At 40.1% G+C, this 288,358-nt stretch overlaps 1 protein-coding gene, 1 long non-coding RNA gene and 1 pseudogene across 14 annotated transcripts; 2 read left to right on the forward strand and 1 right to left on the reverse strand.

The window, feature by feature from the left end:
- Window positions 1-23,769: 23,769 nt before the first annotated feature.
- LOC111752061 (uncharacterized) lies at window positions 23,770-237,594 on the forward strand. 13 transcript variants are annotated; one of them, XR_010322997.1, is made up of 12 exons: window positions 23,773-23,821; window positions 93,097-93,154; window positions 129,766-129,914; window positions 130,867-135,976; window positions 137,726-137,871; window positions 138,799-138,948; window positions 139,106-139,163; window positions 147,156-147,259; window positions 193,403-193,545; window positions 197,305-197,393; window positions 201,737-201,812; window positions 233,476-237,594. It is a non-coding gene; the product is annotated as an uncharacterized LOC111752061 (long non-coding RNA). The 13 variants fall into 13 exon arrangements; XR_010322994.1 differs by lacking the exon at window positions 233,476-237,594 and adding an exon at window positions 202,253-205,006; XR_010323003.1 differs by lacking the exons at window positions 193,403-193,545; window positions 197,305-197,393; window positions 233,476-237,594 and adding exons at window positions 110,279-110,381; window positions 202,253-205,006 and having other exon boundaries at window positions 23,770-23,821.
- Window positions 56,624-57,822, forward strand: LOC111752057 (protein CutA-like; annotated as a pseudogene).
- Window positions 237,595-286,340: 48,746 nt separating the features above from the next.
- OLIG3 (oligodendrocyte transcription factor 3) lies at window positions 286,341-287,194 on the reverse strand. Its single transcript, XM_010589885.3, has one exon. The coding sequence runs from the start codon at window positions 287,157-287,159 to the stop codon at window positions 286,341-286,343; it is 819 nt and encodes a 272-aa protein (XP_010588187.1). The 5' UTR covers window positions 287,160-287,194.
- Window positions 287,195-288,358: the final 1,164 nt, after the last annotated feature.

Genomic DNA, 288,358 nt, shown 5'->3' on the forward strand with positions numbered 1-288,358 from the left:
TACCCCGTAGGATTTCCAAGGCTGTAAATCTTCATGGAAGCAGACTGGCACATCTTTCACCTGCAGAGTTGCTGGTGGATTCTAACCACCGATCTTTCAGTTAGCAACACTAGTGCTCCTTAAGGTTGGGCTACTACCTAGGAAGTAGACTTTGAGACTAAGATTAAAGTGCTCTTGGGATCAACACCTGTGAATGGTGGATGTGGGGAAAGCAGGATTTAGCAGAAGTAAAAGTTGATCTGTGATACCATCCTAACAAAGGCCTCAGCAGACCCATGGGGAGCTCTGGAGGTGGGATGGCCTGAGTTGGAATCTACTCGGGGACAATTTTTTTTTTTAAGTTCGGATGGGAGTTCCTGGGTAGTGCAAATGGTTAAAGTTCTCAGCTGCCTTGGAAGAAAGGCCTGGGAATCTATTTCCAAAAACCAGCCCTTGAAAACCCTATGGACCACAGCTTTACTCTGAAAAACATGTGGTCCTCATGAGTCAGAACTGACTTGATGGCAACTGTTTTTGAATTGGGATGAGGGGCTGGGCCTTATAGTCCTAGTGTTGATTAGTCATTGAATGCAAACTTCCTCTGAAAGGAGGCATGATTATGGGCCTCTGTGTGTGTGTGTCTGTGTGTTTTAAGTGAAAGTTTACAATTCAAGTCTGTCTCTCATACTAAGACTTATACACACTTTGCTAGGTAACCCTAGTTGCTTTCTCCCTAATGTGACAGCGGACTCCTCCTCCCTCCCTGTATTCCCTGTGTCCATTCAGCCAGCTCCTGTACCCCTTTGCCTTCTCATCTACCCTCCAGACAGCTGCTGCCTACATAATCTCATGTGTCTACTTGAGCCAAGAAGCTCACATCTCATCAGTATCATTTTCTGCATTATAGTCCAGTCCAATCCCTGTGTGAAGGGTTGGCTTTGGGAATGGTTCCAGTCTTGGGCTAGCAGAGGGTCCAGGGACCATGACCTCTGGGGTCCTTCTAGTCTCAGTCAGACCATTAAGTCTGGTCTTTTTATGAGAATTTGAGGACTGCACTTTACTGTTCTCCTGCTCCATCAGGGATTCTCTGTTGTGTTCCCTGTCATGGCAGTCAGTGGTGATAGCCAGATACCATCTAGTTCTTCTGGTCTCGGGCTGAGGGAGTCTCTGGTTTATGTGGCCCTTTCTGTCTCTTGGGCTCATATTTACCTTGTGTCTTTGGTGTTCTTCATTCTCCTTTGCTTTATGTGGATTTAGACCAATTGATTCATCTTAGATGGCTGCTTGCTAGCGTTTAAGACCCCAGACACCACTCTTCAAAGTGGGATACAGAACATTTTCTTAATACATTTTGTTATGCCAATTGACCTACATGTTGCCAGAAACCATGGTCCACAGACACTCGTCACTGCTACTCTGGCCTTCGAAGCATTTGTTTGTATTCAGGAAACTTCTTAGCTTTTCGTTTAGTCCAGTTGTGCTGACCTCTCTTGTATTATGTGTTGTCTTTCCCTTCACCTAAAATATTTCTTGTCTACTATCTAATTACTGAATACCTCTCTCCTTCCCTCCCCACTCTCATAACCATCAAAGTATGTTTCCGTCTCTGTTTAAACTTTTTCTTGAGTTCTTATAATAGTGGTCTCATACAATATTTGTCCTTTTGCAACTGAGTAATTTCACTCAGCATAATGCCTTCCAGATTCCTCCATGTTAGGAGATGTTTCACAGATTCATCGTTGTTCTTAATCGTTGCATAGTATTCCATTATGTGAATATACCATAATTTATCCATTCATCCATTGATGGGCACCTTGGTTGTTTGCATCTTTTTGCTACTGTAAACAGTGCTACAATCAACATGGGTGTGCATGTATCTGTTCATGTGAGGGCTCTTATTTCTCTCGGATATATTCCAAGGAGTGGGATTGCTGAATCCTATGGTAGTTCTATTTCTAGCTTTTTAAGGAAGCGCCAAATTCATTTCTAAAGCGGTTGTACCATTTTACATTCCCACCAGCAGTATATAAGTGTTCCAGACTCTCCACAACCTCTCCAACATTTATTACTTTGTGTTTTTTGTGTTAATGCCAGCCTTGTTGGAGTGAGATGAAATCTCATTGTAGTTTTGATTTGCATTTCTCTAATGGCTAATGATCATGAGCATTTCCTCATGTATCTCTTAGCTGCCTGAATATCTTCTTTGCTGAAGTGACTGTTCATATCCTTTGCGCATTTGTTAATTGGGTTATTTGTCTTTTTGTTGCTGAGTTTTGACAGTATCATGTAGATTTTAGATGCTGATTGGATTTGTTGTAGCCAAAAACTTTTGTCCAGGCTGTAGGTAATCTTTTTACTCTTTTGGTGAAGTCTTTGAATGAGCCTAAGTGTTTGATTTTTAGGAGCTCCCACTTACCTGGTTTCTCTTCTGGCATTTATGCATTGTTAGTAATGTTTTGTTTACTGTTTATGCCATGTATTAGGGCTCCTAGCATTGTCCCTATTTTTTCTTCCACGATCTTTATCATTTTACATTTTGTATTTAGGTCTTTGATCCATTTTCAGTTGGTTTTTATGCATGATGTGAGGTTTGGGTCTTGTTTCTTTTTTTGCAGATGAATATCCAGTTATGCCAGCACCAGTTGTTAAAGAGACTGTCTTTTCCCCATTTAACTGACTTTGGGCCTTTGTCAAATGTCAGCTGCTCATATGTGGGTGGATTTATGTCTGGATTCTCAATTCTGTTCCATTGGTCTATGTATCTGTTGTTGTACCAGTACCAGGCTGTTTTGACTGCTATGGTGGTATAATAGGTTCTAAAATCAGGTAATGTGAGTCCTTCCACTTTGTTCTACTTTTGCAGTAATGCTTTATTTATCTGGGGTCTCTACCTTTCCATATGAAGTTGGTGATTTGCTTCTCCATCTCGTTAAAAAATGTCTTTGGAATTTGGATCGGGATTGTATTGTATTTATAGATAGCTTTTTTTTTTTTTGGGGTAGAATAGACATTTTCACAATGTTGAGTCTTTCTATCCATGGGAGGGTATGCTTTTCCACTTATGTAGGTCTCTTTTGGTTTCTTGCAGTAGTATCTTGTAGTTTTCTTTGTATAGGTCTTTTACATCTCTGGTTAAATTTCTTCCTAAGTATTTTATCTTCTTGGGGGCTATTGTAAATGGTATTGATTTGGTGATTTCCTCTTCGACATTCTCTTTGTTGGTGTAGAGGAATCCAACCAATCTTTGTATGTTTACATTGTATCCTGATATTTTGCTGAACTATTCTATTAGTTCTAGTAGTTTTCTTGTGGATTCTTTTGGGTTTTCTGTGTATAAGCTCATTTTATCTGCAAATATAGATACTTTTACTTCTTACTTACCAATTTGGATGCCCTTTATTTCTTTTCCTAGCCTAATTGCTCTGGCTAGGACCTCCAGCACAGTGTTGAATAAGAGCGGTGATAAAGGGCATTCTTGCCTGGTTCCTGTTCTCAAGGGGAATGCTTTCACACTCTCTCCACTTAGGATGATGTTGGCTGTTGGCTTTGTATAAATGCCCTTTATTATGTTGAGGAATTTCCCTTCTATTCCTATTTTGCTCAGAGCTTTTATAATGAATGGGTGTTGGACTTTGTCAAATGCCTTTTGTACATCAATTGATAAGATCATGTGGTTCTTGTCTTTTTTTAATTTATATGACAGATTACATTAATTGTTTTTCTAATGTTGAACCATCCCTTCATATCTGGTATGAATCCCACTCGGCCATGGTGAATTTACTTTTATATATTGTTGATTTCTATTGGCTAGAATTTTGTTGAAGATTTTTATATCTAAGTTCATGAGGGATATAGGTCTGTAATTTTCTTTTGTAGGGGGGTATCTTTACCTGGTTTTGGTTTCAGGTATATTCTGGCTTCATGGAATGAGTTTGGGAGTATTGCATCCTTATATATTGTCTGAAATACCTTTAGTAGTAATGGTGTTAACTCTTCTCTGAAAGTTTGGTAGAATTCTCTGTGAAGTCATCAGGGCCAGGGCATTTTTTTTTTTTTCTTGGAAGTTTTTTAATTATCTTTTCAATCTCTTTTTTTTTTAATAGGTTTATTTAGTTGTTCTACCTCTGTGTGTGTTAGTTTAGGTAGGTAATGTGTTTATAGAACTTTGTCCATTTCCTCTAGGTTTTCAAGTTCGTTAATGTGTAATTTTTCATAGTAATCTGATACGATTCTTTTAATTTCAGTTCTTTCTGACGTGATATCGCCAATATCATTTTCTATTTGGGTTATTTGCTTCCTCTCCTGTTTTCTTTTGTCAGTTCGCCCAGTGGTTTGTTGATTTTGTTGATCTCTTCCAAGAACACAGCTTTTGGTCTTGTTAACTTTTTCAATTGTTTTCTGTTCTCTATTTCGTTTAATTCTGCTCTAATTTTTATTATTTGCTTTCTTCTGGTGCTGAGGGTTTCTTTTGTTGCTCTCTTTCTATTTGTTCAAGTTGTAGGAATAATCCTTTTATTTTGGCCCTTTCTTCTTTTTGGATGTGTGCCTTTATTGCTATAAATTGACCTCTGAGCAATGCTTTAGCTATGTCCCAAAGGTTCTGGTAGGAAGTGTTTTCATTCTCATTGGATTCCAGGAATTTCTTTATTCCACCCTTAATTTCTTCTATAACACAGATGTTTTTGAGCAAGTAGCTTTTGTTCAGTTTCCAAGTGTTTGATTTCTTTTCCCTGCTTTTTCTGTTATTGATTTCTACTTTTATGGGTTTATGGTCAGAGAAGATGATTTGTAATATTTCAATGTTTTGGATTCTGTTAAAGCTTGGCTTATGGCCTAATATGTAGTCTATTCTGGAGAATGTTCCATGTGCATTGGAAAAGAAAGTACACCTGGCTGCTGTTGGGTAGAGTGTTCTGTACATGTCTATGAGGTCAAGTTGGTTGATTGTGGCATTTAGATCTTCTGTGTCTTTATTGAGCTTCTTTCTGGATGTTCTGTCCTTCATCACAAGTGGTGTGTTGAAGTCTCCTACTATTATTGTGGAGATGTCTATCTCGCCTTTCAATGCTGTTAGAGTTTGTTTTATGTATCTTGAAGCCCTGTCATTGGGTGCGTAAATATTTATTATGGTTATATCTTCCTGGCACATTGAGTGTTTAATCGTTACGTACTGTCATTCCTTATCTTTTGTGGTGGATTTAACTTTAAAGTCTATTTTGTCGGAAATTAATATTGCCACTCCTGATTTTTTTTTGGTTGTTGTTTGCTTGATGTATTTTTTTTTCCATCCTTTGAGTTTTAGTTTGTCTGTGTCTTTAAGTCTAAAATGTGTCTCTTTAGACAGCATATAGAAGGAGCGTGTTTTTTTTATCCAGTCTGCCACTCTATGTCTCTATATTGGTGCATTTAGTCCATTTACATTCAGGGTAGTTACGGATAGGTATGAGTTCAGTGCTGTCATTTTGATGTCTTTTTTTTGTGTGTTGTTGACAGTTTCTTTTTTCCACTTAGTTTTTAGTGCTGAGTAGTTTTTCTTTATATATTGTCTTTTCCTCTTTTTCATTGTTGTTGATTTTCTGTTTGCTGAGTCTTTAAGTTTTCCTTGTATTTTATTTTGATGTGTAGAATTGTTAGCCTCCTTTGTGGTTACCTTAATATTTACCCCTATTTTTTTAAGTTTAAACCAAACTTTTGTATCTTCATATTGCCTTGACTTCCTCTCCATACGAAAGATCTACGACTACATTTTTGGTCCCTCTCTATTGTTTTAATGTTGTCATCTTTTACACAATGACATTGCTGTTTCCCTGTTTTGAACATTTTTTTAAATCTTGATTTATATTTGTGATTTCCCTACCTGGGTTGATATCTGGTTGCTCTGTCCTATGTTCTAGTCTTGGGTTGTTATCTGATGTTATTGATTTTCTAACCAGAGAACTCCCTTTAGTATTTCTTGTAGTTTTGGTTTGGTTTCTAAAATTCCCTAAAATTCTGTTTATCTGGAATTGTCCTAATTTTACCTTCATATTTCAGAGACAGTTTTGCTGGATATATGGTTCTTGGCTGGCATTTTTTTCCTTCAAGGCTTTATATATGTCATCCCATTGCCTTCTTGCCTGCATGGTTTACACTGAGTGTTCCGAGCTTATTCTTATTGACTGTCCTTTGTAGGTGACTTTTTCTTTATCCCTAGCTGCTCTTAAAATTCTCTCTTTATCTTTGATTTTGGAGAGTTTGATTATAATTTGTCTTGGGGACTTTCTTTTGGGATCTACCTTGTGTGCAGTTTGATGAGCATATTGGATAGATATCTTCTCATGTTTCACGATATCAGGGAAGTTTTCTGCCAACAAATCTTCAACAATTTTCTCTGTATTTTCTGTTTTCCCACCTCATTCTGGTACTCCAATCACTCATAGGTTATTTCTCTTGATAGAGTCCCACATGATTCTTAGGGTTTCTTCATTTTTTTTAATTCTTTTATCTGATTTTTCTTCAAATATATTACTGCCAAGTGTTTTATCTTTAGTTTCACTAATTCTGACTTCCGTATCCTCAATTCTGCTCCTTTGACTTTCTATTGCATCATCTAATTCTGAAATTTTATTGTTAATCCTCTGAATTTCTGTTTCCTGTCTCTCTATGGATTCTTGCCACCTATTAAATTTTTCACTATGCTCTTGAATAACCTTCTTAATTTCCTCAACTGCTTTATCTGTGTGTTCCTTATCTTGTTCAGCATTTTGCCTGATCTCCTTCCTGATGTCTTGAAGAGTTCTGTATACTAATCTTTTGTATTCTACCTCTGGTAATTCTCTTCATCCATAAGATTCCTTGATTCTTTGATTTGGGATCTTGTTGAAGCAATCATAGTCTGCTTCTTTATGTGATTTGATATTCACTGTTGTCTCTGAGGCATTTATGTTATTGTATTAATTCATTTTATGTTTGCTTACTGTGTCCTAGCTTCTTGCTTTGTTTTGTTTCGATATGCCCAAATAGGCTGTTCAAGTGAACTAGTTTGATTATTTGTGCCTTTGAAGCTCTAATGTCCTGTCACCAGATGGGAAGAGCTGTTACCAGGTATGAGCTGAGGAGTCCATTCACTTTTCTTGTGGGGGTTCAGCTCAGGTCTCCAGGTGGTCTGTCACCAAGCGTGTGGTGCAGGCTCTCACCTACAGTATTAAATGAGTAGGAGTGGTTGGTGTAGGCTCAGGTATCTAGCTGCAGCAGGGGCTTATGCTCAGAGCAAGGCAGGGGCCTGACAACCATCCCCCGAGTGTCCGTGAGGAAATCTCGTCCCTGTTCCCTAGAGTGCACGGGTGTGTGGGCTCTGCAGCTGGACCATGGGCACCCAATTTGTTTGGCTGTAAGGACTGGGAGCCACCACTTATGCTTGGACCCCTGTAATGGAGGACCCTGCTTCATAGGTAGAGCAGTGTCAAACATCAAAAACCTGCCTCTCCACCATGCAGCTGAAAGAGTTGAAGTCAGACCTCAGGCACATGCACCACTGCACTGTGCCAAAGAGGGTCTAAGCTGCTGAAATGGGCCCACACAGGTTCATGCATGGGTGAAAGGCATTAAAAGTCTCCGGAATGTTTGTGCCTGTGCCCAGGCAAAGGAGCTCCTTCTGCGCTGAGCTCCCATCTTAGGGGAGCCAGCAAATTATTTTTTCCCCATTTGTTAATTTGTTCCTTTTCCAAGGCCAGGAGAATGGCTCAGGGCACACAGCAGGACCTATCTCAGGCTCAGGGAAAGCAACTGCCACTGAAGCCAGCTCTGGAACTGGAGCAGAAGGAGGAGGGATCATAGATGGGGAAGAGTCCTTTTGAAAGGGGTGCTTTTTGGGCCACATAGTAAATTAGACGCAAATACTTATTTTTTGCCGATAGTGCTGTTCTTCGCTGATTCCAGAGGTGGGAGTAGACTCTTGTTGCTCACTCTCACCCACTGTGGAAAATGCATCCTGAATACTACTGCCAGCCCCACCATGGTTGCAGCAGGGGATAGGGCCTGCCAGGTGCTGGTTCCCACCGAATTGGGTCTGAAAACTCCTCAGTGCTTCTGAACCATCTCTCCCTCCTGCTTCTGCTCAGTCCAATTTTTTAACTTTGCCTTTGATGTTCAGGGCTCTTAGCTTGTCATATATATAATTGATTCACTTGTTTTTTGGGTCTTTGTCGTAAGAGGGACCACTGGAATCATCTGACTACTCCTCCATTTTGGCCCTTCCTCTCCTGTGTGATTCTATAACCGAGGCATTCCCCCAAAGAAAACTGACAACAAAAGGTGTCTACTATCAGCATTCCCAGCAGCAGGGATGGGGCTAAAGATTCTATGTTTGAAGGGGAATCTGGGTAAAGATTCAAAATCACAGAGTCTACCACAGTACCTGTTTTTCAGAGGCACCATGCTAGTCACTTGGAGAATAAAGATATTTATTAGTTCACCACATATTGTTGAGTGCTACTATGTGTGCCAGATACTTTTAGGCATGGAAATACAGATCTGAACAAGACAGAGATGGTCCCTGCCCTCACAGAGTTTGTAGTCTACTGGAGAGAGAGGCATTAAGTGATTATATGAATAATTACTGAAATTGTATTAGGAAATCAACAGTTTCTATAGGAGCATAAACAGAGGATCTAATTTAGTCTAAAATCTAAGGACATTCTTAAGTTGCAATTATGTTGTGACCTGAGGATAAGTAGGAATTAGCCTGGTGAAGTTGGGAGGACGGAGGCTAGTGAGAGAGATAGAAGGAAGATCAATAAAATAAATTTTAGACTCCAATACATAAATCTTATATAACTACACCAGCTGTGCCAGTTTCCTTGATAAAATCAAACACCTGATGGGGACATGAGAGACATGGGGACCTGGTGGTACAATGGCAAAAGTTGATGGTTCAAGGCCACGCAGCAGCTCCATTGGAGGAAGACGTGACCATCTGCTCCCACAAAGGTTGTAGCCAAGAAAACCCTATGGAGGCAGTTCTACTCTGTCACATGGAGTCACCATGAGTTGGAATCAACTTAATGGCACCCAACAACAATGGCTGGGGAGTGTCCCATTATATATTGGTCTCTACTATATCCTCTATTTAGTTTTTAAAACTTAAGAAAATGATTCTGGGGGGCAGGGGTTGGATAATTCCAAAGCCAAGGGTAAACCGAAGGGCTGCACAGGAGCAAGGCTACATTTTGAAGGACACACACTACATAGCTGTCTTAGTCATCTAGTGCTGCTATAACAGAAATACCATAAGTGGGTAGCTTCAACCAAGAGAAATTTATCCTTTCACAATCTAGGAGATTAGAAGTCCAAATTCAGGGTGCCAGATTCAGAGGAAGGCTTGCTTTCTCTGTCAGCTCTGGGGAAAGGTCCTTGTCATCAATCTTCCCTGATTGAGGAGCTTCTCAGAGACCCTGGGTCCCTAGGACATGCTATCTCCTGGCCCTCCATTCTTGGTGGTATGAGGTCCCCATGTCTCTCTGCTCACTTCTCTCTTTTATATCGCAGAAGAGACTGGTTTAAGACAAAACCTAATCTCGTAGATTGAGTCCTGCCTCATTAGCATAACTGCCGATAATCCCACCTCATCGACATCATAGAGATAGAATTTACAACATACAGGAAAATCACATCAGATGACAAAAGTGGACAACTGGGAATCATGGCCCAGCCAAGGTGACACATATTTTTATTGGACACAATTTAATCCATGACAATAGCCTAGAGGAATTTAGTTACTCTCAGCAGATCCGAAGGACACCCTCATTAGGCCAAGTAAGTAAGTTAATAAGAACAGACTGGATATGCAGCACAAGCTTTGCACTTTGTGATTCCTGGCATTGTGCATTTCCTTCCTCTTCAGAGAAGAAATGTCTGCCAATTTCCCTTTAAAGGGAATTTCTGGCTAAAGTATATCAGTTCTGAATTCTTCTACATATTCTATAAATCATAGCCAATACCCTCTTCCTCTCCCACCCTACCCATGCCTCCATACTACCTCTTACTTAACTTTGTTTTTACCATAGCACTTATTACCATCTGGAATATAGATACAGATGTTGTTAGCTGTCATCAGTTTGGCCCCCGACTCATGATGACTCCATGAGCAACTGGAAGAAACACTCCTGATCCTGCAGTATTCCCATGATTGGTTGCAGATTGAATTGTCGTGATCCATAGGGTTTTCATTTGCTGATTTTCAGAAGCAAATTGCCAGGCTTTTCTTCCTATGTGTATAGAGAGATAAAGATATAATTTTTTCAATTGCCTCTCTCTTGTAGTACACAGTAAGCTCCTTGTTTTCTTCACTCTCATATTCCCTGCACCTAGATAGTGACTATCATTCCACTAATATTTATAGACTAATTTATGAGTAAATGCAACAAGACTGTAAAGAGGTAAGGGACTGAAACAAGTATAGCTAAATTCGTGATTAATTAAGCTATAATTGGGTCACTGATGAGACTTTAGAGATGTTTGGGTGACATACGGTCCTAGACAAAGCACCATCCTTTCCTGACCCACACACAGCCTTCTTTGGAAGCAAGCTGTAGTGCTGATATCTAATCATGTCAGCTCAACCCCCGTCTCAAAGGCAACTACTCAGAGACTGCAAAAACTTCTAGTATATGGTTTGTCTTGGAGTGCTGCTTAATATAGATGCCACAGGTTGTATGGTGACCCTGGCCAACACTGCGCATTGACTGACGGCTAATAGCTTTTCCCAGCCTCCTTCTCCTTTGTTGCCTTTTCACTATAGAGGATGAAGAAGCTAAATAGTTTCCCAATCTACTTGGCAGCTAAATGTAGCAATGTGACACAGTTTTGGCAAAAAGACATAAGTAGAAGTCTGCGTGTGTGTGCGTATGTGTGTGAGTGTATGTGTGTTTTTGTGTGAAATGGGGGCAGGAACGAGTTGGAGGACATCCGGGAGAATTTCTCCTTTATTATAAAAGGGACAGATCCAAGGGGAGAGCTAGCTGGCCTTGGCCCTTTCCCAGTATTCGTGCCTTGAATGCCACAATGAACAAGATTGGACACAAAAAGTCAATAGCTGAAAATGGCAGCATTGCGGAGCTGAACCAATGTCTGCAATCATTTACCTCTGGACTTCTTGTTATGGTGAAAAAAAAACCTATTTTTTAAAAATTATGACTGTACTTTAGATGAAGGCTGACAGAACAAACTAGCTTATCCTTAAACAATCAGTATGCATATTGTTTTGTGACATTGGTTACCAACCCCACGACATGTCAACACTCTCTCTTCTTGACCTTGGGTTCCCTATAACCAGCTTTCCTGTCCTCTCCTGCCTTCTAATTCTTGCCCCTGGGCTGGTGTGCCCCTTTAATCTCCTTTTGTTTTATGGGCCTGTCTAAACTTTGGCTGAAGGATGAACCTCAGGAGTGACTTCATTACTAAGCCAAAAGTTTGTCTGGGGGTCATGCTCTCAGGGTTTCTCCAGTTTCTGTCAGGTCAATAAGTCAGGTCTTCTTTTTTTGAGTTAAAATTTTGTTCTACATTTTCTTCAGCTCGATTTCCAAGTCCAGGGTTCTACACTGTGCCCTTGAGTTTATTGTTTCTTCTTTTCTCTTTTGCCCTTTCTCCCAGCCATTCTCCCCTCCATCGTGGTTGAAATTCCAACTCTCTGAAAGAAAATTTATCTGATTGTCTGACATTAAATGAGTGAGAAATATTTTCAGCTTAATTTTTCATTGGAAAAAGAAAAAAAACTCTATTGATTTAAGCCACTGTTTAATTTTCTGTTAATTAAACTGAAAATCTTTCTTACTCATTTAATATCAGACCAATCAGATAAAATTCTCTTTCAGAGAGTTGGAATGTCAACAGTGATAAAAGGGAGAATGGCTGGGAGAAAAGACAACAAAGGGGAGAATGGCTGGGAGAAAGGGAAAACGAGAAAAGAAGCAGCAGTAAACTCAAGGGCATAGCGTAGAACCCTGGACTTGGGAGTAAGAAAGATCCTTTGCTGAGGGTCGAACAAGAGGTACAGACTTTGGAGCTGCCGCAGCAGCCAGAGGCTTGTCTCCTCATTGTGTGTCCCTGAGGACTGGTTTGCTAGTGACTGTTTCCTCTTTTGACTTCCTCACGCATGTTTACTAAAATCCCCTGTCACTGGAGAAGTCTCTGTGTCTTTGTGCCTTGTGACTAAAAGAGCCCAGCTAACACAATTTCTAGCCACGTGTGGTCAGTCTCATAAAGGGCAGCATTATGAATTGAATTGTGTCCCCGCAAAAGATATGCTGAAGTCCTAACCCTTGATACCTGTGATTGTGACCTTATTCAAAAATAGGGCCTTTGAAGGTGCTATCGGTTTAGTTATTATGAGGTCATACAGGAATAGGATGGGCCCCCCTCCAATCTAAGTGGTGTCCTTATAAAAGCGAAGAAGAGGCACAGAGAGACAAGGAAGGACAACTATGTGAAGATGCAACTATAAGCCAAGGAACTCCTGGGGCTACCAGAAGCTGGGAGAAACAAAAAAGGATCTTCCCCTAAAGATTTTGGAAGGAGTGTGACCCTGCTGACACGTTGATTTGGATTTCTAGCCCTTAGAAATGTGAGAAGATAAATTATCCTTATAAGCTTCCAAATTTGTGGGTTTTTTTTTTTTTTTTTTTATGACAACCCTAGGAAACTAATACAGTCAGCTACTGCACTCTCTCAGAGAATGTTTCTCATTGTCACATGAAACACTGGGCTGAATAAACTATTGCTAAAAAGAACAGACAACCTTAAGAGCCATGCAGTTTGTCACCACTGCTTCATCACTTCCCCTTTCAGGGCTTCTTCTTCTCCAGTCTAAGTGTCACCGCACCGATGCCCAATGCCCTCATGCTGCTTGTCAGATGACCAGAGTCCTTCTACTTTGAGAATACCTAGAAATTTCCTGATTCACTGACTTCAATTTAAGACTTCTCTTCACCCTGACCTTTTATCAACACCTAGGTAAAGGGTACTGTACCCCGGAGACTCTTAGCCAGTTCTGGGTAATGATTGATTTACCAAGCATGATGTCCTTCTCCAGGGACTGGTTCTCTAGTAGCATGTCCACAGTATGTGAGATGAAGTCTCGCCATTCTCACTTCTTAGGAGCATTCTGGCTGTACTTCTTCCAAGACAGATTTATTCATTCTTTTGGCGGCCCATGGTATGCTCGATATTCTTCGCCAACACTGTAATTTAAATGCATCAATTCTTCGGTCTTCCTTTTTCATTGTCCAGCTTTCATATGCATATGAGGTGATTGAAAATACCATGGCTTGGATCAGGTCCGCCTTAGTCCTCAAAGTGACCTCTTTCCTTTTTAGCAATTTAAAGAAGTCTTTTGAAGAAGATTTGCCCAATGCAATATGTCATTTGATTTCTTGACTGCTGCTTCCATGGGCGTTGATTGTGGATCCAAGGAAAACGAAGTCTTTAACAACTTTAATATTTTTTCTGCTTATCATGATATTGCTTATTGGTCCAGTTGTGAGAATTTTTTTTTTTTTATTCTGAAGGCCAGGAGTTCCGAAATCAAGGTGTTAGCAGGGCCATGCCCTCTTTGAAGGCTCTAGGGGAAGATCTTTCCTTGTCTCACAGCTTCTGGTAGCCCCAGATATTCTTTGGTTTGTAGCAGCATAACTCCAGTTTCTGCCTTTGGCTTTACACGGACGTCTTCCTTCTGTATCTTTGTCTCTGTGTTTTTTTATCCCTTTTACATAAGGACACCGGTCACATTAGATTAAGATCCACCCTACTTCAATATGACCTTTTGTTAACTTTGCTAATAACGTCTTCAAAGGCCCTATTTCCAAACAAGGTCACATCACAGGTACTGGGGTTAGGACTTCAAGATATCTTTTGGGGGAACACAATTCAACCCACAACTGCATTGTAACAGTTCTTAAGAAGCAAAACATTGGATTTCCAGTACAGACATTGGGGGTCTTGACGAGAAGGTAGAGAGGAAGATATTTTACCTTGGGCAAAGGGTTCTTTTGGGTGCCTTTCAAAGCATGATATGACGCCTCATTTTCCAAAAGGCAGGAAATACCTTATACTACTTACTTACAAACTAGCAGCCCGTGGACATGTTTTGTTTGGCCATGTCAAAAACATAACTGATTAGAGAAACACCAAAAACTAGTGTTAAAAAAGAAAAAAACCCACTGCAGTCGAGTCAATCCCAACGCATAGTGACCCCATAGGGCTTCCAAGGCTGTATATCTCTATAGAAGCAGACTGCCACATCTTTACCCCACAGAGCCACTGGGTGTTTGGAATTGCCGATCTTGCGATTAGCAGCCAAACGCTTTAATCTCTGCACTACTGGTAACGTAATATATTTATTGTGAGTAGATATAATTTGAATCAGGCAGCATCGCCCAAACATGTGGGGAAGGCTCTCCGAAGAGGGCACAGAGAAAGTGGGTTATATAGGTCATTGTTATGTTAATTTCTTATTAGGTAACATCAAAGCACAGGGCAGGTTTTGTAAACAGTTACCAAGGACATGCCATACATCCTAAAAGGGCCTCTGGTCATACCCTGGAGCTCCTGCTTCTAGAAGCTGGCTACACATAGATAATTTTTCAGAGGAACCCAATACAAAACCTAAACCTAGTGCCGTCGAGTCGATTCCGACTCATAGCGACCCTATAGGACAGAGTAGAACTGCCCCCATAGAGTTTCCAAGGAGCGCCTGGCAGATTGAAACTGCCAGCCCTTTGGTTAGCAGCCATAGCACTTAACCACTACTCCATCTAAGGCAAAATGATCTCCACCAAGCTGCTTATTAGGCTTAGGCTATTGTTCAACTTTAAGGTGACCTCGGGGAATTAGTTCCTACAAGGTTCAAAATGACGCCTTAGGGCAGATGGCCTGTGTGGGTGACCCTAATTCTATGAGAGAGACAGTATAGCACAATGATTAAGCATGCAGCCAATGAAGCTGATTACTATCACCATTGATTAGTCATGTGATCTTGGCTAAGTTACTTAACGTCTCTCTCAGTTTCTCAGCCTGTAAAATGGAGATAGAATAATGCATACCACGTAGGATCATTGTGAAAGTTAAATGAGATACTCATTTAAATGCTTACTTAGCCCCATGCTTGACAGATAAGCAGTTAAACGTTGTTTTGTTGTTGTTAACCAAAAAAAGACCCTTTGCTGTCGAGTCGATTCCGACTCACAGTGACCCTATGGGACAGAGTATAACTGCCCCGTAGAGTTTCCAAGGAGCGGCTGGTGGATTTGAACTGCAGACCTCTTGGTTAGCAACTGTAGCACTTAACCACTACACCACCAGGGTTTCTTTGTTGTTGTTAGGTGCGATCAATTTTTGACTCATAGCAACACCATGTGAGAAAGTAGAATTGTTCCCGTAGGATTTTCTAGGCTGTGTAATGTTTATAGGAGATAACCAGATCTTTCTTCCACCTAATTCCCAATGATTTAAAGGATAAGCTATTTTTCCCTAGAAGAGAAAGAGGTAGAGAGATAAGGAAAGAGAGAGAGAGAGACCAAAGTTCAGCCTTACAGCTAGTTTTTCTTGTAATAGATGGTTTGTGCTGGCTCTTGTGAGAACACAGCAGGGAGTAGTCCGTTCTTCTTAAGCAGGAGGGAGTGGTCAGGAAATTCTTTACCAGAGGAGGGGATCTTTGGACTAAATCTTGAAACCAGTTTCTACTCTCACCTTGGGCTTCTAGCAACCACTAGATAGTGGTGGAGAAAATAAAACAGAAATTTTTAACATTACCTGTATTCTTCTAGAATGATAAGAAATGATGGTATCTTTGAAAAATACTACTTTAGATTTCAATTATTACAGGTAATAACTCTGTAAGCATTGTCAGCTTGTGTTTCCCCTGTTTTTGCCTTTTATAGCTCCTACGCTGGCATACCGACAGACGTTGTACTTTTACCCCACTCCACTCCTTAGTCATTCGTGTCAAGTTTAAGTATATCAGCAGTCTAGTAGACAGACAGGAGCCCTGGTAGCACAATGATGAATTGTTTGGCCATTTGAACCCACCAGCAGTTCTATGAGAGAAAAAACCTGGCTATCTGCTCCCATAGATTTCCCCCTAGGAAACTCTATGGGGCAGTTCTGTCATATAAGGTTGCTATGAGTTGGAAATGATTCAGTGACACACAATAAAAACAAGTAGACTACAAGAAGAGTTTGTTCATTAAAATCAAGATATAATGCAGCTGACACTATCCCTTAGGTCAAAAGAGGAAAAATTTAACTACGAACTAACTGAAGACATCAGTATATCCTTATTTCTTTACATTTAAAAAAACTTGTTGTGGCAAAATATAGGTAACAAAAATTAGCCATACTAATGACTTTTAAGGCCAAATTCAGTGACATTAATTACATTTACCTTGTTGTGTAACTATCACCACTATCTATTTCTAAAAGTTTTTCATCACCCCAGAAACTGAGTACCCCTTTAACAATAATTCCCCATCTCCCTTTTCCCCAGCCCCGGGAACCACTAACATACTTTTGTCTCAATAGATTTATCTATTCCTGATATTTTTGTATAACTGGGATCAATCAATATTTGTCGTTTTGTATCTGACTTAAACTTCACTTAGCATAATGTTTTCAAGATTCATCCATGTTATAGTATGTATCAGAACTTTATTTCTCTTTATGACCAAATAATATTCTATTGTACGTAAATATAACTTTTTGTTTACTCACTCACCTGTTTATGGATACTTGGGTTGTTTTCACCTATTGTCTATTGTGAATAATGCTGCAATGAAGGCTGGTGTACAAGTATCTGAGTCCCTGCTTTCAAGTCTGTCTTGGTTGTCTAGTGCTGCCGTAATGGAAATACCACAAGTAGATGGCTTTAATAAAGAAAAACTTATTTTCTCACAGTCTAGTAGGTTACAAGTCCAAATTCAGGGCATCGGCTGCAGGGGAAGGCTTCCTCTCTCTGTTGGCTCTGGAGGAAGGTCCTTGTCCTCAATCGTCCCCTGGTTGAGGAGCTTCTCAGGCACAGGGACCCCATGTCCAAAGGACATGCTCTGCTTCTGGTGCTGCTTTCTTGGTGGCATGAGGTTCCCAACTCTCTGCTTGCTTTCCTTTCCTTTTATCTCTTGAGAGATAAAAAGTGGTACAGGCCACACTCCAGGAAAACTTCCTTTACCTTGGATCAGGGAGGTGACCTGAGTAAGGGTGGTGTTACAATACCACCCTAATCCTCTCAACATAAAATTACAATCACGAAATGGAGGACAACCACACAATGCTGGGAATCATGGCCTAACCAAGTTGACACATATTTTTTGGGAGACACAATTCAATCCATGACAAAGTCTTCTGGGTATATACCTAGAACTAGAATTGCTGTGTCATATGGTAATTCTGTTTAATTTTTGAGGAATTGTCAATCTGTTTCTCATAGTGGCTGCACCATTTTACATTCCCACCAGCAATGTACAAGGGTTCCTATTTCTCCACATTCTCTCCAATACTTGTTCTGTTCTGTTTTTCTGATAATAACCATCTTAGGGGATGTGAAATGGTATCTCATTGTGGGTTTGATTTGCATTTCCCTAATGACTGATAAGAGTCCGTGGGTAGTGTGAACTGTTGATGTGCCAGATTGTTAATCGAAAAGCACCTTGCAAGAAAGACCTGGTGATCTACTTCTGAAAAATCAATTGACTCTACAACAATGGGTTTGGTTCTTTTTTTTTAAAACCTTAATGGGCATACTTTTACACTGACACACATGGGGTTGCCATGAGTCAGAACCAACTCAATGGCTACTGATTTCAATGGCTATTGACGCTGAGCATATTTTCTCATGATTATTGGCCATTTGTGGATAGTCTTTGCAGAAATGTCTATTCAACTCCTTTACCAATTTTTAAAATGGGTTGTCTTTTTGTTGTTGAGTTACAGGGGTTCTTTATATATGCTGGATATTAAACCCTTGTTAGATATATGGTTCCCAAGTAATTTTTCCCATTCTGTACATTCTGTAGCCTGTCTCTTCACTTGCTTGATAAAGTCCTTTGATGCACAAAAGTTTTTAATTTTTATGAAGTGCAGCTTATCTATTTTTTTTTTCATTCCTTATACTTTTGGTGTCACATCTAAATCCATTGTCAGAAACAAAGCCTTGAAGGTTTACCCCTATGTATTCTTCTCAGATTTCATTTATGAAATAGAATACATAAAGATTAATATCTGAGGCATTAGTGAGCTGAAATGGACTGGTATTGGTCATTTTGAATAGGGCAATCGTATGGTCTACTATGCCAGGAATGACAGATTGAAGAGGGATGGTGTCATATTCATCATCAAAATGGACATTTCAAGATCTCTCCTGAAGATCAACACTGTCAGTGATAGAATAATATCTATACACCTACAAGAAAGACCAGTTAATAATAGAACTGCTATTCAAATTTATGCACCAACCACTAATGCCAAAGATGAAGAAATGGAAGATTTTTACCAACTGCTGCAGTCTGAAATTGATCAAACATGCAATCAAGATGCATTGGTAATTACAAGTGATTGGAATGCAAAAGTTAGAAACAAAGAAGAAGGAACAGTAGTTGGAAAATGTGGCCTCAGTGATAGAAATGATGCCGGAAGGCACTTGATAGAATTTTGCAAGACCAATACTTATTCACTGGAAATACCTTTTGTCAGCAACATAAACGACAACTCTACACATGGACCTCGCCAGATGGAATACACAGAATGAAATCAACTACATCTGTGGAAACAGGCAATGGAGAAACTATCATTAGTCAGAACAAGGCTAGGGGTTGATTGCATAACAGACCATTAATTACTCATATGCAAATTCTAGTTGAAGCTGAAGAAAATTAGAACAAGTTTTCAAAAGCCAATGCATGACCTTGAGCATATCCCACCTGAATTTGGAGACCATCTCAAGAATAGATTTGATGCATTGAACATTAATGACTGAAGACCAACCGAGTTGCAGGATGACATCAAGGACATCACACATGCAGAAAGCAAAAGGTTATTAAAAAGATGGGAAAGAAAAAAAAAAGGCCAAGATAGTTGTCAAAAGGGACTCTGAAACTTGCTCTTGAACACAGAGCCGCTAAAGTGAACGAAAGAAATGATGAAGTTAAAGAGCCTAAGAGATTTCAAAGGGCACCTTGAGAAGACAAAGTAAAGTATTTTAATGAAATGTGCAAAGACTCGAAGTTAGAAAACCAAAAGGAAAGAACTTACTTGGCATTCCTCAAGCTGAAAGAACTGAAGAAGGGTTGCTATGAGTGGAAATCGACTCAATAGCAATGAGTTTTTGGTTTTATGGGCAAAAATTGAACAACACAGGTAGCATCAAAAGAAGAGAGAAAGATACACGGAGTCATTGTACCAAAAAGAATTGGTTGATGTTCAACCATTTTAGGAGGTAGTGTATAATCGAGAATCAATAGTACTGAAGAAGTCCAAACTGCGCTGAAGGCATTGGCAAAAATAAGCATTCAGGATTTGACAGAATACCAATTGAGATGTTTTAACAAATGAATAAAATGCTAGAAGTGCTCACTTGTCTATGCCAGGAAATATGGAAGAGATCTACCTCGCCAACCGACAGAGAGATATGCATATTTGTGCTCATTCCAAAGAACGGTGATCTAACAGATTGATCAGTATCCTTAATATCACATGCAAATAAAATTTTCCTGAAGATAATTCAAAAAGGGTTGCAGCAAGACAGCAACTGGGAACTGCCAAAAATTCAAGCCAGATTCAGAAGAGGACATGGAATGAAGGACATCATTGCTGATGTCAGATGTATCTTGGCTAAAAGCAGAAAATACCAGAAAGATATTTGCTTTGTTTTATTGACTATGCAAAGACATTTGACTGTGGATCATAATGAATTATGGATAACATTGAGAAAAGTGGGGATTCCAGGACACTTAATTGTGCTCACATGGAACCTGTACATAGACCAAGAGATGGTCATTCAAACAGGTCAAGGGAATACTGCATGTGGCATATCCATGCAGGGAATGCACACCAGAACAAGGCGATCAGGAAAGGCGTGTGTCAGGGTTGTATCCTTCTACCATGCTTATTCAATCTGTATGCTCAGCAAATAATCTGAGAAGCGAGACTATATGAAGAAGAACTCAGCATCAGGATTGGAGGAAGACTCATTAACAACCTTTGGTATGCAGATGACACAGTCTTGCTTGCTGAAAGCAAAGAGGAATTTAAGCAATTAGTGATGAAGATCAAAGACTATAGTCTTTAGTATGGATTACACCTCATCATAAAGAAAAAAATCCTCACAACTGGATCAATAAGCAGTATTATGGTAAATAGTGAAAAGATTGAAGTTTTCAAGAATTTCATTTTACTTGGATCCACAATCAATGCCCATGGAAACAGTTGTCAAGAAAGCAAACAACATATTGTCCTGAGCAAATCTGCTGCAAAAGACCTCTTTAAACGGTTAAGAAGCGAAGACGTGACTTTGAGGACTAAGATGAGCTGACCCAAGCCAAGGTATTTTTAATAACCTCACGTAAATGTGAAAGCTGGGCAACGAATAAGAAAGACGAAAGAAGAATTGATTCCTTCGAATTATGGTGTTGGTGAAGAATATTGAATATAACATAGACTGCCAGAAGAACTAACAAGTCTATCTTAGAAGAAGCACAGCTAGAATGCTCTTTAGAAGCAAGGATGGTAAGACTTTGTCTTATGTATTTTGGACATATTATCAGGAGAGACCAGTCCCTGGAGAAGGACATCACGCTTGGTAACGTAGAGGGTCAGTGAAAAAGGAAGACCCTCAACAAGATGAATTGACCCAAAGGCTGCAACAACCAACTTGAAATGATCTAACAACAGTCATTTCATTGTACAGAGTTTATTATAATGGCGATTGCATTAAATTTAGGCTGTTTGCATATTTCCTTTAGGAAAATAAAGTGAAATTATGGAAGTAATTTTTTCATGGTAATAATCTTTCTCATTTTCTCTGTCAAAAATGTTGTGAGGCTTTGAATTAGAGCCTAGAAATATAAATAACTATAGCAATAATTTCCTTTTTAGAAGGTGTTAAATTCTAATCAGTACTTCATTATCGCTGCAAAAGATCTGTTTTTCATCTCTATGGTTTGAAATGTGTGTCTTAACATGTCAGCAGTGAAGAGGAACTGGGAACTTTGTTGAGCTATAACTAGTTTTTAGTTACAACACTCACTGTAAACATGGCATTAGTTCAAATTTATATGAAGTGACTCTTTTTAATGGAACTTTTTGGAATAGGAAATACACTGGGCATAAGACCTAGTTTTAAAAGGAGGAAGTTTTAGTTTTAAAAATCAGTAAACTCAGTCTGGTTAGGAGGTTAGGGAAAAGGAAAGAGTAAAACATCTAAAGGTGCTTTGAGTCTAGACTCGCACCATCCAGTATAATAACCACTCGCCACATGCAGCCACTGAACGCTCTTAATGTGGCTAGTCCAAACTGAGACGTGCTCTACCTGTGAAATACACACCAGATATGAAAAACTTAACATAGAAGAAAATTAAAACATTGCATTAATATTTTAAAATATTGATTACACATTGAATGATTATATTTTGAATATACTGGGATAAATAAAATACATTGTTAAAATTAAATTCGCCTATTTCTTTGTACCATTTTATACATATTTGATGTGATTACTAGAAAATTCAAAATTGCTTATGTGACTCTCATTAAGGTCTTTTGGACTAGGAAAAGATATTTTCATTTCTGCCATTTTCTCTGCATGTCATGTTAGTTTCAGGCTCTTCTGCTTGGCTATCGCAATAGCCTGCCACCTGCCACCAGGTTTATTCCCATCTTGGCTCCATCATCCCTATTTCTGGCTGGTCAAATCTTTCTGAAGCAGGAAATCACCTCTGTGCTTAAGACTGACAATGATCCCACATTGCTAAGTTTAAAATTCCAGGCCTTCTGCCTGGCCTGACTTTGTATCACTATGAGACTTTGAAATTATATATTGTTTTAGTCTAAATAATGGATATTGGGGCATCTCGGGGGTGCAAAGACTGGACCTTGGAAATGGAAGCAGGGACCAGAACACCACGGGGTACTCGGGAAAGTTGCTGTTTTTCTGTTTCCACGCACAAGGTTAATGAAGGCCACTGCAAGGCTTCTGGTTTTACCTATACGTCAGTTACAGCAACAGGCAGAGAGACTGGCTACCTGCCACTGTTCTAATTCTAAACTGGCTATATCTCACTTAGAACAAACAAATTAGTCGTAGAAGAAATACAACCAGAATGTTCCATAGAAGTAAGGATGGCAAGGCTTAGACTCACTTATTTTGGACACATCTTCAGAAAAAACCAGTGGCTGGAGAAGGGCATCATGTTTGGTAAAGTGGAGGACCAGTGAAGGCAAGGGAAACCCTCGATGAAATAAATTGACATAATGGTTGCAGCAATGGACTCAAACATACCAGTGGTCACAGAGATGGTGCAGAACCTCAACTCTAAAAACTCAGTGCCTAGCAATGTTTGAGTCTGTTAGACATAAGGTCACCGTGAATCAGAGCTGACTCCACAACAATTAACAACAACAACAGTTGGGGGCCCTGGTCTAGTTAACGGTATCTAATATCGTTTTTGTTAGCTGCTGTCAAGTTGGCCCCGACTCTTCTTTCAGTTTTTCACCTGTGGCTGGCCTGACTATATGTACTTTTTCTCAATACTGATTAATTGATAGAAAAATAGTAACAGCAAATTATAATTGTTTGTTTTACAGTTATGAAGTACTTTTAAACATCCGTTATATTAGTGGATTCCCACAACTTTAAGCTCTAGGTTATTGTTGTTTTTGTACCCATTGCCATCGAGTCAATCCCTACTTATAGCAACCCTATAGGACAGAGTAGTATTGCCCCATAGAGTTTCCGAGGAGGACCTGGTAGATTCGAACTGCTGATCTTTTGGTTAGCAGCTGTAGCACTTTACCACTACGCCACCAGCCATCGAGTCAGTTCCAACTCGTAGCGGCTCTATGTACGACAGGACACTGCCTTGTCCTGGGCCATCCTCACAATCATTGCTATATTTGTGGCCATTGTTGCAGTCTCTGTGTCAATTCATCTCATTGAGCATCTTCCCCTTTTTCGCTGAGCCTCTACCAAGCATGATGTTCTTCTCCAGGGATTAGTCCCCCCGATAGATAACATGTCCAAAGTATGTGAGATGAAGTCTTGTCATCCTTGCTTCTCAGGAGTATTCTGACTATACTTCTTCCAAGACATATTTGTTCATCCATAAAATATTCTTTGCCAATACCATAATTCAAAGCATCAATTCTTCTTTGGGCTTCCTTATTCAATCTGTAGGCAGTACCAATATTATTACCGTTTTGTAGATGTGGTAACAGAGGTGCAGACCCTGACGTTTCCAAAATCCCAGGACAGGTGATATGGTTGGTTTGCCTGGAGACCAGGCTCTCAACCAGGTGTTCAGTACTCTACCCTACATTCTTCCTGCCAAAGTATTCTCTCAGAAAATCCCCTCGGCTCTGAGCCCTGAAAAAAACTTATTTTTTAAAGTTGACAAACAACCTGGGCTGCTTTCTTTCAAAGGCACTTTGGATTGTGGCAAGAGGAAAGTGGTGAGCTGTGCTGAAGAAATGAGTCATTGTTGCAAGAGTGAGGAAGGAATAATTTGCATCTTGGGGATTTTTTTTTTTTTTTTTTTTTTTTTGAGGATTGTGAGAGTTTCTTGATGGGTTATAAGCAAATAAATGGAGGAAGAGGAGAAAACAGATGGTAAGTTTTTATTTTTTCTCCTTTTTGTGCACACTCTTTGCATTACATTTTCATTTGCCATGTTTCTCACTATTTTTACATTTTTTTTACAACTTATTTTAACAACTTTTGTTAAAAAGTTTCATCATTTAAAAAATATTTCTATTCCCAAACATCATAATTTTTTTTTTTTCTACACCATCTCCTTAATTGACGACCTTTGTACAGGTGCTGGCACATAGGCTTCATTTGTATTTTTTCAGGCATCCTTTCTTACTCAGATGTAGGTGTGGCCATAACTGGACAAACCTCACTGACGTTTTCATCACTCTTCTCCTTTTCTGCTTGACTGTTCTCATTCTTCTTCGGCTCACAACCCATTTGCGAGAAAGGTTATGAAAGACATCTTTACCTTCTTAACAGTAAGGAAATGGCAATGCATTTTGTCACTAGTAGAAACACGTAGATGAGTCACATCACAGTATGATTCTTTTCTGGGTATGCACATTCATTAAACATTTTCGTGTCAGCCTTTAAATACTTTTTTCAGTATTCAGTACCATCTGTGAGAGTCCAGAGGACTAGTTAGTATTGTTTAAGTACTGAACTGTTATTTTTTACTTGGTTGCTTGCTTTGGTGGGATGAATCAAGTTCTCTAGGAAGAAAATAAGATTAATTGGGGGTTATTCGTTTACAAGGGCTGCTTCAACAAAATGCCGTACGCTGGATGACATACAAGAACAGAGATTTACTGTCTCACAGTTCTGGAGGGTAATAGTCTAAATTTAGGTTGTTGGCAAGGCTATGTTCTCTCTGAAGGCTGTAGAGTAAATCATGTCTTTTTCCTTTTTTCTTTTTTTTTATTATTGTAGTTTAGACGAAAGCTCACAGAACAAACTAGCTTCTCATTAAACCATTAGTACACATATCATTTTGCGACATTGGTTACCAACCCCACGACATGTCAACACTCTTCCTTCTCAACCTGGGGTTCCCTATTACCAGTTTTCCTGTCCCTCCTGCTCTGTAGTACTTGCTCCTGGGCTGCTGTGGCCCTTTAGGCTAATTTTGTTTTATGGGCCTGCCTAATTTTTGGCTGAAAGGTGAACCTCAGGAATGATTTCATTACTAGCTAAAAGGGTTTCCGGGGGCCATACTCTCGGGATTCCTCCAGTCTTTGTCAGGCCAGTAAGTCTGGTCCTTTTTTTGTGTGAGTTAGAATTTTGTTCTACATTTTTCTCCAGCTCTGTCCCGAACCCTGTATTGTGATTCCTGTCGGAGCAGTCAGTGATGGTAGCCGGGCACCATCTAGTTGTGCTAGAATTAGTCTGGTGGAGGCTGTGGCAGTTGTGGTCCATTAGCCCTTTGGACTAATCTTTCCCTTGTGTCTTTGGTTTTCTTCATTCCCCCTTGTTCCTGACAGGGTGAGACCAGTGGAATATCTTAGGTGGCCGCTAACAAGCTTTTAAGACCTCAGATGCTACTCGCCAAAGTAGAATGTAGAACATTTTCTTTATAAACTATGTTATGCCAGTTGAGCTAGATGTTCTAGGGGAAATCATTTCTTGTCTTTCTTAGATTCTTGTAGCCCCAGGTGTTCTTTGGCTTGTGGTAGCATAACTCCAACCTCTGCCTCTGGCTTCACATGGCCACCTTTCCTCTCTGTGTCTCTTCTCTTTTATAAGGACATCATCCAGACTCATGTTAACTAATAACATCTTCAAAGACCGTATATCCAAACAAGTTCACTTTCAAAGGTAACAGGGGTTAAGTCTTCAACATATATTTGTGGGAACACAATTCAATCTGTCACAGTCATTTCTGGGCATAGTTTTATGAAGACATATAGGAATTTTAAAATATCCAAGTTTGCCTCCTTCTGAGAAGAAAACTACAATCCTTTTTCTTTAAAAAAATTTTTTTAGTGAAGTATAATGTTCACACAAAAGAAAGCACGAATCATACAAAAAAAAAAAAAAAAGCAAACCCAGTGCCGTCAAGTCAATTCCGACTCATAGTGACCCTATAGGACAGAGTAGAACTGCCCCATAGAGTTTCCAAAGAGTGCCTGCAGGATTCGAACTGCCAACCCTTTGGTTAGCAGCCGTAGCACTTAACCATATGCCACCAGGGTAATTCAAAGGAATTTTGAATTTATTTTCAAAAGTTAAATGTACCTAAGTAACTGGAAGAGATCCATATTTGTGCCCATTCTGAAGAAAAGTGATCCAACAGAATGTGGAAATTACTGAACAATATCATTAATATCACACACAAATAAAATTTTGCTGAAGTTCATTCAAAAATGTTTGCGGCAGTACATCAACAGGGAACTGCCAGAAATTCCAGTCGGATTCAAAGAGAACATAGAACCAGGGATATCATTGCTGATGTAAGATGGATCCTAGCTGAAAGCAGAGAATACCACAAAGATGTTTACCTGTGTTGTATGGACTACGCAAAGGCACTTGACTGTGTGGATCATAACAAATTATGGACAACATTGCGAAGAATGGGAATTCTAGAATACTTCAGTGTGCTCATGAGGATCCTGTACATAGATCAAGAGGCAGTTGTTGAAACAGAACAAGGAGATACTGCGTGATTTAAAGTCGGGAAAGGTGTGCACCAGGGTTGTATCCTTTCACCATACTTATTGAACTCCTAGGAACGCTACGAAAACAGAATGAAAAACTACCCAATTCTATCGTTGTTATGCTTGAGCCCGTTGTTGCAGCCACTGTGTCAATCCATCTCGTTGAGGATCTTCCCCTTTTTTGCTGGGCCTCTACTTTACCAAGCACGATGTCCATCTCCAGGGACTGGTCCGTCCTGATTACATGTCCAAAGTATGTGAGACAAAGTCTTGCCATCCTTGCATGTAATCAGCATTTCAGCTATGCTTCTTCCAAGACAGATTTCTTTGTTCATTTGGCAGCCCATGGTATATTTAATATTCTTTGCTAACACCACAATTCTTCTGTCTTCCTTATTCATTGTTCAGTTTTCACACGCGTATGAGGCGATTGAAAACACCATGGCTTGGGTCAAGTGCACCTTAGTCCTTAAAGTGACACCTTTGCTAATACTTTAAAGACGTCTTTTGCAGCAGATTTGCCCAATGTGTGGTTTGATTTCTTTACTGCTGCTCCCATGGACACTGGTTGTGGATCCAAATAAAATGAAATCCTTAACAACTTTAATCTTTTCTCTTTTTATCATGATGTTGCTTATTTGTCCAATGGTGAGAATTTTTGTTTTCTTTATGTTGAGATGTAATCCATACTGAAGGCTGTGGTCTTTGATCTTCATCAGTAAGTACTTCAAGTTGTCTTCAGTTTCAGCAAGCAAGGTTGTATCATCTGCATATTGTAAGTTGTTTATGAGTCTTCCTCCAACCCTGATGCTGCGTTCTTCTTCATGTAGTGTAGCTCCTCGGTTTATTTTCCCAGCATACAGATTGAATAAGTATGGTGAAAGGATATAATCCTGACACACACCTTTCTTGATTTTAAACCATGCAGTATCCCCTTGTTCTCTTCAAACGACTGCCTCTTCATCTGAATACATGTTCCTCATGAGTACAATTAAGTGTTCTGGAATTCCCCCTTTTCACAATGTTATTCATAATCTGTTATGATCCACATAATAGAATGTCTTTGTGTAGTCAATAAAATACAGGTAAACATCTTTCTGGTGTTCTCTGCTTTCAGCCATGATCCATCTGACATCAGCAATGATATCCTTTGTTCCATGTGCTCTTCTGAATCTGTCTTCAATTTCTGGCAGTTTCCTTTTGATGTACTGCTGCAACTACTTTTGAATGATCTTCAGCAAAATTTTACTTTTGTGTGATATTAATGATATTGTTAGATTATTTCTGCATTCTGTTGGATCACCTTTATTTGGAATTGGCACAAACATGGATCTCTTTCAGTTGGTTGATCAAGTAGCTGCCTTCCAAATTTGTTGGCATAGGTAAGTGAGTGCTTCCAGGGCTGCATCCATCTGTTGAAACGTCCTAATTGGTGTTCCACCAATTCTTGGAGCCTTGTTTTTCTCCAGTGTCTTAAGTGCATCTTGGACCTCTTCCTTCAGTACAATGAGCTCATCATATGGTACCTTCTGAAATGATTGAACATTGACCAATGCTTTTTGGTACAGTGACTCTGTGTATTCCTTCCATCTTCTTTTGATGCATCCTTTGTTGTTCAATATTTTCCCCCATAGAATCCTTCAATATTGAAACTTGAGGCTTGAATTTTTTCTTCAGTTCTTTCAGCTTGAGAAATGCCAAGAGTGTTCTTCCCTTTTAGTTTTCTATCTCTAGGGCTTTGCACATTTCATTATGACACTTTACTTTGTCTTTTCATGCCACCCCTCTGTTCAGTTCTTCTATTTCATTATTTCTTCTTTTTGCTTAAGTACTCTACATTCAAGAGCAAGTTTCAGAGTCTCTTCTGACATCTATTTTCTCTCTTCTTCCTTTCCTATATTTTCAATGACCTCTTGCTTTCTTCATGTATGATGTCTTTGATATCATTCCACAACTTGTCTGGTCTTTGGTTGTTAGTATTTAATGACTCAAATCTATTCTTGAGATGATCTCTAAATTCACGTGGAATATATTCAAGGTCATATCTTGGCTCCAAGTTTCTTCAGCTTCAACTCAAACTTACATATGAGCAGTTGATGGTCTGTTCCACCATTGGCCCCTAGTGATATATTGACCTTTTCTATTGTCTCTTTCCACAGATATAGTCAGTTTGATTCCTGTGTATTCCGTCTGGTGAGGCCCAATTGTATAGTCACCGTTTTTGTTAGTGAAAAAAGGTATTTGCACCAAACAAGTTGTCAGTCTTGCAAAATTCTGTCATGCAATCTCCAGCGTCATTTTTATCTCCAAGGCCATATTTTCCAACTACTGTTCCTTCTTCGTTTCCAACTTTTGCATTCCAATTGCCAGTAATTATCAATGTATCTAGGTTGCATGTTTGATCAATTTCAGACTGCAGAAGTTGATAAAAAATCTTTAATTGCTTCATCTTTGGCATTATGTATATATATATATATATTCTCTAGAGAACCTAACCTAAGATACTATGTGTGTATTAGGATATACCTGTAAGTTTATATGTAATATTTCCAACTCCCAGAGATAGAATTTATAAAGATACTGATAATAAAAGGCAATAATAATGAAAACTTAAAAAAAAATAATAAAATGAGGTATTCTACTTATGTCAGAACCAACTTACGATGGTGTTGTTGGAAGGGAACCCTGTCATAAGTCGGGACCCTCTTTTCATAGCTGAGATGTCCTGTCTGCTCAACTTTGAATTCTGCCTTATTTTGGCTTAATAGTATATTTTAGCATTTTCTTTTTCATTAAAGACTCTTTAAACATCATTTTAAAGACAGTATATTGTCATTCTATAAATGAAGCACCATGTACTTATCTGTTCCTTAGGGTAAACATCTAGATTGTTTCTAATCCCTTGCCAAACAAGTAATGCAGTGGTTGATGTTTAAATACATAAATCTTTGCCTGTACTTGATTAGTTACTAGGTAGTTATCAATGTGTAAAATTACTTGTCAAATGTATGAGTGTTTTAGATATGCTTGATAAATATTATAAAAAATATTTTCAGGAATATTGTACCAATTTATAGTTCCAAAAGCAATGTATAAAATTACTCCTTATTATATCATTAAAATAGGTTGCTAGGTTAATGGGAAAAATTGAATCCATTCAACCTTCAAGTGAACTTGAATATTGGTCACTTGTTTACTTGCCACTTGTATTTTTTCTGTTGTGAAAAAGAATTCATTTTCTTAGTCCCATTATATGGTTTGTAAACCATAGTTTATCTGTTTACAGCATTTCTCACTACTCGACCCAGGCTCTGAGGGGAAGGGCTCTGGAATAGAACACAGTCAAGTGACTGCCAAGGAATGGAGGCGTCTAGACTTCATGGTAATAATGTAGAGTTGACATTGAAAGACTGTGGCTGGTATAACAAGAGATTACGAGATTGGATGTTCCAAAATTTCAAGAGGCGCACATTAAACAAAGTACTTGTCACCATGGAGTTTACTTTCTTTTTAAAACCAAGTTTATTGAGCTATTATTTACTTATAATGAAATTCACCACTTTTAGGTGTACAGTTCTATGATTTTTGATAAACCTGTACAGTCATGTAACTAACACCAAAATCACATTATAGTACATTTTCAGCAGTGCAAAACATTCCTCAAAGCCCCTTTGTAGTCATACACTTCTCCCACCCCCAGTCCCCAGTAAGCAGTGCTCTGTTTTCAATTTCTGTAATTTAGCCTTGTCCTGAATGTCATATAAATAGAATCATTTGAGATGTAGCCTTTTGTGTCTGGCTTCTTTCACTTAGCACAAGGGCTTTGAGATTTATTTATGCTGTTGCATGGATCTCCAGTTCATTCTGTTTATTTCTGTCATGGATTGAACTGTGCCTCCCCCCACCCCCCAGCTCCCAATCCCCAAGTCCCAGCATCTGTGATTATAACCTTGTTTGGAAATGAGGTCTTTGAAGATGTTATCAGTTAACATGAAGTCATACTGGAGTAGGGTAGGTCCTGCCCAGCCTGTGTGGTGTACTCATAAAAGAGGGGAAGAAACATGAAAGAAAGATGGCCATGTGAGAACTGAGGCAGAGATTGCTGTAGCTGCAAGCCAAGGAACACCTGGAGCACCAGAAGCTGGGAGAGGCGTGAAAGGATCTTCCCCTAGGGCCTTCAGAGGGAGCATGGCCCTGCCAATACCCTGAATTCAGACTTCTAGCCTCCAGAACTGTGAAACAATAAATTTCTGTCATATTAAGCCAACTAGTTTGTGGTACTTTGCTACAGAAGCCCTAGGGAACTAATATAATCCCTTTGTTTCATGGATGAGCTATAGTTGTTTATCTCTTCACAATTTGATTGTCATTTGGGTTGCATCCAGAGCCCAGGTGGCACAGTGGTTAAGAGCTTGGCTGCTAACCAAAAGGTCTGCAGTATGACTCCACCAGCCATTCCTTGGAAACCCTATGTGATAGTTCTCCTCTGTCCTATAAGGTCACTATGAGTCAGAATAGATTTTTGGTAATTATGAATAAAGTTGCTGTAAACATTCTTGTATAGGTTTTTTGTGTGGACGTATGTTTTTCTTTTGGGTATATATCCCCCTAAGAGTGGGACAAGGAGCCCTGGTGGCTCAATGGTTGAAAGCTTGGCTGCTAACTGAAAGATTGATTGGTGGTTCGAATCTACCTAGTGGTATGCAGTAGGAAGATCTGGCAATTTGCTTTTATCTGTAAAGATTAAACCAAAACCCATTGGTCGAGTCAAATTCCAACTCAGAGTGACCCTATAGGACAGAATAAAACTGCCCCATAGGGTTTCCAAGGCTGTGATCTTTATGGAAGCAGACTGCCACACCTTTCTCCAATGGAGCAGCTGGTGAGTTTGAACCACCCACCTTTCGGTTAGCAGCCAAGCACTTAACCACTGTACCACCAATAAACCCTACGGGGCAGTTTTACTCTGTCACATGGAGTCTCTATAAGTCAAAATTGACTCAACAGCACCCAACAACAATACAACAAAGGAGTGGGATGGCTGGATCATACATTAAGTGTTTGTTTAACTAGTAAGAAACTGCCAAATTATTTTCCAAAGTGGCTGAACCATTTTGCATTCCCACCAACGGTGTACAAGAGTTCTGGTTGCTCTGTATCTTTGCCAGTATTTGGTCAGGTTTAAAAAAAAAAAAAGTATATGCCATCATATTAAGTGTGGAGCTCATATTTTATTGGGAAACATCAGATTAATCAGTAGTATTATTTTCCAGTCTCTCACACTTCCTTTTAGATCAAGAGAAACTGAATCAGTCCATCCAATTATGATGAATAGGGGGCCTTCTTGGAGTCACTTTGGTGCTTCTAATTGTGGGCTATTTTCTGTGGAGTTCAGACAAACGTTTGCTACTCACAAGTAGCTAGGAGTATGTTGTGTATTAGGAGGGCATGTACAGGATCACTATGAATCAGAATCAACTCTAAGGCAATGTTTTTTTTTTTTTTTGGTTTGTGCACTGAGGTGGGGAAGTGGGAGGGATAAACTTTTTATTAGTATGTGGTCTGATAAGAGCTGAAAACCTTGGGGAGTTCCTGAGAAAAATCTTTGCTCCAGGATGACTCATCAGGATGTGTTGTTGTTATGGATACTGGAAACAAGGAGATAGTTTAGGAGGTTAATCAGTAATCAAGGAGCCTGAACTGGTTTGTAGTGTCATATTCGTAAAGGCTAGGAAGGGTGGGTATGATTAAAAAACAAAACAAATCAAAACCAAACCAAGCTTCTTGTTGAGTTGATTTCGACTCACAGAGACCTCGTAGGACAGAGTAGAACTGCCCCATAGCATTTCCAAGGAGCGGCTGGTGGATTCAAACTGCCTCCCTTTTGGTTAGCATCCGAGCTCTTAATCACTGTGCCACCAAGGCTCTGGATATGATAAAGGGATTATCTAAATTAATAGGTGAATGTTCATGTGAGGGTAAATAAGGAGTTGATATGTTTGAAGTTTTACATTTAAATGATAAGGAAAAGAATCTCAAAAACTGTTGTGAAATGGCATTTTACAAAGTCCCCATATTGCTGAATCCAATAGTTAGGCAATTCTCCAGCTGCATTTTACCTGATTTATCGATACTATTGTCACAGGTAGTTTCCCCCTTCTTTCTTCTCTTAACTTTAGGATACTACACCATTTTCATTCCCCTTCTATAACACTGGATGCTTCTTCTTATTCTCCTTTGTTGATTCCTCCTCATGCCCTAAACCTGTAAATATTTATATCTCTGTCTTAAACCTTTTTCTTGAACCCCGTGTTTGCACATCTAATTACTTACTCGACATTTCCACTTGGGTTTCTAATAGACGTTTCATATATAACATATCTGTCTTAGTCATCTAGTGCTGCTGTAACAGAAATACCACAAGGGAATGGCTTCAACAAACAGAAGTTTATTCTCTCATAGTCTAGTAGGCTAGAGGTGTGAATTCAGGGCTTCAGCTCCAGAGGGAAGCTTTCTCTCTCTGTCAGATCTGGGGGAAGCAGATCTGGGGGAAGGTCCTTGTCATCAGTCTTCCCCTGATCTAGGAGCTTCTCAGCACAGGAACCCCAGGTCTAAAGGACATGCTCTGTTCCCAGCGCTGCTTTCTTGGTGTTATGAGGTCCCCATGTCTCTGCTTGCTTCTCTCTTCTATATCTCAAAAGAGATTGGCTTAAAACACAGCCTAATCTTGTTGATTGATTCCTGTCTCATTAACATAACTGCCACTAATCTCACCTCATTAACATCATAGAGAGATAACATTTACAACACACAGGAAAATCACATCAGGTAATAAAATGGTGGACAATCACACAATAGTGGGAATCATGGCCTAGCCAACTTGACCCATATTTTTTGGGGACACAACTCAACCCATGACAATATCCACAAGCAACCTGTTGATTTCCACCACCTCCTGCACAATCCCAAGCCTGTGTCTCTTGCAGTCTTCCTCCATTCTTCTAAAAGCTCAGACCCCAAAACTTGAGGTCACTCTTAACTTCTCTCTTTCTCACACACTGCATCCTATCCAGCAGCACATGCTTTTGGCTTTACCTTCAAAGTATGCTAGAATAAGGCCATTTCTCTCTGTCTCTATTGCTACTAGCCTGGTCACCACTACCTCCTGATTGGATTGCTGCTTTCTCCCTGTTTTCATCTTGCCCTCTTTGATCTATCCTAAAAGTAGTAGCCAGAGTGATTTACAAGAAAAACAATCAGTTCTTTTCAGTCTTCTGTTCAAAACCTTTCAATGGCGTCCCATCTTATTCAGAGTAAAAATTAAAAGCACCTACTTACTTACAATGATCAATGGCTAAAAGACACTACAGCAATTGACCCCTTGCTATTGCTCTGACTCAGGACTGGCTACATAATTTGCAAGGCCCAGTGTAAAATGAAAAATGCAAAACCCTTGTTCAAAAATTATTAAGAACATGGATATTCAAAGCAGCTCTACTTATAGTTGCTAAAAATTGGAAGTAACCAAGATGTCCTTTGATTGGTGAATGGATATTATGATATATCCATACAATGGACTATTATTGAGCAATAAAAAGAAATGAGTCATCAAGTCATGAAAAGACATGGAGGAACTTTAATTGCGTATTGCAAGTGAAAGAAGTCAGTCTGAGAAAGCTACACACTGCATAATTTCAACTATATGACATTGTGGAAAAGGGAAAATTGTAGAGACAGATTGCCATGGTTCAGGTTGGGAGGGTTGGGAGAGGGGATGAATAGGTGAAGCAAGGACATTTTTAGGGCAATAGTTTAGGAACTATTTTGTGTGATACTATAATGGTGGATACATAACATTATGCATTCATCAAAACCCGTAGAATTATACAACACAGAGGCTGGACTTTAATGTAACTGTGGACTTCATTTAATGATTATGTATCAACGTTTGTTCTTCAATTTGTTCTTCAATCGTGACGAATATACCACACTAATGCAAGATATAAATAATGGGGGAAGCTGTGTGTTGGGGGCACAAAGGAGGCATATGGAAACTCTGTATTTTCTGTTCAATTTTTCTGAACACCTAAAACTGTTTTAAAAAATAGTCTATTAATTAAAACACACACACACGTGCACACACAATCCAGAACTCTTTGAGGGCTCTGCACGAATCCTAGATCTTGTCTAACCCTTTTACAGGGTTGACAAACCTTCATGGCTTGCCCCTTTGGCCTATCTAGCATGTCTCCTACAGATTGTTGCAATGGTCACAGTTTCCAGAATGCCCGACATTTTCTCCTGTCTCATCTTTCCGAAACTTGTCTCTGCATTTACATGTATATGTGTCCATAGACCCTATGGGGCAGTTCTACTCTGTCCTGGAGGGTCGTTATGAGTTGAAATCGATTCGATGGCAACAGTTTTTTTTTTTTTTTTTTCTTTTTGGTGCCCATAGAAAACACATAATGTTTTGTTGTCTTACCTTTTTTATAAAATGCATCTTCAACTTGTTTTTGGCATTCAAGGAGATGCCTTGGAAACCTTTCTGTGTCAGGATATAGAACCATAAATGAAGCTGGTTTGTTCTTTGTAACCACCACACACATAATATTCCACAGGAAAAGTTTTGCCCCAGTTTCTTTAGCTGTTGCTCAAGCCATTGGTATCTAGATGGCTTCCAATTTTTTCACTGTAAAAATTATCCTGCAATAAACATATGAAGGTATTTCTCTAGGACAGATGGCAAGAAGTGGAATTGCTGTGTCATAGCATGTGACCCTTAAAAAATATTATAGGAAAATATGTATGACATAAAGTTTGTCATTTTAACTATTTTTAAGTGTACAGTTCAGTGTCAGTCTGGACATTCACAATGTTGTGTAACCGTCACCAGAATTTATTTCCAAAAGTTTTTCATCATCCCAAACAGAAACTCTACTCATCAAGCAATAACTCACCATTCCTCCCTGCCCTCAACCCCTGGTAATTTCTAATCTACTTTCTATGTATTTGCTTATTCTAGATATTTCAGGTCAGCCAAGGCAAGGGAAACTCTCAATGAGATGAATTGACACAATCACCACGACAATGGACTCAAATATACCAATGATCATGAAGATGGCACAGGACTGGGCAGTGTTTCAGTTCTGTTACACTTCAAGTTGCCACGACTCGGAGCCAACTTGATGGCAACTAATAACGACAGAGATTTCATATAAGTGGAGTCATAAAATATTTGTCATTTTGCATCTGGCTTATTTCGCTTAGCATAATGTTTTCAAGGTTCATCCATGGAGTAACGTGTATTAGAACTTCATCCCTTTTTATAGCTGAATAGTTCTCATTGTATGGATATTCCACATTTTGTTTCTCCATTCCTCTGTTGATGGACACTTGGCTGGTTTCTACTTTTTGTGTGCCCATTTTTTACTTTAATGAACTCAGCCCCCATCTGTTTCCATTCACCTACAGTTTCCTTAGCTCAGGGACTGACCCCACCTTGGCTGTCTGGAAAGCCCAGCCCCCATCTTCAGCTTAAAAAACAAAACTATTAAGAATTTCAAAGTAGCAGAAGCAAAGCATTAAACCAAACCAAGGGCCCTCCTCGGACTTACTGTTCTATTGTTCTTTCTCTTGCTTCCTCTGCTTCAGCTCTAACGGCTTCCTTACATTTCTTGAATGTGGTAGTCAGGCTCCAACCTTACATTCTGTTTCCTCTGCTTGACTCAATCTTCCCCCCTATACCCACAGGGCTCATTTCTTTGTTTCCTTTAGATCTCTGCTCAAATGTCTATTGACAGTCACAGGGAAATTGGGAAGGGGTTGTTTGGGGAATAATATGATACAGCTTAGTCCTATTTGTAGGAGTCCCTGGGCGGCATGAATAGTTAAGTGCTCGACTACTTGCCAATAGGTTGGAGGTTCCAACCCACCCAGAGGCACCTCAGAAGACAGGCCTGGCTATATACTTCCAAAAGATCACAGCCTTGAAAACCCTATGGAGTACAGTTCTACTCTACACACATGAGATTGCCATGAGTTGGAGCATACTCGAGGTCAACTAAAAAACCAACAGTCCTATTTGCAGAATCATAGAGCTATACCATTTAGACTTTAGAGATCATTTAAATCTATTTATTTCCAGGATTAAAAAAGCAAAAACTGAGGACAAAGGAAATTAAACGCCCATCGAAATTTATACAACTACTTGTTATGAGATGTGAGTGTGACATTCAAAAGAGAAGCACCCAGGTAGAAGCTAGGATACACAGAGAAGTAGCGCAGGGACAGGTCGGTCGCAGCCAGTCTGTAAAGTCTTATAGGCATGGCCGGATTAAGGCATGTGAGGGCCCTAACCACCATAATCTGTGGTGCCCCCTTCTCTGCTTACTCATGCCTTCCAATGGGATATGTGAGTTTTTTATATGTATGTGTGTGTATATATATGTATATATGTTTGTGTGTGTGTGTGTGTATGAAGGAGCCCTGGTGCTGCAGTGGTTAAAGTGCTAGGCTGCTGATCAAAATGTCGGCCTTTTGAACCCACCAGCTGCCTCTGCAGGAGGAAGATGTGGCAGCCTGCTTCCGTAAAGATTTACAGCCTTAGTAACCCTATGGGGCAGTTCCACTCTGTCCTATAGGATCACTGTGAGTTGGAATCGACTCAACGGCAGCGGGTTTGGTTTGTTTTTTGGTATAAATGTGTGTATGTGTGTTTTAGCTATCATGATGTAACTTCTTCTTAAATGTGACTAATATTAGCAATTGAATGCAAAAGTGGTATATGCCATTTTAGAGGAACGAGATGAACTGGATTATAAAATTTTTTAATGGATATGGGATACTAAGATTTTTACTGTTTACCACATTTTCTACAAAAAGAATATCCCACGTATTCTTCAACAATGAAAATGAGTCAGTGAACTTAATTGTTCCAATAATCCATGTAAAATTCTGTTGAACTCCCACAATGAAAAATTGATTTTTACCAATTTTGCTTTAAATGATGCTTATTTCATAATAAGTGCTATAATAATAAATGAACAAATGAAAATATGTCATAAAAGAAAATTTAATGATCAGAAAAAAATTACAGAAAATTAGTGTAATTTATTTTTAGACAGATCTTTTTCATCTCTAACATGTTGTACTTAAAAACATTTCTATCCTTTGCTCTTACAAATTCTTCATTGATTTTGTCACAATTAAGCTGCTGAACCATATCTACTTCCATACATAATAAGGATAATGAATCGGGTCTTTCTAGACTCATTGTTGTGCACTCAGGGTTTTTGAGTATCTCTAGGAATGAAAATGAGGATTCTGTTGTGCAGTTTGTGATTATTGAAGTTAGGAATATGCATAATGCAATTTCAACATTAGGAAATATGCATAGTATTTTATCTTCTATTATGGAATTTGGAGCCGTGGTGGCACAGTCGTTAAAGCATTCGGCTGCTAACCAAAAGGTTGGCAGTTTGAACCTGCAGCTGCCCTATGGGAGAAAGATGTGGTACTCTGCTTCCGTACAGATTTACAGCCTTGGAAACTCTATTGGGCAGTTCTACTCTGGCCTGTAGGGTCATTATGAGTCTGAATCAACTCAATGGCCATGAGTTTGGTTTTAGTATTACAGAATTACACATGCCTGTTGCTGTTGTTGGTAGGTGCCCACGAGTCAGGTCCAACTCGTAGAGACCCTGTGTACAGCAGAATGAAACACTGCCTGGTCCTGCACCGTCCTCACAATCGTTGCTATGCTTGAGCTCATCGTTGCAGACACTGTGTCAATCCATCTTGCTGAGGGTCTTCCTCTTTTCTCTGACCCTCTAATTTACCAAGCATGACGTCCTTCTCCAAGGACTGGTCTCTCCTGATAATATGTCCGTTGTACTTGAGATAAAGTCTCGCCATTTTTGCTACCAAGGAGCACTCTGTCTATACTTCTTCCAAGATAGACTTGTTCATTTTTCTGACCATCCATGGTTTACTCTATATTCTTTGTCAACGCTGTAATTCAAATGCATCAATTCTTCTTCTATCTTCCTTATTCATTGTCCAGCTTTTGCACGCATATGAAATAATTGAAAATTCCATGGCTTGAGTCAGACACACCTTAGCCCTCAAAGTAATATCTTTGCTTTTCAACATCCTTAAAGGGTCTTTTGGAGCACATTTTCCAGTACATCATTCGATTACTTGACTGCTGCTTCATGGGTGTTGATTGTGAATCTAAGTAAAACAAAATCCTTGACAACTTCAATATTTTCTTCGTTTATCATGATGTTGCTTATTGGTCCAGTTGTGAGGATTTTTGTTTTCTTTATGTTGAGGTGTAATCTATACTGAAGGCTGTAGTCTTTGATCTTCATCAGAAAGTGCTTCAAGTTCTCTTTACTTTCAGGAAGCAAGGTTGTGTCATCTATATAACGCAGGTTGTTAATGAGCCTTCCTCCAATTCTTCTTCAAATAGTCCACCTTCTTGTATTATTTGCTCAGCATACAGATTGAGTTAGTATGGTGAAAGGATACAACCCTGATGCACACCTTTCCTGATTTTAAGTCATGCAGTATCCCCTTGTTATGTTTGAACGACTGCCTCTAGGTCTAATTACAGGTTCTTTGTGAGCATGATTAAGTATTCTGGAATTTCAATGTTATCCATAACTTGTTATGACCTACACAGTTGAATGCTTTTGCATAGTCAATAAAACACAAGTAAACATCTTTCTGAGATTCTCTCCTTTCACCAAAATCCATCTGACATCAGCAATGATATCACTCATTTCATGTCCTCTTAAATTTCTGGCAGTTCCCTGTTGATGTACTGCTGCAACCGTTTTTCAATTATCTTCAGCAAATTTTTACTTTTGTGTAATATTAATGATACTGTTTGCTAATTTCCATATTCTATTGGAGCACCTTTCTTTGGAATGGGCACAAATATGGATCTCTTCCAGTCAATTGACCAGGTAGCTATCTTCCAAATTTCTTGGCATAGCTGAGTGAGTGCTTCCAGCATTGCATCCATTTGTCGAAACATCTGAACTGTTATTCTGTGAATTCCTGGAGCCAATGCCTTCAGTGAATCTTGGACTTCTTCCTTCGATACTGTCAGTTCTTGATCATATGCTACCTCCTAAAATGATTGAACATTGGCCAATTATTTTTTGTATAGTGACTCTGTGTATTCCTTCCATCTTCTTTTTCTTTTTTAAAAATTTTATTGTGGTTTAGGTGAAAGTTTAAACCTCAAGTTAATTTCTCACTCAAAAATTTATACACATATTGTTCTGTGACCTTGGTTGCAATCCCCACAATGTGACAGCACGCTCCCTTTTCCACTCTGGATGCCCTGTGTCCATTTGTCTAGTTCCTGTCCATTCCTGCCTTCTCGTCTTGCTTTCGGTCAGGAGTTGCCTAGTTGGTCTCATACATTTGATTGAACTAAGAAGCACATTCCTTACATGTATTATTGTTTGTTTTATGCAACTGTCTAATCTTTGTCTGAAAAGCGAGGTTCAGGGGTGCTTTCAGTTCTGAGTTAGCAGATCGTCTGGAGACCATAGTCCCAGTGATTCCTCCACTTGCCGTCAGACTGGTAAGTCTGGTCTTTTTTCATTAGTTTGAACATTTTTCTACATTTTTCTCCTGCTCTGTCCGGGAGTCTCTGTTGTATCCCTGTAGGAGCAGTCCGTGGTGGTAGCTGGGTATCATTTAGTTTTTTCCATCTTCTTTTGATGCTTCCTGTGTCATTCAATATTTTGCCCACAGAATCCTTCGATATTGCAAATTGAGGTTTGAATTTTTTCTTCAGTTCTTTCAGCTTGAGAAATGCAAAGCGTGTTCTTCCCTTTTGGTTTTCTAACTCCAGGTATTTGCACATTTCATTATAATGTAACCACCACTCGTCTGTCAGTTTGTTGTACCGTGGTGGCTTGCATATTGCTGTGATGCTGGAAGGTATGCCACCGGTATTCAAACAGCAGCAGGGTGACCCATGGTTGACAGGTTTCAGTTGAGCTTCTAGACTAAGAAGGGAACCCTGGTAACACAGTAGCTAAAGGCTCAGCTGCTAACCAAAGTGTTGCTGTTCGAAACCAACGGTTCCCCAAGGGGAAAATGTGGTAGTCTGCTTCTGTAAAGATTGACAGCCTTGGAAGCCCTATGGAGAGGTTCTGCTGTGTCCTATATGGTTGCTTTGAGTTGAAATCGACTCAATGGCAGTGGGTTTTCTTTTCTTTTTTTTTTTTTTTTTTTTTACCAGACTAAGACAGACTAGGAAGAAGGACTTGGTGATTTATTTCTTTAAAAAATTGGCCAGTGAAAACCATATGAATAACAGGGAAACACTGCATGATATAGTGCCAGAAAATGAGCCCCTCAGGTTGGAAGGCACTCAAAATACGACTGGGGAAGAGCTGCCTCTTCAAAGAAGAGTCGACCTTAATGACGTGGATGGAGTCAAGCTTTTGGAACCTTCATTTGCTGATGTGGCATGATTCAAAATGAGAAGAAACAGCTGCAAACATTCATTAATATTTGGAACATGGAATGTACAAAATGTGAATCTAGGAAAATTGGAAGTCGTCAGAAATGAAATGGAAAACATAAAGAATGATATCTTAGGCATTAATGAGTTGAAATGGGTGGGTACTGGTCATTTTGAATAGAACAGTCAAATGGTCTACTATGCCAGGAATAAGAAATTGAAGAGGAACAGTGTCTCATTAATCTTCAAAGAGAACAAACATTTCAAGATCTATCCTGAAGTACAACATTGTCAGTGATAGGATAAGATCTATATGCCTACAATGAAGACCAGTTAACACGATTATTATTCAAATTTATGCACCAATCACTAAGGCCAAAGATGAAGAAATTGAAAAATTTTGCCAAATTCTACAGTCTGAAATTGATCAAACATGCAATCAAGGTGCATTGATAACTACTGGAGATTGGAATGAGAAAGTTGGAAACAAAGAGGAAGGATTGGTAGTTGGAAAATATGGCCTTGGTGATAGAAGTGAAGCCAAAGATCACATGATAGAATTTTGCAAGACCAATAACTTATTCCTCGCAAATACCTTTTTTCAACAACATCAACAGTGACTATACACGTGTACTTCACTGGATGGCATACACAGGAATCAAATCGTCTACATCTCTGGAAAGAGACAATGGAGAAGCTCAATATCATCAGTCAGAACAAGGGTAGGGGCCAACTGCAGAACAGACCATTAATTGCGCATATGCACGTTCAAGTTGAAGCTGAAGAAAATTGAAACAAGTCCACAAGAGCCAAAGTATGTCCTTGAGTATATCGCCAAAGTATGCCCTTGAGTGTATCCCACCTGAATTTAGAGACAGTCTCAGAACAGATCTGATGCACTGGACACTAATATCTGAAGATTAGGCTCTTTGTGGGATGACATCAAGGATATCATACATGAAGAAAGCAAAAGGTCATTTAAAAAAAAAAACAAGAAAGAAGGAAAAGACCAAAATGGATGTCAGAAGAGACTCTGGAACGTAGAATAGCTAAAGCGAATGGACGTAATGACGAAGTAAAAGAGCTGAACAGAAGATTTCAAAGGGAAGCTCGAGAATACTAAGTATTATAATGAAATGTGCAAAGACCATATATGCTTACACGAGTAAAATGTGTCTTTCCTGAGTTCTCACGTAGGAATAAAATTGTTTCACTTCTCTGTAGAGCTTTATATTTCAATCATTGGGGTAAACCTGCACCATTTTCTTGGATGCCTTTATGTATTCTTCGTCAGGTATATCCACATTGTTTAAGAAGGAAAATCTGTTTGAAAGAATTTCATACACTTTTGTCCTTCTTTTCATGCAAGATTCAAGTACGTCAATGATGGTGCAGTATGTGGTGACAGGAAATTGATCTCTGGGATGCAATATTTCTAGAGATCTCCATCGTTTACTTGTTTCTTTCTAATGTTTCTTCAATGGTGAATTGCTTCATAATCAGTATTTGGCAATATTTGTTTTGCTGTGTTTCAAACTTTTCAAAATCTACTCTTAAATTATGTAAATACCCTGTTAATGCCTGTTAGAGATCTGTGCATATCTTATAATTTATTTTTGAATCTTGCAGAGCTTGACTGCTCTGATGAAGATGCTGCAATACATTATTCCACATTACCAACATAAATACATAGTCCAGCCTTCGCATGCATTAAAAACAATCGAAAATACTATGGCTTGAGTCAGGCCCCTAGTCCTTAAGGTGTCATCTTTGCTTTTTAACTCTTCAAAGGAGGCTTTTGCAGCAGATTTGCCCACTACAATACGTCTTTTAATTACTTGACTGCTGCTTCCGTGGTCGTTGATTGTAGATCCAAGTAAAGTGAAATCCTTGACAACGTCAACTTTTTCTCCGTTTATCATGATGTTGCTTATTGGTCCAACAGTGAGGATTTTTGTTTTCTTTGTATTGAATTGCAATCCATACTGAAGGCTGTAGTCTTTGATCTTCATCAGGAAGTGCTTCAAGTGCTCTTCACTTTCAGCAAGCAGGTTTGTGTCATCTGCATATTGCACGTAGTTAATGAGTCTTCCGACAATCCTGATGCCACAATCTTCTTCACATAGTCCAGCTTCTGGGATTATTTGCTCATCATATGGATTGAATAATGTGGTGAAAAGATACAACCCTGATGCACACCTTTGCTGGTTTTAAACCATGCAGTATCCTCTCATTCTGTCAAATCACTGCCTCTTGTTCTGTGTACAGATTTGCATGAGCGCAATTAAGTGTTCTGGAATCCCCATTCTTCACAATGCTGTCCATAATTTGTTATGACCAACACGGTCAAATGCCTTTGTATAAATAAAACACGGGTAAATATCTTTCTGGTATTCTCTGCTTTCTGCCAAGATCCATCTGGCATCAGTGAAGATATCCCTCATTCTATGTCCTCTTCTGAATCTGGCTTAAATTTCTGATAGTTCCAGGTTAATGTACTGCTGCAACAACTTTTGAATAATCTTTAGCAAAATTTTACTTATCTGTGATTTTGATATTGTTTGATAGTTTCCTCATTTTGTTGGATCACCTTTGTTTGGAACGGGCACGGTTGTTTGGCCAGGTAGCTGTCTTCCAAATTTCTTGTCATAGATGAGTGAGCACCACCAGGGCTGCATCTGTTCTTGAAACATCTCAAGTGTTATTCTGTCAATTCCTGGAGTCTTATTTTTTCCAATGCCTTCACTGCACCTTGGACTCCTTCCTTCAGTACTATCAGTTCTTGATTATGTGCTACCTTCTAAAATGGTCAAACATTGGCCAATTCTTTTTGGTACAGTGACTGTATGTATTCCTCCCACCTTCTTTTGGTGCTTCCTGTATTGTTCAATATTCTCCCTGTAGAATCCTTCAACATTGCAACTTGGGGCTTGAATTTTTTCTTCAATTCTTTCAGCTTGAGAAATGCCAAGCATGTTCTTCCCTTTTAGTTTTCTAACTCCAGGTCTTTGCACATATCATTATCATACTTTACTTTGTCTTCTTGAGCCACCCTTTGAAATTTTCTGTTCAGCTCTTTTACTTCATCATTCCTTCCTTTAGTTTTAGTTATTCTATGTTCAGTAGCAAGTTTCAGAGTCTCTTCTGACATTCATTATGGTCTTTTCTTTCTTCCTTGTCTTTTTGGCTTTCTTCATGTATGATGTCCTTGCACAATACATCTGGTCTTTTGTCATTAGTGTTCAATGCATCAAATTTGTTCTTGAGATGGTCTCTAAATTCAGGTGAGCTATACTCAAGGTCATATTTTAGCTCTTGTGGACTTGCTTTAATTTTCTTCAGCTTCCACTTGAACTTGCATATGAGCAATTGATGGTCTGTTCTGCAGTCAGCCCCTAGCCCTGTTCTGACTGATGATATTAAGCTCCTCCACCGTCTCTTTCCACAGGTGTAGCCCATTTGATTCTTGTGTATCCCATCTGAAGAGGTCCACTTGTTTAAAAAAAAAAAAATAGTCACTGTTTATGTCATTGAAAAAGATATTTGCAGTGAATAAGCTGTTGGCCTTGCAAAATTCTATCATATGATCTGCAGCATCATTTCTATCACCAAGGCCATATTTTCCGACTACCGATCCTTCTCTGTTTACACCTTTCACATTCCAAGCAACAGTAATTATCAATGTGTCTTCATTGCACATTTGATCAATTTCAGACTGCAGAATTTGGTGAAGAAAAAAAAAAAAACTTCACTTTCTTCATCTTTGGCGTTAGTGGTTAGTGAATAAATTTGAGTAATATCGTATTAACTGGTCTTCCTTGTAGGTATGTTATCCTATCGCTGACAGCGTTGTACGTCAGAATAGATCTTGAAATGTTCTTTTTAACAATGAATGCGAAGCCATTTCTCTTCCATCTGTCATTCCTGGCATAGTGGACCATATGATTGTCTGATTTAAAATGGCCAATACCAGTCCGTTTCAACTCACCAATGCCTAGGATATCAATCTTTTTGCATTCCATTTCATTTTTGACGACATTCAATTTTCCTAGATTCATACTTTGTACATTCCATGTTCCAGTTATCAATGGATGGTTTCAGCTGTTTCTTCTCATTTTGAGTCATGCCACATCAGCAAATGAAGATCCCGAAAGCTTGACTCCATCCACATCATTAAGGTCGACTTTTATTTGAGGAGGCAGCTCTTCCCCAGTTGTATTTTGAGTGCCTTATAGGGTCGCTATGAGTTGGAATCAACTTGATGGCACTGCATTTGGTTTTGGTTTTGGCTCCAACCTGAGGGGCTCATCTTCTGGCACTATATCAGACAATGTTCCCCTGCTATTCATAAGATTTTCACTGGCCAAAATTTTCAGAAATAGACTGCTAAGTCCTTCTTCCTAGCCTGTCTCAGTGTATGTTATGGATTGAATTGTTTCCCCCTAAAATGTATGTGTACTTGGCTTGGTCATGATTCCCAATATTGTGTGGTTGTCCTCCATTTTGTGATCTTATAATCCTGTGTATTGTAAATTCTAACCTCCATGATGTCAGTGTGGCAGGATTAGAGGCAGTTATGTTAATGAGGTAGGACTCAATGTACAGGATTAGGTTGTATCTTGAATCAATCTCTTTGGAGATGTGAAAGATCAAAGCGAGCAGAGAGGAGAGGGACCTCATTACTGCCAAGCAAGAACGGCCAGCAGTGGACTCCATCCTTTGGACTCAGGGTCCCTGCACTGAGAAGCTCCTAGACCCAGGGCAAGACTGATGACAAGGAACTTCCCAAGACCTGATAGAGAGAGAATGCCCTGAATTCGATCTGTAGCCTCCTAAACTGTGAGGGAATAAACTTCTGTTTGTTAAAGCCATTGACTCTTGGTTTTCTGTTATAGCAGCACTTGCCAGCTAAGAGAGCCTGGAAGTTTTGCTAAAACCTGCCCACCCTTGTTGACCCTGCTGGTATTTGAAATAGCAGTGGTGGCATAGCTTCTAGTATCACAGCAACATGCAAGCCATCATAGTATGACAAACTGACAGATGAGTGGTGGTACCACTTATTAAGTTTATTAAATCTTCACACTTTGTTTTAGACACATGCAATGGGCTGTTACCATATTTTGAGACGTAACCTGCTAAAAATCAATCAAACTGTGCAACAAGTTTGAGTAAACCCCCCAAGTTTTTGTGCAAACAAAATAATACACAAAGCCAACTGATGGAGAATACAGTAGCCACTCCATCTTATAATTGTCACCATTACCTTTGAACTCTAAAAATATATTCGGGCTACAGAACCTTATTTGTGTACCATCCAGAAATTTTTAACAGGAATTTTCAAATGTTCTACTGTGATGTTGACAATCACTTGACCCTCTTTCAATCTAATAATTTACATCATTAGAAGGAAACTTATTCTACAAAGCAGGATTTGTATTTCTGTTACTTATGGGGTCTGCAGATGTGACAATTTCACATTCTAAAATAGTTTCACTTTCTATAGCATATTAATTTTTTTTTTTTTTTTTTTTTACTACAGCAAGGAATGGATGCAGAATTTGGAACAAATTCTGTTATATTTGTATTGCTATTAGTAATCCCAGCGCTAGCATGACTAGTATAACAATTTGCACCCATTACACTTGAGTGTGTAGTAGAAGTCTCTTCCAATTTATTACATTTTTAAAAGGAAGTTAATTTTGGAATTGTCTATAGTGATTCACAAATCCTTTGCTTTTTATCTTCTGCAAGCTTTCATTTTTGTGCTCCACTTAGTTGTTGCTCTTTCATAAAAAAGTGATATAAAATCATGTCATTTTCTAAATTTGGTTCTACCATAACAAATAAACTTGAATGATTGAAAATCAATAAAATTTATAAAACATGAAAATCTTATTAAATAAAATTTACATTTGAATTTGGACGTTAACACGAAAATTCATATTTGAAAATTAGTAACTAAAAAAATTGATTTGGAATGTGTAATTTTGTTCTTCAGGTCTGAGATAGTTAAAAGAAATAGTACTTACAAGGCAGTCAGAAATAATTTCATTTGTTTGTTGTACAACATTTTCTGGTGGGCCTTTTGCAGATCTTCAAGAATGTTTCGTATCTTGAAATAATACTTAAAAACTTGCCCACTCACTTTCCATCCTTTGATGCTCCATCTTCACAGTTCATTGGACTACTGCTGATACCCAGTGGGGGCAAGAGCTATCACAAGGAGCATGATACAAATACAAGGGTATGCTCAATCTGAAGACATGTTTTGGTTCACTTTGCGCAGGACAGGACCAGATACTTCAGGAGTCACATGATTGTAGTGTTGCTGGCGAGTTCTTATGTGGTCAAAGAGAGAATACTGAATATGAGCTTATACTTGACAGATCCAAAATGAAAAGGAAAATATAATTGTTATCATTTACAAAATTTATAAAATATACATTTTATTTCTTTGCGAAATTGTTCAACTTCTGTATTCAGAGATAAGAGCATAGCTGATGTAACAATAGCACCACTTCTTAACGAGCAAGTTTGTTTTGTGAGGCATAACAATATCAATCAATTTCTGAAAAGAAAATCAGTCTGGGGGAAAATGGAAAATACATTTATATAATTTCTATTATCAAAATACTCATTTATTTCCTCGAGGAATTGTTCAATTTCCTTACATGGAGATATGTAAATATTCTGATAAAATATAAGTGCAATGTCCTGATAAATACCCTTTGTTGCGTTCTTAGAAGGCAAATTTAGAAACACACTCATTGTTGCAAAACAGAAACATAAATGTTGAATTTTGTTTCTTCTTAATGTGCCTAATACCTCATTTATTAGCATATGTAGTGTAATATCAAACACTGCATCCCACACTGCAGACAATAAAAAATGAAACTTACTTTATACCTAAATTAAAACTTTGTGTTAGATGAATATTAATATTCCCAGTATTTTTTGGACGTTTGCCATGTTAGTACTATATTAAATTATTACCCATGTTAGTGTTATATTAAACGTTGCATGCACATGTATGCCAAACATATTTTAAAGTTAAAGTCATAAATATCGTTGTTTACAAAACTTAGAACATAATTCTGTACGTAAATGCTATACAGTTAAAAAGTAACTCGACTGAATTCATGACAATGGATGACTTATTTGAGTTCCCTCACTTTTGTACATCATCTAGGAATAGAATTCTCATTGGCAGTTTAGTAGGATGTACGCGAGAGCATAGCCTTGTGTTAGTATCATGGCAAAGAATATTGCTGGTCCTCCTGGCTGGAGTTGCTTGATCAGCAGATGCGGGCGTGTGAGATGGTTCTCTCAAAATGGATCAGAGTCCTGTTATCTATTAACATAATCCTTCTTTCCCCAGTAACCGCTTATTTTGGACCCACTTGCATATCGGGTGAATGGAGCAAGAGTTAGATTCCTTAGCCCTTTATTAGAAAGAAATAATGTACAGTCATCCCGAGGTATCTGAGGAGGACTGGTTAGAGGAACCCCTTGGATTTTGTTCCCTCATGTAAAATGGTGTGGTATTTGCACATAACCTACACACATATGCTTTAAATATATAAATGTATACTTTAAATCATCTCTAGATTACTTATGATACTTAATACCATGTAAATGCTAGTTAGATAGTTGTTATACCATATTGCTTAGGGGATAATGACAAGATGTGAGGCAAACAATGCTCGAACAATGAGTACTGGAGAGAGACTGAGGACCTATGAAATTGTGGGAGGCTGTAGCAGGGCATGCCTACACATCATTTTATTTGTGTGGTTTCAGTGTAGTGTTTGGCAGGCAACAAATTCAGGTTTTGCCTTTGGAACTTTTTTTTTTTTTTTGGTGAATATTTTCTATCTGTAGTTGGTTGAATCCATGGGGGGCTGAGTGTACACCCAAGAGACCTGGCAAGATAATCAGTTTCAATTACACTGAAGGGGACCATAGGAGATAGATGACAATGAAGGTGTTGAAGTGGTAGGGGCCTCAGAGCTTAAACAACCTTACGCATGGGCACCCTCATGACCCTGTGTGAGCTTTATTTCTGGCCATCACATTTTTACACACTGGTGTGAGTATCAATTTCATTTAGTGCCCTGCCAGTTCCTTTCCACTGTGGTGCTTGCTTTTCCCGTGTTCTGTCTGCTTGGCATCTATTAGTCTTTACTTTGGACAACTGGTGCCCCTGTTTTGTTGATGCTCTAAGCACGTGCTTACCTTGCTTATTGGGTAATCCATCCCTGCTTATAGGTAGAAAATGCCCTGATTCCAAGATACTCATTTGGAAGAAATATTTTTAAAGGCAATAATTAAAAGAAATGAAAGAATATACAGAGAAAAGAGCAAAGGCCTTTGGATCTGTTCTTTTGAAAACGCCGATAGTTTCGAGGAAAGGTGATTTACTAAAATACAGAATAAAAGGAACTCTGATTCTGGAATCAGATAGTTCTGGTTTTGGATCTTAGTTCATTCATTTATTTGCCACATAATAACTCTCTAAGCCTTATTTTCCTCACCTGTATAAAGGGGATGATAATAATAATATATTTTTCATAGGATTTTGTGAGGAAAAAATGACATAACCCAGGCAAAGCAGTGTCTTGCATATTAAGCACTACATAAATGTTATTATTTCTGTAACTCACAGAAACATTCCATATCAGACAATGCATAAAACCATATTTTTTAAAAATGTCCTTTTTTCCATAATCCCAGCTTTAAATCTAATATTTCCAGTTGCTCCCCTATAAGGATGTAAGTAGCTGTTTATGCTGTAATTGCTTGTGGTTTGGTAGAAGGGAAGTTGCACAATGTGCTTTATTTATGCTGACTATTTAAGAAATGTCCCTGTTGTTACAAAGAGCCAAACATTTCTGAATGACCTAAAGCGCAGTTTAAAACTGTAATTTCTGGGTATTGAAAGAAGTTTGGTCTTTGTTTCTGAATTGTTGTTCAGCTGGTTTTCCTGTTTGGAATAGAACAAGAAGTGCTTTGATTGGCAGCCCGCTCTGATTGCAGAAACTAGAATACACAGTGCTTCTTGCTTCCTTTACTTTGCACAAAAGTGAGCCCAGTAACTCTCATACTTGATGTTCCTTTATTAAGAACTGGAAGATGGTTTCATTCTGCATTATTTGATAAAAACTATTCCAAACCCATTGCTGTCAAGTTGATTCTGACTCATAGTGACCCTATGGGTAAGAGTAGAACTGCCCCATAGGGCTTCCAAGGACTAGCTAGTGGATGCAAACTGCTGATCTTTTGGTTAGTCCCCTGTTTAGGGAGAAACTTTTTTTTTTAAATCAACCGTAGTTATTGAGAAACAGGAATCAAATGCTCTTATTTAAACTCCCTCCCTTAACTCTGTTAAGGTATCTGGGTGGCGCAAGCAGTTTGCAACTGACTTCTAACCTAAAGGTGGGCAGTTTGAAGCCACCCAATGGCACCCCAGAAAAAAGGCCTGACAATCTAATTCTGTAAAGATTACAGCCAAGGAAACCCTATGGAGCAGCTCTACTCTGTAAGACATGGTATCGCCAGGAGTAGGAGTCAACTTTATGGCAACAAGTTGGGTTTTTAACTGCTAATTCCAGAAGATACGAAAAACGTCCCACAAATATTCTGGCTGAACTTAGTAAGTCTCTACTATTGACTCATTAGAAACCCTGGTGGCGTGGTAGTTAAGAGTTATGTTTGCTAACCAAAAGGTCGCAGTTTGAATCCACCGGTGGTCATTGGAAACTCTATGGGGCAGCCCTACTCTGTCTTATAGGGTTGCTATGAGTTGGAATTGACTCGACGGCAATCAGTTTTTTGGTTTGGTTTGTTGACTGATTAGCTTTAGGATGTAAGTTGTTTTTCTGCTCCTGATGAAGGAAAAAAAAAAGAATGTTCACCAACCAGACCTTCCTCTCAGGACCCCTTGTGATGACTGACTACCTGCTTGAAGTGGTTGGTCATGATGTGGGACACAAACTAGTGGGACTCTTTTTATTCCTACAATGTCTAGTGTGCATTGGTCAAATATTTGAGGATATAAACCATAGCACTATGTTGGCTTCCTGGAAGTGTTTTTTCCTTGTGGATTGTCTTGATTGCCTGTGACAATTGCTATCACTATGTGTTAGCACAAGAGGCAGTTGTTTGAACAGAACAAGGGGAGACTGTGTGCTTTAAAATCAGAAAACGTGTACGTCGGGGCTGTATCATTTCACCATACTAATTCAATCCGTATGCCAAGCAAATGGTTAGAGAAGCTGGGTTACAAGAAGAAGAGCACATCAGGATTGGAGGAATACTCATTAACAACCTGCAATATACAGATAACACAACCTTGCTTTCTGAAAGTGAAGACGAATTAAAGCACTTACTGATGAAGATCAAAGACCATAGCCTTCAGTATGGATTACACCTCAACATAAAGAAAACAAAAATCCTCACAACTGGACCAATAAGTAACATCGTGATAAACAGAGAAAAGATTAAAATAGTCAAAGATTTACACAGCAGCTGCAGCAATGGGCTCAATCATAGCAATGATTGTGGGGATGGCCCAGGGCCGGGCAGTATTTCATTTTATTGTGCATAGGATCACTATGGGTCAGAACTGACGACAGCATCTAACAACAATGATTAACAACATTGAGAATCTCTTCATGTTCTTATTGACTATTTGCATATCTCCTTTGGAGAAGTGTCTATTCAAATCCTTTGACTATTTTTAAATTGGATTGTTCCTTTGCATTGTTGGGTTGTAGATGTTCTTTATTATTCTGGATAGATATTACCCTTATCAGATATATGGTTCCCAAATATTTTCTCCCATTCTGTAGGTAGTCTTCCTTCTATCTCTCTCCCTATATCTTTTACCTCCTCCCTCTGTTTTTCCCTCCCTCCTTTCCTTATTCCTTCCTTTTGCTATTCCTCTACTCTTTTCTCCCTTCCTTTCTGTTTTCTTCCTGCTTCAAGTCTGCATTGGTGAGTAGTTCCAGTGTCTACCTCTTCAGGATGCTGCTTTATTTAACCAGTTCTCCCACTTTTATGCTTTATGCATCAAGCTTCAATCTGACTGATTTGAACTCCAGACTATATGCCCCGGGCCATCAGGGTTAGAAAAATACTCGTAGCAAAAAATATCATCTTACCTCTTATTGTTTCTGGCCTCTGAGGACTTGCCTTAATTTTCCACAAGTTCAGCCATACATTTAAAAAAAAAAAAGTTGTTTTTTTATATATCCTTAATGTAAGCGTTCTGTGTTGGGCGGTTTCCTCTACATAGGCAATGTGCCACTTGTCCAGAAATGGGAATGGGATAAGTAATGTGATGTTTTAAAAACTTTAGTAAAAACAGTGCACATTTTTAGTAAATTAAAAACATTCTAACCCTTTTCTTTTGTAATAGAAGGAAGAATATGTCTTCAAAAATCTAATTTTATCTACCATAGTTACCAGAGCATAACTCTTTATGTCACAGTTATCCAGAGGAGAATGAAGGGTTTATGCACGTATGGAATTTCTGGGCCGGGACTATGTGAGCAAACAAGGGGGAAAATTCTTTCTCCACAGTTTGCTAAAACAGTACCAAGTTAATAGCAAGCCTTTCTGAGATGAGCGTTCTCACATCCATTATGCTGGTGGGTTCGCTTCCTACATTTTGTTCCCCAAATCTTATTGACTATGCCTCCTATGGTGGAAGCTGAAACAAACAAAAATTGTAAGATTGTAAATGTTAATTCCCTATTAATTAGTAATCCTGTTCTCTCCTTTTACCCCTTACTTAATAAGAAAAAGGCTCCCCAAGTTCTTAAGATTGATCATGGTCTTTTCAGCAGAAGGCAAATGCACAGTCAATATGATTTTCTATCTGTGTGAGTCCGAGTTAGTGACACCAACCAATAATAACACCCCATAACTCTAGAGGATAAATTATTACCTTCTTTGGAAAAACTCTGACAAAGACTAATTTTTTGAGACTGCTATGTATTGTTTTATAATTTTCTTTAGAAAGAGCTCATAGAGCCATCAGTCTCTTAAAATAGTGTACGTCAGTTATAATAATAGCTGCTTCTCTTAGTCAGGTGATTGGAAACTCTATGGGGCAGTTCTACTCTGTCCTATAGGGTCGCTGTGAGTCGAAATTGACTCAATGGCACTGGGTTTGGTTTTTTGGTATATATATATATATATATATATATATACTCTGTATCTCTGATATCTTTTCTTCATAACTGCAGGATAGATATTGTTATATTTAGAAACTTTGGGTCAGAGAGGTTAAGTGATTTGCCCAAGGTTATGCTGTTAATAAGTAGCAGAACTGAGATATGAACACATGTCATAGTTTGTGCTATTTTTATTACATACCAATTCCCCTTCAAGCCTTAAATACCTAAAATCACATAAATGTGGAACTCTTAGAGCTGGGAGAAATTTCTACAGAGGTCCTATAGTCTAACCCTCTAATTTTACAAATGAAGAAACCGAGAATGAGAGAAGTAAAGCAAGTAACCAAAGTCACACAGTAGTTAGAACCTAGATGTTTTGATTTTTAGTCCACTGATGGTTTCTCCATACAATCCTACAACTTAAAATTCATTAACTGTGACTGAAACGTTTCTTAATTACAGTTAAAAAAAAAAAAAAACCCTAACTATGGGTACCATTTTAATGTAGGAATAATTGCCTAATAATATTGACAACAACATTGTTAAGGGAGTGCGGTGGGCTGGGAATGAGGAATGAAGAAGAGTAAAACATTGAACTTCTTCCCTGGAGGCTGACCACCTCCAGGAGAGAAAGTCAATCATCCCTTCTTTCCTTTTCCAACCTGGCCCGGGACCTTTGCACATACTGTTCCTCCTGCCTGGTATGCTTCCTTACCCTCCCTGCTTAGTTAACCTCCATTTTTGCTTCAGATCTCAGCTAAAAATTTCATATTCTAAGGGTCATCTTTCTGGGTCTCCCTGGCAGGATAAATGCCCTTAACAGGCACTCATAGCACCACATCTTGCCTTTGGATTGTGGACCACAATTGTAACTTCGTTTTCACCGGTGGTGTTTTGATTCATGTCTATGCTGCTGGTAGCCTGGAAGTTCCACGAGTACAGTTAATGCAGGTTTGGTTTCCTGTTGTTTTCCTGCTACCTCACACTGTGCCCTGCATGGAAGAGGCACTTAACATGTATTTGCTGAATGCATCAATGAATGAATTTTCCAAATACTTATTAAGCATCTACTAGATGCTTTGCAAGAGTCCTGGTGGCATAGTGGTTGAGTGCTTGGCTGCTAACCAAAAGGTAGGCAGATCAAACCCACCAGCAGCTCCATAGGAGAAAGGTGTGGCAGTCTGCTTCCATAAAGATTTTACAGCCTTAGAAACTCTATGGGGCAGTTCTACCCTGTCTTATATGGTCTCTATGAGGCGGAATTGAATCAATAGCAGTGGTTTTAGTGAGTTTAGTGCTTCGTGGTAGTCGTGTAGCAAGCTACAACATCACATGAAAAAGATTCTCTGCCTCAACAAAATGCTGCTGTTAGTTGTCTTCAAGTTGACTCCAACTCATGGCAACTTTATATATAACGGAACAAAACATTTCCCGGTCTTGTACCATCTTCGTGATAGTTGGTGTGTTTCAATCCATTGTTGTGCTGTTGTGTCAACCCGTCTCATTAAGAGTCTCTCTCATTTTCACTGACCTTCTCCACTTGAGTAAACATGATGTCCTTCTCTAGCCATTGGTCTTTTCTGATAAGGTGTCCAAAGTAAGCACATTGCAGTCATGTAGTGGGGGAGAAAAAGAAATACAACACACACCTGGAAGTTACCTGCACAATTCTGTGGGAGTTCGGACTTGGTGGAATCAGAGGCAGTTCTATAGAGGAGCTGCGTATTGAAGGATGTATTTAAAAATCTCCTTTTGAAAACTTGACTGCCAGCTGCCTAAGATGGCATTTGCATTAGGTGCAGGGTCAATTTTGTTTAGTTTTATCTTTTCATTTTTTAACTGTGTTTAAGTCCTTTCATTGTGATATAATTGCACAATGTCTTCATGATTTCTCAGAAAGTACAGTTTCAAGTAAAAAGGCAGAATCCCTACTTGCTTTTAGATAACCTCTTTAACATGATTCTAACTTCGGATTTTTAGATTTAGTAAATGCAGGGGACGTCTTTGGATGAATTTAAAAAACAAAGAATATATACCTTTAATAATACGAATGCTGTAATAAGAATGAGAAAGAATGTACTGTAGTAGTCAAGTGAATAAATTTTAGAGTCAGACCTTCTCCAATTCCAACCCTACCGTTTGGTAGCTTTGTGATTTGAGTAAATTGTTACATAATTTTCTAAGCCTTAGATTTTTCAGCTGTAAAATGTGATAGTAATACCTGCCTCACAGGGTTGTTGTAAAACATAAATTCAATAATTTATATAAAGGGTTCCTCATAGTTGCTAGAGCTTCGAAAATAGCCGGTAACCAGTAGCCGTAATTATGCTGAGCATGGCTGCAATGGTGGTGTGGTGGTGAAGAGTGTGACTGTTAACCAGAAAGTGGGCAGTTTGAATCTACCTGCTGCTCCTTGGAAACCCCGTGAGGCAGTTCCATTCTGTCCTATAGGGTTGCTATGAGTCAGGTTCGACTCGACAGCGAAGGGTTTGGTTTGGATTAGTTTATAGCCGCAATGGCGCCTATTTATTGGTAACGCCCCAGTCTGCAGCTGTAATCCAGGCCTCTCTGCTGAGCTTCCGACACAGATATCAGACTTTCTCAGGATGCACCTGGCACCTCTAGTGGCTCAACTTGTCTACAATCAGGGCTGTCCTGTGACCAACATCACCCCTCTACTGTCATGCAGGCAGAAAATCTTTCCCTTGGTCTCCCGAAGCAACTAATCAAGCTCTGCAGCTTTTATCCTCTGAGTTACCTCTCTTTGAAGGAGCCCTGGTGGCACAATGGTTAAGCGGTCGGCGGTTGGTTGCTAACTGAAAGGTCAGTGATTCGAATCTACCAGCGGCTCCATGGGAGAAAAGACCTCGTGATCTGCTTCCATAAAGATGGCAGCCTACGAAACCCTGTGGAGGGGTTGTCTGTCACATAGGGTCGCTATAAGTTGGGATTAACTTGAGGGCACACAATGGCAATAAGCATGTGGCTCCTGTTCTCCCTCCATTGTGAATTCTGGAACCATTGACCAAGTCACCTCAGCTACAATCCAGTCTTCTTTTGGTGCATGACTGTCAGCTTGTCCTTTCTAAGTTGCACCTTTGATCATGTTGTTTCACTGCTTAAAACCTTTCAGTGGGTCCTGACTGTGGTCTGGCATGGATGGGCCCACTAAGACTTGCCCCTTGCTTTACTTCTGGAGCCTGATCGTTGGCTGCGCTCTCCTCCCTCCTCCCTCCACAACAATTTGACCCTGCAGTGTGGAATAACTGCAGCTTCCTGAGACAGCCACGCCCCAGGATAACTGCTCAGGCTGATACCTGCCAGCAATGCCACCTCCCTATGTATCCCTGCCCCACACCCCACCCCACCTTCTTCACCTGGCAGAAACCTACTTATCCTTCAAAAAACCAGTAAAAAAGCCAGTTGCCTTCAAGTCATTTCTGACTCCTGGAGACCCCATGTATGTCAGAGTAGAATTATACTCCACAGGGTTTTCAGTGGCTGCTTTTTAGAAGTATATCATCTGGCCATTCTTCTGAGATGCCTCTATATGGACTCGAACCTCTAACCTTTTGATAATCATCCAAGTGCAATAACCGTTTGCACTTCCCTGGATTTTACTCATGCTTCAAGACTTGGTTGAGTGCACTGTTTTCGTATCACGTGGCTGCGCCCAGGCCGCTCTGCTCCTGTCGTTTCTTTGGATGCCAGCACTGCTGCCTGTGGCCTCCCGCCTTCTGTTGCTACCCCGAGCCCTGCTCTCCATGGCCTCTGGAAGCCCCCCGTCCCAGCCCTAGCCGGCGCTGGGCTCCGGTTACGTCCCTGGCTCGGTCTCAGCGGCCTTTGTCGCCTGTCCCAAAGAGAAGGTCGCCAAGGAGATCGCCAGTTATGAGTGGAAAGGAAAGATTGAGGAGGACAGTGAAGTGCTAATGATGATTAAAACCCAAAGTTCCTTGGTTCCAGCTTTGACAGATTTTGTTCGTTCTGTGCACCCTTATGAAGTTGCAGAGGTGATTCCATTGCCTGTGGAGCAGGGGACCTCCCCATATCCGCATTGGGTGCGCCAGGTCACAGAGTCCCTTTCTGACTCCAGCACAGTCCTACCGTGAGCAGCCCTGTCCCCACCATGATCCCCTCATATACATCAGTGACACCTGACTGCCAGATGATGACTGGGTCCCCAATTAACCCTATCTTTGGTTCAAAAAAAAAAAAAAAAAAGACTTGGTTGAATTATCACCTCCCCTTGTGTGGTTTTTCTTGTGAGTTTTTCCTCCAAGGTGACAATGGTGGCCCTTGTGCCCTTGACACTGCCTAGAAACTGCTCACCCATTATTGGATTTACTGCTTTACAGCTCCATCCTCTCTACTAGACTGTGACCAGGTTTTCCACCTCTGTATCCAAAGGGTTTTGAATGATTTCTGGAACAAAAGGGATTTGTTAGATAAATTCTTTTTTTCTCTTTAAAATCAAACCATTGAAAACTATTCGAGTCATATTGAAACCCAGACTGGGAAATAGTTAGTGAATATTTATAGTTTCTTTAAATACCAGTTCTCCTTTGCATGTGTAGATATAGTTATAATGCAACTTACTACTGTTTACACTGTATAAAATAAAATTTCCACTGTGCTCATAAAGCCATACAGTGCATTTTATATATCGCACTGTAAATATTTAATTCATACAATGGCTAGACACTAGTGGACTTAAAAAAAAAAAAAGTAATCATTCTCTCTGCTTTCAAAGAGGTTAAAGTCTAGACTAGGAGTTAGCACTGCTGGGTCTTGTCTTAGTTATCTTGTCCTGCAATAAAAGAAAGGGCTTAGATGAACAGAAATTCATTTCCTCATAGATGAGAGGCTAGATGTCCGAAATCAGGGTGCTGGTTCTAGTGGAGGGCTTCTTTCTCTCTCTGTCAGCTCTGGGGAAACGTACTTGTCTCTTCAGCTTCTATCTCTTGTCTCCTCAGTGATCTTCATGTGCCATGGCATCTATCTCTCCCAGTCTCTGCTCTCTTGCTTGTTTGTTTGATTTCTTTTATATCTCAAAAGAGATTGATTTAGGACACACCCTGCACTAAGAAGGTCTCATTAACATAACAAAGGAAATGCATTCCAAATGGGATTATAGCCACTACCAAAAAAAAACCCTTTGCCATCGAGTCAATTCCAACTCATAGCAACCCTACAGGACAGGGTAGAACTGCTCCATAGGGTTTCCAAGGAATGTCTGATGGATTCAAACTGCCGACCTTTTGGTTAGCAGCTGAACTCTTAATCACTAGGCCACCAGGGTTTCCATAGCCACTACAGGGGATAGTATTTACATATTTTGGGGGGGGGGGTGGGTCACAAGTCAATCCATAACTGGCCTCTTCAGAGAACCTAACTTCTTGTCTGTGCTAAAACCAACAGCTTTAGGGTCCTGGGAAACCCCTCTTTACCCCTGATGGTGCTCCTCAGTTTAAAGCCAGAGCATAATATACATCCTTTCTAGCTTGGGGTCAGTGATGATAACTCTGCTGTGCTGCCATGGGATCTTCTCACTCTGTTGGACCCCTGGGCCCCACACTGGAGATTCCCCAGGTAAACATTTTCTTTCTGTGCTAATGCCTTTCCTTTCCTAACTCCAGTATATTAGTCGCCTTTGGGTGTTCTAACAAATTACCACAAAATAGTGGCTTAAAACAGCACAAATTTATTATCCGACGGCTCTGGAGGTCGGAGGTCCAAAATGGGTCTCACTGGGTTAAAATCAAGGTGCTGGCAGGGCTGCATTCTTTTCTGGCTGCATTCCTGTTTTGGGGGACAGAAGTCAATTCCTAACACCAGGAATGCTCAAGTGGTGGACATTCCTGTGTTCACTGGAGAAGTAGCAGCAGGGCCTGCTCTGAGCCCAGGGGAACAAAGCAACAGATCCAAGCCCCAGTACAATGTGGAGTAGGGACAGCAACCATAGAACCTACTCGTTTGCAACTGAGCACTTGTAAGAAACCCCTAGAGGCACTTGGGGAAGGTGAACTTTCCAGAGAAGCAGAAATCCGGCACAAGCTGAAGGGGACAATTACCAAGGCAGTATGCATCATTACTGCTAATGCCGCCTCACCTGCAATCCCAGCTGGGGAGACCTGGAAGAAGTCAGGATGTACAGGGGAAGCTGAAGGTCAGAGGCTTAGGTCTGCTGTTGTGTATTGTCCAAGGTGACACAGCTGTTTAGTGGATTTCTAACCGAAGTCTACTGTGATGTGATGAAGAGATTCAAAGCTCTTCTAATAAAAGTAATTAAAGAGTGGGATATTCTCCAATTATGACCTCATTGTTTTGTTTGTTCTTAGCAAAGCTTCCACTGACATAACTCGGTAAGCTTCTATCAAAAAACAAAATAATACCAAATCTGTTGCTGTCAAGTCCATTCCAACTCATGGAAACAGTATAGGACAGAGTAGAACTGCTCCCTAGAGTTTCCAAGGAGTAGCTGTGGTGAATTCAAACTGCCAATCTTTTGATTAGCAGCCGAGCTCTTAACCACTGTGCCACCAGGGCCCCATAAGATTCTACAGCTGTCTTCAAAACAGTTGTTTTCATATTGGGTAGGAGCCTTATTCTTTATGTGATGGAGCTGAGTATGGATATATTTTGCTGACATTTTTACTAATTTTTTCTCACTACCTTTTTGGAAGTGGTTTATTAATGCAATTCTTACGCAAAAGGAAGAAATAGACAAAAAGAATACTAAGCCAGGAAGTCAAATTGAGGGTTTGCTAATACAATTCTTACCTGAAAGAAAGAGATAAGCAAAAGAATACAGAGCCAGGGAGTCAAACTGTGTGTGTGTGAGTGTTTTCAAACACTTTATAAAATGTAAATGCTCCAGTATAGAGCTGTATGAGTTTTCAGTACAGCCTGGATAATCTTAAAAGAAAGAAAAGCTTGTGTTTTAAATGATGAGAAGCAGGACCTTTTCAATTCTGTGTAAATAATAGACCACTTCCCTGAAAAAGTTTTAAAATTTCTCTAGAGACAAGGTTCATCATAACAAGTAGCCTGAACATACTTCAGTTTTGAATAAGTAGATAGCTCAAGGCAAACTGTTACTTTTACTAAGGTGAAAAAGAGGAAGTTGTCAAGAATGAGACTTGTTTAAAAATTGTCAAGAACTAATGGGTTCAGGTTTCTTTTGGGGATGAAATAAAATTTCTGTAATTAGGTATTGGTGACGGTTGTAAAACTTGTGAATCTACTAAAAATCACTGAAGTGAACAGAACTTCAAATTCTCATGGACTGCAGAGTTCCAGGAGCCATGAAGGTTTGATGACCCCCTGAAACCATTGCCCTGGATAATCTTTAAACCTTAAACCAAAAATACCCCCAGAAGTCTTCTTAAAACCAAACAAAAGTTTAGCTTCCCCGTTGCTGTGGGTCGATTCTGGCTTATAGTACCCCTATAGGACAGAGAACTGCTCCACAGTGTTTCCAGGGAGCAGCTGGTGGATTCAGACTGCTGAGCTTTGGGTTAGCAGCTGAGCTCTTAACCACTAAACCACCAGGATTTCTAGTTTAGCTTAACCAGTAAAAAAAAATCTGCCTTGATGCTCTTTTAAGAACCGTGGGATCAAATCGACAACAGCAACTTGACAGATTAGACAGGAACCTTAAAAAAAAAAAAAAAATTTTTTTTTTTTTTAAGGTTCGGGGGCAGTAAATTTACATCAATGCGGAAGGAACAACTCAGAAAAGGAAGGTGAGAATGGTTATACAACTCAAAGAATGCAATGACACTAAATGATGCGTGTAGAAACTGTTGAATTGGTATATGTTTTGCTGTGTATATTGTCAACAACAGCAATAAAAAATAGATAAATAAAATTATATTTAAAAGGTCAGTGAAGTACATTTTAAAAGGGTGTATTTTATGGTATGTGAATAATATCTCAATAAAGCTATCATTTAATAAAATAACAAGAGGATATAAGATGCAAACACCACACATACACAAACCACACAAAACTTTTTGAAACATCTCTTTTAATTAAAAAAATAAAAGATAATATGGCTACTGTTGAGACCAAATTAATTGGGTGGAAGACCAAAATCAATCTTATAAGACAGAGAAAATATATTAAGAAACGGAAATAATGAGAGAGAAAAAAATTTAAGAAACTTGGAAGATATAACTAGAAATACTACAAAAATAACAAGAGTTCCACAAGAATAAAATATGTGGGTTTTAAAATACATATAGAAATGCAAGGGAACCAGAAAAGCCAAAACAATATTGAAAAACAACAAAGTTGGAAGATCCACACTTCCTTATATCAAACTTACTACAAAGCTACAGTAGTCAAGACAGTGTAGTACTAGCATAAGGATAAACATGTTGCTGTTGTTAGGTGTTGTCGAGTCAGTTCTAACTCAAGGTGACCCTATATACAACAAAACACTGCCCAGTCCTGCGTCATCCTCACAATCATTGTTATATTTGAGACCATTGGTGCAGCCACTTTGTCAATCCATCTTGTAAGGGCCTTCTTCTTTTTCACTGACTGTCTACTGTACCAAGCATGATGTCCTTCTCCAGGGGCTGGTCCCTCCTGATAACAGGTCCAAAGTATGTGAGACAATGTCTCCCCATCCTTGCTTCTAATGAGCATTCTGGCTGTACTTCTTAGAAGACAGATTTGTTCCTCCTTCTGGCAGTCCATAGTATCCAATATTCTTCACTGACACCATAATTCAAAGGTATCAATTCTTCTTTTGTCTTCCTTATTCATTGTCCAGCTTTCACATGCATATGAAATGATTGAAAATGTCATGGCTTGGATCAGGTGCACCTTAGTCCTCAAGGTGACACCTTTGCTTTTTAACATTTTAAAGAGGTCTTTTGGAGCAGATTTGCCCAATGCAAATGAAAAGGCTCTACTTCTTATTCTATAAAACACAAGGCTTTTCTTTCTTTTGAGATTATCCAGGCTACATTTGATTTCTTGACTGTGGCTTCTATGGGCATTGATTTGAGTCCAAGTAAAATGAAATCCTTGACTACTGCAATCTTTTCTTTGTTTATTATGATGTTGCCTATTGGTCCAGTTGTGGACTTTTTTTTGGTCCAGTTGTAGATTTTTGTTTTCTTCATTTTGAAGTGTAATCCATACTGAAGGCTGTAGTCTTTGATCTTCATCAGTAAGTGCTTCAAGTTCTCTTCACTTTCAGCAAACAAGGTTGTGTCATCTGCATATTGCAGACTGTTAATGAGTCTTCCTCCAATCCTGATGCTGCATTCTTCATATAGTCCAGTTTTTTGGATTGTTTGCTCAGCATACAGACTGAATAATTATGGTGAAATGATTCAGCCCTGATGCACATTGTTACAGATTGAATTGTGTCCCCCCAAAATGTGCGTCAACTTGGCTAGGCCATGATTGCCAGTATCGTGTGGTTGTCCACCATTTTGTGAGCTGATTTGACTATCCTATGTGTTGTAAATCCTAACCTTTAAGATGTTAATGAGGCAAGATTAGAAGCAGTTATGTTGTTGAGGCAGGACTCAATCTACAGGATTAGGTTGTATTTGAGTCAATCTCTTTTGAGATATAAAAGAGAGTTGAGCAGAGAGGAGAAGGGCCTCATACCACCAAGAAAGAAGTATGTCCTTTGGACCTGGGGTCCCTGTGCTGAGAAGCTCCTACACCCAAGGGGAGATTGATGACAAGCACCTTCTCCAAAGCTGACAGAGAGAAAGCCTTCCCCTGGAACTGGCTTCCTGAATTTGGACTTCTTCTCTCTAGACTGTGAGAGAACAAATTTCTATTTGTTAAAGCCATCAATATGTGGTATTTTTGTTATAGCAGCATTAGATAGCTAATGCACATGCCTTTCCTGATTTTAAAATCATTCAATATCCCCTTGTTCTATTAAAATGGCTGCTTCTTGCTCTATGCACAGGTTTTCCATGAGCACAATGAAGTGTTCTGGAATTCCCTTTCTTCTCAATGCTATCCAAAATTTGTTATGATCTGCATAGCCTTATGCCTTTGCATAGTCAATAAAACAAAGGAAAACATCTTTCTGATATTACCCACTTCAGCCAACATCCATCTGACATCAGCAATGACATCCTTTGTTCCATGTTCTCTTCTGAATCCAGTTTGGATTTCCAGCAGTTTCTTGTCTACGTATTGCTGCAACCATTTTTGAATTATCTTCAGCAAAATTTTACTTGCTTATGATATTAATGACACTGTTAGATAATGTCCACATTCTGTTGGATCACCTTTCTTTGGAATCAGCACCAATAGAGATCTCTTCCAGTTGGTTGGATAGGTAGCTGTCTTCAAAGTTTCTTGGCAAAGATGAGTGAGAGCTTTCACCTTACAGCTGTTTGTTGAAACTTTTCAATTGATAACCTGTCAATTTTTGAAGCCTTGTTTTTTGCCAATGCCTTCAGTGCAGCTTGGACTTCTTCCTTCAATACCATCAGTTCTTGATCATATATTATCTCCTGAAATGGTTGAATATTAACTAATTCTTTTTGGTACAGTGATTCTGTGTATTCCTTCCATCGTCTTTTGATGATTCCTGCATCATTCGATATGTTGCCCATAGAATACAACCTTGCCACATAACTTTTCTGGTTTTGAACTACTCAGTATCTCCTTGTTCTGTTGGAACAATGGCTTCTTGGTCCATGTACAGGTTCCTGCATGAGCACAACTAAGTGTTCTGAATTATCTAGGCCTCAAAATCAACAAAGTACTGTTATATGCTACAACATGGGTTTACCTTGAAAATATTAAGCTAAGTGAAAGAAATTAGCCTCAAAAAACACATATTGTATCTTCCATTTATATGAAATGTCCAGAATATGCAAATCTATAGAGACAGAAAGTAGATTAGTGAGTGCCTAGGGCCAAGGAGAAAGGGAAAGGGAAATGGTGAGCTATCCCATAAATTAAAAATCTCCTGACATGTTAATTCTCTAGATTCCTAGGAAATATGATAATAAACCTGTTCTTGAGTAGGAATTTCCTTGGCATACTCCAGTTGAAAACCTTTAGCTGGGTAAGAAGCCTTATAAACTCTAATAGGCAAGTATTATCTTTTTGATCAACAAAACTGATAAATGCAATTATTACTTCAGTAATACAAGCTTTATGCTAGACAGAATTTTTCAAAACTTAATAGGTGAAGTTAACAGGGATTTCTTAGTAATGGAAGCATTGTGGAGTTTAGCTAGACTTGCAGGAAATAGTATGAGAGCTTGCATGTATTCAACAGACACTAATTGAGGTCCTACTATTTGCTGGAAGTTGTTAGGCACTGGGGTGAAATGGTTAAAAGGTTGAGTTCCTAGCCTAAAGGAGCTTACAGCCTAGGAAGGGAAACAAACACATTTAAGATTATATGGCAAGCAGCATAGGAAGATTCCATTACCTGTCTTTCAGTTTGTGGTATTGTGGTAGCTTGTGTGTTGCTGTGATGCTGAAAGTTATCCCACCTGTCTTTCAAATATCAGCAGGGTCACCTATGGTAGACAGGTTTCAGTGGAGCTTTAAGAGTAAGACATACTAGGAAGAAAGGCCTGGTTATCTGATTCTGAAAATTAGCCAATAAAAATCTTATGGGTCACAACAGAACATTATCCGACTTGCTTGCTTTGAACACATCATCAGAAGGGATCACTCACTGGAGGAGGACATTGTATTTGGTGAAGCAGAGGGCCAGTGAGGGCAATGAAGACCCTCAGTGAGATGGATTGGCACAATAGGTGCAACGACGGACTCAAACATGCTGGCGATTGTGAAGATGATGCAGGACCTGGCAATGTTTTGTTCTGTTGTACATAACAGTGCCATGAGTTGGAGTCAACTTGATGGCTGCTATCCATCTATAAGAAGAGTACGCCAAGGAAACTAAGGGGCAAGAGAGAAGAGTTGGCCTAGATAATTCAGAACACTTAGTTGTGCTCTTGCAGGAACCTGTACTCTAGGAGTACATCAGGGTAGGATGGGAGTGTGGCTGTGAGGCATCTGGAGTACACATTCCGGAAGAAAGCACAGGGGACAGGAAGAGCCACTTATAAACCATTAAACTTTGTTCTCTATTGTGAAGCTGTATGTTCCTTTGAGGAAGAAGCTATTTTAAGAGGCAAAATATTCAACTTGGAGGAGGAAATGCCTTTAACTCAGTGAGATTTAATCCTTATGAGCTTTTGTCTCAAAGGGCTACTAAGAAATCCTTAGGTGAAGAAGTTTTGTTCTTTGTTTTCTCTTCTTTTCTCATCTCTTTTTAGATTTGGGTAAATTAAAAAAACCAAGATTCTCCATCATAAGAGGAAAAAATATTTTTTAACTTTACACAAACTTTTACATTTCCTGTAAAAAAAACTTTTTTAGTATCAAAAATTTCAAACACACACAAAATACAGAAAACCATATCTTAAAGCCCCATATTCCTATCATCCAGATTAAAAAATTATCAACATTTTACCCACTTGCATCACCTCTCTCCCGCCCCTTGTTTTTTGTGAGCTATTAGAAGTTTCCCCACTGTCAGTTTGTCGAACCGTAGGGGCATTTGTGTTGCTGTGATGCTGGAAGCTATGCCACTGGTATGCATACGCTAGCAGGGTCTCCCATGGTGGACAGATTCCAGCTGAGTTCCAGACTAAGACAGACTAGGAAGAAGGACCTGGTGGTTTACTCCTGAAAAAAAGTTAACCAATGAAAACCTCACGAATAGTAGCAGAACATTGTTTGATATAGTGCCGGAAGATGAGCCCTTTAGGTTGGAAGCCATTCAAAAGACGACTGGGAAAGAGCTGCCTCCTCAAAGTAGAGTCAACCTTAATGATGTGGATGGAGTCAAGCTTTTGGGACCTTCATTTTGTTGCTGAACCCAGGAAGGTGGGTCCCTGTCTGGCACACTCAGATTTGACAGTTATGTGGACACCAGTCTTTGAGAAAGAAAAAGTAACTGTATTGCAATGCTCAGAGCAAGGAGCCAGGAAAGGCTTCTCAGATGGGCCTATATGTGATTTGGGCAGCAAGGTGGCAGCTGCGAAGGCATACTGGGAAGGGAAAATTCTAGAAAGTAAACATTGCAGGAATTATGGCGGCCAGGAAACAGGAGGTGACGTGGTTCTTGTCAGACTTTTTCTTTGGAATGGGGTCTGGGTGATGATTTTCTTTCTGATTCATTCCACCCGTTGCTGCATCCTCTGTTGAGGTCAATTAACTATCACAGCTGACCCTTCTGTGCATGCAGGACAGGTCAATTCTGGCTTGGGCTAGTTTAAGGCAGTCTTTTCTAACTAAGGAAACCCTGGTGATGTAGTGGTTAAGTGCTATGGCTATTAACCAAAAGGCTGGCAGTTTTAATCCACCAGGCACTCCTTGGAAACCCTATGGGGCTGTTCTACTCTGCCCTATAGGGTTGCTATGAATCGGAATCGACTTAATGGCAGCCGGTTTTTTGTTTGTTTGTTTGTTTGTTTCTGACTAATGGAAATTTACTGGCATTCATAGGGTCAGGCTACAATGTGGCACGACTCAAAATGAGAAGAAACAGCTGCAGACATTGATTAGTAACTGGAACATGGAATGTATGAAGTATGAATCTAGGAAAATTGGAAATCATCAGAAATGAAATGGAATGCATGAACATCAATATCCTAGATATCAGTGAGCTGAAATGGACTGGTATTGGCCATTTTGAATTGGACAATCATATGTTCTACTCTGCGAGGAATGGCGTTACATTCATCGTTAATAAGAACTTTTCAAAAAGAACATTTTGTTTTTCCTAGACCTAGAAGCAGACATTTCTCCAAGGAACCCTAGTTCTTTTTAATGGGAAATGCTTTTTTAGATATGAATGACCGTTGTTGTTGGGCTGTCTGTATTTCTAAACATTTCACTTGACAGAGCTAAGAAATACATATCTTTAAAAGAAAAAAATTTTAATAATTCATAGTGATGTTTTAAATTCAAATTAGCATTAGGGAGTTTTTACTTAGAAATTTTTTGTTTTTTGCCTTTTCTCTTGCATGGAAAAAGTCTTGGTTCCTAACAACACAGACTGGACAGTGTTTCATTCTGTTGTACATAGGGTTGCTATAAGTCAGAACCAACTTGACGGCACCTAACAACGACAACAAAACAATAACATAATTATTTATTTACTTTATCTTACAATATACGTAAGCTAGTTTAAAAACTATCTTAGTTTCCTAGTGCTGCCGTAACAAAAACACCACAAGTGAGTGACTTTAAGGATTTTCTCACAGTTCTGAAGGCTAAAAGTCTTAATTAGGGACTTGGCTATGTTGATTCCTTCCTTGTCCATGGCCCCAGCTGTTCCTTGGCTTGTAGTGTCTGTCTTCCCTCATGTGTACGTGTATCTGTGTCTATTCTGTCCTTTTTATAACTCAGAAGTGATTAGGTTTAGGATCTACCCTACACTGGTATGACCTCTACTGATTTATTGATTACATTATATTGCACTGTGGAAGGTGATTACATTACATTATGGAAGATAGTTTGCTCTACTCAAGGCTTATTTAATCACATGGAACTACTTCATGACAATGATTAGACTAGTGTTTGGCTAAACTGAGAACCACAGCCTTGTCAAGTTGACACATAAAATTAACCATCACAAATACCAAATCAAATTACTCAAGTAAGTAAAAAAAACATTGCAGTTCCTTTTATTCTTGGAATGTATCTCATTAAGATTCTACGGTTAATGTATAGGCAGTCTCCAATTACGAACAAGTTCATTCCTAAGCCTGTCTTTAAGTCGAATTTGTACATAAGTCAGAATAGGTAGGTGTGGTTAACATAATGATATAATAATAATAATGTTTTGGTGCACATGGCAAAGTAGTCCCCATTTGTTATTATAAACCATTATATGTACCTCGAATTTTTAATAAACAGGCTTTAGTGGGGTTGGTTCATAACTGAAGGTTGTACATAAATTGGATGTTTGTAACCTGAGGACTGCCTGTACTTTGAAAGCAACCCAATATAATTTTTTTTTTTTTTTTACCATGGTCATGTCACTAGCTTGCTATTCCATTAACTTAATTAATTTCAGTTTATTTTTATTTTGGGAATTTTTTTCTTTTTTAGATTAATTCTACTTTTTGATAATATAAACATGTACATGACTCCAAAACCAAAACTATATAACAAAATATTCAGAAAAGCCTTGCATCCATTACTATCCCTTATCCCTATTCATTCTTCCCCCCTGTACATTTTGTTTAAGTTTCCAGTGTTTCTTTTTGCACATATAAGCATGTGTGTAACCCATGAATGTTCTTAATGGAAAAAAGCAAAATAAAAAGAGGTTGTATAGTATGCTATTTTTTATGTACTAAAACAGGAAAATACTAGGTATTATATAACTACATATATTCTATAATACTTATTTGTATTTGTTTTCTGCTACTTAAATTTCTGTTTACCATAACCAAAAATACATGAAAATACTTCATGTATTTTCACAGTTCTTGAAATATTTTTGACAAATTTATTTTCTTTTTGCCTCTATTTCCATAGCTGGGTTGGATTAGTGATGATCTTTAAATTGTCTTTCAGTTTTAACAGTGTTTTATCCAAATATTAAGAGCTATCTTCAACCTTGTAATAACTGCTGTAATCCACTAGATGTCAGTGCAACATAGCCACCTATTTGGGGATATATAAGCCGCAAGACCCAGAAAAATAACAGTAATTTCTATTTATTTGTTACTTACTTTTATTAAATATAAAATACTCTCTTTCAAAAAAATAAATAAATAAACCTAGTCTACATCAAAGGGTATAAGCATTACTCTATCCGAGTTAAGATCATTCAATTTCGCATTGTTTAGTTTAAAACTTTACTTCCTCTTGCAAAGCCAATGCTTACAGACTGTTTCCTGTCAGATAAGAAAGAGTGGCATAAAGTTTTCAAAGCAAAATATTTGGTCACTAAATAACATACTGAAACTTATTCTGTTGAGGAGAGAGAAACGAAACAGTCTTGCTAAAATAGTGTGATGTTTAGAGTTAAATTTTATGTTAAATGTGAAATTATTTATTCAATTATTAATGTAACAATCTGTTTCTTGTCAGATTTTTAAATCTCTTATGACAAACTAACAATTATTTTACAATAAATATAAACATATTATTTTCCCTCCGTGATAAAAGGGTGATAATAAAAATAATTCTTTTAATGTAGAGTGATGTCACATTTAAATCAGAGCCTTGGAAAAGGGTGGTTTATTTTTTCATTAAGACTTCAAGAATAACAGGGTGAGGAAATAACTAGTGTTGCAAAGTTGTCTAGTTTTTAAAAATTCTAGCTATCATTGTGTACCATTACAAATGAAATACAACATGTTTGAATTTCAAGCAAATACATACACGCACGTATTTATGCAGCCAAGAAGCACAGTTTTACCTAATCAAGAATTGTGAAAACTAGGAAAAACACAACGTTAGGAGGATTAATACTAGTTATTTCTTAGACCCCTAAACCAGCAAAGATCAGCAATCAGGTGTGCAATAGAAGGTGAGGTAAACAAATTGAGGTAACTGTTAATAATTGAAATAAAAGATTAATTTAGCTATAATTACTTAAACTATGAGTTTTTGTTGTACATTCAACTCTGAACTACTGATAATTTAAAATTATTTATTCCCGTTAAGGGCAGAGCAGCAATCTAGCCTGAGTCAGTTCACTTTCTCTCTGCTTCAACAAATATAAATCTATACACCCACTCTTCATTTATCAACAGGAATAGGTTCCAAAGACAAGATAATTATGCAAAAATTGGTGTTAGGAAAAAATGGAGGATAACTACATTGTCACATAGCTACCAAATTACACCATGGCATAACTGTCAAATTACTTCATTACATAACTGCCAAACCACTGAGAATCATGGCCCAGTCAAGTTGACACAAAATCTTAACCATCGCAGCCATTACTCTCACTTCTCACCTCATGTTTGTTACTGCCAGATGTATATCATTAATGTGCAAAATAGTTGGATAGTAGATTTTTTTCTATTGTTGCAAATGAGAAATGTCAGATAACAAGGTAGCCAAGAAGTGAGGGGTAGGTGTATTTTATATTCTTTTCCTTACGAATTTATTATTAAACTTACCTAATTAACAAATGACATGCTCTACTGCAGAATTACACCACTGCTTGAACTTTGAACTTTAACATATAGGCTAAGTGCTTATGTAGCAACTAAGTGCAATAAGCTTCCTCCTTCCTGATAAATGACGTAATACATAACACTCTCCTAGAAATTTTGCATAATTTTCTTGCTGTTATCTTCTGTGGGTTTTCTAGGAGCTCACTGGAAGTTTTGGGGGCCTACGCTTTTCCTTAAAGCCATATGATATCTCTCTCTTTATAGTTCTATTTGATTTCATCTTGGATATTTAGAGTCCTTTATTTATAAGAACAGTTACCCGTTGTCCAAATTATCTCTACCCAATTAATTATTTACTTTTAAATTTTGTTTATGTCTTTTTGTTTGCTTTTCAAGGTACTGAAGTTTTCATCTTATTACATTATAAATATGCTTTCAACAGACTGATGGGTATATGATATTGACAGTCTGCAGCCCTGTTACAGGAAGAAATCAAATTGTGCCTTAGTGATTTCTTTCCACAGAGAATTCTTTCTCTTGCAAATTGTTTACAAGGGGTTTTGAGCATTTTGAGCCTTGATGTTTCCTAGCCTGGACAGAGTAGCTAAGCAGGGCAGTGTCGCTTTCCAAGGCCAGATGCCTGGATCTCTGGGGAGCAGCCACCCATGAGGGCTTGTTGCCCAGCCAAGTGGTGGCTTTTAGTTCTATGTACTATGACAGTAGTATTTATATTGATACCCCCTTTGTATGCAAAGATTATGTACTATCAAAAAATAGAGAAAAATAAATGAACAGTGGGGAGGAAGACAGTAGACAATGGAACATTATATCAGTGTTAAGCTTCGTGAACAGTAACAGCTATCCATTAGACACTTCTCAGCTACCCAATTACTTTATAACAGAAAACTTATGTAAACTCATGGGTGAATGCTATTTAAATCTGATTGGTTGTAACTGTTTATTGCTATATATATGTATTTTTTTAAATCTAACTCTATCAACTTAGTTGTTAATCTAAGATTTTCAATGTGTAAAGTTGTCCTTTGTTGTTGTTGTTAGGTCCTGTAGAGTCAGTTCCAATTCATAGCTACCCTATGCATAATAGAACAAAACGCTGCCTGGTCCTGTGCCATCCTTACAAGTAAGAATTAATTTAGAAGACAATATAGTCATGCATTGTTCTATCCAGGAATATAAAATTTTTCTCAGTTTTTCAACTTACCTTTAATTATTTCTCCATAAAAGTTTATAGTTTTCTGTAAATTGGCCCCACTCGTATAGTGTAGGGATAACAACCAAAACAAAACCCATTGCCATCTAGTCAATTCTGACTCATAGCGACCCTATAGGACAGAGAAGAATTGCCCCATAGGGTTTCCAAGGAGCAGCTGATGGGTTCGAACTGCTGAACTTTTGGTTAGCAGCCAAAAGCTTAACCACGGCACCACCAGGGCCCCATTGTAGGGATAGAATGACAGTGTTATATGTTGTCCCATGGGCTACTGATCTTTGAATGTTTATTTTGGATGCATTCACTTCACTGAACACTAAGCATTTTCATTTTATATTCTTAGATGGTCTGAGTATGTAATCATATTGTATGCAAATAATGATAATTGCTTACATAGATTATTAAGGCTTACGAAAGTAGGCTTTAAGAAATTAATAAAAACATGATTTAAATCTCTTTATTAAAAAAAGTAATACTTGTTTTTCATTTGTGGATTCCCATTTTAAAGTCAAACCTAAGAGTCCATAAAATGATTTTATTGTTATACAATATTTTTCATTTGATTATCATTAAAGTAGATTCAGAAATCTGGAATTTTCTAGGAGTAAAATGTGGCTACAATTTTTTTTTTAAATGTCATAATACCCAAAGCATTAGAAGTTCAATGTTTTATCTAGCAAGATAACATTAAAATGACAAACAAATGGTCACATTCTGCATTATGGTCTGCTATAAATAAAATGTAAATCAATTCTACATTTATTTAAAAATATCTTTGTTAGCTAGCTGATTTTTTTAAGAAACAATTTTTTTCTCATATAAAATCTCTAATACCATTGCCCACATATTTTACTTGTCCAGCAAAGTTCTTAATGAACTTAACCCTGTCCCTAGTGGAGATGTTACTAATTAATTTTGAGCTAAAATTATTCAAGGAAAAAACAAACAAACAATTTAAAATAAAACAAATTACCTGTTTTTCAGTGTAGTTATGTTTACTGTGGAAGAATGTTGGGGGAAATCAATGTTGATAAATTTATAATTGAAATAAAACATGTCCTAAGTTTATTTTTGTAGTTAATTTGCTTTTAATAAAATAGTAGTTTCCAAATAATTAATCATAGAATGTTTACTAGCTCACTTTTCCCTTTCATATTATTAATACTTTAAAGAAATTTATATTGTTATGCAAAATTGATATTTTCTATCTCCTTGGAAACCCTTGTGGTCGCCAAGAGTCGGAAACGACTCGATGGCACTAGTTTTTTTTTTTTTTTTACACTTAATTAATATTATCCTGAGAACAGATTATTGGGGTCCATATACTGAGAATAAATTTGCTAAGCACCTGAGAAAGTTCTAGATGAACAATATTCAGACAGATTCTTAAATAACTCCCTACAAAAAGGGCATACATTAGGAAATCATTTTACATTATTTCTTGACAAACTTATGTGAAATAGAGAACTCTAATGAAATGGCAAAATACAAATAATTTTTATCACCTGGATATATTTATACTGTAAAAAATTTGAATTGATTTATGCATGTCATTTCAGAATTAAGATGTCCACATACTTCAACAATATAGAAATTGTAGAATTTGATTGTCATTTTTCCGATCATTGTACTTCTCCTAATCCTTAAACTTTTTATAGAAAAAGTGTTTCTATGCATGTTGTCATCTTATTTTTCATCTTACATAGTATCAATAAAATGTATTGTTATTTACTTAAAATGGGGATACTTTGCTTGTGTAGTCTCTGTGTATAGAATGTATTTGCATGTTTCTGATAAAGTATCTGAAAAGATTTCCAATCTTTTGGTCACTGCCATTTTGGTCACTGAGGTCCGTGTTAGTTTATTAGGGTTAAGATAAAAGTAACTGCGTTTCTATCCTGTAAATAAAACAAAGCTATGTTCTTATGTTACATAGGGTCGCTATGCGTCGGAATCGACTGGACGGCACTGGGTTTGGTTTTTTGGCCTCTATGAAACCACATAAAAAAAAAAAAAAATTTTTTTTTTTTTTTATGAAACCACAGTTCCCTCCGTGAAAACTCTAACTTTGAACTCCAGCAGAACTTTTGTACCATTTTCTTTCATTTTTCTGAAGAGGCATCGACTGTTGGAAATTATTATTCTGGACGATTCCTCTTTCCCTTAAAAACAATTTTATTATATTAATTTAAAGAATGCCTGATTGGATCTTTGCTGTTTTCCCTGCTATGATTTCTCTCTCAAGGGCAAATCGTGTCTCATGTAGTGTTTGTTTTACAAGGACCATGGACTCCAGCCTTCTGGAACGTGTTTTAGAAAGTCGCTAAATGGAGTTCTCCTTGTATGGACTTAAAATGAGTGTTCAGGACATGCAAATGAATTGTGGTCCAATTAAGCAGTGAAAAAACAGCTCTAAATATCCTGTTAATGAACTGCATTCAGGCGCTAAAAAGCCATTCCCATCATGCTGGGATTATAAAGATCCTGCCCTGAATTATGAGTTGTAAAAGCCACTTTCAGGTAGAAATAAAGAGGGTAACAGTTGTTCAATTAGAGGTGAACATTCATCTATGAGGGGAAAAAAGCCTTTCTGTGATAAGACCCAGAAATCTTGTTTTTCTGCTAATGCGATTTCATACATTTTTGTTGCACAGTGGGCTGAGCAGCATTCCTGATCTGTTGCCTCGGATGGGAATTGTTCAGCACCATGTCACACATAGCTGTGCCCTGAGTCCTCACGCTGAGCGGTGAACTGATCCCATGGTCTAGTGACAGTTTCTGGAGAAAGCAGGCGCACGCTGTTGCATTCTCAGCCTCCTCGTCCTTCCCATCTCTGTCTCCAGCCTCTCATCCTTTTTAGGTTTATTCATGAGCTCATCACTCAGGGAAGAAAAAAAAAATTATTTGCATTATAACATTGCATTTAAAAGCCATAAATTACACAGAGCTATAAATACTGCCCCTTAGTAAATGCCACCTCTCATAAAATTTGTGTGCGTGTGTGTGTGTGTGTGTGTGTGTGTGTATGCACATGTGTGAATATGTCCTATGGATTTTTTTTCTCTACTCACTGCATCTTATAACTATGTTCACTGTTTAGTGTTATGAAACCTGATAGTCGAAACACTGAGACTTTTGCTCTGCTTGCAATAAAAGGAGAGAAAAGACTTTTGACTTGTTTAAAAGAAGATGTGATTCTGCATGAAGCATGTTACTAGGCTCGCTCTGTTTGCAGACTGTCTTATTCTACAATAAATGTGCTCTACGTACCCGGACCATTTGTGTTCTGTGGTGTCCGGCATAGGCATAGGCAACTGATCTGCTAAATAATTTCTCCCCAGCCTGGAATGTCTGTAAGTCATCTAATACCCAGGTCAGACCTTAGATCATTATAATAATGTTGTTATGAGTCGATTCTGACTCGTAGAGACCCCATGTGACAGAGCAGAACCGCCCCAGAGGGTTTCCCAGGCTGTAATCCTTACTGGAGCAGATTGCTAGGTCTTTCTCCCACAGAGCTGCTGGGTAGATTCTAGCATCCAACCTTTCTGTTAGCAGCTGACCCCTTAACTGTTGCATCACCAGGGCTCCTTAAAATAATATTATTATTAGTCAAATATTTTCAGAAGCTGAAGAATTGGTAATGTGAGACAAGCTTAAAATATTTGCTTAGTTTGATTATACAAAAATAATCATAATTCCGTATCTTCCCTCTTGCTTTGTAAAAGAAAATCCTGTCCAACAAGTCTATTAGTCAGACCTGCACACAAACTTGAATTTACCAAGGATTCTTGCCTCCTGGACATCTTGCGCCTGGAGGCTCAGCTGTTCAGGTGACAGATATTGGCTGTTACACTATTGTATCTTTGGAGCCACTTGAGTGACAGGTGACCTCAGATAGGGCTGGTTTAAACTTCTTTCTCCCCAGGTTAAGTGCCCTATGTACTGGCTTGATTTATTAATTCTAATCCAGCATGAATCAAAATATGGACTACAACTTCTGGAAGATTATAGACTAATCTTTTCTTTTAAAATTCACATAATCAGAGTCTTCTTTTGGTGTTGCCCTTATAATCTAGAAAATCTCCCTCAAGTCCAACCTGAATACTTTCTGTCTCATTTTAAGCCCACTTCTTCTTGACTCTTCCCAAGTGCAAATCAATAGCTAATATGGATTACTTATGTTACAACCCTCCAAAAATTAAAAAAAAAAAAAAAAGATGTAATAAAGGGCTTCTGAGTCTAGTTTTTTGGAGGAGGAAGTTGTAGGTAGTAATCTCAGTCAACCACAAGTATTCAGGTAATTTACCTGTAACCAAAACTGATTTAATGGAAAACGCCCCATTCCCCTCAGTGGTAGAAATTACGTCCAGGCAATTTAGGGTGGCCCCAATTTTCTTTAATGTTGCACCATATCTTGCTTCTCTTGGGCTCACAGAAAACATTCCACACTCCCATACCATTCTGGGCAGCAGGAAATCCTTTCACGCCTGTCTGTAACCTAATCCTATCATGCCCTGACTAGGGGAAATGTGGCTGCTCCAGGGCTGTCTCTAAATACACCACACAGAACTTTCTTCTGCTCCTGCACCTATCTGGTCACGGAAATTAAAAAAAAAAATCTGTTGCTGTCGAATCGATTCTGACTCAGCGACCCTATAGGACAGAGTAGAACTGCCCCCACAGGATTTCCAGGAAGTGGCTGGTGGATTTGAACTGCCTGATGCTAGAGTCTAATGTTTAGCCCACTGGGGTTCACTGAAGAAAAGCACAGGTCCTCTGATCTTGGATTTTCCAAAACTAACCAAGGATGTAGAGCTCTGATGTCGCTCCCCTTTCCTGGACCCAGGAATCTTCCCAGAGTTTCCTCAGGAGCTGGGTATTTGGGATTCAAGAGCCAAACATAAGGCTATTCTATCCCTTCTATAAAGCAGTAAGAAAGGCAGGCACCTGTTTGTTGCTGGCTAAATGGAGAATTGGAATTCCCCATCCTCATCCCCACCCTGGCACTCCTCATCTTCCTTTCCTTACTTATATTTCTCCCTAGCACAGAACAAGTGTGATCAATTGAGTAGACATAAAAAAGCGTACATCGTATTTGGTAACAGATCAAGAGAGATCCTAACGAAAGGTGTTTCAGAAGACTTGGTGTTGGCAGAGGACCATTTTCAAAGTATTGACAAGGAAATAGAGAGTAAGAAAAGGAAACACCCAGTGTAGCCTACCATTGCCATGGTTTGACTATGATAGGAAGGAGGGAGCCATGTTGATGACTCCAGAAGTGTTTCTTAAAATACGATGACAATCGCTCATGTTGAGGAACAAGAGCTCATGTTGGGCAGAGTTGGGGGAGGGGGTTGAAGACGACATAAGGAGAAAAGTAAGAAGAGAGGGACAGAGGGAAATTCCAGAGGACTGGTGTTCAGAGTGTTGCAAAAGGATTGGCCTCCATCCAACATGGGGCACTACTTCTCCTGAGGCAGGGAAGAAGGGAAGGTAGAGGCAGACATGTGTAGAAAATCTTCAAGAGGGAGAAGCTGAGACACTCTGTCTGGATGTGCTCTTATTTTTTCTGTGAAGTAGTTGCAAGGAATAGGACAAGAGGCAAAAAAGATCCTTGGGAAGCACCAAAAGCCACAAGTGGATCTCCTAGTGGCCCAGTGATGAGATCTTCCCCAGCTGGGTGTGGGCGCTGAGAAGCCAAATTCCAAATTTGATTCAGGTTAAAGCTTTGTATGGCAGGTCTAGAGGAAAGATCAGCAATGGAGAAGGGAAACTAAGGCTTTGGCAAGCTCATGATTTTCTGGCTCAGCTGAAAAAATTGCCTTCGAATTCTAATGTTTCCCAAAGATAAACAGAACTTGTGGCTGATTTATCACACAGTCCCAACCCCGGAAGAAACCAGCAGTGATCATGAAATCCTTTCCCCGTATTTTCATGTGGAATATTCTTACTCTTTTTAAAATGAAAATGAAAAACTAAAATAATATGTAAACATACTTATTTCTCAGTTAGAGGAATTGTTGTTGTTAGGTGCCATCAAGTCGGTTCCGACTCATAGCGACCCTATGTACAACAGAAAGAAACACTACCTAGTCCTGTGCCATCCTCACAATCATTGTTGTGCTTGAGCCCATTTGTTGCAGCTACTCTGTCAGTTTATCTCATTAAGGGTCTTCCTCTTTTTCAATGACCCTCTACTTGACCAAGCATCATGTCCTTTTCCAGGGACTGATCCCTCCTGATAACATGTCCAAAGTATATGAGATGTAGTCACGCCATTCTTGCTTCTAAGGAGTATTCTGGTTGTACTTCTTCTAAGACAGATCTGTTCATTCTTTTGGCAGTTCATGGTATATTCAATATTCTTCTCTAACACCACAATTCAAAGATGTCAATTCTTCTGTTTTCCTTATTCACTGACCAGTTTTCACATTGCGTATGAAGCGATAGAAAACACCATGGCTTGGGTGAGGTGCACCTTAGTCTTCAAGGTGACATTTCAACACTCGAAAGGGGTCCTTTGCAGCAGATTTACCCAACGCAATGCATCCTTTGATTTCTCGACTGCTGCTTCCATTGGTGTTGGTTGTGGATCGAAGTAAAATGAAATCCTTGACGACTTCAATCTTTTCTCTGTTTATCATTATGTTGATTATTGGTCCAGTTGTGAGGATTTTTGTTTTCTTTATGTTGAAGTGTAATCCGTACTGAAGGCTGTGGTCTTTGATCTTCATCAGTAAGTGCTTAAATTCCTTTTTGTTTTCAGCAGGCAAGATTGTGTCATCTGCATATTGAAGGTTGTTAATGAGTCTTCCTCCAATCCTGATGCCCCGTTCTTCTTTATATAGTCCAGCTTCTCGGATTATTTGATCAGCATCCAGATTGAATAAGTATGTTGAAAGGATACAACCCTGATGCACACATTCCTGACTTTAAACACATAGTATTCACTTGTTCTGTTTCAACAACTGCCTCTTGATCTGTGTACAGGTTCCTCAGGAGCACAATTAAGTGTTCTGGAATTCCCATTCTTAGCAACGTTATCCATAATTTGCTATGATCCACAGAGTCAAATGCCTTTGCATAGTCAATAAAACACAGATAACCATCTTTCTGGTATTCTCTGCTTTCAGCCAGGATCCATCTGATATCAGCAATGATATCCCTGTTTCCGCACCCTCTTCTGAATCTGGCTTGAATTTCTGGCACTTCCCTGTTGATATACTACTGCAGCTGCTTTTGAATGATTTTCAGAAAAATTTTAGTTGCATGTGATGTTAATGATATTGTTTGATGATTTCTGAGTTCAGTTGGATTGCCTTTCTTGGGAATAAGCATAAATATGGATCTCTTACATTTGGTTGGCCAGGTAGCTGTCTTCCAAATTTCTTGGCATAGATGAGTGAGCACTTCCAGCACTGCATTCATTTGTTGAAACTTCTCAGTTGATATTCTATCAATTCCTTGAGCCTTGTTTTTCACCAATGCCTTCAGTGCAGCTTGGACTTCAGTACCATTGGTTCCTGATAAAATGCTACCTCCTGAAATGGTTGAACTTTGACAATTCTTTTTTGGTATAATGACTCTGTGTATTTCTTCCATCTTCTTTTATTTATTTTTATTGTGCTATTAGGTGAAAGTTTACAGCTCAAGTTAATTTCACATACAAAGATTTATATACATATTGTTATGTAACTCTAGTTTCAATTCCTAAAATGTGACAGCACACTCTCCTTTTCCACCCCGTGTTTGCCATGTCCATTAAACCAGCTCCTATCCCTTTCTGCCTTCTCATCCCTCCTCCAGACAGGAGCTGCCCATTTTTTTTTTTTTTTTTTATCTACTTGACTCATCATCATAGGGTTGCTATGAGTCGGAATCAACTCGACAGCAACAGGGTTATCTACTTGCACTAAGACATGCGCTCTTCACGGGTATTATTTTATGTTTTATAGTACAGTCTAATCTTTGTCTGAAGAGTCAGCTTCAGGAGCCCTCCATCTTCTTTTGATGCTTCTGGCATCGTTTAATATTTTCTCCATAGAATCTCTCACTATTGCAACTCAAGGCTTTATTTTTTTCTTCAGTTCTTTCAGCTTGAGAAATGCTGAGCTTGTTCTTCTCTTTTGGTTTTCTATCTCCAGCTCTTTGCACATACCATTATAATACTTTACTTATAATACTCTTCTCGAGCAGCCCTCTGAAATCTTCTGTTCAGTTCTTTTACTTCATCATTTCTTCCTTTTGGTTTAGCTACTTGACTTTCAAGACCAAGTTTCAGACTCTTTTCTGACATCCATTTTGGTCTTCTCTTTCTTTTCTGTCTTTTTAATGACCTCTTGCCTTCTTCGTGTATGATGTCCTTGATGTCATTCCACAACTTGTCTGGTCTTCAGTCGTTAGCGTTTGATGTATCAAATCATTCAACACATTCCTGAGAATGGTAGAGTAAAATGATTTCTGTATTTTACTTTCCAAAGAGTTCATTTTGGGAATAAGAATAGGATATAAGAACCAAGAGTCATGGAGAACCTAGAATATTATTATAAGTAGTAGCTAACATTCACATAGCCCTTATGTGTTAGTCATACTTTTAAGTGTTTTTACATATATTAATTCTTGTAGTAATCATGTTGACCCTAAACATAAGTGCGATTAATATCATCTTTATTTTCAGATGAGTAAAGCAAGATACAAAGACATCAGAAAACTGTCACAAGATATAGCTTCTATAGGACAATGCCTCCTATACTCTTAACTTGAGATAAACAAATGTATCAATGATCAATAATACAGTACAGAGGTGTCTGTCTGATGTGGTTACGGGTAATACTTTAAAAGGATCTAATGCAAGCTATGAAGCTATAAAGTACTGTGAATGACTTTCATGTGTTAGAAAATGTATACTTTCTCCATTTTATTATAGCTTAAACCCCATCTCATATTAACTTTTACTTCCTGAGATTACAGGAATCCTATCCCCTCCCTTCCATTACTGTGTATAACCCATTGCCATTAAGCCTATTGCAACTCATGGTGATCCTATAGGACAGAGTAGAATTGCCCTATAGGGTTTCCAAGGAGCAGCTGTCGGATTCAAACTACTGACTTTCTGGTTAGCAGCCAAACACTTAACCACTGCACCACCAGGGGCTACATATATTCCTACGTATAAAGGAGGCTTATTAGGCAAGTGATTTTTATACTGGATGACTGGATTGTGAAAGTGAAAGTCTGGGTTCTAAGAATCAGCCTGAAACCCACCTGTAAGTCTTTATGCAAATATTACTTGTTAATTAATAGTCAGCCAAGTTAGAATTGAGTCTTTAGCAGAAGAATAAATACTCAAAGGAAATACAGTGAATCTTGTCAACTATGGTATTTCTAGCTGAGATTTTGAGATTAAGTAGTTTTATTTTTGTGTACAAAGGTCTTTAAATCTGCAATGTTTTCAGATAACCCCTGTGGTGAGCCAGAGATTAATGAAAATACAGTTTCTTCCATGGAGAAATATAAGGGTTAAAAAAAGGAACTGGAGAACTAAGTCTCCTCTACATACAAAAGAATAAAGTTAGACACCTACCTCACGCCATATAAAAAAACAAAAACTAACTCAAAATGAATCAAAGAGCTAAAATTATAAAACCCTTACAAGAAAACAAAGGTATAATCTTTGTGACCTTGTATCAGGCAACTGTTACTTAGATACGACACCTAAAGCCCAAGCAACCAAAGAAAAAAAATTGATAAATTGGACCTCATCCAAAAAAAAAAAAACTTTTGTGAGTCAAAGGATATTATCAAGAAAGTGAACATACAACCCACAGAATGGGAGAAAATATTTGCAAATCACATATCTGATAAGTGTTTAGTATCTATAATGTGTTAAAAAAAAAAAACTGTTACAATTCAACACTAAAAAGACAAATAACTGAAATACAAAAATGGACAAAGAATCTGAATAGACATTTTTCTAAAGAAGATATACAAATGGCCAATAGGCACATGAAAAGATCCTCAGCATCGTTAGTCATTATAGAAATGCAAAACAAAATCATGAGATACCAGTTCACATCCACTAAGATAGCTATAATTAACAAAAGGGATGATAAATATTGGTGAGGATATAGAGAAATTGGAATCCTCATACGTTACTGGTGGGAATGTAAAATGGTACAGCTATTTTGGAAGAGAGTTTTGTACTTCCTCAAAAAGTGAAACATAGAGTTACCAAATGATCCGGCAATTTCACTCCTAAGTACGTACCCAGGAGAACTGAAAATATATGTCCACACAAACACTTGTACAACCATGTTCATAGCATACCTATAAATTGATGAATGCATAAACAAAATGAGGTATAGCTATATAATGGAATATTACTTTGCAGTAAAAAGCAACGAAGTATTGATACATGCCATAATAAGAATGAACCTTGAAAACATTAAGGCTAAGTGAAAGCAGCCAGTTACAAAAAGCCAGATATTATATGATTCCATTTATATAAAATGTCCAGAAAAGGCAAATTCATGGGGAAAGAAAGTAGATTAGTCGTTACTGGAGGGCAGAGGGAGAGGGGAGTGGAGAGTGATTGCTAATGGGCACTAGGTTTCTTTCTGGAGTGATGGAAATGTTCTGGAATTAGATAGAAGTGATTGTTGTACAATCTTGTGAATATGCAAAAGTCACCTAATTGTCCACTTTAAAAGAGAAAGAAAGGAGAGGAGAAAAGAGGAGAAAGAAAAAGGAGAGCTACGTGGTGGAAATGGCTACTGTACTATTTTGATAGATAAGAGATATCTGATACTCAATTAAAATTGTATTTCTGTGATGTTAGAATTTCTTTGTTTCTATAAACCTTTAATAAAGTCTAACACACACAAACATAGACAGAGAGAGAGAGAGAAGGAAAACTCTCAACTTTTAACAGGCACGTGGGTTCCACCTACTCTATCCCAGCTCCCAGAACAGGGGCTGGCGCATAGTAGGTATTTGATTAAAATGTGCTGAATGAACAGATAAATAGTTGTACGAACAGATGTGGTTCAGTTGCAAAGTGATGATCACAGTGGCTTTCACGCCTACACATTTTTGAAGGTGCAGAGATATTTGACCTGTTTATACTCCACCTTCTTAACACATGACTAACAACCCTGCCCTGAAGATAAAGCTTCTAAATACTGTGATAATTTGTGAGGAAAATCTAAGTGCCCACAAAATTAATTTGTTCAGACTCTTGGGAATGAAACGTAGGAAGATAAAGGTCAAATAGGCATTCCCTTTTTATCTAATAAGGGCTGATTAGAATAAAGAAAAACAACCTTACAAGAAGTGTAGTATGACTTGAAATAAAAGGTGGAGGAGAATCTCTGTGAGAAAACTAAAATGATCTAACACTCTTTTTTTTATTGAATGGCTGAAGAATTTGATTGAAGAGGATTTCCTATCAGTATAGGTTAGTTTTAGAAGCAAATGTTCTCTAGAAGTTTAATGAGATATACTTTTTAAAAGTTTTAAAAATAGTTATATAAAATTTAAATTTCGAAATATACTGTGATCGTTAAGGTTGTATGTCAGCTTGGCTGGGCCATGATTCTCAGTGGTTTGGCAGTTGTATGATGATGTCATCCCTTCCATGATGAGATTCAATATAATGTGATCACCTCCATAACGGGATCTGCTGTGATGGGATCAGTTGAATGGGAGTTTCCTTGGGGATGTGGTCTGCTGACAATATAGGTAGTCTTTCTACAAGGCTCGGGGGCTTTTGCTCACTCTGGATCCTGCAGCTGGCTCTGTTCATCTGACCTCTGATTCTTGGGACTTGAGCTGGCAGCTTCCCTGCTATCTTGCCTGCCAATCTTGGGATTTGTTGGTCTTTGCAGCCTGTGAGCAAGAGCTCTGCTGTCTGACTTGCTGATCTTGGGTTCACCAGCCCTTGTGGCTGTGTGAATCAGGAGAAGGCTCCAGGCTGACCCATAGACTTGGGACTTTCCAGACTCTACAACTGAGTGAGCCATTTCCTTGATATAAATCTCTTTATATGCATATTTATATGCTTCACTGGTTTTGCTTCTCTAGAAAACCCAGCCTAAGACATTTATATGGAAATACTTTAAAAGGTATATTTAGTGCTGTACATATTTTTAACCCCCTCAAGTAACTTGTCTTTCATGAGCTCTTGATCTTGCCAACTGTGTTTTGCTATCCACTGTCCATTTTTTAAATGTAACCTTAAGATAAAAAAAAAAAGATGGTAAGGTATTATTAGTGTTATTGTCCTATCTCTGGAGAGTTTCAAAAAATAAGAAAAAAAGAATATTATGACAATGATTAGAACAAAAGGAGTGCTATATGCATACATGGAGTTACGAGAAAGGTACTGAAAGTAGCTGTGTGGACATCCATCTTCCCCATAAGGACGGTTAATCCAGGTGAGGATGAGGATAGGGTCTGTCTGGTTCACTATTGTATGCCCAGGGACTGAATCAAGTGACCAAAAAGAAAGAGTGTGCATCTGTAGCCACACAGATAAGTGAAAATATATAACTGAATGGTGGAAAGAAAAAGTTATTTCTGCTTAGTCATTCTGAAAATACGGAAGTCCTGCTGTGTACCAAGCATTGCTCAACAGTGAACTAAATAGGGAAAAATCTCTCCCTTCATAATGGTTTCATGTTGGTGGGATCCCTTCTCTTACCCAATTAACGCTAGAAACTCTGAAGAAAATAACAGAAGAACTAGAGGGAGAGTTCAGCCTGTCTGAACAAGCCCATGCTGACCAAGGGCAGACAGGCTGTGGGACTAGGGAGAAGGAGAAGGAGAAAAGGCTGTGCAGGCTATTAGGAAAGTCTGGAGGGTGAGCTCCAGCTGGCTGGCTCTCTGGGAAAATTGAACTTCCTTCCCAGTGGAAAGAGGCTAGCCATGAGGCCGGAGATGAGATTAACTTCCTACCAGCACCTCTCCCTTCCTACTCCCAACAAAGAAGTAAAAAAGGAAACAAAAAGAGAGCAGACCACTTTTCCCAAGAACTTTCACAGGGGCTGAGTTTTCGTGGAATGTTTTGAGAGTAAATATCAAGACTCGGGTTCTAATATAAGTTCTACTGCTAACTAAACAGTTTGTTGTTCTGTTGTTAGTTATCATCTAGTTGGTTCTGACTCATGGTGACCCCATGTGTTGCAGAGTAGAACTGCTAGTTTAAAATGAGAAGCCTAGCCTAAATAAATCTCTAAAGTCTTCCTTAGTGTAAACCACCTATGACTGTGTAACTCATTAGAAGCAGGAATAAAGGTGGTTCCTAGTGTGTACAAACACATTTCCTTGAGGAAAATTCAAATATTTGACGTAACGCTTACTAATAGAATAAACAAATAAGGCATGGAAAATCCTACTTAAATAAGATGTCTGATAATCCTATATGTAGCTGATTGCCACAATCAAAATTTTACTCTTAATACTGAAACTTCGTACTATAAAGAAAGAGAACACTCTCCTCTGTCTTCGTTTTTATTTTTTTGTTGTAAGTGGGAGGGGTGAGGTAATGGTTGGAAATTAATCTCGTCGCCTGGCCTCATGTGTTTTTTCCTCCCCTTAACAGAGAAAGGAGATATCCAAGTAGAGACTACAAGGAGTCCTTGGGTGGTGCAAGTGGCTAAGCACTAGGCTATTAAATGAAAGGCTGTACTACTAACCAAAAGGTTGGTGATTCAAGCCCTCCCAGAGGCACCTCAGGAGTAACACCTGGCTATCTGCTTCCAAAAGGTCACAGCCTTGAAAACCCTATGGCACGCAGCTCTACTCTGTACACATGGGTTCGCCATGAGTCTGAATCCAGTCCACAGCAACTAACTACAAAGAGAATTCCAGTCTCATTATTCTGTAGGCTGACTCACACAAGTAGAGGCTCCAGGCAGTCAAATCAGAATATGCTTTTGGTGTGGGATCCATCTTTTATCTTTCCAGCATCCCAGATTCATCTCTTAGTAAAGTAGGTTCTTTGGTACATATGCTAAGGCAGATAAGTGTTATTGAAAACCACCTTGGTAGACTTCTAGGGAGCATAGGGAGATAGTCTCTGATTTTTCTTAGTAAAGCTAATAAGCAAGATATCAGTGAATAATGATCAAAGTACTTGCATAGTTAGCCATTGTGAAACTCATAGCAACCCTATAGAAGCAAGGACGGTGAGAGTACGTCTCACATACTTTGGACATGTTATCAGGATGGATCAGTCCCTGGAGAAGGACATCATGCTTGGTCAAGTAGAGGGTCATCGAAAAAGAGGAAGATCCTCAACGAGATGGATTGACAGAGTGGCTGCAGCAATGGTCTCAAGCATAACAACAATTGTGAGGATGGCGCAGGACCAGGCATTGTTTTGTTCTGTTGTACATAGGGTCGCTATGAGTTGTAACCAACTCAACCGCAGCTAACAACAACAACCACAGGGAGATAGTGGCTGGTGCAAAGTGAGGGAGAGAAGACTAAGATGAGTAAACAACACTTCTTGTCTTCAAAGGTGGTTATCATTCCAGAGAAAGATTGACATGCCCACACTAGTATGAGAAGTGGTTTGTGTGGGCTGAGTGCGGAATTCAGCCGATTTCCAACATCTACATTTAGGTAGTTCTTTTAATTTCTGTTTCCTTCAGTTATTTGCTCAAGTAGTCACTAATGGCCTCCCTAGCAGTAGGTAGGACAAGGTTTTTGCCTTTAAGGAGCTTATAAGCTCTAGTGGAGAAAAATTAACCACATGAATCAGACAACAATATAAAATAGTATTAAGTGTTATATTGTAGGATAGTAACATGAAGTACAATGTTGCTGTTGTTAGGTGTCATTGAGTCAATTCTGACTCATGGCGACCCCATGTGACACAGCAGAACTGCCCCATAGGGTTTCCTAAGCTGTCATGTTTACGGGTAGAGACCACCAAGTCTTTCTCCCACAGAGCTGCGGGGTGGGTTCGAACCACCAACCTTTTGGTTAGCAGCTGAGCACTTAACTGTTGTATCATCAGGGCTCCTTGAGTATAATAGCATTTCATACATAAAGGAAAAATTGGTGTAGGCTTGAGTAATTACAGACTTGAGGTGGACTTTGAAGAAAGGAAGAACTTGCAGAGGGGAGGGTATCCTAGGAGACAGTTGTTCCATCAGCATCATAATTATATCATGAAAAATCTGTTTTGCTATAATGTGATCACTGGGCCCTTAAGAAGCTTTGTGTATTTCCTAAAGCTTTATAAAAATATTCACCTTAAATGTGGGGGAGGAGGGAAAACCAAAACCAAACCTGTTGCCTTTGAGTCAATTCGGACTCAAAGCCACCCTACAAGACAGAGTAGAACTGCCCCACAGGGTTTCCAAGGAGTGGCTGATGGATTCCAACTGCCGACCTTTTGGTTAGCGCTGGGCAGATAGAAGAGGGTTAAATAATAAGAGAGTTTTGGAAACTTCTTAAATAATTATTTCTCCTGCAGAAAAATACAATTATAAAAGTTTCATGCATATGTATTTTGCAATTAAGGAGCCCTGGTTGCAGAGTGGTTAAGCACTTGACCACTAACCGGAAGGTCAGAGATTCGAACCCGCCAGCTGCTCCAAGGCAGAGAAGACCTGGCAAGCTGCACCAGTAAAGATTACAGCCTAGAAAACCCTATGAGACAGTTCTACTCTATTACATGGGGCCGCTATGGGTCAGAGTTGACTTGACAGCACACAAATTATGGTAACAAAATTTGGCTATAAAAAGCTAAGCTAGTAAGTGGTTAGCCCAAAAGAAGAAAAATAAAACCAAATATTGCAGAGAAGAGTAGGAATAACACTTTAAGATGAGAGCAAAATCAATGAGTTCCTAGACCATTGATATTTACAATCCATTCTGTTGTAAAACCCCAAATTGAAATCACCTGATTTAAAAAAAAGACAAAATTAAGGCAAATTATAGCATAGTTCCAATACATCAACTAGCTACTCAGACAAAGCAGCTGTGTGCTCCTGGGCAGCTATTCTTTCAGGCACACTGTGCCAATAGCAGATCAAGATCACATTCTAACCAACAACATATGAAACCCCATCCAAACCCATTGCCGTCAAGTAGATTCCGACTCACAGTGACCCTGTATAATAGAGTAGAACTGCCCCATAGAGTTCCAAGGAACACCTGGTGAATCTGAACTGCAGACCTTTTGGTTAGTAGCAATAGCACTTAACCTTTATGCCACCCAGGTTTCCAACCAACAGCATAGAATGAGATTAATACAATCAATTAATGGTGTATCCAATTCTCATTATGGAAATTTAAGCTGTAGGGGAAACACTGTGTTTGAATGATAACCCTAACCTTATTGACTCCAAGTTCAATGGTTTCTCCACTGCATGGTATATACTGATAATACATCTGACAAGTTTCTATCACCCAAATTACTCAGAAAATCGTTATTATAGAAATGGTTTCAAATACATCACCTTCTTGGATTCCCACTCCCATTGCCTCCCTGTGGTAGGCAGATTTCTAAGGTGGCCCCAGTGATTCCAGGCTCCTGGGATTCACATCCTTGTGTAGTCCCTTTCCCTAGAGTGTGGACTGGACCTATTGCCTTGCTTCTAACCAAGAGAATATTGCAAAGATGCTGGGATGTCACTTATGTGTTTAGATTACAGAAAGTTGTCACTTCCATCTTGCTATCAGATGGTCTCTTTTGTTGACTTTGATGAAACAAGCTGCCATGTTGGACAGGTCCATATGGCAAGGAATTGAGGGTGGCCTCTGAGTAGCAAAGAACAGAGACCCTCAGTCCAACAACCTGTGAGGAGATAAATCCTTCCATCAACAGTGTTTAAGTGATCTTGGAAGTGAATCTTTCTTCAGTTGAGCCTTCGGATTGCCTTGACTGCAGCCTGTGAAAGACCCGGAAGCAGAAGACTAGCTAAACTGCTTGGATTCCTAACTGTCAGAAACTGTGGTATAATAAATGTGTGATGTGTTAAATTGGTAAAGTTTGGGGTAATTTGTTACACAGAAAAAGACACGTAATATACTCTGTGATATGGGTGTGTCATGGTAGTTAGCTGCCGTTGAGTCGGCTCCAGACTCACGTTGACCCTATGTGATCCATACAGTTTTCATTTGGCTAATTTTTGGAAGTAAATTGCCAGGCCTTTCTTCCTAGTCTGTCTTAGTCTGGAAGCTCTGCTGAAACCTTTCAGTATCATTGACAGACAGGTGATGGCTGTGCTTGAGGTACATTGGCTGAGAATAGAACCCGGGTTTTCCACACGAAAGGCAAGAATTCTACCATTGAACCACCATCAGGTGTCAGGGACTATTAAACAGTAAGCAAGGTATGCACAGGCTTACTTGTGTTTCCTCACTAATCTATAGTGTACAATTTCACATGGGTTTCGCCACAAAACAAGTGAAATAGTACAGATTAGCGAAAAAGCACATGTAAGCCTGTGCCTATCTCTCTTATTGGGTAATCCATCCTTGACCACCACTGCCCCTCTGTGATGTGGTAGGGACTGGTACTGTCTGCACTTTACAGCCAGACAAACATGGCTCCAGACGTTAAGTAGCTAGTTTCAGTGAGGTGGGTGTGTCAAGCAGAGGATAGAATGATTACGATTCCCAGTCTAGTGCTCTTCCCAATGAGTGTGGTCATATGTACTGTCTGACAATGATAGTCTGTCTAGTCACTTCTCCCTCTCCTCTTTATCCATTAATGCTCAGCCCAAGCCAATATCCACTATCTTTCTCTATTCCACATTAAAACAAAAAAAACAAAAATTCGGTTGCCTTCGAGTTGATTCTGAGTCATGACAACCTTATGTGTGTCAAAGTAGAACAGTGTTCCATGAGTGGTTTTTTGGAGGTAGATCAGCAGGCTTTTCTCCTGGGGAGACTCTAGCTGGATTCAAACCTCCAACATTATGTTGATGTGTCAACCATTTGCATCACCCAGGACTCCTGTCCCACGTTAGTAGCCACTAATTATTACAATTCTGGGAAGCTGTGTTTGGATCAAGCCCACTTCACCTTGCTCCAGGGTAGTGAAGCATCCTGCATTTGTGCTGTCAGGACACTGTGGGGAGTGTCGAGGCCATAGTTCAAATCCTAGCTGTTCCATTTAATGGCCATTTGAAAAGTTACCCAATGCCTCTCAACATGTTTTCACACCTGAAAAACAGAGGTAATAAAAATTTCTATCCCAAAGGGTTGTAAAGATTAAGTCAGACTGCACATAAAACAGGAACGCTGCATTATTAGTCTTCCCTCACTCCTGTCTTGTCCTTAATGAAGTCAAGATGCCCACATATCCAGTTCTTCTGACAAATGCATACATATTGGATAAGCTTGATCTTTTAAAAGTTAGAATTATTTTTATTTTAACTTACATTCCTCCTAAGTTCATCTTTTTGTCCCTAAATAGTAATTGGTCAAAGTAGGTGAATCTGGATAAATATCTAATGGGCCAAATACCTCTAATATTCAAAGAGTGTGCAAAGGCCTGCTGGTAAGTCACTACGAAAGTAGAGATCTTGTTTTAAACAGGAGGATAGAATGTACTGGTTAAGGCTGTGGGCTCTGAATTATGGAAGCTTCTTGAATTCTCTCTGCCAATATCTAGCTTCGTGACCTTGGTTTTTATCATTTGAAAAATGAATATAAGAGTGGCACTCATTCATGGGGATAGTGTGTGAGAACTGAGTGGCTTAAACTTTGTAAAGTGCTCAGCACAGCTTCTGCAGCATAGTAAGCGCTATATAAATATTAGGTCTTTGTTAGAGTCCCTGAGGATTTTAGGGGAGGGAAGCAGTGGTGTTACTAGGGGAGCCCTAGGGGTGCAGACCGCATTGGGTGACACTGTCAGAGGGAGTGACACCGAAATGACTGTCTATGAAATCTTCGTGCAGAAATAACATTTTTTTCAGCAGAAATTTTATTTTTTTAAATATCTTTGTGGTTAGTTATAACAACAACAAAATTTTTCATAAACCCAGCTTACATGTATCAATACTTAACAAGGCTAAAACTCTATGCTAATTTGCTTTTTGAACCTTCTAAAGTCCTCCAGTCAGAGCTGTCATTATTACCTATTACAATGACATTTGGAGTTACATGGTTTCCTCTGCATGTCCTAGAAGCACACGATGTTGCTTTGGTTGCTGACAGTGTTTCGTCAATTTTTTTGGTGTTTTAGCTATAACATTGTGGAAGTTAGTATTTGAGAACCTATACCAATAACTTTTTTGAGAATGAAGTAGTAATTAAAGGAAAAAGAAGGAGTGAAATACGGGAATTAAGATTTACGAGTAACGTTAGTACAAAAAACATCACTAAGGATTCTGTATGGTCTGGTACAGGAAGAGGTCCGTGGTGGAAGGTAACACCATGAGTTACCACGCTGGGTGACACCAACACCAGTGATGCCACAGGAGGGGAGTAAACAAGTAACTTCTGACATTATCTGGTGGTGTTGTGCCTTCAAGTTAGTTTGGACTCAGAGCCCTTGCACCACCGGGGTCCCTGACTGTACTGTATAAAACTCAGCCTTAGATAAAGTTGAAGGAGCCCTGGTGGCACAACAGTTAAACACTCAGCTGTTAACCTAAAGGTTGGTGATTTGAACACACCCACCTGAGGCAGGCAGCCTCAGAATCCAACCCTTCTAAGAAACATCTGCTCTGGCTTATCCTCCTACACCAAGTAGAATAAGTTGCTCATTCTTCTGAAATTATCCTTGACAAGGTAACCATAGAATGGACCACAGATGACCTCAACCTGCCTCTGGGTGGAGCCTTAACATGTTAATGAAGAAAAATTGACCTCTTCCTTCATCCCGGAGAATTGGACCCTTGTCTAGAGAAAATGCATAGTCATCCCCAAGCTCTGAGTGCCTGCCTGAAGGTTGATCCTGAATATTCATGATTAATTTGCATTTCCTTTTCTGCTCTCTGTAAAAGCCCACCTCCCCAAGTTGCTTGCCAGCAGTCTTGGAAGCAACAACCCAATTACTCCTTTCCTTGTGCAATGAAATAAATGTGTCTTTCTGATCTCCTACCTCCAGCTCTTGTTTTTTGGCTGTAGCAAGTCACACCAAAAAAAAAACACCTTGGATTTTTCACTCAGCAACACAGTGGCTCTTCTGGAGAAAGACCTGACCATCTGCTCCCGTAAACATTACGGGCTAGAAAACCCTCCAGGGCAGTTCTACTCCGTCTTAAAGGATCCCTATGAGTGGAAATTGACTTGACAGCACCTAAGAACAGTGTGCAGTCAAGTAGATTCTGACTCATAGTGGCCCTATAGAACAGAGTGGAACTTCCCCGTAGGGTTTCAAGGAGTGACTCGTGGATTCAAACTGCCTACCTTTTGGTTAGCAGCCTGAGCTCTTAAGTACTTAGCCATCGTATTTTATCATTTCGCATGGAGGTAAATCCATTTGTCTAGGCAACTTAAATGAGTTTTGCTAGACGCTTCAGAAGGGCAGATGTGATGGGACTGTTTAGACACTAAGTTCTTGATGAAATCATACCTTATTGTGAATAGATTTAAGAACTGAATGTATTCAAAACCTTGTCCAGGAACCTCTACCCCCTATGCAACCAATCAAAAACAAGGAAATTTTTAAAGTCAGATTTGTGAAACAAAGCTCTTTTTCAGCTTTCCTTGCTTTCTGCAAGATGTGGCTGAGAAACTTGATAAAGGTATTTCTTTGATGAAAGTATTTCTTTTATCATGGTAAGGAAATGTTAAGTCATTCCTGCCATCCCCCCTATCAACTGGAGAGGTGAAGAATCCTGTAGTTTTTCAAGGAGGCTGGGCCTGCCTGGCAGGGTGAGTGAAAGAGAGTGAAATAGGCGAAGTCGACAGTTCAGCCTCCTTTGTCAATGTCCAGTCCCTGGCCTTGGGAACTGACTGGCGGCAGTTTGCAAATGTATGTGCTTGGTGGGGCGCCTGCCATTCCCTTTATCCTTGAGCCACAGGAAGCCTGATAGGGAAGATGGAGCATGTCATCTGACTACCCGAGCTTCCAAGCAGGAACAGGACAGGCAACTTCTCAGATAATATGCAACATGAACGTTCAGGGTTTAACCTATTCTTCTTCTAGATACAAATAATGACTAGTTCCACATGCATTCCTACAATTCTACTGCTCGAACAGCCAAGTGGAAACACAGGAGTTTGACCAGGTTTTGTTGTTGTTGCTCGGCTGCTGACTAAAAGGTCAGTGGTTTGAACCCACCCAGCATCTCAGATAGATAGACAGGTAGTCAGACAGACAGAGAGATAATAAGTAGGTAGGTAGGTGATAGATAGATAGATAGATAGATAGATAGATAGATAGATAGATAGATAGATAGATAGATAGATAGATGATAGACAGACAGACAGACAGACAGATAGATAGATAGATAGATAGATAGATGATAGTTAGAAATAAACTCTTTTTAAACCACAGATATATCTCTTTTGCTATAAGAAAAATCAACTAGTTAAAATTATTTTGGTCATGATTAAAACGTGCAAAAAAGAGTTGAGTGATGCAATTTCCTATGGCTTTTTTTCTGTTAGTATAAATTGTAAATATTTAATTCTTGCTTCATGTGTCAACAGAATTAAACTCTGCAGTTTGGCCTGAATGACTATGCTTCACCTTGGGGAAAACACTAGGGTAAGCAATATCTACATTATGACTTTAAACCTGTCCCAGCATGAAACATAGCATGCAAGCTCAATTCTTGGGGTTGACAATTCAACTGCTTTTAGAGCTATGGGAATCCTAAAGAACTTAGTGCTTTAAATACAATTTAACATTATTAGATGAGATTTTTGCTTAAAAATTGTCTGGCACATAGTGCGTGTTAAAAAAAAGTGATAACTAGTATTAACTGTGTGACCCATTACACTTTCATGCCTGGCTTGTTGTGGAGACTCTATAAATTCAGGTAGTTTTAAGTTTGAACTTATCACATGATAATTAAAATCACATGATAATTAACACTGATTGGGTAGAGAGTTCTGCTAAGTCAGACACTATGTAATGCAAAGGGATAGAAATCGATGTTAGAAAATAGACTAAGCCATACAAGACCCAAAGAGGAAGTTAAGATTGCAAAATGCGAAAAAGCAAGAAGGTTTCTCATCAGAAGGTTCCTCAAATCCTAAAAATAAATCAAACATGCTGACTTTCAATGTACCAACTTAAGACAGTAGGTGGGGTACGAGGAGGGGGGAGTAACCCCTGCAACCAGAAGCTATTAAATAATCAGTTAAACTATGACTCAAGGTACTTTGTACATTCACGGCTAAGGAAGAGTTTTACAGGGAGAGGGCTTCTCCAGATTCAGTCTTTTTGAGCTGAAAGACGCCCAGTATGTAGCTTTGCACACAGCAGGTATGCAACAAAGATGTGTTGAATGATAGATTATCAGGACTAGAGAGAGCTAATAGCTCTCAACTCTATAAAGTAAAATCAACTATTGCTCTATTTGGCCCAACATGTACTATATGGAATAGAGTAATGACTATAAGTGAAAGATTCCACCGTGGTAATCACATGCAAGCAAATTAACATTTTTTTAGTGGAAGGAACAAAATCGAATAATGGTTATTTTGGAGGTCTGAAGAGCAGGAGTGTGCTCTTAGTCTTGTGATATGACATACTGGTCTTAGCTAAGTATCAAGAACATATATAATAATACCAAACACTTACGGTGTGTATCATGTGCAGGCACTGTTCTAAGCACAACGTGTATGTGTGTGTGTGTGGTGTGTGTACACTCATTTAATCCTCACAATAACCCTTGAGATACGTACTATCATTATTATTAACTCCATCTAACGAATAGGAAACTGAGGGGGAAAAAAAAAGGTAAAGTACTTCCAAAGCATCTATGCAGGTTTTAGAATCAAAGCTTTTCAAGAGAGATAAACACACCTGTTAATTTGGCACAACCAGTCAATTATTCCTAGTCATTCATGCTAAGAGTAAAAGTAATGGTATTGATTTGGTCACTTTCCATAGCGGTTGGAGAAAGCCAGTAAGGAGGAACATAAAAGTTGGATGGTGAGAGTAAGGGAGGTGGGAGGTGGCACAAAAGAGGATTAGAAACTTGTTCATATCCTGCGAAAGCTCAGGCTTAAAACAACAACCTAATTAGGCAGCTAGTTGCCAGGACTTAGTCTGGATTTACTCCATCTTCAAGGGTCAGCAAGGAGCCCTGGTGGCAATTGCTCCGTTCTATAGGGTCTCTTGGAAGCCCTGGTGGCGTGGTGGTTAAGAGCTATGGCTGCTAACCAAAAGGTCAGCAGTTTGAACCCATCAGGCGCTCCTTGGAAACCCTATGGGGCAGCTCTACCCTGTCCTGTATGGTTGCTATGAGTCGGAATCAATTCAATGGCAATGGGGTTGGTTGGTTGGGTGGTATGGGGTTGCTATGAGTTGGAATTGACTCAATGGCACACAAAACGGCAACAACAAAACCCAGTCAAACACTTGTGTTTGCTCTTGGCTGTTTGAGCAGTAGAATCGTAGGAATGCATGTAGAACCGGTTATTATTTGTATCTAGAAAAATAGGTGAAGGATAGCTTAAACTCTGAACATTCATGTTGGATGTTGTCTGAAAAGTTGCCTGTCATGTTACTGCTTGGAAGTTCAGGTAGTCAGAGATGACAGTATATTCACGTCATAATTCTACTCACCAAGTTTTGCCACTTTGAGAAAATATGTAAAAACTTTGGATCTCATATTACTCCCTTGCAGTATAGGAACAAAGCATCTTGGAATAGTTTTGAAAACAAAATAATATTTCATAGGCTAGGCTTACTAAAGCCAAACATATAATACAGTATCTAAAAATAGTTGGTTTATTTTTCATTCTTCTGATCGTTATAAATTGACTGTAAGTTTTTTTTTTCTTCTACCATGCCTGTGTTCAGGGGTCTCCAAGACCACCCTCAAGTTCAATTATTCTCTAGAAGGGCTCACAGAACTCAGAAAACCCGTTACACTCATTTTTATGGTTTATTACAACAAAAGGATACAGATTAAAATCAGCAATGGGAAAAGGTGCATAGGGCAAAGCCCAGGAGCCACCAGGAGCAAATTCCTAGTTGTTGTCTCCCAGTGGAGTCATGCAGATAGCACTTAATTCTCTAGCAATGATGTGTGACAACATGCATGGAGTATTGCCAACCAGGAAAGCTCACTCAAGCCTTGGTGTCCAGAGATTTTACTGGGGGGGATGGCCACATAGACATGGCTGACCACCTGCATGGCTGACTTTTAACCTCCAGCTCTTCCACAAGTCAAGATGATAATGCATTGTCCAAGGCCCTGCCATAAATCACATTGCTGCTGTTATTGTGTGACATTGAGTCAATTTCAACTCATAGCAACCCTATGGGTCAGAGTAGAGTTGTCCCATAGGATTTTCTAGGGTGTAAATCTTTATGGGAGCAGATCACCAGGTCTTTTCTCCCAGGGAGCCACTGGTGGGCTTGAACCACCAAACATTCAGTTAGTAGCCAAGAGCTTAACCGTGGCATGGCTCTTAATCACATTTCTAGCATAGACAAACTGGCATAGCCCAAGGCCCCCACATAAACAAAGACTCTTATCAGGTGGGATATTCCAAGGGCTTAGAGGTTACCTACCAGGAGCCAAGCAAAGGCCAAATCTTTCTTTGGAATGTGCAGGATGTGGATAACCCAGACCAGCTGAGTTAATCCTCTACTGCACAGTGCCCTGAGGCCAAGAAATTAATTAATACACTTTATATTTAACTGAAACAGGGAGAGGAAAAATTAGACGTCGGGAGTATATTTGTTTAAAGTCGCCAGATAGCTGATGGATAAGTTAGTATAAGAACCAAGATCCTATTTTTCCCTCACTCTTCTTTTTGCCTTCATGAAGTACATTCAGTTCTCTCTCAAGATACTTTCTAAAGAAATTTAGTATTTATAAAACAAGAGCACATTGTTAATATTTTTGTTTAACATAAAGAGTTTCTTTGTGAGGAAGAATTTTTTCTTATATTTTAGCATGGAAAAATAGGTATGATTTGAACTGCCAAGTAAATTGTCATTCACTCTTAATTAATTAGTTAATGAATTTGACATTCATTATGAGCTGGGGTGGCGGGTGGATTAGTTATCTCTTCAGAGAAATGGGTCTTGAAAGATAAATAACATTTCCAAAAAGTGGAGAGGAAGGGAAATGCATCCTCAGTACTAAGAGTTCCAGAGAATTATCCCGAATATCCTTCTGAAAGACTAGATTTTTGTTTCTCTGCTATCACAGAACTATGCAGATAACTAGAATTTCTCAGTTATAGTGCAATGATTTGTTTTATTGTCCGTCTCTACCCTGTCCCTCTACAGACTGTAAACTTCTCGATGGCAGAGTAGTCTTTCTTAAATCTTTGATTACCTAGCACCTGAAACAGTGCCTTGAACACAGTAGGCCCTCAAAGTGCTTGAGGGACACATGCCTGCATTTTAAAAAATGGAGCCTGATTTAAGTGATTGGATCCTCTTGACCATTTTACTGATATGAGACTGATGGACATTAACTGCCCGACAGACTGTCATTATCTCAAGCCCATTCTGCGCATGTCGTAGAGATATCACTTCTGCTAACTGTTCTTTACTTTTTCTTACTTCCTGTCCTTGTCTCTTCTTATTTCTTTTTAATTGTCACTTTTCCAATTCATTAAGGCATTTGGAAATGATAGCCTTCCTTCCCAACCTGGTGCTATCTGTGAATTTAAAAGAAATCTCATTACTCAGTCCTTTATACAAATACTTAAAAAAAAAAAAAACCAAACCCATTGCTGTCAAGTCGATTCCAGCTCTTAGAGGCCCTACAGGACAGAGTAGAACGGCCCCATAACATTTCCAAGGAGCAGCTGGTAGATTCGAACTGCTGACCTCTTGGTTAGCAGCTGAGCTCTCAACCACTGTGCCACCAGGGCTCCAAATACTCAATAAGATGTCCAAAATTGACCTTTTTCTTGTGCAATAGATATGCACTTTAGGCCAGCTTTAGAATTTCATCCACCATTTCTCCATCTCCTATGATATTAAGGTCAAATCCCTTACTAGGGCTTTTCGCTCCAGTCTTCACATCTTCTCACTTCATATCTTTGCAGGTCCTTCTCCCCACTCTCCCTCCACAGACCACAAGCCTCAGCCAAGTATTGCTTTTTCCCGTACTCCAAACACATCCTGCTCTTCCTGAACTTTGCTTTTGTTGATCCCTTGCTAAGTGTTGTGGATTAAACTGTGTCCCCTAAAAATTCGTATTGGAGTCCTGACCCTGTACCTGTGGATATAATCCCTTTTGGAATTAGAGTTTTGTTGGTTATGTTAATGAGACCATATCAGTGTAGCGTGTGTCCTAAATCTAATCACTTCTGAATGAAACAAAGAGCGGCATAGGCCGAGAAGCAAGCAAACACAGAAGGGGAGATATATGCCATGTGGCTATCTCCAGGGAACGTGGTGGAGAAGGACACTAGAAAAGCTGAGACAAGGATTTTCCCCCAGAGTGGACAGAGGGAGTCTTCCCTTAGAGCTTGGACCCTGAATTCAACTTCTGGCCTCCTAAATTGTGAGAAAATAAATCTGTTCATTAAATCCACCCACTTGTGGCATTTCTGTTATAGCAGCACTAAGAAAATAAGACAGTAGGGAAACTCTTCCTCTCTTTGCTTCTAGAAAAATTCTACTCATCTTTCAAGGCTCTACTCTATGAAGAGGTTATGGTCCTGCCTCCAACTCACCATAATTGCCAAATGAGTGAATAAATGAGTAAAGAGTTGATTACTTGACGGCACAGTTTTGTTTCACAGTAATTTACTACTTCTCTCTCTTCTATAAAGGTTATAACAACTTTTTAAAACCAGTTTTGATTTGATATTTCTGATTCATTAATTCTATTTGTCTTTTTTATATGCTACATTGAGGTCTCCCTCAGTAATTCTTTAGTCATTTTATTTAATGTCATGATGAGTGTTTAACAACATGTTCGTATTTATATATTCTTCACTTCCTCCCATATGTGGGAGGTTGGTTTAGCCAATTTACAAGCTCAGTGCTGGCTAAGGCTCTAAAGAAAAAAAAAGTCTTTATTTATTTTTGTGCACATTTAGATTTTTGCCTTCTGAAAATGCTTAACCTAAAATGGACATCACTCTAATAGACAAGTCTTGATATGAGAGATATGCCTGTAGTAGTGTGAATTTCAAGGAAATACAGAATGCATTTATTAAAAGCTGAAAATAAATTATTATTATTATGGAAAATATGATTAAAAGCGGGCTTGTATCTTCAAAAAAGGTAGGGTGAGAGAAGGAAATTACTATTGGACTTTAATTTATCAGACAGGCTTAGTGATCCAATGCAAAAGAGGGTTGATTGGAATGTCTCAGGTCTCTGTCTGAGGGAAACCTTAAACCTGAACTCTAGAGCAACTGCTTTGGTTTGAATCCCAGCCTCACCACTTGGTAGCAGCAAGACTTTAGCAAGTTACTGAAGCTCCCTGGGGCCTCAGTTACCTCATCTGTAAGACTGAGGTACTGTGTTCACATCACAGTGTTGTTAAAAGGGCTAAATGAGTAAAGCACTTAGGACATTGCTGGCATGTGGTTAAATACTATAACATGCTGTTATCATTCCTACTCTAGAATTTCTTGGACTTTCTTTAAGTTGGAGAAAAAGAATCTTTACTCTCCCACTTCTGGGTTTGAATCAGGAAAACTAAAAAACAGTATGAGGCTTTGGATAGGAGTCCCTGAGTGGTGCAAACAGTTAAGCACTCAGCTACTAGCTGGACGGTTGATAGTTGGAGCCCGTCCAGAGGTGCCTCAGAAGACAGGCCTGGAGATCTGTTTTCAAAAGGTCACAGCCTTGAAAACTCTATGGAGCAGTTCTACTCTACTCACATGGGGCTGCTGTGAGTTAGAACCAACTCCACAGCAACTAACAACAGCCACGACAACAACAAAAACAAAGTTGTAAATAGGTGAAGCTAACTTCCACAGATTCCATCCGATTCTCCTCCTCGCTCTCCCTCACGCAGCCATTTGAGGGTGCTGCCCTCTGGTGGTCACTCAAAACAGCTTCTATAGCTCATTCTGAACTATACCAGAATTTTCTTTGTCTCCATCTTCCTTTAACTTGAAGCTTATTTATAAGAAGTCAAACCGTTTCCCTCTGGGCATTACTTGAAACACAACTGCTAAATCACAGAAATGTATATAGACTTTAAAAAAATTGGAATGGCAATCACACAGTATAGTTTTGATTTGAAACTATTAGAAAATTATATATGCAATTATATAAATGTATTGTCTAAGTCTTTTTATTGAAAAGTTTGAAAGCCAAATAAATAGCCAGTTACCTAAGGATCGAATAGAAATTTCTTTGATATTAATTTAGACACTTTTTTGGGAAAAAAATTATAAACTCTAGTATTGGCATTATATTGCATATGAAACATTTAAATTCTTATATTAAAGTTTTACTACTTGGGCAAAATGCTTTCCAGAATTAAGGAGAAAAAAAACTATAGTCATTAAAATTAGTACTCATGCATGTGTATGAAGTCTGTCAACATTACAGTTTTCCTGTTTTTCATCATCAAAGGATGTTTGGTCAATGCCTCAACTGCCTAAATTCAGTTTCTTCAGGGATCTGACATACAGACCTTTATTTTCAAGTGAAATTATGAAAATCATGCTTTGCCAATTCTCTTGAAAACTTACATAACTCTGAAATCTAGTTCGATGGACACGGCTCATCTCTGCTGGGCGAACTGTTACGTAATTCCCAGCCCCCAAAAAGTAACATTAAAAGATCAAAACAAAAAGAAGATCAGTGACTATTTATTTACACATTTGTTATCGCTCGTACTTGGGAATAAAGAATGAGTTTGAACTCTCAAAGCTAAGCCTGCAGGAAGCCCCATCAGTCTCTCCACACTTCTGCTGTCATTCCTATTGTAGGGCAAACATTATTCAAACCACAGGCTCCAAACTCCCAGGTAACTGAAGCCAGCAGGAAGCTCTGTTTGATATCAAGTATGTTCTTTATCAACCTTTTTGTTGTGATGGGAAGAAATGAACTAACTTTACTTTTATCTTGCCCCGTTTTAACATAGCCCAGTAGGTGAATGCTTTATTGGTGTGCCTTGGCCAAACTCTTTGATATATACTCACTTAGTTGTGGTCATAAATTTCCCATATTAAAAAAAAAAAAAAAGGTTTCATGGTTTTTTATTTATCCATCCCAACCATGAGGTACTAGATGTTCATATTTGCTGTTAGAATCGTGTTTTAAAATTTGCTTACAGGAGTTACCACGTGAAAAGCACAACTTTGATTTTCCGTAGACAGAAACCTCTCTGCCAGCAGACAGAGAATTAACCGTAACAATGCAGTCCTGAACTTTGGGGTCAACACGATAGGCAACAAAACCCTCTCAAGGCTTTTTTGTAATAGAAAGACTCCTGGAAAATAAAAAAATGAAGTATCTTAATTTTTTTGTTCCCTCCCACAAGTAGTTAGCTTTCAATGAACAAGCTAGTGGCACTTGTATTGTGGGGCTCACTAACAAATGTACTTCTCGTGCTTCTCCTGGTTTTGTTTGGTTTTTTGACGCGTAATTAAACTGTATATTAAATCCACTTTTGTTCCTTGTAGAATACTATTTTTGTCGTCTCTTTTGGATTTGGTGTCTGTGTTTTATAGGAAAGGAACCAATTTCGACAAAATACAGACACTTTAATCAACTCAGGTTTAGAATTATCTTTATTTTTCCTAAGATGCATGGTCTATTTCGGATCCTGAGGTAGTTCCAAGTCTCCAGGATACAAATAATCTGCCAAAAGGAATTCAGACTCTCCCAACCAAAAGAAGGAAAACCTGATGAGAAAATTTTACTATGTTAGCTAATCATTTAAGATTTTAGAAGTACTTATGAATAATTTGAATAGCAATGTTTTCCTGGGCTGTCTTCATTTCAGTATAAGAGGTGTTACATATATTTTAACAATTTCCTCACCTCAGCACCCCTTCTCACAGTTCAGAACTAGTGTACTGAGCAAACCTCCACCTGACATTACTGCCAAAATTATTTAAAGACTATTATAGAAAAGAAACCAATACAATGAAAGAACCAATACAATGAGAGGGTGTTTCAATCTTACCACTATTGACATTCTGGACTGGGTAACTCTTTGCTGTGACAGTCTGTTTTGTGCATTGTAGGATGTTCAGCATTGAACCTGGCCTCTCCCTAGTAGATTCCAGTAACATCCCCCCAACTCTGTTGTGACAACAACAAAAAAATATCTCCATGTCACCCAATACTACCTGGGGGGCAAAATTGCCTCCCATTTAGTGCGTAGCTATTTTAACCCAATAAGCTATGCACCCATTGCTTTTTTTCCTCCCTCTTCCAACATCTACAGCCAGGTATTTGCCACTTTGCAAGGATTCCAAGACCAGATGTAAGATATATGGTCACAAGCTATGTGTCTTCATTATTTTTTTACCTCTCCATTCCTCCCTCTGCATATAACATACTTCCCCATAAACACAAACATATTATAGCTAAATTTTCATCTTACTATGGTGGTCATCGGGAGCCTTGGTGGCGTAGTGGTTAAGAGCTATGGCTGTAAACCAAAAGGTTGGCAGTTCAAATCCACCAGGAGCTCCTTGGAAACCATATGGGGCAGTTCTACTCTGTCCTACAGGGTCACTATGAGTTGGAATGGACTCGGCGGCAATGGGTTTTATGGTGGTCATCAGGAGAAACAAGAATTGGAAGAAACAATGTAACAAGCATGACTGGAGAGTTCAACAGACCTAGTTTGCATTTTGATTCCTCTCCTTTTAAGCCTCTTACTTAGTCTTTGAAAGGATGATCACATCTGCTTCATAGGCGTTGTGAGGATTGTAAAAGGAACTGAATGGAAAGGAAGCTAATTTGTTTATCTCACTCCTTTGTGGGTGCCATGAAGTAGATACTGTACTTAGATTATCTCACTATATTCTTCCAACATCGAAGTCCCCATTTCACACATAAAGAAACAGGGTTCTGAAGGATAAAGTGACTTTTTCAAGTGCACACAGGTATTAAGTGGAGAAGTCAGGCTGCACTCTCAAACTGCCTAAACAGTTCCTAAAACAGGGGTCTCAAATATTCCTTATCCATTTGTCTTCAACAGGGCCAAGGGAGCGTTTGTTGACATTTTACTCCATCAAAAGACAATGCTGCCCATGATAATCCAAAATTGTCTGGTAAATCTAGAACTGTCTTCAGTGTCCCATTCCTTCTAACCTCCTTGGTAAAGTCCCACTATCCTTCAACTAGTTGGGAGGTTCACAACAACAGGAATGAGCTAAGAATATTTGCTAAAATGTGTGCTTGTTTCTGTGGCTTCTGACTGCTCTTTCTCAAATGGCTTACTTCCATATTTGGGTTCTGTTTTTTGGTGAGGGCAGCATTAGCAGACAAATGCCAAAGTGGAACAGTGAGGGAGTTTCTAAGGCTATTGGAAATGAATTTTTGACACAGATTTGTTTTTGAAGAGAACAGATATAAGTAGCAATAAAAGTTTAAAACAAATTATTTTTTCAGTTTAGAGAAAACTGTTCAGGTAGAAAGGAACTTTGAGCAGAAGAATGAGCTGAAAAACAAATATTTTTTAAAGAATGTGGCATTAGTTTCAGATTTTAATTTTGGCCATTTCTATCGGAATAGAACTGAAAATTTCTCGATATTGGAAGCCAAGTCCAGAGCAGAGAGAAAACCCTGTTGGACTTATTTTTAGAGCAGGATTCCGTGTTGGGATGATCTCCTGATATATGCATCTTCACCTTCCCACTTGCACTCTTACTAGGCAGGAACCCTTAGGAGATTTCAGCCTCATGTGTTTGTTGCCAGACGAACTGATGGAATTGTTTCTCTTGCAACAAATTATAGAACCCACTGGAAGGATGATAGAGTGACCCAAAGGACAAGATGGAGGTCAAGTTTTTCACTTGAGGTTTTTGCCTATTCTATTCGGTCTCTTTGTGTGCTTTCAGCTCTGTTGTTGTTGTTAGTTGCCTTCAAGATCATTCCTACTCATGGCAACTCCATGTGGTCAGAGTAGAATTGTGCTCCATAGGGTTTTTAAGGCTGTGACCTTTAGGAAGCAGATCACCAAGGGCTGTTTTCCCAGGCACCTCTGGGTGGGTTCGAACAGCCAACATTTTGGCTAGTAGTCTAGCACTTAATCATTTGCGCCATTCATTTCTAAGAACTATGATTTTATTGCTAGGGTTATGTAATGCCAACATGGAAGGCTCCTAAGTTCAGAATTTTGTTTTGTTTTTAAACTCTTTAAAGACCACGGAACTCTTTGTCCTGAAAAATCTTATGGAGAAAAGAACTGAAAAAAGTGGACCTGCTCTGGTTAAACCTGGGTGTGGTGGGCCACAGCTTGCCAGTGTTTCTGCCCCAAGAGGCACCCACTCAGTTCCATTCCCCTTGAGCACCACAGGGAGCTCCTAGAAACACTGACATCCAACCCTCAGATGATAGGAAGCCCTCCTGCTAATGAGGAAGCTGTTACTAGCAAGTTTGAGTGGGGCGTCCAGGGCCACACAGCTGGCCTCCTGACCCTCAGTCCCTCCGCACCAAATCCAGTAGAAGGCCATTGGCTGCTGGAAAATCTCTTCTGGGATTTCAGACCTCCTTAGCCAGTTGCTGTCGAACCAGTTCTGACTCATGTTGACCCCACGAGTGACAGAGTAGAACTGTGCTCCATAGGGTTTTTAATGGCTGATTTTTCTGGAAGTAGATCACCAGGCCTTTCTTCCAAAGAACCTCTGGGTGGAACCGAACCTCTAACCTTAGCAGCCAAACACATTAACTGTTTGCTTCAGCCAGGGACTTCACAGGCCTCTTTAGGAGGCAATGGGAGGTTAGGGTTGTTGACTATACGAGACTATATTCTGGTGATTTTCATACTGGTTACGGGGGTTGGGGGGTTCCAAAATGCTTCCCAGGGTTTAGGTTGCAGCTATAGTAGTAAAAAGTCCCACAAAGTAGCTTTTAGAAATATTTGGTATTTTTTTTTTATTTTGAAAACGCTGCCTGTAATTTATCCAATTTTTATGGTATTGTTTTCATATGGCAACATTTATAATCATATACCCATTACAGAGAAAGAAAGGCCAAAACACAAATGATCGAAAATCACCGACAAAGGGAGTCCATGTCAGGTCCTGAATTACTGAGTGATTTTCTAATATTAGGTTTAATCTGCATTTATGAACACCTTTAATGTATAAAAAATAATTACACTGTCACTTTACATTGGTAATTGTGGAGCCCAAAATTAGTAAGATGAAGAACACACCAAACATGAGGGGAAAATGTGTGAAACATTTAAATGACAAACAGGGGTTGGCAGGTCTTGTAAACACTGTTTATGTATTCTATGAGATAGCCCAATGACATACGGGCTCAACTTGCCAAAAAAAGAATTTCAAATTTTTACAGAAAACCACTCATAAATATAAAATTACACTTTTGTTTTTATATGTGCTGTGTTTCTATAAATGTTAATATTTGTTGTCTGTGTTTTCAATGATCATTTATTTATAGTTGAATTTAGAGTCATATAATGCCATGTAGAATAGCCATCAGATTTCAGAAGTTCCAAAAGAAATCTTCTTCATTTCAGGTGAAACTTGTCACTATATTTGGTATTTCTGGCAAGGCACAAAAACAGATACCGGTTTGTTTTTCCCTAAAATTATAATTCATCTGAATTGTTAGCAGGGGCTTAGAGATCAACCACAATATGAAACAGTTCAATGTTTATCATTATTAATTCTCATTTCGTGTCTGTGATTCTGAAACCCCTCCTGATCATACATAAAGTGAGAAAATATGTATTCTAATCACAATCATAACCATGTACTAATAAGAAATCGCTGAAATTAAAGTGCTCTGTGTGTGTGTGTGTGCGCGCGCACTTTTTGCTTAATTTTTGCAACATCCTAAACACATCAGGGAATCTGGAGTGAGGATAGTGTGACCTGTGTGAATACCCTGTGGTGATGGTCAGTAGGCTCTTAAGATCCTGATTAGCCCCTTGACCAGATAGCCTTTGGCACCCAGAGTGAGCGGCTCCGGCCGCAGCTCTCAGGAAGGAGAAGTGGGTTCCTCCAAAAGCAAACAACCTTCGACCCATGGTCTTCATTTGGGCCCATCAGGTCAACAGTTGTTTTCACAGAACATTGGCAATTGTCTTTTTCCTTGTGTCAGAAGCCTCTTGAAACATTATACGAGGATAATTAAGTGGTGAATAAGGGTCAATGTGGGCAAATAAATCAAACTGATAGTTTGAACACAGACTGATTGAGCAAAAACAAGGAATTTTGCCATGCTTGTTACTGCAGTGCTTGATGTTAACTGACTTTGTTAACATTAAATCCAAGGGCAGCAAGTGGGAAAGCTTTGTGTGGAATGAAAAGCTGAGCAAAGAGACATGCGATTTAATTGTTCAGCTTTATTTTTGAAATAAAGACACGCAGCGCATCCATTTAGTTGACTTTAGTGGAGCACAAAACCAAACCCATTCTTTAGAATACTAATTGAGTTAGAAGATGCTTTCCTTATGTGTAACAGAGATGCACCAAATACTGGTGGAATCATCAGGTTTCTAGAGCAGAAGGAAAGAGTTAAAGAAAAAAAAAAAAATAAGAAGGGAAGTTAAGTCCCTGTATCTGATGAGACAGATTTAATATGTGAGTAAATATAATATAATCTTATAAATGTTTTAAATCATGTATCATAAATCTAGTAGATTGTAAATACTTATACAATAAGAAATGATTGAAATCAAGTTTGCGAACTTATGGAGGAGATTTTGTTCGGCACCAGGCAACCTGGAAAACCTAAAAAAGGAAAGAGAGAGACGGAGAGAGAGAACATTTAAGAAGGCTGCAGTGTGTCCTTCAAGCTGTTCAAGGAGGAAAAATACCAGAAAATAAATGCAAAAAGGAAATCTATCTTGTAGTAAGAATAGAGAGGCACTACTTATTTATTTATTTTTTTTTACAAATACGGATCTTAACTATTTTATTTTCCTGGCAGCAAAAACTTCACTTCACTATCCACTTCCAATTTTGCAGAAATAAATATGTCATTTAAATGATTATTTCAAGTTATGTTAATTCTCTCAGTTGTTCTTTCACAGTCTTGCTCCAATTTCCATGAAGTTCTTGTATCAGAGAGTGGAGGACACTGCGTTTAAAAACATATCTTCACATGAGAACACCATCAACCTTTTAAATGGTGACCATTAATACTTTCATATAAAAAGCGAAAGAAATTGTGTTTGAAGCATAAACTTATTAAAATATATACTGTACTTAATTATTATAGTTACCGCATACCCTTATTACACCATCTGAGTTTTAGCATAAACAAGAGAACTATTTTACAAGCTTATTCAAAAGAAAAATCTATACAGAGAAGGGAGAAATGAACTGCTCCCACCCCTCTCTCTGCTCATTTTGTATTTAGATGGCTTGAAGAAGTTGGCTATGTGGTGAATAGTAGTTGCGAACAGAAATTTGTGAATTTAGAGACATTTAAGTGATATTTGTTTGGAGCACTGATTACACATCCAATCCCATATTTGGGCATCTCTCTTCATTTTTTACTTTGAATACAGGCATAAATACCAATATGCTTAGATTAATGAAAGTAACACTATTGGTTATTGATGCTGTCTTTGAACTGGATTAATATAACTGGCAAGAGTATGTTATATGGGAAGTGGGTGGTTACCTTTTGCAGTGCTCCTATTTTTTGTTTGTTTGTTTCCCCATAAATAATTTCACATAAAGAATCTGAGAGACGCTCATCTATGAGCCGCCTGCTCTGAGAAAGTGGGCTGAGAAAGGTGTAATGGATTATGGAGGGAGATGAAGGCAAGCTCACACCATATCCAATCAGCCTTTTTCTTAAAGGTCAGGACATTCTGTCTGGGTCCATTCGTGTTTTTGATTCTGCCCGTTTTACTATTCAGCAACACAATGTAACTGTCAGTCTCAACAACAGTTCCTGGATCCACTGGCTCCGCTGCTCTCGGGGTAACATACAATATTTCACAGCCACAAAACAATTCAGCCTCTGCATGGGCAAACCATATGATGACCACGGGGAGCAATATGGTCACACCCTACTGAGCACTCTTAAGGGGACTCTGTAAAGAACTACATCTAAAAAAGAATAAGGCTTTGCTCTTCTGTGTTTTGGCATACTTACCAAATAGCATTTTAATGTTTCATTTTTATCAGCTGAAGTCAAATGCAAATACTCCCCCCTCTGCTCCATTTCAGTAGATGAAGACAGCTTTACTGCTATGCAAAACATTTGCAGTCATGGAGTTAGGAGGGTGATAGATATTAGAAATAATTTAGCACATTAATGATGGCCTTGCTGGATTTCCCCTGTGTGTGTTTTGTTATATTATTTATTTCTCTTTCCAAACAAAACCAGACACCAGCTCAAATTTATACAGGCCAACGATGGATTCTGACAGTCTGGGGAGATCAGAGAACCAATACTCTGCCTAACATAATTTTAAACCACTGGGATCTGAACTGAGCCCTAGAGAATTAATGCATATGGCACACTGTCAAAGGATTTGGCCTGGAATACTACTTTTTGACCAGCTGATTGACTTCAGCTACATACAGTTCAGTCTGCCACTTCCCTCACAGGGAAATTAAATAAAGAAACTATTTATGTAAAACAACAGCAGAGAAAAAGAAACAAAAAAGAAAAGGAAGAACTACCTCCTTAGGCACACAGATCAATCTGTTTCTCTCCTACCCGAGGTTTATTCTTATTGCTAGATTTTTCCATTTCTAATCTGTCTTCAACCAAGTGTCACCATGAATTAATTTTTTTCAGTAAACACATTTTTAAAACTTTATAAGATTTCTCTTGAATTTTTTTAAATTCAAAAATATTTCTGTGTATTTACAAGAAATTTGTGTCTTCCTTCCATCCTTCCCCAAGGATGCATCTAAAGACCTCTTCAGGTTGATAGAACTAAACTGATGAGCTACATGAGCTATCATTTAATGATTCCTCTAATTGTGCTAAGATCAATCATGACTGAAAACCATTTTTCCAGTTCTACATTAGTAAACATGCACAGCAGTTGTCTACGCATGTGCGCCTATTCATATGAGAATGTGAAGATTAGGGGTTTTCTTTCTGATTGACTCCGGTCTATTATAACGGAGGGGCCGGTGAGACTTATGAACAACAAATGATTCACCTTTGGCTTTAGCTTGCATTTTCGTACTTTTGCTTAAGTAGTGTTCTGTCTGATGTTATGAGAATTTATAAAGCAAAGTTTAATTTTAATGAAAAATAAAACCAAAAGGTTAAAAACTGACTTTGGAAAAGCTGGAAAATGGCTTACCTTCCCTAATTTGTCTCTTGTTCTGAAATTTTACTTGATGTTGTGCTATAACGGATACAGCTATTGCATTTAATATTGATGGAGAATACCAATCTCAGTGAATCTAGGTTTTTATCTAAATTGACCACTCAATACCTGTCAAGATTATACCAGTACAACATAACAAAGTAATAATAATAATAATAAATTGGTCATAAAAATTAAATGAATGAAAAATCCACAGTTAAATATTAAGGCGTGACTAATGGTGCATCCTGCCAAGAACAACTACCTTGTTTCCTGCAACATTTCTTGCCTTCACAATGGACGCTGACACTAGGTTTGAGTGAGATGGTTTTGTCCATGTATAATCCAGGGCTTAAAAACTGAAATGTCTTTAGGGGCCAGGCCACAGTAGTCTGGATATAAGATCAGAGGTTGTGCTATAGACTGTGGTGACCCTAGCACCTGTCCCAGCCAAATGCCAGCCCATTACCATGTAAGAATGTCATGCTGATATTTTTGTCAGAATTCCCTTTCTTTTTTTCCAAGAGAAGTTACATGTTTTGTCACTTGGATTTTCTTCAGTTGCTGTCAAGTCAATTCTGACTCATGGTGACCCTGTGTGTGTCAGAGTAGAACTGTACTCTAAAGAGTTTTCAATGGTTCAATTTTCAGAAATGGATCACCAGGCTTTTTTTCAAAGCATCTCTGGGTGGATTCAAACCTCCAGCCTTTCAGGAAGCAACTGAGCTTGTTAACCATTTACATCACCCAGGGACTCTATATGTTTTCCCATACAAATGAAACACGTCTCTGAGCCCCTTTCAACTTACTGGGAACCAGTGTGTGATCTGGGATGTAATCAGATATGACTGTTCTTAGTTCTTAATGATATCATGTATGCTACTAGGCCTTGAGTTGGATTGCAGGTTATATGGCAAAATGGTAAAATATTTTAACATGTGACTCGATCACTTCCTCTAAGCTTAGAGGAATTTAACTGCTTCTCCAGGAGGCAAGATAAGGAAGAAGGCCTGTTTTCTAGCTTCTCTAAAATCTTTACCTTGCAGCTTCTTAAGTTGTTTAAAGTATACACATTGGATTATGATTTCTCATAACATCGGTACAATATAGACTACTAGCTATCTCCCTAACTTAGGCTGGGTTCTTTAGAGAAGCAAAACCAGCAAAGTGTATATATACAGAGAGAGATTTACATCAAGGGAATGGCTCACGCAGTTGTAGAGGTGTAACGTCCCAAGTCCATGAGTCACGAAGAAGGATTCTCCTGATTCACACAGCTCCGGGGGCTGACAAACCCAAGATCAGCAGGCCGGAGAGCAGAGCTGTTGCTCCCAGGCTGTGAAGATTGACAAATCCCAAGATCGGCAGGCAAGGCCACAGGTAAGCTGCTAGCTCAAGTCCTAAGAAGCAGAGGCCAGATGCAGGAGCCAGCTGCAGGATTCAGAACGAGCCAAAGCCCCAGAGCCCTGCCTGAATATCCACCCACACTTGATGCAGGCCACATGCCCAGGGAAACTCCCTTTCAACTGATTGGCTACTCACAGTAGATCCCATCATGGGGGTGATTACATATCAAATCTCAATAGGGAAGTGATCACATTATATGACTGCCAAAACACTGAGAATCATGTCCCAGCCAAGTTAACACACAATCTTAACCATCGCAGTCCACCCCATAGAACAGGGACTCAGTGTTGGTCTTTGCTGCAGTGGCTGTAGCCAAGTTGGCCTTGGTGAGTGGAAGTCCATGTTGCTGGGCCCATGCATAACTTCCACACCATGGATTAGCAGTGCCCTCTTTACTACAGGAAGCAGAGTCATCAACATCTTTAAGACTAAACAGACTTGAAAACCAATTTGGAAAATTTATCCTTATAATTTTGTTTCTCTAGAACCACTCAGTACCAGATGCCTTAGGCTGGGTTCTCTAGAGATACAAAACCAATAAAATGTATAAATATATAGAGAGAGAGAGAGAGGAGAGAGATTTATGTAAAGGAAATGGCTCACATGGTTGTAGAGGCTGTAACGTCAGAAGCCCGTGGGTCAGGAAAGAGACTTCTCATGATTCACATAGCTGCCGGGGCTGGCAAATCCAAGATTGGTAGGCGGGAGAGCAGGGCTGTTGCTCACAGGCTGTGAAGAACGAATGCAAAGATTGGCAGGCAAGACAGCAGGTAAGCTGCTAGCTCAAGTCCTAAGAAGCAGAGGTCGGATGAACAGGAGCCAGCTGCAGGAGCCGGAATGAGCAAAAACCCCAGAACCCTACCTGAACATCCACCCCTAATGGATGCAGGCCACACACCTAAGGAAACTTCCTTTCAAATGATTGGCTACTCACAGCAGATCCCATCATGGGGGTGATTACATATCAAATCTCAACAGGGAAGTGATCACAACATTATATGACTGCCAAAACACGAGCATCATAGCCCAGGCAAGCTGACACACAGTCTTAACCATCATACTCCCTAAGCTCTTTTTGCCTTTTCCCTTGGGTACATGACTGTGTAGCAAAAGACTGGTTTTCCCATTCTTCTTTGCAGTTAGATGTGACCAAGTTCTCAGTGATGGAATGTGAAAGGAGGTGGGGGTGCCATCTCAGGGACTATAACTTTAGGCATTGGGCTGTTTCATCTGCATCCTTTTTCTTTCCCACTGGCTGAACCTAGACATGGTGGTAACCCAGGTTCAGCCATATGGATGATAAGAATGCCCTAGGGGTGAGGAAGAAACATGGAAGCTGTCTTAGGTTATCTAGTGCTGCTATAACAGAAATACCACAAGTAGATGTCTTTAACAAAGAGAAAATTATTCTCTCTCAGTCTGGTAGGCATGAAGTCCAAATTCAGGGTGTCAGTTCCAGGGGAGGGCTTTCTCTCTCCGTTGGCTCTAAGGAAGGGCCCTTGTTATCAATCTTCCCCAGTCGAGGAGCTTCTCAGTACAGGGACTCTGGGTCCAAACGAAGCTTTATTCTCCTGGCTCTTGTTTCTTGGTGGTATGAGATTTCATTTCTCTCTGCTTGGTTCTCTCTCTCATATCTCAAAAGAAATTGACTTTAGACACAACTCAATCTTATAGATTGGGTCTTGCTTCATTAACATCATAGAGGCAGGATTTACAACACATAGGAAAATCATATCCGATGACAAAATAGTGGACAATCACACAATACTGGAAATCATGGCCTAGCCAAGCTGACACACATTTTTGGGGAACATAATTCAATGCATAACATAAGCATCCTGAGTATCTGTAATCCGTGTAAAGCAGGACTATTCCACAGACCTGAAACGCTCAGTGCAGAAGAGAGAGCAATAAACTATGTTTGTAAAGTCACTATATTTTGGGATTGCTTTGTTTCAGCAGTTTAACATTACTCCAGTGAATACATTCAGATACATCTGTGTTAAACAGAATTACAAAAATACGTTTTAAAGCCAAAATAGAAATAATTTACAGCTAATTTCTATCACTGTTCCCCTCCATTATCATCGATGATTGAAAGCCAATTGGAGCCCAACAGGGAAGATGAAGTCCTGCAAGTGGGCAACTATGTGTTGCAAAATGCATGGCATCTAAACTAATACTTGTCAAATATGAGTTACAACATATTTTCTTGTAACTTTATAGTGTAATATCTGTCTGTGCTTTTATTTCTAGTGAAAATAAATAATTTACTTAAGCTATCTCTCCCAAAAAAAGGATTCTGTTAAATAGAAAACTTAGCTTGATTTACTCAGCTATTTTCAGTGATGGGATTTTTTTCTCTGGCAAGTTGAGATGATGCCCCACAATGTTCTTCTGTCCTGAACAGGGACTGTTCTCGTTTGCCATCCTAGTAACTCAGGAATCAAGAGGAGCAGAACCAGTCATTTTTTCCACAATTTTATTTCATCTCACTCTTCATATGTCTTTGGTCCCCACCAGTTCACCTGGCCTTTTCTAAGACTGATTTCAGATGGCAAAGGGCAAGCATGGAGGGGTCAACATGGATATTCATCAATTAATTTGACAGGGCCTTCTAGATGTAATACACACAAATAGAGACCAAGCAGTGTAATGATGACTATAAGCATCTCTCCAGACTGAAGACCTTTGAGGTGATATCTCATCCATCTCCTGCCACAGGCTCTCTGCTTCCTATGACACCCAGTGTCTGTCTGACTATAAACATGTTCGTTATATTGAATAGGCTCAACCAATGATGTGCGGTAGATAATTGATTTATGCAAGCAATGGTAGTATTTTAACAACTGATTGTATGTGTATCAATCTGGGTAGAAAAAGCATTGCCCAGATTCCATGCCACTGGCACTGATGGTCAGGCATAGGATACATCCTCTGTTAAGTTGAAGTGTGCCCCCCAAAGATATATTGAAATCCTAACCTCTCCCCCCAATACTTGTGACTATTATCTAGTTTGGAAATGGGGTCTTTGAAATTGTTATTAGTGAGTTAACATGAGGTCATACTTGAGTAGGGTGAGCCTTAATGCATTATGACTGGTGTCCTTATAAGAAGAGGAGACACAGAGAGGTACAGAGGGAAGACCCTCATGCAAAGACAGAGGCAGAGTTTGGAGTGACTCATCTACAAGCTAAGGAATGCCAAAGATTGCCAGGAACTGCTAGAAATTAGAAAGAGCAAGGAAAGATCTTCCCCTAGAGTCTTCAGAGAGAGCATTGCCTTGTTGATACTTTGACTTTGGGCTTCTAGCCTCAAGAACTGTGGGACAATAAATTTCTGTTCTTTTAAGCCACTTTGTTACAGCAACACTGTTGCTATTGTTGTGTGCCCCCATGTCCATTCTGACTCGTAACAACCCTATAGGACAGACTAGAACTGCCTCATAGGGTTTCCTAGGCTGTAATATCACTAATATCACATGCCAAGTAAAATTTTGCTGAAGATCATTCAAAAGTGGCTGCAGTAGTACATCAACAGGGAACTTCCAGAAATTCTAGCTGGATTTAGAAGAGGATGTGGAACAAGGGATATCATTGCTGATGTCAAATGGATCCTGGCTGAAAGCAGAGAGTACCAGAAATATGTTTACCTGTGTTTCATTGACTACACGAAGGCATTCGACTGTGTAGATCATAGCTAATTACGGATAACATCATGAAGAACAGGAATTTCAGAACACTTAATTGTGCTCATGAGGACCGGCTACATAGATTGAGAGGCAGTCGTTGAAACAGAACAAGAGGATACTGACTGGTTTAGTCAGAAAAGGTGTGAATCGGGGTCGTATCCTTTCACCATACTTATTCAATCTGTATGCTGAGCAAATAATCCGAGAAGCTGGACTATATGAAGAAGAATGGGGCATCAGGATTGGAGGAAGACTCATGAAAAACCTGCCTTATGCGGATGACACAACCTTGCTTGCTGGAAGTGAAGAGGACTTAAAGCACTTACTGATGAAGATCAAAGACCACAGCCTTCAGTATGGGTTATACCTCAACATAGAGAAAACAAAACTCCTCACAACTAGACCAATAAACAACATCATGATAAATGGAGAAAAGATTGAAGTTGTCCAGAATTTCATTCTAATTGGATCCACAATCAACACCTGTGAAAGCAGCAATCAAGAAATCAAATCCATCGTATTGGGTAAATCTGCTGCAAAAGAACTCTTTAAAGTGTTAAAATCGAAGATGTCACCTTGAAGACTAGGGTGCATTTGACCCAAGCCATGGTGTTTTCAATCGCCTCAAAAGCACGCAAAACCTGGAAAATGAATAAGGAAAAGCAATAATTGATGCTTTTGAATTAAGGTGTTGGCTAAGAATATTGACTATACCATGGACTGCCAAAAAAATGAACAAATGTATACAACCAGAATGCTCCTCAGAAGCAAGGATGGCAAGACTACATCTCACATACTTTGGACTTGTTATCAGGAGGGACCAGTTCCTGGAGAAGAACATAATGCTTGGTGAAGTAGAGGGTCAGTGAAAAAGAGGATGACCGTAATGAGATGGATTGACATGGTGGCTGGAACAATGGACTCAAGCATAATAGTGATTGTGAGGATGTTGCAGGACCAGGCAGTGTATCGTTCTGTTGTATTTTGGGTTGCTATGAGTTGGAACTGACTCGACTGCACCTAACAACAGCAATGTTACAGGAGAAGATAGCCAAGTCTTTTCTCCTGAGGAGCAGCTGATTGGTTTGAGCCATTTACCTTTTGGTTAGCAGCTAAGCACTTAATCATTGCCCTCACCAGGTCTCCTAGGAAACTAATGTACCCTCTTTTCTAATCCCCACCCTCAAATCTATTTTCCATTTTTCATCTCAATGCTTAGTCATTAGTAGTGTGAACTGATCGTTTATTTCCACCGATCTTCAGCAAAGGTATTGATTAGGGTATTTACCCTCCAGGTCTGGAATGCTTTGATGACCATGGGATATAACGAGTTGTTTTGTTTTCAGTATCGGAACCAGGAGGTTAGGGAATTCATTTCTTCTGAATTTTCCTAAAACTTTTCAACCTGTTTTCGTCAAGTACATTCTAAGTCTCTGCAATCCCTCCATGCTCTATCAAAGACAGATCTTTTGCTAGATCCTCAACCCGTTTCAGTTCTACATTGAAAATTATGAAAAAATACTGTTAGTCACTAATTTGATAAAGTCCAAAGAAAGAGATATTTACTTAAGGTAAAACTGAAAGAAGTCTCTCCAGAGCAATAAGAACATATCAAATAAATAAATTCTATTCAACTTTGGGGGTGAATGTTGTGACAAAATATTATTTTGAAGTTCAAAAAAGACTAGTTCTAGCTAACTTGTGACCAGAGTTGTGCATACAATGACTTTGCTGGTCCTGTACAGGGACACAACAGGGTGGTAGAATGGACGGGAGAGACAGAAGCTCTAAATCTGAACTTCTGCTCTGCAGCCTTCCTATTGGGTGATCTGGAGCATTTTCTTAAAGCCTTTTTACCCTCATCTTCCTTCTCTGTGAGACAAGGACAATGATTCCTACAATGCAAGGTTGCCACGAGGTATAATGGAATCCCCTTAGTTGGGTGCTCTGGAAGGGGACTGGCAATAAGTATGAGATCAATGTGTACTGGTTCCCACCTTCCACCAGATTAATTAATGATTCTTTTATTTGTTTACCCATTTGTTGAGATTGGTTATCTTTGATTTCATTTCATCACTGGAAACACTGAGTACTAGATGTTTCCATTTCTTCTGCATTATAGAGCAAATCATAATGAAAAGCTAAGGCTCAAATTCATTACTCAGCTTTCCTTCGTTTCTGCCATCATTGTTGTTAGGTGCCCTTGAGTCAGTTCCAACTCATAATGACCCTATGTACAACAGAACAAAACATTGGCCTGTCCTGTGCCATCTTCACAGTTGTTGCTATATTTGAGCCCATTGCTTCAGCTACTGTGTCAATCCATCTCATCGAGAGTCTTCCTCTTATTTATTGACCCTCTACTTAACCGAGCCTGTTGTCCTTCTTCCAGAGGCTAGAGTTCCTGGTCTCTAACCTAGACTATTCAGCCAGCTGTGGCTGCTCATTGGAGGCTGCAGGTCATCTAAGAATACTTATAGTTTACACTCATAAAACCTTTTTGATAAAAATTTTTCACTGACATGAACTCTTTCTTCTACTCAAACAACTTTACTCGCTATCTCCCACAAGACATTGAACTTTCATACTCTTGTGGCCTTTGTTCACAGAACTTGTTTATCTAGAATGGCTTCCTTCTCTCTCTGCTTACATAATCTTATCACACTACCTTTCCTTTTGCAGCTCACATCTTGCTTTCTTTATGACGTTTTCCCTAATTTGCACCTGGATTGACTTCAAGTTCTGGTGAGCTCCCAAAAAGCTTGTTATCTTTATTACTTATTTGACATTTAACATTTTCCATCTTCTGTGAAGCTACTGGAGTGTGGCAGAACAATCCTGGTCTAGGTGTCAGCAGCCCTGAGTGTTGGGCTGACAGCAGGATTATCTCTCGCTGTAACCTGGGCTTCCTTGCCTGTAAAACTGAGGCAATAATACATACACAAGTGGTTTGCTTTGAGAACCCAAAGAAATGTTAAAACACTTATAATCAATAAAATCTTGTACAAGGAAAGGGATTATTACTATTATAAGCACATGTTTTACTGTATTCATTTTTGTTTCTTCCAAAATACCCAGCACAGTGCCTTGAATATAATATCAATAAAATGAATGAATGAACCAAGTAGGAATCTGAAGACCTGGAGACAGTTGTGCCAGCTGCACACTTTGGCCTCGCATCTGAATTCTGTTCACTCTTTTGTAAAATGAGGATTAGTCTAGAGTCTAGACCAGTGAGTATTAACCCTGGTTGTATATTGAGAATACCTGGGGGAACTTTGAAAAAATGCACGTGCCCAGGTCCCCCTTCAAATCAATTCAGGTTCTCCGAGTTTTGAAACAACTACAACTTACATAGAAGTTGGAAATAGAGGACAAAAATGTTTTCTTTCCCTGAACCCCTAAAGGTTGTTGTTTGCCGTCCGGTTAATTCAGACTCATAGCAACGCTATACACTGCGGTGCAAATTTCTATAAACAAGTACATCCTCCTACATAACAGCAGCATAGTCATCAAGATCTGATGGATAACGTGGCTACATTATATCTATCTAATCCTCAGATACCGTTACATTTCACCCATTGCCTGCAAAAACGTCTTTGTAATTGGAACCTGTTCAGAGTCACACATTACCATGTCTTCTTAGTCTCCTTTAGACTGATGCCGCCATTCCTCAGTATTTCCTCAGTTTTCATGACCTTGACACTTTTCTAGGTTGCAGTCATTAATTTTATTCTATTAATTAAAAAAATCTTTTTAGTCACATAACATAAATGATTTTAGAAACATAAACGAACCATTTTAAAAGGTATAATTCTGTGACATTTACTATACATTGTGCAATCACCTGTCTAGTTCCAAAACGTTTTCATCACCCCAAAAGAAAACCCCATACCATTGAGTAGTCATTCCCTATTCCCCAACAACCCCCCCACACACACACCAAATTCTCTGTCAACCACTAATCTGCTTTCTGTCTGTATGCATTTGCTTAGTCCAGATATTTCATAGAAATAGAATCATACGCTACGTGACCTTTTGTGAATGGCTTCTTTAACTTAGTGCATAATGTTTTCAAGGTTCATCCACCGTTGTAGCCTGTATAAACACTTCACTTCTTTCTATAGCTGAGTAGTATTCCATTGTGCATGTGTGTATTATAACTCGTTTACCCATTCATCTGTTGATAGACATTTGGGCTGTCTCCAGCTTTTGGAAAGTGCTGCTGTGAATGTTCATGTCCAAGTATTTGTCTGAGTACCTGTTTTCAATTCATCTGGGTAAATACCTAGGAGCAGAATTGCTGGGTCGCTTAGTAATTTTATATTTTAACGTTTTGTGGTACCAACAAGCCGTTTATTTTCTAGAATATCACTCAGTTTGGGTTTGCTTGATGCTTCCTTATGATTAGATTCAGATTATGTATCTTTGGCAAGAATATCACAGAAGTAACATAGGGTTCTTCCCACTGAGGCACATGATTTCAGTTTGCCCCATTATTACTGAGATGCACTTTGGTCACTGGATTAGAATGATGTCTGTGTGGCTTTTCAACTGCGAAGCTAATCTTTTCCCCTTTGTAATTGAGAAGCATTTGCTGGGATACTTTGAAACTCTGTAAATGTTTGAACCTCACCAAACGTCCAACATATTTATTAATATCTGTATGGATTTATAATTTTCTATTTTAGTCAATGAGTTTAAATCTGTTACCATAATTATTTATTTTAATGCCCAAATTGTCCCAAATCTGGCCAGTGGGAGTCCCATCAAGCTGGCTCCTGTGTCCTTTTCACATGTACTCATCATTTTTTGAGCACTTTCTTCTTCCTGCCACAACAAGGTGATACAGATTCATTGGGCGCTTTCCTTGCCCCAGGCCTGGAATCGCCATCTCTCCAAGGAACTCTTGTTTTTTTCAGTGGAGAATGGTATTTGAAGCAGAGCTCAGGGTGTTGGGCGTGCTTATTGCTACTGGGCTATTTCAGCTGCTAGGCCCTCTCAATAGATAGAGCTAGTGAGCACGTGACTGTGTAAATCTGTGTATACACACACTTCACATCTTTATTTATCTCTGTCTACCCGTTTTGAAAACTGTGAGTTCACACTGATAACTACAATCCCAGTCCAAAACAAGGTTTATTCTAGTTTTTCTCCTTTCAATGTTTGTCATTCCCTTCTCAGCTTTACGACTTTAGGAATTTGAAAATAAATCATATGGAACACCAACAAAGATGTTCTTCATTTTCATTGCTCAGCACACTAAAAAAAAATCACAAATTTATTAAACAAGATACATCTGTTTTATGTAGCTCTCTTATGTAAAGCTTCTTACAAAAACACCCATGCACACATACACATTCACACCTGCTCATAAACTTCAGATTAAGAAAAAGCACATTCTAACAGACATTTAAGTGTTGCTTCGATGCGGATTTATGAAACTGTGCTATCCTTTACAGCCATTTAATTGTAATTGAAGCATCACTTTAAATAAAGGAATTTTTTTTTTTTTTTAATATGGGAGGAAAAATAATCTTTCTACGTTTTAAAACCAGAAATAGGATACATAAATAGATTTGTCCCTTGTCAGGAGAGGTGGAGTGGCAGTCCCTCTACAAGATGGGAAAAGTTGTGCATTCAGCAATCCGTGACGAGCACATGTTGAGCCAGACAGCACTGCGCTGGAACGCCGCTTGCCTGATGGACACCCAGAGATGGGATTATTTGTGTTGGCAAAGCTTGCCTCTGTCACAATTGAGAGAAGGCAGCTCCCGTGGATGGAGACAGCCACTTGAGAATGTTCATATCATGTAAGCTGCACTTTGCTTCAAGTTCACTGTGTTTTCAATATACGCTCTAGTCAGAAGACCATACTTTCTTTCAGAGGTATCACCTGTTTCATTCACAGTATACTCATGATCCATACAATTATAAGGAGGCCTGGAATTACCTATATCTTGACATTTTCTGTTGAAGTAAGTGCAGGATATCTGTGGGACTTTGAATTGCCAATGAAAAGTTTAGTTGTGGTTAAAAATAAAAGAAAAATTTAAATTTTCTTTCATAGTAGTCTTGGAAACTGCTATGACCATACGTATTTTACTTGATCGCCAGTTTTGCTGCATTGGTCATTACCTAAACATTCTTTATCTTTTAACAATTCCATACCTCTTATCATTGTAATAGTAGGAGGCTAGTATGATCAATTCCCTACCCAAATCGACAGTTGAAGTCTTTATAGTGCATGTCAATTGGATTGCATTTATAGTGGAGATCATCTTGTGTAAACAAGTTTTACTTTTACTGCTATGTCTTGTTTGGGCATTCAACCACGCATTAATTACTAATCCAGGATACCATTCAATCAATCAGAGTGTTTTTAACCTTTAAGCTTTCCATTAGGTGGCAATCAGTCACCCCTTACAACTTCTTTGATAGTTCTGACCAAAGATTCCTGTTTAAATATTGAGGCCATATAGCATAAATACGATTTTATTTTTACATTTTAAAATAGATGATTATTGAATGGCAAGGCCCTAAAATAGCGTAGTGGTTAAGAGCTTGGCTGCTAATCAAGATGTTGGCAGTTCAAACCTACTAGTCGCTCCTTGGAAATCCCATGACGCAATTCTACTCTGTCCTTTAGGGCTGCCACGAGTTGGAACCGACTGGATGGCTCCTAATAACAAATTGTTAATCAGTTGCATTGGTTCAACTGCTTAAAGCATTTGTGTTTCCATTAGTGGGGAGGAAAGGTAGGAATAGATATTGGGAGACAGTAGTAGAAAGTACAGAAGTCTCTGGATGACTCAAAAGGTTAGTGGTTGGAATGCACACAGAGGTGCCTCAAAGGCCAGGCTGGTGGTCTGCTTCTGAAAGGTCACGGCTTTGAAAACCCTACAGAGCAGTTCCACTCTGCACACATGGGGTTGCCATGAGTTGGGATTGACTTGATGAAATGAGCAACAACAACAGTAGAAAATAAGTCATCAGTAGGAGCAGGATACATATACAAGACTTTCTAAGAGATGGAGTGATTGAAGACCAAATGCATTTTAAAGTAAATAACTGGAAAAAGTAGAAGAGATTATTTTACAAAATAAAACAATGAAAGCAGAATTTTCTCTAAAGGAAAACTACATTAAAAATGAAATTAGGACATTATTCCTTAAGAATATTTTTACATAACAAATTATTTCTTGTTCATATTTAAAATACATCTAAAGCAGCTTGCCTTTCTATCAAGTCAGTGCAATAATTCAAGTTGCATAAAATTGTCCTCTTTTAATTATCTGAATAGTGATGCTACATGAAGGAAACTGGTCTAAGAATTTTACACATTCTAGAAACTTCTAAATATGCATTTGAATTAAGCCCGTTCTAGCCAAAGTAAGACTATGCTCCTTTTAAGACTTTTAAAAAAAATGAGACATTTTCTACCAAATATCCTAGAGATTACCCTTTCTCTGGGGGTATTTCCTGACCTATTTAGAAAAGGAATGTGGAGAGAGTAGCCCTGTTTATAACAAAATCTCTTTTTTGTATAAGCCCAGTTAAATATATAATATTGCATCATACATGAAAGAACCTTCCCCTGGGTGCGTCTATAACCGACTACAGAGTGCCATCCACAGACTCTAACAGATGCCCAACAGAGGAGTTCCAGGCTCCAACCTCCCTCTAGTCTCTTGTGTTAATGAGGACTCTTGATGCAGTTTAAGGCACACTAGTGAGCAGCTCTAAATCAGAGCTCATCCTGCGGAAGGAAAGTTTACACTGGATACCGAGGCCAGTCCGTTAGAATTCCAGATGTGGGGCCTGTACCCTGCCTCTGACCAGCATCCATTTCTGTGCGCCACAGCTGGCCCATGTAAATGTGCCATATTGCTGCCCATCTGCTCAGAGAGTGCACAGTGGCACATCTCTCTCTGACAGTGGACCGTTTTATGGAATGCTATAAATATTGAAATTCATAGGCATGAAGCAGCAGATTTTTAATGTTGCTTAGAGAGACATTTGAGCCACAACCTTTGGCAGAAGCATACACTGTTAGTATCTCAGTACACTGTGCACCATTTGGTTCAGACTCATGAACAACTTTTCCAGGGATTTCATGGCTCTCCAATCCCAGGTAAAATGGAGTACAGACCCTGAGGGATGGTATTTAGTGTGAATGTCACCCTGCATACAATGTGCATTTGGGATATGGACTTTCCAGCCCTGTGCTGTGGTAAACCATATGTTAATGTTTTTATACTCAGAAAAGATTAGATCGGGGACCAATAAAGTTTCAAAACTACAAATAATAGGCTAACCATTGCGAGATGTGAAGCGTTCCTTCAGCTGGTTCTTTTCCAAAGTCTCTGCAATTTTCATTTCTGAAATGGCCAGGCTGTATTTTGTCCTAGGAAACCAGCTTATCCATATTTTATAGGCTAATATGTGCAAATTTTCTATCAGAGAGTAAACATCCCCATTAATGTGAAATTACTGGTGTGTGATCTGGGTAAAAAAAATAGAAAATTGCTGTGTGGTATTCGCCCCCTCTCACCCAAAGCGTCTCAAGCAAGCTTTGAGGTGAAAAGAAAGTAAATCAGAGCATGGGGATGAAAAGTGAGCAGGATACCTGTGTGGGTTTTTTTTTTTTTTTTTTTTCTGGGGGTCACTTTCTTTGTCCTTAATGAATTGTGAGGCAAGGCGAAGCTGTTTAAGACAAAACTGGACACGGTTTTTGTGCAACAGCCACTTTGCCTTCCCTTCAGTTCTACTGTGAAAAGGCTCAAGAAACAGGAAACACCCTTGTAACAATTGTCAGGGATTTCACGACAGAAGCGAATCACTCATTTAGAGCAGTGAGTGGTTGGGAGAGGACGTGCTAATGCTCCCGCTTTGGCATTTGTGTGTAGACCAGAGCTGTTAACCAAAGCTAATGTGATGACTATGAAAAAATAAAATACTTTTCCTGCCTAATTGATGCAAAGGATTGAAAACAATCAAAATCCAAACTGCATTTCTATTACGCTTCTGGCAAGAACATTTCTCAAGACTGTGACACTTTTCAACTTGGCTTCATTATCATTTTCCAGTTGCTTTGTGGTTTTTGTATTTTTTTCCCCCCTAAATAGAAACTCACAGCTTTGTTAGTGAAGTTGTAACATTCCAATGAAAGCTGCGTCATTGCTCAAACATGTCCCCGAGTTCCCAATCAGCAGAGTTATGTAAGGTGGCAGGTTAATAAATGCGACACACTGAAATCATTTGTACCAGATTATCTCTCCTTCCAAACTCTGACAGATGCTAAGTCCAGCTGGTAAGGAAAGTTTATAGGCGAGTTGGATCTGGGGTCTTCACACACTCCACAATGTTGGCTACCAATGCTTGTTTTAATGAGTCACGGATTGCCTGTTTATCTTCTGCTCCCTGCTGTTTCTGCATTTTCTCTTCCAGAACAATCCTAGAAACACATGCTGCTACAGACGCTGGAGCAATGTGTGTAGACATTTGAGCCAAATTATTATAAAGAACTCTTTCTTCTCTGATATTAAAAAAAGGAGTGAGAATTGCACATTGCCTAGCAAATCGTTATCTCAGATGTTCACTGTGACATGCTCAATATGGCCTACCAGAAAAAGTTGGAGACATTTGAAACCTTAACAACTACACAAAATGACACTGTAATTGGCGGGTTTTGTTGTTCATGTTCTGGCTCAGCTAAAACTGCTCTAAACACTTTGTTTAATGATGTTACATTATGACAACACATGGCTTCTATACAGCAAGTCATCATGTTTAACATGCAACTACACAGGAAAAGCAGCAAGTGGCCAAGAAACTGTACCAGGGGTCACCCTTAGAAGGTTTCCTGTCAAATCAAAGACAAATTAAGCATAAAGTCTCCAAATAATTCCACTTCTCACTAAGCATTCACTTAAGTCAAGTTCCCAATCCCACTGGTTTAAAATGACTTTACCAGGAAAGCTGTTGGCTTGAGTGTGTGCGTGTTGGAGAAGTGGGGGAGTGTTGCCATCACATTATTTAACACTTAACTAAGATTTGAGAAAAGAAGAAGAAAGAAATAGAGGGAAGGAGGAAGAAAGAAAGAGAGGAAGGAAGGAAAACAAGCCTTGAGCAGATTGCTCACTGGAATACAGATATTTTTCTTTGAGCTTCAAAAAAATTCTTTTTAATTTAGTAAGAAACTCACCCTGTCCCTCAAATAGATGAATTAGTATTGTATTCTTCTACATTTTAATAAAATTTTTGCTCATCTTCTGGCTGGATAGCTTTCATGATCTTAGAAATATACGATGAAAATTAGACACAGCCTCTATCCTCAGATATTTTGAATTATAATGACGTGGGGACTTGACGGACAAAAATAAAGGTAAGATCTATACATAAAGAAAAAATACAGACATTGCAAAATAGTTCTGATGAAGAGTTCAGTTAAAGATTATGATGGCAGTTTGGAAAATGTTTGACATCACATTTGTGGGAGAATTTTGCATTGGAATAATTAAATCTAGGAAAGGAAGAATTGGACAAAGAAACACAACATTGGGTTTGAACATGGGAGAAGTCCTGTGAGAATAGAGACTGGGGCTATGCATGAGGGGGACTACCTGACAAGATGATCCAAGTGCTCTTGGAAAGGCTTGGAGGGTCATTGCTAAAAATAATTGTTTTGTCCAGAAGACATCAGGAAACTGATTACCGTATTTTTACACAAATAACGCAGGGCTTCTGTGTTTGTTTGCTGGCCACGTCCTCTCTCTCGTCACCCCCCCCAACCCTGAGGCACCTTCACAAGTGCCACCGTGCTGATTTTTATCCACATGTTGCTGTAAAAAAAAATTAGCATAGCCAGGCCAGCACATAAGCACAGTAGGCCCGTGTTATTTGTGTAAAAATATAGCAGTGTTGTGTGGTACAATGTGAGGATGTAGAGTAAAACATTTTGGACAAGAGAGAAGCAGAAGGTTAGGAGACATGAAGTCACAGAATTTATATCATGCTTGAACATCATTTCATTATCTCAAAAAAGTGATCAAAGATTTTTCCATGTATGGCTACGTGCACTTTACAGAAGAATCCTTGTGCCCAGTTAGCATTTATATTGAGTTTCAGAAAATATTTTCTTTACTAAATCTGTATTTTTGTTTTTAAATAAACAAGGCTATATCACTCAATGCATTTCATTGCCATTTTAGCTATTAAATAATTTAGAACAAAATTTGTCAAGAATTTACTTGCTCACATCAGGGGTCTGAAGTAGTCTTTTCTTTCTGTTTCTATCAGGATATTTCTGTCATGTTTCATCTACTTCACCTCAATTGATTTTTGGAAGTAGAGAGGGCACAAAGTGGAGAGGGTTCACAGATTTTCTCACACATCAGTAAATTGTGTAAGGAAAATGAAGCTTCTTGATTTTTTTAAATAACTGAACTAATTTTCATTACAATGGCCTCATGAGTAGAGAGAAAAACAAGTTACAGTTTAGTTTAGTAAGTAAACTCAGTCTGTTTCAATCATTTAAGCACATCCTTTAAGTGATTCAGTCTATTTAGGTAAATGTTCACTATTTCTGAACCTCCCATTGCTTCTCCTCAATATGGCATCTGTGTGTTTAAGGAAGAAGGGCTAGCGTGGCCTCATGTTGGAATGGAAGGAGGTATCTGGTTCGTCTCTAGTTGTACCCTCCACCCCCGCATACACCTCATTCTTTGCCTTTACTACCTTGTTATATGTTCCAGAAGGCTGACTGCTACAGACTCTACCTCCCAAGCTTCCTTGTTGATTAGATTCTGTTGAGTTTAGCTATTCAGAGGACCAGGAGTGCATCACTGTTTGGAAGGTGAAAGAGGTGGGGGGCATTTCTTCCTTGTGCCCTCCCTGCTTTGACACCATGTTTCTGGCAGTAGCTGTGTGCCTCCATGATGACAGGTTGGAACAATCCCAGTTCTCATTGGGTTCTAGTTTTTTCTTCCTTGGCCCTGTAAGCCCTATGCGTAGAAACAGCTTCCTGAAGTTACTAGTCTCTGGGTGCCTCACAATGCCTTGTTTGCTTCCTCAACTCTGCCCGTGTCTCTGGAAGTAATTTCTTCATTGATATCCTTTTTTTGAAGGATCTCTGTTAACTGTCAAGGCCTTGGCTGATCCAAGGCTCTCTGTGCACTGCCTGCAGCTCCTCTGGTCTCCTTGGCTATAGTTCTTGTTCCTTGGCTGCTGCTTGCCCCACTGAATTTGTGACTGAAACCTGGTGAACTTAGAGACTCTTCTTTCCCAACTTACTGAGGGCCCAGTGTTGCTTCCTAGATGTTGTTGTTAGATGGCACTTCAGATCCCAGTTGAGTTTCTACCACTTCCTTCATCCCTGGTTTTCCGCTTCTGCAGGGCAATGGGTTTCTCTTTACATAGCCTTTCTGGTCCTGGGCTTGTAGTTCTGCTAAGATGATTTGCTTGGCCATAATCTTGCAAAGGAACTGATTAGTCTGCTCTGCAAATAAGATGTGTAAAACTCCTGCAGGGATTGGTCAATTAATGTGTAAACTATGTGGCTGTGGCGTACCTAGGAGATTGGTCAGTTTTGTCATCCTGGTAGGCTTAACAGGACCAATCCCACAGAGGTTGAGGGGGACCTCACTACCATCAAGAAGAAGATCTGGGAGCAGAGGGCATCATTTGGACCCAGGGTGTCTGCGCTGAGAATCTCCCAGACCCAGGAGATAGAGGGAGCTGTAACACTGGCACAAGACAGCGAAAATCAATGCAAAACCTGGAGTAAGGCAGCTGCAGTGGGATCGCTGACCCACAGAACAAGAAAGCTGAGAGCCTTCAGGCAGGAGGCTTGCTTTTGGAGTGCGGTGCCTCCAGGCATTTATTGGCTAAGCAAAAGTGTTGTAACAATGGACTGAGCAGGGCAAAGGCCAGGCCAGAGCGAAGGGGTGGGTGGCAGTAGGCCTGAGCAAAGGGCCCTTCTATGGGGATGGCTGAGAAGGAGCTGAGAGCTATCTTGGTCGGAAGCTGTCCTGACTGATGAGCTGTATCCTGTCTCCTGAGTTATTCCCGTAACTTCCAAGTTGATCCTGATCCTGAATTGTAACCTGTTACTTCACTAATAAATCCTATAATCATGAGTATGATCTGTGAATTCCGTGTGGCCATTACAAAGAATTGTTGAACCCAGCAGAGAAGTAGAGAGTGCCGTGGGAGGGATGGTTGGTGTCATAATCGGTAAAAGGTTGGAGAGTGGAGGTATGTCTGACCTCCACCTGACAGGAATCAGCTTTGTGCTGCTGCCGATGGTGATTCTTTCTCACTGTCTTGAATTTAGATGGCTTCTGACACCATTACATTACAGCTCTTAACCCACTGGCACCCATGTGTCACTTGTGGACCTTCTGCTTTTAGAGTTCTTGCTTCAACCTACTTAACACTCCTTTTTCTAGGTCTTCTGCTTAAAGAGCGGAGCTTGAAATATACATGCTCATTGTCTGCTTCTCCTTTCCATAATCCTACTAGACAAAAGGGCAGGCTCCCTCCTTTGCTGTCTAATTTTATTGGTATTCTTTCTGACATTATATTCCTCTTCTCTTTTTCATGATCACTATTGTTCTTCTCATTTTCCTGGGCTGTAATGACAGAATTTCTGCTAGAGAATTATGGGAAAGAGGGTAAAAATACATTCATTGAATCTCTTTCAAGTATTAGGCTATTCAGAAGATTATACAGTAGAAAAAGGAGTTTAGTCAAGGGACAGGAAGGAAAGAACAGATTCTAGCATTGTAACTTTAGCAAAAAATACAGGTATTTCTGCCTAAATGGAACATATTCCCATTTTTAGGAACACATGAGGTGTCCCTGAAAAACCTCATGTTCTGCAAAATTGCAAGACACATACCTAAAATAACAGGGCTCATGGGAAAAATTGGATTGGAACAGACCTCTCAAAACCTATAGGGTTTTTAACCAAAGCCTTAGCAAAAGCAATATCAACCCTAAGAGGAGTATTAGTGCAATTAAATTTCCACCAATCACACTATGTCACAGTTATCTGATCTTCTGTAACCTTAAACTCAGGGCTGGTGCTTCCCTTTTGAGATATCGCATCAAAATTAATAATCTGATCCAAGATGTAGATATTTTCATCAATTAAAAAACATATTAACTCACTAGGAAATTCTTGACAGCTTCTTCATCTGCGTTGTCAGTTTCCCCATATAGTTTAATGTAGTAGAAAGTGCAGAAACTTGACACTGAAGTAGCCACTCCTTGCACTAAAGGAAGCCAGTTCTGCTGGATTTTCAGCTCCGTTCTTAAGACTTTTTAAAAAAAAACAGTTCTTAAGACTTTAGAATATTTTAAATATTGACGAGACGTTAATTGTGAGAAAGTTTGTCCTTGATTGCATTCTAAACATTAAAATTGCATATGAAGCAACACAACTTCTGCGTTTTTCAGACGTCTATAAGTTGGACTTACAGGTGTTCTTGTGCATATGGGAAAATTATGTTGCAGACTTCAACCTTCCTACTCTCTCCCAATCGCCTTTCCCCAAGTAAACATTTCTCATACCCAAAAGCTTATGTCAATTATACTTTAAAAAGGAGCTCTGGTGACACAGAGGTGAAGTGCTCAGCTGCGAACCGAAAGGTCACCTGTTTAAAATCACCAACTGCTCCCCATGAGAAAGATGTGGCAATCTGTTTTCATAAAGATTTACAGCCTTGGTAACCCCATGGGCAGTTCTATTCTGTTCTATAGGGTCACTGTGAGTTGGCTAAGAACATCAGTGGTGTTTTGATTGTTTAACATTGAGATTCTTCTTACTTTTTATCTTACTTGACTCAACCATATGAAGATAGATGAATAATCCCTGATTCCTTGCTGGTTTCTATGTATATGTATAGTTTCTGTGTTTAATTTTCTACACCTTCTTCTTGGCCTACAGACCATTATCTTATTAGCTACTCCTTTATACTTTAATGCTTGATTAGTCATTTTAACCATCTCTGTTGTCATTCTTAGCTGCCACCGATTCAGCTCTCAATTCATGGCAACCCTAAGTACAATGGAATAAAACCCTGCCCAGTCCTGCACTATCCCTATGACTGGTTGTGGATTGGACCATGGTGATCCATAGGGTTTTGAATGGCTGATTTTGGGAAGTAGATTGCTAGGCCTTGCTTTCATTTTAGCCTGGAAGCTCTGCTGAAACCTGTTGAGCATTATAGCAAGAAGCGAGTCTCCACTGACAGATGGGTGGTGGTTCTGCATGAGATGACTTTGTCCCTGAACTTGGAGGCAGCACTGTCCTTCAGAGATAAACAGATCCCCACGGTCATCTGAACAGCATGTAAGAGCAGGGAGGATAGGCAGGTAGCAGGCATTCGAACGTGTTTTAAATGATTATTACAAATTATTGCTACTTTTGATTGGTACTTGTGAAACATTTTCTCTGTGACCAGCACTATGTCAGGCATTTCATATACAATTTTTTCTGATTCTCACAACCACCCTGCAAGTTATAAATTATTCCCAATATTTTAAGAGAAAACTGGCTCACACAAGTGAGTCGCATGCATAGCTAGAAAATGGTAGAGCTGGTGTCTGTCCCTGGCTCTTCCTGGTTCTAACAACTGTGCTCTTTCCCCTCTAACTCAGCTGAGCAGCCCTCTGCTGGAACAGTGTGTGGGTACCACACCGAGGGAGGTTGGGGCCTGGCCTGGTCCTCCTTTACCCTGTGCCATCGGATTTGCGAAGAGAGGCTGGAACAGAGGATGAAATCTGGAGCCAGTGCAGAATGCAGGCTGGTGGGTGCATCTTGCTCAAACTGTCTCCTTCAAGGGCCAAATTTTGCCTAAAACCACAGGGACATGTCAATAGTCAATCAAAGATCACCCGAGTCCTTTACATCTCTGAATTTCAGGACAGTTCCACAGTAGACTCATTGTCAGTTACATCTTTGCCCAGTGTGGCTGTATAAATGTGGCCAAGTTACCTCTTTATACCTAAAAGGAGGCTGTGTGATTCATAAATGATAGATAATATGTATTGAGATATTTGTTTTTTAAAAACACATATCTGACAAGGTAACAATATGTCAAAATGTCAAGAGTGCTGGTCAATCAATGAAGGTAGAATTTTGAGTGTTTATTTATTTTTTTCTTTTTTTTCTGGAGCCCTGGTGGTGCACTGGTTAAGAGCTCAGGTGCTAACCAGAAGGTTAGCAGTTCAAATCCACCATCCACTCCTTGGAAACCCTATGGGGCAGTTCTACCCATTCCTATAGGGTTGCTGTGAGTCAGAATTGACTCAACAGCAATGGGTTTTGTTTTTTGGTTTTCTTTTTTCTTTATTTTTCACAAAGAGACCAAAAAAGTCTGTTTTGAAGTCTATTCGAGAAGCAGTAAGATATAATGGAATAACATAGACTTTGGAGTCCGGCAAATTGGGTCAAAATCTGAGCTTATTATTAGCTCTGCATTAGCAAGACATTTCATTAGATTCTATGAATCTTAGCTTTCTCAGCTTTAAAATGGAGAGAATAATCTAGTCCTTACACCTTTAAAAAATTTTTTTTATTGTGCTTTAAGTGAAAGTTTACAAATCAAGTCAGTCTCACACAAAAACCCGTATACACCTTGCTACATACTCCCAATTGCTCTCCCCCGAATGAGACAACTCACTCCTTCCCTCCACTCTCTCTTTTTGTGTCCATTTTGCCAGCTTCTAACCCCCTCTTCCCTCTTCTCTCCCCTCCAGGGAGGAGATGCCAACATAGTCTGAAGTGTCCACCTGACACAAGAAGCTCACTCCTCACCAGCATCCCTCTCCAACCCATTTTCCAGTCCAATCCCTGTCCGAAGAGTTGGCTTTTGGAATGGTTCCTGTCCTGGGCCAACAGAAGTTCTGGAGGCCATGATCACCGGGGTCCTTCTAGTCTCAGTCAGACCATTAAGTCTGGTCTTTTTATGAGAATTTGGGGTCTGCATCCCACTGATCTCCTGCTTCCTCAGGTGTTCTCTGTTGCGTTTCCTGTCAGGGCAGTCATCTATTGTAGCTGGGCACCATCTAGGTCTTCCGGTCTCAGGCTGATGTAGTCTCTGGTTTATGTGGCCCTTTCTGTCTCTTGGATTGTAATTACCTTGTGTCCTTGGTGTTCTTCATTCTCCTTTGATCCAGGTAGGTTGAGACCAATTGATGCATCTTAGATGGCTGCTTGCTAGCGTTTAAGACCCTAGTCCTTACACATTTTTTAAGATTAAGAAAAATAATTTATGTATTGTTGTTAAGTGCCGTCAATTTTCCACTGTTGATGACAGAGTAGAACTGCCCCACAGGATTTTCTAGGCTGTAATATTTATGGCAGCAGATTACCAGGTCTTTTGCCAACGGAGTCTCTAGGTGGGTTCAAACCACCAGCCTTTTGGTGAGCAGCTGAGAGCTTAACCGTTGCATCACCAGGGCTCCATAATGTATGTATACCACTTAGCATAGTGCCTGGCACATGGTTATCATAATTACCAACATTTACAGAGTGAGTCTTCCTTCCTAGACGCTTAACTCATTTGATACATACGACAGTCCCTGTGGGGTTGGTTCTGTTATCAGTCTCATCTGTCAAGTTAGGAAACTGAGGAGCAGAGAGGTCACCTGCCAAGAAGTGGTGGAGCTGGAATCTGAGCCCAGGCAGTTTGGCTCCTGAAGCTTCTATCTTAATCACAAAGCAATGATACTGTCAATATTACTCAGCATTATTACAGTATTATTCTGTTCTCAGTAATAGTCCTCTCAGTTGTAGACACCTAGCGTGTGTTGGTGCTCACCTCCCCCTTTCCCTGTTATCAAGGTAATCTGTTTCTATGAATCGCTTACTTAGTTTTGGTACAGTTATTGTTTACAAGCCAAAGAAAAACACAGATCTCCTATAAATAAATATTGACTTAAGTGTGACATCTGTTGTGAAGAAGAGTTGAAAAGTAACTACATAATCAGCAGTTCTTCTGTTTTTAAGTATTTTCTTCAATTCCTTTTGTCACGGGTTTCCTATCCGAGGTAGCAGAAATAGAGGGGTGGTGGCATCTGATCTCTGTAAGAAGACACTTTCCTTAATGCAGAATTTTCATTTTAATTAGCCCCAGAATCATACTGATTAGTAAAAACACCATGCTACTTGGCAAGAAATGTTGAATCATTTTTTGTTAATAAAAACCACCAAAAACAAAACTTGTTGAACACCGTCAGGGCTGTAAAGACTCATTTTCAAGCTACTGACTGATTTAATGTGCTGAGGTTCAAACATAAGACATACAAACACGAGCTTTTCCAATAATTTTGCAACCATTTGAAGAAAATTTAGTTTTTTTCTTTTGTTCTAATACGGGCAAGTGTATGCTTCCTGACAGATGTCAAAACACCAAATTTTTACGTCCTTCGCTTTCAAAAGACAATGAGTATCATGCATTGTTTAGAGAATATTTGACAGGGGAGATAGTCTATCATTCTCACCATGTATTTAGCTAAGAGAAATTTGCTCTAGATATTCCACTGCGTTCTCTTAAAGAAGCCATCATTAATCAATAAAAAAAGTGGATTTTTTTTTTCTCAAGAACGTCTCTGGTGAAAAAGCCTGTTATATTTACATGAACACAGGAATGATTATAAATAATCATTCCTGATTGCTAAATTCTCTTTTTATTTAGCTGTTTTAGCAGTATGCTAATGACAGGAAGAAAACATACATATAAAATATTGTAAGCATCAGGACTTGGTAGGAGAGAGTAAGTTTGACTTCTGACCATGAAATCTTATTCTGTGGTTGCCTTCTTAATGGCATCTCTTGAGGTCAGTGGCTTTGAATTCTCCCAATTTTGTGGGGTCACTCTGGCAGCATTGACCAAGTAGAAAATATTCAGCTAGCGAAAACAATAGCAGAAGTCACCCTTTAAGTGTCCTGCCTTCTATATCATGCAATTGACTCCAAGGCTCCCCACTAAGATGTCACTGTTTGACCAGTTTGCTTTAAAACAGCTTAATTAGCTGAAAGGAAAGCGATGTCTGAGCATGTTTGTGAGAAAAAAACAAAAAGCTCTCTCCTTTCAGAAAGCTCATGCTCTATCTTGTCGGAAATCTTTGGTTCTGAAACAAAACAACATTCCTTTCATACACAATCAAGTCCTTGACAACAAATTTTCCTGGATTGGGGAGGCAACTGGCTTAGAGCTGTCTCCATGTGGGCGTTCTGGGTCAGGTTCTACGTATCCAGGTCCACCTTATATAATCTGAATTGCCTATGCCATTGCAAGAAAAATTCATGCTATTAGCATGTGAGTTTATTTCCTCTACCCAGAAAGATCTAAAACCGGCATTACTGCATTGAGACAATATTGATTTTCTGATCAAACGGTAGCAATGTTGGAGTAACTACCTATTCCTTTGCATTCATTTGCTCCTGGTTAAAATGATAAATCATCCGAAGAAACAACTCTGATTTTATTCTCAGGGTGATACGGCTAGAAAACCTTTGTCCTAACACTTCAAATATTCCTGATTCAGCGTGGACATCCTTTGAATGCCCACCACCCACTGCCTCTGGAGGTGGAGCCTGCAGTGACCAAGGAAGTAGACTTAAAAAAAAAAAAAAAAAATTTTTTTTTTAGGCCCATTTTAAGTTTCTAAAGTAAGCAAATTCACTGGCTAAGAGGGAGTTGCACTTATCCTTTTTTTTTTTTTTGGCAGGTATTTCTGTGGCTAACCTTGTCTGAGAGACACAGGAAACCCGTGTTTTCATTTTTTCAAGGCAAATTGACAAGAAATTGTTTTTGTTTTGATGGGGCTGGTGGAAGCAGCTACAGAAATCTTGAGTCCTTTTAAAGCAGTTCTGAGGAATTCCTGGTGGCGTAGTGGTTAAGTGCTACAGCTACTAGCCAAAGGGTTGGCAGTTTGAATCCACCAGGCGCTCTTTGGAAACTCTATGGGGCAGTTCTACTCTGTCCTATAGGGTCGCTATGAGTCGGAATCAACTCGACGGCACTGGGTTGGGCTAAAGTAGTTCCAAAGGCCAACCAGTGACTCATGAGAGAAACTGGAGACCCACCTGCCCATTGCCAAAAGCTTTGTGGGTTTATTGCATGTGTGTGTGTGTTTTAAGCCACAGAAGAATATTGCCATATTCCAAACAAAATCCAACTGTAAAAATCAAATAATGCCAACAATTGGCCACTGCGGTATGGCCTGGCTACCCATTCAATTTCTTCCAGAACCTCTTGTCTCCATAGCAATTATCTGACAAACACATAAATTCCCAGTCAACTCTAGTTTATGTTCGTAACTTTTGAATCATAATGAGTACCAAATTTCAACCAAAGCGCATTTGGTTTTTTATTGCTCTGAGCTCTGTAATTTGGTGTAACTCTGTAAATAGCAGCGGGAGTGTGTGTGTATGTGTGTGTGTGTCTTTTGCCTAAAAACAATGACACACTTCCTAAAGCAACATTGGATTTTAAATTGGGAACCTATCCACATTTTTTTTTTAATGAAGAGAAGGATGACTAAATCAGAAAAGAGTTTATAATTGGCAATATAAATCTTTCACTGATTTCAGGAGGTCACCAGATGAACTGATGCAGACTTCAGACCCGTCTGCTCTTTTGGCAACCACTGCCTTTTCGGAGCCTTCTCATTGGCTCACGCTAATCACACGCGAGGTCTCCTGGAAGCGATTAGTGCCTCTCTGGGCTGAAACGGGCAGAGCGGGGACGACGCTGCATTGCACAACTCCAAGCGAACGAAGGCCTGCGCAGAGCTCCGAGCTATGTGTAACCTTTCAGAGGCCAACAGACGGACGATGCAGGGAGAGTGCCATGTAACTAGAGTGTGGGCAGCAAGGAACAACCTTGCAAGGCCAAGGAGCACGTTTTCCAGGCCCTGGAAAGCTGGTGGACAGTTTGCTGTGAATTGCTGATATTTTCAGAAGAGGGGGTTAGTTGCCCACAAGGTGGCAACGTTAGTGCCAACTTCAGAAGGACGCCCTTTGCTAGTTAAGCTTTGGAGGTGAGGTGCTGTGCAGGAGATGTAAACCCAAGTGAAGTCGTCTCTTTAGTACAAGTAAACAACAGGGAAGAGAGTGGGCGAATAGTGTTGCAGTAACTGCAGGCTATTTTGCTGTCAGGCAAGAGGCCAAAGGCCAAGTTCCTTGGACAGTTCTGGCCATGAATCAAATAACAGACGTGATACCGGCACCCAGTGCACTGTTTTATTGATGACTGCGATTGTAAACTGTTGGCTTTCTTAATGGCTGATGGTGTGCTACAGATTCCAGGCTGAGCTTAGACTATCTGCAAGTTCTGAGCTGGGAACTGGAACCATAGCAAACTTCCTCCTGTTATTCATAAGCTGTAAAAAATATTTCCATGTTTAGTAACCCAGAGGAATAAGACACTTAGTCTTTTTGCATCAACACAGGCTTGGGAGGCAGAATGTAATCTAAGCACAATATTCTCGATGTTCATGACCAGTTTCTTGCCTTTCATAAAAAAATTTTAAAAAATTACCTTTCTATTAAATAGGGAAGGTTTCACCTTAACTCTGAAACTCTCTTCTAGTTAGATAGGGTCAGCAGCTTCAGGGAATTATGCAGATACAAGATGTGAGTATATATACTCAACCTGAAAACACTCCCTCACATTTGTAAAGCACTGTAAAATTAACAACAACAACAAAAAACAAACCCGCTGCCTTTGAGTCAGTTCTGACTCTTAGAGATACCATGTGTTACACAGTTAGGTTTTCTTGGCTATAATCTTTACCGAAGCAGATGGTCAAGTCTTTCTTCCGTGGCGCCGCTGTGTGAATTTGAACCAACAACCTTTAGGTTAGTAGTCAAGCTCAAACAGTTTTTGCCACCCTGTTAAGCCCTTTGCTGTCTGTTTTTATTCTGATAACTTATAATTGCGTATTTACAGTATTATGTGATCACATGATTCTGTACCTTTGTACTTACATTGAAGATACACTTGTCTATTTTATGGGCCTGCTTTTAGCTTAGGGTAAGCTGCTCTCAGTCTTAACTGAAGCTGGCCACTTAACACACTTGTCCAGCTCTGAAGGTGGAACAGGCTAGGGTCACACATGAGAGCACATTACATTTGGGGATGAAACTGGGGGAGGGGGGCTAAGGAGAGAAGTAAGGGGGGGAGGTAAAGAAAGCCTGGAGTCCTCCCAGCAGTAAAAGCCCCAGAGCAGGGGCATCCCTGGGTATGTGTCTCCTGAGAGAAGCCTGCCGAGCCTTTGTGCCTTGACGCCATTCAAGATGGGGAGAAAGGAAAGAGAATAAAAAAGGTCTACTATTTTTGCAAGCTCCCCTCATATTTTACTATTTTATTTAATCTCCCCTCCCACACCTACACTTATTTTCACCTCTTCAAAAATATAAAGAGTTTGGGAAGACAATAGGGCTATAATGTGCTTCTACCCAGTACCCAGTGCAGTGTCCATATATTCTGTATCTCTTAAGGTTAGGAATACGACTGAGGTTCCTATGTTAACTTAGGTATGTCACTAAGAAGTGTATTTATGCCTCAGTACATGCTGTCTGGGACTCTTTCGTGTACCAGTAAATGTTCTTTATGCTACTTAAGAACTGTGTAATTATTTTCTGGACCCTTATCCTTTAAGATATCAAAGTTAAACATTTCTAAAATTAAATGATAATTATTTATGGTAAAGTTGCATCATCATATACCCTGATCTCTGTGTTGTAACATGACCAAAAATGATCTTTAAATCTGTAATAATTTATAACCTCTAGGCACGTGTCCTTGTTGAGACTGGATCTCTCTTCATCACCTTTACCCAGGTTTCATGTAGATAATGACAGAGAAAATTCTTAATCGATTAATAAAAAAATCGTGGTGATGGAGGCGGGGAGGAAGAATGTGCACAGAATTTCCATCCGTGCTCTGATTTGTTCCGAGAGGGCTTACTAACCTGATTTTATGTGTAAGAAATTGTTTATGACCTTAGGCTGTCTACCCCAAAAGAAGCTTAGAAAATTCGATCTTAACCCAACAACTCAAAAGTGTGAAGATTTAGAATTGAGTAACTGTGGGATGGTTGTATTTTGAAGTCTATTTGAAAGGATAATTTTTACTAGCTGTTGGTTTTTTTGAGTCAAGATAATAGTTAAGTGCATTTATGCTCCTAAGTAAAGCCTTCACTATAAGAAATATACACTAATGTACGGTGGGGGGTACATCAGATTTTTTGAAACATATCTATGTGGATTAATGCAATGTGACCTCAGAATATTATCCCTCTAACTTGCCAAAGAAAAATACTAAAATATTTACACTATTTGGTGTGTCTGATCTAGTAATAATGTGTATAAAATTTATGTGCTAGAGTGAATCGAAAAATTAAAAGGGTACATCCAAAGCTACAGGAATCATGAAAGTGCAAAGAAACTTATTCATGTGTATATAGAAATATTTTTCTTTTCTTTTTTTTTTTTTTTACTTCCTTATTACCAATAAAAGGCACTCACGTCAATGTTTATTTAAGCTGGAATGAAAAGGGGATTAGATTCTTATTCTACTGCCTTTGTTGCTTATTTTTACTTCAGGTTGAATTCCTCAGATGTCCTGAGATTCCTCAAACCTCTGACAATGCCCAACCATAAAGGGCAAGGGCAGAAGCAGTCTTTCCACTGAACAAGCAAAGCAGAGAATGGACACCAAAAATGTGGTTGCACTTAGCTGAGTGAATGAAGTAGGGTTTGGGGTAGCAGGACCCACTGGGGTGTGGGCTATTTGGGTTGTGAAAGTCATGGGCATCATCCTCTCATCTCTGTGGAACCCTCAAAATCTGGGAGGCTGGGCAGTCTCCTTGTTAGAGAGGTCTGCGGTGGATAATGTGAGATAGAATTGAGGCGGCTCAGGGCTTAGGCCTATAGCCTGTGCTTTTCATAATTAGTCTTTCCTGAGGCAACCCCCCGCCACCCCCCCCCCCCCCACACACACTCAACAGCTTAGATAGTAGGTTGGAGCTCCCTGCAACTTATGAGAAGGAATCTCACTTTACTGACCTCTTCGGGTTTTTAATAGAGGAGGAGATTCATGTCTAAATCCTTAGGTACTTTTTGTGGGATGGAACTGCAGAGGTCATGTGTAACTGGCCTGACAATCTGGGATTACAATCAGAGCCAAACAGGTGTCAAGGGACAGCTCCACATTCTTTGCAGTACATGGCCTTTCCCTTCTGATTTGCCAGGTGTGCTGGTTAATTTTATGTGTCCACTTGGCTAGGCTATGGTTTCCAGTGGTTTTGCCAAACACTAGACTAGTTGCTGTGCTATAATGTAATCTAAATGTAATCTGAAAAACCCAAACCCATTGCCTTCCAGTTAATTCTGACTCATAGTGACCCTATAGGACAGAGGAGTGGCTGATGGATTCGAACTGATGACATTTTGGTTAGCAGCCAAGCTCTTTACCACTGTGCCACCAGGGCTTCATAAAATAATCTAATGCAATGGAATGAAATCACTTTCCATCATGGAATCTAATGTAATGTAATCAATCAGTTGGAAGAGGAGTTCCTTGGGGTGTGGTCTGCCTTCAGACTATAAATAGATATTTTGGAAGAACTCATTCTCTCTCTGGATGCTGAAATATATCACTGGTTCTGTTTTTCTAGAGAACTCTGAGTAAGATGGCACCAGCGGAGACTAGAAATACATATTTTGATGATGTCCATACATACAAGACTCAATAAACCAAAAGTCGAAAGCAGACAGAGAAAGGGAACTCCTAGCATGGAAAAGAAACCACCAAAGGGACTTCCAAGGTATCATTTTTTTCCTAACCTATCTCACTCTTTGGGGTATATAAGGCCTAAGGCTTGATGTCTGGCACAAATGCAAAGAGGAGGCAGTTCTTCTTTTGTAGCATGGGGATGGACACTAACTGCTAGATGAGTCTGACAAAACCTTCTGTATTTATAGGAGGAAGAAGGAGTGGAAGATGAATCACCTGTTATGTCTCTTGTCTAGGGCAGAAGGGGTAAGTAATTTATTATCTTTTGATTCCAATTTATAGAAAGGTAAGAAAATAAATTTGATGAAGAATAACTTGCAGCAGACAAATAGAGCAGCTCCATAATTTCCCAAGCAGTTCCCCAATGGATCTTTTTCTGAAAATGTCCCTTTCATACCAGGGCAACCTCTCACAATAAGGCAGGATTTCTAGTGAAAACGTGTTTCCGCTGTGATGCTGACAGCCACTCAGTGGGATAGGGTCACAGAAGAGCACTGCAGGCAACCAGGGGACATCGGTTCTCAACCCCTGTGTCAACCTCTCGAGTTCCCAGGGTCGGGTCAGCATCCTAAGGGCACCTGTTGTCTCATTCTGGGACACCTCTGGATATCCCACAGAAGAGGGGAATTCTTTGCCAAAAGCTTTCCCAGCTCCATTTTGTGACTTGCTTTGTGGAGTGATACTGTGGAGCATGGAAATAAAAATGACTGGGGAGAGGAGGCTGGGACAGAGATTGTCAAATCATTAGGAAGCCTGGAAATGATTGGCCTGCTCTCTGGTATGGCTTGATGAGAATTATGGAATCCTACTGGAGAAGTTGGAGATAAAGAGAGGATGCCTTCCAAGGACTTTCTTTTTTTGTCCGTAAAAGAGATCACTGGATCATAGTTACTGTACATTCATATTATAGACTTTTATTTTTCAACCATTTGGCATATACTAGGTTGTGATCTTTAAGAGATATGCACCTTATTACAGTAACACTCCGTTCTTCTATGGTCGGATTTAAGGAAGCCTTGCACTCCACGACAACATCAAAGTAAATAAGAGTGTCCACCGGTCCTCAAGTATTTGTCACAAATCCGTTGCCCTAGAGCACTTGGGTTTTTCAGGAACTCACTTGAGCCTTTTCGTTTCTTAGTTTGGATGTATGTTCCTGGTCATAAGCAACATGGACGAAGAGAAACTGAAGGGTGAGGAGAGCTATTAAAAGGACAGGCAATGTGACAACAGACATTCTGCTCCAAAGAAAGGGAAATGGCAGGACAGAATTATAATCCTGCATTAAAAAAAAAAAATACACTCGCTTCTAGGGAAAACTCCAATTTATCAAGAAAAGTTTAAATACTATAACTATGTTCAGTAACCTCTGTTTAAGAAGGTAGAAATATAAAATGCACATTTAAAGCAAATTTCCATGAGGAGAAAACAGTTTTGTACTTTAGGAGGTGACATTTACATTGTTGTAAAATGTGTTTGTGTGGAGCATATTACCTCCAAAGATGGATAATACTGCACTTGGGTATATACAGTTAGAAATTTTTAATATCATATTATGCTTAAAAGCTTATTTTCAGAAAAGTGTTAATATATATGGTTACTAAAAATGGTAGTAATCACCCTACTAAGTGGTGTACACATAACTCTGCCCTTATGAAGCTTATTTAGAAAAGGCAGAAAACGAAGTGTTTCCCTCTCTATGAGAACAAATGCATTTCTTGCGAGGATGATAGTGGGCTTGGCTTTCTTACTCATCAGCAGGCCTGTGGAAACCCAGGCACCAATCCTACCTCAAATAGGAAGGTTTCCAGGATGAAAGGAACCCCCAGTTCTTTTTGATGCCAATGCTTACTTCAATTCTGTTTCTAAAACCATGAAAAGGATCAAATTTTGAAAATCAAATAGTAAAAGAAATGTCGACATAAATCATTATTCTACTAGTTCATCCTATATTGAGTATACTATGGACTGCCAGAAGAACAAACCATTCTGTCTTGGAAGAAGCACAGTCAGAAACCTCCTTCATCTCATGTACTTTGTACATGTTATCAGGAGGGATCAGTCCTTGGAGAAGGACATCATGCTTGGTAAAGCAGTGGGTTGGCAAAAAAGAGGAAGACCCTCAATGAGAGGGATCGACACAATGGCTGCAACAATGGGCTCAAGCATAACAACAATTGTGAGGACCATGCAGGACGGGGCAGTGTTTTGTTCTGTTGTACGTGGTGTCGACAGCTAACAACAACAACATCCTGTACTCAGCATGGTTAATATGCATGAAAAGAAGATGAAATTTCTACATAAACCTGTTCATTAGCCATGTTTTTCATATGGCAGGGATTTTGCGGTACAGGGAGACTTTCATCTAACCCCATTGTTCATGTTCTAGGGCATAACATGAAATTTCCCATCTAGATCTCTTAAACTGAGCAAATACTATTGAATTAATAGTACTTGCCTATTTGGAAACCCTGGTGGCATAGTGATTAAGTGCTACAGCTGCTAACCAAAAGCTCTGCAGTTCAAATCTGCCAGGCGCTCCTTGGAAACTCTATGGGGCAGTTCTACTCTGTCCTCTAGGGTCACTATGAGTCGGAATTGACTCGACGGCACTGGGTTTGGTTTGGTTTTGGTTTACCTACCTATCTAGATCTGGCTCATTTAAAATACTTTTTGCTGTTTTAATTCTGATGATTTCCAGGAGACTTTGAGAATCCTTTCACTAGGCCCAGTGCAATGTGCATATTTACTCATGCAAAATAAAAACACATTTGTCCCGTCAATGTATTTCATCTGTCAACACCAACCTCCGATTCCAGCCCTCGGCTTGAAATGTGAAGTCTGGCGGCCACCGTGCGATATTAGGTAATTTAAAGGGAAAAGGCTGTGCCAGATGGGTTTCGGAGTGACCTCTGATTTGAAACGTTACACCATCTTGAAAATAATAGTAACGTGAAAGTGACAAGGTAGCACGTAAACAAGCAAGCAAAAAGAAGGAATAAACAAAAAAAATATATCTACATGATATTTACCTTGGAGACTATGCATATGAAACCCTTAACGTTTGCTTCAAATCTGTGTAAATTACTTGCTGAGACTATATCAGGTCTTCCGTCATCCTCTCCAGCCTCACCTCGATCATCAAAGGAGGTTCTAAGACTTCCGAAATGCTAGTTTGGCACTTGAGCTCAGACAGCTTCTATGTACCAATCGTCTAATGTCTAGATGGCCTAGGAATGCTCCTTCTTAAGAGGAACTTTTCCTAGATTTCCTAAGAACCAGCTTCTGCACAGCCAATGAGAAGAGACCCGTGGGCGAGGGAAACAGCCTGAAGCACTCATCTGCCCCGGCCCTCTGCTCTGAAGAGGTAGGATACACCCATTTTATGGAGGTAGTTGAGGCTCAGGGAGACAGGAAAGGAAAGCAAAATGGGCACATTGCATATGCCGTATTTTAGACCTTCCTTCTGAGCTTGTGTCAATACCGATCTGTTATAGATCGCTTTTTATTTTAGAAATATTATTTTGAAATCTGCCTGTGTGGGAGTGAGTTTCATAAGATGGAAATAATCATACCTGTCTGGTAGAGCTATTGTGAGGGTTAAAAGAATCGCTACACGTAAAGTTCAATGACTACGTGTTATTCTAATGCTATTCCATAGCTGCTGAGCCATGCTTGCAGGGCAGAGAGTTGTTGTCACTGTTAGTTGCCATCAACATGTGTTGGAGTTGAACTTGATTGCTCCATAGGATTTTCCAGGCTGTGACCTTTTGAGAAGCATATCACCAAGCCTGTCTTTTGAGGTACCTCTGGACGTGTTAGGCTAGTAATCAAGCACTTAACCGTTTGCACCGTACAATGTAATTTAGCTACGAAAAACAATGTAAAACTTCTGAGTTAGAAAAAACCTTAAAAATGAAACCGCCTATCCCATCACTTTATAAAGGAAGATAACAAAGTCCGAGAGGGGTGAAGTGACTTGCCAAGGTTACCCAGATAGGGATGAGAATGAGACAAGCACTCAAGTCTCTTCATTCCTCCTTCAAGTCTTCCCTCCACTGTGTTCTTAACCCAGCATATTCAGCTATGTAGACATACTCTATGGGAGCACTGAGGGTTCTGTGGTAGAATGCTTGCCTTCCAAGCAAAAGACCCAAGTCTGAGTCCTGGCCAGTCACCTCATGCAGAGCCACCACTTGTTAGTGATGGTTTGTGCGCTGCTATGATGCTGAACAGGACCCAGCGGAGACTGAGATGAACAGGGAAGAAAGGCCTGATGATCTACTGCCAAAATCAGCCAATGAAATTCTATGGGTCATAACGGTGCGATCCTTAATCGATCATGGGAATGACACGGGACAGGGCAGTGTTTTGTTTCCTTGTGCATGGGGTTGCCATGAGTTGGGGGCCAATTCCATGGCAGCAAACAATAACAACAACAAAAGGCATATTCTAAGACACCTTTTTGGAATAAGTTGCATTTCTTAGAAAAAGCATTGGCTTTCTGGGGCCAAGAACTTGATTTAGCAAAGTATTTGTGTAAGACAATTAGAGCTGAACAAAACCACTGTTCTAATTATTCATTTGGATGGTCCAGTGTGTCTCAGAGAACCCAGTGTACACATTCTCTGTGTCAGAGACTGGAGCCCCCAGCTAGACAGAGCCATTATTTCCCTACCCTCCAAAAAAAGGGCCTTACCCATGAACCATAAGCATTTTACAATGAGGACTAAGTGTCTACTAGAAATCATAACTCTTCAGCATCCCACAATGAATCAAATATCTGAATTCTAGGAGCAGAAGGAAGCTTGCCTGCATGTAGGCATTGCAAGATTAAGGAGAGAGTAGATACACTTGGGAAAGAGAAAATAGGCTGAACAGAAGAGTGTGAGAAAATTAGCTCAGCTGATTTAATGTGAACATCTGCAGAAATTGTTAATGGGCACTGTGTCTAATTAAATCCACCAGACATATGCATGCCTGTTATCTGTGGAATGGTGTTCTTCCCCACACTGCACCTGTTGCTGGCAGGGGTAGGTGTGCATTCTATCACGTGCAAAGTCAAAAGTGTGAGAGGGAGAGAAACTAGAATCTCCAGTCTTTGATTCCCTTTGCTGTTGTTAGGTGCCATCAAGTCAGTTCCAACTCATAGCGACCCTATAGGACAGAGTAGGACTGCCCCATAGGGTTTCCAAGGAGTGGCTAGTGGATTGAAAGTGCTGACCTTTTGGTTAGTAGCTGAGCTCTTAACCACTTTGATTCCCTTAGAGACGAGCATATCACCAGTGGGAGACAATGACATTCAGAACTCAAATGCAGACTGGAAAGGCAGATGCATTGAGACTTAACTACTCTCCAAACCACCAATCTGGAGCTTCTCAGAACACTGACTGAGCCAGTAGACCTCTGGGTGGTATCTATGTGGGAAACAAATTCATAATGTGAACCAGATTTTTTTCAAGAGAGTGTTCAGCCTGTTTGACTGGAGGGCAAAACGTTTAAGTGCCTATCAGTCTCCATTTGTTTACAAACGACTATTGTGCAAATAACAAATGATCTTTGCACATCACCACTGGCTTGTTTCTGGCAGATATTCCCTGGGTTATTCCACGTTTTTGGCCAAGCATTAGTTTGTGTCTAGCTATGTCCCAAGTTGTTCCTTTGATAAATTGGTCTCCTCACTAATTCGGACCAAAAAAAAAAAAACATTGCCTTCGAGTCGATTCCGACAGTGTCCCCAGTTCTGTGAATGTTGCTGCTTCACCCAATTCACTGGGTGCCCAGTGGGTACAAATGCAGGCTGGGAGTCGAGGAGACAAGGCTTTCAGTGCTAGCTCCCCGTTTGCTAGCTAGATGACCTCTCAGCCGGTTACTTCGGCTCTTTAGGCTTCGTTTTATCTTAGGTAAGATGGCAATGATAACGGCACCTACCTCATGGGGCTCTTTTGAAGTATTTAAAAAGAAGCAATGTGAGTCAAGTGCTAAGGGTTTTGCGTGCACGATGGAGATGCCCCATCGATGTCAGATATTTTTACTAGTTTTTACTGAACTAGCCATTTTCAGTAGACATCCAGTGTAGCTCAGTGCTCAGATTTGTCTTAAGAAGGAGAGAAATGCAGATTCAAAGCTAAGCCTGAGTTTGAATAGACAAATTTAAAGATCTATAATATTATTTAGACACAGAAGGTTATTTATCTCATTTCCATATACTAAAAGTTGCTCTATCACATCCATACCTTCTCCCCTACCACCTCTACACACAGATGTGTATGTTCATGGGCAAAGAGTGCTTTGGTGGATTAAAACTTAGGCTGATATAGAGGAAAGTTGTGTTTGGGTTAGATTTTCCCACTTATTCTGTAAAAATGTATGTAGTCACTAAACCAGTTGCCGTTGAGTAGATTCTGACCTGTGGCAACTCCATGTGCGTCAGAATGGAACTGTGTTCCATATGGTTTTCAATGGCTGATTTTTCAGAAGTAGATCACCAACCTTTCTTCTCTGGGTGGACTTGAACCTCCAATTCTAACCTTTCAATTATTAGTCAAGTGCATTAACTGCACCACCACTTACTTTTTAGCTAATGAAATGGTAACAAGGGAAATTTTCAAATCTACTATCACTTGCACATAGTTTAATGAAGAAATTCTAAGAAGTATACCCTGGGGGGAGTGCATGTGTGTAATCGGCAACAAGAAGTGAGAATGGGATATACAGTTTCTTTATATAGTATATCCCCAACTATTTGGACAAAATACGTATACTTCCCCTTTCCCATGACCATACACACCACCCCATAGTGACATAACCAAGAGAAATGAGATTATGTGTGTAGAACATTTTGTAGCCTTAGCAAGAGGCATTGGACACAAGTTGAAGGATACCATGTGTGGAGACAGCCTTGCAGACAACTTCTGCAACAACGCTGAAGGGTAGGGAGACATTCTGCAGAGAGAGACACGTGAGATCACTGTTATTGGCAATGAACTCACCATAGGACCTCTTAGTGGATACTTTGCTTTTTTTTAATCTCCCTTACTTGCCTTTATTTCAGCTGTAATAAGATGCGAATGGTGATTAAAACATAATAGCTTAAACTGCAATGCATTATTCCCGAGATAATGTATTTGAGCTTATTGAAGTTTTGCATTTTTATCCTTTCATTTAACATAATTTATTCAATTAGACTTGCAAATAATATTGTGTGTCGTTTTAAATGAACATATTGGTCTATTTTTGTGAGGTATTTGGAATCTTTATAAAGTACATGTTAAGAAGAGAAGAGCACTAAATAAACATTCACATTCACGTCTCTCCTCCGTATCACATCTTGAGAAATTTCTTCTCAAATTCACCCCCACGGAGTAAAAGTCTGTGTAAACAGATGGACTTTGGACCTTGCCCTAAAGGTCAACTGGCTGGAGGTCTGTGAGTCTGAGTCTGGCAGCAAATCCCTTAGTCAAGGACATTCCCATAAGAAAAGCTTCGTCTTCATTTCAATTCTAGTGACGCTCAAATGGGATAGGCTTGCCTCACAGACACAGCACTCAGCTAGGTTTACGAAGGACTCTGTTAGCAAATAATGGCAATGGCAATGGCGATGATGATGGTAGTGATGGTGTCCAGCAAGCACTTTATGCTTTTTAAGGTGCTTTCACATGTAGCCTCACAATTGAACCTTACAACATCAGATCATGAGAAACGCATATACAAAACATTTTCCCTCAGGAAAGAAAAAAACATATAATTCAATCTGGGTTCTTGTTTCTCGCATTTAAAAGGACTTTAATATAGGTTTGAACGTATCCCTGAAAAATTTTCACGTTTTTTGTTGTGCAATCCAGACTAATAATACTATCCTCTGGTTTGGGAACCAGAGAACTACAACTTGTTCAAATATGACATTTTTGCACCCCTTTTCTGAACCTGTCATAAGAATAACCAACAGGAAATACACTCCCCATAATGACTGTTAGGCAGTGACGCATGCTGTAGGTGAATCACTCTGGGGAATCTGAGTTTTCCCCATAAGAAAACTCAGGGATGTAGTTATTTTCTGCCCCGTTCTTCACAGCGTCCTTGGACAGTACCCATTTTATATTCTCAAATGGAAATGCTTGCTAAAGTGTGTGTTTGACAGAGCACAAAATATGTTTCTCTGTGACCATAGTACGGTTCAAAAGAACTTTGTTCAGGGTCCAGCTAAATTTTTTTTTTTTTTTTTTTTGTGCCGTACAGCCATTGTTGGAGTGTCAAATGGGCATCTCTCTCATCTCCCAGATTGATGGCATAGTCTCAGACTTCCCACATAGACAAGATAAACTAAAGGCTTCTATGGACAGGTATGTAACTGTGGAGACAGCAGCGCTGCAGAAGAGGCCTCCTCATCAGAAAGAATGTCTGTCCCACAGTCAACTCTCTGGCTCTGCAGTCACCTTTGACATGACTTGCTGAATAGGAGTTTGTTTTCCAATTTCCATGGTTCAGCTATAGGCCATGCAAAGTAAATACTAGTAAATGAGCAACAGTAGGTTCAAAGGAACGTAAGACTAGAAGCCCTCCTCCTTTGGAAGACAGTTTGGGTAGCATTCACATGTGAATCAATCTGTTGGGGTCTTTGAAGTGACTTTGATTAAGAGTGTGGCCCAATAGTAGTGAAATGGGCGGGGCCATCAAAAGAATTGGCAGTTCCAATATGGACACTCAGCCGCTACACCACATCCCGAGAGAGCCCCAGGTAACAGCCCTATACTCAGAGTGCTGTCTCAAACAACCAAACCAGAAACTCACTACGGTAGAGATTTGCATGGAAATGGGTCTTGCTGGAAGTAAAGAAAATATGCCTTAAGACTTCATGTTCCTAAGGGTCAGAAGTAAATTAACTCACAATTCATTAGAATCTTTTTCAGTGTTCTTTAATGAGTAGAAAGAAAGCTTTCCTTTTAAATAGCAAGCACTTTATATATTTCCAGTAGACACAATGTATTTGTTTTTGAATAAAAGCAAAAAAATCAATAATGTCAAAAATTCCAGAAACTACATAAAATCAAATGCAGTCCATTAAACTCTTCTTGACCGTATTAAAAATGTTAAAATGAATGAATATTTAAATTTGGTAAGCTTACAAGAATGCAACGTATTTTTAGAATAAAAGAAAAAATGACTTCTTGAAAAACTATAATTTCTACCTACCTTCACTACATCAGAAGAATTTTAAAAATAATTTAAGAATTTCTTTCCTTTGCTTTTTTCCCCCCAATTCAAAGTCATTGTAAAATTTGCATCCATTTCTTTCATTTTCCTAATTTAACTTAATTTTCTCTTCCCTTAAAAATATGCTTCACCGCCTGCTGCTACATACTGTGGAATTAGCTTTTTATTTTCAGACAAATGTAGATTAATCTTAGAAGTCAAACAAACAAAAATAGTTGAGACCAGCAGTATAGTTGGCATAATGGAAAAAACACAGGCTTTGGGGGTCAGGCAGAAATCAGTAAGGAAATGGCCTGGCCAGTCACCCCACCTTTCAGAGCCTCAGTTTAACCATGTGAAAAATGGGAATGTAATACTTCTTCCTAAGTTGCTGTGAATATTAGATATAAAGAATGTGAACCATGAACTATCAGTTTGATGTTCAAAACCGGCAATTATTAGTATTGTCTTTGGCCTATTTTCTGATTTTCACCAAATCTGCTGCTGGTTTCAATTTTCATGAGATATGAACCACAAATACATATATACACAACTCATTCTTAAATTCGTTTCTTTAAGAGCTGATCATTCACACTATTAATAACGATGATGAATAGGTTCTAGAACGATAATTTAAAATGGTTATGAAAACCAGGACTATGTAATTACTGGTTTAATGTATAATGAGGACATACATATCCCATTGTAACACGAATATTCGAATTGTAGGAACAGGGACTCTGCCTAGCATAGGAAATCACAGTCACTTTCTCTGGGCTGCAGATATCTGAAATTCATCATACTCTCCAGTCCTACTGACTACTCTGCCTGTGCCATTTCTGGCTGAGACCCTGGTCCTTTTAATCTGCGACCAAAAAGGAACAAATGCTGTAGGTCTCAGCCAATTTTATCCTCTACAAAACTGAAAGAGCTTCTACATTGTAAGAAAAGGGATTATTTCATAATCTTTAGGAGACCCTGAGGGCCCCAAAGGAATATTACCACAAATAAATATACATTTGCTAAGAAAGTCATATTTATGTAGTAAGCCACTTACCATCCAAATGCCAAGACTTGTCTTTCTGAGTCTAGTGAGGTGGGACCTAGCAGAGGAGGTGGCTCAGGTCTCTCTGTTCAAGCAGTGTGATTGAACTCTGGATTAAAAGGTTAGAAGGAGCCCTAATGGCGTAATGGTTACATAAGCACTCAGCTGCTAACCAAAATGTTGGAGGGTCGAACCTACCGAGCAGCTCTGCAGGAGAAAACCTGGCCTTCTTCTCCTATAAAGATTACAGCCTAGAAAACCTTATGGGGCAGTTCTACTCTGTCACATGGGGTTGCAAGGAGGTCAAAATGGACTCCGCGGCACCTAACAAGTTGCATGTTTAAGAATGTGGAAATGGGTAACACACTAGGCTTCTAAGAAGTTTGAGTCCACCCAGAGGCAACTTGGAAGAAAGGCCTGGTGATTGACATTGAAAACTCTATGGAGCACAATTCTGCTCTGACACACAGGTGGTTGCCAGGAGTTGGAGTCAACTCGGCGGTTTACACTGAATCAAGGAAGGGAAAGAAAACTTAGAGAGCTTGAGACTTCTCAGAGAATAACACACAAGTGCCGCTAGAATCACTGTCCTATGTTTCCACTCATCAGTTTGCCCTCATCCAGCCTAGCCAACACATGCCATCAAGTATATGAATGCAGACTATGGCAAAGATACATTATTTTCGATCCTAATGCCACCCTCAAACATGTCCCCCTTCCAAATAAGACATTTCTCTAAGGAATGAAAAACACCTCTGTAATTCACATGACAATCGTGCTAGTAGACCTGATTCATCAAAGATGGGAATAATGCTGTTACCGTCCTTCATCATATCTACATACTTCAACATGTTAGATAGAGCTACATGCTTCCTTTATCCTAGTACTTCTTTTAATGAAGGCAAAATATGGCCAGTTGCCAGTAAAATTTCAGAAGGAAAGGATGAGACAATAAGGGGGAATCATCCTTTTCACACTTTTTTAATGAGATAAGACCCTTCAGGAGACTCTACTCTTGATTTGGCAGAGACTAGAGTGGAGGAAAGGCGTCCTGGTGGCACAGTGGTTAAAGTTCTCAGCCGCTAAGCAAAAAGTCAGCAGTTTGAGCCCACCAGCCAATTTGTGGGAGAAAGATTTGGCAGTTTGCTTTCGTCAAGATTTACAGCCTTGGAAGCCAAATGGGGCAGTTCTACTCTGTCCTATAGGATTGTTATGAGTCGGAATCGATTTGACGACACTGGGTTTGGTTTTTGGCTTAGAGGTGGGAAAGATTCGTGAAAATAGAACATTTAGAAATAAAAGCTAGTGAAGCAAGGATCAGAAGAAAAGAGACCCAAGGGAGTAATCAGTACTCAAGAAGACGAGAAAGGAGAATAAGAAGAGAGAAATTTTTGGAGTGTATAGCCACTGTTGTCATCTCCTAAAGCCAAGAGAACGGGGGAAAGTTTCCATATAAAGGAGAAAAGAAGAGACCATGCCTTTTCCAGGTGGGGCCACATCACAGAGATGACTCGTTCCAGCCATTACTATGAAAAAATACAAAGCTGTGCTTTGCTTACTTGTGTTCATCTGCATCATTAGCTTAGAAAACATTTCTATTAGAGTTTTATTTGGCAATTACAGCTATTATTTATAAGCGGTAACCATTCATACGTAGTGGAAACCTAATTAATGCTTGCTACTACAAAACAGCAAACATTATAATCCCAGTTCTAATGATCCTTGACAATCCTGGCTTTCAGATAGCACTTGAGTTTGAAACGTCTGACTGTGACCTACATTCTCTCAGATTCCATGGCATTTGATCTTTGGTTTAGACGTCTCCTCCCTTTAATATTAAAGCAATCATAGTAATACTCCATTTCGATTTGTATAATATCTTTTAAAGTGATCTCACACACATTATATTTATACTGAAAGATAGATGATATTTTTATTTTATAGGTAAGGAAATTGAAGCACAAAGTAAGTAGCAGGGGAAGGACTCAAAGCCAGGCTTTTTGATTCTATATTTAATATCCCTTCCATCACCTAGTGTACAAATTAAATGCCCTGGACATGACACATGCCTTCCAGAAGTCTACAAAAAGATGCAGTGGTGACTGTTATCAGCATTGGTACTGACGCTGCAGAATCGCACAACACTGCCCCGGCTGTCTTATTAAAAAAGATCTTAAAACTGCTTCAAGAGTTGGGCAGGACACCGTCCTTCAGGGCTGGAATGATGTGACACCACTGATTGACACAAACTCAGCTCAGACCTCAGGATGAGTGGGGGGAGGACAAGCCAAGTCACAATCCAAATTAGTGCGGCCTTTCCTGCAGCAAGAGGAACACAATATGGTCTTTTACTAACCTTTCAATGCCCTGTGTAGCCTGAGCTCTGATGGCACTTGTTAAAGAAGAGCAGGGCGGTGCAGAGCTGACAGCCTGGAACATTGACCAACACGCTGTGACTGACGTGTAAATCACCCTCCAACCAGGGGTCCCAAATCTGGAAAAGGATATGTCATCTTCTGATGTTGCCCATCTTGTATTTGTGTATAGATGGCCCATTCAGGCGCTTTTGTCCATCTTTGCAGACAAATGATATAATGCAGAGATAATATTTTTGTAGGGTATTCCCAAGAGTGACTGTAGTTTTTTTTTTTTTAATTTTTTGTTGTGATAAAACATTGTTAGGTGCTGTCGAGTTGGCTCCGACTCAGGCGACCTTATGTATAACAGAGAAATTGTCACCAAGTCCTGGGCCATCTTCATGATCATTGGTATGTGTGAGTCCATTGCTGTGGCTACTGTGTCACTCCCCCTCATTTTCCCCTACCCTCTAATTTACCAAACATGATGTCCTATTGTAAGAAGCCCTGGTGGCACAGTGGTAAAAGCAATCGACTGCTAGACGAGAGGTTGGCGATTCGATGGTGGAAACCACCAGGTGCTCTGAGGCAGAAGGATGTGGTAGTCTACTTCTGTAGAGATTTATAGCCTCACAAACCCTATGGGGTCGCTTCGAGTCGGAATTGACTTAACAGCAATAGGTTGGGGTGTCCTTTTCCAGCTATTGCTCTTTCCTGATGGCATGTCCAAAGTAAGCAAGCTTCATCATTATTACTTAAAACATAAATAACATAAAATTTACCATTTTTTAGGCGTACAACTTAGTGGCATTAAGTACATTCACAATTTTGTGTAACGATCACCACTATCTATTTCTAGAACATTTTCATCATCCCAAATAGAGACTGTGTGTGTTACTCAATAATTCTCAATTTCCCACTTCCCCCCACCCCTGGTAACCACTATTTTACTGTGTCTCTATGAATTTGCCTGTTTTAGATACTTCATTTGAATGGAATATATGATATTTTCCCTTTGGTGACTGGTTTATTTCACTTAGCATATTTTCAAGGCTCATCCATACAATAGCATTTATCAGAATCTCATTCCTTTTTATGACTAAATAATATTCCATTGCATGTATCCACCACATCTTGTTTATCATTTATCCATTGTTTCCACCTTTGGGCTGTTGTGAGTAGTGCTGCTATGAACACTGGCGTACTAGTATCTGTGAGTCTCTGCTGTCAAGTCTTTTGGGTATATACTCAGGAGTGGAATTGCTGGGTTATATGGTAATTTTATCTTTATCTTTTTGAGGAATCACTGTGACTGAAGTTTTTTGAAACACGTTATCCAGAAAAAAAACTAAAGTTATCCAAAATTTAACCACAATTTTTCTTTTATAAAATGCCACATTTTTCTATACCTAGAGAGTAGGAAAGCAGATAATCTGTCCAGTCAATATATCAAAAGTTTTCAGTAAGTGAGGAATTAGAGCCCAGTTTAGGTCTCAACAGAAATTCCAGCAACTTAGCCTTTACCAATACGCTTATCTCTGCTTGTTACTCTTTTTTTTTTTTTTAAAGAATTTGGCTAGTACTTCTGGTGCCTTCTTTCCTGAGGAGAGATTTCCCTGGCACTGCCAGACTGTCTGAATTTTTGGGTATGACCTTTCCCCTTTCCCCTGCTGTTGGCTTCTGTTTGCCTAGTGGGGTACCACCAACCTCTTTTGTGCCACCTCCTCAGCCCTCCCCCCAGGCCAGCTGTTTACTTGGATTGTGACCTGTTGGCTGTTGTCCTACCCTTCAGACAACATACCCACTTGCCAGACTGAAATTCCTCCCTGCTGCCTTTCTTTGCAGCTGCTGCTCTCGGGGTTCTCTCTCCCCAGAGCCTAGTTCCACATTCCAGGCCTCTCAGTTGGCTTCTTCCTTGTGCACATAATTTGGTCAAGGCATCAGAGCACCCTGAGACATTCAGTCTACCCTTGTAATTTATGAATTACCATCCCTTCTCCTTGTAGGAAGTGAACTGATTGTTACTAGCGAGTGACAGAAGTTAAACTAAAACCCAACCACACTGGATTGGTTCTTGAAAATATTAACAAGGATGAAGTCAAGAGAAATGTCTAAAATGAAACATTTGTCTTTTCATTTGCATTCCTATTTACATGACCAGCCAAGAATTGTCTGTATCAAACACTCTTTAATGTGTGTACAAACTACCTAGATATTTTTTGTTTCGTCAATCTGGAGAGGGGCCTGAGATTCTGCATTTCCAATGGGACCTCATAATGCTGATGCTGTTGGTTTATAGACCACAGTTTGGGTAGCAAGAACCTATATGTTACTTTAAACAGATTGGCAGAATAGAGGATGAAGGGACAGATATGATAAAGGAAATGTAATTCAGATTCTTCTAATAATTTATAACTAGCTGATAAAAATAGAGATTGTACTACTACAAATCCAGTCAGGTTTTAGGATGCTATAAGTTTAGAATCAATACTGTATCAAAAAGGAATTTAGTTTCCTAATTTTTGCTTTCCTTAGTTTCCAAGATATAGATAATTCCTAAAAGTGTAATTCGTGAACAAAGTACTAGGCTGTTTCCTTGAAACTAATTAATTATTTAACCAAATTCAGAATGCAATTGTGAAAGAATAGGAGATATATTGGGACCCACAGTCACTAAAAAAAAAAACAAAACCTGAGTATAGCTTATGGGGCTTTTATCACACCTTTAAGAGACCTTCCCCAAAACTGCTGTTGTCAGCTACAGTGGAGTCGGTGGCGACTCACAGTGACCCTGTGTACAGTAGGATCGGACCCTTGTGATCCACAGGATTTTCATTGGTTTATTTTTCAGAAGTAAATTGCCAGGCCTTTCTTCCTAGTCTCAGTCTAGAAGCTCCACTGAATCTGTTTCGCATCACAGCAACACACAAGTCTTTACTGACAGATGGGTAGTGGCTGTGCTTCAGATACATTGGTTGGGAATCCAGTCTGGGTCTCCTGCACGGGAAGTGAGAATTCTACCGCTGAACCACCACTGCCCCCATCCTTTAAGACTACTCAGGCACGATCAACCTATCCTTGCCTCTGGCCCCACCCCCCAGCTATGGAAGAAGCCACCCTAACAACAGCAAATATTGTTTAGAATATGGAGTACAACTAAATTGAGAAACAACTACCAAAGAAGAATTCCCATTGCTGCTGCTAAAAGCAATGTTTTTGGTTAAAAAAATAGCATCATGTTATATCATTCCTAATACAATATTTAATGTTCAGGTACAGCTGTAGAATGCTCTGGAATTCAGATTGTTCAATAAATATTTCTATGCCAGATCTTTTAACTACGGCCTAGGAATTTAGGGTGAATAAGACAGACATGGTCTTTGCCTTCATTGAGATTTCATCTGAGTTGGTTTGGTTTGGTTTTCTGTCACATATGTCTTCTTATAACTTTGTAATCCCCTCCCCAACAACTAATTTGTCTTTTAAGAAGAAAATTAAATCTTGAACCCTGATCCAAACTTTGAAAAAAAATGTGGGAAATTAGCATGTTTACATCTATTATTACAGCTGGAAAAAGATATTGAATCTTGCATCTATTTGTTTTTTGTATATGTTTATGTGCAAGTATATGACTATGCTTATGGCTCCCGCCCTCGCAGCACCTTGTACTTCTAGTTTTCATGCATTATATTGTTTTGTAATTACTTGTTTATATGTCTGTCTCCTTAACGAGGCTGTAAAGTTTGTTTTTTTTTTTAATAGTACTTTGGATGAAGGTTTCTAGAGCAAACTAGTTTCTCATTAAACAAGTGATACACATATTGTTTTGTGACATTGGTTGCCAAACCATGTCATGTCAACACTCTCCCGTTCTTAACCTTGGGTTCCTCATTACCAGTTTTCCTGTCCCCTCCTGCCTTCTCATCCTTGCCCCTGGGCTGGTGTGCCCATTCATTCTCATTTTGTTTTATGGGCCTAATCTTTGGCTGAAGGGTGAACCTCAGGAGTGACTTCATTCATGAGGTATGAGGGTGTCCAGGGGCCATACTCTCAGGGTTTCTCCAGTTTCTGTCAGACCAGTAAGTTTGGTCTTTGTGTGTGTGTGTGTGTGAGTTTGAATTCTGTTTTTCTGTCTGGGATCCTCTATTGCGATCCCTGCCAGAGCTGTCAATGGTGGTAGCCGAGCACCATCTAGTTGTGCTGGACTCAGTCTGATGGAAGCTGTGGTACTTCTGGTCCGTCAGTCCTTTGGACTACTCTTTCCCTCATGTCTTTGGTTTTCTTCATTCTCCCTTGCTCCACTGGGGTGAGACCAGTGGAGCTTCTTAGTTGGCCTCTCACAAGCTTTTAAGACCGCAGACGCTACTCACCAAAGTAGAACATCGGATATTTTCTTTATAAACTATGTTATGCCAATTGAGCTAGATGTTCCCAAGACCATGGTCCCTATAGAGGCTGTAAAGTTTTTGATGGAACCACTACTATCCATTGAGTTGCCAAACCAGAAACTGGGACCATATGGGTACACTTTCATTAACCACTAAATCATGTTGATTTAATCATGTAAACATCTTTCAAGCCTTTCCTTTTCTGGTCCTCAGAATCTCATTCAGACAATTACAGTAGTCTCTTGCTTGCCTCTGCTTTCAGCCTACCCCTGACCTCCCATCTTATCCTTCTAATCTGACACCCACAATGTCCAGAGAGAACACTCTAAAATGTGAATCATTCTAGTCACTCCTGGCTTCGGCGAGTTCTCATTTATTATCAGGATAAAATCCAAAGCAACATACAGGTTCCACAAACAAATTCATGTGGAAAAGGTTGCATTCTTATACCTCCTTTGAGATTCATGCCGCCCTTTAGTATAATAAACATTCTGAGAAGACCAGCATTAAAGAGACTTCTCTAGTTTTGCTTAACCCAGTAAGTCTCAAATTCATTTAACTATGGAATTTTTTTCCCGTAGTAATTCCTATCAGCATGCCCCCAGGCAGGACTCTCTGGCACATGCTCTAGGGAGTTCACTTCATGCTCTGAAGCCAGCTGGGTTTGAGTGCAAAGCACAGACCTTGCACTGGAAGTCACAGCTGCTGTTCTGAGGGTTGCCTGCACTGATTCTCCTCAGAGTGCCTGCTCTCAGCCCTTGGGCTTGGTTAAACATAGCTGATTCACCTGTAGTTATAGAGCTGCTGGAGACTTTTAAAAATCATTGAGTACAATTCACTGATTTAATGTCTAAAGAAATCAAGGGTCAGAAAAGGAGAGACTTACTCAAGGTGATAGGAATAATAAACTCGAAATGTCGTTGTTGTTGTCGTTAGGTGCCATTGAGTAGGCTCTGACTCATAGCGACCCCATATATAACAGAACAAAACATTGCATAGTCCTGCACCATCTTCACAATAGTAGGTATGTTTGATTGAGCCCATTGTTGCAGTCACTGTCCCTCTATGTTACCAAGCAAGATGGCATCCTCCATAGATTGGTCCCTCTTGATAATATGTCCAAAGTAAGTGAGATAAAGTCTGGCCATCCTTGCTTCTAAGGAGCATTTTGCTGTACTTCTTCCAAAATAGATTTGTTTGGTCTTCTAGCAGTCTGTGGTATATTCAATATTCTTCATCAACACCATGGTTCAAATGCATCAGCTCTCCTCCTGTCTTCCTTTTTCATTGTTCAATAGCCTCATGCATATGAGGCTATTGAAAATACCATGGCTTGGGTCAGGCACACTTTTGTCATCAGAGTGTTGTTTTTGCTTTTTAAGATTTTCAAGAGGTCTTTTGCAGCAGGTTTGCCCAATGCAATAGATTGCTTGATTTCTTGACTGCTGCTTCCATGGGCATTGATTGTGGATCCAAGTAAAATGAAATCCTTAACAAATTCAATATTTTCTTCATTTATCAGCATGCTACTTATTGGTCCAGTCATGAGGATTTTTGTGTTCTTTATAGTGAGGCATAACTCTTACTGAAGGCTGTAGTCTTTGATCTTCATTATTAAGTGCTTTGCTTTCAGCAAGCAAGATTGTGTCACCTGCCTATTGCCCACAGGTCGTTAATGAGTCTTCCACCAATTCTGTTGCCACATTCTTTGCTAAGCATACAGAATGAATGAGTGTGGTGAAAGGATACAGCCCCCTGACACATACCTTTTCCAATTTTAAACTACTCAGTATCTTCTTGTTCTGTGCCAACAACTGCCTCTTGGTCTATGTAAAATTTCCTCATGAGCACAATTAAGTGTTCTGATATTACCATTCTTCAAAACGTTGTCCATAATTTGTTATGATCCACACAGTCAATAAAACACAGGTAAACATCTTTCTGGTATTCTCTGCTTTTGACCTGACCTCCGGTCTTATCCTTCTAATTTGACACCTACCATGTCCAGAGGGAGTTTTCTAAAATGGAAATTACTCATGTCTCTCCCAGCTTCAGCAGATCCTCATTTAATATCAGAATAAAACCCCAAAATCAAAAGAGAACTACACAAAAGTAACTTAGTTTAGAGAAAATAGCAACAATGGCTATCTTGGGGAACAGATGAGGATAATGTAAATAAGAAGAAAATAAATTGAGAAAGCAAAACAAAAACCAAGCAATGACTGTCTAAAGCAGCACTTTCCGATAGAAATATAATGTGAGCAATAATTGGGAATAAGAAGAATTGATGCGGTCTCACTGTGGTATTGGCAAAGAATAATGAATATATCATGAGCTGCCAGAAGAACAAACAAATTGGTCTTAGAAGAAATATAATGAGAAGGCTGCTTAGAAGTGAGGATGGGGAGATTTTTGGCTCTCTTGCTTTGGACAAGTCTCCCAAAACCAAAACACCAAACCTATTGCCATCGAGTGGATTCCAACTCATAGCGACCCTATAGGACAAAGTAGAACTGCCCTATACAGTTTCCAAGGAGTGCCTGGTGGATTTGAACTGCTGAACTTTTGGTTAGCAGCTGTAGCACTTAACCACTACGCCACCAGGGTTTCCGGACATGTCTCCAGGAAAGACCAATAGCTACAAAAGGACATCATGGCTGCTAAAGTAAAAGGTCAGTGAAAAACTAGGGAAACCTCAATGAGATAGATTGACACAATAGCCACAATAATGGGCTCAAAAATACGAACAATCATGAAAATGGTGCAGGACTAACAACGTTCTGATCTGTTGTGTATAAGCTCACCATGATTGGAGCCAACTCAGGGGCAACTAACAACAACACAAATAGAAGCTATATAATGTAATTATAAACTTTCTAGTAGCCAAAAAGAAGCTGATGAAATTAGTTTTAATAATATATTTTATTTAACTCAATAAAAAAAAATTTTTTTATCCAAATTATCATTTCAACATGAAATTGATATAAAAATTAACGTGATATTTTACATTCTTTTTTTATGGTGTGTATTTTTACTATTGTAACTAGCCACATTTCATGTTCTCAGTAGCCATTGTATTAGACAGCACAGAGACAGTTCAGAAAGTTCTATTGGACAGTGCGGATCTAGAGTGGTACCTTTCAGCTGGGAGTGATTTTCTCTTTTAGGGGGTGTTTGTTTGGCACTGTTTGGAGATATTTTTGTTGTCACAATAGAGGAGAGGTATTGCTACTTGTGTCTAGTACGTAGAGGCCAGGGATGCTGCTAAACATATTATAATGCACAGGACAACCTCTCACAACAAAGAGTTGTTGTTGTTAGGTGCCATCAAGTTGGTTCTGACTCATAGTGACCATATGTACAATAGAAAGAAACACTGCCCCGTACTGCACCATCCTCACAATTGTTGTTATGCTTGAGCCCATTGTTGTAGCCACTGTGTCAGTCCATGTCCTTGAGGGTCTTCCTCTTTTCTCAGACCCTCTACTTTACCGAGCATGATGTCCTTCTTCAGAGACTAATCCCTCGTGATCACACATCCAAAGTATGTGAGCCATCGTCTCACCATCCTTGCTTCTAAGGAGCATCCTGGTTGTACTTCTTCCAAGACAGATTTGTTCGTTCTTTTGGCAGTCTGCTGTATATTCAATATTCTCCTCCAACGCCACAATTCAAAGGTGTCAATTCTTCTTCAGTCTTCCTTATTTATCTTTCAGCTTTCACATGCAGATGAGGTGACTGAAAACACCATAGCTTGGGTCAGGCACACCTTAGTCTTCAAGGTGACATCTTTGCCTATCAACACTTTGAAGAGGTCTTTTGCAGCAGATTTGCCCAATGCAATGCGCTATCTCATTTCTTGACTGTTGCTTCTGTGGTTGTTGATTGTGGATCCAAGGAAAATGAAATCCTGGGCAACTTCAATCTTTTCTCCATATATCATGATGTTGTTTATTGGTCCAGTTGTGAGGATTTTTTGTTTTCTTTATGTTGAGGTGTAATCCATACCCAGGGCTATAGCCTTGTCAGTAAGTGCTTCAAATCATCTTCATTTTCAGCAAGCAAAGTTGTGTCATCTGCATAACACAGGTTTTTAATTAGTTTTCCTTCAATCCTGATGCCCCATTCTTCTTCTTATAGTTCAGTTTTTTGGATTATTTGCTCAGCATACAGATTGAATAGGTATGGTGCAAGGATACAACCCTGACTTTAAACCACTTGATATCCCCTTGTTTGCTTTAAACGACTACCTCTTGATCTATGTACAGGGTCCTCAGGAGCATGATTAAGTGTTTTGAATTCCCATTGTTCTCAATGTTATCCATAATTTGCTATCATCCACACAGTCGAATGCCTTTGCATAGTCAATAAAACAAAGAACAAAGAATTATCCCCCCTAAAATGTCAATAGTGCCCAGTAGGGTACCACCTACCTCTTTTGTGCCACCTCCTTACCCCTTCTCTCAAGACAACTGTTTGTTTATATTGTTGCTTGTTGGCTGTTGTTTTACCCTTCAGATACCATACACTCTTTCCAGAATTGATGAGCTAGTGAGAATTTGTTATTTTTTTGTGTGAAGGTTCTCATTCTTTCATATATTCATTCAACAAATATTAATAGAGTTCCAGATATTGCAGGGTACTGTATTAGCACTCTGGATGTAAAGATACATCAAACATTGTCACATATGCTGAAAGCAATAAATGGTTGTACTCTGGGCAAAGGAAGGCATAATCAACTTTCCTTGTGTTTTTATCCACTAGAGGATTAGCATAAGGTCTTGCTAAGGTAAAACCTTTGAAAGCCAGAATCTGTGTAAGGTGAAAACCTGTCAGAGAAGGAAAACTCAAGTATTTTCTACCAATGAAGGTGATAGAAAAGTGGCAAGACTGCACTCTGTCAAAGGCGGTAAACTTGCAAGACTCAGAAAAATAAGGCAATGCCATGAAGTTCCAGCTCTCACAGATTTCTCTGTAGATGAGAAGAAAGAAAAAAATAAAAGAAGAAAATCAAAGAAGTGACACAAAAGCAAAACTAGAGGAATCCGAAGGAAAAAGATTTTTGAAAGATAATAAAGATAAATAATGCACTAAGTTGGGTGCCTGAGAAGGAAATGGAAAAGTGAGACAGAGTGAAATGGAATCCAAGTAAAGCGTGCGGAAAAGCAAGAGTGAGGGTAGGGACATTAGCCATGGCTGTCCATAGTCTAACATCTTAATACCTGTTTGCTCTGTATTTCTCACAGGGGTCTTTCCTAGAGGATCCTCTCTATGGCTACCGCCAACAATGAGTTTGTTTTTTTGTTTTCCTTTGTAGGTAAAAAAGAGCTTATTTTCAGGAATGATGTTAAATTTCTCTACACTGGGGTTGGGAGGCTGGCGGACTGGGGATACACGGGGTCAGTGTCTGGACAGCAATCTGTCACAAAGCGAAGCCTGTCATAGACAGCCCTGGAGATGCAAACAAAGACAGAGGCCATTATTTTCCAGAGAGAGCCTTTTAAGCACCTTGGGGCTGAGTCTCGGCCAGGCCCTGAGTTACCGTGTGGGACCACCTGCCAGGAACTGTGCATCAGGTTGACCTCTCCCAGCCCACTCTGAATAACTTCCGAGAGGTAGCCCCCACATAAGGGCAGGGGCTGCAAGCGGGTGAAGAAAGAGAAGAGATTTATAGCTCTAGAATATCCTTCCCTTTTGAAAATGAAATGGCACATTAGAGGAAAAGGGGCTTGGCTGAAAGGGCCTATCCCCAGGCATGACCAGTTCAATGTTCATAGCCCAGTGTAAAAGCTTCCCTCGAACCAGGCAAGTGTCCAAAGGAAAAGAAAGGATGGGTGCATTTAGTAATGGGCAGCAGAGGCTCCCTCAAGATTCTTCTGGGGCATTTTTTTAAAGTCCTATCCCAAATTATTTTTCCCAGAAGACAGTGTTTTCCTGGAGCCTTAGTGGGGCCATCATCCTCACAGTGGAGCCAGCATCTAGAAACATGTTGTGTTCTACCCCAAAGTCTGTTGAAGTCTGAAAAAAGAACTCTGTGAACCATGAAATAGCCCCTTAAAATAAAGAGAGCTAGGTTTGGTGTCTTTCATGGTCATTTTGATTTTTCCAACCCTGAAAAACTTTAAAGCCCTGATAATTCTTTTAATCACTGGAAAACGTCAGATATTTCTAAAAACTAATGATGACAATAATGACAGAAAAACATCAGATATTTCTAAAAATGATAATGACGGCAATGACAGCCTTCCTGATGTTGGCTTTGCACGCACATGGTGTTATTTTCTCCCAGCACATCTCAGATTTTTAATGACAAATACAAGAGTAAGGCAGTTTCACCATCAGAAAATATCACCTTTTTGGAGGATAGTGTCTTCCTCGGAGTTTTGAGGTACCAAGAGGAGCTCTGGGCAGAGAGACTGAGGTTAAATTTCAGAGTGCCAATACAGACATGTCTGAGGCTATACCAGGCAAATCTGTACACAATGAAAACACAGACAGGGGAGATTTGCACAGCTTTTAGCTTAGGTCAAAAAAACATGTAATTTGTTAAGTAAGAGGGTACTAACACGTGCCACGTCACGCTGGATTTTCTTGAAAAATAAAAAAAAATAACAAAGTTAAACTTTCGGTCAACCTGAAAATATTAGCTTTTTGTGGGGGCAGGGCGGAACGAATGGAACAGCAGCGCATTTTTTTTTGTTGTTTTTCCCCTTTTCCCTTTTTTTTTTTTTCATTGCCCATTTTCCAAGTCTTCTCAGAGAAAATGGTAGGGGACTGAAGCAGACAGGAAATAGGGAAAGGAGAAAAAAAACTGAGAAAATATTTATTAAAGATACAGCACAAGAGAAATAGAAAATGTAAGCCTATATTATGGTGCTCAAAACATTCAGTAGATAGCAATGATTGATAGATGTTGTTTTCTGATAGTGACATTTGAAATCTTTTAATTTAAGGAAGAAAAATAAAAATGAGTCAGAGACAGTGGGATAATATAAAATGCAGACTAAAGCAATGTTTTGCCATTTCTAGCTCTGGAGTAGCAAATACTTTTTAAGAAGTGTAAATTGCACGAGCTTAAAACCCCAAGCCAAACCCATTGCTGTGGAGTTGATTCCAACTCATACATGGGTTTTCATTAGAGAAAATTTTCCTTTTTAAAGCATAAAACAATAATGGGGAGGGAAGAAAAAAGGGCTTGCCCACAGGCACGATAAGGTTAAAGATCAGGGTCCAGTGAGACAGAAGCATTTTTATTAACTAAAACTCAGACAAAAAGCAGGGTATAGAAGACACCACGGGAGTTTTAAGACTGGGTTCCATATCTGCACCTAGTCACCCAATTCTTCGTAAAGACTTTTGGTTGAAAAATTTTCCTTCCTCTTAGTAACTAAAAATCACATCATCAAACTTTTAAATTTCACCCATCCAGTTTTTAATTATTTTGCCTTCTTCTTTATCATTGATTTTGAAAAGTTTGTTGTAACATGAAAGTTCTATTCTTAGAAGCCTTTATGTCCTCTCTTACCTTTAGCCAGCAATCTTGTGCTTTCTAAAATCTGTTTTGAAATGGTGATGATGAAGAGGATGATAATTTTGATGTCTTCTTTCCTGAGGTCAATGGATGCTATTTTAAATCTGAAACAAAGGTTTCATTCTATATCATTAATTCCTTTGACCACAACATCAAAAATTCTATCTGCTTCTCAGGACAGAAAAACTGGTCTAAAAAATTCTCAGTTCTATTGATGCCCTCAGGTTTATATTATATCATTTCCTTTTTAGCTTGCCCAAGGAAATAGTTGGCCTATTAATAATCCTACATTTTTGCCCGAATGAAAGTACAAGGAGAGCTTACTGTACTTACACTTGAAATCTGGCTCACATTCCCTCTCCTTTTTTCTCATAGTATAGCAGGGATGTGGAGGGATCGTTGACCCCCATCGTCCACACAAAGAGCATTGGACAATAGAGAAGGTCAACGTTTTCTATACAGACCTGCCTTTGTGCTCTGTGTGGGGCTTGATCCTTACGGCCCCAAGAGCTCAGGAGATGCCAGGGAGATAGATGTGATGTGTTAGCCTCATCCAGGGCAGCAGCTGAGCCACTTTCACACAGGCAGGCAGGTATGGCCTAGCCTGGTAACAGATGAGAACCCCTGGGGAGCCCTTGACTATGGAGAATGAAAAATCAAAAGAAACCATATTGGACACAGATACAAAGGGACTCCCCTGCTCCTTTTCTCTCCTCCCTTGTTCCCTTTTTCCCTTTCCTTAGGAAACAGCGATGAATGTTGAAAGCTGTCTTCTCCCTGGAAGCGTTTGAGTGCACAGGGACTCCAGATGCTATTCTATGCAAATGTTTTCCACTTTTTCCTGCCTGGTGAGCAGCGAGTTTTTCTTTAACTCATCTGCATTCACATTTTTTATATTTTTGGGAGCAGGGGAGGGGTAAGAAAACTAAGAGAGACAAGAAAACTTTCCAGAAAACTATTTCCTCACTTCACTCTGAAATGTAATCAGGGGAAGTACAGTGGGGTTGCTATGTTGACATTGATGGCGCCATTTGGGCAGAGAGAAGGAAGACGTTAGGGAACAAGGCCTGGAAGGGAGTCAATGAAATACCAACAAAAAGCTCTAAAAATACTACATGTTTTCCTCAAATTTAAAAGTAGGCTCTGAAGGCATTTGAAAAGACCTGGCACTAAAATTATGTAATTGCTTTCAATGTAAAATGATTAAATTTTATGTTTAACTTTTAAAGATGACCACCCTCCCACTGCCTATTTGCTTTAAAAGAATTACAATATGGTTTAAAGTATTTTTGGCTGTGCGTTTTGTATTACCTGTTTGTGAAGTAATATGAATTTAGTCATCGTAATAATACGACATGCAAAAAAAAATTCTTTTAAGTACAAAGAAAAAGAACCAACTATCAGGACTCTGAGATAAGTAACTGTATGGGGTTAAGCCACAGCTAAAAGTTGTGTTAAAGAAGATTCTGAAGTTAACACAATACTACAGCTGTTTATGTGGGTTTTTTTTTTTTTTTTTTTCTTAGCGAACTGACAACTACAGTTAAGCAGTAAGGACTTAAAATGGTGGAAAATAAATCTAAATTCAGGTCCAGGATCAAATTAAATAATAATGGAATAATCTAAAGATACAAAGTATGCAACACATGTGCTCCCTCCCACACTCTGGCAGACATCAATAATCAATCATGACACCACGCACCCTCTCCAGGCTCAGAATCTATCTCAACAATTCTGCACAGAACCACAACAATTTAATCAAGCTGGTATATAGGATGGCTCTCATTTTCCAACCTAGTACTACTTTTTTTTTTTTTTAATCTATTTGTGCTCCAGTTTCTGTATTAGAAAAATCAGTACAATGCTAGAGTCTTTTATAGATTCAGGGTTGTGAAATTTTGGATTTGATTATAAGAGATGATGTGTATCTTTTTTTTCTTTTAAAGTGAAAATAAGACAAGTTAATGTCAACATAGGAGAGTTTGAGTTAAGCCCATCTGAAAATAAGAAGTTATGTATAATATTCAGAACCCATCCATCTTTAGAATTCTGTTATGGCTGCTTCACTCCAAGAAACTGTTTCTCAAAATATTGTCGGTAATCAAAATGTATATAAATCAGAAATTTAATATAAGTACAGTTTCATGGGTAAAGAATGCTTCCTTAAATACACGTATGGTAAGAAAACACGCTGACTATTATTGAGTGTCCTGTTTAATGTCAATGACTTTCCTAAATAGCATATCCCTTTGTAAGTCAAAATATGACTACTTTAGCTGCAGTATTCTATCTGGAATACTCTTCCTTCCTCCTCTTTGCCTAGCTGGCCCTGTCTTATTTGAAGGTTTAAAGGTCAGCTCCCTGGAGAGACCTTTCCGTATCATCTAATCCAAAGTCGATTGCCAATGTCCTCATTTTATTTCATAGCATTCTGTTCTTTTCCTTTCTAACATTTGTCACTATTAGAAAAAAAAACAATCATTCTCTCTCTCTATCCATTTCTCTCTTTATCTATCTAGGAGCCGTGTTCTCCAAAGGGTAGAAAGTATTTGTTTGTTTTGTTCACCACTGTATATCCAAGGCCCTGACTATTCTAGAAGACTTGGCTGCACATTAGAAGAATCTATGATGATTTAAAAGTCCCAAATGCTCAGGTAAACCCCAGAATAATTGCATCAGAGGGGGTAAAACCCAAGCATCTTTGTGTTTTAAAGCTCTACTCCCATGTGCAACCAAGTGGGAGAAACCACTGTTATGTAGGGAGAAACATCAATGTAAATTGCCTTGGCAAGCCTTAGCTTTCTCATGTTAAATTATGCCAAGTAATTTTAACAGTACTTTCATACCCTTTTTAGAGGCAGCACCATAGTTATGAAAACCACAGAAAATATCAGGATCTAATCCAGCACCAGCAAAAAGAAGGATGAAGCATGGAGACCAATACATTGACTGTGCAGAACGGTGTTTTTGCTGTATGTACAACAGTCCTGCATGAGTCAATGAGCGGACGGAATTCAGAAGCAAAAACTCCCTTTTTCAATGAGCCTAGCAGTTTGCCAGTGGCAAGTACAAAAGCTGGGGAGGTTTTATGCTCATTTACAATAGAGGCTAAGCTGGGGATCATATCTCTCTAAAGTGTGACTAGAGGTGATGAAAAACAAAAGGAAGATTTAAAGCTTGATGCCTTCTAGACAATAATTGGGAGTGAATTAATGAATCAATGCCAATGCAGCCACCTGCCTGAAAGACATGTATTTAGAGAAAGTATTTATGCAAAGCATCGAATTGTGTTTTGCTGTGGAGACCCACTGAGTCTCCTAAGCAAGGAGCTGGGGAGCCCAAAACTTCACTGGGGCACAGTATTTTGTGTAGGGAGCAACTGTCAGGAATGGGCAACACAGACTTGAAGTCAGAAGAGACTGATTTTAGACATTGTAGTGCTGCTTAGCCCTTTTATAAAATTGACACCAAGACCCAGAGGATGGGTAACCATGGGGAAGTTACCCGTCCTCTAGGTCTTGGTCTCAGTTTTATAACTAAAAATAGTTACGTAGAAGAATTGTTGTGAGCATCAGCTGTAAAATTCTGTATAAATGCTGGTCATTACTATTACTACATACTTTACAGCAGTTATCACTCTGAGCCTCCAAATGTTCCTTTTTATACAACGTGAGTAAGAACCACCTGCCTTACCTACCGTATAGAACTATTACGTAGAATACTAAAGAATATTGATTTGCCATTTTTGGAAAAAATCTTAGAAACACTAAAAACCAGTTGCTGTCCAGTCAACTCAAACTCATGGTAACTCCATGTGTGTCAGAGTAGAACTAAGTTTCATAGGCTGATTTTTTGAACATAGCTTGCCAGGTCTTTCTTCCAAAGCACCTCTGGGTGGACTTGAACCTCTAACCTTTCAGTTAGTGGCCGAATGTGTTAATCATTTGCATCCATAAGATCATTTGTGATTGGATTAAAGTCATAAACTAAGTACAGGGTCCAGTTTCTCCTTCCTAAATCCCTAAAAATGACAGAATTAAAAAAAAAAAAATCTAATCCAGGAAACAAGAAGTGGTGTCTGAGGTGGATCAGAAATTCTGAAGATTCCCTAAAAACTGGAAAAATATAAAATCGAAGTTAAGGAAGATACTAAAAACCAAAATATATGTAGGAAGGGATCACTCCACAATGTAAGAGCAGCCTTGAAGAAGCTCTAAGCTTGGAACCGGCAGACATGGGGAGCAGAATGGGGCCCTTGGGTGACTGGTTGGACATTTTGCAGTCTGGAAAACTGGTCATTCTTTCCCTCTCCATTTGTTTGAAGTAGCAGACACCCATCAAGTGTGGATACCTGGGCAGGAGGGATGAAGAGAGGCAGGGTCCAAGTAGATGGAAAAACTCAGCATGGGTAAGAAGTCAATACCAAGAAGATTAATTGCTGGGGCAGCCCAAATAGTACCACATTCCACCCCTCCAGCAAAATCACTGGAGGCTGGCTGAGATAAATGAGGCTGCAGTCCTAGATACAGCATTCACAGACGGACTTCTAAATACAAAGATGAGTATTTCACCCAGACTCACCAAGTACTTAAGTAAAACCTACACCAGATAAAGGAAGTGCCAAGTTCATCAAATAATAACAAGGCAAACCAAAGAAGATATTAGAATAAGTATGATCACAATCCCCAAAGTTCACGTTATATTTTTAAAAGCTAGATATATGGGAAATTAAATATTCTGACAGTCCAACCTAGTGTGCGTTCTAAAGGAGCGAGTAAAGAGAATATAAAAGAAATAATAGAATAATTTCTGCAGTTTAATAAGAATGTGAGTCCTTACATTAAAAGGACCCATGGAGTGGAGGCTTGAGGTTTATATCTGTTATATTGGGATAAATATGTGTGTGTGTGTGTGTATAATTAAAAGTAAAGAAAAAGCTTCATCATTGTTGTAGCTGTTGTCATTAGGTGACATCGAGTTGGTTCTGAATCGCAGCTTCCCTGTGTAAAGTAGAAAGAAACACTGCCCCATCCTGGGAATTGTTGCTATGTTTGAGCGCACTGTTGCAGCCACTGTGTCAATCCATCTCACTGAAGATCTTCCTCTTTTTTGCTGACCTTCTACCTTACCAAGCATGATGTCCTTCTCCAGGGACTAGTCCCTCCTGATAACATGTCCAAAGTACGTGAGATAAAGTCTCGTCATCCTTGCTTCCAAGGACGTACTTCTTCCAAGACAGACTTGTTTTTTCTTCTCTCAGTCCATGGTGTATGCAATATTCTTGGCCAACACCTAATTCAAAGGCATCGGTTATTCTTTGGCCTTCCTTATTCATCATCCAGCTTTTGCATGCTTATGAGGCGATTGAATATATCATGGCTTGGGTCAGGCGCACCTTAGTTCCTCAAAGTGACATCTTTGCTTTTCAACACTTTAAAGAGTTCTTTTGCAGCAGATTTGCCTAATACAATACGTCATTTGATTTCTTGGCTGTTGCTTCCACGGGTGTTGATTATGTATCCAAGTAAAATGAAACACTTGACAGCTTCAATGTTTTCTCCATTTATCGTTATGTCGCTTATTGACCTAGTTGTGAGAATTTTTGTTTTCTTTATGTTGAAGTGTAACCCATACTGAAGGCTGTGATCTTTGATCTTCATCAGAAATGCTTCAAATTCTCTTCACTTTCAGCAAGGAACGTTGCGTCATCTGCATATTTCAGGCTGTTAATGAGTCTTCCACCAATTTTGATGTCATGTTTTTCTTCATATAGTCCAGCTTCCTGGATTATTTGCTCAGCATACAGATTGAATAAGTATGGTGAAAGGATACAACCCTGATGCACACCTTTCCTGTTTTTAAACCACACAGTATACTCTTGTTCTTTCTGTTTTAATGACTGCCTCTTGGTCTATGTACAGGTTCCTCATGAGAACAATTGTTTTGGAATTACCATAATTTGTTATGACCCACACAGTCAAATGCCTTTACACAGGTAAACATCTTTCTGGTATTCTCTGCTTTCAGCCAAGATCCATCTGACATCAGCAATGATATCCCCCATTCCACGTCCTCTTCCGAATCCAGCTTGAATTTCTTGCAGTTGTCTGTTGGTGTACTGCTGCAACAATTTTTTAATTATCTTCAGCAAAATTTTGTGTGCATGTGATATTAATGATATTGTCCACATTCTGTTGGATCACCTTTCTTTGGGATGGGCACAAGTTTGGATCTCTTCCAGTTCATTGGCCAGGTAGCTGTCTTCCAAATTTCTTGGCATAGACAAGTGAGCACCTCCAACACTGCATCCATTTGTTGAAACATCTCAGTTGGTGTTCCATCAACTCCTGGAGCCTTGTTTTTTGCCAATTGTTGTAGAGGTCTGGGTTGAACAGGGAAGGAAGGGGTGTGTAAGTACATCAGCAGACTTTTCTGTCTTTGTGATCTTATACTCTCTGCTCCATGAGGAAGATGTGTGTGTGTGTGTATATATATACATATGTGTGTATGTGTCTGTGTCTATGTTTAACCACTAGTATTAGCTTACTCCAGAAAGGGTCTCAAACTTTGCTAAACCCATGTACTTTTAACTCCTACTAGCTTGTTGTTACTACTGTTAGGTACCATTGAGTCAGTTCTGACACATAATGACCTTATTACAACAGAATGAAACACTACCTGGTCCTGCACCATCCTCACAATCATTGCTATGTTTGAGCCCATTTTTGCAGCCACTGTGTCAGTCCATCTCATTGAGGGTCTTCCTCTTTATTGGTGACCCTCTACCTTACCAAGCATGATGTCCTTCTCCAGGGACTGATCCCTCCTCATAACATGTCCAAAGTATATGAAAAGAAGTCTCACCATTGTTGCTATCAAGGAGTATTCTGGTTGTACTTCCAAGACAGACTTGGTTGTTCTTCTAGGAGTCTATGGTATATATTCAATATTCTTGGCCAATACCATAATTGGAATACATCAATTCTTCTTTGATCTTCCTACTATCTTACCTCCATAGAAAAGAACTATGATTTTTGGCCCAAGGAGCTCAGTTTTATGGAAGTGACTTTTTAAGAATTGTGATTAAATTGACTCAACTTTCTAATCTAGAACACAAGATGACAATGTGAACTAAGAATCTTAAGATTGACTCCATTTAGCCCATTTATTCTACTTTAAAGAATATAATTTAAGGCAGTAATCATACATTTCAGGAAACGTCTGTACAGGAGCTATTCATCATGGTATTATTCACAGAGTGAAAAATGGGAAACATTTTTATGATTAACTAAGTTACAGTAAATCCACATTGTGAAATACTATGTGGTCAATAAGATGTTTCTGAGAAAATTCTAATGACAGAAGAATGCTTATAAAATGTTAAGTGAGAGGTGGGGCCAAGATGGTGGACTAGGTGGACGCTACCCCGGATCCCTCTTGCAACAAAGACTCGGAAAAGCAAGTGAATCGATCACATACATAACAATCTACGAACTCTGAACAACAAACAGATTTAGAGACGGAGAATGAACAAATACAGGGAGACAGCGATTGTTTTCAGAGCCAGCGTACCAGGCAGGTGACCTTCGGAGCCCGATTTGGGGCACAGCCCACGGGGGCAGATGGCACAGACAAGGGGCCCAGCCCTAGCCCCCAAACTCATCCCAGGAGGGAGCCCAGCCGGTTGGCGTAGGCAGCGCAGCGGCACAGCTGGTGGGAGAAGTCCCCGGGAGGCAGTGACTGGTCTTGGAGGAGGGAGAGCAGCGTCCCAGCCAGGGAGCCGTCCCGCCAGGATTTTGGTGGGGAGCGGGCATGGCGCGAGCACGGGGACCAGCTACATTCCCCTGAATTGACTCCGGGGGGGGGGCCAGCCATTCGCGCGGGCGGCGCCCACCCAGTTCACGCAAGCGGCGCGGTGCGCCGGAGGGAGAAGTCCCCAGGAGGCAGTGACTGGTCTTGGAGAGGGGAGAGCAGCGTCCCAGCCGGGGAGCTGTCCCGCCGGGATTTTGGCGGACGCGGGCGGGACGTGAGCGCGGGGATCAGCTACATTCCCCTGAATTGACCCTGGGGCGGTCCCAACCAGTTCGCGCGGGCCCAACCAGTTCGCGCGGGCGGCTTGGCGGCGCAGCCAGTGGAAGAAGTCCCCGGGAGGCAGTGGCTGGTCTTGGAGTGGGGAGAGCCACGTCCCAGTCGGGACGCGCAGTCACGGCTCAGGCGCGGGGAGCTGCTCCACTCTCCTGAGCTGACCCCGGCGGGGGGGGAGCCCACCCGGTTCGCGGGAGCGGCGCGCAACGCGGCTGGCGGGACAGGGAGTCCCCGGGAGGCAGCAACTGATTTTGGAGACGGGAGTGCACCGTCCCAGTAGGGGAGCCTTAACCTTGGGGGTGGGGCTGACAGCGGAGGATCTGACTGTGACGCCAGCGGGCCAGACCTCCGGGGGGCAATCTCCACACAGCCAGTACATATAGGTGACGCGCCCCGCGGAAATCTCAGATATAAGAGTCATTCCAAGTAAGGCAAACAACTCTGGCTATATTCTGAGGTGCTACACTCCTAGCTCTCTGATCCCTCCCCCACCCTCCCCAGGCGGCTCCATTAACATCCGAATAGTCTGAGCCAGAGGGAGAACTCTGATAGGGATCTGACTGCATTTTTTTTTTAGCGGATTTTCTGGAAAAACTAGTTTCCCAGTGATGGCTCAGAGACAGCAGTCCATATGAAACCACATAAAGAAGCAGACCATGACAGCTTCACCAACCCCCCAAACAAAAGAATCAAAATCTTTCCCAAATGAAGATACAATCCTGGAATTATCAGATACAGAATATAAAAAACTAATTTACAGAATGCTTCAAGACATCACAAATGAAATTAGGCTAACTGCAGAAAGAGCCAAGGAACACACTGATAAAACTGCTGAAGAACTCAAAAAGATTATTCAAGAACATAGTGGAAAAATTAATAAGTTGCAAGAATCCATAGAGAGACAGCATGTAGAAATCCAAAAGATTAACAATAAAATTACAGAATTAGACAACGCAATAGGAAGTCAAAGGAGCAGACTCGAGCAATTAGAATGTAGACTGGGACATCTGGAGGACCAGGGAATCAACACCAACATAGCTGAAAAAAAATCAGATAAAAGATTTAAAAAAAATGAAGAAACCCTAAGAATCATGTGGGACTCTATCAAGAAGGATAACTTGCAGGTGATTGGAGTCCCAGAACAGGGAGGGGGGACAGAAAACACAGAGAAAATAGTTGAAGAACTCCTGACACAAAACTTCCCTGACATCATGAAAGACGAAAGGATATCTATCCAAGATGCTCATTGAAACCCATTTAAGATTGATCCAAAAAGAAAAACACCAAGACATATTATCATCAAACTTGCCAAAAACGAAGACAAACAGAAAATTTTAAAAGCAGCCAGGGAGAAAAGAAAGGTTTCCTTCAAGGGAGAATCAATAAGAATAAGTTCAGACTACTCAGCAGAAACCATGCAGGCAAGAAGGGAATGGGACGACGTATACAGAGCACTGAAGGAGAAAAACTGCCAACCAAGGATCATATATCCAGCAAAACTCTCTCTGAAATATGAAGGAGAAATGAAGATATTTACAGATAAACACAAGTTTAGAGAATTTGCAAAAACCAAACCAAGGCTACAAGAAATGCTAAAGGAGATTGTTTGGTCAGATGACCAATAATATCAGGTTCCAGCACAATACAAGGTCACAAAACAGAACGTCCTGATATCAACTCAAATAGGGAAAGCACAAAAACAAACAAATTAAGATTAATTCTAAAAAATAAATAAATAAAATAATACACATAACAGGGAATCATGGAAATCAATAGGTAAAAGATCACAATAATCAAAAAGAGGGACTAAATATAGGAGGCATTGAACTGCCAGATGGAGAGTGATACAAGGCGATATAGAACGATACAAGTTAGGTTTTTACATAGAAAAACAGGGGTAAATAATAAGGTAACCACAAAAAGGAATATCAACTCCATAACTCAAGAAAAAAGCCAAGAAAAACGTAACAACTCAACTAACATAAAGTTAAACATTATGAAAATGAGGATCTCACAATCTACTAAGAAAAACGTCTCAGCACAAAAAAGTATGTGGAAAAATGAAATGGCCAACAACTCACATGAAAAGGCATCAAAATGACAGCACTAAAAACTTATTTATCTATAATTACGCTGAATGTAAGTGGACTAAATGCACCAATAAAGAGACAGAGGGTCACGGACTGGATAAAGAAACACGATCCATCTATATGCTGCCTACAAGAGACACACCTTAGACTTAGAGACACAAACAAACTAAAACTCAAAGGATGGAAAAAAATGTATCAAGCAAACAATAAGCAAAAAAGAAGAGGAGTAGCAATATTAATTTCTGACAAAATAGACTTTAGACTTAAATCCACCACAAACGATAAAGAAGGACACTATATAATGATAAAAGGGACAATTGATCAGGAAGACATAACCATATTAAATATTTATGCACCCAATGACAGGGCTGCAAGATACATAAATCAAATTTTAACAGAATTGAAAAGTGAGATAGACATCTTCACATTTATAGTAGGAGACTTCAACACACCACTTTCGGAGAAGGACAGGACATCCAGTAAGAAGCTCAATAGAGACACAGAAGACCTACTTACAACAATCAATCAACTTGACCTCATTGACTTATACAGAACTCTCCACCCAACTGCTGCAAAATACACTTTTTTTTCTAGTGCACATGGAACATTCTCTAGAATAGACCACATATTAGGTCATAAAACAAATCTTTGCAGAATCCAAAACATCGAAATATTACAAAGCATCTTCTCAGACCACAAGGCAATGAAACTAGAAATCAATAACAGAAAAACTAGGGAAAAGAAATCAAATACTTGGAAAATGAACAATACCCTCCTGAAAAAAGACTGGGTTATAGAAGACATCAAGGAGGGAATAAGGAAATTCATAGAATGCAACGAGAATGAAAATACTTCCTATCAAAACCTCTGGGACACAGCAAAAGCAGTGCTCAGAGGCCAATTTATATCAATAAATGCACACATACAAAAAGAAGAAAGAGACAAAATCAGAGAACTGTCCCGACAACTTGAACAAATAGAAAGTGAGCAACAAAAGAACCCATCAGGCACCAGAAGAAAACAAATAATAATTAGAGCTGAACTAAATGAATTAGAGAACAGAAAAACAATTGAAAGAATTAACAAAGCCAGAAGCTGGTTCTTTGAAAAAATTAACAAAATTGATAAACCATTGGCTAGACTGACTAAAGAAATACAGGAAAGGAAACAAATAACCCGAATAAGAAACGAGAAGGACCACATCACAACAGAACCAAATGAAATTAAAAGAATCATTTCAGATTACTACGAAAAATTGTACTCTAACAAATTTGAAAACCTAGAAGAAATGGATAAATTCTTGGAAAAACACTACCTACCTAAACTAACATATTCAGAAGTAGAACAACTAAATAGACCCATAACAAAAAAAGAGATTGAAACGGTAATCAAAAAACTTCCAACAAAAAAAAGTCCTGGCCCAGACGGCTTCACTGCAGAGTTCTACCAAACCTTCAGAGAAGACTTAACACCACTACTACTGAAGGTATTTCAAAGCATAGAAAAAGACGGAATACTACCCAACTCATTCTATGAAGCCACCATCTCCCTGATACCAAAACCAGGTAAAGACATTACAAAAAAAAGAAAATTATAGACCTATATCCCTCATGAACATAGATGCAAAAATCCTCAACAAAATTCTAGCCAATAGAATCCAACAACACATCAAAGAAATAATTCACCCTGATCAAGTGGGATTTATACCAGGTATGCAAGGCTGGTTTAATATCAGAAAAACCATTAATGTAATCCATCGCATAAATAAAACAAAAGATAAAAACCACATGATCTTATCAATAGATGCAGAAAAGGCATTTGACAAAGTTCAACACCCATTTATGATAAAAACTCTTACCAAAATAGGAATTGAAGGAAAATTCCTCAACATAATAAAGGGCATCTATGCAAAGCCAACAGCCAATATCACTCTAAATGGAGAGAACTTGAAAGCATTTCCCTTGAGAACGGGAACCAGACAAGGATGCCCTTTATCACCGCTCTTATTCAACATCGTACTTGAAGTCCTAGCCAGGGCAATTAGGCTAGACAAAGAAATAAAGGGTATCCGGATTGGCCAGGAGGAAGTAAAGCTATCACTATTTGCAAATGACATGATCGTATACATGGAAAACCCTAAGGAATCCTCCAGAAAACTACTGAAACTAATAGAAGAGTTTGGCAGAGTCTCAGGTTATAAAATAAACATACAAAAATCACTTGGATTCCTCTACAGCAACAAAAAGAACACCAAAGAGGAAATAATCAAATCAATACCATTCACAGTAGCCCCCAAGAAGATAAAATACTTAGGAATAAATCTTACTAAGGATGTAAAAGACCTATACAAAGAAAACTACAAAGCTCTACTACAAGAAATTCAAAAGGACATACGTAAGTGGAAAAACATACCCTGCTCATGGATAGGAAGACTTAACATAGTAAAAATGTCTATTCTACCAAAAGCCATCTATACATTTAACGCACTTCTGATCCAAATTCCAATGTCATATTTTAAGGGGATAGAGAAACAAATCACCAAATTCATATGGAAGGGAAAGAACCCCCGGATAAGCAAAGCATTACTGAAAAAGAAGAAAGTGGGAGGCCTCACTCTACCTGATTTCAGAACCTATTATACAGCTACAGTAGTCAAAACAGCCTGGTACTGGTACAACAACAGGCACATAGACCAATGGAACAGAATTGAGAATCCAGATATAAATCCATCCATGTATGAGAAGCTGATATTTGACAAAGGACCAGTGTTGGTTAATTGGGGAAAAGATAGTCTTTTTAACAAATGGTGCTGGCATAATTGGATATCCATTTGCAAAAAAATGAAACAGGACCCATACCTCACACCATGCACAAAAACTAACTCCAAGTGGATCAGAGACCTAAACATAAAGACTAAAACGATAAAGATCATGGAAGAAAAAATAGGGACAACCCTAGGAGCCCTAATACAGGGCATAAACAGGATACAAAACATTACCAAAAATGATGAAGAGAAACCAGATAACTGGGAGCTCCTAAAAATCAAACACCTATGCTCATCTAAAGACTTCACCAAAAGAGTAAAAAGACCACCTACAGACTCGGAAAGAATTTTCAGCTATGACATCTCAGACCAGTGCCTGATCTCTAAAATCTACATGATTCTGTCAAAACTCAACCACAAAAAGACAAACAACCCAATCAAGAAGTGGGCAAAGGATATGAACACACATTTCACTAAAGAAGATATTCAGGCAGCCAACAGATACATGAGAAAATGCTCCCGATCATTAGCCATTAGAGAAATGCAAATTAAAACTACGATGAGATTCCATCTCACACCAACTAGACTGGCATTAATCCAAAAAACACAAAATAATAAATGTTGGAGAGGCTGCGGAGAGATTGGAACTCTCATACACTGCTGGTGGGATTGTAAAATGGTACAACCACTTTGGAAATCCATCTGGCGTTATCTTAAACAGTTAGAAATAGAACTACCATACAACCCAGAAATCCCACTCCTCGGAATATACCCTAGAGATACAAGAGCCTTCACACAAACAGACATATGCACACCCATGTTTATTGCAGCTCTGTTTACAATAGCAAAAAGCTGGAAGCAACCAAAGTGTCCGTCAACGGATGAATGGGTAAATAAGTTGTGGTATATTCACACAATGGAATACTACGCATCGATAAAGAACAGTGACGAATCACTGAAACATTTCATAACATGGAGGAATCTGGAAGGCATTATGTTGAGCGAAATGAGTCAGAGGCAAAAGGACAAATATTGTATAAGACCACTATTATAAGATCTTGAGAAATAGAAAAAACTGAGAAGAACACATACTTTTGTGGTTACGAAGGGGGGAGGGAGGGAGGGAGGGAGGGAGAGGGTTTTTTATTGATCAATCAGTAGATAAGAACTGCTTTAGGTGAAGGGAAAGACAACACTCAATACAAGGAAGGTCAATCTAATTGGACTGGACTAAAAGCAAAGAGGTTTCCGGGATAAAATGAAAGCTTCAAAGGTCAGTGGAGCAGGGGCGGGGGTCTGGGGAACATGGTTTGAGGGGACTTCTAAGTCAATTGGCAAAATAATTCTATTATGAAAACATTCTGCATCCCACTTTGAAATGTGGCGTCTGGGGTCCTAAATGCTAACAAGCGGCCATCTAAGATGCATCAATTGGTCTCAACCCACCTGGAGCAAAGGAAAATGAAGAACACCAAGGTCACACGACAACTAAGAACCCAAGAGACAGAAAGGGCCACATGAACCAGAGACCTACATCATCCTGAGACCAGAAGAACTAGTTGGTGCCCGGCCACAATCGATGACTGCCCTGTCAGGGAGCACAACAGAGAACTCCTGAGGGAGAAGGAGATCAGTGGGATGCAGACCCCAAATTCTCATAAAAAGACCATACTTAATGGTCTGACTGCGACTAGAGGAATCCCGGCGGCAATGCTCCCCAGACCTTCTGTTGGCACAGGACAGGAACCATCCCCGAAGACAACTCATCAGACATGAAAGGGACTGGTCAGCGGGTGGGAGAGAGATGCTGATGGAGAGTGAGCTAATTAAATCAGGTGGACACTGAAAAAAAAAAAACAACCATATTGTATGTTCTCACTTTTATGAAATGACATGAATAGGTAAGTGGACTAGGAGAATGTGACCACCTAAAGCTGAAGAAGCAGAGTTGCTGTCCCAGTGGACCCGGAAGGTGGGCTGACTCCTAGGGACATGGGGCCTCCACTCATAATCTGGAGATTGAGGCCAACACCTTCGATCCATTTTGCAGGGGTGGATTTAAAAAAATTAACTGTGCAAAATGAAACAAACTTAAAGATTTGGAGGGTAGTTCCATTGCTCAGATAGTCCTGGAGAACAGAGGATTATTTTCAAGCCTTGAGGGCTAACGTAATTTGCTTTATTGGGTTTTGGACGTGTTTGGTGCCTGTTGTGGATTGAATTGTGTCCCCCCCAAATGTGTATGTCATCTTGGCCCACGATTCCCAGTATTTTGTGATTGTCCACTATTTTGATATCTGATGTGATTTTCCTATGTGTTGTAAATCTTACCTCTATGATGTTAATGAGGCAGGACTCAATTTACAAGATTAGGTTGTGTCTTGAGTCAATCTCTTTTGAGGTAAAGAAGACAGAAGAAGCGAGCAGAGACAGGGGGATCTCATGCCACCAAGAATGAAGAACCAGGAAGGGAGTGCATTCTTTGGACCCAGGGTCCCTGTGCTGAGAAGATCCTAGGGAAAGATTGATGACAAGGACCTTCCCCCAGAGCCGATAGAGAAAGAGAGACTTTCCTGGAGCTGGCACCCTGAATTTGGACTTCTAGCCTCCTAGACTGTGAGAGAATAAGTCTCTGTTTGTTAAAGCCATCCACTTGTGGCATTTCTGTTATAGCAGCACTAGATAATTAAGATGGGTTAGATAATTAAGATAGTGCCCATATGCCCTTCTCTCCCTCCAATTTCTCCCATTTGTAACAGAAATGTCTACCCTGTGTTTGTTCCACCAGTGTACTTTGGAAGCAGATAACTTGTATTGTAGGTTTCACATGTTCACTCATGGAGAGGAATTTTGCCCAAGGATGGAATACCTCCAGCAAAATCTCACCCATACTTGACTTAGATGATTCAGAAGACTTGATTTAAGACATTCGGGATGGTGTGATAGGGTGAATGTGTTTTGTATGTGGGAAGAACATGAATTTGGAGGGGGCCAAAGGGTGGAACGTTGTGAATTCAATTGTGTCACCCAAAAATATGTGTTATAAATCCTAACCCCTATGCTTGTGGATGTAAGAGATGAGGAGAAAACAAACTTCTGGTATTGAATAAACTCACTTCAGGCAAAAAAAAAAAAAATGTTAAGTGAGAAAAGCAAGATACAAAATTGTAAATTCAATATGATCCCAATTAAGAAAAAATAAATAATTTTAAAAGCATAGGAAAACATCCAGAAAAGAATACACTAAAACCTTCATCACTTTGAAATCTCTAGATTTTTCTTTTTAATACTTGACTGCATTTTTTCAAAAACTTTTTTGAGTTAATATGTGCTACATTTGTAATTAGTATGTGCTACCTTAAAAACTTTCATCAAAGCGCTAGTAATAAAAGAGCTATAAAATCTTTGGGAAGAAAAATAGCACCTTGCTCCAGTCATCACAGACCATCCCACCAAAGATTCAATTTCCCTTTCACTTGTTTATTTGTATACACAACTCATGGCTTTCTGAGCATATCCTAAGGCTGTGTCTTTAAGGACCCACCCTGTTCTCCAATATGCCTGAAACCCCATTGGGTCAGGTGAAACTTGTTTCCATCCTAATTGACTTCGAGGTAACAATAATGGATGTTCAAGATGACAAGCAAGTGTCTGTCCAGAGAGAAAAGTCTTAATATCTTTACTCTTCCCAACAACCACTTAGCTTTACAACCATTTAGTTTTTTGAGGGAATCAGTGTCATCTGAATTTTTCTACATAAATCAGACAGACCCTGCCCCAGAACCTATTTGCCTACAAAATTGGTGTCATTTGCAAAGCCAGGAAACATGGCTTCCTGCTCCATCACAGCACTTTTCCTGCTTTCCCCCAGTGCTTATTCCATAACCTGCTCTTTTATTTTAAGACTGCTGCAGTAAAGAATTGGCGACAATGAAATTCAGTGCAGTTAAGATGGGGGAGCAACTCGTTACCAAGACACTTCACCTGTTTCTTGGGTGGATTATCCAGAACCACAGAGAACACATGACTTCTGAAAGACTACATTCTGACACTTAAAGCTGCATCTTACATACCTTGGACATGTTGTCAGGAGGGATCAGTCCCTAGAAAAAGACATCATGCTTGGCAGAATACAGGGTCAGCAGAAAAGAGGAAGACCCTCAACGAGGTGGATTGACATGGTGGCTGCAACAATGAGCTCGAGCATAACAACGATTGTCAGGATGGCTCAGGACCGGGCAGAGTTTCATTCTGTTGTGCACAGGGTCGCACAACAGGTCAAGTTGTTAGGTGCCGACTTGACGGCACCTAACAACAACAACAACAGGATGTCCCTTTGGGTTGGATCGTTAGCATAGCCTCCTCATTTGGAATGCCTATTCTTATGTAGCTCCATCCAGTTATCTAGGCCCTATGTGCCAACCACCTCCCCACCAACACAAACATTAACGGTCAAATTCAGATGGTGAACCAGATGCTGTCCTTAAGATCTATCTCCAGGTGAGGTACCACCAGGATGTCTAATTTCCCTTCCTATCTTTGAGGATATTTGCATGCAATAACACTTCTACAGCCCAAGCAAGGGGCACCCTCTTCTATAAAGTTTACCATTTTCTCCCAGCATAATCCTTTACAACGAGCCCTTTGCCAATTCTGGTATAGTCCATACTAATTGACTCAGCATTTTGGTGAGGATGGCTAAAAAGATAATGCGTATGACACTTGTCCTTGTCTCAGCACAGCTGAGGACCTAGACCTAGACCTATCAGTGGCTTAAGTGTTAATGATATTCTGCTTTGTATGATAATCTTATTCTTGGCTTTCTCTTAGTTTTCTACCTCTATTTTCTCTTCACCTTGATTTATATGTTTATTTTGCACGTATTTTATAATTTTTTTTAAAGATACATCAAAACCTTTGGGAAGAAGGGAAGTATTATGAACATTTATTTATTCATATAAAGGTTTCATCCAAGTAACTGGATATAAGCCAGAGCCCTGTGGCACCTTTTGTGATCATTGGAGTCAACCCAACAAATTGGACAGCTGTCCACTAGTGGAGAGAAAATATATTTTAGTTTCAGACATAAATCATTTTGAATGTGGTCTCCTCGATATGTGACTCAGGAAGCAAATATCCTCTTTGAGGATTAGTTAATAGGCACAATATAAAGGATGGGTAAAATCGACATCAACCCTGAGAAGAAGTGAGGAGGGAGGAAAACACTGAATCAACTGAGAAAACTGAGTTTTCACCCTTGGGTGGAATGAAGACTCAAAAAAAAAAAAAAAGAATAGTTAAAGTATAAATATAGAAAAAAGTTAAGTTATTCATTTTTTATTTACCTGAGTTCGTGGCCCATTATACATGTGCTATGTACATCAAGTACTTAGCACATACCTGGGACATAGTAGGCCCTCATCACATTTTGGTTATATCCTTCACCTGCTACTTCAGAATACTCTAGGAGATTGTTGGTCAAATAGAAGACAAAGAATTTTCTAGGACACAGACATGGCTACACTGCACTTTGGTAAAAAAACCCAGTGCAGTCATCGGAAAAATAAAAGCCCATCCAGCTTTCTCTGTTTTGCTTCAGGGTCTTCTCTTATTTCTTTGCCCATGTTCTGACTTTCTGTTCTGACCCCTTCTTATAGTTCTACAATCCCAGAGCGAGGCATCTCTAGCTCTCTTCTCTCCTCATTATACACATACTACTTGTTATTGTTGTTAGGTGCCTTTGAGTCGGTTCCAACTCATAGCAACCCTATGCACAAGAGAATGAAACACTGCCCAGTCCTGTGCCATCCTCACGATCACTGTTATGCTTGAGCACATTATTGCAGCCACTGCGCCAATCCATCTCATTGAGAGTCTTCCTCTTTTTCCATGACCCCCCGCTTTACCAAGAGTGATGTCCTTCTCCAGTGACTGATCCCTCCTGATAACATGTCCAAAGTATGTGAGACATAGTCTTGCCATCCTTGCTTCTAAGGAGCATTCTGGTTGTACTTCTTCCAAGACAGATTTGTTCGTTTTTTTTTTTTTTTTTTGGCAGTCCATGGTATAGTCAATATTCTTTGCCAACACCACAGTTCAAAGGTGTCAATTATTCTTCAGTCTTCCTTATTCATCATCTAGCTTTTGCATGCATGTGAGGCAATTGAAAACACCATGGATTGGTCAGGCGCACCTTAGTCTTCAAGGTAACATCTTTGCTTTTTAATACCTTAAAGAGATCTTTTGCAGCAGATTTGGCCAATGTAATGCTTCCTTTGATTTCTTGACTCCAGCTTCCATGGGTGTTGGTCATGGATCCAAGTAAAATGCAAGTCATTACAACTTCAATCTTTTCTTTGTTTATCATGTTTTTGCTTATTGGTCCAGATTTTTATTTTCTGTACCTTGAGGTGTAATCCATACTGAAGGATGTGGTCTTTGACCTTCATCAGCAAGTGCTTCAAGTCCTCTTCACTTTCAGCAAGCAAGGTTGTATCATCTGCATATTGTTAATGAAACTTCCTCCAAACCTGATGCCCCATTCCTATTCATATGGTACAGCTTCTCAGAGTATTTGCTCAGCATACAGATTGAATAAGTATGGTGAAAGGATACAACCCCGATGCATATGTTTCCTCATTTAAACCATGCAGTATTCCCTTGTTCTGTTCAAATGATTGCCTCATGATTTATATACAAGTTCCTGATGAACACAATAAAGTGTTCTGGAATTCCCATTCTTAGCAATATTATCCATAATTTGCTATGATCCACACAGTCGAATGTCTTTGCATAGTCAATAAAACACAGGTAAACATCTTCTGGTATTCTCTGCTTTTAGTAAGGATCCATCTGACATCAGCAATGATACCCCTTGTTCCACGTCCTCCTCTGAACCAGGCTTGAATTTCTGGCAGTTCCCTGTCAATATACAGCTGCAGCCACTTTTAAATGATCTTTAGCTAAATTTTACTCGAGTGTGATATTACTGCTCGATAATTCCTGCATTCGGTTGGATCACCTTTCTTGGGAATAGTCATAAATATGGATCTTTTCCAGTTGGTTGGCCAGGCAGCTGTCATCCAAATTTCTTGGCATAGGCGAGTGGGCACTTGGCAGTGCTGCATCAGTTGTTGAAACCTCTCAGTTGGTATTCCACCAATCCCCGGAGCCTTGTTTTTCACCAATGCCTTCAGTGAACCTCGAACTTCTTCTTTCAGTACCATTGCTTCCTGATCATATGCTGCCTCCTGAAATGGTTGAACATCAACCAATTCTTTTTGGTATAGTGATTCTATGTATTCCTATCATTTTCTTTTGACGCTTTCTGTGTCATTTAATATTTTCCCTATAGAATCCTTCAAAATTGCAACTCCAGGCTTGAATTTTTTTTTCAGCTCTTTCGGCTTGAGAAATGCTAAGCATGTTCTTCCTTTTTGGTTTTCTATCTCCAGGTCTTCGCACATGTCATTATAATACTTTACTTTGTCTTCTCGAGCTCTCCTTTGAAATCTTCTGTTCAGCTCTTTTACATCGTCATTTCTTCCATTCATTTTAGCCACTCAATGTTCAAGAGCAAGTTTCAGAGTCTCTTCTGACATCCATTTTGGCCTTTTCTTTCTTTCCTGCCTTTTTAATGACCTCTTGCTTTCTTCATGTATGATGTCCTTCCACAACTCACCTGATCTTCGGTTGTTAGTGTTCAGTGAGTCAAATCTATTCTTGAGATGGTGTCTAAATTCAGGTGGGATATACACAGGGTAAGTCATACTTTGGCTCTCGTGGACTTGTTCTAATTTTCTTCAGTTTCAACTTGAACTTGCATGTCAGCAATTGACGGTCTGTTCTGCAAATGGCCCCGGCCTTGTTCTGACTGATGATATTGAGCTTTTCTATCATCTCTTTCCACAGATGTAGTCGATTTGATTCCTGCGTATTTCATCTGGTGAGTATCCACGAGTATAGTCACCATTTACGTTGTTGAAAAAAGGTATTTGAAATGAAGAAGTAGTTGGTATTGCAAAATTCTATCATGCAATCTCTGCCGTCATTTCTTTCACCAAGGCCATCCTTTCCAACTACTGATTCTTCTTTGTTTCCAAATTTCCTGTTCCAATCACCAGTAATTATCAATTCATCCTGATTGTAAGTTTCATCAATTTCAGACTGCATAAAAATGGTAAAAATCTTCGATTTCTTCATCTTTGGCCTTTGTAGTTGGTGTGTATTAACTGGTCTTCCTTGTAGGCGTATAGATATTTTCCTATCACTGACAGTGTTATACTTCAGACTAGATCTTGAAATGTTCTTTTTGATGATGAATGCAATGCCATTCCTCTTCAAGCTGTCATTCCTGGCATAGTAGACCATACGATTGTTAGATTCAAAATGGCCAATAACAGTCCATTTCAGCTCACTAATGCCTAGAATGTTGATGTTTATGCGTTCCATTTAATTTTTGATGATTTCCAATTTTCCTAGATTCATACTTCGTACATTCCAGGTTCCGATTTTTAGTGAATGTTTGCAGCTTTTTCTTCTCATTTTGAGTCATGCAACATCAGCAAATGAAGGCCCCGAAGGCTTGACTCCATCCACATCATTAGGGTCGACTCTACTCTGAGGAGTCAGCTCTTTCCTAGTCGTATTTAGAGTGCCTTCCAACCTGAGGGGCTCATCTTTTGGCACTATATCAGATAATGTTTTCCTGCTACTCATTAGATTTTCACTAGCTAATTCTTTTCAGAAGTAGACTGCCAGGTCCTTCTTCCTAGTCTGTCTTAGTCTGGAAGCTCAGTTGAAACCTGTCTTCCATGGGTGACCCTGATGGTATTTGAATACTAGTGACATAGCTTCCAGCATCATAGCAACATGCAAGCACCCACAGAACAACAAACTGACAGATGCATGGGGAACACACTATTCACAAATGCTTGTTGACTTGCAGGGTATATTACTACTAACAGTGTAGTTCAAAAGCATGAATATGGAGCCAGTTTGCCAGGGCATTGGTAGTCCAACCAGACAGCTAGTACTGGACCTGCCTGGGACTACCTGGCAGACCTTGGACAATCTTTACCTGTCTGTGCTTTGGTTTTCTCCTCTATATAACGAGAATAAGGATAGTACCTACTTCATATGGATGTTGGGAGGATTAAATAGTTCAGTATTATCTAAAACTCTTCAAACCGTGTTTGGTTCAGAATAAGTACCTTATGTGTTAACAGTAATAGTAATTATTAGCATTAGTGGAAACCCTGGTGGCGTAGTGGTTAAGTGCTATGGCTGCTAACCAAGAGGTCAGCAGTTCAAATCCACCAGGCGCTCCTTGGAAACTCTATGGGGCAGTTCTACTCTGTCCTATAGGGTCGCTATGAGTCAGAATCGACTCGATGGCACTGGGTTTGAGTTTTCTTTTTATTAGTATTACTATTACTACTATTATTATTTTGTGTTCTCTATTATAAAAAAAAAATTTTTTTTTTTTATCATACAACCTCCCTTTTTTTCTCCCTTCTTGATAAATTCTTGTGTATCCTTACAAACTATAAATTATGTCTGCTCCAAACCGCAGCCTCTCCTTTCTTCTATTAGGAACTTGCTTCTATTCTAGTCAAGTGGCTCTAATGAGGGCTGCCAGTTATTGACCCCATTCACGTAACCATAGGGATGAGCACCATCCAATCCTTGGCCAGAATGATTGTTCCAGGGATGGACATGTGACTCAAACTGGGCCAATCAGAGGATTTCTGTAGATACAAACTGTCTATAGATTAGAAAAACAGAGGTTTCTGGAGACTTTGTTTAACAAAATCAGCTTCATTGGAGTAAGGATGAGGAAGCATAAGCCAAGTTGTTTAGTGTAGAGGACTGATTGGGAAGGAAATTTGTGGAAACAGCATGTATAGATTCTTTATTCAAGATGTGCAGCTGTGAAGGGAAGGAGAGATTAGGCCCTTGCAATTGTGGAGATAAAGTTATTGGGAAACTATGATTTGGGACAGGTTGTACCATGGGTGTTTGATTTACCCTAGATAACGAAAAAATGAGTCCTTAATGTGATGGTTAAGATTGTGTGTCAGTTTGGCTGGGCCATGATTCTCAGTGTTTTGTCAGTTGTATAATGTTGTGATCACTTCCCTGTTGAAATCTGATATGTGAACACCCCAATAATGGAAACTGCTGAGTGGTACCAGCAGAGGTGGGGCCTGTGACGGCTCACCACCCTCTCAGCCTTCATCTCTCCACCTTCCGCTGCCTACTTCCTTCCTGCTCACCTTGTAAATGTTGTTGGCTTGTTCTGGATCCAGCAGTTGTCTCTTGATTGACCTCTGGTTCTTCAGACTTGAGCTAGCAGCTTACCTGTCCATCTTGGGATTCGCCAATCTTCACGGCCTGTGAGCAAGAGTTCTGCTCCTCAACGTGCGTATCTTGGATTTCTCCAGCTGCTGCAGCTGCGTGACTCAGGAGAAACCTTGCAGTCTTGCCTGCTGACCTTGGGGATTCCTCAACCATCACAACCTGTGAGAGGGATCCCTGCTTTCTGACCTGCTCATCTTGGGTTTACCAGCTTCTGCACCTCTGTGAATTGGGAAAGGACTCTATCCTGATCCAAGGACTTGGAATGTTCCAACCACTAGAATCATGTGAGCTGTTTCCTTAATATAAATCTCTTTGTATACATTTATAGGCATTACTGGTTTTGCTTCTCTAGAGGACCCAGCCTAAGACGCCTTAATGAATATGTGAAAATGGCCAGGACATTGGTGTTCCAACCAGAGGAGGTAATTTGTGAAAGAGAAGAAATTTTTGCATAAAAATAGAGCAAGAATGATCTGGAAGTAGCAGAGTACAGGTTTCAAGTTACTGGCTCCTAAGGTAAAGCTTCAGAGCTCCATCTAGCTTACAGAGTAGAGGCAGAAGTGCAGTCAGACCAAGTGAGCAGGCATGGATAGAGTTAACCACGCATAGAAGTTTTAAGCAGGGCAGAAGGAATTGCAGACAGTGATAATTATCTCATAGTGGAGCAGTCCTGTGCAAAAAATCATCCAGTGGACTGTTGGTCCCAGGCCAGACCTCCTTTGTCCTTCTGCAAAGCAAGCATTCTGTACGGGAGGAAGAGGCCAAGTAGAAATGAGCTGCTCCTCTGTAGGTGCTGGTGAGGACAACAGAAGGCTGGCTCCTTGTGTGGCACTTTTGAGTATTTACAGAAGTATCCTAATTCCCAGAAGGCAGAGAAGTGAATAATTAGCAAAGTTTCCTGAGGCTCAGAGTAAGACATTGGATCCGGTGGGAAGACGAACTCAGTGAAGACAAAGGTCTCGTTGAGTCAGGAGACTTAAGAGCTCTTGCTGGAGTTCTGGTGGTTCCTGCAATCTTGCCTGCTCGGAATCTTGCTGACACCAAATTGCCTGATGTTAGACTTTGCCTGAGCTCTCTACCATGACCTGACCTGACCCAGCCCATTGCCGTCGAGTCAATTCTGACTCATAGTGACCCTTTGGTCAGAGTAGAACTGCCTCTTAGGGTTTCCAAGGAGCACCTAGTGGATTTGAACTGCTGACCTTTTAGTTAGCAGCCATGGCTCTTAACAACTAGACCACCAGATCTACCCAGATGTAAATTGGGCGCTCAGGACTACAGTGGTTGTCGTCATGAGCCCCCATGCCGATCTAAACCTGAAGGTATCTAGCCCTGCCCAGCACCCCAACCCATGCTGATGTACACCCCAATAAGGGTGTGTAACACTTCATGAAACTTCTAAGACACCTCTAACTCAGATGAGTGCATTTGCACGTCAACCTCACTTGGTGCACCCCGTCTCCTCACTCCTAGAAATCCGTATGTACTATGTTAAGCAGAGACTATTTGGTTTTTCCCTCTTGCAATCACTCTGATACAAGATTACAAAATAGGGTTTAATTACTGGAGAAAGTATACCAACCATGACAAAGTCTTATCAGTCCCCATGCCCTTCAGGTAACTATATTATTATAAAAGCACAATCATGGAAGACGAGAGGGAGAGATATAAGAGGTTTTCTGACGTCAAGAACCTCTAGGCATCTGTGTCATTATTTATCTGTGACTTGTTCCAAGCAGGTGTTTTAAGTATTTTTCTTCTAAAAAATTGCCAACTCATTCCAATTTACTTGTAGTTCCTGGTGGGAAAACTTTTGAATTTTTTTCCCCCACTGCCAACTTTTCCTGTTCTTGATTTGGTAAATTTTTTTAAATTTTCACCGTTGGTATATAACATCTACTGATTATGGTGCTTGCAATATTTCAGATATTTTTATTCCATCAAGTCAATAAATGATTTAAAAAAAAAAATTTCACGGCAACCCCCTGCGTTACAGAGTAGTACTACTTCATAGGGTTTTCTTACCTGTAATCTTCATAGAAATATATTGCCAGGCTTTTCTTTCCCAATGCTGCTGGGTGGTATGGAACTGCCAACGTTTAGGTTAGTAGATGAGCACAAATCATTCGTGCCCCCCAGGGCTCTAAATGATCAAAAGGAGGGCCATATTTGTCTATGCTTCGTGAAAGAATAAGGCAGGCTAAGCAAATTGCCTTTTCAGTAAGACAGTCGAAGTTAAACCATAATTCAACTTAAAAAATATTTACAGTAAACTCGAGCCATTCTCCCTTGTATTTCACTTCTCCTTCATCCGTCATTGCTGGTGATAATCTTTTATTTTATAGAGTTTTGCAAAACAATTTAGAAGGAAATATGAACCAGAGCCCCTGCTTATGGTCTTGCTTCCTTACTCATCTTGTCAGCTTGCTGAGATAGAAGGGATAATTAGGGCAGCGGAGGACTGGAGAAGACAGAAGAGGTAAGGAGAGGAGAGCCAGAGACAGAAACAGAAGACGGAGAAGCATAGAGAGAAAGAGAGAGAAGATAAATGGAGAGGGACTGTATATATATACATACACGTATATATGGGAGTAACATATGGGAGAAAAAAGAGGCAGAAATTCAGCACTAAAACTTATATTTCATTTTATATTTACCTGTTAGAATATAAGCTTCAGAGATTAGCTGCTTTTAACGTGTGTGTATGTGTGTGCGCGCACTCACACTCACTCTACTTTCGGCCAGAAGAGATAAGTCCTTGGAGCACTTAGCAGCAGGCTAAACAAATTGCCTTAACTGCCTTGAATGCTCTGAGCAAACTTGCCGTTTTAATTCATAGGCCTCTGAACCATGGCTCCCCATGGATCCATGAAGATTAAATAAATTATGTTTCTGATCATTAGTGAGCCCCACTCTCTTCTTCCTGGCAAAGGTGGAGGAGCCTGCAGCAACACTGAGGACAATACCTCAGGTTTTTATTAGGCAGAAAACATTTTGCATTCACCCCAGTTTTGCTGGGGGAGTTTGGGAAAATGGGCAGTGGGAGGGGCTATGCAGAGGATTGAATATGGTACCTGGGCCCCACCCCAGCCGCACTCACCTAGCAAGGCATGGCCAGGCCATGGAGAAGGGGATGAGGGACCCTCTTGTCAGGTGCAGCCCTACTGCTGAAAGTGTGACTCCAAGCAATAATACTCATTGTCCTCCAGCAGATAGATTTCGCTTCAACTTAAAAGGGAGGGAGAAATGGAGGGGAGCTCGTTTGTGTTCCTCATGGAAGGTGCATTTCTAAAAGATGAGAACAAAACCCTGCCCAATGTGACCAGAAATCCCTGCATGGATGATGTCCATCCATCCCCTCAGGACCTTTGCTTGTGGTGAATCTCTGACTTCATCATATCACCCCACCCCAAGGTCCTCTGTGCATTGCATCTGCCTCTTCCCGTCAGCCTGGGGATGACCCCAAGCCTGGCCCAACAATTGGGGTCAGCAGGGAAATGGGAAATCTGTTCTGAAAACAGCCACTTTCCTCTGCTCTCTCCTCCCACCTCCATCCTTCTCCCAAAGATTTGTTCTCCTGTTAGACGTCAAGTTGATGATTCGAAATCCCAGATGTGTCATGCTCAGTTAGTGAATAACAGACTGTCAAATAGAGCCATAAATCTTCTTGTGCAGTGACTGCTGTGCAGAGCTGCCACGCCATAGCACTCACACACCCACTAATTCTGTGTGATGAGTGAGGCTGGCGGTGGCCGGGGCTCTCCAGGGACTGCCATCAAGGTGCAAACATATTGAGATGGGATAATTGCTGGATCCGTCCTGCTTCCCCAACCCCTCAGTGCATGCCTGGAAACCCAAAGGCGATCTGCCACGTAAGCACTGTTAATTATGTTGGCTGGATGCCTCTTTGGAATCTCTCTCTTTCCTGAGGTTTTGTTAACTTTTTCAGAGAAGTGGCATGGTCCTGGCAAACTTGTGGCTTAGACTGGTGTGTAAGGGTACTGTTTTTTAATGCTGGGATTTCTTCCTTTTCCTTTGTTAGGTTCTAAGAGGTAGGGCTTCTCTCTAATCCCCTTCCCCGGGGATTCACCTTCCAGAACAGTGAGGATTTCTATTTTTCCCTTTCCAGTTTGATCCTTTAGCCATTCTTCGGGAAAAATTATTGAATTGCCTTTCATAAGGCCCAGGGAATGGAATTTTGGTATCCCACCAAAAATATGCTAGTTTCGCAGCCCTTTTACAAAGTTGCATTTTTCCTTGTTCTAGGTGAGAATGTATCCAGGGAAGAGAGACAAAAGTCACCCTTTGCTATATTTGCCTCTAAGTGAACATAACCAAAGAGAATTCTTTGCTCATATCCGAATAATCCGAAAATTGTGATATCTTTTGCTCAAAGGCTAAGAGCAGGGACTCTGGTGAGACTGACGAGTTTGACTCCTGCCTCTGCTACTTAATGGTTAGGTCGCTCTGAGCTGGTTACTTAAATACTCTGTGCCTCAGTTTCCACAAGATAATATTAGTGTTCAGCATTTAAGTCACTGAGTGTCAAACAACCAAATGCATGACAAGTACTTATCATGCTTGGCTTCAGAATGTGTCTGCAGAATGTGATGGGAATTATTAGTACAGCGCTGATGGGATGTATGAGATCTTTGTAGTGGAAACCCTGGTGGCCTAGTGGTTAAGTGCTACGGCTGCTAACCAAAGGGTCAGCAGTTCGAATCCGCCAGGCGCTCCTTGGAAACTCTATGGGTCAGTTCTACTCTGTCCTATAGGGTCACTGTGAGTCGGAATCGACTCGACGGCGCTGGGTTTGGGTTTTGGTATTTAATATTTATGGTTGTTCTCTGCTTATTATTTCACTTTTATTGATCATTTACTATTTCTGTGTGTATATGTATGTGTGTTTTGTAAAATCAGCATTTGTAGCAGAATCGGAAAATATAAAACTGGTATTTTATTTTACTCACTTTTGGAGAAATTAAATGATCTTAACACCCAGCATCTGCAAGTTTTGTTAGCTGAAGATAAGTATGAAGAATCCTTTTATGTTCTTCTACACTGCTCATCATTTTGCCTTTTATCCAACTCCTGGAATAAGAGAATCATATCAGGGGAATGATGTAGAGGTGGAGATCTTTAGAAATAGCATTGATATTTCTCTCCTCTGCTAATGTAAACATTTTACTATAGGTAGAGAAATTAATACCTAAGGACAGACTTTTCTAATCACTGATTTTATAATATACTTAGGTCCCACAAAGGAGCCCTAGTGGCATAGTGGCTTAAGAGCTCATATATTAACTGAAAAGTCCTCAGTTTGAATCCACCGGCCACTCCTTGGAAACTCTAGGGGGCAGTTCTACTCTGTCCTATAGAGTCACTATGAGTTGGAATCCACTAGATGGCAATGGGTTTGGTGGGGCCCCACGCAAGCTACTAGGCATGTAGCAAAATGTATTTTAACCTTCTCTGTTTGGCTTCCTGGCAAATTCTTGCTGATTTTCTATGCCCCTGCATCCAGAATTTGTCCTCTTTAGGCAAAATCTTCAGTCTTCATGTAGGGACTACCAGATTGCTAATGTAACCCCATCCCCAGCTGAAGTAGTAAATGTGTTGCTTCACAAACCATAGACTTTTTGCTCCATGACAAATTTTAGTTACCTTCATACATTCCTACTTAGTTAACAATCCAGAATATGTCTTCTGTAAATGCCGTGATGAGCTGATCCCTGAAAGGGTTCTGAGAGTCCCAGTTAAATGCAAAATTCAAAGACCTCATCTCCTTTGTGCTTTTCTTGAAAACCTAGGTTCTTTCCTATCTTTTGATTGCTGTTATGATAGCCTATGAAAAAGCAATTATTCACAAAGATACATTAGCTCAGGCCACTCTATATAAACCAAGAGGTATTTAAAGCTGATGCTTGTCTGTGAGAGGCTTGTGATCGCAGAATAATATAATTCTTACGTCAAAAGAGTTATCAATGAGACTTCTTGTAGAAGTGGCCTGGAACAGTGACAGGAAAGAGTCTTGACTTTTTCACTCATAGATGTGTGACCCTGGGCTGTTGTTGTTTCTATTAGGTGTTGTCAAGTTGGTTTCGACTCATAGCAACCCTGTATGACAGAGTGGGACTGCCCACATAGGGTTTCCTAGGCTGTAATCTTCACAGGAGCAGATCGCCAGGTCTTTTCTTCTGCAGAGACACTGGGTGGGTTTGAACCACTTACCTTTTAATTAATAACAGAGCACTTAGCCATTACACCACCAGGCCTGCTTCTCAGGTTCCTCCTCTGTGAAATGAGAAGGAGAGAACAAGTGGTGGTAAGCTGAGCTAATATACATAACTGCTGAGTACATAGTAGCTCAACAAATAATAGCTTTCATGAGGCTTATTATTCAGTGGCGGATCCCTGATGACACAGTGGTTAAGAGCTTGGCTGCTAACAAAAAGTTCGACAGTTCGAATCCACCAGCCACTTCTCAGAAACCCTATGGAGCAGTTCTATTCTGTCCTCTGGGGTCGCTATGAGTCAAAATCGACTTGATGGCAATGAATTTTTTGGTATTATTCAGTAAGCAATAGTTACCTCAGAAACTGAGAAAAAGTTATGTCAAGAGAGTGATCTAGTTGTAAATGAAGCAATTTATTCATTCATTCGATCACCAGTGTTCAAACAAGCATATGTGGATTGAGTATTTAATGAAGTTACAAGGTGTTATATTGAGATCTTCAGTGAAGAGAGATACTTCTACTTAATACCCTGCTGTGTAAACTGTTCTTTGCATCGGCCCTTTGGTATTCACACTAAGGTGAGTTCATTTCTTGTCTCAAAACTATATAAAAATATGAAACCATAAATGGGAATGGCATTCACCAACTTCAGGAGACTGATTACATCTGGGAAGGGAGGAAGGATCTTAACTGTATTTCCAGTATTCTGTTTGTTTAAAAGAGAGTATGATGGTTAACATTATGTGTCAACATGGCTAGGCTATAATTCTCAGTGGATTCGCAGACGCTATGTATCACCTTCCATTTTGTGATATGTTGTGAGCAGTCAATCACTTGGAAGAGGCGTTTCCTTGTGGGTGCGGCCTGCATTCGTGATATAAGTGAATGATCTGGCAAAGCTTGCTCTTTCTTGATCTTGCATTCATCTCCTAATCCTCTGACCTCCAGTTCTTGGGGTGGCTCCTGGGACATCAGAAGCCTTCAGCCTGCTGCTCAACCAGCAGATTTTGTGTTCATTAGCCCATGCAGCTATGTGAGTCAGGAGAAGCCTCCAACCTTCCACCTGACACACAGATTTGGAACTTGCCAGCCTCCACAGTATACTTATCATGTACTTTGGACATGTTATTAGGAGGGGCCAGTCCCTGGAGAAGGACATCATACTTGGTAAAGTAGAGGGTCAATGAAAAAGAGGTAGACCCTCAATGAGATGGATTGACACAGTGGCTACAACAATGGGCTCAAGCACAACAACTATTGTGAGGATGGCACAGGACAAGGCAGTGTTTCATTCTGTTGTATATAGGGTCACTTGGAGTCAGAACTGACTCAACAGCCCCTAACAATAACTAACAACCATATATATATACACACTTCACTGGTTTCACTCCTCTACAGAACCCAGCCTAAGACAGAAAGGCTTGGTGTAAACAAATATACAAACCAGGGATTCAAAATAAAAGAAATATGTTTTATAAAAGTTTTTAGACTATTTTTGATAATTTGTTTTGTAGGGAGAAATAACACTCTTTCTGTCTAAAAGCTGACTGTTTCTGTATAAATGTATTTTAGACATTTAACTTCTGGTTTTAACTTAGTGTTGTACCTTCAGGTCCCTAAGACCCAAACCCACTGCTGGGGCAGTTCTACCCAAGTCCCTACGAAGGAGATGGATATATGAGAAGCACCCATTCCGTGCCTTACACCATACAGTAGACAGCTTCTTTCCCAGCAATTGGATTGGGACATTTTGCTTTGCTTTCACTCTTGTTCTTTCCTCCCTTCTTAATTCTGATGTGTTCTTAGTGCCTCCCTTTTCTCCTTGGGCTTTCCTTTTTCAAATGAAGACAGGTTTGGGTTTTTTGTTGACCCTGAGCATCACTCATAGATAAGACCTGAGCTCTTATCTGCCATTTGGGACCTTCCTTCTTGTCTCCAGGGCCACAAAAGTCAACCCCCCCCCCCACGGTTCCCCATTCCCTGTTCCCATGGATCTCTCTTGAAGCAGTAGAGGTCTGCATCAAAGAGCAGTTTGTGAGTGGGACAGTCCCTGGCAACTAATCCCAAATAAATAAGCCGCAGACATGAAAAAGAATAACCGGTTGCTACTGAGTTGATCCCGACTCATGATCACCCCGTGTGTGTCGGAGGAGAACTGCGCTACACAGGGTTTCCATAGAGGATGACCAGGACTTCCTTCAGAGGAGCCTCTGGGTGGACTCGCACTCCCAACATTTTGATTAGCAGCCAAGTGCATGAACCATTTGCCACACCCAGGGACTCTATGAAAAAGAGTACTTAGGTCAATTTACAAGCTGCTTGTAAAGAACATGAATTAGAGATAATCATTGCATCATTTCTGCACAGATCAGATCTGCTTAACTTCCACTCTCTGCTTTTTGGGCAACAGTTGGAAGGGGCAGCGGGATGGAGGTGACATAGGAGGAGCACAGACCACATTTGGATCAGAATGACAATCAAAGGCTAAAGAAAAAAATACTTTCAAAGTCGTTTAGTGCCAAGCTAACAGAACTCCAAGGCTGAAAATGAGAACTGAATATAAAACTAAAGTTTTACAGTGAATAATCATGGCTTCTAATCAAAAAGGTAATTTTAAAACAAGTAAGGCAAAACTATACTTAAAAATTTCCACACTATAAATTTTATTCCAAATCGTGTGTCATCTATTAAGGTATATTAATCGATGATTATTGCATCTTTACAAACAGGTGCTTAAATGAAGAGTTATATTGACTGGAACAATCTTCCCAAGTATATGTCTGACAATTAATTGTGTCTATGAATGATGTAGCTATTCAGACCATGAGGGCATAATCAAAGTGCCACTATTATTTGGTGGTAATTTCCCCTACTCGTGTATCAGCCTCATCAGCACTACTAGGCTTATAGATTAAAACCAATACAGAAACTATCGGAAGCCATTAACCACTCTCTTCAGAACCAAGGCTGAGGTGCAAATGCCAGCCAGCGAGAGTCAATTAAACCACCATGGTCAACGCTGTCCTCCTGAGCTATCATCATGGCCAATTCTTGACTAAAATTTCCCTGAGGATAGAGATTTTTTGCTTATTTTAGTATTGCCAGAAGACGTAGCAAGTGCTCAATCAAGACATGTTTTAAAAATGTATTAAACAACCTATTCTTAGCTTGACATTATCTGTCTTGGTCTCTGGCTTGACTGTTCCTTGTATCTCAAGCCACAGCCTCTGGGAAACCTTGCTGCGTCCTCCCACCCTTCATTCATGCCTTCACCAGGACTTCCCCTGCAGGTTCTTGCAATTATTTGCAGTCTCTTTTTCATTTGACTTTTTAAAGAGTTTATTGTTTATGTATTAGTACCTTCCTTTAAAGGATTCCTGGTGGCACAATGGTTAAAGTGGTTGGCTACTAACCAAGAGGTGAGAGGTTCAAACCCACCAGCTACTCTCCAGGAGAAAATACCTAGCAATTTGCTCTCGTAAAGATTACAGCCTGGGAAACCCTATAAGGCACTTCTACTCTGTCCTACAGGGTCACTGTGAGTTGGAGTTGACTTGACGGCACACAACAACAATCTTCCTTTAACCCTGGAATTCAGAAAAAGTTGAGATTGCAGGGGATGATGGAGGAGCACACACAGGAGTAAACGTGAGCTGTAGTCATCATCTCAAAAACTTTATTTAATTTGAAAAACCAGATCTAGCCAAGAAATATTCTTGACTTTTGACCTCATCTTTTACTACACTCTTCCTGGTGCTTTTAGTCACCTTCTTCTACTTTTATTCTCCTAAACATACTAAGCTTTTTGCCAACTCAAGGTATTTGCACCTACTCTTTCCTCTGATTGAAACACTCTTTCCCAAGATTGTCACATGGTTGCCTGTTCCTCATCATTTCAGTATCAGCAGAAACGGTCTCCTCAGAAAGGTACTTACCTAAGTACCTAGATTATCTGTACCACTTCACCCCATGCCAGGCAGTCTCATTAGGTTTCTATGCTTTCTTCACAGCACTTGCCACTCTGAAATACATTGTGTGTATGTTTGCTTATGAGCTATATTGTCTGTGTCCTCCTTTTAAAAATGTTAGGTGATTTCTAAAAGGTCAGGGCATTGATTGGCTTTGACTGGAGCTCTATCCCCAGTGCTTAGAGATACCATCAGGTGGGAAGTAGGTACTTGATGAATACTTGTGAATAAATGAATAAAGGAATAAATGAGTGAAACTAGGGTAAGTAGCACCTACTTTATGGAGATGTAAAGATTAAGTGAGTAAAGTGGTTGTGTACCTAGCACATAATAGCTTTTCAATTAACGTTAATTCTTTTTCCATCTTAGCTCCTGATTTCCCTAGCTGGTATGCCTGACCCAAGCCATGGTATTTTGGAGTGAGCAGAAATATGGATCTCTTCCAGTTGCTTGGCCAGGTAGCTGTCTTCCAAATTTCTTGGCATAGACCAATGAGCACCCCCCAGCACTGCATCTGGTTGTTGAAACATCTCAACTGGTGTTCCGTCAATTCCTGGAGCTTTGTTTTTGCCAATGTCTTTAGTACAGCTTGGACTTCTTCCTTCAATGCTATAAATTCTTGATCATATGCTACCTCCTGAAATTGTTGAACGTCAAGCAGTTCTTTTTGGTATGGTGACTGCATGTGTTCCTACCATCTTCTTTTGATGCTTCAACATTTTGCCAATAGAATCCTTCAAAATTGCAACTCAAGCCTTGAATTTTTTCTTCAGTTCTTTCAGCTTGAGAAATGCTGAGCATGTTCTCCCCTTTTGGTTTTCTAACTCCACTCTTTGAACATTTCATTATAATATTTTACTTTGTTTTCTCGAGCTGCCCTTTGAAATCTTCTGTTCAGCTCTTTTACGTTGTCATTTCTTCCATTTGCTTTAGCTACTTTCCATTCAAGAGCAAGTTTCAGAGTCTGTTTTGACATCCATTTTGGTCTTTTCTTTCCTTCCTGTCTTTTTAATGATGTTTTGTGCAACTCATCTGATCTTCGATCATTAATGTTCAAGGCATAAAATCTATTCTTCAGATGGTCTCCAGATTCAGGTGGGATACACTCAACGCCATATTTTGTCTCTCGTGAACTTGTTTTAATTTTCTTCAGCTTTGTCTTGAACTTGCATATGAGCAATTGATGGTCTGTTCCATAGTTGGCCCCTGGCCTTATTCTGACTAATGATATTGAGCTTTTCCATAGCCTCTTTCCACAGATACGCTCGATTTGACCCCTGTATTTTCCATTTGGTGAGGTCCACATGTATAGCCGTTGTTCATGTTGTTGAAAAAAAAGGTATTTGCAATGAATAAGTCATTATCTTGCAAAATTCTATCATGTGACCTCCAGCATTATTTCTATCACGAAGGCCATATTTTCCAACTACCAATTTTTCTTTCCAGCTCTCACATTCCAATCCCTAGCAATTATCAATACATCTTGATTGTGTGTTTGCCCAATTTCTGGGTATGGAAATTGGCAAAAATCATCAGCTCCTCATCTTTGGCATTAATGGTTGGTACAGAAATTTGAATATAAGTCATATTAACTTGTTCTTCCTTATAGGCTTAGGACATTATTTTATCACTGACAATTTTGTACTTCAGAATAGATCTTGAAATGTTCTTTTTGACAATGAACATGACAGCATTCCTCTTCAATTTGTTATTCCCGGCATAGTAGACCATATGATTGTCTGATTCACAATGGCCAACACCAGTCCATTTTAGCTCACTAATGCCTGGGATATTGATCTATATGTCTTCCATTTCATTTTTGATGATTTCCAGTTTTCCTAGATTCATACTTACACTCTGTGCTCTGATTATTAATGGATGTTTGAAGCTCTTTTCTTCTCATTTTGAGTCATGACATATCAGCAAATGAAGGTCCCAAAAGCTTTATTCCAGCCATATAATTGAGGCCAACTGTATTTGAGGAGACAGCTCTTCCCCAGTTGTATTTTGAGTGCCTTTCGATCTGAGGGGCTCATCTTCCGACACTATATCGGTCAATGTTCTGTAGCTATTCATAAGGTTTTAACTGGCCAATTTTTTCAGAAATAGATGACCAGATCCTTCTTCTTAGCCTGCCTTAGTCTGGAAGCTCAGCTGAATCCTGTCCACCATGGGTGACCCTGCTGATGTTTGAAATATCAGTGGCACAGCTTGCAGTATCACAGGAACACACAAGCCACCACAGTATGACGAACTGACAAACGCATGGTGGCGTGCAAAGATAGAACTGTACTTTCTGATAATTCAAATTATTTTTTATTCTGAGCCTGGATTGGTGGAGATTTGTACCAGTCACTAGAGGTTTTAATCTCTCTTTTTTTCTCCCCCCAGGCTCTGTATAGATTTCAAGAGGCTTACAGTGTGCTAACGTTTGGTATGCAACAATGAATTGCTGGTACTGTCATTATCCAATTGAGGCATCCTCTTTTCTATCTACTGAAAAAATAAGTGGAGCAATTTTAGGGCTTTTGGGAGGATGAACAGACAGGCTTGCCAATAGATATATATGAAGGGCTAAAGAAGAAGAAGAAGAAAGGATGATTCCTAGTTATTTGGCTTGAGCAACTGTCGACGTATGATGTGCTCATTTACTGTGATTGGAAGATTGAAAAGTAGAATATTTATTCTGGACATATTACATTATAAATGCCTACGTCATAGCCAAGTAGAACTATCAAGTACATGGTTGGAGTTAGACATGCAGGGTCTGGAACTCACAGGAGAGATGTGGGCCGGACAAGCACCACTAGAAGAAAGCACTGTGTGAGTGGGGAAAACACCTAAATCAATAGACAAAAACAATAGATAAAAAGTGCAATAGTTTAGATGGATTTTAAAAACAAAGATTTGTGTGATTTTTCAAATCATCCAAAGTAAAGGACTTTATTTATATATATATATATATTTTTTTTTTTTTTTTTTTGCCTTCTGCTGTTAACTGCCCACACTGTGCCCAGCTGCTGGCTCAGGACGGTCTCTGTTTCCCTCCAGAGATAAGGCATGGAGATGGCATTCTCCACTTCTATTCTTCTGGTCCACCACCTCTCCACTAATTTGTTGTATTGTGGTGGTTTTCATGTTGCTGTAATCCTGGTATTTCAAATACTAGCAGGGCCACCCATTGTGGACAGGCTTTGGTGGCACCTTCAGACTAAGACAGGCTAGGAAGAAAGGCTTGGAAATCTGCTTCTGAAAATTAGTCAGTGAAGGCCTTGTAAATCATAACAAAACATTGTCCAACTCACTTTGGATATGTCGTCAGAAGGGATCAATCCCAGAAGAAGACATTGTGTTTGGTGAAGTAGAGGGCCAATGAGGGTGAGGGAGATTTTTGGTGAGAAGGATTGACACAGTACCCTCAACAATGGACTCAAAAATGCCAGCAATCATGGAGATGGCACGGGACTGGGCAACGTTTTGTTCTGTTGTACATGGTATTGCCATGATTCAGAGCTGACTTGATAGCAGCTATCTATCTATCTATCCTTCTTGTATCTGCTGCTCAACCCAAACTGAATCCTCTTGTGAATGACTTACATTGGTGACATATATTCTGACACACAGCTCAAATAAAAGTAGAGATTGTTATAATGTCTAAATACCAGATTACGAAAATTTGTTATGTCAGGCCCTCCTCAAAGCGATAAGTCAGAAAACATCCTTCGTGTATTGTCTGAAGGGAATGGAGAAATCTCTAACTTTCAGGGCCAGGATTCCCTCAGGACTTAAACTCAGAAAAGCTGTACTGAGAGCCCATGGCGGAATGGTAGAAAAAAAAATTCCTCTCATTTGAAACCTCTGACTTCTGTGAGTCAGACAAATGGGCTAATTGTGCATAAGCTAAGGAATGTGGGCATATTATAGATTGTCTAAGATTTCTGGTGGGGGGTAGTGGTTGACGGTTCAGTGATAGAATTCTTGCCTTCCACGCAGGGGACCCAGTTTGATTTCTGAGCAATCCACCTTAAGCACAGGCATCACTGTCTGTCAGTGGGAGTTTGTTTGTTGTTATGACGCTAAACAAGTTTCAGCAGAGCTTTCTGACTAAGACAGACTAGGAAGAAAGGTCTGGTGATTTACTTCCTAAAATCAGCCAAAGAAAACCCTGTGGATCTGGATGGTCCGATCCACAACCAGTCATGGGGATGGCGCAGCACTGGGCAGCATTTTGTTCAGCTGTGCATGGGTCACCATGAGTTAGTTGTGCAGAGATTGGAACACTCATACGTTGCTGATGGTATTGTAAAATGGTACAACCACTATGGAAAATGATAACTGCACTTCTTCAAAAAGCTAGAAATGGAAATACCTTATGATCCAGCAATCCACTCCTAGGCATATATCCTAGAGATGTAAGAACAGTGACACAAATGGGTATTTGCACACCCATGCTCATTACAGCATTACTCCCAACAGCAAAAAGATGGAAGCAACCTAAGTGCCTTTTAATGGATGAATGGATAAACAAATTGTGGTACATATGCATAATGAAATACTATGCAACAATTAAGAATAATGATGAGTCTGTGAAACATAGTATAACATGGACGAATCTGGAAGACATTATGCTAAGTGAAGTAAGTCAAACACAAAAAGACAAATATTACATGATACCACTTCTATAAAAAGTCACAAATAGGCATACACACAGAAAGCAACAAGGGATTGCAGAGGGAGGGCGGGGGAATCACTTACTAGATAGTAAAAAAAAAAAAATTTTTTTTTTTTTTTTTTTTTTTAGATAGTAGACACATGTTAATTCTTCTGATGGGAAAGGCAATACACAATATGGAGGAATTTGGCACAACTTGACCAAGGTAAATGAAGACGCTGAGAGGTATGCAAAAATAAAAGACAACTGTGGTAAATGCTATAATGCTATAACATACACAATTTTGCAACAACAGCAATAACAAGCAAAAAATATGTGAGGGGTTACATAGGTAGATATGTATGCTATATGGGTGTGGGAAGGCATATGGGAGTACATAAGCATGCATATGTAGGTGTATTTGTGGGCATATGTATATACGTGTTTGTATTGCTGCATAGGTATTAATATACACAATAAAACACATAGGGGACACAGTTATGGATATTACCTAGACATACCCAAATACCTCATGGGATTGGTTTACTGGGTTTGAAAGCTCAGGACCATAGTCTTGTGGGACAGCTAGGTCAATTGGCATAACTTAGGCCATAAAATTGTGAGGATGGTGCAGGACCAGGCCGTGTTTCGTTCTGTTGTGCGTAGGGTCATTATGAGTTGGAACCAACTGGATGGCACCTAACAACAAAAGGTCATAAAGGATATTCTACATCCTATTTTGGTGAGTAGTGTCTGGGGTCTTCAAAGCTTATGAGTGGCCGTCTAATTTACAACTATTGGTCTCTTCCCGTATGGAGCAAAGGGGAGTGAAGGAACCCAAAGACTCAAGGAGGAATTTAGTCTACAGGACTAATGGCCCATGTGAACCACAGCCTCTTCTAGCTTGACAACAGAAAAATAAATGGTGCCCAGTACCACTACCAACTGTTCTGACCAGGGACACAATAGAAGGTCCTGGCTAAAATGGGAGAAAAATGTAGAACAAAACTCAAATTCATAAAAAAGACCAGACTTACTGAACTGATAGAGACTAGAGGAACCCCCGAGACTATTGCCCTAAGATACCCTTTTAACTTGGAGCTGAAGCCACTCTCAGAGGTCACCTATGAACTAAGTAATAGATTGGCCTATAAAATAAACAATAACACCTGTGAAGAATGTGTTCCTTTAAACTATCAACTATATGAGACAAAACTGTCAACATTTATACAAAAACCAAGATGAGAAGGCAAGGAAGGGCAAGGAAACTGGAGGTATGGAAACGTGGTAGGAGGGGTGGAAATGATGAGAGCGCTGACACTTTACGGGGATTGTAACCACTGTCACAGAACAATCTGTTTATGAATTGTTGAATGGGAATCTAATTTGCTGTATAAGTTTTCCTCTAAAACACAATAAAATATTTAAAAAAGAGTACATGAGTGGGCATTTGTCTTCTCTTTTTCTTCCGTAAGCTCAAACTACGATGAGAATTATATAATAAATGGAAGAAAAAATACATTGGTTTATAGTCAATTCAGATCCATTCAGTTAGTATAAATAATGGCTAAAAAGTGGTGAGAAAGCCATCTGTCACTTTAAGACAAACACACAGTTACTTTTAAGAAAAGAAGTTCAAGAAGAGTTAATTTATCCCAAGGCTCTTAAGCTTGGAATGCATTTGAGAAAAGTGGCTGAGCTATTCTCACCCAGAGGATAAATTATGCTGTCATGAATCCAGGTTTTTGTTTTGCTTTTTTTTTTAAAAAAAAAAAATTATACAGGATCATTCCGTTTAGGGCTTATACTCTTGTGATTCCCCTGGTTCCACCAGGATATTTGAACAAGTATCATTTTGAACGAAGCAGCATATGGCCAGGTACTTTATTGGTATTGCGTGCCTGTGTATATATGTGTTTGCGCTATAAAATACACACATGCACGCACACTAACGCACACGCGCACACGCACACCTTTTTTTGGTTCTAAAACCTAAACCCTCTTTGTAAATGAAGTGAGCCTAGAGAATTGGAAACACAACAGCCGCAAAAGGCCGGAGCTCGCAGCAACTGCTTCAAGCTGCATATGACATAAAACTGGATTATAATGTCATCCGCTAACTGACAGATCATTTAGTGTCTTGGAAGAGTCTGTTTTCACACTGTGGAAGCTCTCACAGGGGAATTCCGTGTGGGCTTCTTATTGTCAGAGCTATTTTTCACCCAATTTGTTTCCAAATGATGTCTAACCTGAGGTCTTCCCACTGAGAGAGGTTTAAGCCATGATTAATGAGGAGTGTTTGGCCAGGCCCACCTGGGAAATGGCCCATCTGCAAACTCAGGTAAGACTGGGAGGCCTACAAGGCATCAGCTTGTGAACGGTAGGCAGCTTCCCATGGCTCCAGGCAATCTCACAGCGGATGCAAGGTGTTCGGCGTTACCCGCATAAAGTTTCAGGAGGCGCTGGGGAGAAGTGTCACATTTGCTGTTTTTTTACCCTGAGATGTTCATGCGGGAAGTGCTCTCTGTCTTGACGTTAAAAGAAAAAATTCCTGTTCCTCAAATGTATTTATGCTCTTCAAAGCTTTCACAGATATGTATGGCAATATAACCAAATAGACCCGTACACAGAGATACGGCTTTGTCTCAAAGGATGAAATTATTGAGCAAGCATGAGATAATTTTATAATACTGTGGCCTAATTGGACGTGGTACGTGAATGTATACTGATCTTTCTCTCTCTCTCTCTCTTTTTTTTACATCATGTACTTAAAACACACTGTTCTTTGTTGTATTCAAATGTAATGAGAATTATTATACATAATGTATATTTTTTAAAGAAATCCTCTTCTCTGTAAAATAAATACTGAAGGGTATTTTTTTTTTTAACCTGTAAAATGTTGCCTGATTTGGAATCTTTGAAAGAGATATCCTTTCACTAAAGGTCAAAAAAATTTTTTAAAAATATGCAGAAATCTAAAATTATATCAGCACAAATTGGATAAAGAGCTCCAGACTCTTTTAAAATACCTACCTGAAAAAAATGAGGAAATAAGTGGAACATAGCCATTCTTAATAACCCAGCCCATTCCTTCTCTTATTTAACATGCACATTCTAGGCTTTCTCTCTCGAGGTTGTCATTAAATATGACATCCCACAATTCCGTCTGTCAGGACTAAAACCTAACAGACCCAACTGTCTCCACACAAAACAGATTGTTTGCTGGGAACATTTATGACCCATAAAGAGTGAGAGTTTATCCTGGCAAAACATCCCTTCTTGTAAACAACCAACATTCCCTGAATTTCACCAGTTGACTTTGCATCCATATATTTCTCACTTGGCACTTGGCTTCATCCAAAGCTTCTTTGATGGCATTTTGTACCCAACTGTTGTGTAAAAGACACTTTCCATCAAGTTGGATCTATATTCATACACCCAACCAATCCCATACTTTCTTAAACTACTTCTGTTGCCAGCAACATGTTTACCATGATTTAGATGTCTATTATACGCATGGATGACTTGTCTACTTAATTTCATCAAAAAAATGAACCCTCATAAGTGGCACAGATGCTGGTATGATGGTAATCAAATTAGTTTTTGGACAGGTTTATGGCCACTTGCTGTCAGTTAAGCTCTCTTTGGCTATCTTCACTCCTAATACAGTTTTGATGGTGATTAATGGCTCCATTAATGCACAGTTTGTGTTATGATAGACCTAACATTATGGTTTCATTTGCTGACCACAGATGACAATACATTTTGGTAAGATTCAGGTCCACAAAATATTAGGTGTGCCTCTAGTATTGGACTCTTCTATTCCCTTGGACCTAGTGTATGTGTATTTAGATTCAGCCAAGATGAGCACTCTCTTTGTGCCCAAACTTTTTTCAGTTAATATTCCTTTCTATGATATCATTTTCCTTTCTTTGTTTTAAGGATACTTCCTCCCTAAATTATTCTCTTCCTATTCTATGTTTCACCCATTTTACTTTTATTCATAGTCTTCCTTGCTTGATCCTCCAAATTCTTTAACTCTTTGCTAGAAACAAACTTTTTTTTTCTGTTATTGCTATTTCTCAGATTCTTTTGACTGCTTGCATAATTTTTGAAAAACCTCTATTTGTATCTTCTTAACAATCTTTGTCTTGAACTTTTTTCTTCCGGACAGTATACATCATCCCATTCATGGCTCTTCAATCTTATTATGTTTTTCTGAGAGCAAATTTTAAATTAAAGTCTCTTGTGAGCAGCCCAAGTTTATTTGCATTTGTTCAACTGGGCTGCTAAAAGGATGAGAACAAAATGGGGACCTTGTAGGCTAAATAATGGTAAACACACTTGGATTGTTTACACAGCTTTTTTATGTTTAAACAAACATGGCTTTTTATAATGAAATTGAGTTTCCTCCTGCCCATATTTGATTTTTATGTTCATCTGTGCACTTGCCTAAGCCCCACCCACTTGCTGCTATGCAAATACATATTATGCAAATTTTTGTTTTGAACTGGGTGAGCTGAGCAGATGCCCGTTTCAGCATAAACAGTTTCCAGAAAAACGGCTTGAATAGACAAGTATCATTTTTAAAATACCTAAATAAACATAAAGATTAATGATTCTTCTCACACAAACAGAAATGTTAAGCATGTTGTCTCTTTTACTCTTATGAGGAAAATCTAAGGTCATTTGATAACAAGGCTAAACGCTGAAATTCAATTCTTCGCTTCATAGCGGGGCTGCCGACTAGACCCCATCCACTGTGGTGGATCTTTGAACCTATTAATTTATTGAAATCCCCCCTTCACTTAAGTAAATATGATCCCAGCTGTCTAGTAAATTGTCTTTATCTAACACTGCCATCTCTGCTGACAGGTTTTTTTGTTTTTCTTTTTTTTTTTTTAGTCATAACTGCATAGGCTTACCAATACAAAAATGGTCTCATATGTTTTTATTACATACAAATCCTTTAAAAAAAAAAGTTTAAAAAATTCAAATTCTCTTTTATTCTATTTCAGACTAAAATTGATAGCAATGGTAACTAGTTATATGTTCATTTCTATTTATCTGGTTAGAAAAAACACTGAACTTTTTTTTAAGCTGGAGAAAATGGACAAAGGGGAATAGTTGGATGACAGGAAGCTTTGTAAAAAGCTTGGGAGATTTAAGATATACATAAATCTGAAATACGCCGTCACTGAAAATGAGTTTGAAACCTGATTCTTACGTACAGCTATGATTTTCCCCAGAATTTTGAGGAAGGCAGTCAGTACGGTTCTGTCTCTGCAGGCAGCTGAGCCGTCTGAGAGGCAGTGCCATTCAACATTGTCAGCTTCACAGCCACAAGAGTTGGTAGGGGATTAAGAGGACTGATTTAACACTCAGCGGAAGTATATCGGAATGAAACAAACTGATCAAAATGTTGCAAAATTTCTTTTCCACAATTCTGTTATACACAAGAAGTCATAGCCTTTGCCTATTTCCCGTTTACTAAAGTCAGTAACAAATTCCTGAAAAACCCTGGAAGACTGATGCTTTTAGAAATACCACCCAAATAGACCTATTTGCATGGCTATTTGGTTATAGGCCTACGTCTTGCATTTCCATGTAGAAACGGGCCATGGTAAATGCTTAATGAATGTTTTGGGGTAGAGCTCCAAGAAGATATTTGAATATCATAAAACACATTTGGTGCACAAGGCAGAGGGTCTCTAGTAGGTAAAAACCAAAACCCAGTGCAGTCGAGTCGATTCTGACTCATAGCAACCCTATAGGACAGAGTAGAACTGCCCCATAGAGTTTCCAAGGAGTGCCTGGCAGATTCGAACTGCTGACCCTTTGGTTAGCAGCCATAGCACTTAACCACTACGCCACCAGGGTTTCCGCCTGTAGTAGGTAGACAGCAGTAAATGTTGGCAGGCCAAAGATCCCTTAGACTTGAATGGGTTGTGGCATTAGTTTCTGCTCTCTGTCACTCAGGAGTCACTGAGATCTTTGAGGTTGCCACAGAACGGCCGGTCTGGCCTAGGTTCACTTTCTAGTGCGCTTTTCATTTGGAACCAATCTCTAGAAGTTCTTCTCCAAGGTGAACTGGTTCTAACTCGAGAACTTAATCGTTTACCAAATAAATTCAATTCTGGTTCCGTGAAGATTCCTATAAAGGCAACTTCAGTCTCATTGCTCTTTCATTCATTCATTCATCCATTCAGCCATCCATTTAACTAACAACCGAGCACCAGGCACTGTGTCATGGACTGGGAAATCAAAAAAGAGCAGGAAACAGTCCTTTCCCTACTAAGATTCAGTATTGTGGAAAACTCAGCAAACAAACAAATAATCCCAGTATGGTCACAGTTATTTGCCAGGTACTGGGGAGTGAGGAAGAAGGGATAAACCAAGACTCTCTGTGAGGAGTCAAGGTACTTTTCCTGGAAGAGACAGCCTCGAGCAGAGAGTGAATAGTTCTCTAAGAAAAGCAAAAAGGGTATGCTCATTCCTCATCAATCCTTCCCCCAAACAACATTGAAGATTCCAATTCATTCAGGTAAGTAGTTGGAAATTCTGGGTAAGTGAAGAAATTGGTCTAATATTACCATGATTTCTTTGCATTTTCATGAAATGGTCAAAACTGACTTTTTATAGGCTGCCCTAGTCTCGGTCTGCCTCTATGACATGACTTTGGAGGTATAAGATATTGTCTCCCTCTAGTACTCTGAACCAGGCAGCAACTCAAGGGCAGGGATTATCCACTTTATCCTACAAACCCCTTTACAATGGCACAGCAGAGACTTGTTGATTTGACCTGGAGTTTATGGTGCTCCAAGCTTATAATGATTCTATCAAGGAAAATCAACAGAACATTTACTAAATAATATCCTAAATAATATCCTAGAGGCCTAAAATTGATAATGTGTTTTCCAATTCTTTTTCTTTAAAGTTGCATACAAGGCAGTAGTAAGTTAAACCCAATAAGAATATATGAAAAAATGAAGTGAAACATTTTTTTGCCTTCAAAATTTTATTTAAACTGTCTAAGTCGTCTAGTGCTGCCATAGCAGAAATACCACAAGTGTGCATGGCTTTAACAAAGAGAAATATGTTCTCTCACAGTCCAAATTCAGGATGCCAGCTCTAGGGGAAGGCTTTCCCTCACTGTCAGTTCTGGGGGAAGGTCGTTGTCATCAATGTTCTCCATGCGATGACCGCAGGTCCAAAGGACGTGCTATTTTCCTAGTTCTTGGTGATATGAGGTCCCCATGTCTCTCTGCTCGCTTCTCTCTTTTATATCACAGAAGAGAATGACTTAAAATACAACCTAGTCTTGTAGATTGAGTCCTGCCTCATTAACATAACTGCTTCTAATCCTGCTTCATTAACATCACAGAGGTAGGATTTACAACACATAGGAAAATCGTATCAGATGACAAAATGGTGGACAATCTCACAATATTAGGAATCATGACCCAGGCAAGTTGGCAGATATTTTGAGGGGCCACAATTCAACCCATAACACTTACTTAAAGTGCAGTGCTAGGTTATGAATAAGGGTTCTGATGGCCTGGTGAAGAGCTCCTAACAGAACAGGCAGTGGATTGTGAATCAGTGGGTTGTGAAGAAAACTGCTGCTTTCTTTCTGAATAAAGGAAGAAATGACAGAACTGATAATGTATGTGTATTAACCCAGTACATTCATCAAAATTTATACTTTTCAAGGTTAAAATTAAACACCACATCTTCGTCTCCACTTCATCCCACACACACAACCGGGGCATCACATTCATCAAAAGGTACAATTTTCAAGGTTAAAATACACACTACATCTTCTTGTCTGCCTCATCCCACACACAACCATGGAACTCTTGGTGCCCATCTAAAAATAAAATACTTATTCTGAAGTCTTACAGTATTTATTCCTTTGTATTCACTCAGGGCAATGAAAGGGTGTTTCGCTCTGTTATTAATTATTTGCTGTTTGATCAATTGGTGGTTATATCTCAACATACCTGTTCTATTATGTTGTTTTCTGGCTTTGATTGTCCCCTGGGGAAAATGACTGATATGTAGAATAGTTTGGGCTTTCACTTGAATATGAAACTGAATTATTCGTGTTAAAATCTACAGTGGAAGAACCTGTCAAAATGTCAAAAGTGACCTTCAGCCAAGTATCTTAGAGAACTGAGTGAAAGTCAGTACCAAGAGAGAATGAGAAAACCTTGCCAACTTATGATCCACTTACTGATGCCCAAAACACTAACGTATTGAGATAGCTACACTGTGAAATGTTGAGGAACTACCACTGTTGTAGAGCTCTCTGATGTCTTTAGCTAAGGCAATGACTAAATGGACTAGATCATTAAAAGCATAATTCACAATATTCCTGTGTCTGTGGGTGCTGCACAAATATGGTGAAACTGATCTAATATTGACCTGAAAAATAGCTCAGCAACCGTCTAAAGACAAGCATCTAGCCTAAGGGAGACAAAGGTGATAGAATGGTCCCATGGCTCCTAAGAGAAGCAAATAACCTCTCATTATCCCTGAAGCACATGTGAGCGCTTTTGTGATGAGAGGGCATGAGCAACACTATCATGATCTAAGATCAGAAAGCAAAGATGGAATTTCCCTGATCAAGGAAAAAGAAATGGAGAGTTCATGAGAAGCTAAAGCCTCTAGCAAGTTCTCTTCAGCTCTTGATACTTGCACTCACCACACCAGCGATCACCCAGTAAGGAAATCTAAAGTGAAGGCAACTGGAGTCGGTCAACATTTAGATCACTGTACTCAGTATATTTTAACTCTCCTTTCTTGACTATGGAATAGTTCTGTCATGCCTACCACCACTCCATTTTAAACACATTAGCAAGAATAATAGAGGACTGGACATGGCCACCTCAAGATGGTCATACTCCTGTACTACCAGTGGTCTCTCAACCCAGCCAAGAGTCTGCCCCCAAATCATAAAACAAGGAACATGGTGTAGGAATAGGCTTTATTATCCAGAGACATCCAGGATATTACAGAAAAATAAGATTCCATGTCTTGACTGTTAGAAAAGACCTAGAAATATAACAGCAGCAAGACTCGTTCGACTAAAAGATTCATTGAGCCTAATTCAAATAGTGTTTAGGCCAGGCAGCAACAAAATTATGGTATTTCTGCTACTTTGCACCCCATGTAGGTTGGTAGGCAGCAGTGGATCTGGTTTAAGGTAGCGAGTCCTACGGCTTAGTCTTCAGTTCTCTCACTTCTCTCTACCTCCTCTGTTGTCGTTGTCGTTAGGTGTCGTAGAGTCGACTCCGACTCATATCAACCCTATGCACAACAGAATGAAACACTCCCTGGTCCTGCGCCATCCTCACAATCGTTGTTATGCTTGAGCCCATTGTTGCAGCCACTGTGTCAATCCACCTCGTTGAGGGTCTTCCTCTTTTCCGCTGACCCTGTACTTTGCCAAGCATGATGTCCTTCTCCAGAGACTGATCGCTCCTGACACGTCCAAAGTATTTAAGACACAGTCTCTCTATTCTTGCTTCTAAGAAGCATTCTGGCTGTACTTCTTCCAAGACAGATTTATTCATTCTTTTGGCAGTCCATGGTATATTCAATATTCTTCACCAACATCACAATTCAAAGCCATCAATTCTTCTTTGGTCTTCCTTATTCTTTGTCCAGCTTTCACATGCATATGATGCGATTGAAAATACCATGGCTTGGGTCAGGCGCACCTTAGTCTTCAAGGTGACATCTTTGCTCTTCAACACTTAAAGAGGTCCTTTGTGGCAGATTTACCCAATGCAATGTGTCTTTTGATTTATTGACTGCTGATTCCATGGCTGTTGATTGTGGATCCAAGTAAAATGAAATCCTTAACAACTTCAATTTTATCTCTGTTTATCACAATTTTGCTCAGTGGTCCAGTTGTGAGGATTTTTGTTTTCTTTATGTTGAGGTGTAATCCGTACTGAAGGCTGTGGTCTTTGATCTTCATTAGTAAGTGCTTCAGGTCCTCTTCACTTTCAACAAGCAAGGTAGTGTCATCTGCATAACGCAGGTTGTGAATGAGTCTTCCTCCAATGCTGATGCCCCAGTCTTCTTCATATAGTCCAGCTTCTCGGATTATTTGCTCAGCATACAGATTGAATAGATATGGTGAAAGGATACAACCCTGATGCACACCTTTCCTGACTTTAAACCAATCAGTATCCCCTTGCTCTGTCCGAACAACTGCCTCTTCATCTATGTAAAGGTTCCTCATGAGCACAATTAGGTGTTCTGGAATTCCCATTCTTCTCAACATTATCCATCATTTGTTATGATCTACACAGCCGAATGCCTTTGCATAGTCAATAAAACACAGGTAAACATCCGTCTGGTATTCTCTGCTTTCAGCCAGGATCCATCTGACATTAGCAATGATATCCCTGGTTCCACACCCTCTTCTGAAACCAGCCTGAATTTCTGGCAGTTCCCTGTCGATATACTGCTGCAGCCTCCTCTAATCATCTTCAAAGCAGCCCTGTCTTCCACCGTTCTCCTTACTAGCAGGACCTTCTATATTCTTCTGCCTATCAAATCCCTCCAGTCACTCAGGACCAAATAAAAATTTCATCTGTTCCATAGGCTCTCCTTACCGACTCTCAGCTTACCTCTTACTTGACAATTTTTGTGATTTCTCGAGTTCTACAAGTTTTATGCTTGTTCTCCCCAACTCTGTAGTGACTTTTTTGAGATCAAGACTTGGTAGTCTTCCCCTCCTGAGCAGTGATTTCCTCACATACAATCCCCACCACTAACAAAGTCCAAACAGCATGTTGATTGGCATATTCTGTGGGCACGTGTGTATGGTTCAACTTCCAGAGGCATTTAAAACTGTTAGTAGGTTGGTCTGGCAGCTTTCAAGGAAAATTGGCTGCCCAGAGAAACTGACTCGGGTTCTAAACCTGTTCCTCCATGATGTGCCAATTGTGTCAAAACTGATGTTCTATTAATTCATTCTCTGTCACCAAAAAATTACTGTGGGTTTATGGATTAGGTTCAGGGTTATTAAATCTAGCTTACTTAGCCAGACTCATGGATGCAACAAGGGATCTGGAGGGTGGCATTCAACCCCTCCAGGAAAGTATTCCAAGGCACACTCCATGAATGCCAGTCAAAGTCCCTGAAGTACATGGATTCTTACACTCTTCTAAAGATGAAGTCAATAAATCCTGTCAGAGATTACAGGATAAGTTCCAGACCCAGCAAGTTAATGAGCTGGTGATTAGCCTAAAGGAATCTGTTTGAAATCAGGGAATCTGCCAAAATCAACAGGAATTAAGAAACCGAATGTACAGAGTTGGGATATTCTGATTTGTCAAGTGTCATAGCAACAATGAAGCATGAAGAAACAGACTGAACCAAAGACATAGTAAACAATTGCAATGGTCTCCTTCCTTTGTGGAAGCTTGGAACTACCAAAATATTATACATGATCTAAATTTGCAAAGTCAAAGTCCTACAATACATTTAACCTACCAAAACTCACATGATGGTTACTGACATCCTTTGCTGTTCTGAGTGCATCTAGTCATGTATGTGTTTGTTAGGTGCCATTGAGTCTGTTCCAACTTGTAATGACCCTATGAACAACAGAATGAAACACTGCCTGGTCCTGCTCCATCCTCACAATCGTCCCACTGTTGCAGCAACTGTGTCAATCAGAGGGTCTTCTGGTTTTTCGCTGGCCCTCTACTTTACCAAGCATGATGTCCTTCCAGGCACTGGTCCCTCCTGATAACACACCCAAAGTATAATCTCACCATCCTCCCTTCCAAGGAGCACTCTGACTGTACTTGTTCCAAGACAGATTTGTTCATTCTTCTGGCGGTTCATGGTATATTCAATTTTCTTCTCCAATTCCATAATTCAAAGGCATCAATTCTTCCATCTTCCTTATTCGTTGACCAGCTTATGCATGCATATGAGGCAACTGAAAAAACCATGGCTTGAGTCAGGCATGCCTTAGTCCACAAAATGACATCTTTGCTTTTTAACACTTTAAAGAGGACTTTTGCTGCAGATTTGCCCAATGCAATGCATCCTTTGATTTCTCGACTGCTACATTTATGAATGTTAATTGTGCATTCAAATAAAATGAAATCCTTGACAACTTCAATCTTTTCTTTGTTTAATATTGTGTTGCTTATTGGTCCAGTTGTGAGGATTTTTGTTTTCTTTATGTTGAGGTGTAATCCATACTAAAGACTGTAGTCTTTGATCTTCATCAGTGCTTCAAGTCCTCTTCCCTTTCAGCAAGCAAGGTTGTGTCGTTGGCATATCTCAGGTTGCTCATGAGTCTTCCTCCAATCCAGATGCCGTGTTCTCTTGATATAGTCCAGCTTCTCGGATTATTTACACAGCAAATTGGATAAGTATGGTGAAAGGATACAACCCAGAAGCACAATTTTCCTTATCTTAAACCACATAGTATCTCCTTGTTCTGTTTGAACCACTGTCTCTTGGTCTATGTACAGGTTCCTCATGAGCACAATTAAGTGTTCTGGAATTTCATTCTTCAAAATGTTATCATAATTTGTTATGATCATACAATCGAATGCATAGTCAATAAAATAGGGAAACATCTTTCTGGTATTCTCTGCTTTTACCTAGAATCCATCCAACATCAGCAATGATATCCTTCATTCCATGTCCACCTCGGAATCTGGCTTGAATTTCTGGCAGTTTCCTGTCAATGTATTTCTGCAAACATTTTTTAATTATCTTCAGCAAAATTTTACTTGCTTATGACATTAATGATATTGTTCAATACTTTCCACATTCTGTTGGATTGCCTTTCTTTGTAATGGGCACAAATATGAATCTCTTCCAGTTAGTTGGCCAGGAAGCTGTCTTCTAAATTTCTTGTCGTAGAAGAATGAGCACCTTCAGTGCTGTATAGGTTTGTTGAAACATTTCAATGGGTATTCATCAGTTCCTGGTGCTTTGTTTTTTGCCAATGCCATTAGTGCAGCTTGGACTTTTTCCTTCAGTACCATTCGTTCTTGATCATATGTTACCTCCTGACATTGCTGAATGTCAACCAATTCTTTTTTGGTACAGTGACTCTGTGTGTATTCCTTCCATCTTTTGATGCTTCCTGAGTTGTTCAATATTTTGCCCATAGAATCCTTCAATATTGCAACTCAAAGCTTAAATTTTTTCTTCAGTTCTTTCACCTTAAGAAATGCTGAATGTGTTCTTCCCTTTTGGTTTTCTAACTCTAGTCTTTGTACATTTCATTATAATACTTTATTTTGTCTTCTCGAGCTGCCCTTTGAAATCTTCCGTTCAGCTCTTTTACTTTGTCATTTCTTCCATTTGCTTTAGCTGCTCTATGTTCAAGAGCAAGTTTGAGTCTCTTCTGTCATCCATTTTGATCTTTTCATTCTTTCTTGTCTTTTTAATGATCTTTTGCTTTCTTCATGCATAATGTCCCTGATGTCTCAGATGACTCATCTGGTCTTCCATCATTGATGTCCAATGGATCAAATCTATTCTTGAGATGTTCTCTACATTCAGGAGGTATATACACAGGTTCTATTTTGGCTCTCATAGACATGTTTTAATTTTCTTCAAATTCAATTTGAACTTCCATATGAACAACTGATGGTCTGTTCTGCAGTCAGCCCATGTCCTTGTTCTTACTGATGACATCAAGGTTCTTCTCTTTCCGCACATGTAGTCGATTAAATTCTTGTGTATTCCATCCTGCAAGGTTCAGGTTTATAGTTGCCATTTACGTTGTTGAAAAAAGGTATTTGCAATGAAGTCGTTGGTCTTTCAAAATTCTATCATGCAAGCTCCAGTGTCATTTCTATCACCAAGGCCATATTTTCCAACTGCCAATCCTTCTTTTTTGTTTCCAACTTTCACATTCCAATCAACAGTAATTATCAATACATCTTGATTGCATGTTTGATCAATTTCAGACTGCAGAAGTTGGTAAAAAAAATCTTCAATTTCTCCACCTTTGACCTTAGTGGTTGGTGCAGAAATTTGAATAATTGTATTAACTGGTCTTCCTTGTAGGTGTATGGATATTATCATATCATCGACACCTTTGTACTTCAGGACAGATCTTGAAATGTCCTTTTGATGATGAATAAGACACCATTCCTCTTCTATTTGTCATTCCCAGCATAGTTGACAATATGATTGCCTGATTGAAAATGGCCAATACCAGTCCATTTCAACTCACGAATGCCTAGGATACAGATCTTTATGCATTCCATTTCATTTTTGATGACTTCCAATTTTCCTGGATTCATATTTCATACACTCTGCATTGCAGTTTCTTCTCAGTTTGAGTTGTGCCACATGAGCAAATAAGGTCCTGAAAGCTTGACTCCATCTACGTCATTAAGGTCAACTGTACTTTGAGGAGTCAACACTTCCCCGGTAGTATTTTGAATACCTTCCAAGCTGAGGGACTCATCTTCTGTCTCTATATCAGACATTGTTCTGCTGCTGTTCATAAAGTTTTCACTGGCCAGTTTCTTCAGAAGTAGACCACAAAGTCCTTCTTCCTAGTCTGTTTTAGTCTGGAAGCTCCATTAAAATCTGTCCAACGGGGTGATCCTGCTGGTATTCGAAAGGCTGGCGGCATAGCTTTCAGCAGCAGAGCAACATGTAAGCCACCACAGTACAACAAACTGACAAATGTGTGGTTGTTAGCTAATATAGTTAACCTACCAACATTCATGCGATAACTACTGAAATGCTTTGATATTCTGAATATGTTTAGGTAACATCAGAAAGCATGAGTATGTATTCACTGGAGCATATTCACTTACATGAGGAAAGTGCAGTGAGAGAGGGCCACCCAAACATATTCCACCAACCTTACTGCAAATGGCAAGATTTATAAGATTTTGACAATTATAAAAGACCTGGGTTTCCCTCTGGGGCAGCTAGGTTTGGGCATTAAGATATTAGTAGCTCTGAGGCTGAACAGCAGAGAGTCAAGGGAAGTTGGAAAGGCCAAATTTGGAAATGAAACTCTAGTTAAGGTCTTGACAGTCAAAGCAAAGGATCTTTCTGAAAGGGTCAGGTAGAGAGAGAAAGGCTGAGGATGAGGCAATGGTATAGGAATCGGAGATATCAAAGAAAGCAAGCAGATGCTAATGAGTGTGTCTGAGTGGGCTCCAGCAAATCCCTCTGCCCCTAGAATGTAGATACAGAGCACTTTTTATAGGTCCCAGAGCCTCACTCATGGGTAGACAGGAAATTGTCAAAGTCACCAAGTCAATGTGGACGAAAGTGTTGAGTTTGCCTTCTTATCTATTTCCAATTCTCTATCCATATGCCTTCTTTTCATTCTTCAGAAAACTCAAATACAGAGAATTGTTTGGACCCCAATTTTTTTCTGTCACCTTCTTAGGGGCAGGTATTCCTTTGTTTTTTTTCTAGTTGTTGACAAGCATGTTCATTCATAATTTAATCATTGTAAAAACATTTTTCTTCAAAGTTGCCAAATTTTGTTTATTTCCTTAGTATGTGTCTATATTTCACTCATCCACTCATTCCAAAACGCTTATTAAAGTACCTGCTGCTTTTGTAGGACATTTTGTTAGTCTTCACTGTTCTCCTCTTCCACTGAAATTACGCTATATAACTCATAAAAAAAAATTACCCATTAACTTAGTTCTATTACAGTTTCCTTTTTTGTCAGTGGCTATCGAGTCGGCTCTGACTCATAGCTACCCCACATATAACAGAACAAAATGTTGCCTGGTCCTGCACCAAATTCGTGATCTCTGGTATGACTGAGTCCATTGTTGTAGCCACTGTGTATTTTGAATGCCTTCCAACCTACGGGGCTCATCTTCCGCACTATATTGGGTAATACTCTGTTGCGATCCGTAAGATTTTCATTGGCTAATTTTAGCAAGTATATTGCCAAGCCTTTTTTTTTTTTTTTTTAAGTCTGTCTTAGTCTGAAATCTTTGCTAAAACCTGTCCACCACGAGTGACCCTGCTGGTATTTGAAATACTGGTGGCATAGATTCCAGCATTTGAGCAACACACATTATAGCTATCACAGTACAACACACTAACAGACAGGTGGTGGACAGTTTCCTTTACTATTGCTAAAATCTGTGTTCTTAATCACACAATTCAAAGATGCAGCCCTGTTATCCTAACTCTTTTTAAAACTTTAATCAAAATACTCTGCTTCTTTCAGAACATGAATTATCTGAGTTTTCTTGATCTAACAAAAGCGTTATTAGTAACCTTCATTTGATGTGTGTATACAAGCTTACATTTAAAACAAGTAACTCATTTAGAAAATACTCCTGTAGCTTATTCACTTTATTTGTTTTAATTTTACTGTGGTAAAATAAGAAACCCTGTTGGCATAGTGGTTAAATGCTATGGCTGCTAACCAAGAGTTCAGCAGTTCAAATCTGCCAGGCGCTCCTTGGAGACTCTATGGGGCAGTTCTACTCTGCCCTATAGGGTAGCTATCAGTCAGAATCAACTCGACGGCAGTGGGGTTGGTTTTTTCGGTGGTTTTATATATATATATAGGTATATATATATATATATAACAAAAATTTGGTATTTTAAGTGTTCAATTCAATGACATTAGTTACATTCATCATGTTGTCCAGCCAACACTGCTATCTATTTCCAAAAGTTTTTCATTACCTCAAACAGAAACTCACTACCCCCTAAGCAATAACTCCTCACTTCTCCCCTTCCCCCATCCCTGGTAACCACTAATAAACTTTTGCCTCTATGCATTTGCTTATTCTAGATATTTCATATAATTGAGGTCATACAGTATTTGTCCTTTTGCGTCTGACTTTTTTCATTTAGCATAAGGTTTTCAAGGTTCATCCGTGTCTTAGCATGATTCAGAACTTCATTTCTCTTTATGGGTGAATAATATTCTATTGCATATACACCAAAAAAAAAAAAAAAAAACAGCTTCCCTCAAGTCAATTCTGACTCATGGCAACTCCTTTGTATGTATACACCATATTTATTTATTCATTCTCTGTTGGTGGACACTTGGATTGTTTCCACCTTTTGGCTATTGTGAGTAATGCTGCAATGAACATTGGTGTACGAGTGTTTTTTAAGTCCCTGTTTCAGCCTCGGGAGTCCATACCTAGGACTTGAATTCCTGGGTCATATGGTAATTCTGGAAACCCTGGTGGCATAGCGGTTAAGTGCTATGGCTGGTAACCAAGAGCTCAGCAGTTCAAATCTACCAGGCACTCCTTGGAAACTCTATGGGGCAGTTCTACTTTGGCCTATAGGGTCGCTATGAGTTGGAATTGACTTGACAGCAGTGGGTTTAGTGGGTGGGTATGGTAATTCTACGTTTAACTTTTTGAGGAACTGTCCAATTGTCTTCCACAGTGGCTTCATCATTTTACAACCCTACCAGCAATGCACAAAGGTTCCAATTTTTCCACATCCTTACCAAAATTCTTATTTTCCTTTTTTCTGATAATATCCATCCTTCTTGTTGTATGCCATTGAAATCATTCTGACTCACAGCAACACTATATAACAGGTAGAGCTGCCCCATAGGGTTTCCTAGGCTGTAATCTTTACAGAAGATCTCCAGGTCTTTTCTCCTGAAGAGCCGCTGGTGGGTTCAAACCACTGACCTTTTGGTTAGCAACCAAGACCTTAACCATTGAGCCATCAGGGCTCCTTAATAGCCATCCTAGTGGTTGCAAAGTGGTATCTCATTTTGCTTTTGATTTACATTTCCCTAATGACTAATGATGTTGAGCATCTTTTTATGTAATTATTGGTCATTTGTATATCTTCCTCAGAAAAATGTCTATTCGAGTCTTCTGTCCATTTTTACAGTGGGCTTTTTTTGTTGGTGTTATTGAGTAATAGGAGTTTTTTTTTAGTACACATTCTGGATATTAAACCCCTATCAGATACATATTTCCCAAATACTTTCTCTAATTTGTAGATTGTCTCTTCACTTTGTTGATAAAGTCCTTTGATATACAAAAGTTTTTAATTTTGATAAAGTCCAGTTTATTTATTTTTTCTTTTGTTGCTTGTACTTTTGGTGTCATATCTAAGAATCCATTGTCTAAAGCAAGGTCTTGAAGCTTTATTCCTATGTTTTCTTCTAAGAGTTTTATTATTTTAGTTCTCATATTTAGGTTATTGACCCATTTTGAGTTAATTTTTGTATGTGATGTGAGGTAAATTTGTTTTTAATTAAAATATTAAACAATTTGACTACATTATGCTTATTGAACTTTGGATTAAAGGTGTTCCTATTTTATATTTATAATTATATCCTAATTATATTGATTAGTCAGAAAACTTAAGCTTTTTTTGTTTTGAAACTCTGCTTGTTAACGTCTCTTTTCAAGCTACCTATGCTTCATTGTTCTTTGGTTTTTTGCCTTAACTTGAAGACGCCTTAATTTAAACTACTTCCAAAGATCTCATTGGAAATTCCATTATCCTAAAAGAGCCCCTGGTAGTTCTAAAAAAAAAAAAAAAAAAAAAGTTCTAGCCTTTTAAAATTCTTTTGTTTTCTATTGAAGACTCTAATCATCTGATTAATACTTGGGAGTTTGGGTGCTTTCCAGGGTTATATGCATAATTTTGAAATTCTGTGAGTATATGCATGTTCTGTCAAATGTAAAATGCTAGTACAGTGAAACCTGTGAGAGCTGGAACTCCATGGGCCTGCCCTGTTTTTCCAGGTCTCTCAAGTTTCCAGCCTTTGACAGAGGCTCTCCTTTAGTGGAAAATATTTGAGTTTCGAGTTTTCCTTCTCTGACAGGTTTCCACCTTACGCAGGCTTCAGCTTTTGCTGGTTTTGCTGTGAAATAAATGATCCTCACACTTTGGTCTTGGCTCAGGAGTGGGAGCAGCTGAAGGTGAATTCCTGACCTAGGAATGATAGAAAGGAGAGCAGCCTCCAGGGCTCAGACCTCTCCCGCACCAGACAGGACACCAATCCCTGACGCCTGACTGGGGCTGCTGGCTCAGAACAGAGTCAGCAAACCAGGATCGTGGCAGGACAGGACAGATCTTCAGGCTTTTCTGTGCTTCTTTGTTAACTCTTGGGAAATCTGCCAAGGACATTTTCATTCACTTTTAGCAGTGTTTGATGTGTCCTGTAATCTCCATATTTGGATGCAGATTTTAAGTTTTGTCCTTTCTAAAGCACTCCTTTCTAACATATTTAATTACCTCCCTGATGTCTATAAATGTAATTGAATAATTATAACCCCAAAATTTTTTTTAAAAGAAAACTTTTAGCATCTTCAGCCTGCTTTTTCCATATTTTTATAGGTCTTGAAAGTGAAAAAAAAAAAAAAACCTTACTTTTAAATGACTAAAATAGACCTCATGTTTAATAACATCTTTTATTAATTTTTTTCTTGAACATGTAATTTAATATCATATAAATCATAAGAAACAGTTTAAATTATTCATTCATAATTTAGGAGCTTAATGGTGATAGAAATTCATGTGTTTAGACTTAGCTCTTAGCTAGCTCCTAGAGTTGTCTCCTCATCCTAAAGACAATGTTCGCTCAGGAACCAGATTCTAAAATGTATTTTTATATACCATTAATGTCCAAATCTGTTTATAACCACATGAAACAAAACATTTACTAAATCCAGGAAAACCACTCTCAAATTGTATTTGACAACAAAAGCTTTAACTTTTGGTACCTAAAAGATCAGTTTTTGCTTCTTCCATTGTTGGCCCTCTTGGTTTCTTCTCTAATATGTATAGTGATTGTTTGCAGCCTGGCAACAGTGCAAAGGACTGAGGGGGGCTGGAAAGACTATAGACCCTTGTTAGCTGCAGTCCCAACTTCAAAGGCTTTGAGGACATTGAGCAGACAGGTTTCAGCAGCCGATAAAGCCGCCATGCAAACAAAAGGCGGCTTCCCTCTCCCCGAGGTGTCTCCTGATCCAGGGTGATTTCCAGCCCACTTTTTTCTTTTATTTGCAACGAAACTCCTGGCAATGAGAAAGACTCATTCTGCCCACGGATGTGTGCCCCCTTGATTCAGCATCAGAGGGAGAGATGGGCATTTATGGCACCATAAATCAAGGGATAAACCATACATGAGCAGCTGGCACATGTGCTAATAACTATAATTATTAATCATGTCAATTTCACACCCTTCAAATTTATGCTATGTGCTTTCTGTAGGAAAGCCATCCCTGGCGCCTTGAGCTGTTTATGGTATGAAAATATGATGTGCTGATGGTCTTTGATAATTGTCTTATGACAGTATTGATCTGCCTACAATTGGGTTTGTGGGGCATCGAAGCCCTACAAAGTGGTTGTCCTTGTCTCCTGGTATATATCATTGTCACACATCCCCCATTGTTAGTGAGTGGCGTGAATTACTTTCAGCATTTGGCCAAGTCTCTAGCTGCTAGGTCACCATTATTCTATCCTTATGTCGCCATGAGGACATTCACTTTGATGTTTCCTTTGTACCTCTTCGAAAGCAAAATCCTTTAACTTCAGAACGGTAGCCTGCAGCAGGGTTTCAAAGAGAAAAGACACTACAGGTTTTGGGTGGGTGGAGGCAAAAAATATGTCAAAGTGTGCTTCCCCAAGGAAAGGCAATTTTTTACTTTCCCTCCCTTTGCCCTTGTCAAGGTTTGTCTGCATCAGAGGAGGTGTGGCAAACAGGGAACTCCCATCAATTGCCAAGTCTTGTCCTCATTAAGTAGCCCCTTTCAAGGCACCCCAAAATTGCTGCCACTCACCAAATTATGAATCCCTGCTTGTGGCACAGATGGTCAAGCTAAGAAATAAGATTGGCCCTGAGCAAGCAGTTACCCGTGGCCAAAGTGACCAGTTTACTCCAAGGGAGCCATCCATTTTGCAACGCTAATGTATCATAAAAGCCAACCTTTCCAAGACCAAGAGCAAAGCAGCACCTTGCTGGTTGATCTGCATATTAATTAGCCATCACAGCCAAACTTCTCTGAGAGGCCTGTGAGAACGTAGAGTGCATGAGACCCTCCCCACTTGTTTGGAACTCCGCTCAGCCCTCAGTGGGCAGTGTCAAAATCACTCCTGCTGTCTCTACAGCTGCTCTGTTCCAATGACCCCCGGAAAGTTCTGGGGATTGTTAGAAGAGATTTCTATTAATCAACTACAAACCGACTGTTACAATTTCACACTTTTTTTCCCATCATTTCACACATTTAATGAATTTCGGTGTCTTTTAAATTCAAAACATTTATAATCGGGCCCAAAAAAAAAAAATGCACAAAAAAACAAAACAAAACCTCTTAACACAATAGGCAGCAGCAAGACAGCAAATGCCACTTCAAGACGGAGTCCCCGAAACTGGCTGCCATTCGGGGACAGGGTCACTCAAACTGTTACCAGGCAGCGGCAGCCCCTGCAGCATTTTATTGAATCTTCCACAAGAAAACACAGAACGTGTCTGAAGTTTCGATTTGTTTGTTAATAGTGGAGGTATTTTAGGGAGAACCTTTCTAGGCCAGACCAGATTTCAAAATTAAATATTGCCTTACTCAAAAGCAAGCACGGAAGAAAACACAAAACTTCCTCCCCAGGAGCAGCCTGAGTCTCAGCATTTCATCAAGAGAGGCGCTTCGAGCTCTCTTAGGAGAGGGGACGGTCAGTCAGTCTGTTCCTGTGCCTTCTCGTTCCGATATTCCCCAGGACACCAGGAATCAAGAGAAAGTGGGTCTACCAGGGCTCTAAGATCAAAGGCCCATGTAAGGCTTACAAAAGTACAGAACCTTCTAAAATAAGAAATGCCACCTGTGGTATGTTTGTGTCTTCATCTCTAAGCTCAGAATGGCTCATTTCTCCCTGGTAAATTAGATGTCCTTGTACGGTGTGGTGTGGCGCCGCCATCCAAAGCTTTGGTTTTCTCTGAAGGCTTACTCTCTTCTAAAAAAAAAAATAAAAAAATAAAACTTCTAGCTTGATAAATTACCTCTGTACAGAGAATGGGTTTTTTATTTTAGAGAGAAATCAGGCCTGGATTGTTCTCTAGCAACCCCTGCTGGTTGGCACTGAACCTCAGCAACTAATCCAGAGGCCTTAGTTCCTTCCCACAGTGAAAGGAAATAAAGCATTTCAGAATTAGGGGAGAACTGGGAGCCCAGAAAAATGTTGATAATACTTCAGGTTATGAGAATTTAGTGTTGATGTATTCTACATTACCAAGAAAAGAAGGGTCAATTTATATTACATTATATTAATATTGTTATATTAACAAATAGTAATAATATTTGGTGTGACAAAGTAATACTCTATCAATCTGTGGAGATCTATACTGTTTCTCTTTAAAAGTAGTTGTTAGATTTCATTGTTTATTATAAATTACAATATGTAATATGCCATTTAAAGTTTACTGACCTTATTTTGGAGCCTTGGTAGCACAGTAGTAAAGAGCTCGACTGCTAACCAAAAGGTCAGGAGATGGAATCCACCAGCTGCTCCTTGGAAACCCTGTGGGGCAGTTCTACTCTGTCTTATAGGGTTGCTCTTAGTTGAAATCAACTCAACGGCAATGGATAACTTTATCTTCCTTCCTTTTTATAGTCTCTTCATTTTAAATTCTAGCTCCTCTTCAGGGTTGCATTATGACTTTCATAAAACAACAAAAAAACCAAACCTGTTGCCGTTCCAACTCATTAGCAACCCTATAGGACAGAGTAGAACTGCCCCACAGGGTTTCCAAGGAGCAGCTGGTGGATTCGATCTGCCGACCTTTTGGTTAGCAGCCAAATGCTTAACCACTTAACCATGACTTTCATAGGCCTTAGGCAATTTTGCCTTTGTGGACTTCTCTCAGGAGCCCTGGTGGCACAGTGGTTAAAGCACTTGGCTGCTAACAAAAAGGTCAACTGTGTTAACCAACCAGCCACTCCATGGGAGAAAGATGTGGCAGTCTGCTTCCATAAAGATTTACAGCCTTGGAAACCCTGTGGGGCAGTTCTACTCTGTCCTATAGAGTTGCCATGAGTCATAATCTACTCGATGACAGTCAGTCTGCCTTTGGTTTGTTGGGCTCCTCTCACCATGATAATATCAGTATTAAAAATTATTTTGGATATAACTTTATATATGTGAACTTTTTTCTGTTTTAGGCAAAATATAGTTGATTTTCATGGACTCCTAGAAATACCGTGAGCCTCAGGCACTGTGCCCTTTGTGCCTATGGAAATGTCAGTCTTGCTCCTTTTCAACATTCTGTTAAGGGTCCTCAAGCACTTTCCTTCTTCCTTGCCACTGTGCTTAAGGACACTTTAGTGCTGCTTTACTTTTTAAGGAGGACCCTGGTTGTTGCTTATTTTTTCGTATCCATTTCTTTATACATTGTGTCATGTACTTTTAAGGAAAAAAGAAGCATTGCTTCCTGGTGAGAAGACCACCCGAGATACCAGTTTTTGGTTTTAGCACAGCTACATTCACAGACCCTGGGTTTTGTCTGGTCTTGAATTTAAGACCTAGATGTAATTTCCTGCATGCATTTCACTAAACCTGGTGGCATTTGAAGAAAATCGAAAATAAGCGCATTCACAGATACGCACCTATGTTCCCCCCTTGTATACCACTAATTTGTTCTGAAAAACACAGGGTTTCTCTTCTTTTAATTTCCCAATTAAATTGTCATATCTAGGACTTAAAAATAAACCCTGGAATTTTATTTCTTAGGAAATATTTCTGGTGGCAAATCAAGAAAACAGTGTGTCTAGTTATCTGAGCTGCTAATGGTCTCTGGCTAAGACAATCCTGTTGAAGTGAAGGGCTGTAAAGTAGCCAAACTCCCTACAGTCTGAATGAGGTGTTTACTCGACCAGTCAGGAAATACAGGCTAACAGTGTGGTGTAAGAACCATTTTGCCACTTGAAATGAGACATCCGAATTCAACACGGACTTTTTTTTTTTCCTTTTGAGGATTTTTCTCTCTGACAAGAAATACCAGAGAAAAGCACAGCTTCTTTCAGCTGTCCCCTTCTGTGGGTTTTCCCATACGAAACTATGCCCAGGCTGCCTCTCTGCACTTTGTTATTATGACAGGAAAAAGTGAATTTCTAACGTGCTACCTCTACCAGCTGCAAGAAGCTGTGTATCTCCAGTCACCAGGCAATGCCTGTCCAGCCTTCTCCAGAGGGAAATGAGCCTGAGTTAGGGTGGAGAGCCAGGCAGAGACATAATCCATCTCCTTTCCCTCTGAGGTCAGCATGGAGCCGTTCATACGAGCAATGGTGAGCCACGGCACTTAGAAACATACATTTGGATGGGAAAGGATGAGCACCTATGTTCCTTGTTGAGCACCTTGTCACACAGATTATTTCATTAATTCTCACAAAACTTTCAGATAAGTTTCAGGCCCTTTTTACAGGCTGGGAAACAGAAGGTCAGAATATCCTGCCCAAAACTAAGAAACTAGTAAGTGGCTGAGTTGAGGCATGTCCCACTCTGACACACTGTTTTAGCATTATGTATTGCATTGTTATATCCTATCATACCTGTTATAGCCTGTATACTCTGTTATACCATAGGAGTGGTTCTGTCTGTGCTCCTGACAGCATTGGGTGTTTTATTAACACCTACAGAGTGTGTGTATGTGATAAACTCATTTTTTAATTTGCCTAGACCTTTCCAGAACTGGCGACCCATGGAAATGAGCAGCTACTCATGTCATAAAAGAACTGATTCCAAGAGCTAAAAATGGTCTTAGAGATCACATAGTGCAAATCTTTTACTTTACCTTCAAGGAAACCTTAGTTCAGGCCTTCAACATTTCACATTTGAATGGTTGCAGCACCTTCTTAGCTGATTATACGCCCTCTTACACCCAAGAGAAATTTGTTAAACTGAAATCCGACCATCTCACCCTACTGCTTTATCAAATAATTTTACCACAATTTGTAGCATCTGAGGCAAATAGTTCTTTGTCACTCAAAGTCTGTCTCCCCTTCTTCCTAAGCACATGTGCCCCCCCTCCAGATACTACATTTCCCAGCTTCCTCTCTGACTGTGTGGTCATGTGACTAAATTCTTACCAGTGGAAGTGATATGTACAACTTTCATCTCACTTGCTGCTTTGTCTTTTTTCTTTCCCATGAGCTATAACATGGTTATGCCCATGACCCAGCTTCAACCATATATACAAGTTCAATATACCAGGGGGTGGTGGAGCAACAAGAAGGAAGAAATTCAATCTCTGAATGGCCACATGGAGCAAAACCAACATTTTCTTCAGGGCTGTTACTTGAATTAGAAATAAATTTTTTTCTTCCTTACACCATAGTGTTTTTGGGAATTCTTTGTTTCAACAGCTTAGTGTCTACCTTAACTAATAAAGCATTATCCTTCCCAATAGGATTCCTGCCTCACTTTTCAATCTCTTCAATGGTCACACTTTCAAATGCTCCTTACCCTCGAATTATACATTATTAATCTTCCAATTCCCTGATAAAACCACACAGAAAAAGACTTTCCAGACCTTTTACAGAAGACTTTGCTAACTTCTTCTCCATCATGCATTCCCCCTTTTACCAGCAACAATACTTTGATGTCCCTTTGAGGAACTTAACTCTTCCCCATTCTTAGCCACATGGTTTGGATGGGATTGGTTCACCTCCAATTCCAATGATAGTTCTTGTTTGGCTGAAGTAACTCAGATATTTCCCTCTCCCACAACTAAATTCAGAAATGAATATAAATCCTATAAGGTTTAATGAGCAAAAATGAGTCCCAAGACTTTTGCCACACTTCCCCTGGACTGTGTTGGGTAGAGATAGATGTTAGGTCTGGAACTGCTGTTTCATTTTGCTACCAGAAGTAAACCCAATCTGGAGATGAAGAAATGCAGAGTTGATAGAGTCACATAAAAATGAATCCAGAATTCTGGTAACCACGCTTGAGCCCTAGATCAAACTATACCTGAAGTAGACCTACCATGTTTTGATTTAAGCCAATTTGATTTGGATAGTCGGTTGCCTTCAACATAAAGAATTCTAACATACTTTAGAAATTATCATCTTTTGAATTAGTTTGTTCTTAGCACTCTTCCTTGTCTGCCAAATTCCTGTTGGGTTATTTCTCTGGGAAATCTTCCCATACTCTCATTACACTCCTCAGCCAAGTTTGTTGCTCCTCTCAGTGCTCTTGAAATACTTTACATAGATTATATCATGTTACCATGTGTTGCAATTATTCCTTTAAGAATCTGTCGTCTTCAGGATATCTAATGCTATGAGCATCTTACTTTTGTCTACTTTTGCCCCAAATTCTAGAATAGCAGAATACATGCAATGTAAGTACTCAAAACATGTTTGTTATTCTTTATTAATAGGTGAAAGAAATGAGTTGATTTCAACTGTTGTTGTTGTTAGGTGTCATTGAGTTGATTCTGACTCATGGTAACCCTATACATAACAGAACAAAACACCGCCCAGTCCTGTGCCATCCTCACAATTATTGTTATATTTGAGTCCATTGCTGCAGCCACTGTGTCAATCCATCTCATCAAGCATCTTCCTCTTTTTCACTGACCTTCTACGTTACCAAGCATGATACCATTCTCCAGGGACTGGTCCCTCCTGATAACATGTCCTAAGTACATGAAAAGAAATCGCTCCATTCTCGCCTCCAAGGGGAACTCTGGCTGTACTTCTTCCAAGACAGATTTGTTCTTTTGCCAGTCCATGGTATATTCAATATTCTTCAGCAACACCTTTAATTCAAATGTGTTGATTTTTCTTCGGTCTTTCCTTATCTATTGTCCAGGTTTTGCATGCATATGAGGTGACTAAAAATATCATAGCTTGGATCAGACACACTTTAGTTCTTAAAGTGACATCTTTGCTTTAAAAAAAAAAAAAAAAACTTGAAAAAGATCTTTCACAGCAGATTTGCCCAATGCAATACATGGTTTGACTTCTTGACTACTGCTTCCATGAGCTTTGATTGTGGATCCAATTAAAATGAAATCCTTGACAACTTCAATACTTTCTCCATTTATCATGTCACTTATTGATCCAGTTGAGAGGATTTTTATGTTTTCTTTATGCTGAGGTACAATTGATACTGAAGGCTGTAGTCTTTGATCTTCATCAGTAAGTGCTTCAAGCCGTCTTCACTTTCAGCAAGCAAAGTTGTGTCATCTGCATGTTGTAGGTTGTTATTTAGTCTTCCTCTAATCCTGATGCCTTGTTCTTCTTCATATAGTCCGGCTTCTTGGATTATTTGCTCACCATGCAGACTGAATAAGTACAGTGAAATGATACAACCTGACACACACCTTTTCTGATTTTAAACCACACAACATCTCCTTATTCTGTTTGAATAACTGACTTTTGTCTAGTGACAGGTTACTCACGAGCACAATTAAGTGTTCTGTAATTCCCATTGTTCGCAATGTTATTCATAATTTGTTATGATCCACACAGTCAAATGCCTTTGCATAGTCAATAAACACAGGTAAACACTTTCTGGCATTCTCTGATTTCAGCCAGGATCCATCTGACATAAGCAATGATATCCCTTGTTCCACGTTCTCTAAGAAATCTAGCTTGAATTTTTGCCAGTTCCCTGTGGATGTACTACTGCAAACTTTTTTTGAATTATCTCCAGCAAAATTTTACTTGTGTGTGATAATAATGATCTTGTTCAATAATTGCCATATTCTGTTGGATCACCTTTCTTAGGAACCAGCACAAGTACGGATTTTTTCCAGTCAGTTGGCCAAGACAAGGGAGCACCTCCAGGGCTGCACCTATTTGTTGAAACCTGTTCATCATGGGTGACCCTGCTGGTATTTGAAATACCGGAGGCATAGCTTCTGGCATCATGGCAACACTCAAGCCACTACAGTATGACAAACTGATAGACATGTGGTGTTATTTCAACTACATAGTAAGAAAACAATGACTTAAGACTAGATCTTTCCACAAATAGAATTTGTTGCTTTGTGAGATAATGAGCTGTCTACTACTGGAGGTGATAAAGCAGAGACTGAGTGTCCTGCTTACTGTTGTAGAGTAAATTCGTGGATGAATATCTTTTTAACTCTAGCATACTCTGAGTGGCTTCTCATTTCAACTCGCTTGATTCTGACTACATGAAGATTGGAGCAAAATCATATGGACACTAAAATCAAAAGCCCAGATATTAGATGAAAGTGTAAATAAGTTGTTTAGAACCACTCCATATTTAAAATATCAGACATCACTCATGTCAGCCATCACAGTGTTTTTTCTCATGTATTCTCTTCTTATGTGTGAACATCTAGTTCTCTGTATGAACCCTGGAATTTTTACAGTTTCGAAAACAGTTAATACATGTTCACATAGCATCATTTAAGAGCAGTGCATCTTGAAGGCGGGGGGCTGGATACAATGACCTCTGGGGTTTCCTTCGTTCGGTCTGGGTTCTATGATCAAATCACTGCAAGATGTGGGGTGCTATAAGATTTTGGTGCTCCAAGAGTCTTGCTGGGGCCTTGGCAACTCAAAGGCCAGGGACCAGGTGGGGACCTGTTCATTGGAGCACCAGGCAGGTCAGAACTCAGTCTCAGAAAAAACAATCTGGCTTATCAAGGCACAGTTGGTACAACATGATTCAATTCAGGAGGTCCGATTGCCTGGCTCAGCACAGCAGAGTTAAAACGAAAGCAGAGGAGGCGGTCAGAAGCCAAGAGTTTCTCTGCAGGTTCTTCCAGGATGTGAGCCAGTTTCACCAGAAGGCCTTAGGAAAGACAAAGGCAAGGATTGGACCCCAGCCAAACACTTGGGGGTTCAGGACAGGGCATTCAGACCTGTAGGGAAACTGGGCGAGCCACACAATTGGGCACCCACAGAGAAGGGCAGGCGTGAGGGCTGGACCAACCCAGGAATTTAAAATAATGCAACTTGGGGACAATTGTGCCCTAGGCTTCAATGATTGCCCAGTGGTGCTGAGAAATCTCAGGCTAAGGTGGGTCCATAATATTATATCTAGTAAGTGTAACTGAACTCAGAATCCTGTGGACTCTGGAGCGAAGGTGACCATATGTGTTTCAGTCTCTCAGGACTGATTTAAAAAATAGGAGGGCCCTGATTCTGTATGAGGGGTATAGCAATTAATGCAATTTTATGGAGCTGAGGCAAGACTAACACAGAAAAAATAAAAAAGCAGAGGCTGACAGGATTCATCCTGATGGAGAAATGTGGAACTTTCCTAAATATTCATTATGCTGAAATCTATGAGAGCCAGAATTCAATGGGACTGCCTTGTTTTTCTGAACCTCGCAAGTTATCCACTTTTGACAGGTGGAAAAAGTCTTCCCATTTTTTATTGCTCTCTATTAGTGGAAAGGGAAACCTTTGTGGCATAGTGGTTAAGTTGTACGTCTGCTAGCCAAAGGGTCGGCAGTTCGAATCCACCAGGCACTCCTTGGAAACTCTATGGGGCAGTTCTACTCTGTCCTATAGGGTCGCTATGAGTCGGAATCAACTCGACGGCACTGGGTTTGGTTTTTTGGGGGGGATTAGTAGAAAATATTTGAATTTTCCTTCTTTGACAGGTTGCTTCCTTGCGTGGGTTCCATCGTTGGCAGGTTTTACTGTAATTGGGACATTGGCAGTCAGCTGATCCTCGTGGGGTTTTGGTGCATCATGATACTGTGGCAGTTATCGTAAATTCAGTATTAAGTCTCCATCCCGGGACTAAATGCTGATATGTCAAATCTAACATGTTCACATATCAAATTAAATAAATACGCCATACTATACACTTCTCTCTTTCCCTTAGTGTTGGGTTAGCAGTACGTTGTGTACTAGGCTCTCTCTTTATTAAATAAGAAAGCCACAGTAACTTAGACTGCATTTAAATTTTGCTAAAACGTAACACAAATATGTCTAAGATCTTTTGTTCTCTTGCCATAATCTCTCATACAAACCCTTGTACACCTATCTCTCCAAGACTAGATAGTTACTTCCTCACTAGAATGTAAACTCCATGAGGGCTGAAGTTTGTTCACCAGTTATTCTAAGAACCTAGAGCTTGGTGCCTAGCACATAGCACTTGCTCAAAAAATATTTGTTGGATGAATTCCAGTACCAGCAATTGGAAAGTGGGGGAGATTTCTTTTTCATTTCTTTCCCTTGCAATCAAGGAGCCCGGCAGTAGCACCTTTCAGCTGCTAACTGAAAGTTCAAGACTAAGGTGTGCCTGACCCAAGCCACAGTGTTTTCAATTGCCTCATATGCATGCGAAAGCTGGACAATGAATAAGGAAGACCAAAGAAGAATTTGCGCCTTTGAACTGCAATGTTGGCAAAGAAAAATGAATATACCATGGACTGCCAAAAGAACAAACAAATCTGTGTTGGAAGAAGTACAACCAGAATGCTCATTAGAAGCAAGATTGGTGAGACTATATCTCACATACTTTGGACATGTTACCAGGAAGGACAAGTCCCTGGAGAAGGACATCACACTTGGTAAAGTGGAGGGTCAGCAAAGAAGAGGAAGACCCTGAAAGAGATGGACTGACACAGTGGCTGCAGCAATGGGCTCAAGCATAACAACGATTGTGAGGATGAAGCAGGACCAGTCAGTGTTTTGTTCTGTTGTACATAGGGTCGCTATGAGTCAGAACCTACTTGACATCACCTAACAACAACAACAACTGAAAGTTTGGTAGATTAAACCAACAACTCATGCATTCTTTTCTTCTGCTTGTTCTCTTGTTTTTAAGGCCCATACTAGTATATGAGATTTTAAAGGCCTATTCTGATTTCAAAATTACTTAGGGAATCTTTTACTAATTAAAACAATAATAATATAGCACCTTTCTATAGGCATATATCAAACCAGGTGCTGTGAGAACTAGAAGTACAAAAAAGATTAGAACCCTGTCTTCTAAGAGTTTATGATTCAATAAAGGAGATAAAAAATATTCACAATTACTTTAATACAGAGTATTATTAAATATGTAATTGAAAAAGAAGCCTGTATAATCTATAGTGTGATCTGGGCATGGTTACAGTGATTTGCATATATGCAAAACATCGTAGCACTGTTCACTTAGGACTGTGCACTTTATTTTATATCGAGATACAGTTGAAATGCTTCAGTCAAACAAGAGGCATTAATTAAGGGTTTAGAAAAAGGGAGAGTTTATGACAAAGAGAAAAGTTTAAGTCATTAGTACCTTATATAATTAGGCAGCTAGCTGCCATGAGCGCAGGACCGGTCAGTGTTTTGTTGTTGTACATAGGGTTGTTATGAGTCGGAACCGACTAGATGGCACCTAGCAACAACAACAACAGTCTGGGTTTACTGCATATTAAAGTGTTAACGCTAAGATAAACATCATGTTTTTGCCATACATGAATATACTGGCTGTGTTTGCCTGAATTGCACAATATTTGATTTTAAATGACGAGCCACCATAATTTTAGATAAATACAGAGTAAATCTCATCAGTGATTGGCTAACTGACCAGCTGCCATGTAGGTGAGTGAAATCACCAACATTCGTAGTGATTTTGAAGATAGAGAGCCACCTGCAGCCCAGAATGCAGCCCCCACCCCGGATTGATAGCCAGCTGTCATGCCTGAGTGACTGACACCATTGGCTGGGTCCCCACAGGTGGTGGTGACATTGATGGAGGATGATGGATGACTCTGACAGGGCCCCACCCCACCCACTTACCCATATGCATGACAGAAGGGCTCACAGCCTAGATGCCCTGGCTGACAGTGCCCTTAAGTATGCATTTAGTTGTGTAAAAACAACGCATTTGGATCCTAGGGTGATTCAGCTACAAATATGCAGGCACTTAATGAGTTGCTAATGTGAAAATAATTTTCTTTTCTGACTTTTGAATTGCAGGAATAAAGACAGATGGAGGGAAGCCATACAATTGATAATGACTAGGTTGAAGAAAGAAAGTAGCTTTCAGGGAATGAAAAAAGGAGGACCCATCCCTGTCAAAGGTGATAAGAGCTTATTGATACATCCTGCCTTTCCTTTCCTTCTACTTCTTCTCTCTTGACATTCTAACCCACCTTGCTTTGTGCAGGTGTTTTGTCTACCTGTTCCTTACTTCCTCCCTCTGAGCTGGATTCTCATTAACACATCATTTTCTCCATCACTTCTTTCTGCCATTACTCAGTCCTTCCCTTGCCTCTTCACTGCCTTCCTTGTCTTCTTTGTCCTTTCTCTATCACTTAATCCCCCGTACCCTGTCCCTCAATTCATGAGTTTTTTTTTTTTTCACTTGTATTTCGTCATCTTTTATGCAAGAACGTCGGGTGAGGTATGCCTTTAGAAAAAGAAATCAGGAAATTTGGAGAATAAGAAGGAGGGAAAATGAAGAAAGGATTTTTCAAACTTAAAAGCCAGCTAGGAAAGTGGGAGTGGGAGGGGAAAGGAATAGTTACTAGGTATTTGGGCTCTCTGTTGTCTACCTAGGAGGCCTGAAGAGGGAAGCCTTTGGTGATTGATCAGTTATTCGGGTGAAAGATAAATTTAGTGCAGCTTGCATTAACATCACTATGGTCCAATGGAAAACCTGCATGTAACTGCAAGCCTCACTAACAAGAACAAATTTGCAACAAAGGTCTGGCTAAACTAAATGAAACTTTCTTACTTTAAAGTACTCCTAGTAGCAGAACTAGAGTTTCCTCTTAGTGGTAGCTTTTGGGAGACTAGTTTTATTGGCTAGAGAACAACAGGTTATGAGCAGAGAAAATCTGATAGTGGCAAATCAATTGTAGAGAAATTAGCTTTTCTGCTAAGGTTGAGAATAGTTTATTTTCATAATTAACTGAGAAATGCTTCCTTCAATTTGGCAAACTTTTCCTTTAGAGAAAATATCAGGATAAACTTTATCCTGACACTGTCAAATGATCACAAACTCTACTTTTGTGAGGCCACGTTAGTAAGTCTTTATTATCTTTAAATAACCTTGTGTACAATCACTTGTGGACCAAATCTATTGGGTGGAAATATGTGTAACTTCTTTCTAACTCTAAATGCTGGGAAGTAAATGAAAACAAAAGAACTCTGGTGGCACAGTGGCTAAGCATTTAGCTCCTTCCTGAAAAAGGTCGGTGATTCAAACCCACCAGATGCTTAGCTGGAAAAAGATGTGGCAATCTGCTTCTGTAAAGATTACAGCCTTGGAAATCCTATACGGTAGTTCTACAGGGTTGCTGTACAGTCACGATGAGTCAGAATCAACTTGACGGCAATGGATTTTGGTTTTCTAAATGAAACCATGTACCACAAATATGATATGAGAACTAGCACCACCTCTTTGAACTTCTTGATTCTGATGTATTTGAGAGTCATGTTTGACTCATTGTTCTGCATAACATAGGAGTTAGTCAGCACTTTTAGAATAACTGGCAAAGCACCACCAGCGACACCCAGGGACCTGACTTTTGTCTAAGTGTAAGACACCCACTCTTGCATTATACCATGGGAATTTATCTCCCCAGCCCTGCCTACAGCACACTCTATCAAGTCACTGGGAATCTCAGAAGGAATGCTCAGAGCAGAAAGTCATCTTCTGACTTGCTTGGACCATCACACAGGGAAGAGGGTGACAACTTGAGAGAGATTTTTGGGGTCCCTTCTTGACTAATTTTGAAACCCTTTCCTGTGGTAGAAGTTAAGGAGGGAGTACACGGAAAGAATGTGGCATGAGTAAGAAGGAGGATCCAGGACTTTTCTTGTTTCATGACCCCAAAAAGCTCTAGAATGGACCCACAGGAATCATTCCTTATTTCAGTAGTTGTTGGCTACTGAGGATCTCTTCAGCTTACCCAGCTAGATCTGCATCCTGTACAAGCCATTGGTTCAATCTAAAATGTTGGAGGAAAGTTAATTGAGGCATCAGCATAAAAATATAACCTCAGAAGACTGCCAGTAGCAAGTCATGGGTTTGAAACTTTACCACTTACTACGTGATCCCAGACAATGTTCTGCTGCTATTCATAAGGTTTTCACTGGCTAATACTTTTCAGAAGTAGACTGCTCGGTCCTTCTTCCTAGCCTGTCTTAGTCTGGAAGCTCAGCTGAAACCTGTCCTCCATGGGTGACCCTGCTGGTATCTGAATACCGGTGGCATAGCTTCCAGCATCACAGCAACACACAAGACCCCACAGTACGACAAACTGACAAACATGTGATCCCAGAGAATGGGAATTCCAGAACACTTAATTGTGCTCATGAGGAACCTTTACGTAGATGAAGAGGCAGGTGTTCGGACAGAACAAGGGGGTACTGATTCGTTTAAAGTCAGGAAAGGTGTGTGTCAGGGTTGTATTCTTTCACCATATCTATTCAATCCGTAAGCTGAGCAAATAATCCAAGAAGCTGGACTATATGAAGAAGAACGGGGCATCAAGATTGGAGGAAGACTCATTAACAATCTGCATTATGCCGGTGACACAACCTTGCTTGCTGAAAGTGAAGAGGACTTGAAGCACTAGTAATGAAGATCAAAGACCACAGCCTTCAGTATGGATTGCACCTCAACATAAAGAAAACAAAAATCCTCACAACTGGGCCAATGAGCAACATCATGATAAACGGAGAAAAGATTGAAGTTGTCAAGGATTTCGTTTTACTTGGATCCACAATCAATAGCCATGGAAGCAGCAGTCAAGAAATCAAAAGACGTATTGCATTGGGTAAATCTGCCACAAAGGACCTCTTTAAAGTGTTGAAGAGCAAAGATGTCACCCTGAAGACTAAGGTGTGCCTGACCCAAGCCATGGTATTTTCAATTGCACCATATGCATGTGAAAGCTGGACAATGAATAAGGAAGACCAAAGAAGAATTGATGCCTTTGAACTGTGGTGTTGGTGAAGAATATTGAATATACCACGGACTGCCAGAAGAACGAATAAATCTGTCTTGGAAGAAGTACAACTAGAATGCTCCTAAGGATGGCAAGACTGCATCTTACATACTTTGGACATGTTGTCAGGAGAGATCAGTCTCTGGAGAAGGACATCATGCTTGGCAAAGTACAGGGTCAGCGGAAAGAGGAAGATCCTCAACGAGGTGGATTGACACAGTGGCTGCAACAATGGGCTCAAGGATAACAGCAACGGTAAGGATGGCATAGAACTGGGCAGTGTTTTGTTCTGTTGTGCATAGGGTGGCTATGAGTCAGAACTGACTCGACAGCACCTAACAACAGCGACAATGTGACCCCAGACAGGTTACTTAACTTCTCTGTGCCTCCATTTCCTCATCGTTAAAATGGAGCGAAGATAGGTAAGATGATAAGATATCTGAGATTTGATTCAAAAGTTGGAGAAAGGGTGCAGTATCACTAGATACATAAACCAAACTTTTATCTGGCTATCAGTGAGCAATTGTTGAGTTGGGTTATGGCTATATTGAACTTCACGATGCTATTCTCACTACTTTGAAATTTTCCATAATGAAAAGCTTGAAATTTTTCATAACAAAACACTTTTTAAAGTAGCAGTATTAACAGTACCTATTTTTTTATTTCATATGGTTGTCTTAAGGATTAAATGGCTGACCCTGGCTGGTGCCAACAGTTGACGCACTTGGTAGCTAAGTAAATGTTTAGAGGTCCTGATGCCTCAGAGGAAAAACATGACAATCTAATTCCAGAAAACAGCCATTGAAAGTCCTATGGAACACAATTCTACTCTGACACACCTGGGGTCAACCTGACTGCAGGTAGTTTTTAAGGATTAAATGACTTAATGTATGTAAAACCCTTCAGCCAGTGTTTGGCCCATTTTGTTGTTGTTAGTTGTCACTGAGTCGATTCTGACTTATGGCTACCCCATGCATGCAAAGTAGAACTGATTCATAGAATTTTCAAGCCCGTGACCTTCTGGAAGCAGATCACCAGGCTTATCTTCTGAGGCACCACTGGGTAGGTTTAACCACCAAACTTCAGGCTAATAGTCAAGAGCTTAACTATTCGAACCACCCAGGGATGTTTGGGCCATAGTAAGCACTATTAATATTAATGTCAGGTATTCATATTATTAATGTTATTATTTTCATCATCTTACATAGGGTGTACACCCACTTAACATCAAGAGAGCTGTACTAATAACTTCAGTAATGTTAAATATATCAGCTTTTCCTTTTTTCTAATAATTCCACCCTTTTTCCTCTATTTTTGACTACCCTGCACTTCAGTTCAAGGCCTCTTTTTCTCTCTCTCAAGGATATTCAATGGCATCCAAGCTGTTACCCTGCCTCCTGTCTTGCCCTCCACCCCCTTAATGCAGAGAGCAGCAGGACAGTACATGCAAAGGGTGCCATGAGGCAGGCATTTCATGGAGTAGGCGTGGTAGGAGCTAAGGAGGCACACAGGGACACAAGGCTACTGAGGCATCCAGGGGTCAGATCACCAACTGAAAGCGGAGAAGTTGCAAACAAGGCCATGTGAAACGGATTAGAGTTATTGTTGTTGTTAGGTGCCACTGCGTCAGCTCCAACTCATAGCGACTTTATTTACAAGAGAAGGAAACATTGCCCAGTCCTGTGTCACCCTCACAATTGTTGTTATGTTTGAGTCCATTGTTGCAGCCACTGTGTCAATCCATCTCATCGAAGGTCTTTCTCTTTTTCACTGACCCTCTACTTTATCAAGTATGATATCCTTCTCCAGGATCGATCCCTCCTAATAACATGTCCAAAGTATATGAGACAAAGTCTCACCATCCTTGCTTCTAAGGAGTATTCTGGTTGTACTTCTTCCAAGACAGATTTGTTCATTCTTGTGGCAGTCCGTGGTATATTCAATATTCTTTGCCACCACCACAATTCAAAGGCTAGAGCAATACTCTACAAATGAAATGAGGAGAAACTGAACCAGGACAATGGCAGTGGGAAGGAAAAGAAACTAATGAGAGAGAGACAGAGACTGAGAGAAAGAATCAGGACAACTCTACCTTTCTGAGACAGGCTAAATATAATGCATGAGAAAGAGACAGAAGTACAAGATGACTTCAAAGTTTCAAACCTAGATAGGATTGTGATGGCCTTAAATGAGGCCGGGCCACCAGTGTAATACATAGAATTGGGCAGGGCTTGGAGAAAAATGATGGGTTTGGTTTTAATGAAATATGTTTGTGGTACCTCAGAACACCCATGGAGAAATGTCCAGAAGGCCCGCAGAACTGAGAATTTGCTTTATCCCTGAGACTGCCCCTCCCACCCCCCTTTTTTTCCACTTTTTACCACAATGTGTTAAAAATGCATTATCGTCTTAAAGTTGAGAGTAATTATAATAAGATGGAGAAAAATAAAACATTTCATTAAGAAAGTTCTGGATATTGCAGTGCTAGCTGTAATTGAATCAAAAAAGACATCTAATTCTGGGAAATATGCTTAGAGATAATAAATTGAATTGTGTGTATATGTGTGTGGGAGCACCCAGACACACCCAGAGTCTCTGTCTTTCTCTCTCACACACACAGACACATTTACACACAGAAACTGTTTTCCCTATCCGTCAACACAGCAGAAAGAAACCACGGTGCTGGGCAAGGAGTAGATGATCACACCCAACCTCCCGGTTTGATTAATAAGCAACAGAATCTTGTTCCTGTTCTGAGGGAGCTTTTCTATCATGGCTGTAGTCTCTGGAGAGCTCCAGCCTACAAAGCGACAACATCTGGTGCCCATTATTTCCCCAGATCTGTTGTGATTAGTCCATATGATAAGCCTGGCCAATTGCTGTGGGCAAGGGATTGCTACATTCCCCCCATCAGGATATGGAGCTGTCACTTCTGGTTTGTGGCCCCTGCTAATTTGCCAGCACAATTTCCAATATCTGCTAGAATTCCACAAGGAAATCTCAGTGCCTTGCAGGGGCAATAGGCTGTGCGGCTGTAGACAGAAGGCTAGCACTGATAATAAAAAGGAGAGGTTTATCAATTAACTCAAGCAGCGCTGTGTAGAGAGTGACTGGCTGCCGACTCCCACTTCCGTTGGGCTGTGCTGATGAAACGGCCCAGGGCCGTTTCAGGCTTGCTGACGAAACAGTGACGCATCCAAAAGTTAAAAATATAAAATCTCAGAAACTCTTTGCTGTTTTAATAAATGGAATTTTCTGGTTTTCCAAATGTTTTTCATTCTCCCTCTTTAGCTCTCCTTTCCAAGCAATGGTAGACAAGAGTCATAGTTGGAGGTGATCCAGGTTGCAGAATGGCCTGTCACTTGAGATGCAGGAGGAAGATTCAAAGGCAGTTATGTTATCTGATAGAACTCATTAGTACCAGAGCTGGATATTACAATATATATCCCTAAAAATCTACCTAGGACACAGTTATGAGAATTTGGGGAATCTATTAGAACCAACTATGGACTGACTGCAAAAAGTGAAAAATGTAATCCCGTGTAATTTTTGGAAAACACTAATTATTGTGGAATAAATGTCTATTCCATATTAAATAAGTTCCAAAGATGAATTTTGAAACATTTCACGAAACAGAGTTGAGGAGACAAAGTTAGCTCTTTCCACATACTTTTTGTAATCTTAATAATCACTTAAAGTTATTCAGCTCAAAACTGTTTTTAGAAGACTATGCTCAATTTTCATACTTTCAAAAGTAATTTCAGCCATTACTTCAGAATCTGAAATAGTAAAACATAACTATTCTCTATCACTTATCCTATAAAACCCGTAGTTCCTACCTAATCACGTGCCAAGTGTCACTAAAAGTTGTCACAAAGAACTTAAGTTCACGTGTTGCTTAAATTTGTATAAAGAAAGTAAAGCTGCCAACATATTATGTGAGGAAGACAATGCAATGAGTGCCTGAATTTATCCTCCGTTATCTAGGTGTTTTGCCATTGTGCAAACATGGACCTAAGATCTAAGGTGGAAAAAGGCTACCTTGGAACCACTAGCAAAGATATTAGGAGCAATACATCGCGGGGTGCTTAATGTTGTAAACAAAGGTCAGATTTATACAGCCAGTTCACTCCAATAAATGTAAATGTGGGTGAAATAAAATAGTGGTGGGAAGAAAGAGGGGAAGTTTCACTTGAATTATCATACAATGATGTCCATTTTTTCCCCCAGTAGTGGCAGTGCCCAGAAAGAAAAATAGAAATACTGATTTAAGGCCAAAGTGCAGATGGTGCCCCATCTTACTTTGTCTGAGTCCAGTCTGTTTCCTTTATCTTTGTTTATTAATCCAGTTCTAATCTTTATGGTACCATCCAGAGCACCTTTACCTAAGGCAGTTAGAAAACATCACCTAACAACACAGCAACAACAATGTAAAGTCTCCTGGGGTAAAGAGACTAGTCTTCCTGTCCAAGCGCAGCTCCAGTGGTTCCACTTGACTAGACTTACAGAGGAGCCGAAGGAGGTCAGACCCTCTCCATTGACACTAATGGGCCGTTTTATGCAAAACTGTTCATTTTCTGGAAGGGAACATGTCTGACTGGTGGAGTGATTCACAAAAAATCACTTCATTAAATGCATACCCTTCATGCGTAGCCTTATTCCCTTTAAAAAAAAAAAATTTTTTTTTTTTTTATTCCCTTTAGTGGGGTAGAAAATGTGAACCATGCATAGCTACCCAAGGACGGGGAAGCTCATCTGCACAATGAGAATCCAACCACAAGGTCCAGTTTCTACACTCAGACAATGACATTCTGCTGCTGACACACATTTATCCCTGGAGCCAGGGGCAGATTAACCAAGATACGCATGAGTTTATAATAAGCAAGGTACACACGGGCTTATTGTTGCTTACTTACTCACCTGTAGAGCACAATTTCACCTGGTTTTCATCACATCAGTTGTGGCGAAAAACAATTAAACAGCCTCAGTTTAATTCTTTTCCCCCTAATTCTCCACGAGTGAGCCCCATTGATACAATGGTCAAGAGCTCGGCTGCTAACTGGGAGGTAGCAGTTTGAACTCACCAGCCGCTCCACAGGAGAAAAGACCTAGGGATCTGCTCCCATAAAGATTACAGCCTAGGAAACCCTATGGTTAGTTCTGCTCTGTCCTATAGAGTCACTATGAGTTGGAACTGACTTGATGGCACACGACAACACAAGCCTCCATAGCGCAGCAAATGATGCTGTTCACAGCAGGCGTAGTCGATGGGCCTCAAGTCTGATTCGTTCTCGACATGCCCTTGAGAACGCTGTTCTCCATAAACCAATGAAACCAACACAAGCTGAATAATTGTTCTATTCTTGAAAGAACACTTGCTCCCAGAAATTCTCTTGCAGTCTCCAAAAACGTAAGTCCAAAGACATGAAGACATCAGAGGAGAAAGGTGCGAAACTTGGGAAAGGAGAAGGGTCAATGCCTACTGAAGCTTGGAAGGAAGGCAGAAGTCGAGTAAGAGGATGAGAAGCTGAGATGTCGGAGCATGGTGAAAATGCTGAAAGACCCTGGATACAATTTATCTAAGCTTTTTGAAGCTTCAGCAGGCTAAATCACCTTTACCGTTGGGCCAACTCCGTTCACCTGAAGTTGCCTTACTTAGTTGAAGTCGGTGCTCGTAGTTGCAAAATGCTGCAGCTTCTTATCCATTTGATTGGTGTTTTGGCTTCTCTAATCAGAACGTCTCTCAGTCATATTGCTTTTCAACTTCTGCATTGGGTTTGGTAATACTAGACTTCATTTAGTGTTCAGAGTCTAAACCATTAGATGTTTCAAAATACAAAAAATGAGTTCTTTGCCTTTAAGAGTGCACTGACCAGCAGCCTGTGAAAAGTCCGATTTGCTGTGATTTGCAAGCCCAGGGCTGCTCAGAGCTCAGCTGCACCAGGCTAATTTCCATAAGCATCATGTGGTGTTACAGAAACCACATTTTGCCAAGCTGTCAACTGTACAGCCTTCTCTTTGCTAAACAGACTCCCATTAAAACTGTCTGCACAATTTGTCAGTTAAATGAGGTACAAGAGGGACGCTCTATTTGCCCCTAATTAGCTGTGCAGACTACCTTTGTCTGTTTGATTAAGCATTCACATTATCAATTTTGTTTAATCTGATTCATTTCACACACCTCCCCTGGGACTCAGCCCATACGGTTAACTAATCTCTGATATCATCTCTCATATCAGGCAGCTATCATCTCCCCCAGAATACATTCTACCCACAGGCACCATGATCATCAAGCTCAGCAGAGGGGAGTTGGTCTGATGAGGGGCAGAAATTTAGCTTTGGAATTGTTGCTGAACCATGACAAGCCTTTAAAGCATAAAGCAGAGTCTTCTTGTCTTAGTTATCTAGTGCTGCTATAACAGAAATACCACAAGTAGATGGCTCCAACAAACAGAAATCTGTTTTCTCACAGTTTAGGAGCCTAGAAGTCCGAATTCAAGGCACTGGTTCTAGGGGAAGGTTTTTTCTCTCTGTCGGCTGTGGGGGAAGGTCCTTGTCCCTTCAGAGCTTCTGCTCCTGGGCAGTCTTCATGTGGCTTGGCGTCTCTCCCCATTTCTGCTTTTTCACTTGCTTGCTTAATCTCTTTTATATCTCAAAAGAGATTGACTCAAAACACATCCTACATTAATCCTGCCTCGTTAACATAACAAAGACAACTCATTCCCAAATGGAATTATAACCACAGGCATACAGGTTAGGATTTACAACACATATTTTGGGAGGACACAATTCAATCCATAACCCTTCGTCAGTACCATCTGTATGCTGTCATCCACCCATTCGTTTATTCGTATTCACTAAGTCACTCTTTCAGGCAGTAAACATATTGTCTGCCTACTAGGCATCAGGGGCTATGGTGGGAGCTGGGAGGGATATGAAGATGTATAAGCTAAGGTTCCTGCTCTCACAATGCTGATTATCTCAGCCCTGGAGAGTGCTGTGAAAACCGTCCACTAGCATGGAAAGCACACTTTTGCCCTGAGGCCATTTCTCCTAGTATCTGTCACACATGGCCTATTCCATTAGGCTACCAAACAACTCTCCAAAGAAAGCTTTCAGAGAAAGGCATAAAACCAGCAGTCATGGCTTCACAACTCATCTCCCCTCCCATTCCCAAGATGGAAAATTGGTTGCCAACAGAGAAGGAGGGGTTTTAGGTATTAGAATCAACAAATCATTTGATTGCAAATAGTTGTGAGATTTCATTACACCCAATATACGATTGAAGTTATAATTTAGTGAAACCAAGCTATTACATTCAATCTCCATCTTTTAGTATGTTAACAGAAAGAACGAATATTAAACGCTAGTACAGGCAACTGAAATTTTTTAAAGAAAAAGTAATTGGCTTAATTTAGTAGAAAATAAAACTATCCATCAGAATGGGAGCAGTTGAACAATGTACAGGTGTTCATGGTTCATTAAATTTTTTTATTCCTAAAAAGCTGTGTTTAAAATGTTATACCGGTTAAGATTATAATCTCAGAAGCATTTCCACTAAAAGTTTCTGTGGCCTGGCAAGTAATAAACGCTTGAGGGTGAATATTGGGACCTCTGAGTAGGAAGTGGTTATCCAGTGCAATTGTCTACTTTATCTGTGAATCTTCTGGGCGACATCCTGGATGAGGGAATTGTCGGATTACACCTAGGAATCTCCACACCACTGTCCTGCAGAGCCTTCGCCTGGTCAGTCAGTTCTGACTACTAGAAATGCCTTCACCATGCTAAGCTGAAATCTGCCTCTATGGAGCTCTCACTCACTGCCTCCAGTTCTTTCCTCTGGATCCATGCAGGTAAGTCTAACTCCTTCTTTAACCTTTTGGAGACACTTTTTATGCCCCCTGTGATGGTTAAGGTTGTGTGTCAACTTGGCTGAGTCATGATTGTCAGTGGTTTGGCAGTTGTGATGTAGTTTGGCAGCTATGTAATCACCTCCATAATGAGATCTGATATAAAACAATCACCTCCATGATGAGATCTGCTATGAGCAGCCAGTCAGTTGAAAGGGCGTTTCCTCAGGGATGTGGCCTGCATTCAATATATGTGGACTTTTTGGCAAGGCTTGTGGGCTTTTGGTTACTCTGGATCCTGCACCTGGCTCCTACTCATTTGACTTCCAATCCTTGGGACTTAAGTTAGCAGCTTACCTGCCACTTTTGGGATTTGTCAGCCTCTGCAGGCTGTCATCCAGTGGCTTCTCAGCTTACCTGCTGATCTTAGATTCTTCAACCCCTTCAACTAGGTGAGTCAGGAGAAGTGTCCAGCCAGACCCACGACTTGGGGTTTTCTAGCCTCTGCAACCGAGTAAGCCATTTCCTTGCTATAAATCTCCCTTATCTATATGTCTTAGGCTGGGTTCTCTAGAGGAGCAAAACCAGTAAAGCATATAAATACATACATAGAGAGATTTATTTCAAGGAAACAGCTCACGCAGTTGTAGAGGTTGGAAAATCCCAAGTCCGTGGATCAGGATAGAGGCCTTTCCCAATTCACGAAGCTGCAGAAGCTGGGGAACCCATGACTGGCAGGTCAGAGAGCAGGGCTCCCACTCACAGGCTGTGAAGGCCGAGGAATCCCAAGGTCGGCAGGCAAGATCACAAGGTTTCTCTTGATTCATATACCTGCAGGAGCTGGTGAACACAAGATCAGTAGGTCGGGAAGCAGGACTCTTGCTCGCAGGCTGTGAAGATGACGAATTCCAAGATGGACGGGTAAGTTGCTGGCTCAAGTTCCAAGAACCACAGGTCGGACAAGAGACAGCTGCTGGATCCATAACAGCCAGAAACCTTGGCAAGGCAAGCAGGAAGGAAATAAGTGGCAGACGGCAGAGAGATTAAGGCTAAGGGGGTGGTGAGCCACCACAGGCCCTGGCCCTGCCAGTACCAGTCAGCAAATTCTATCGTGGGGGAGATCACATATCAAATTTCAACAGGAAAGTGATCACAACATTATTTAGCTGCCAAAACACTGAGAAACATGGCCTAGCCAAGTTGATACACAATCTTAACCATCACACTATATCTAAATTTATGTATTATATATATATATATATATGTATTACGAATAACATTACAAAGAACGGGAATTCCAGAACACTTAATGGTTCTCATGCAGAACTTATACATGGACCAAAAACCAGTCATTTGAACATAACAAGGGGATACTGTGTGGCTTAAAATCAGGAGAGGTGTGTATCAGGGTTGCATCCTTTCACCATGCTTATTCTACCTGTATACTGAGCAAGTAATCTGAAAAGCTGGACTAGATGAAAAAGAACATGGGATCAGGATTAGAGGAGCACTCATTAACAGCCTGTAATAGACAGATGACACAACGTTGCTTGCTGAAAATGAAGAGGACTTGAAGCACTTACTGATGAAATGCAAAGACTACAGCCTTCAGTATGGATTATAACTTAACATAAAGAAAAAAGTCCTCACAATTAGACCAATAAACCTCATAATAAACTGAAAAAAATTGAAATTGTCAAGAATTTCATTTTACTTGGATCCACAATGCACATCTATGAAAACAGCAGTCAAGAAATCAAACAATACATAGCATTGGGCAAATCTGCTGCAAAAGACCTCTTCAAAGTGTTAAAAAGCAAAGATATCACTTTAAGGACTAAGGCAAGCCATGGTGTTTTCAATCACCTCATATGCATGTGAAAGCTGGACAACCAATAAAGAAGACCCAAGTAGAATTGATGCATTTGAATTAGGGTGTTGCAAAGAATATTGAATATATACCCTGGAATGCCAGATGAACAAACAAGTCTGTCTTGGAAGAAGTACAGCCAGAATGCTCTTTGGAAGCAAGAATGGCAAGACTTGTCTCACATACCTTGAACATGTTATCAGGAGGCACCAGTACCTGGAGAAGGACATATGCTTGGCAAAGTAGAGGATCAGCAAAAAAGAGGAAGTCCCTCAATGAAATGGATTGACACAGTGGTTGTGACAATGGACTCAAGCATAACAACCATTGTGAGGATAGCACAGGATGGGGCAGTGTTTCATTCTGTTATACACGGGGTCACTATATATATATATATATATATATATATATATATATATACACATATATATATGTATATATATGGAAACCCTGGTGGCGTAGTGGTTGAGTGCTACAGCTGCTAACCAAAGGGTCGGCAGTTCGAATCTGCCAGGCGCTCCTTGGAAACTCTATGGGGCAGTTCTACTCTGTCCTATAGGGTCTCTATGAGCGGGAATTGACTTGATGGCACTGGGTTTGGGTTTGGTTTTATATATATATATATATACATTTACTGGTTTTGCTTCTCCTGAGAACCCATTTGCTATTTAGATTTTCCTTCTTCAAGCACAGAATCCTATTTCACACCATCCCACACTACCCTCAAAGTCTATTATAAAACACAAATAAGGTCATGTCATACCCAGGCTTACAAGCCTCTTTTGTAATCTCCATTGGTTTCTCACTACAGAGCAAGTCCAAATGTCGTCACAATCTGACCCCAATCCATCCTAGCCATTGCATCCCTACTTAAAACACAATCCCTAGTTCCCAGATAGGAAGCCCTGGTGCCATTGTGGTTAAGCGCTCTGCTGCTCACTGGAAGTTCTGTGGTTCCAACTCACCAGCTGCTTCTGACTCCAGGAGAAAGATGTGGCAGTCTGCTTCTGTAAGGATTACAGCCTTGAAAACCCTGTTGTTGTTGTTGTTGTTGTTAGGTGCCATCCAGCCAGTTCTGACTCATAGAAACCCTATGTACAACAGAATGAAATGTTGTCTGGTCCCAAATCATCATCATTCTTATGCCTGAGCACATTGTTGCAGCCACTGTCTCAACCCATCTCATTGAAGGTCTTCCTCTCTTTTCCTGACCCTCTACTTTACCAAGCATGATGTCCTTCTCCAGGGACTGGTTCCTCCTGATAACATGTCCGAAGTATATTAGAGGAACACTCACCATCCTTGATTCCAAGGAACAAATATTCTTAGCCAACACAATAACTGAACGGCAACAATTCTTCGGTATTCCTTATTCATTATCCAGTGTACCCAAGCCTGTGAGGTGAATGAAAATATCATGGCTTGGGTCAGGTGCACCTTAGGTCCTCAAAGTGACATCTTTGCTTTTTAACGCTTCAAAGAGGTCTTTTGCAGCAGATTTGCTCAAGGCAGTGCGTGGTTTGATTTCTTGACTGCTGCTTCCACAGGCATTGATAGTGGATCAAAGTAAAATGAAATTCTTCACATCGCTCTTTTCTCGATTTATCTTGATGTTGTTTATTGATCTAATTGTGAAGATTTTTGTTTTCTTTATGTTGAGGTGTGATCCATACTGAAGGCTGTAGTCTTTGATCTTCATCAGTAAGGGCTTCAAGTCCTCTTTACTGTCAGCAAGCAAGTTTGTGTCATCTGCATATTGCAGGTTGTTCACGAGTCTTTCACCAATCCTGAAGCCACATTCTTCTTTATGTAGTCCAGCCTCTCAGATTATTTACTCAGCATACAGACGGAATAAGTATACTGAAAGGATACAGCACTGAGACACATCTTTCTTGATTTTAAACCATGCGGTATCCCCTTGCTCTGTTCAAACAACTGCCTCTTGGTCTATGTACAGGTTCTTCATGAACACAATTAAGTGTTCTGGAGTTCCCATTGTTCACAATGTTATCCACAATTTGTCAGAATACACACAGTCAAATGTCTTTGCATAGCCAATAAAACACAGGTAAACATATTTCTGGTATTCTCTGCTTTCAGCCAAGATCCATCTGACATCCGCAATGATATTCCTCCTACCATGTCCTTTCCTGAATCCACCTTGAATTTCTGGCAGTTTCCTGTCAATATACTGCTGTAACCACTTTTGAATGATCTTCAGAAAAATTGTACTTGCGGTATGATGTTACTGATATTGTTTGATAATTTCCACGTTCTGTTGGATCACCTTTCTTTGGAATGAGTACAAATATGGATCCCTTCTAGTGAGTTGCCCAGGAAGATGTCTTCCAGTTTTCTGGGCATAGAAGGTTGAGCCCCTCCAGAACTGAATAAGTTTGTTAGAACATCTCAATGGATATTCATCAATTCCAGGAGCCTCGTTTTTCAACAGTGCCATCATTGCATCTTGGACTTCTTCCTTTGGTTCTTGATGATATGCTATCTCCTGAAATGGTTGAACATTGACCAATTCTTTGGTACAGTGACTCTGGGTATTCCTGCCACTTGCTTTTGATGCTCCCTATGTCATTCAATATTTTGGCCACAGGATCCTTCAAAATTACAACTCGAGGCTTGAATTTTTCTTCAGTTCTTTCAGTTTGAGAAATGCTCAGTGTGTTCTTGCCTTTTGGTTTTCTAACTCCAGGTCTTTGCACATTTCATTATAATGCTTTACTTTTTCCTCTCAAGCTGCCTCTGTTCAGCTCTTTTCCCTTATCATTTCTTCCATTAGCTCTAGGTACTCTAGTTTAGAGTCTCTTCTGACATCCATTTTCTTCTATTCTTTGTCTCCTGGCTTTTTAATGGTCTTTTTTTTTTCTTCAGGTATGATGTCCTTGATGTCGTCCCACAGCTGATCTGGTCTTCGTCATTAGTGTTCAATGCATCAAATCTATTCTTGAGATGGTCTCCAAATTCAGGTGGGATATACTCAAGGTCACATTTTTGCTCTTGTGGACTTGTTTTAATTTTCTTCAGCTTCAACTTGAACTTGCGTATGACCAATTGATGGTCTATTCCTTTCTGACTGATGATATTGAGCTTTTCCACTCTTTCCACAGATGTACTCAATTTGATTCCTGTGTTTTTGATTCAGCAAAGTCCATGTGTATAGTCACTGTTTATGTTGTTTAAAAAGGTATTTGCAATGAAGAAGTCATTGGTCTTGCAGAATTCTATCATTTGATCTCTGGCATAGTTTCTATCACCAAGGTTATATTTTCCAACTACCTATCCTTTTTCTCTGTTTCCAACTTTCCAGTTCCAATCACCAGTAATTATCAATGCATCTCGATTGCACGTTGGATTAATTTCAGACTGTGGCAGCTCCAGGGGAAGGCTTTCTTTCTCTGTCGGCTCTGGAGGAAAGTCCTTGTCATCAATCTTCCCCTGGTCTAGGAGCTTCTCAGTGTAGGGACCCCAGGTCCAAAGGAAGTGCTCTGCTCCTGGCACTACCTTCTTGGTGGTATGAGGTCCCCTTTTCTCCCTGCTTGATTATGTCTTTTACATCTGAAAAGAGATTGACTCCAGATACAACCTAATTTTGTTGACTGAGTCCTGCCTCATTAACATAACTGCTTCTAATCTTGCCTCATTAGCATCACAGAGCCAGGATTTACAACACAGGAAAATCACATCAGATGACAAAATGCTGGACAATCATACAACCCTGGGAATCATGATCTAGTCTAGTTGACACAAACTTTGGGGGGACATAATTCAGTTCACAACACTTGACCACCCTGAATTCTGCTGTTTCCTCTACCTGGTGAAATTATCATCCTCCGCAGAATTCTGTTCTCATAGATCACAGCTTGGAAAATGCTCTTAGGAAGAAAGACAGAGTGAACGCTGAGCTCACCTCAATTGCTTTTTTCTCAAAGACTGAAGCCTTCAGTTAGTTGCTGTCCTGTGCTTGCAAAAAATCTATGTGAAAGAATTAAATCATTTGTTTTAACTTTAAGAAAACCTGACTTTATAATATTTGACTGTGACCAAGTGAAGAATATTACAACAATGCAAAGCTATTTAACATTAGAAAACCTGTAATAAATGTAATATTACACAGTGACAGATTAAAGAATAAAAACAATATGATCATTTCCAAAGATGCAGAAAAAAGCACTTGATAAAATTCAATGTCAAGTCACATTAAAAAAAAAAAAAACAGCAAATGTTATTGTAGATGATGACAAAACCTACTGCTGTCGAGTAGATTCAGACTCACAGTGACCCTGTAGGACAGAGTAGAACTGCCCCATAGAGTTTCCAAGGAGCGCCTGGTGTATTTGAACTGCCATCCCTTCGGTTAGCAGCCATAGCACTTAACCACTATGCCACCAGGGTTTCCAACGTAGATGATAAAATACTTAAAAAAAAAAAAAAAAATTGCCATCGAGTCAATTTCAACTTGTAGCGACCCTATAGAATGGAGTAGAACTGCTCCACAGGATTTCCAAGAATTGGCTGGTGGATTCAAACTGCCAGCCTCTTGGTTAGCAGCCTTAGCCCTTAACCACTGTGTCAAGCATTTAAAATCAGGAACAATAGAATGATGCTGGATATCACCATTTCTATTCAACATTGAGCCCATGTTCCTAAATGGCTAATAAGAAAAGAATTTTTTTTTAAAAGGTTTAAAGATTGGCAAGGAAAAGGCAAAATTGTCGTTATTCATGGAATTGTATATGGAAAAAAAATACAAAATCTATAGACAAGTATAAGAATTAACAAGTTTGTTAGCATGGGATTATAAGATCCGTATCCAAAAATCAATTGAATTTTTATAACCAGCAAAAAAAAAAAATTAGAAAATAAAATTTCTGAACAGTAATAAAACAGGTTATGAAATGACTTATATAAAATGGTTCTTTTTAAATATTCTATATATATTGTGTACACAGAGGTTTGGAAAAATGTCTGCCAAAATGTTGGTGGTTTTCTCTAGAATTTTTAGAGAAAAAAAGATTTCTGTATTGCTGAATTTTCTACCTAAATAAACTTAAAAAAAAAAGTTACATACACAGTTTTTAAAATTTGCACTTCAAGTCTTTAGAACTAACAGAGAGTAAAATGTAAACACGTACTTAGAAGTTAATGTTAGTATTTACTACATTGCCAAAGCTTCCAGTCAGTGAAAAGAAAATCTGTCGGAATGACTACTTAATGTAGTAAGAGTCTAACCACTGGTTTATTGATTTAATATTTCATTTTAAACAGCATTTTGAACCTTTTTGAATATTAGTGAATCATCCACTTATCCAATACGTTTGTTGAAAATGTAGGTAACTTAAAAATAGACTTTTCATTCCTTGGTTGCAATAACTAAAAGACAGGTTGAGTAAAAGGATTTAAACTTGTGGTTGTTTAGAAAGCACATTTTGAGAACAGTTAAAGATACCAAGTGGAATTTTATTCCCAGATTTGCTTTCTTCTCCTTGTTTTCCTAACATCTACTCGTATGTTTTAATTTTTAATTTAGGTATTTTAAGCTCTGTTATTTCCCAATAAACAAACTGACTGCTTTACATTTAAGGCTATCACTAACTGAAACTCCGACCTTGTGAATCACTTGATTGTTCTTCCTGGTATTAAGCTTCTGTGAAGAAACATAACTTAGAATGCTTAAAGCAGCCAAGAACATCTGGCTTACAGGCCTAATAAAATGAAACTTTTTTCTTTTAGCGGAGGTCCAGAAGATTTTACATTACATGGATCATTTTCTACTTATAAAACGTGACATAATTTTAGGTAGAAAATTAAACTATTTTTAAAATTAAGTATAAAAATATTCCACATATTACAAAAAAAATGACAAGTTGGTTAAATGTAAATGGATCATTCCAAACAGCCTAACGATGGCTTAAACTAATCAGCCCCTCATTTACATGAATAAGTTTTTTAATAGCTCTGTATATTCTACGCTGGGAGTTATTCTGACTCATTAGTTTCTTCTATTTGATGCTGTTAAGTATCAATACTTATGCTCGTTGGCATTGCCATCAGTTTTATACCAATCTAATTAGTATCCCTATAAGTAGTCGTATCAATTTGAAAGGATATCAAGTCTCAGAGATGGCAGTTTTATTCTCTTTCATAGTGTTCCATTCAAGAATTACAAATAATTATGGAAAAGTGCAAGAATCTAAATACATCCCGGAAAGGGAAGTAAGTCTTGGGAGGCAGCTAGTTTCCCTGTACCTTTGTGAGGAAAGTGTTCCTGTGAAGGAGGCTTGACCATGTTCTGCATTTGAGAAGCACAAAATGAGAAGAGTTTTAGTTATTTTCTGATTTACATGCATAATAGATTAGCCAAATCATTGACTAAATAGTCCAGGCCCTAAAGCAGAGGTATGCATCTTAACCCCAAATAATCTATGGCGTTTGTTTTTAAAAGAAATCAACTAAATGATTTCTGGATCTCCTCATTTGCTTTTTGCTGTATATTCATTATTTTATTCACTCATTGACACTGATGATGAATATGTAGTGAACATTTCCTAGAAAAATGGTATTTTTAAATGGTTAGGAGCATGCTCCTTTGAGCCAGATAACCTGGCTTTGCAGTGTACCTCGACCATTTAATATCTTTGTGCCTTTTCCAAATTTATTTTTCTTTTCAAGATTGTTGTGGCTATTCTAGGTCCCTGGAATTTCCATACGAATTTTAAAATCAGCTTGCCAATTTTTGTAGAAAAGGCAGATGGGTTTTGATGATTTGAAGACCGTCTCAAGAATAGATTTGATGCATTGAACACTAATTACTGAAGACCAGACAAGTTACAGAATGGCATCAAGGACATCATACACGAAGAAAGACAGAGGTCATTAGAAAGACAAGAAAGAAAGAAAAGACCAAAATGGATGTCAGAAGAGGCTCTGAAACTTGCTCTTGAAGGTAGAGTAGCTAAGAGAATGGAAGAAATGCTGGAGCAAAAGAGCTGAACAGAAGATTTCAAAAGGCAGCTTGAGAAGACAAAGTATTAAAAAGACATGTGCAAAGACCTGGAGTTAGAAAACCAAAAGAACTGAAAAAAAAAAGTTGAAAGAACTGAGGAAAAAATTCAAGCCTTGAGTCCGAATACTGAAGAATTCTGTAGGCAAAATATTGAATAATGCCAGAAGCATCAAAAGAAGATGGAAATAATACACAGAGTCACTACACCAAAAAGAAATGTTGATGTTCAGCCATTTCAGGAGGTAGCATATGATCAAGAAGGAAGAAGTCCAAGTTGCACTGAAGGCATTGGTAGAAAACAAGGATCCAGGAGTTAACAAACTACCAAGTGAGATGTTTCACCAAATGAATGCAACACTGGAGGTGCTCACTCATCTTTGCCAAAAAATCTGGAAGACAGGTACCTGGTCAATCGACTGGAAGAGATCCATATTTGTATCCATTCCAAAGAAAGGCAATCCAACGGAATGTGGAAATTATCTAACAATATCATTAATATCACACGCTAGTAAAATTTTCCTAAAGATAATTAAAAAATGATTGCAGCAGTCCATTGACAGGGAACTGCCTGAGATTCAAGCCAGATTCAGGAGAGGATATGAAAGGAGGAATGTCATTGCTGATGTCAAATGAATCTTGGCTGAAAGCAAGATCTTTAGCTGTGTTTTATTGATACAAACATATTCGACTGTGTGGAATATAACAAATTATGGATAACATTGTGAAGAATGAGAATCCCAGAACCCTTAATTGTGCTCATGAGGAACCTGTAAATAGGCCAGGAGGCAGTCATTAGACCAGAACAAGGGGATACTAAAACCACAAACCAAACCCATTGCTGTCGAGTCCATTCTGACTCATAGCGACCCTATAGGACAGAGTAGAACTGCCCCATAGAGTTTCCAAGGAGGGCCTGGTGGATTCGAACTGCTGACCCTGTGGTTAGCAGCCATAGCACTTAACCACTATGCCACCAGGGTTTCCAAGGGGATACTGTGTGGTTTAAAACCAGATACTGCATGGTTTAAAACCAAGAAAGGTGTGTGCCAAGGCTGTGTTCTTTCACCATACTTATTTAATCTGTATGTTGAGCAAATAGTTCAAGAAGCTGGACTATATGAAAAAGAACATCAAGATTGGAGGAAGACTCATTAACAACCTGCATTATGCAGATGACACCTTGCTTACTGAAAGTGAGGATGACTTGAAGCACTTACTGATGAAGATCAAAGACTATAGCTTTCAGTATGGATTGTACCTCAACATAAAGAAAATAAAAATCCTCACAACTGGACCAATAAGCAACATCATGAATAAACGGAGAAAAGATTGAAGTTGTCAAAGATTTCATTTTACTTGGATCCACAATCAACGCTCATGGAAGCTGCAGTCAAGAAACCAAACAACATATTGCATTGGGCTAATGAGCTGCAAAAGACCTCTTTGAAGTGTTAAAAAGCAAAGATGACACTTTGAGAACTAAGGTCTGCCTGACCCAAGCCATGGTGCAAGAGAAATCTGGACAAAGGAATAAGGAAGGTTGAAGAAGAATTGTTGTCTTTGAATTATGGTGCTGGTGAAGAATATTGAATATACCATGGACTGCCAGAAGAACAAGCAAATCTGTCTTGGAAGAAGTACAGCTGGAGTGATCCTTGGAAAAAAGCATGGTGACACTCTGTCTCATGTGCTTTTGCACATGTTATCGGGAGGGACAAGTTCCTGGGGGACATCATGCTTGATACGTTAGAGGGTCGGTGAAGGAGAGGAAGACCCTCAATGAGATGGACTGGCACTGTGGAAGCAACAATGGGCTCAAACATAGCAATGATTGTGAGGATGGTGCATGACCAGGCAATTTTTCATTCTGTTGTTTATAGATAGGGTCCCTATGGGTCGGAACTGTCTGGACAGCACCTAACAACAAATATCATATAGCTATGAGAGACCTCTTAATTGTTCTCCACCATGATCTCCATTGTTTCCAAAAATGCTTTTAGTCATGGAATTGTCCACTCTCTGTTCCAAATAAAGTCAGTTCTCTTAAGGAGATCTGAAGAAGTCTTTGTTCTTAAAGCCCACCAGTCAGGCCTCTGCAGAACATCTGTATCATTGCATAAGATGTGGAAGCGGGGACAGAGGCACATTCTCCTGAGAATGACATTCCTGCTCTACAGTCTGGCACTGGGTGGGTAATGGGCCCTAGCCTTCATCACTTGACCCTTCTGGCATGGAATCTCTACCCTACTAGTGAGCTGAGAGGGAAGTGATCATGGCCCAATATTCTCTGACTATTGTGTCTGGGGTACAGCTTGGAAGCAAGCATGGCCCTATTAATGGGGGATAGGAGCTAGGTACTGAAGGAAAGGAGCCTTGTTTCTCTGCCTCAAATACAGCTTCTGCAACAAAGTGCTTGAGGGAGAATAAAAACCCCAGTAGTCTGCCCCTCCCAAGGTGAACCGATAGCCCAAACTGTGACCTTTGGGGAGAAGGAGCCGGTCATCTTAGAGTCATCTGCCAGGATTAGAGCTCCAGGAGTAGTTTCTGCAAAATGGAGTTTGGAATGAGGGAGGGGTGTGCTCAAATACGAGAGACTGTTGCTGTTCTTCCTGAGATTGAGATTTTCTTGAATAAACATTTCTCCATTTGCTGTACACCCTCAGGGCAATTTCTAGAAGTTGTAAATGATTTTTTTTTTTTAAATAATTTTCTCCACCCTCCCCATGCCTCCATTCTGGGAGTTAGACTCTACAGTATACTTTCATGATCTTGCTTTAGATCTATGTCAAACGTCCAGGTATTTGTCATGATTCAGTCTGAGGGGACAGCGATCATTTCACTATTACAAAGACATCACTCTGGCCCACTACACTGATGGAAAGATGCTAATGCTCCTATTAATCAGGAAGTTGCAGGTATAATATAAGCCTTGTTAAGACACCACATGCCAGAGGGTAGAAGATAATCCACATAAAAATTCTGCTTTTTGCATCAATGAGTATTTAGGTAATAATCTGAGGCATGTTGGGATATCCTGTCCAATGTGAAAAACAGATTGATGTGCTTTGCATTTGCTACCACTAAGAAAGAAACCCTGGTGGTGTAGTGGTTAAGAGCTATGCCTGCTAACCAGAGTCGGCAGCTGGGATCCACCAGGTGCTCCTTGGAAACTCTATGATCAACAGTGTTCTGTGAGCCCTTTTGGGTTTTGAGGAAACATTTATCAAATGTGGGTGTGCTAGCACAACTTATTTACTGAAAGCCAGCTTTGAGTGGACCTCAAATCAAGACTGCCTACCTGGTCCACCTCAGTGGAAATATTATAATATTTGGTGCATATAAGCTAGGGGATAGTGTTCAGTGTGTGTATGGTAGATCAGGATGCCACATAAACTTGTGTCTAGCTAACGGAGGACAATCACAGTGTAAGCACCTAGGGTCTTTGAGAATGAGTTTTATGCCCTTTTCAACAAGTAACTATTATCTTTTGGAGAAAAACTTCTTGCTTTGGTCTTTGGCTCTGGTCAAAAGTGAATGCCTAACCACGGATCACCAAGTGGCCAATTAAATTGAACTATCATTACTGGCTGTATCCAAGTTCTACCAAGTAGAACTACGTGATCAAATTATAATGGTCTATATTATTTAGTTCTTGTGAGTGCCTTGAACACTTCTATTGCCCTAGCCATTCTTACTCTAGCTGCTTCTATAGCAACCAGTCCTCTAAAGCTTGGACTAGTTTTGCACAGATGAATCACTTTGTGCCTACACTGTAATCCACTCACTTCCTACCCCAGGGATTCTCTGATACCATGACTTGAGAAAACTTACGGAGCCTTCTTAGCACAAAGCCAAGCAGAATCTGGACATGTAAGAGACTAAACACCTGAAGACCACCCTTGATCAATGGGGAATGGGAACCAATAACTGTTCCCCCCCTTCATCTCTTAGATGAACAGTTCTGGGACATATTTTATAGGGCTCCTCAGAAAGTACCACAGGATCCAGCTCCCTAAATATGGCCAATTTGATAATGCATTCATATATTGGTTTACTTCCCCGTTTCATTTCCTTTGCCTTTCACTCTTGCTTCCCGGAATCACTTCCAGATAAATTACCTGCATGCAAACCATTGTCACAAGATCATGTTCAGTGAAACACAGGGTAAGACATGGATCATACATGATAGGGATGGAACAGGTCCTAATTGCCCAAAGGTGCTTCACACTCCCAATGCAGCAATTCTCTTTGCATTGACACCTCTCTCTCAGTCCATGTGTATAGCTGTATGGAGAGTTCTCTATAGACCAACTGACTACAGCAGAAAAGGTTTAAGACTTGATTACAAATGGACCTGCGCAATTGACTGACCTTCACTGGAAGTGGACACCTGGAGCACTAAAATTTTCTTCAAAGCTGTTCTTTAAGGACAGTGGGGAAGGAAAATATTTTCAGTAGGTAGAATTCAAGCAGTGTATCTCGATGTCAAATTTGACTAGAGGGAAAAATGAGCAATAAGATTTCTCTTATTAACATTGACTTATGACTTGGCCAGTCACTTGTAACTTGGAAAGAAATGATTAAACAATTCAAGACAACATTTGAGTAAGAGATATGGGGATGAACCTCTCATAACTAGGTAATGAGAACCAGTGTGCAAGTGTATTTGCATGCCATTTGAATGCTCATCCAAATTCCCACCCCTCTTTAAAGAGGTCTCTCAGTAATAAGAGAAGACCTATTCTATGAATGTCAGTCTCTTCTCCAGTCACCATAAAAAAAGAAAAAAAGTCACGACTTTGCTTCCTCAAGGCTGACCTGCATAAGAATATTGCTGCGTACCCAACTTGCCAGCAGGAGAAGCCAACGCTGAACCTCATGCACAGCACCATGCTCCAGACATACTAGCTTGCAATCAGATGAAAGACTGAATATATTGGACTCCTTTCATCATGGAGGGGTCAGTGATTTGTCCTCAACGGAATAGATATTTAATGTGGATGTGCACTTTTCTTCCCTCTCCCCAAGGCTTCCACCAGCAACAGCATCTGTGGGACTTAATAAATTGCCCTTTTCACCATCACTGTGCCTCACACAAGAAAATCATCTCACAGAAAAAAGATAAGAGGAAATGGGCTAATGCCCATAGGATTTATTAGTAATGACATGTACCCCATTACTCAGAAGCAGCTGGCATTATACAACAATGGAATGGCCTATTGAAGATTCAGTATTAGTACCACCTGTGAGACAGCACTTAGCAAAGTTGTGGTATTCTCTTACAGGATGCAGTATAAGCTTGGCTGAATGAAAAACATGCACTATCGTTTTTCACATGGTCAGAATTTATCAATCATGAAACCAAGGGGTGAATGTGGGAATGGCTTTCTCACTATTGTACCCAATGACTCACTCACATTTTTATAACCCACCCCCTATCTTTGGGCACTAAAAGCTAACAGGTCTTAGATACTAAAGAAAGACTACTTCCACTCAGAGTGGTTCCACTGAATTAGAAGTTGGATGTTTCAGATCCTCACACTGTTAGACAAATAATCAAAAAGTGCAGGGGTGTTCTGTGTTGGTTATGATAATTAATTCAGGCTCGCAAGAATAAATATAATTGCTGCTAAAGAGTGCATCCAGGAAGAAGAATGTCTGAAATTGAGAGATGCTCCCAATTATAAAAAGTTAATGGAAAACTCCAGCACCACACAGACAAAACCATTCTAAGATTCTCAGGAATGAAGGTTTGTATCAAAGTACCAGATAAAAAAAAATTTGCCCAGATAAGGTGCTTACTGTGGACTAAAGTCATGGAATGGGTAGTTGAAGAAGGAAGTTGTAGATTCCAGCCATGGCCTTCGATCTTTCACAGAAATGAAGACTATGGTGTCCACCAACTTTTCTTTCTTGCTTGGGGAGTCACGTATATATTAACATGTATTCATTAATTTTCCTTTTTTTCTCCTTTTCTTTCATTTTTCTATCTTATTTTTTCATATATTAATATCTATAAAATGGATGTTAACATCCATGAAATGCACATTTTTGCACAACATCACATCTCATAAACTGGAATGCATCTTATAACTAATGGTATGTCATAGTTTAATAGCAGTGTTTCTCTTTTTTCTTTTTACTGGGAAAACATTGATATTGATACATCTTACAAATGATAATGTCTTAGATTGGTTGAAATTCAATAAATAGGGTGTGTTGACAGTGGTTAACTTTATAATACAGTATAGACATTACAGAAAATCTAGGTGGTATTGTGACTATAATGGAGGAGAAATAAACATCACCCAGAAGTAGTGGACTCATTTAGTAAATAATGAGGCTGAGCCTCCCTTTTTGGTGAGAAGGTAAGGGTATTCTCATTTTTGAGGGAGAGTTGTGTTATGTTAGACCTGAGTGTGTAGTTGATGCCATTACTGTTTGGAAGACTGAATGTGGAAGAAGGGTAAATGTTGCTGGGCAATCAACAAGTGAACTGTACTGGACACAAGTCCTATGTGGCTGACTAAAACCATTTGGCTTTCCAGCCTTCATGAATCCTGCCTTCTTCAGGTGAAACAACAAAATTACCTCTTCCATACACTTGAGAGTAGACAGGCAACTGGGTTCCACCAAGCAAATGCACTCACGTGAGACTTAAAGAGACACTGAGGTTTAAGAAGAGAAAAAAAAAAAAGAATGTAAACAACCCACATGGTAAGACAGAAATTGGATAAGTTATAAGTAGTAAGTCTGATATAATTGTCAAAGCCATGCTAAAGAATGTAAACCACATTTCTTCAGATGTAGAATCATCTCGATGATCCCTTGTTTGGAATTCACAGTATGAGAGTACGCGATCGGAATTATTCCAAGCAGGAGATTAATGAGATGGGAATGGCAGAAAGTCAGTAAGCCAATAATTCTGGGGCTATGGGAAAGCAGCTTAAAGCATTTATTTGTAGGTCCAGAATGAAGCAATGAAGTAGAGAGTTAGAAGAAAATGGGTTGGTAGTGCGCTTAGGAAAGCTTAAGATAATGAGCAAGCACTGTGAGAGGGTGTCTTAGACATCTAGGGCTGCTGTAACAGAAATACCGCAAGTAGATGGCTTTAACAGAGAGAAATGTATTTTCTCACAGCCTAGTTTTATTACTAGGCTAGAAGTACAAATTCAGGATGTGAGCTCCAGAGGAAGACTTTCTCTGTCTATCGGCTCTGAAGAAAAGTCCTTGTCAATCTTCCCCTGGACTAGGAGCTTCTCTGCACAGGAACCCCGGGTCCAAAGGACAAACTCTGCTTCTGGCACTGGTGGTAAGAGATCCTCCCTCTCTGCTTGCTTCCCTTTCCTTTTATCTTTTGAGAGATAAAAGGTGGTGCAGGCCACATTCCTGGGAAACTCCATTTACATTGGATCAGGGATGTGACCTGGTAAGGGTGTTACAGTCCCACCCTAATCCTCTTTAACATAAGATTGCAATCACAAAATGGAGGACAACCACACAATACTGGAAATCATGGCCCAGCCAAATTGATATGCACATTTTTGGGGGGACGTAATTCAATCCATGACAAAGGGAAAAAGCATAAAATGAAAGATATGCACATACAGAAAGACAAATATTGAACTACTTTTTTACTTGTTGACCTCTGCTGCTATTGCCATTGGGTCTTGAAAGCCACGCACTCAAGGACAAGCCAACCCTGGGAATAAAAGGAAATCCAGTGGCAAAATTTCCCCTTTCCTCTCTCATTTTAGATCTCTCTCCCTCTCATTATCCCTGAGGGAAATTTTGCCCATTGGTTTGTCTTTTCTTTACACATCAAAATTTAAATTGAGCAAAGTCTCTAGAGGGCATGCCCATTGCAGTAGCTGGCTCCAGCTAATAGACTCCTAGAAAAGCCCCTGAGAATCTGTGTTCCTGGCTTTTGTGGTGGTTCCAGTGAACTTGGTATTACATAACAATTGAAGTACCCAGTTGATTAAGTTAGCAGAACGCCTTACCAGAATAAGGTCATGTCAAAATACAAAGATGTATCTTAATTAATTTCTTTCCCAAAGTATTTTTGTTTAACTATAGCATGGCAGATTTTAAAAGATACAAATTCTTTGACACTTCTACCATTGAGACTTGGGGTCTGTGTCTCTTGTCCTGTCATATCTATGTGAGCTTTGTGACTGCTTTGACCGGTTGAAAGCAGTGGAATTAATAATGTGCCAGCTCTGGGCCCAGACCTTAAGGGATTGATGGTTGCCACTTTCTGTCTCTTGGACCACCTGCTCTTGGCGCACTGAGCCTCCACGTAAGAAGTCTGACAACCCTGATGGAGAAAACACATGGCGAGGTCTTGACACCACCTGGAGAAGAAGAAGGGTCCAGCTGAGCCCAGCCTCTTAGCCTTTCACCAAGACTACAAGGATGTGAGGGAGGCTGGCTTTGACCCTCCAGACCTGCCCAAGCCACCAGCTAATTACCACTGAATGGTCCCCTACTCAGGGCCACAGGGAACAGAAAACAGTGCCCAGCCAAGTTTTCCCCAAATGCCTGATATACAAAATCAAGGAATTAATAAAATGGTTGCTTTAAGCCACTGAATTTGGGGATAGTTTATTACCCAGTGCTAGGTGATCCAGATAAACAGTATGGCTGAAAAACTGCATGTAAGTAGTATTTTTATAAATCTGCCATAATTTCTCCTTAGTTTACTTCATAATTTCTAGAGCTGCCATCTGTTCTTTTTGGTGAGTACTTTAGCTTTAAGAATTGTTGTCCTTTAAGACCCTCTGTTAAGGAACTAATGACCCGGGAACATAAACTTATGTCCATTTGGGAGTCCCATACTTAAAGAAGCAGTAAAATGAATAATTTTTTACTTAAAATAATGTAAAGCACACATCTTCCTCTTGCTGCCTTGTCTACTAAGTAAAGCATTTATACTCCTCTGTTTGATAGCTACACCGAAACGCGCGTGTTTGTTCACATATGAGGGTAACCTCCCCACAGTGGCTGCATTCCAAGCTTGGTCCACCTAACGCCCACTGTGCAGAGTGGGTGAAGCTATTTGCGAATCTGTAAAGCATTTGGGATCCTCCTGGGTAAAATATGGCGTTTGAATTATAAGACCATTATCATTAACAACTGGCAGGAGGTTCCTGTCATTTCTCCTGGAGAGATTTCAGGAGTTGAGGGATGTTTCCCTTAACTGCCATGCTGACCTCACCTGACAGAGGTCTGCGCTGCTGGAAAGGGAGCCCCTCCTTGGCTCCCTGAGATCCAAGCATCCCACCTCTCTGAGCAGCAGCGGCACAGCCTAGGTGAAGAAATGAGATTTCTTTGCCAGATAAAATGGTTATGGCAGTTGGTGGCCATTACCCAGAATATTGTTCAGGGGAATTAAATTTGCAAAATGTCACATAAGGAAAAAGAGATACGTTTAGGTCAGCTTCAGCCATCAGTTCAATCAGCCTGTGCATACCCCCTACATGTTCAGGTACAACATCTATGACCCATGTATGGTTAGACACATATAGCAGTACCATGTAAACCAGTTTTTAGTTATTTAATAAAATAATAAAAACTATAAATTACAGAATGCATATTATGGGCTGTTTTTGTTGCTAGCTGTCATCGAGTTGTCCCTGACTCATAGCAACCCCATGTGCAATGGAATAAATTGGTACATGCCACCTGAATTTAGAGACCATCTCAAGAATAGATTTGACACTTTGAACACTACTGACCAAAGACCAGATGAGTTGTGGAATGACATCAAGGACATCACACAGGAAGAAAGCAAGAGTTCATTAGAAAGACACGAAAGAAAAAAAAAGACCAAAATGGATGTCAGGAGAGACTCTGAAACTCGCTTTTGAATGTAGAACAGCTAAAGTGAAAGGAAGAAATGATGAATTAAAAGTGCTGAACAGAAGATTTCAAGGGGCAGGTTGAGAAGACAAAGTAAAGTATTATAATGAAATGTGCAAAGACTTGGAGGTAGAAAACCAAAAGGGAAGAATACGCTCAGCATTTCTCACGCTGAAAGAAATGATGAAAGATTCAAACCTCGAGTTGCAATATTGAAGGATTCTGTGGGCAAAATGCTGAATGATGCAGGAAACAACAAAAGAAGATGGAAGGAATACACAGAATCACTGTACCAAAAAGAATTGGTCGACATTCAGCAATTTCAGGAGGTAGTAAAAACTAAATTTTTTAGCATATGATCAAGAACCAATGGAACTGAAGGAAGAAGTCCAAGCTGCGCTGAAGGCATTAGTGAAAAACAAGGCTCCAGGAAGTGACGGAATATCACCTGAGAAGTTTCAACAAACGAATGCAGCACTGGAAGTGCCCCCTCATCTATGAAAAGAAAGTTGGCCAACCAACTGGAAGAGATCCATATTTGCGCCCATTCCAAAGTAAGGTGATCTAACGGATTGAGGAAATCATGAAGCAACATCGTTAACAACATACACAAGTAAAATTTTGCCGAAGATAATTCAAAATCATTTGCAGCAGTATATCAACAGGGAACTGACAGAAATTCAAGTCTAATTCAAAAGAGGACGTGGAACGAAGGATATCATGTCAGATGGATCCTGACTGAAAGCAGAGAATACCAGAAAGATGTTTACCTGTGTTTTATTGACTATGCAAAGGCATTCGACTGTGTGGATCATAACAAATTATGCATAACATTGCTAAGAATGGGAATTCCAGAACACATATTGTTCTCATGAGGAACCTGTACATAGATCAACGTTTGTTATTTTCTGCTTTTTTGATTAGTGCCAGTAATGTCAGGATGAGATGGTATCATGGATTGAATTGTGTCCCCCATGGTTAGGCTATGATATCCAGTATTGTATGGTTGTCCTCCATTTTGTGATTTTCCTGTGTGTTATAAATCATAATCTCTGCCTGTAGTTAAAGAGGATTAGGGTGGGATGCAATACCCTTGCTCAGGTCACATCCCTGATCCAATGTAAAAGGAGTTTCCCTGGGGTGTGGCCTGCACCGCCTTTGGTGTGTGTGTGTGTGTGTGTGTGTGTGTGTGTATGCTTTAAGTGAAAGTTTACAGATCAAGTCAGTCTCATACAAAAACTTATACATGCCTTGCTATGTACTCCTAGCTGCTCTCCCGCTAATGAGACAGCACACTCCTCCTCTCCACCCTGTATTCCCTATGTCCATTTAACCAGCTGCTGTCCCCCTCTGCCTTCTCATCTCACCTCCAGACAGGAGTTGCCCACGTAGTCTTATGTGTCTATTTGAGCCAAGAAGCTCGCTCCTCACCAGTGTCATTTTCTGTCTTATAGTCCAATCCAATCCCTGTCTGAAGAGTTGGTTTCAAGAATGGTCCCAGTCTTGGGCTAAAAAACGATCTGGAGACCATGACCTCTGGGGTCCTTCTAGTCTCAGTCAGACCATTAAGTCTGGTCTTTTTATAAGAATTTGAGGTCTGCATCCCACTGTTTTCCTGCTCCATCAGGGATTCTCTGTTGTGTTCCCTGTCAGGGCAGTAATCGGTGGTAGCTGGGCACCATCTATTTCTTCTGGCCTCAGGCTGATGTAGTCTCTGGTTTATGTGGCCCTTTCTGTTTGTTGGGCTCATCTTTACCTTATGTCTTTGGTGTTCTTCAGTCTCCTTTGCTCCAGGTGGTTTGAGACCAATTGATACATCTTAGATGGCCACTTGCTAGCATTTAAAACCCCAGACGCCACTCACCAAAGTGGGATGCAGAAAGTTTCCTTAATACATTTTGTTATGCCAATTGACCTAGAGGTCCCCTGAAACCATGGTCCCCAAACCCCCATCCTGGCTACTCCGGTTTTCAGTGTTCAGTTGTATTCAGGAAACTTCTTTGCTTTTGGTTTAGTCCAGTTGTGCTGACCTCTCCCGTATTGTGTGTTGTCTTTCTCTTCACCTAAAATAATTCTTGTCTACTTTTTATTTAATTAGTGAATACCCCTCTCCCTCCCTTCTCACCCTCATAACCATCAAAGAATATTTTCTTCTGCGTTTAAACTTCTTCTTGAGTTCTTATAATACTGTTCTTATACAATATTTGTCCTTTTGCAGCTGTCTAATTTCACTTAGCATAATGCCTTCTAGATTCCTCCATGTTAGGAGATGTTTCACAGATTCATTGTTGTTCTTAATCGTTGCATAGTATTCCATTGTGCGAATACACCATAATTTATTTATCCGTGCATCCGTTGATGGGCACCTTGGTGGCGTCCATCTTTTTTACTGTAAACAATGCTGCAATGAACATGGGTGTGCATATATCTACTTGTGTGAAGGCCCTTATTTCTCTAGGATATATTCCAAGGAATGGGATTGCTGGATGGTATGGTGGTTCTATTTCTAGCTTTTTAAGGAAGCACCAAATTGATTTCCAAAGTAGTTGTACCATTCTACATTCCCACCAGGAGAGTATAAGTGTTCCAGTCTCTCCACAACCTCTCCAAAATTTATTATTTTGTGTTTTTTGGATTAATGCCAGCCTTGTTGGGATAAGATGGTATGTCATTGTAGTTTTGCTTTGCATTTCTCTAATGGCTAATAATCATGAGCATTTCCTCATGTAACTGTTAGCCACCTGAATGTCTTCTTTGGTGAAGTGCCTGTTCATATCCTTTGCCTACTTTTTAATTGTGTTATCTTTTTGTTGTTGAGTTTTTCAGTATCGCCTAGATTTTAGAGATCAGACGATGATTGGAACTGTAGCCAAAAACTTTTTCCCAGTCTGTAGGTAATCTTTTTACTCTTCTGGTAAAGTCTTTGGATGAGCATAGGTGTTTGATTTTTAGGAGCTCCCAGTTATCTAGTTTCTTTTCTGGTGTTTGCTGCACTGCCTTTTATCTTACAAGAGATAAAAGGAAAGGGAAGCAAGCAGAGAGTCGGGGACTTCATATCACCAAGAAAGCAGTGCCGGGAGCAGAGTGTGTCCTTTGGACCTGTGGTTCCTGCTTGAGAAGCTTCTAGTCCAGAGGAGGACTGATGACTAAGAACTTCCTCCAGAGCCAACAGAGAGGGAAAGCCTTCCCCTGGAGCTGGTGCCCTGAATTTGGGCTTCTAGCCTACTAGACTGTGAGAAATTAAATTTATCTTTGTTAAGGCCATCCACTTGTGGTATTTCTGTTACAGCATCACTAGATGACTAAGACAGATGGTATCTCATTGTAGTTTTGGCAAGCATTTCTCTAATGGCTAATGATTGTGAGCATTTCCTCCTGTGTCTGTTAGGTTGCCTGGATGTCTTCCTTGGTGAAGTATCTGTTCATATCCTTTGCCCATTTTTTTAATTGAATTATTTTTCTTTTTGTTGTTGAATATTTTGTTGTCAAATATTTTATAGATTTTAGAGTTTAGACCCTTGTTAAATATGTTGTCACCAACTTTTTTTTTCTAGTTTGTAGGCTCTCTTTTTACTCTTTTGGTGAAGTCTTTTGATGAGCATAAGTATTTAATTTTTAGGAGATCTCAGTTATCTAGTTTATCTTCTTTCTGGTGCTTGTGTGGGTTTTTGGGTCTGCTGCTTGTGCATTGTTACAGTTGGCATCCTATTTAGGCTGTATATTAGGGCCCTATCTTTGTCTGTAGTTTTTTCTTCCATGATCTTTATAGTTTTAGATTAAGTCTTTGATCACTTTTGAACTAGTTTTTGTGTATGGTGTGAATTATAGGTACTGTTTCATTTTTTACATGTGGATATCCAGTATTGCTAGTACCATTTGTTAAAGAGACTGCCTTTTCCCCATTTCATGGACTTTGGGCCTTTGTCAAAGATCAGCGGACCATAGGTGGATGGATTTATGCCTGGGTCCTCAATTCTGTTCCATTGGTCTATGTGTCTGCCATTGTACCAGTACCAGGCAGTTTTGACTACTGCGACTGTATAGTAGGTTCTGAAATTAGGTAGTGTGAGGCCTCCTACTTTGTTCTTCCTTTTCAATAATGTTTTATTTATCCAGGGCCTCTTTCCTTTCCATATAAAGTTTGTGATTAGTTTTTCCATCTTGTTAAAGAATATTGTTGGTATTGGATTGGGATTGCATTATATCTGTAGATAGCTTTGGGTAGAATTGACGTTTTCACCATGTTGAATCTTCATGAGCATAGTATGTTTTTCCATTTGTGTAGGTCTCTTGGTTTCTTGCAATATTTTATAGTTTTCTTTGTATAGGTCTTTTGCATCTCTGGTCAGATTTATTCCTAAGTATTTTATTTTTTAAGGGCAATTTAAATGGTATTGTTTTCTTGATTTCCTTTTTGAAATTCTTTTTGTAGGTATATAGGAATACAACTGATTTTTCTATGTTTATCTTGTGTCTTGTTACTCTGCTGAATCTATTAGTTCCAGTAGTTTTATTGTGGAACCTTTGGGGTTCTGTATCTATAGGATCATATCATCCACAAATGCAGGCAGTTTTACTTCACCCTTTCTGATTTGGATGCCCTTTATTTCTTTTTCTTGCATTATTGCTTTAGCTAGGAGTTCCAGGACAACGTTAAATAGGAGTGGTGATAAAGTCTTTTCTTGAAAACCCCATGGGGCAGTTCTACTCTGCCCTACAGTGTTGCTATGAATCACAATCAACTTGACAGCAATGGGCAATGGGGTTTTTTGTTTGTTTGTTTGCTTGTTTGTTTGGTCTTGTTCCCGCTCTCAGGGGAATGCTTTCAGTTTCTTTCCATTGAGAATGATGTTGGCTGTTCATTTTGTATAGAGGCCCTTTGTTATGTTGAGAAATTTCCCATCTATTCCTATTTTACTGAGAGTTTTTATTAGGAATGTGTGTTAGACTTTATCAAATGCCTTTTCTGCATTAATTGAAATGATGTGATTCTTTTCTTTTGTTCTATTTATGTGATGGATTATGTTGACTGATTTCCTAATGTTGAACCATCCTTGCATACTTCATATGAATCCCACTTGATTATGGTATATATATTTTTAATATGATGCTGAATTCTACTAGCGAGAATTTTGTTGAGAATTTTTGCATCTACATTCATGAGAGATATTGGTCTGTAAATTTCTTTTTTTGTGGTGTGTTTGCCTGGTCTTATTTAATATTAATAGTAGTTCTATAAATTAGAAAGTACTACTCATTAAATAGACGGAGAAACTGAGGCTGAGAGAGATTTAGTAGTAACCTTCCCAGAATCTCAAGGGTAAGAAATGGCCTAAACAGGATGCAACCCTTTCTGATACAAAAGTTTCTCTTTCCACATCTCTACACTAAATTTATAGTGGAGATTCATCTGCTTTAAAAAATCCAAAGAAGCAAATAACTAGAAATACAAAAGCATTGGAAGAAATTTTTTTGCTCAAGTGAGAATTGTAAAAGGATTATTTGCCACTGAAGAGGTAGTGATCTAATGCAGAAATGTATATATTTTAAAAGCACAAGAGTAGTAAAGATAAAAACATACACTAGTAGTATATTTACTTTGCAACTGTTCAAAGTACTTATGTATTAACTCATTTCATCATCCACAATGATTCTATAAGGTAGATATTATTAATAGCTCCATTTTACAAATGAAGAAACTGAGGCATTGAGGGGTTAAGTAATTCTCCCAAGTTTCCACAGCAGGTAGGTAGCAAAGCCAGGTATTAAGTGAGGGAACCCAGCTCCAGAGTCCACCCACTTAATCTTGAGGGTGTCAACCAGTGTTGGACTCCTGGTTCTTTCACTTTCTAGTTTTGTGACCCCAGAGAAATGACTTAACCTCTCTGAGCCATATTTTTCACATCTGTAAAATAGGGATGATGATACTCAGCTTATGAAATTGCTAAGGGAATTAGAGGATTAAACATTTGTGGCGTCAAGAGCACCAGCACAATGCCTAGCCCATAGTGGGTTCTCAACAAATGCTAATGCTAGTTCCTTCTAAATTCCTGACTATTCCCCTTCTTATTTCTCCCCCTCCTTGTTCTCTTTCCTCTTCTCTTATCCGCTCCCTCCTTGGTTCATTAGTGACTGCCTCACATCCTTAGTCCTTCCGGGCTGTTACATCCACAAAGGCTAATGCTGGCACCCTGCCTTCCTCCCGGGGGGTGGGGAGGGTGTGAAAACTCTACCACACTCCGTTTCTATCCCCTCATCATCAGAGGCAGGGCCGCTAAAGGTCATCAAAATGAAGTCTGATTGGGGATGAGAGGTGAGAACATATCTGTTGCTCTAAGTAACAGAATAAGCCCAATGGAGAGTTCAAGCAAGTCCCCACAGGGAATGCTGGTACCAGAACTGAGGCTGCATCCAAGACCCTCTCGTTGGTGACAACACCATTGTCATAAAGTTCGAGTTTGAATTTCATCTGCATTCGGCCCATACGATCAGAGCTGAAGAAACATCAGCTGGGCTGGCACAGTCCTTATTTCTTTCATATCCCCCTTGTCAACAGTTTGAAAGTGAGATGGCTAATTTTGTGCCTGACAAGAAAGGACTGATCATTTTCTCAGATGCTGTTATCAGCAGAGTCAGAGCTGGTACACTCTCTAAGGGAGTCCCTGAACCACAGGTTACTGGCAGGCAGACAAACACTCGCTGACAGCCATTTGTGACCAACTATGAAACACCATCTGCTGTGGATGGGGGGAGGAATGGCTCCAGCAAGTGAGAGCCATTGTAGAGCCCTTTTCCTGTGCTAACTCAGGGCGGCCTTTAAAGGCAGCCCTAAAGGAAAACCTAAATTTGTATTCCTGGACAGTATGTGTCATATGGATTCAAAAGCATATACATCATGGAAAGCTGATGTTTTTCTAGAAGTGAACAGATTTGAATCCTTGTCTGCATTAAAAGCAAACTTTAAATAACTGAATACTGCAAAACAATACAAATATAGTCCAGAATTGAATAACGTTCCTTTAAAGGTCTAGGTGAAATTGTGCATGGACATCATCGGAAGGACAACCACAAACTGAGTTGATAGAAGTCTTTGATGTTTTAGTTGGGGATTTAAAAAAAAAAAAGAGGTTGTATTATTCCTAGATTTTTTCCTGACTGACAATCTCTGGAAGGAGTTCTACTTTACAATTCAAGATATGTGTCAGGAAAAGTACAATTATTTCTCCTGAGTGACGGAAACATTATTCAGAAGCGAAAGACACTTTACTGGAGGAAAGGTTTTCAGGCCTTTAAGATACTTAGGAAGAGGGACTCTTTCTCGCTCATTAACTTTAATAGGGCCCACAGACAAAGGCATATGCCAACCCTGTCCCTCTCTGATCGGAAGTCTGGGTTTTCATTTTTAGGAGTCTTAATAGTCCTGTGTCTCATGATTAAGTAATGAGAGCTGGCATCAAAGTATTTGAAGTTCAGCTGATCTTGCATTTATCGTTGTAGGCCAGGGAAGATCATAAAACAAAATGTTTCAAAGGCAAATATATATTTATATATGTAAGTGTGTGTATATATATATATATATAAATACACACACATGCATATATATACATATAAAAAATATGTGATATATATGTGTATATATACATATGCGATATATATGTGTGTATATATATATAGATGTGATATATATGTATATACATGCATATGTGATATAGTTCACCAACTATATATATACATAAAACGTGCACATGCTTTCATGGTAGAAAAATGCCAGAGTTCTTAATCTCTACTTGAACGGTGGGCGGGGATGGGGGTGTGTTAAACCAGAGGTTAAAAGGGTGGGAAATACTTTATTCAGGTTAAAATATCTGATTTCTGTAATCTGGCTTCCAATTCCAAAGGAAGTCCCTTACCTAATCATTCTGGTTAAAACCTACTGGAATGTCCATGCTTGTGTCTTTTAGAAGTTAAGATGGGAAAGATCCTGGACTTGCCTGTTTGCATTTTAATCTCCTAGAAGAGGAGCTTCTGTTCCGAAGCTGAAATCCAACAAAGTCAAGTGAAGAATCCAGATCAGTCCTGAAGCCTGTGCTGTGGAGGGCGAAGAGGGGTGAGAATGGCAGTCCAGACCCTTATGTATCCCATTACGCCAAAGCGTGGGTATGGCTCGCTCCTGGGAACATAACACATCAGTGATGGAGGCTAAGGAGAAAAGATTTAAATGTGCTTTCACTTATGGCCGTGCAATATGAAAAACAAATCTAAACATTTGTCTGTAGAATCAGGTGATGATTGGCTGTCTGCTGTCTCAAGGGGGGCAGGAAAATGGTCCATGCACCTGCCACCTAATTCAGTTTAAAACCTGACACATTTACCAGGAGTGGACTGGCATAATGAAGTTCATTCAGACTGTCAGTGGAGTCAATAACTTATCCCCAACTGCTTTTGTTTCAGCAGTGGCAGGGCTCTGATCAGGCTGAGGTACTTATTCAAGTAAAATTTATTTTCAATTGCCGGCCATAATGCCACGGGCACAAGCCTGGCTCTGACAGGACCTTTTGCTCAAGGCAATGTTATTGTTAAAGTTTGTGTCCATTGTCTGGGGTCTTTGATCTGTCAAAGCTGCTTAACAAGCTGGTTAAAAACTGTTACAGATAACAGGTGTGTCCTTTGAGGGCACAGGGACGTTTTTCAGTTCCTTTTAGAGGGTAGTTTGAGGATTGACTAAAATTTACAAGCTGGTTGGTGGTGATATATGTAAAGCACTTTTAAAACAAGAAACTAGATTTAATGTCTTTTCTTCCTTGGATTTCTACAACAAGCCATCTTTTCAGATGAGAGATTTAAGAGATATGTTTTTGTTTTTTTCTAAATCAAGTCAATTGTTAAATTGCTTGTATGCAGATCTGTGTGGAATTAGGGCCAAAGTTCAGTGTGCACTAGAGGTGTGGGTGGAGTCTAAATGTGCCAATTACATGCATAAACCCAAACCGAACCCATTGCCACCTAGTCGATGTTGACTCATAGCAACCTTATAGGACAGTTTAGAACTACCTCACAGGGTTCTCAAGGAGCGCCTGGTGGATTTGAACTGCCAAGCTTTTGGTTAACAGCTGTAGCTCTTAACCACTATCCCACCAGGGTTTCCAAGTACATGCATGGTACTGAAAAATCCAAAATCTCCTAACTTCCAGAATGGGCAACCTGGCAGCAAAAGGTGGTAAGAGTGTCACAGAGAGAGTTGAAAACACTCCTTCTAATTCTTGTTCCTGAAAAACTGAAATTAGTACAAAGTTCTCTTTTGGAGACAAATTATTTCTTCCTATTAGCTTCAGAAACACCATAATATTTTTCTGAGGAGAAATACACTCTCAACTTCCTCTTTTCAAGTCTATCAGAAACTGTGCCCTTCCCCCAATGACTTCAATAGTGGCAATTTTGTTATGGCTGAAGATTAATGGAGACACAAAGAGATGGGGCTTGACTTAGGGGGCACAACTGGGTCGTTTTCGCTATTCATCTGCATAAAGCTGCTTGAAGTTCACCAAATCCTCTTTGGGACAGAGTAGAAATTACGTGGGTCTTAACTCTGCTTATAAACCCTGGCAAACTGTCTTCCACCAAACACCTAGATACTTCTTCATTGGCTCAGAAATAGAAAGTTTAAAATTAAAGAACCCAATGGCATTATTTTAGTCCAAAATCATCTCTGAAGAAAGGAGTCAACAAAATTTGCCTTTATTTCTAAAGTAGTTAAATCGGAATGCAGCTATTAAGAACTAAAGAAATTTCTTTAAAGGTCTCTAAGAGAGGAGTTTTTTTTTTTTAATATATATAAATCAAGCCAGCCTCTCACACAAAAACCCATATACACCTTTCTACACACTCCCAATTACTCTTCCCCTAATGAGACAGCCGGCTCTCTCCCTCCACTCTCTTTTTCGTGTCCATTTCGCCAGCTTCTAACCCCCCTCCACCCTCCCATCTCCCCTCCAGGCAGGAGATACCAACATAGTCTCAAGTGTCCACCTGATCCAAGAAGCTCACTCCTCACCAGCATCCCTCTCCAACCCATTGTCCAGTCCAATCCATGTCTGAAGAGTTGCCTTCGGGAATGGTTCCTGTCCTGGGCCAACAGAAAGTCTGGGACCCATGACCACCAGGGTCCTTCTAGTCTCAGTCAGACCATTAAGTCTGGTCTTATGAGAATTTGGGGTCTGCAACCCACTGCTCTTCTGCTCCCTCAGGGTTCTATTTTGTGTTCGCTGTCAGGGCAGTCATCGGTTGTAGCCAGGCACCATCTAGTTTTTCTGGTCTCAGGATGCTGTAGTCTCTGGTTCATGCGGCCTTTTCTGCCTCTTGGGCTCCTAATAGTCTTGTGTCCTTGGTGTTCTTCATTCTCCTTTGATCCAGGTGGGTTGAGACCTATTGATGCATCTTAGATGGCTGCTTGCTAGCGTTTAAGACCCCAAACACCACTCTTCAAAGTGGGATGCAGAATGTTTTCTTAATAGCTTTTATTATGCCAATTGACTTAGATGTCCCCTGAAACCATGGTCCCCAGACCCCCGCCCCTGCTACACTGGCCTTCAAAGCATTCAGTTTATTCAGGAAACTGCTTTTGGTTTAGTCCAATTGTGCTGACCTCCCCTGTATTGTGTGCTGTCTTTCCCTTCACCTAACGTAGTTTCTATCTACTATCTAATTAGTGAATGCCCCCTCCCCCTCCCTCCCCCCCGCAAGTAACCACAAAAGAATGTTTTCTTCTCAGTTTAAACTATTTCTCAAGTTCTTATAATAGTGGTCTCTTACAATATTTGTCCTTTTGCAACTGACTCATTTCACTCAGCATAATGTCTTCCAGGTTCCTCCATGTTATAAAATGTTTCATAGATTCCTCACTGTTCTTTATCAATGTGTAGTATTCCATTGTGTGAATATACCGTAATTTATTTATCCATTCATCCCTTGATGGGCACCTTGGTTGCTTCCATCTTTTTGCTATTGTAAACAGTGCTGCAATAAACATGGGTGTGCATATATCTGTTCATGTAAAGGCTCTTATTTCTCTAGGATATATTCCAAAGAGTGGGATTGCTGGATCGTATGGTAGTTCTATTTCTAGCTTTTTAAGGAAGCGCCAAATCCATTTCTAAAGTGGTTGTGCCATTTTACATTCCCACCAGCAGAGTATAAGTGTTCCAATCTCTCCACAGCCTCTCCAACATTTATTATTTTGTGTTTTTTGGATTAATGCCAACCTTGTTGGAGTGAGATGAAATCTCATTGTAGTTTTGATCTGCATTTCTAAGAGGGGCGTTTTAAAAAGCAACAAAGCAGGAAACTTAAACATTTTTAAAAAATCTTAGTCTAAACATATTTCCTATTCCCCACACCCCCAAAACAAAAAAAAGCCACAAAAAAGGATTATGGTCACTGGCTTAGAACATCCTTAACACATATAGACGTTTGATATGTTATAGAGACATCTGCAATCAACGGGAAAGGGAAGGAAGAATCAATAAGTCATTTTGGGAAACATGGTTACTTATGTAGAGGAAAAATCAACTTTGGCCCTTCCCCTGTGCCATGTTCCCAAATAGTTCCCAGGCAGAGAACTATAATTCACATGTGAGTGGAGGATGTTTGAGTTTGGACAAGGTATTTGCTTCTCTAAGTTTCATCCATAAACTGCTGTTCATTTACAAAAAGGGAACAATTATTATAGGCACTTCAACAGAGTGTTTTGAGGATTAGAGGTGACAATTTTTATAAAGTAAGTTTGGTCCTTGGTTAAAACTAACTAATATTATTGAGCTTACACTGTATAATTACTAATATAAAAGATCGATGAATATCAGTTTTCTGGGTACAGGAGACCTTGTCAAAGCATGAAAATAATCAGAAATAACTACAGGCAAAAGTAAATTCTCTATGCATTAAAGAAAGTAACTGAAACTAAAAGGCAACTACAAAAATAGAAAAGACATTTTAAAGAAAATATTTCCCACCCTTAATGCAGAAGTCTCACTAATTAGTAAAATAATAAGGTTCCAACAGATACTTTTGTAACAAATACAAACTGACAATTCCCATTAAAAGGAAATGCTATATATTAGAATCTCTAAAATATACAAGAAAGCCTTGTGAAGCAAAACAAAAAGGAAATTTGGTAGAAAAATGAGTAAAAGATATTAAGTATATATCTTAGGGAAACTCTTGGGAAGATGCACACAGAGACTTACATATATAAGTATGTTCTTTAGAGTGTTGTAGAATGCTGAATGCAAGCTAAGATCTGTCAGTAGGAAAATGATAAATCAAATGTGATGGGCACAGTATAGAAGCCTGGTGGTACAGTGGTTAAGAGTTCAGCCACTAACCAAAAGGCAGCAGTTGGAACATTCTTTTATACTATGATGGTATACATTTTAGAAGAGCAACTATCATATGAAATTTTAAAGGAAGTTAATTACAGAAAGAGAAAAGAATCTACAGAGGCCAAGTAAATAACTACAAGAAAAATATCTCACCATTCACTGTCCTCTTAGATGAGGTTTAGCGTCTACATAGGGAGAGATCATGGGAACCATAATTTAGACAAGTAGTATTATCTTGTCTATCTCTTCTTTCTTCCTCCACCAGCCATTCTCCAGTACTGACACCATTAGCCACTTTAAAGAACAGCTAACATTTGACTGAGGTTTAAATAAAGGTGTTATTTCTAAAGAATATTTAAAAAATTGGTTGCCCTCAAGTCAGCTCCAATTCATGGCAACCCTACACATGGAAGAGTAGAACTGTGCTCCGTAAGATTTTTACTCGATGATTTTCTGGAAATAGGTTGCCAAGCTTTTCTTTTGAGGTACCCCTGGTAGACTCAAATCTTCAACCTTTCAGTTGTAGCTGAGCAGTTTCACTGTTTACACCATGCAGGGGCTCCGAAGAATATTACATCTGTCTATTTTGAACATATTCCAAAAGAGCTTTTTTATAGTTAGTGTTTTCCTTCAGGTTGCAGCTCCTTTGTAAGGTCATTGTATTGAGAGCTGGTATTTACTGTGAAAAAATACTGTAAATGTTTCTCACTATTTTTGACTTAAAAGCTAGCTTATATCAATAACGATGAAAAGTTACTGATCTTAAGTTAATGTATTATGCGTCCCTGAAGAGACCAAAAGTCTCAGTTCAGAGCCCAGCAAACAAAACTCCACAGGATGAAGGAAATGTTAGAGATCTCCAGGCCTAAGGGTATGAAACAAAAAAGCTCTCAAATCAAAATGCCCTTTGGGGAGGGGCTTTAATACTCACGCATTAATCTAAGCAAAGGAGAGAAAGAGAAACTAATCCACCTCTACAGGGTCTGTCTGCCAGAATAATTCCTAAAACTCTATTCAGTCTTGGACTCTAACTTATTAATAATATAATTCTAGTAAAATGGGAAACAGCTGCCTCTGTTCCTACCATTCACCATACCAACTCTTCAGCAAGAAGGCATGGCCTCTAACCAGTTATATAAACGGGAAAGTCAGCATCTGGAGGACATCATTGAGTAGACATACAAAGATGGTCTTTGGTATGGGTTTTATTGGAAGGAACAGCACTGTTTGGGCTATTTGACTGGGAGGAATAGCTAGCTGAACAGAGAACCAGAATAAATGTTCACCACTGATCGATGCCTTTGAATCATCGTGCCTTTGAATTACAGTGTTGGTGACGAATATTGAGTATACCACGGACTGCCAGAATGAACTTGTCTTCTTAGATGAAGTTTAACTTTGAACATGTTATCAGGATGGACCAGTCCCTGGAGAAGGACATCATGCTTAGTAAAGTAGAGGGTCAGTGAAAAAGAGGAAGACCCTCAATGAGATGGCTTGACACAGTGGCTGCAACAATGGGCTCAAACATAGCAACAATTGTGAGGATGGCACAGGACCAGGCAGTGTTTCGTCCTATTGTACATAGGGTCTCTATGAGTTGGAACCAACTCAGTGGCACCTAACAACAACAACATGACTGATTGGGAGTCAAGCTGAGTTTTAAATGATAGGCTTCTTCTTGAGTCATTAGATTTTTATACTTTCTGAATGAGAGAAATGTGTGTATTTGGCACCATTCTATATTAAATATGATTATGTGCACAATTTAATGCCAATCACCTGTGAGCTAGCCGCCTTCAAGTTCATGCCTTATGTTGAGTAACTCACGCACCAATACTCAATCCGGTCAACTGTGGAAAGGAAGGCAAAGTTGGCTTCCGGGGACGCATGCCCTATCTTAGCAGTCTAGTGCTGCTGTAACAGAAAATGATTTTCTTACAGTTCTGGAGGCTGGAAGTCCAAATCAGGGTCTGGACCCTGTAGATTCCTTCCTTGTCAGTGCTTCCAGGCATTCCTTGGCTCCTTGGCAGTCCTCACATGACATCTGCCTTCCCTGTGTGTGCATCTGTGTCTAAGCTGCTTTTTTTTATAACTCAGAAGTTATTAGGTTTAGGACACACCCTACATTGGTATTACATCATTAACACAAGAAAGAAAACTATTTGCCAACAGAATTACACCCACAGGAATAAGTGTTAGGATTCCAACACATATTTTGGGGAACACGATTCAACCTATAAGATGCCTCTTCAGGGTCATTTGTTTAAGAAATGATAGTGGGGGTAGTCGGCTTTGACAAACTTTCCTGCCACCTGCCTAGTTCAGGCAAAAGCTGATTTCCAAAATAGATCATATCTACACCTTAATTACTTTCATGATACTGCATCTCTACAGAGGCCAGATTTCACCTTCCAGCAATATTTTATTTAAGATAAAATACTACAGAGACCAAATGTACACCAAATTGAAACCATTTCTCAATTATTTACAGAAATTTGGGCACGGCGTAGAACGTTAGCGTATATGTTCTTTTTTTCCCTTAAAGAGGTGTTTTAAAATTAAATTTTTTCAGATTTAATTTGGCATCTCTCTGATGCCGAATTAACTAGATAATTCTTCAGTTTTACTTGGGCTCATGTGGAACGTTTTAACCATTTGGTTTTAGAAATAGATTTAATTGCATCATGGCATCATGCAATTGTTACCACAAAGATGTGAAAAGGCACAGAGATTGACCATTAGAATCTATTAGATTTTCGTTCTCTGCTTTGTCCTTTTTTCACCATGACACTTGAAATTTGCTTCCTTGGGTTCAAATCGGAAACCCTGGTGTTGTAGTGGTTAAGTGCTCTGGCTACCAACCAAGACAGCTGCACTTCGAATCCTCGAGGTGCTCCTTGGCAACTCTATCGGGCAGTTCTACTCTGTCCTATAGGGTCGCTATGAGTCGGAATCAACTTGTGGGGTTTTTGGGTTTGGGGTTCAAATCATTAAGAGAGAAACAGCTGCAAGAGATGACCAAACAAAAGTTTTTAAATGATGAAACAAACTGATTTGTGCAAAAGAAGATTGGATGAAAGAAGTATAGTTAAAGTCTCAAATGAGAGAGAAAACAATTCAACACAAGAGGATACCCAGTGCGGTCGAAGAGGATAAGGGAATGGAAAAGTCAAACAAGCTCTTTTTGAACTTTGTCGAAGAACCCCGGGTCCCAAGCTTTAAAAGATTACCGGAAGTTCTGGAGGAGCTCACTCTGGTCTTCTCCAGCTCCAAGGACCCAGCACAGATCCAGCAATTGTATGCTGAATCTTTGTGTTCTAGGTAGCATTATTTATCAGGGATTTTGTTTTGTCTGGGTTTTCAATGGCTCAGCCCCAGCTGTACATTCAGGGACAGGCCACAGCTTCAAACAACAGAGAGTTTGTAGCAACCTATTCGGGAGCTTCCTTCCACCTGCAGGGATGGAGTAATTAACAGACCATTAAGTCACTTCTGAAGGAGCCCTGGTGTTGCAGTGGCTAAAGCACTCAGCTGCTAACCTAAAGGCGGGTAGTTTGAACCCACCAACCTCTCCATGGGAGGAAGATGTGGCAGTCTGCTTCTGTAAAGATTTACAGCCTTGGAAACCCGATGGGGCAGTTCTACTCTGTTATGTAGGGTTGCAATCAGTCAGAATCTACCATAATGTGTTTGGTTTGTATGTCACTTCTGCTTTATTGAGGGGGATACCATGCAGGTCATTTCTTTGAAAACTTTTGTTCTTGAAGGAAATTACAGGATTGTTTTATGTTTGGAACTCTGCCTGGTGAACTCTGGAGTTGAGAGGCAAGATTCTGTAGCCCATGGAGCTGGGAGACAAGGAAGATAATGACTGTAATCCCATTTATAAAAGATTTCCCCCGTCTTTCCTTTCCTTTTCTTTTTCTTTTAAAAACGAGTTAAAACGAAAAATGATTTGTCATTTGGTAATAACTAATGGAGACATGAATTACTGAGATGCCGCAGACTGAAGTTTATCTCCATGTCAATAAATCTCTAAACAACTGTGATGAAACTAAGTACTGCCACCATTGCTACTTTTTATTTCCATATTAATCAAAGGCATCTGCTCCCATCCCCTCCATCTAGAGGAGAGAATGTGCAGTGAGTTTTCTAGTATATGGAAAAGTCTCTGGAAAGACTGGCTGCAGCACTTGGGTCTTGCCATCGGCCAGGGGGATTTTTACCATCACATTTAGGTGGCTGTGTTTTTCCAAACGCTTTTTTTTTATGAGGCAGGTCTACTCTCTTCTATAGGGTCCCTGGGAGTCGGAATCCCCTCAATGGTAATAGCTTGGTTTTTGGGTTTTCCCAGTAGGTTAGAGAAAGGCCCGAGGGAGGAACCATTTCCTACTCATTTTAATGTCTTACTTCTGTTGCTATTTTACTCATCGTTGTTCTCCAGTGCCCTTCCCAGTTGTGGTACATCGGAAGCACTCAGAAAGTGTCCATTGCTGAGGTGAGGTAGATGAGGAGAAACTCCAAAGGAAGTAAAGTCAAGACTTAGAGTGGTAGGGGATGCAACCAAGGGCTGTATGTTTGCATATGGATTCAAAGAGCGGTGTGAATTCCCTGTCCTTTCCAGAGGTGGGGGTGGAGATGGGGCGTGGGGGCCGGTGACCTAGAGGAGTAGGGAGCCTCCCTTAAGTGTGCTCGCTCCAACCTCTACGTCCTCCCCTGAAGTTAAGGATTCTGCCTATGGCAGAAATACGTTCTCTGCAACTTGGCGAGCGGGACGCAGGGAAGGGAACCTTTCAATACTCAGTTTCAGGCGTTTTTTCAGGCCCAAGGGTGGTGGGGTGCTTGAGAGCCATCTTGGGTTAAACTGTTGGGCTTCCAGAATCAGGCCCGGCTCCTGTCCTTTCCAAGGTATTGGTGGCACACCACGGGGGAAAGCGGGGGCCCAGCTCAAATCAGGGAGGGACAGAGCCCCCAAACTTTCGGGATCAGCTCTCCCAAGCTGCCTCACAGACCTGGGGCTCTGACCCTGCTCCCCTGGGTGCGAGAAATTTGACCATTCGGTTTCCACCCGAACCCCTGGCCACCTCAGCAAAATCAAGGCCCCGGTGGTTAGGACCCAGATCTGTGCACCCTTCCTCTCCCTGGAGCCTCAGCCGGGGCAGGCCCGGGCCTCTAGGCTCACTCCCGGTATGTGTGGAACTTTCTTTTCCGAGTGCCGGGCTACAGGGACGGAGGAGTCACTTTGGGGCCAAAGCCGCGGGCAGGGCCAGGGCTGGGAGCACAACAGCCAACTGAGGCCTGGGTCGGCCGTGGAGAGTGAGCCCGGGGACGGTAGTGTCCTCCGTGAGGTCCCCAGCGTAGGAAAGTGGCTGGGGACAGCGGCCCTGCATCGGAACTTGTAACCAAATGCCCACACTGTTCAGACGGTCAGCCCCCGGCTGAGCGTGGGCCGGCAGGGAACGCTCAGCCTGAGTTTGGACTCGTGGCCTTGTTGTTTTTGCTGTTGTTTCCACCCTCCCGGTTTTCAGAAATGCCTAGGTATTCCGAGGCTCTGTGCAGGTGTATGCATAGTCGGGGTTGCCCTCCTAGCTTCGAGGAATCCCTCTCGAGCCCATCTTTCTTTTGTTGTCTGCGCCACCCGCTCCTCCAGGGGCCGGGGGTGCTGAGACCGACGCTCCCACCCGGCGCAGCCCCAACCCGGGGCCCCCCAGCCGCTCTCCGCATCGACTCGCTCTCGTTCCGCGCCAGCGCTGGAGGCCTGGCGCGGGGCCGGTTTCTGCCCGCTCACGCCCGGAGCCCGGCGTGGCTGTAGGCTCCCTGGCAACAAGGTGAAGGACGAGGAGAGCCACAGGGTCACTCGCCCAGCAGGCGAGCCGCGAAGCCTGCGGGCTGCAGGGACCCGCGAACGCACCCCACCCCCTGGGGCCCTCGCAGGGCCGAGACCCTAGTGATCCAGGGAAGGGTAGGTGGAAATGAAAACGCGCTAAAAAGCTACTGAGCAAGCACGAGCCGTCGGATTTTGACTTCTTTGAACTACTTGTAAGAGAAGTGGGTACACAGTGAGTTCAGAGAGGCTCCAAGACTTTGCAGGGTTGGGGGTGGAGGGATAAAGGGTATTTCGCCCCCCCGCACATGCTCCTAGAAACCAGCTGAAGGTGCAGGCGCGGCTCCCTCCACCAAGGGCCCCTCCCTTGGCCTATTCTTTTCAGGGTCCTCTCGCTGCTGCTCCTGTCAAAGGCCTTCCTAAACCGGACTAGTTGGAGAGTCCCAAATCCTGAGCGGCTGACGTCCGGTCTTCACAGCTGCGCTTTTCCAGCTTGGATTGGGGTTGGGGGCCTGAGAGGGAAGGCCGTGGCGTGGTTTGGGGGCTCGGAGGAGGCGCAGTGGAGGTGCCACGAAGAGGACCCCTGAGCGTGGGACTGACGCCCTTCCCGGGCCGGGTCAGTACGGAAGAGCCCGTGAGGAGTGAGGCTGAGCGTCCCTGAAGCGTTTTCAGGATCTCGGAGGCTTCGCGGTGCCCCGGCCGGGAGGCCTGCCACCAGCCCCCGCGGGTGACAGAGGGGTTCGTGAGAGCTTCCACGAGAAGGGCTAGGAGCGCGCCAGTCTGGGCGCACAGGTTGGGAGTGGATCCCTAACATCTGCCTTGTAGTCATCACTTCTGAGCCCCAGCAGAGGGGTAGGGGGAGAGGGGCCCGAGTTCCCTGAAGAGACTGAGAAAGTGTAGTCTTGCTGACTGTGCGCAGGTTCAGGGAATCCACCTCTCTCCCTGATTTTGCTGACCTGGTGGCACAAATGGACAAGTGCTTGGCTACTAAACCTTATTGAGGTCGTGGATTTGTGCCTACCAGCCGCTCCCGGGGAGAAAAACCTGACAATTTGTTTCTGTAAAGATTATAGCACAGGAAACCCTATGGGGCAGGTCTGCTCTGTCCTAAAGGGTCTCTACGAGTTGGGATCTAGTCTAGATGGCAACGAGAGCGGAGGCGACAAAACCTTGGACTGGCGGAAACTTGCCAGGCAGCTGGGGGAAAAAAGGGGGAGGGGGGAAAGAAAGAAAAAGAAGTTTGCGGAGACCCCAGGCCTCCTGCTGTCAGAGTAGGAAACCTTGGGCTTGGTGGCCCAGCTCAGACTGCGTGTCCCCCGCCCTTTAAAAAAAAAATTACAAAATCAGGCCCCAGAGTAAGGGGAGGGAAGGGTCCCTAGGAACAAAGATCTGATGGAGCTAGTCAACGCTGGCCTCGCTTTCCCTTTCTAAATGTGACTCTCTCCCGCCCCTAAAGTTTGGTCACCCGCCGGGGAAGGCGTGAAGAGGCTCCTAGGTGGGCTTCTGAAGATATCTCCGCCCACGAAGCTTTCGCGGTCCTTTCAAACTTAAAGCACTGCTTAACCTGGAATGAGAGGAGCGTCCTCGTGTTTTTACATTGAATTAAAAGTTACTTTAAATTTGCAAACTGTCGACAAAGTAGCAAATTTACGATTTAAAAAATCGTTTCTGGCATCAGTAATTCGAAAATTTAACGGGAAATGCAATGAAAGTAAGAGTCTGACTACGACTCACACCCCCAGCGGACCATCCCGCGCACCTCAGCCAAACCCTTCCCGAACAGGCAAGTAGAAATGTTTCTCCCCAACAAATCAAGAAACCCCAGACAACGCGGCTTTCAAAATGCCTTCCTCCCTAGGTTCTGGTCCTGCTCTTAAAGCTCCTTTGTCAGTCTTTTTGCCGAAGGAGTTTTTGTAACCCACTGAAGAACTCAGCCCGTTTAGAAGATCTCCTCCAAGTTGGAAGCTGTGTCATTTTTCGTTTCCGTTGGAAAATTCGAGGCAGAGTTCCCTGGGCTCGAGGTTCCTTTTAGTGCAGCCCCCTATGAGAGCAGACCTCACTGGCTCTTTAAATTGACCACTCAGGGTAACTCAAGGGATTCCTGTCACAGCAGCACAACCTTAAAAGCCAAGAGTCCCCTGGAGTAAAGAGTGTGTTCTTACCCTCCTTTCCAGTACTCATTTTAAGCCCTTGCTCTAGAAAAGAGGTGAAGCCCAGGCCAGCCCAGTGGAAAAGGCCTGAGTCCTTCTGCAGGGCTAAAAACCAAACAAACAAAACACCCAGTGCGGTGGAGTCGATTCCGACTTATAGTGACAGAGTAGAACTGCCCCGTAGGGTTTCCCAGGCTGTAATCTTTACGGAAGCCGACTGTCACATCTTTCTCCTGCAGGGCAGCTGGTGAGTTAGAACCGCCGACCTTTCGGTGAGCAGCGGAGTGCTTAACAACTGTAACACCAGGGCTCCTTTCCGCAGGACCAAGCCTTTGGAAACAAGACTCAAAAGATGCAAGTGGCTCCGGGAAAAGTCGTTTTCCTGATTGATGAAACTTCTCCCCCCTCCTCGTTCTAAATAATAAACTCACGGGGAAAGGCTCGAGGGCTGCCTTGTGTTTGTTTCAAATAAATCCTCAACGGCTCTTTCCTCGCCCAGAGAAATGAATCACCCTTGGGAAACAGCCGATTATTCCCCCATTTGTCTGCCTAAAACCAGTGGAAATATGCACCTTCCACTGCAGACCCTCACTTCACTTTTTTCTCCCCGCCAGCGGGAGGGGAGGGAAAGGAGGCCTGGGATAGACTCGGGCCCACAGAGATGTCCTCCCAGAAGAGGCAGTTCCAGGGAAGCAGCAGGGACCCGCCAAGGAAAGGGCACAAGCTTCCCAAGTGTGCGCCCGGTGCTGGATCCTGGAGAGAGACATCCCAGATACCCGGCGGAGGAAGCTACGCACTCCTTGAAGAGGACCTGAGACCCCGACAGACAGGGAGGTGACATTCCGCTGCAGAAGCAAATTCTGCGGTAGTACAGGTCAATCAGGTTTCTGTTTTCCTTAGTGGCAAACAGAGGCCAATGCTGCTGGAGTTCGAGATTGCCTGAGTTCGAGATCTTGTTCTCTTTAAATCAATCAACAAAAGCCCTCTTGCTGGTTTCCAAACTATTCGGAAGTGTTTTGGGGGAGGGAGGAGGCGAAGAGAAAAGTATTCTGCATGAAACTGACTAAAATGACCCCTGTTTTTGTCAGGCGCCCAATCGTATTGTATTAATTGGACCAGCAATCTTCTAAAGGGGGGAAGAAGGGAGGATTCCCGCAATAAATCTGCCAGACGCTGAGACTTGGGCGGTCGTTCGCCTCGCCCTGAGCTCACCTTCACAAAGTAGAGTGGCCCTCCCTTTCTCTGCAGGGCAAGCTGCCCAGGGGGCAGGCGGGCTGCCATAAGGATGTGATTATTTTTTAGGACCCCTCTTTGTTGTCTTCGTAAACATTTACTGGATTTTAACTTGTTAAAAAAAAATAAAAAAGGCCTCATGGCCAATTCAAAGAAAAAAAAAAAGTTAACTTACTGCTTCATTCTTGCCTGTTGCTCACACAGCCGATGTAGTCATCGCTCCACCTCTCATTTCCTGCCACTATGGGCTTCCAGATTACTTTTTTGATCTCAGTGGCTGAGTTTATGAGGGTCTGATTACTGCAGAGAAATAAGGAGCTCAAATAACACCAGACTAAAAACGGGGACAGTGTCCCATCTGAAGGATATTTAGTTGTAATAATTAACACCAATTTACCCGACTTGTTTTCCCTGTTAAATGATCGGAGAAAAATTGTAGCACTCGCCCATGCATCCAAATCTCTTGGCCACACCCAGGTCCACATTCCTAGGCTCACATCCCCCTACCCCACTACTCCCATCTTCTAAGATTTTAAGCAAAGGCAAAGCCAGGGTTTAAAGGTTCTTTTTTATTTGAAATCTCATCCAGAAACACTGGCTATTAATAAATATATCATAGTTATCAAGAATATATAAAAAATAAAGACAGGTATTGTCTTTGAGGCCCTAACAAAATATTTCAAGCGAATGTTCAGGAAAATAAAATTGGCACGCCTCCCCAAACCACGATAAGTTTTCAAAGCTGATAATAGAGACAGCCAACCCCACATGCAAAGTAACTGCGCAAGGGGGGGTGGGACAGCTTCTAAAGGAAGCCCAGGCGTTTGCCAAGGGGCCCCTAGAACAGCGAAGGAAGGTTTGGAATGAAGTCTGAAGGGGTGGAGGTGGGGGAAGAGGCTTTTGTGCGTGAGTGTGGTCTTTGCACCCTGCCCACTTTTTTTTTATTTCATACAACCACAGACAGATAAATGGAGTGCTTGGGAGAATTCACTAATAAATCCTTGTTACAAGGAAAAAAAAGGCGTCACGGCCTGCACAACATATGTTTAGACAAGATTCATTTAGAAGCCTGCATGCATTCTTTTGACCTACACTGCGCGAAAGGAAAACCCATAGAGGAGGAAGTACGGCCCTGGCCCGGAGCTGTATTCAGAACTTGGGTCTTGACCCCTCTCTTTCTCTCTCCACTGTCTCTAGACAAACTGTGGAAAGTACAGTGACGATCATAATTGCATCCACCTCAAGGAAATATTTACATTTGTTTTGCAAGAAGGGGATGGTCGTCTTTTTCCAACGTGAGAACACGGAGCCAGAGGAGCCAACTCAGAAGTCCCTTCGCAAGTTTTTAACTACACCGATCCAGTCTTTATACAACAACTGCAATTTTGACAAGAGCGTATGGCAGTGAGAAATACTGGCGCGGCATGGGGAAAAGAAGCATGCATGCAAACACACGACGTCTGGTTCGAGTCCCCCTTCGCTACCACCTATAAATTGCAGTTTGGTTTTGGTCCTTTCCCTCCGGGGGTCAAGTGGGGTGTGAGATCTCTCAGAGGGGTGGGTGGCCTCAGGGCCCGGCTCCGGCCCTGCCGCCGGCCAAGCGCCCAGCTTCCCTCTGCCCCCCTGGCCTGGCTCAGCAGCCCCTCCCGTTGCTCACCCCTAGTCCCCGGCAGCCGGGCTGGGGGTGCCCGCTGCTCACTTGAGCAAGTCCTTGGACTCGGCGGACAGTCGGGCCATGTTGGCGGTGGAGAGAGCGGACAGGTGCGGCGGCGGCGGCATCTGGCAGATGGTGCAGGGGCAGGGCAGCCCGGCCCAGTGCTGGAAGCCGCTGCCCAGGTGCAGCGCAGGCGGCGTGGAGGGCGCCTTGAGCAGTGAGTGAGGAGGCCGGATGGTGCCGATGGCAGGCAGCGAGGCGGCGGACAGCGGGGAGGAGGCGTTGCTGGATGAGAGCGCGCCGCCTAGAATGGGGTGCACCGGGTGCACCGCGTTGGCGGCGTGCGCTGGGTGGCCGGCCGAGTGGCCCACGGTCCCGCAGTGAAAGGCCGAGTGGTGGCCCCCGTAGATCTCGCCAACCAACCTCTTCATCTCCTCCAGGGAGCTGGTGAGCATGAGGATGTAGTTTCTGGCCAGCAGGAGCGTGGCAATCTTGGAGAGCTTTCGCACGGATGGCCCGTGCGCGTACGGCATGACCTCGCGGAGCCCGTCCATGGCGAGGTTCAGGTCGTGCATCCGCTTGCGTTCGCGCCCGTTGATCTTCAGCCGCAGTTGCTGTAGGTCCTGCTCCGACAGCTGCTTCTTGATTTTGTACTTGCTGCTCTCGCCCGAGACCTTAGCGCCAGCCCGCGAGAGACTTTCTCCCGGCATCTTCTGCACCATGTCGCCCTGAGTGGACGAAACCGAGTTGAGACGGCTCTCCTGGTGGTGGTGGTGGCGGTGGTGGTGATCCCGCAGGTACATCTCGTCCATGTCCGGAGATGAAGCTCTGCTGGAGACAGAGCTCGAATCAGAATTCATTTTATTGCAGGGAATGCGGCCCTACCGTGGGGAGGCTTTAGGCGGGAAATCAAAGAAAAGAAAATCTTGAATTAAAAAAAAAAAAAAAAAAAGCTGCACGGCCCAGCAGCCCACTGCTCAGCAGCAAGAAGTGAGAAGAAAAGCCGAGGCGCTGCCTTTCCCCGCCTCTCTCTCTCCCCTCTCTCTGGTTAGGTTGTTTCCTGGACAGCTAGTTGGCGTGTGCTTGAACTAACCTCACGCTGAAAAAGAGGGGCTTTTATAGAGCTGCGCCGGAGAAAAGAGACAAAAGGAGCCCTCCTATCTATCCTGAGCTGGTTAGGATGACGTGCCATCATTCAGGGCGGTGCGCTTTGCTGTCCCATTTAGCAAGGATTCCTATTCATATTCATTGTGGGGCCGCCCTGGGACACCTCTGCGCAGAACCGCTAGGAGCCCCCAGGCACAAAACCCTCCGACTGACACAGTCACCCCTCCAGCTCACGCCTTCCCCATTTTTTTTTTTAACTTTCCTCTACACCACCCCCAATTCCCAGTTTCCCTAACTAAATCACAAGTAGGGGACCGAAGGATGCGAAGCAAACAGGGCCTGGCGATTGGCCGAGGTTCCGCTAGGTTTGGAGAGGGGCATGGAAACAATCTCTATCCTTCCTTTCATAGCTGCTCCCAAATTCAGGAGAATATAGTGGGTAAAGAGAGGTCCTGATGGAAAGATCTGAGAGACAGAGGTGCAGGCCGGGACCAGGTATGGGTGAGCTGAGTGGGGAGGAGAAACACGGCTCCGAGGTGCACTCTCTAAATTTTTTCTCCCTGAGGTCTCTTTTCCTACACACCAACTTTGTGTTGACTTTGTTCATTGGGCCCTTCTGGTGTGATTTCAATGGGATGCCCATATCTGGTGATGGGTTTGCCCTGCTACTGTTGTGGGGAGGGGTGTCTTGCTTCCTATTTCTTCTTTTTGTTTACGTTAAAATAAAACAAAAAAAAAAGATTACCGAAAGAATTCCAGCTTTGCCCAATTCTCTAACTTCTCAGACCTAGAACTGAGAAAAACAAACAAACAAAACCCTAGGCATTTGGGAAGGGGAGGAAAAGGAGCCGGAGCTGAGGAGGCGGAGAAGGAGTTAGGGATTGGAAATAATCTCGGGAGTTGGGGAGAGAGAGTTTCCGCTCCAGCTTCCCGGTGGTGCCCAGACCCAGGC

This window comes from Loxodonta africana, chromosome 1 (genome assembly GCF_030014295.1).
Source record: "Loxodonta africana isolate mLoxAfr1 chromosome 1, mLoxAfr1.hap2, whole genome shotgun sequence".
Classification (NCBI taxonomy): Eukaryota; Metazoa; Chordata; class Mammalia; order Proboscidea; family Elephantidae; genus Loxodonta; species Loxodonta africana.

Coding starts and splice junctions, on each gene's coding strand:
- OLIG3 (XM_010589885.3), bottom strand. CDS start 287,159: ATGAATTCTGATTCGAGCTCTGTCTCCAGCAGAGCTTCATCTCCGGAC.